Source organism: Anomaloglossus baeobatrachus, chromosome 4 (genome assembly GCF_048569485.1).
Source record: "Anomaloglossus baeobatrachus isolate aAnoBae1 chromosome 4, aAnoBae1.hap1, whole genome shotgun sequence".
NCBI classification, from domain to species: domain Eukaryota; kingdom Metazoa; phylum Chordata; class Amphibia; order Anura; family Aromobatidae; genus Anomaloglossus; species Anomaloglossus baeobatrachus.
The window spans coordinates 311,239,045-311,527,402 of NC_134356.1; the positions used below are offsets into that span (position 1 = coordinate 311,239,045).

General features: G+C 46.9%; 1 protein-coding gene across 1 annotated transcript; it reads left to right on the forward strand.

Moving 5' to 3' along the window:
* Nucleotides 1-54,445: 54,445 nt before the first annotated feature.
* LOC142302391 (uncharacterized) lies at nt 54,446-193,339 on the forward strand. Its single transcript, XM_075343446.1, has 4 exons — nt 54,446-54,770; nt 61,021-61,287; nt 192,035-192,275; nt 192,481-193,339. Exons 1-4 carry the CDS (start codon nt 54,446-54,448, stop codon nt 193,337-193,339), a joined length of 1,692 nt encoding a protein of 563 aa, XP_075199561.1.
* The last annotated feature ends 95,019 nt before the right edge of the window (nt 193,340-288,358 follow it).

Sequence of the window (288,358 nt, forward strand, 5' to 3'; positions counted from 1 at the left end):
GTTCTCCAGACCTGGGGGTCGCGCGAGAGAGAGACAGCCAGCCAGCAAAAGAGACAGAAAGCCAGGGAGAGAGACAGCCAGCCAGAGAAAGAAACTGACAGACTACATGCACATATACACTCAAGCCCCACAACAAGCACATTTACTTACAAACATGCCATCAGGGCATTACCATTGCCTGCTGCTAGTGAACAGGTCGGCAGGCACCTCCAAAGATCAGGTCACCAGTCCATCTCCACTCTTCAGGCTGCTGGACTCCAGCATGGCCTGCAGCAGCGCCGTCTACTGTCACCATTACAGAGGACGCAGAGCAGGGCGTTGGTGTATCATAGCTGGGCCGTGCAGCAGGGTAGTGAGGTCATCACTCTACGACCTACACTCCTGCAAGTAGCAGCGGCTGAGGTGGTTAGGAGGTGGCAGCCAGCAGGACAAGTAAGCGCTGTAAGCTGAAGACGATCACCGGGGGATGAGGTGGTGGGGTGGCCCGCACACTGTTCCGAGCCCAGGGGGGGCCCGGTGATCTCTGCCTGGGGCCCACTGATCTCTGCCCGGGGCCGATGACCCGCTGATCTCTGCCTGGGGCCGACGGCCCGCTGATCTCTGCCCGGGGCCGACGGCCCGCTGATCTCTGCCCATGGCCGACGGCCCGCTGATCTCTGCCTGGGGCCGACGCCCCACTGATCTCTGCCCGGGGCTGACGGCCCGGTGATCTCTGCCTGGGGCCGACGGGCCGCTGATCTCTGCCCGGGGCCGACAGCCCGCTGCTCTCTGCCCGGGGCCGACGGCCCGCTGATCTCTGCCCGGGGCCGACGGCCCACTGATCTCTGCCCGGGGCAGACGGCCCGTTGATCTCTGCCTGGGGCCGACGCCCCACTGATCTCTGCCCGGGGCCGACGCCCCACTGATCTCTGCCCGGGGCCGACGGGCCGCTGATCTCTGCCTGGGCCCGACAGGCCGCTGATCTCTGCCCGGGGCCGACGGCCCGCTGCTCTCTGCCCCGGGGCCGACGGCCCGCTGCCCTCTGCCCGGGGACGACCGCCCGCTGATCTCTGCCCTGGGCGAACCGCCCACTGATCTCTGCCCGGGGCTGACCACAGGCCCGCCGACCCTAGCCCCTGTCTTGCTTCAGCTAGATCAGGGGTGAGGAATCTGCGATCCGTGGTCTCATGCCTCCCTGCTGTGAGCCTCCTGCCTCTCTGCTGTGAGCCTCCTGCCTCTTTCCTTTGAGCCTCCTGCCTCTCTCCTGTGAGTCTCCTGCCACTCTCCTGTGAGGATCTTGCCACTCTCCTTTGAGCCTCCTGCCTCTCTGCTGTGAGCCTCCTGCCTCTCTGCTGTGAGCCTCCTGCCTCTCTGCTGTGAGCTTCCACCCTCTCTGCAATGAGCTTCCACCCTCTCTGCTGTGAGCCTCCTGCCTCTCTGCTGTGAGCCTCCTCCCTCTCTGCTGTGAGCCTCCTGCCTCTCTGCTGTAAGACTCCTGCCTCTCTGCTGTGAGCCTCCTGCCTCTCTGCTGTGAGCCTCCTGCCTCCCACGGTGCTGTGAGCCTCCTGCCTCTCTGCTGTGAGCCTCCTGCCTCTCTGCTGTGAGCCTCCTGCCTCCCGGTGCTGTGAGCCTCCTGTCTCCCAGTGCGGTGTGTGAGCCTCCTGCCTCCCGGTGCTGTGAGCCTGCTGCCTCCCAGTGCTGTGAGCATCCTGCCTCTCTGCTGTGAGCCTCCTGCCTCCCATGGTGCTGTGAGCCTCCTGCCTTTCTGCTGTGAACCTCCTGCCTCTTGGTGCCATGAGAATCCTGCCTCCCAGTGCTGTGAGCCTCCTGCCTCTCTACTGTGAGCCTCCTGCCTCTCTGCTGTGAGCCTCCTGCCTCTCTGCTGTGAGCCTCCTGCCTCTCTGCTGTGAGCTTCCACCCTCTCTGCAATGAGCTTCCACCCTCTCTGCTGTGAGCCTCCTGCCTCTCTGCTGTGAGCCTCCTCCCTCTCTGCTGTGAGCCTCCTGCCTCTCTGCTGTAAGCCTCCTGCCTCTCTGCTGTGAGCCTCCTGTCTCTCTGCTGTGAGCCTCCTGCCTCTCTGCTGTGAGCCTCCTGCCTCTCTGCTGTGAGCCTCCTGCCTCTCTGCTGTGAGCTGCCTGCCTCTCTGCTGTGAGCCGCCTGCCTCCCGCAGTGCTGTGAGCCGCCTTCCTCCCTTGTGTGACTCTCCTGCCTCTCTGCTGTGAGCCTCCTGCCTCCCAGTGCTGTGAGCCTCCTGCCTCCCAGTGCTGTGAGCCTCCTGCATATCTGCTGTGAGCCTCCTGCCTCTCTGCTGTGAGCCTCCTGCTTCCCAGTCCTGTGAGCCTCCTGCCTCTCTTCTGTGAGCCTCCTGCCTCTCTGCTGAGCCTCCTGCCTCTCTGCTGTGAGCCTCCTGCCTCTCTGCTGTGAGCCTCCTGCCTCCCGGTACTGTGAACCTCCTGTCTCTCTGCTGTGAGCCTCCTGCCTCTCTGCTGTGAGCCTGCTGCTCTCTGCTGTGAACCTCCTGTCTCTCTGCTGTGAGCCTCCTGCCTTCCACAGTGCTGTGAGCCTCCTGCCTTCCGCAGTGCTGTGAGCCTCCTGCCTTCCGCAGTGCTGTGAGCCTCCTGCCTTCCACAGTGCTGTGAGCATCCTGCCTCCCGTAGTGCTGTGAGCATCCTGCCTCCCGTAGTGATGTGAGCCTCCTGCCTCCCACAGTGCTGTGAGTCTCCTGCCTCCCACAGTGCTGTGAGCCTCCTGCCTCCCGCAGTGCTGTGAGTCTCCTGCCTCTCTGCTGTGAGCCTCCTGCCTCTCTGCTGTGAGCCTCCTGCCTCACGCGGTGCTGTGAGCCTCCTGCCTCTCGCTGGTGTGATGTATACATATGTTCTCAGCCCCTCCTGTGATGTGTATACACTATCGTTCAAAGTTTTGGGTCACTCAGACCATTTTGCATTTTTCATGAATATATTTATCAAATGAGTTTTATAATGCATAGAAAATATAGTCCAGACATTGTCTAGGTTAGAAATAATGATTTTTACTTGAAATAACAAGTTTCGCCTCCAAACTTTGCTTTCGTCACAGAATGCTCCCTTTGCAGCAATTCCAGCTTTGCAGACCTTTGGCATTCTAGCTGTTAATTTGTGGAGGTAATCTGGAGATATTTCACCCCATGCTTCCCCCCCACAACCACACAAGTTGGATTGGCTTGATGGGCACTTTTTGCGTACCATACGGTCAAGCTGCTTCCACAACAGCTCAATAGGCTTGAGATCTGGTGACTGGGCTGGCCACTCCATTACAGATAGAATACCAGCTGCCTGTTTCTTCCCAAAATAGTTCATGCATAATTTGGAGGTGTGCTTTGGGTCATTGTCCTGTTGTAGAATGAAATTGGCTCCAATCAAGCACTATCCACATGGTATGGCATGGCGTTGCAAAATGGAGTGATAGCCTTCCTTATTCAAAATCCCTTTTACCTTCTACAAATCTCCCACTTTACCAGCACAAAAGCAACCCCAGACCATCACATTACCTCCACCATGCTTGACAGATGGCGTCATGCACTCTTTCAGCATCTTTTCAGTTGTTCTGCATTTTACAAATGTTCTTCTCTGTGATCGAAACACCTCAAACTTCGATTCGTCTATCCATAACACTTTTTTCCAATCTTCCTCTGTCCAATGTCTGTGTTATTTTGCCCATATTAATCTTTTCCTATTATTAGCCATTCTTAGATATGGCTTTTTCTTTGACACTCTGCACTGAAGGCCAGCATCCCGGAGTCGCTTCTTCACTGTAGACGCTGACACTGGCATATTGCGGGTACTGTTTAATGAAACTGCCAGTTGAGGACCTGTGAGGCGTCGATTTCTCAAACTAGAGATTTTAATGTACTTGTCTTGTTGCTCAGTTGTGCAGCGGGGCCTCTCACTTCTCTTTCTACTCTGGTTAGAGCCTGTTTGTCCTCTCCTCTGAAGGGAATAGTACACACCGTTATAGGAAATCTTCAGTTTCTTGGCTATTTCTCGCATGGAATATCCTTAATTTCTAAGAACAAGAATAGACTGACGAGTTTCACATGAAAGTTCTCTTTTTCTGGCCAATTGAGAGTTTAATGGAACCAACAAATGTAATGCTCCATATTCTTAACTAGCTCAAAGGAAGGTTATTTTTATAGCGTCTCTAATCAGCAAAACTGTTTTCAGCTGTGCTAACATACTTGCACAAGTGTTTTCAAGTGATTTCTAAACATCCATTTGCCTTCTAACACAGTTAGCAAACACAATGTACCATTAGAACACTGGAGTGGTGGTTGTTGGAAATAGGCATCTATACACCTATGTAGATATTACATTAAAAACCAGACATTTGCAGCTAGAATAGCCATTTACCACATTAACAATGTATAGAGTGTTTTTCTGTTTAAGTTAGCTTCATTGAAAAATAATGTGCTTTTCTTTCAGGAAAAATCTAAGTGACCCTAAACTTTTGAACTGTAGTGTGTGTGTGTGTGTGTATATATATATAAATATATATATATATATATATATATATATATATATATACAGTACAGAACAAAAGTTTAGACACACCTTCTCATTCAAAGAGTTGTCTTTATTTTCATGACTCTGAAAATTGTAGATTCACATTGAAGGCATCAAAACAACTATGAACTAACACATGTGGAATGAAATACTTAACAAAAAAGTGTGAATCAACTGAAAATATGTCTTATATTCAAGGTTCTTCAAAGTAGCCACCTTTTGCTTTGCTTACTGCTTTGCACACTCTTGGCATTCTCTTGATGAGCTTCAAGAGGTGGTCACCAGAAATGGTCTTCCAACAGTCTTGAAGGAGTTTCCAGAGATGCTTAGCACTAGTTCGTCCTTTTGCCTTCACTCTGCAGTCCAGCTCACCCTAAACCATCTCGATAAGGTTCAGGTCTGGTGACTGTGGAAGCCAGGTCATCTGGAGTAGCATCCCATCACTCTCCTTCTTAGTCAAATAGCCCTTACACAGCCTGGAGGTGTGTTTGGGTTCATTGTCCTGTTGAAAAATAAATAATGGTCCAACTAAACGCAAACCGGATGGAATAGCATGCCGCTGCAAGATGCTGTGGTAGCCATGCTGATTCAGTATGCCTTCAATTTTGAGTAAATCCCCAACCGTGTCAACAGCATAGCACCCCCACACCATCACACCTCCTCCTCCATGCTTCACGGTGGGAACCAGGCATGTAGAGTCCATCCGTTCACCTTCTCTGTGTCGCACAAAGACACGGTGGTTGGATCCAAAGATCTCAAATTTGGACTCATCAGACCAAAGCACAGATTTCCACTGGTCTAATGTCCATTCCTTGTTTTCTTTAGCCAAAACAAGTCTCTTCTGATTGTTGCCTGTCCTTAGCAGTAGTTTCCTACCAGCTATTTTACCATGAAGGCCTGCTGCACAAAGTCTCCTCTTAATAGTTGTTCTAGAGATGTGTCTGCTGCTAGAATTCTGTGTGGCATTGACTTGGTCTCTAATCTGAGGTGCTGTTAACCTGCGATTTCTAAGGCTGGTGACTCGGGTAAACTTATCCTCCGCAGCAGAGGTGACTCTTGGTCTTCTTTTCCTGGGTCGGTCCTCATGTGAGCCAGTTTCTTTGTAGTGTTTGATGGTTTTTGCCACTGCACATGGGGACACTTTCAAAGTTTTCCCAATTTTTCAGAGTGACTGACCTTAATTTCTTAAAGTAATTATGGGCACTCGTTTTTCTTTACTTAGCTGCTTTTTTATTGCCATAATACAAATTCTAACAGTCTATTAAGTAGTCTATCAGCTGTGTATCCACCAGACTGCTGCACAAGACAACTGATGGTCCAAACCCCATTTATAAGGCAAGAAATCCCACTTATTAAACCTGACAGGGCACACGCGTGAAGTGAAAAACATTTCCGGTGACTACCTCTTGAAGCTGATCAAGAGAATGCCAAGAGTGTGCAAAGCAGTAATCAAAGCAAAAGGTGACTACTTTGAAGAACCTAGAATATAAGACATCTTTTCAGTTGTTTCACACTTTTTTGGTAAGTATTTCATTCCACATGTGTTAATTCATAGTTTTGATGCCTTCAATGTGAATCTACAATTTTCAGAGTCATGGAAATAAAGAAAACTCTTTGAATGAGAAAGTGTGTCCAAACTTTTGGTCTGTACTTTATATATACCAGGAAGCCCCCAGGACAGGACATATATAGCGGGTGGAGGACATATTCACCAGAAAGAGTCAGAAACCAGGCTGGGTACATATATACCCGCATGTGCCTAGGATAGGGATAAATAATAATGATAATAATAATTGCAATATATATATATATATATATATATATATATATATATATATATATATATATATATATATATAAAAATACATACATATACACACACACACACACACCAGGAGGCCCCCAGGATGGGACATATATACCAGGAGGTAGACATATACACTATGAGTGGCCCAGGAGGGGGTCATATATGCCAGAGGGACATATATACCAGGAAAGTGACAAATAGACAAGGATGGCTATATATGTACCAGCAGTGGCCCAGGAAGAGGTAATATGTACTAGGAGAAGGACATATATACCAGAATGTGCCCAGGAGGGGGATGTATATAGAAGGAGGGGACCAGGATGGGACATATATACCTAAATAGGGACATATATACAAAGAAAGCAACATATACAGTATATCAGGAGGGGGACAGATATTTATACACCGTGTGCAGAATTATTAGGCAAGTTGTATTTTAGAAAAAAAAAATGTATTATTGATCAACAACTATGTTCTCAATCAACTCAAAAGACTCATAAATATCATAGCTTAATATTTTTGGAAGTTGGAGTGGCTTTTTTTTAGATTTGGCTATCTTAGGAGGATATTTGTTTGTGTAGGTAACTATTACTGTGCAGAATTATTAGGCAACTTAATAAAAATCAAATATATTCCCATCTCACTTGTTTATTTTCACCAGGTAAACCAATATAACTGCACAAAATTTAGAAATAAACCTTTCTGAAATACAAAAATAAAACCCCAAAAAAGGATGACGCTCAACAGCCTACCATCCATAGATTCTGTCAGTTGCTTGATCTGTTCACGATCAACATTACATGCAGCAGCCACCACAGACACTGTTCCAAGAGGTGTACTGTTTTCCCTCCGTGTAGATCTCCCATTTTATGAGGGACCACAGGTTCTCTATAGGGTTCAGATAAGGTGAACGAGGGGGCCTTGTCATTATTTTTTCATGTTTTAGACCTTTACTGGCCATCCACGCTGTGGACTAGTTGAATGCATGTGATGGAGCATTGTCCTGCATGAAAATCATGTTTTTCTTGAACGACATCGACTTCTTGCTGTACCAAGGTCTGGGAGTTGAGCTTCACTCCATGCTCAACCGAAAAAGGTCCTACAAGTTCTTCTATGATGATACCAGCCCATACCAGTACCAGTACAGTCGGAGTGGAGCTCTCTGCCCTTTACTGATCCAGCCTCTGGCCCATCAAGAGTCACTTTAATTTCATCAGTCCATAAAACCTTTGAAAAATCAGTCTTAAGATATTTCTTAGTTCAGTCTTGAAGTTTTATCTTATGTTTCTTGTTCAAAGGTGGTTGTTTTTCAGCCTTCCTTACCTTGGCCATGTCCCTGAGAATGGCACACCTTGTGCTTTTTGATACTCCAGTAACGTTGCAGCTTTGAAATATGGCCAAACTGGTGGCAAATGGCATTTTGGCAGCTTCAAGCTTGATTTTGCTCAATTTATGGGCAGATATTTTGTGCCTTTTTGGCCCAACACGCTTCTTGCGACCCTGTTGGCGATTTGCCATGAAACGCTTGATTTTTTTGGTGATCACTGTTCAAATGTTTGGCAATTTCAAGACTGCTGCATCCCTCTGCAAGACATCTCAATATTTTGGACTTTTCAGAGCCCGTCAAATCTCTCTTCTGACCCATTTTGCCAAGGAAGGAAAGGAAGTTGCCTAATAATTAAGCACACCTTATATAGGGTGTTGATGTCATTACACCACACCCCTCCTCATGACAGAGATGCACATCACCTGATTTACTTAATTGGCAGTTGGCTCTCACGCCTATACAGCTTGGAGTAGGACAACATGTATAAAAAGAATCATGTGATTTAAATACTCATTTGCCTAATAATTCTGCACACAGTGTGTGTGTGTATCTTCTAATATATAAAGCTGAATGTGTGTATGTGTGTATGTATGTATGTCCGGGATTGGCATCTGCACCAACGCAGCTACAGCCACAAAATATTGCACACACACTTCTGGACCCCGAGAGCGTCATAGGCTATGTTTTGAGGGGAAATTTTAACCCCGCGCTTTACAGTTATTCGCCAAAAAACCTGCCTCCATTAAAGCGAATGGAGCTGGGAGCCACAGTGCAGCCAGAACTTCAGAAGAATGCGCAGCCACGCCCTTATATGGAATGTTGGCGTGTCAAAATGCAGCCAGGGAAAGAGACAGACACAGACAGGGAAAGAGGCAGACACAGACAGGGTAAGAAACAGACATAGACAGGGTAAGAGACAGACACAAAGAGAGACAGACAAAGAGACAGACTGACAAGGAAAGAGACAGACACAGACAGGGAAAGAGGCAGATACAGACAGGGTAAGAAACAGACATAGACAGGGTAAGAGACAGACACAAAGAGACAAACAAAGAGACAGACTGACAGGGAAAGAGACAGACACAGACAAAGAGGCAGAAACAGACAGGGAAACAGACAAGGAAAGAAAGGGAAAGAGACAGACAGGGTAAGAGACAGACAAACAGACAGACACAGGGAAAGAGACAGACAGGGAAAGAGAGACAGGTTAAGAGACAGACACAGACAGGTAAAAAGACAGACACAGACAAAGAGACAGAGACAGACACAGGGAAACGGACAGGGAAAGAAAGGGAAAGAGAGGGAAAGAGATAGACAGGGAAAGTGACAGAGATAGATAGACAGACAGGGAAAGAGATTGAGACAGACGGAGAAAGAGACAGAGACAGTCAGAGACAAACAGGGAAAGAGGGAAAGAGAGGGAAAGAGACAGACAGGGAAAGAGACAGACAGGGAAAGTGACAGAGATAGATAGACTATTTTGTTAACAGAAGTTATTAACCCGGGCGAAGCTGGTTAGTACAGCTAGTATGTATATATATATATATATATACAGTATATACCGTATATACTGTGTATATGTATATATATATATATATATATATATATATATATGTGTGTGTATATATATATGTGTATATATATATATATATATACATATATATATATATATATATATATATATATATATATATATATATTATATATATATATAATATTTAGCTTTTATTGATACAAAAGATAAGGCTGACAAAAACAACCCTTCTATACTTTGCAGCAGATTTTTTTCCTCTCATGTTATAATTCATTATTTTTTTGCATAGTTTTTGTTTTTTATTAGCACCTTCATAGTTTCATTGTTTCATAGTTTTTAAGGTTGAAGGGAGACTCTAAGGGCGGCTTTGCACACTACGACATCGCAGGTGCGATGTCGGTGGGGTCAAATTGAAAGTGACGCAGATCCGGCATCGCATGCGACATCGTAGTGTGTAAAGCCTAGATGATACGATTTACGAGCGCAAAATCGTCGTAATCGTATCATCGCTGCAGCGTCGGCGTAATCCATAATTACGCTGACGCGACGGTCCAATGTGGTTCCTCGTTCCTGCGGCAGCACACATCGCTGTGTGTGAAGTCGCAGGAGCGAGGAACATCTCCTACCGGCGTCACCACGGCTTCCGTAGGATATGCGGAAGGAAGGAGGTGGGCAGGATGTTTACATCCTGCTCATCTCCGCCCCTCCGCCGCTATTGGTCGCCTGCCGTGTGACGTCGCTATGACGCCGCACGACCCGCCCCCTTAGGAAGGAGGCGGGGCGACGGCCAGAGCACGTCGGTCGCAGGGCGGGTGAGTGCGTGTGAAGCTGGCGTAGCGATAATTTTCGCTACCCCAGCTATCACACGATATCGTACCTGCGACAGGGGCAGGGACTATCGCGTGCGACATCGCAGCATCGGCTTGCGATGTCGCAACGTGCAAAGCCCGCCTATGTCCATCTAGTTCAACCTGTAGCCTAACATGTTGATCCAGAGGAAGGCAAAAAAAACCCAATGTGTCAAATAAGCTCCAATGGGGAAAAAAATTCCTTCCTGACTCCACATACGGCAATCAGACTAGTTCCCTGGATCAACACCCTGTCATAAAATCTAATATACATAACTGGTAATATTATATTTTTCAAGAAAGGCGTCCAGGCTCTGCTTAAATGTTAGTAGTGAATCACTCATTACAACACCATGCGGCAGAGAGTTCCATAGTCTCACTGCTCGTACAGTAAACAATCCTCGTCTGTGGTTATGATTAAACCTTCTTTCCTTGAGACGTAGCGCATGCTCCCGTGTTCCAGTCGCAGGCCTAGGTGTAAAGAGATCTTTGGAAAGGTCTCTGTACTGTCCCCTCATATATTTATACATTGTGATTAGATCACCCCTAAGCCTTTGTTTTTCCAAACTAAATAACCCCAAGTTTAATAACCTGTCTTGGTATTGCAGCCCACCCATTCCTCTAATAATCTAGGTCGCTCTTCTATCTACCTGTAAGATTATGCTATTTATAACCTTCTATACTTTTGCTATCAAGAAAAGCATCCATTCCTCTCTTAAACTCATTCAGTGAGTTGGCCATCACCACTTCCTCAGGAAGAGAGTTCCAGAGCCTCACTGCTCTTACCGTGAAGAACCCTCTTCTATGCTGATGTAGGAATTTTCTTTCCTCCAATCAAAGAGAATGCCCCCTTGTTCTTGTCATAGTCTTTGGTACAAACAGATCATGGGAGAGATCTCTATATGGCCCTCTGATATATTTGTACATATTTATTAGGTCTCCCCTAAGTCTTCTCTTTTCTAGAGTAAATAGACCTAATTTTGATAACCTTTCTGTGTATTGTAATGCACCCACTCCATTTATTATTTTAGTAGCCCGCCTCTGAACCCTTTCAAGTTCAGTAATGTCTTTCTTGAGCACCGGTGCCCAAAATTGCACACAATACTCCAAGTGTGGTCTGACGAGTGATTTGTACAGAGGGAGAATGATGTTTTCATCTCGTGCCCCCAGACCTCTTCTAATGCATCCCATCACCCTATTTGCTTTGGTGGCTGCTGCCTGATACTGGGCACTCCAATTTAGATTCTTATTGACTAAGATGCCTAAGTCTTTTTCCATGTCTGATTTCCCCAGCGGTTTCCCATTTAGTAAGTAATCGTAGCATCTGTTTCTCCTTCCCACGTGCATAACCTTACACTTATCTGTGTTAAACCTCATTTGCCATTTTTCAGCCCAATTCTCCAATTTACTCAAATCCATCTGTAGTTGCAAACTGTCCTCCTTTGTGTTAACTACCTTACATAGTTTTGTATCATCTGCAAATGCTGATATTTTACTCTGTAAACCATCCACCAGATCATTAATAAATATATTAAATAGTAGGGGGCCCAATACAGACCCCTGTGGCACCCCACTAGTAACCCTGGCCCAATCTGAGTATGCGCCATTAATAACCACTCTTTGTTTTCTACCACTAAGCTAGCTACCTACCCATCTACACACATTTTCCCCGAGCCCAAGCTTTCTCATTTTACTTAGCAGTCTTTTATGTGGGACAGTGTCAAATGCTTTACCGAAGTCGAGATAAATGACATCCAATGATTCTCCTCGGTCCATGTGAGAGCTTACATCCTCATAGAAGCTGATCAGGTTAGTTTGACAGGAGCGAGCCTTCATAAATCCATGTTGATATGGAGTTAAACAATTATTAACATTGAGACATTCCATAATAGTATCCCTTAAAAACCCTTCAAACATTTTACCCACCTCTCCCTTTATTTATATTTATTACTTTGTGGTGCCCACTACCTAATTTTTAACAAAGTGTTGCAAGTAGCAGTGTGTGTGTGAGGGTGAGGGGATATTATACAAAGGGTCATCGTGTGTGGGGATATTATACATAGAGGCAGTGTGGGAGAGATATTATGGAGAGGGTTGATGTAAGAGGTGCATTATTAATTTTCTGAGGGAAATACCTATTTTTCTGGAACAACTTCAAGGGTGCTAACACTTTTGGCAATGACTATATATATATACAGTATATATATATATATATATATATATATATATATATATATATATATATAATACACACATTTTTCAAAGAGTGGCAGTGAGACTGTAGGAGGTTTGAGGGGTGGAGGCGGAGCTGGGGTGGAGCATGGGTGGAGTCCCAAAGGGGCCTGTCACAAACCACCGGGGGGGTCACTCAGAAATCCCCCGCGCTGGCTACCAGTACGTCACAATCGGGGGGTAACAAGTGGGGGTCACCCCTCCTTTATACCTCCCGACCGACAGACAGAGCACGTGACGCGCTCTCTAGCGCCCCTCTTATAGTCAGGCCAATTATGGAATTGCCCGACAATAAGCAAGGAGGCCGCTATACTACTTATGCCGATTTATTGAAGGGTCCCCGGTGAGAGTAGGGTATATATTCCCCCGACCTCCGCGGGCGGAATATATAAAACCTCCCCGAATCTCACTGGCCTCCCCACAATAATCCTTGGCACAACTCGCTGCCACCAACCGCTTCACGGTAACTATTAGCCGAACACACAGACGTGGGATTCAAGATCGAGATAACAGAACAGCCCAAGATTAATTGTATAATTTAATCAGCCTAAAGCCACACTAGAAACTACAATATATACAATAGGGAATCTACAGAATATACATATGTCAGAGTACAGTTACAGATAAAGCATGGTTTACAAACAGGTATGCAATTCAATCAGTTACCTTGTGCGTCTGGCCACAGGGGGGCGCTGTAGACCAGGTTTCCAGGAACTCCCACAGATGTTTCCTGCACGTGACCCCCAGCGAAAGAACACTGGAAAATGGCCGAAGTAGGGTTATCAACCTGGGCAAATCCAGGTCCCCTCCTACCTTCGTGACCTCAGAGGGAGCACTGCTCCACCCCTGGCTGGAGTTATGGACAAAATCCACAACATGGAATATGGCCATAACTTGGCCTGGGAGCGTCGTAGGCGGACGCCAATGCTCTCATTGTGACAGTTATGAATTTAGCTACAGAATGAGAGGTTTCATGACTTGTCTACTAGTTCCACATTGGCTGATATCACGCCTGGGGTATTTCCCAAGCTCCCGCTCCCATAAAAAAGGTGTGCCAGCATCGTCCGCATGCGAAAACACCATTTTTATGGTTGCCGTATTTATCGGAAATATGGCTTGCGAGATATGAACCATTTTTTACTGGAGTCGTTCTGTCTGGCTAGTTCCAGAGCCTTATAATGAGATACAACTCTTGTTACAGGGTGACGGCAGGGAGTCATCCTGTGTCCTTTGTTCCCACATCACCTAATTTCCATATCACAGGAGATGGCCATGGGATGGGTTGCTAAACAAGTTGTGTGAAGGAAAGGGGGGGTGACACCAGGAGAGGGCTTCCTGACATAACTTGAATATCATGATTTATCGTCATATCTCCGGATTTACCTCACACCTCCCCCCTTTTGAGGGCGCTAGGGGGCAGCACACTCCGGTGTTCCCCCGTGCGCCCGTCCGCGACCTCTCCTTGTCGGGACAGCCCGTCTGCGTTACCGTGGTCACGGCCCCTTTTGTGGCGAATGGTGAAGTTGTATTGCTGGAGCGCAAGGCTCCATCGCAACAGTCGCCCATTCGTCCCAGAGACGGTGTGCAACCAGCTGAGGGGGTTGTGGTCCGTCTCCACGATGAAGTGGCGCCCGTATAGATAGGGTTGCAGACGCTGCAGGGCCCACACTATGGCCAGGCACTCCTTCTCCATTGTGGAATAGGCCACTTCCCTCGGTAACAGCTTCCTGCTCAGGTACAAGACTGGGTGCTCTTGGCTCGCGGAGTCCACCTGGCTGAGCACCGCACCGAGGCCGAAGTCACTGGCGTCGGTCTGTACTACAAACGGCCGCGTGAAGTCGGCTGCCTGTAGCACGGGCGGGCTGGACAGGGCGTCCTTTAGGGCCCGGAAGGCTGTCTCGCAGTCCATTGTCCAATCGACTGCAGAGGGCAGCTTCTTCTTGGTGAGGTCCGTCAGGGGCTTTGCCAGGCTACTATAGCATGGAACAAACCTCCTATAGTACCCAGCGGTCCCCAAGAAGGACATCACCTGCTTCTTGGTCCTGGGGGTGGGCCAGGATGCGATGGCCTCCACTTTCTCAGGCTCGGGCTTCAGTGTTCCCCCGCCTACCCGGTGACCGAGGTACTGGACCTCGCTCATGGCCAGCTGACACTTGCCCGGCTTGATGGTCAAACCTGCCCGGTGGACCCGCCTGAGCACCTGTGCTAGATGCTCTAGGTGATCTTCCCAGGTGGGACTGAAGACGGCAATGTCATCCAGGTACGCGGCCGCGTACCCTTCAAGTCCCTTGAGCAGGGTGTTGACCATCCGCTGGAAAGTGGCAGGGGCATTCCTCATCCCGAATGGCATCACCGTGGACTCGTACAGTCCAAATGGGGTAATAAAGGCAGAGCGTTCCCTGGCCTTGCGAGTCAGGGGGATCTGCCAATATCCCCGGCTCAGGTCCATGATGGTCAGGTACTGAGCCCCGGCCAACTGATCGAGCAGGTCATCGATGCGTGGCATTGGGTACGCATCGGCGACCGTGACAGCATTGAGCCCCCTGTAGTCCACGCAGAACCGAGTGGTTCGGTCCTTCTTAGGGACGAGGACTACAGGCGAGGCCCAAGCGCTGTTGGATGCCTGGATCACCCCCAGCTTCAGCATCTCGTCAATCTCCTGGCGCATGTGTTGCTGCACCTCCAGGGAGACCCGATATGCTGAACGCCGGATCGGGGGATGATCCCCAGTGTCCACGTGATGGACAGCCAAGTCAGTCCTTCCGGGCTGGTTGGTAAACAACCCCCGGAAGGGGTGTAGGGTGGCCCACAGCTGGGACCGTTGGTCCTCCAAGAGCTGGTGGCCAACCTCCACATCCTCAATGGATCCGCCTGCCCTAACCTGGGCTAGCATATCCAAGAGGGTTTCCGCTTCTCCCTCCTCGGGCAGGTTGCACACGGGGAGCGCACATGCCTCCCGCTCATGATGTGCCTTCATCATGTTCACATGGAAGGGCTTCCGCCTTCCACGGGCAGGGTCCAGGGTGACCAGGTACGTCACAGGGTTGAGCTGCTGGTACACGAGGTATGGGCCTTCCCAGGCTGCCTGAAGCTTGTCCTGTGGTACGGGGACCAGTACCCACACCTTTTGACCCACTTGGTAGGTCCTCTCACAAGCGTTCTGGTCGTACCAACGCTTCTGATCGGCCTGGGCTTGAGCCATATTGTCGTGTACCAGTTGCGTCAAGGCCTGCATTTTGTCCCGGAAGCGCATGACATACTCGATAACCGACACTCCAGGGATGGCCAAATCCCCTTCCCAAGCCTCTTTCACCAGAGCCAGGGGGCCCCGCACACGTCGCCCGTACAGGAGCTCAAACGGTGAGAATCCTGTTGAGGCCTGTGGAACCTCCCGGTAAGCAAATAACAGGTGTGGGAGATACCGCTCCCAGTCACGCCCATGGGAGTCGACCAACATCTTAAGCATCTGCTTTAAGGTGCCATTGAACCGCTCGCACAGGCCATTAGTCTGTGGATGGTACGGGCTGGCCACCAGATGTCGCACCTGGACCTGCTTACAGAGGGCCTCCATCAGCTGGGACATGAATTGGGTCCCCCGGTCAGTGAGCATTTCCTGGGGAAAACCCACTCGGGAGAAAATCTCCAGCAATGCGGTGGCCACCTTGTCAGCCCGAATGGACGACAAGGCCACTGCTTCTGGGTACCGGGTGGCATAGTCCACTACCGTCAGTATGAAGCGTTTCCCGGAGCTGCTGGGGATGGCCAGCGGGCCGACCAGATCCACAGCCACCCTCCTGAAAGGCTCATCGATGATTGGCAGAGATACTAGCGGGGCTTTGGGGTGTGGCCCCGCCTTCCCCACTCTCTGACCGGTTTCACACGAACGGCAGTAGGCAGCCACATCGGCCCCCATTTTTGGCCAGTAGAAATGCTGGTTTAACCTGGCCTTGGTCTTAGCGATCCCTAGGTGTCCGGCCATCGGAATCTCATGTGCGATCCGCAACAACTCCGTCCGGAACGGATAGGGTACCACCAACTGTCGGTCCCTGGGCCACGCCTCCGGTGAACCCTGCTGGACCGTGGCCCGGTACAGCCGTCCTTGGTCCCAGACCACTCGCTCCGGGTCCGAGTCCGAGGGAGGCTGGGCCGCCTGCTCCTTAAGAGCTTTCAGGCTGTCGTCAGCTTCTAACGCTGCCTGAAACCCCTGACTAGATGTGGCCAGAATCGACGAGACTGTCACATCTTCGGTCAGTACCCCGGGACCTGTGTCCTGGCCTCCACCTGACTCGGCTGCCACTTGGTCAGAAGGGGAAGAGCTATCGGACCTCCGGGAGGCCCCTTGGCTTCCAGCACTCCCACTGCGGGTGACAGCGGCCACAGCCGCTGCGACCGTGGGTCGTGCCTGCTCCTCCTCCGTTCCTGACCAAGTCGCCGGTTCAGGCAGACCTACCTGGCTTCCTGACACCCCGGTTGTGGGGGAACCATGCACCGAGATCTTACCTGGGAGCACTTCCGCTCCTGGACCGGCCCCAATCTCACCTGCCTGTTCCCCTCCTGCAGCAACAGAACCCCGCTGTGAAATCTCTGGGGACCCCACATTTGCTGTGGTAGCCCCCACCCCACACACTGGTCCTCCCCCTGCAGCACCCTGCTCTCTGCTTATCCCTGCAGAGGGCAACAGATCCCAGCTCACAGGCTGATTACTTGTAGAGGCATTGTCACACCTTTCTCTGACCCCCTCCCCTGTCACAGCTGCAGCTGTGTGTGTGTCTATGGTGTCTATGCAAGCAGAAATATCAGAGTTCACTCCCTCCTCCCTTACATCATTCATAGATAACACATTAACATTGTCCGGAGGCATGTCAGTACTGGCTGAAGGTTCAGCCCTTGGTTGGGGCCCAAACTGGGAGGTTATCTGCCCCAAATCTGTCCCAAGTAGCACGTTTGCGGGGATCCGATCAGTTACCCCCACCTCCCTCACCCCTCGCCCTGCGCCCCAGTCCACATAAATGTCAGCAACAGGCAGCGCCGGGTCAATGCCTCCAATCCCGGAGACAGCGAGGGTTTTTCCAGGGATCAAGTCTTGGGGGGACACCATCTCAGGCCGCACCAGAGTCACCTCCGAGGCGCTGTCTCGCAGTCCTATGGTCACAGACCTTAAGGAATAACGTTTGGAACTCCATTCTATGTCTGAACTGGGTGCAAAAAACCTAAAAAACATCACTATGGGGAGATAAGGTATGCACACCAGTGACTATGGAAGGGGAATACATGGAATAGCAGAAACTGCTGTGTGAATACTGACATGAAAAATTCAATAGCTATTTGTAAGAATGAAATGTGAAAAATGGAACCTGCATTACTGCCATGAATATATGAATAAAGAGAAATTTAGCTACTGAATTGATCAATGCAGAAGAGCCCCAACACTACGCCAAAGTATTTCTCTACGTTGGGGTCCCTAGCTTGTGTGTGTCCTCTCATGCAGTTAAAAAACTTACCGTGTATGGGACGCTGAGACCCAGGCTATATATGCGTATAATGTGGATTGGCAATAGGTGTGTATGGGGAGGGTTCACAAACGAAAAAACTACTAACATTAAGGAATAACGTTTGGAACTCCATTCTATGTCTGAACTGGGTGCAAAAAACCTAAAAAACATCACTATGGGGAGATAAGGTATGCACACCAGTGACTATGGAAGGGGAATACATGGAATAGCAGAAACTGCTGTGTGAATACTGACATGAAAAATTCAATAGCTATTTGTAAGAATGAAATGTGAAAAATGGAACCTGCATTACTGCCATGAATATATGAATAAAGAGAAATTTAGCTACTGAATTGATCAATGCAGAAGAGCCCCAACACTACGCCAAAGTATTTCTCTACGTTGGGGTCCCCAGCTTGTGTGTGTCCTCTCATGCAGTTAAAAAACTTACCGTGTATGGAACGCTGAGACCCAGGCTATATATGCGTATAATGTGGATTGGCAATAGGTGTGTATGGGGAGGGTTCACAAACGAAAAAACTACTAACATTAAGGAATAACGTTTGGAACTCCATTCTATGTCTGAACTGGGTGCAAAAAACCTAAAAAACATCACTATGGGGAGATAAGGTATGCACACCAGTGACTATGGAAGGGGAATACATGGAATAGCAGAAACTGCTGTGTGAATACTGACATGAAAAATTCAATAGCTATTTGTAAGAATGAAATGTGAAAAATGGAACCTGCATTACTGCCATGAATATATGAATAAAGAGAAATTTAGCTACTGAATTGATCAATGCAGAAGAGCCCCAACACTACGCCAAAGTATTTCTCTACGTTGGGGTCCCTAGCTTGTGTGTGTCCTCTCATGCAGTTAAAAAACTTACCGTGTATGGGACGCTGAGACCCAGGCTATATATGCGTATAATGTGGATTGGCAATAGGTGTGTATGGGGAGGGTTCACAAACGAAAAAACTACTAACATTAAGGATTTATGGATTCTGCATTGATCAATTCAGTAGCTAAATTTCTCTTTATTCATATATTCATGGCAGTAATGCAGGTTCCATTTTTCACATTTCATTCTTACAAATAGCTATTGAATTTTTCATGTCAGTATTCACACAGCAGTTTCTGCTATTCCATGTATTCCCCTTCCATAGTCACTGGTGTGCATACCTTATCTCCCCATAGTGATGTTTTTTAGGTTTTTTGCACCCAGTTCAGACATAGAATGGAGTTCCAAACGTTATTCCTTAACCCTTTCACGACCGGCCGATTTTTCGCTTTCCGTTTTTTTTTTTCGCCATTCTTTTTCTGAGAGACGTAACTTTTTTATTTTTCAGTCAATATGGTCATGTGAGGGCTCATTTTTTGCGGAACGAGCTGTACTTTTAAATGAAACCATCAGTTTTACCATATTGTGTACTAGAAAATGGCAAAAAAATTCCAAATGCTGAAAAATTGCAAAAAAAGTGCGATAGCACTATGGTTTTTGAGATATTTTATTCACTGTGTTCACTATATGGTAAAACTGATGTGTGGGTGTGATGCCTCAGGTCAGTGCGAGTTCGTAGACACCAAACATGTATAGGTTTACTTTTATATAAGGGGTTAAAAAAAAATCGGAAGTTTGTCCGAAAAAAGTGGCGCACGTTTTACGCCATATTCCGTGACCCGTAGCGTTCTCATTTTTCGGGATCTTAGGCTCAATGACGGCTTATTTTTTGCGTCTCGAGCTGACGTTTTTAACGGTACCATTTTTGCGCAGATGCTACGTTTTGATCGCCTCTTATTGCATTTTGCGCAAAAGTTGTGGCGACAAAAAAACGTCGTTTTGGCGTTTGGAATTTTTTTGCCGCTACGCCGTTTACTGATCAGATTAATTGATTTTATATTTTGATAGATCGGGCGTTTCTGAACGCGGCGATACCAAATGTGTGTATATTTTTTATTTTTTTAACCCTTTAATTTTCAATGGGGCGAATGGGGGGTGATTTGAACTTTTAGGTTTTTTTGTTTTTTTTTAATTTTTTAAAACTTATTTTTTTACTTTTTTTTTTTATTTTACTAGTCCCCCTAGGGGGCTATTGCGATCAGCATTCCGATCGCTCTGCAGTATCTGCTGATCACAGCTGGAAGGCTGTAAACAGCAGATACGCTGTCTTTCTCTTTTGCTGTGCCCCGGGCACAGCGAAAGTGAAACCAATTCATGTGTAGTACAGGAGTCATCACATGACCCTGTACTACCATGACAACTATCGGGAGTCACGTGATCGCGTCACGTGACTTCCGGTTTCGGCGGTAAGTAAAAACTTTACCGCGATTGCGCTTATAATGGCGCTGTCATGTATTGACAGCGCCATATAAGGGGTTAATCGGCACGAGCAGATAACGATTCTGCTCGTGCCTAGCAGGCACACATCTCAGCTGTGAAAATCAGCTGAGATGTGTGCCGATCGCGGCATGCTGCCGCCGGAGGACCGCGGGCAGTAAGATTATGTCATTTAGGACGTAATTTTACGGCCCGCGGTCGTTAAGGGGTTAATGTTAGTAGTTTTTTCGTTTGTGAACCCTCCCCATACACACCTATTGCCAATCCACATTATACGCATATATAGCCTGGGTCTCAGCGTCCCATACACGGTAAGTTTTTTAACTGCATGAGAGGACACACACAAGCTAGGGACCCCAACGTAGAGAAATACTTTGGCGTAGTGTTGGGGCTCTTCTGCATTGATCAATTCAGTAGCTAAATTTCTCTTTATTCATATATTCATGGCAGTAATGCAGGTTCCATTTTTCACATTTCATTCTTACAAATAGCTATTGAATTTTTCATGTCAGTATTCACACAGCAGTTTCTGCTATTCCATGTATTCCCCTTCCATAGTCACTGGTGTGCATACCTTATCTCCCCATAGTGATGTTTTTTAGGTTTTTTGCACCCAGTTCAGACATAGAATGGAGTTCCAAACGTTATTCCTTAATGTTAGTAGTTTTTTCGTTTGTGAACCCTCCCCATACACACCTATTGCCAATCCACATTATACGCATATATAGCCTGGGTCTCAGCGTCCCATACACGGTAAGTTTTTTAACTGCATGAGAGGACACACACAAGCTAGGGACCCCAACGTAGAGAAATACTTTGGCGTAGTGTTGGGGCTCTTCTGCATTGATCAATTCAGTAGCTAAATTTCTCTTTATTCATATATTCATGGCAGTAATGCAGGTTCCATTTTTCACATTTCATTCTTACAAATAGCTATTGAATTTTTCATGTCAGTATTCACACAGCAGTTTCTGCTATTCCATGTATTCCCCTTCCATAGTCACTGGTGTGCATACCTTATCTCCCCATAGTGATGTTTTTTAGTTTTTTTGCACCCAGTTCAGACATAGAATGGAGTTCCAAACGTTATTCCTTAATGTTAGTAGTTTTTTCGTTTGTGAACCCTCCCCATACACACCTATTGCCAATCCACATTATACGCATATATAGCCTGGGTCTCAGCGTCCCATACACGGTAAGTTTTTTAACTGCATGAGAGGACACACACAAGCTAGGGACCCCAACGTAGAGAAATACTTTGGCGTAGTGTTGGGGCTCTTCTGCATTGATCAATTCAGTAGCTAAATTTCTCTTTATTCATATATTCATGGCAGTAATGCAGGTTCCATTTTTCACATTTCATTCTTACAAATAGCTATTGAATTTTTCATGTCAGTATTCACACAGCAGTTTCTGCTATTCCATGTATTCCCCTTCCATAGTCACTGGTGTGCATACCTTATCTCCCCATAGTGATGTTTTTTAGGTTTTTTGCACCCAGTTCAGACATAGAATGGAGTTCCAAACGTTATTCCTTAATGTTAGTAGTTTTTTCGTTTGTGAACCCTCCCCATACACACCTATTGCCAATCCACATTATACGCATATATAGCCTGGGTCTCAGCGTCCCATACACGGTAAGTTTTTTAACTGCATGAGAGGACACACACAAGCTAGGGACCCCAACGTAGAGAAATACTTTGGCGTAGTGTTGGGGCTCTTCTGCATTGATCAATTCAGTAGCTAAATTTCTCTTTATTCATATATTCATGGCAGTAATGCAGGTTCCATTTTTCACATTTCATTCTTACAAATAGCTATTGAATTTTTCATGTCAGTATTCACACAGCAGTTTCTGCTATTCCATGTATTCCCCTTCCATAGTCACTGGTGTGCATACCTTATCTCCCCATAGTGATGTTTTTTAGGTTTTTTGCACCCAGTTCAGACATAGAATGGAGTTCCAAACGTTATTCCTTAATGTTAGTAGTTTTTTCGTTTGTGAACCCTCCCCATACACACCTATTGCCAATCCACATTATACGCATATATAGCCTGGGTCTCAGCGTCCCATACACGGTAAGTTTTTTAACTGCATGAGAGGACACACACAAGCTAGGGACCCCAACGTAGAGAAATACTTTGGCGTAGTGTTGGGGCTCTTCTGCATTGATCAATTCAGTAGCTAAATTTCTCTTTATTCATATATTCATGGCAGTAATGCAGGTTCCATTTTTCACATTTCATTCTTACAAATAGCTATTGAATTTTTCATGTCAGTATTCACACAGCAGTTTCTGCTATTCCATGTATTCCCCTTCCATAGTCACTGGTGTGCATACCTTATCTCCCCATAGTGATGTTTTTTAGGTTTTTTGCACCCAGTTCAGACATAGAATGGAGTTCCAAACGTTATTCCTTAATGTTAGTAGTTTTTTCGTTTGTGAACCCTCCCCATACACACCTATTGCCAATCCACATTATACGCATATATAGCCTGGGTCTCAGCGTCCCATACACGGTAAGTTTTTTAACTGCATGAGAGGACACACACAAGCTAGGGACCCCAACGTAGAGAAATACTTTGGCGTAGTGTTGGGGCTCTTCTGCATTGATCAATTCAGTAGCTAAATTTCTCTTTATTCATATATTCATGGCAGTAATGCAGGTTCCATTTTTCACATTTCATTCTTACAAATAGCTATTGAATTTTTCATGTCAGTATTCACACAGCAGTTTCTGCTATTCCATGTATTCCCCTTCCATAGTCACTGGTGTGCATACCTTATCTCCCCACTATGGTCACAGACCGGCCGACGGTGACAGGTTGGAAGCTGTCCAGGGACCTACCACCACCCCCACCCACACAATACACCTTGGGCGGCCCTTGGGACGGGGACGGAGCCGGGGCCTTGGGACGCTGAGGGCACATGGCCTTGAAGTGTCCAGGTAGGTTGCACTGGTGGCACCGTCTTGGTTCTGCCACGGGCCTGGAGAGGGGAGTTGAGGGGGACACCCCCTGCAGTCTAGGGGCAGGTGGGGCAGTCGCAGAATTCATCTTACCCCCTCTCCAGGTGCTGCTGGTGGCTGCTCTCCTGGCTTCAGGAGCCCGATTGTTGGTGTAGTCATCGGCCAGGGCAGCTGTAGCCGTGGACCCCTTTGGCTTCTGGTCTCGGATGAACTGGCGGAGATCCTCAGGGCAGTTCCACAAGAGTTGCTCCGTGATGAACAAGTCCAGGATCTCCGGTCCGGTGGAAAGCTGCAGGCCTTGGGTCCAGTGGTCGGCAGCTCGGGCAAGTGCCCGCCTGTGGTCAGCCCAGGAGTCCTTTGGTCCCTTCTGTAGGCTCCGGAACTTCTTGCGGTAGGACTCTGGGGTGAGGTTGTACTGTTGGATCAGGGCCCGCTTGATGGTGTCGTAGCCCTGATCTGCCTCAGCAGGCAAGTCCCCAAGGATATCCAGGGCCTTACCCCTTAAACGGGGGGTCAGGTATTTGGCCCACTGCTCCTTGTCCAGATGGTGCTGCAAGCAAGTCCGTTCAAAAGCAGTCAAGAAAGAGTCCAAGTCTCCATCCTTCTCCAGCACTGGGAAGTCCTCAACACGGACCTTTGGAAGTTTGGTGTCTTGAAGGTCACGTGTGGCTGATGAGGGCCGGAGCTGAGCTAGCTGCAGCTGGTGGTCACGGTCTGCCTGTTGCCGTCGCTCCGCAGCCTCACGCTCTGCCTGGCGCTCTTCACGCGCTGCCTGCCGCTCTGCCCTGCGCTCTGCCAGGAGTTCCTTGTAGCCCTCCTGGTCTCCAGCCTGGAGAAGGGCCATAGCCATTTGAAGAAGGCTATCCGAGCCTCCCAGGCTCGGTGGAATGGCACGTGGTGATCTGCGGCCCGCTGCGGAGCCTGGTGATTCACTGTCCATTGCAGAGCGGAGGGCTGGCATCTGGCTCGTTGAGGACCCTTGGGCGAGCTCCTCCTCATTTTGTCCAGCAGTGCCAGGTTGTGCGATGTCCTCTGCAGAGCTGTTCTCTGGCGTCGGGCTCTTGGAGGGCTCGTGGACAACCTCCTCATCGTCTCTGGCCTGAGCATCGGCCATTCCTTTGGCTTTGCTCCTGGTGCTCTCAGCCATTCTTGCAGACTTTGGTCACTGACACAGAACTGACACCTGATGCCTCCACACACCTTACAGTATCTGCACTCTGACACTCTAGTGTTGAGCTAGTCTGAAGACCCCAGCAGCCACAGCTGCTGCAGGCAGTCTTTAGTGTCTGGGAGTATGGGTCTCACACTCACACACACTATTATCTCGATCCCACCGCTTGCCACCAATATGTCACAAACCACCGGGGGGGTCACTCAGAAATCCCCCGCGCTGGCTACCAGTACGTCACAATCGGGGGGTAACAAGTGGGGGTCACCCCTCCTTTATACCTCCCGACCGACAGACAGAGCACGTGACGCGCTCTCTAGCGCCCCTCTTATAGTCAGGCCAATTATGGAATTGCCCGACAATAAGCAAGGAGGCCGCTATACTACTTATGCCGATTTATTGAAGGGTCCCCGGTGAGAGTAGGGTATATATTCCCCCGACCTCCGCGGGCGGAATATATAAAACCTCCCCGAATCTCACTGGCCTCCCCACAATAATCCTTGGCACAACTCGCTGCCACCAACCGCTTCACGGTAACTATTAGCCGAACACACAGACGTGGGATTCAAGATCGAGATAACAGAACAGCCCAAGATTAATTATATAATTTAATCAGCCTAAAGCCACACTAGAAACTACAATATATACAATAGGGAATCTACAGAATATACATATGTCAGAGTACAGTTACAGATAAAGCATGGTTTACAAACAGGTATGCAATTCAATCAGTTACCTTGTGCGTCTGGCCACAGGGGGGCGCTGTAGACCAGGTTTCCAGGAACTCCCACAGATGTTTCCTGCACGTGACCCCCAGCGAAAGAACACTGGAAAATGGCCGAAGTAGGGTTATCAACCTGGGCAAATCCAGGTCCCCTCCTACCTTCGTGACCTCAGAGGGAGCACTGCTCCACCCCTGGCTGGAGTTATGGACAAAATCCACAACATGGAATATGGCCATAACTTGGCCTGGGAGCGTCGTAGGCGGACGCCAATGCTCTCATTGTGACAGTTATGAATTTAGCTACAGAATGAGAGGTTTCATGACTTGTCTACTAGTTCCACATTGGCTGATATCACGCCTGGGGTATTTCCCAAGCTCCCGCTCCCATAAAAAAGGTGTGCCAGCATCGTCCGCATGCGAAAACACCATTTTTATGGTTGCCGTATTTATCGGAAATATGGCTTGCGAGATATGAACCATTTTTTACTGGAGTCGTTCTGTCTGGCTAGTTCCAGAGCCTTATAATGAGATACAACTCTTGTTACAGGGTGACGGCAGGGAGTCATCCTGTGTCCTTTGTTCCCACATCACCTAATTTCCATATCACAGGAGATGGCCATGGGATGGGTTGCTAAACAAGTTGTGTGAAGGAAAGGGGGGGTGACACCAGGAGAGGGCTTCCTGACATAACTTGAATATCATGATTTATCGTCATATCTCCGGATTTACCTCACAGGGCCCAAAAATGTTGCCAATATGACGCCTTGAAATTCCTAAGTGGCGGCCCTGCATTACCACAGCTTGCAGTTCCTGATTGGTGCAGAGCAGGTTAGAAGCCACTGGGAGCTGAATGGAGGCTGCAGCAGCTGAACAGCGACAGGACCTGCCAGTTCACCGGTCATGTGATCAGGCAAGGTCCTTCACCTTCTCAGCCTCCGTTCTGCTCCAGTACATTTCCTGTCCTGTACTGATCACATAGATAGATCAGTGCAGAGCAGGAAGAGAGAGCTGTGCCCTAATGGAGGCCCCGTTCCTGCCGATGTACTGCAGAGTGGGCGGACGACCCAGCATCTCAAATGTTTCATGCGGATTATAATGGGGGCAATTTACTTTTCAGAGCAATGGCTCCCTGGAACCTCGGGCCCCGGGCGGTAGCCCAGATTGCCCTCATTATAATCCGCCTCTGCCTGTGACACTTATCAGATTTCATTATTAATAGCTCATTAATAAATCCTGCAATAACTTGCATTTTATTCAATGGTTTAGATGAAAATTCACAGAATTCATGAACACAACACCAATGTTTTAGTCCTTGATTATGGTGGTAAATTCTTATAGGTCGTTAAGTCCTTTGCCATTGTAAACTCAAAACTTTCTTGAGTTTAGAAAATTTCCATGGGTTTTCTGAACTGTAAATTTCATTCTAAAGGTCATTCTGTGCCTGTTAAGCAGGCTATGTTAAAACCAATGGAGAAAAATTGCAACAAAACTAATCAATGATATCATAATTGAATCACTTCCATCCTTCTGTATTCCAGATAAACAAAACGTGATTACATATATCACGCATAATTTATCTGCTCCACTACTTTAAGTTTAAATACTAACAGCTGATAAAGTTTCCTTACCATGCTACACAGATCAGGTTGATATGAACTTAGCAACTTTTGAGAGTTTGACAGCAGTAAAAATGTATTTGTAAAGTACAACTCCAAGGCTGAATTATAATGGAGGCTGTATGATGATGCCTCATATGTAATAAATATATTTAAAATATTTCTCTTGCTATTTATCCTTTTAGGCTGAGACCACATGGGGATTTGTGCGAGTCCTCGCATGACACTCAGCTCACACTAACAGCACAACGGGAGCCGAGTGTCATGAAACTGTGGTCCAATCTGTGGGACAGCCGGCGCTGCGAAGGGGAGCGTCAGCACTGCGGAGGAGAGGGAGGGATTTATCTCCCTAGCTCCTCCATTGCTGGCCGATGCGAGAATCGCACTGCACTCACATTACACCGCTCTCATGTGAGTGCAATGCGATGTTTCTCTTGCCCACATAGACTTGAATGGTTGCAAGTGAAACAGAATCGCATTCCACCCGCAGCATGCTGCGATAGTTTTCTCGATCCGATTAGGGACCCCCCATGCCTCATAGAGTGATATTGGTCCAAGTGGAATGCAATTTTTTTTTATCACATTCCTCTCGCTCTGTATTACTCGCCGTGTGTGCTGACCCTTAAACAGACTTGGAGCCTGATTTTCTTAATACAAACTGCTTACATTTAATGATGGGTTAATGAGGGAATAGTCCATGCAGCCCATTAAAGACCTTTTGAGATAATTGTCCAATTACTTTTGTTTCCTTAACAAAAAGGTAACTACATATTTAAGATATGTAATTCCTAAACTTGCTATTCAAATTAGGATATGAATTCCCTCAAAGTAAATCTGAGAATCTGCACTTTAAGCCCATATTGATTACATAATTGTATCTTCAATATGTTTTGGTAAGCAGCTTACATGCTAAACTTCGTGTCACTGTCCAAATATTTTTGGACCTAACTGTATCTCCTAGACCTGTACACTTGCTTTATAAATCCCTGTCAGAATGGACGTATAATTTTTTATGAATGTTTGAACTAAATTTCTGCCCACTTAGCATGACTGATCGGTCCTCATTGTCCCTCCTGCTGCTGAGATCTACACTGCTCAGTACAAGCTGCAGCTGTCAGTCAGGATATGTTTGCAGAAACCAAGTACACTTGGACTTATGAGCTCTCCCAATCTTTAGATGAAATTATAAACTGTTCATTTTAATATCGAGATTATACAGTCATTCTGACATGAATTCTCATTGCAAGTATACTAGCTTCATTAGGTCTAAGTGGTACTTTGCACACTACGACATTGCAAGCCGATGCTGCGATGCCGTGCGCGATAGTCCCCGCCCCCGTCGCAGGTGCGATATCATGGTGATAGCTGGCGTAGCGAACATTATCGCTACGGCAGCTTCACATGCACTCACCTGCCCTGCGATGTCGCTCTGGCCGGCGACCCGCCTCCTTATTAAGGGGGCGGGTCGTGTGGCGTCATAGCGACGTCACACGGCCAATAGAAGTGGGGGGGGCGGAGATGAGCAGGACGTAAACATCCCGCCCACCTCCTTCCTTCCGCATAGCTGGCGTGAGCCACAGGACGCAGGTAGGAGATGTGTGCTGCCGCTGGAACGAACAACCTCGTAACATCGGTCATTTCCAAATCATGGAAATGACCGACGCTACACTGATGATACGATTACGACACTTTTGCACTCGTTAATCGTATCAAAAAGGCTTTGCACACTACGATATCGACAGCGAGGCCGGATGTGCGTCACTTTCGATTTGACCCCACCGACATCGCACCTGCGATGTCGTAGCATGCAAAGTGCACCTAAGAGTTCCCCTTATTAATATAAGTAGAGATAAGAAGATGCCCATCCACAGTCCAGGTCAATGCTCTTTGGCTGTGTGCCGCCCCCACGTCAGCAGTCAGGCTGCTCGGATCCGGATCTGCAGTGGCTCGAGGGGTTTCCGGACCAAGGGGTCGCGCGGACACTCAAATAAAAAGGGACGTATATGTACGGGGATTGCTGTAGATACTTAGTGACGCCACCCACGGTTTGTGGTAATATGGAGTACCACCACTGCTGTTGGGAGGCACCCGGGGGCGATGGAATGGCAGCTGGTTAATAACTCCTCTGTGGGTAGGAGTGGATGCCCCGGGGCTCAGTGTCCAGGACAGGGGGAGTGATGTAGGCCGGAGGTGGCGCGCTGGGCCGGACCGGGGGATGTTGGTGTACTCCCTGTTGAATAAATGCACACAAGTCTGCTAGCAAACCAAGGTGTCAGTGGCCGGCTGCCACGTCCGAGTGTACTCGAGTCCCACACCCGGCTGGTGTACCAATGTCCCTTCCTCCGGCACTCTGTAATTTTCCTCACTTCTGAACAACTCCGTATGGAATGGGGAAGTCCGCTCCCAGGAATGTTCTGGTTGGGAGACGTGCCCACAAAAAATGACCCTTGGGATTTCAGTGGCTGTTTGCGGATACCCTATCCCCCATGGTGGGCTGCCGTTTCACTCTATCTGTGCTAACACTTCTGAAGCAATGTCTGGAACCTTGCTCCCAGCCTGGTGAATTAAAGAAGGGGCTTGCAACCGTCTTCTAACTAGGGTCCAGGTACCCCGCCTGTGCACGGTTCCGGACCGGATCTCCGCTGTCGGTACCGGTGAGCTCCAACCCTGTCCCGGTCCACTTTGGATTTCCCGCTACCGGACTCCCGTCGCCTTTGAACACAGTCCACTACTTGCCACCTAGCCAGTAGACCAGGGCCACTACCCTGGCTACCCTCCACTACGCTGAGCCTTAACCTTCACAGTCTGTCACTGTCAAAGACTCCTCTCCCATTGAACTCCAAACTTCATCTACTGTGTTCCCGCCCCCGGATCCTCAAGACCCCTAGGTGGGGCGCTACCAAATCCGCCTGGTCCTGCCCACTGGTGTGGCCTTCCTACCCTGAGGGGGGTGGCTAGGATTTTGTGGCTGCTGGGACCTGGTGTGGGAAGGTGTTATGTGGGGTGTAGTATTCCTCTGTGACCACCTGGTGGCGCCAGGGCATCACAGATGCAACCTCGCCAGGGCGGTGAGTAAGTCAGCGTCTCTGCAGACACCAGCGTTACACCGGGTAAAGTGGCTACAGGCTGCTATTTTTAGGCTAGGGGGTGCAACCATGGGCCTTCCTAGCCTGAGAATATCAACCCATACCTGTCGGCTTTATCTTGGCTTGGTATCAAAATTGGGGGGGGAATGATCCGCACACTGGTTTTTGTTAATTATTTATTTAAATAATTTAAAAAAAAAAAAGTCTCTTAGGGTCTGTAGCACCCCTGCGTTACCAGGTGTCACAAATGTAACCTGGGGAAAACGCAAATCCTGGAATACCCGTGCCAGCAAGTACACCAGCACCTTCAGGCCACATACACAACCCCAACACCAGACTGGGAGACTGCCTAGTACCAGGTAAAAGGGGAGGGCACTGATTGGATAGTAGCTGCCCAACCTGGAGGGAGAGACCCAGCGAGGGGGAATGATCAGTTGGAAGCTGGAGGGAAGAGAGACAGAAGTCTTCAGGAGGAGGAACTGAAGGGAACTGTGTGAGGAGCAGCAGTGTGAGGAGAGGTGAAAGTAGAGAGTGAAAGTACTGAAACTGACTTGAAGAACCACCGGAGTGCTGTAATAGGAGTAAGGGACTGTGGAGTACGGAACCAGCACTCCAGGAACCATGGGTTACCTGTGGAAGTGTAAGACTCCAGGAACCACGGGATGCCTGTGGAAGTCTGGCACCAAGGCTTACAGGACTCAGCACAAGGCGGGGTGCAGACCCTAGGACAGTGGGACACTTTATTGTCAGCTGTTAACTCGCCAGGCAAGAAGATCTCCAGGATCCATCACCAACTAAACAAGCCTGAAGCACAAGCAGCAAAGAGGGGACCGGGGACTGAACCCCTTAAATAGTCCAGGCTGCCTGCAGTAGGGCCAAGGCTAAAGAAAAGGGACTTCCAAGTAGCTCCAGGCCACGGGAGTCCAACCACAACAAGTGTGCATGGAGGACAACCAACCCAGATCACAGCTGTCATGAAGAACAAGGGGAGCGGGTACACCTGGGACCGGCACCTTCGAGTTCAAGTACCACCGTGAAGTAAAGGCAAGTGGAAACTGCAATACTGTTGTGGACTGTGTTGATCATCCCGTGCACTCACACAGATGGTTCCCCACTAATATCCCCATCATTCACTGCTGGGGCCTGTCCCTGCTTGTGGAGGACTCCAAACATCCAGGCTGCATCACTCCATCAGCCACAGCAGAAACCTGCAGCGGCGGCCCCAAATAACTTGGCCGCACACCGCAACTGGCGTAGTTGAGAACTCTTTTATTATTTTCTTTCATTTTCCCCTTTTCTTTTATTCTACCAAAAACCCCCTTTCTTTTCTGAGGGACGGCACCCCAAGGGTCATGGTAGCGGGCCGGGAGCACAACTGACCCCACTGCGCACCACAAGCCCGGGACCGAGTACCCCACATCCCTGGGTCATCACAGGTCCCTCTTATTTTGATACCTCAAAGATAAGCACATGGCTGGGGTCTGCAGCCTGTAGCTGTATGCTTTATCTGTGCTGGGTATCACAATATGGAGGGACCCAATTTTTTTATTTATCTAATTTTACACCACTATAGGGATGCAGACAGCATGTGTGATTCCAATCAATTACAGATGCTGTCACACAGGGCAGGGGCGCAGTCTGACTGCAACCAATCACAGATGCCGAGACTGACAGTGGGCGGGAGAAGCAGTGAATATGTATGAGATCGAATGAGCGGACCTGGAAGCAGTGTGACAACCGCACAGGAGACTTGGTATAGTATAACTGTCCTGCTCTAATCCACCTAGCCCCTTCCGCCACCATTTTACAGCACACTGGTTGGCTCCCCCTAGACTTATATGGGGTTTTGCGTCCAGGCAGATGTTCAGGTTCAAGTCTGGTCCCAAACACAATTTTTTTTTTCTTAAGTCTGTTCACACTCGCCGAACCCAAACATCTGCGGGTGCATTTCTTCTTAAGACAAATTGTAAGACAGAAAGACCAACAAACATGTAGCAAATGAAGTCAGCTACAGTAAAGAACTGGAAAGCATCACAAAGGAAGAAACCCAGTGTTTAGTGACGTCCATGGCTTAACCCCTTAACGACCCATGACGTACTGGGTACGTCATGGATCGTGTGCACTTAATCCCCGCCCCCTGCCATGGGCAGGCCGCGGCGCTTCCACCCGCGACCATTAACCATTTACATCTCGCTGCCAAAATCTGGCAGAGAGATGTATATGCGCGCCTGCCATTACAGTGACTTACCCCGCCCCCATTGGAAGTCACGTGACATGATCACGTGACTTTCGGTCGTTGCCATGGTAGTACAGGGTCATGTGATGACGCCTGTAGTTAACATGAGTCCCTTCCTCTCAATGCCGGAATACAGCATTGAAAGTAAAGCACCAAATCTGCAGTTCTCAGCTATGAAGCTGTGATCTGCAGATAGGGCAGAGCGATCGGATTGCTGATCGCTATAGCCCCCTTGGGGGACTAGTAAAATAAAAAAAAAGTTAAAAAAAAGTTTTAAAAAATTTAAAAAAATAAAAAAACCTAAAAAATCACCCCCCTTTCACCCCATTGAAAATTAAAGGGTTAATAAAATAAAAAAATATACACATATTTGGTATCGTCGTGTTCAGAAATGCCCGATCTATCAAAATATAAAATCAATTAATCTGATCAGTAAACGGCGTAGCAGCAAAAAAAATCCAAGCGCCAAAATTACATTCTTTGGTCGCTGCAAATTTTGAGCAAAATGCAATAACAGGCGATCAAAACGTAGCATCGGCGCTAAAATGGTACCGTTAAAAACGTCAGCTCGAGACGCAAAAAATAAGCCATCACTTAGCCTCAGATCTTGAAAAATGAGAACGCTATGGGTTTTGGAAAATGGCGCAAAACGTGCGCCACTTTTTTTTGACAAGCTGGTGAATTTTTTTTAACCCCTTAAATACAACTAAACCTATTCATGTTTGGTGTCTACAAACTCGCACTGACCTCAGGCATCACATTGACACATCAGTTTTACCATATAGTGAACACTGTGAATAAAATATCCCAAAAACTATTGTGCAAGCACACTTTTTTTGCAATTTTTTCGCACTTGGAATTTTTTTGCTGTTTTCCAGTACACTATATAGTAAAACTTATGGTTTCATTTAAAAGTACAACTCGTCCCTCAAAAAACAAGCTCTTATATGGCAAGATTGACAGAAAAATAAAAAATTTACGGCTCTCGGAAGAAAGAGAGGAAAAAAACAAAACGGAAAAACACAAAATGCCCGGGGGCTGAAGGGGAAAGACTTCAGACAGTCATCATCTGAAAAGGATTTTGTGCAAAGTATTAAAAATGGGCATTATTTATAGTAAAGTAAATTTGTTCAATTACTTTTTAGCACCTGAAATGAATAGGCTTTGTAGAAAAATGGCTTCACAGGATATTTTTATTTAATCACTTTAATTACTGCATCTCAGTTGTTTCATTTAAAAAAATAATAGTTGGGAGAACCCAAATCATGAAGACTCATACACTGTCCAAATATCTTTGGGCCTAAGGGTGGCTTTACACGCTACGATATCGGTACCGATATCGCAAGCATGCGACCCGCCCCCATCGTTTGTGCGAAACGGGCATATCGCTGCCCGTCTTGCACAAAATCCGGCACCCCCATCACACATACTTACCTGCATAGCGACGTCGCTGTGACCGGCGTACCACCTCCTTTCTAAGGGGGCGGTCCGTTCGGTGTCACAGCAACGTCACTAAGCGGCCGCCCAATGAAAGCGGAGGGGCGGAGATGAGCAGGACGAACATCCCGCCCATCTCCTTCCTTCCGCATTGTGGCCGGCGGCAGGTAAGGAGATGTTCCTCGTTCCTACGGGGGTCACACAGAGCAATGTGCACTGCCGCAGGAACGAGGAACAACTTCGGCAAAGCGATAGCATCGATACTTGGGAGCGGACCCCCATGTCAACGAGGAGCGATTTTGGACGCTTTTGCAACGATCCAAAATCGCTTCTAGTAGTCACACACAACGAGATCGCTACAGCGACCGGATGTGAGTCACAAAATCCGTGACCCCAACGAGATCGCTGGAGCAAAATCGTAGTGTGTAAAGCCCGCTTAACTGTATATAAGAATGTATACAGGTTGTATTGTGAAATATAAATAAAGGACTGATTTATTTTGGGTCTAAAAGGAATATATCACCTATTATATCTTTAAAAAATAAAAATATATATTGATGCATAGTATTAGTATTTATTTGTCAGTATTACACTGAAGGTTAAACTTTTAGGCTCTCAACTGGCATGCTAACCCACTGGCACCCCAGCATAACATCGCTGGTGACTAATAGACAGAGCTCCCTATTTTTGACAAAGACCTTAGATACATCTATCAACCTCCATAAGACCTTGTGTCATATTCACATTTCTGGTCTGTATCTCGTCTCTCTTTTGTCTGTAGATTTTTAGAAATCCTTGTCTACACCCACTTGACTTATTTCCTAACCTCATTATATTTAGTATCCAGGCTTCACTTCCAACATTCCACTGAGACAGCGCTGACTAATGTGGACTGAGAGCTGCACTTACAGCATTCTCTGTTCTGTGCCCTAATATTATCTCCTGTATTTAATACTTTATATATTTACAGTATTCTTTTGTCTTCCTTCATCTTAAAAGCTCTGCAAGGTAGATAATATCGTAAAATGCTGATATTCTTAGCAAATAGACAATTATGAACATTCATATTAGATTTCCAAAACTAGATAAAGGGATTAGCACTTAGTGAGTTTTGATGGTATTTATGGAGATCAGACACTTAAGTTCTTTGACAGCTGTGAATAGATGGGTATTGTAAGTGGATAAAAATGCTTGTATCAGGTATCTAGGGGGTGAGCAAACAACAGAGCTAGTGGAGTTCTGTCCCGAACAATTACAATGACCTGCAAAATTTTACTTTTTTGTGTTAAATTGTCTAAAATAGACTGTTTCTTATGTTAATGTGTCCCAATTCCAAATCTGCTTTCAGAATTTTTCTATCGGACAGGGATTTTGCGTTAACACGTGTCAAAATGTTTGACCATTATTATTTACTTATTACATTTTTTTTTTTTTTTTTTAATTATTAAAAAAAAATGGTTACATTTTATGGAATAAATAGCTGCAGACGCATCCGTTTTAGTCCCCAACAGTAGCCTGCATGCATTTTTGGGCTCCATTTCCCTTTTATAACAGTCTTCAAGTGGCGCAATGTCCTGATGAAACCTCTGCCCATACTCCTCACTCCAAGGTTATCAGGGAAAAATATCTAAATGGGAGTCAAGGTAATGTATCTTGAGAGACATATTGCATCCCAATTCTTTGTAGCATTGTAATAACTCAGAAGATCTCTATAGTTTAGTGCTTTATGGTTGCAAATGAAGTTCACCATTACATTTTTGAATGACTCCCACGCTGGTGCCTAAGTTTTGATTAGTTTTGTGTCAAAATCAATATCTATCATAATTTGCCTTATTTGTGGCCCCATGTGACCCCTTTCTTGATCTTGGCCTCGCAGATTTGTGTAAACTTGTTTCTGAAGTATGCAAAACCCTTGCCATCATAATCCAGCTCTTAGATAAAGTTCTTCAAACTTCTTCAAGTTTTATGTGAAGTGAAGGAACGAGAACTTTTTTTTTTTTGGAGCTACCAGAGGCAGATGGACATTTTTATTTCCAGGATACAGAGCTGTTTCTTTGTGGCCACTGTTTTTTGTGAAATGGTTTTTGCTGTCTCTGCTGACCCATTCACAGAGAAAACAAAAAATTTAAATAGACAAGCTTAAACCAAAGCACCAAAGCTCATACCGTCAGGTCACCATTCACCATAAATATTCCACTCGTAGGTTTCGTAATGGATATTGATAACAGAAGGTGCATATTTTCATATGCTTCTTGAATAGTCTATAAAAAGCTTTCATTCTTGAGGTCTGTGCTCTTGTCCCATTGTATCTAGCAGAGAGTTCACATCATTGCAGTAAACTAGATCCCTTTCCATTTAAAATAATTGTTCAAGTTCCTTCTGCCTATGGCGGAAAGAACATATTTTGGTTCTCTGCTCCAGAAAGTGCCAGCTTTTGAGCCTTGAAGCCAAAAGCTCCACCTGACTTTCTGATAGGTTCAGATCACAAACTAAATCATTGAGATGAACCTGGTTTAGTTTGCAATGCTACCAAGACACATAGCCTAGAAAATCAGGATCTTCTTGATCAGCATCTTCTTCGAACATATCAGCATCTGAATCTTTTTCCGGATCCAAGGTCCAAAATGTTGATGGAGTAGGAACTGGCAGCTCTGAGCTATGTGAGACTGGCCTAATTGCTGAAGGAATGTTTGGATATTTTACTGATTTTCTGAATTTCTTGTTTTACTTGTTATTCTAGCAATCTTTGTCATACAGTTATAGCAATCTAGAAAAAACCAAGGAGAAAAATTGTATGAAAAATACCCTGAATATAAATAAATAAATTGCAAGTGCTTAATAACAGGGTACTTAGTGTATACATTTTTGCAAAAAGGTAAAAAGCTGTCTCACCTCGTCACGGTGTACCCATCTGAGACAGTCCCTAACCTACTGAAGTTAAAAACATTATCAATACCTGACTTGTGTCATGTCAGAACTCCAATATGGATGGTGGCAAGTGGTTAGCTGTGTCCCAGATAAAATACACAGCAAAGTGAGACGCAATCAGCTGTTCAGTCTCAGTACTAGGAGGGCTGCACCCCCAACTTGCAACCAAGCAAGAAAACATACAAAAAACACAAAAACCTGAGCTGAAACAATGTTCAGTAAACATGCAACATTAAGCATGTGAATTGCAGCCTTAAGACTAGAAAAAACCAAGGAGAAAAATTGTATGAAAAATACCCTGAATATAAATAAATAAATTGCAAGTGCTTAATAACAGGGTACTTAGTGTATACATTTTTGCAAAAAGGTAAAAAGCTGTCTCACCTCGTCACGGTGTACCCATCTGAGACAGTCCCTAACCTACTGAAGTTAAAAACATTATCAATACCTGACTTGTGTCATGTCAGAACTCCAATATGGATGGTGGCAAGTGGTTAGCTGTGTCCCAGATAAAATACACAGCAAAGTGAGACGCAATCAGCTGTTCAGTCTCAGTACTAGGAGGGCTGCACCCCCAACTTGCAACCAAGCAAGAAAACATACAAAAAACACAAAAACCTGAGCTGAAACAATGTTCAGTAAACATGCAACATTAAGCATGTGAATTGCAGCCTTAAGACTAGAAAAAACCAAGGAGAAAAATTGTATGAAAAATACCCTGAATATAAATAAATAAATTGCAAGTGCTTAATAACAGGGTACTTAGTGTATACATTTTTGCAAAAAGGTAAAAAGCTGTCTCACCTCGTCACGGTGTACCCATCTGAGACAGTCCCTAACCTACTGAAGTTAAAAACATTATCAATACCTGACTTGTGTCATGTCAGAACTCCAATATGGATGGTGGCAAGTGGTTAGCTGTGTCCCAGATAAAATACACAGCAAAGTGAGACGCAATCAGCTGTTCAGTCTCAGTACTAGGAGGGCTGCACCCCCAACTTGCAACCAAGCAAGAAAACATACAAAAAACACAAAAACCTGAGCTGAAACAATGTTCAGTAAACATGCAACATTAAGCATGTGAATTGCAGCCTTAAGTCAGGTATTGATAATGTTTTTAACTTCAGTAGGTTAGGGACTGTCTCAGATGGGTACACCGTGACGAGGTGAGACAGCTTTTTACCTTTTTGCAAAAATGTATACACTAAGTACCCTGTTATTAAGCACTTGCAATTTATTTATTTATATTCAGGGTATTTTTCATACAATTTTTCTCCTTGGTTTTTTCTAGTCTTAAGGCTGCAATTCACATGCTTAATGTTGCATGTTTACTGAACATTGTTTCAGCTCAGGTTTTTGTGTTTTTTGTATGTTTTCTTGCTTGGTTGCAAGTTGGGGGTGCAGCCCTCCTAGTACTGAGACTGAACAGCTGATTGCGTCTCACTTTGCTGTGTATTTTATCTGGGACACAGCTAACCACTTGCCACCATCCATATTGGAGTTCTGACATGACACAAGTCAGGTATTGATAATGTTTTTAACTTCAGTAGGTTAGGGACTGTCTCAGATGGGTACACCGTGACGAGGTGAGACAGCTTTTTACCTTTTTGCAAAAATGTATACACTAAGTACCCTGTTATTAAGCACTTGCAATTTATTTATTTATATTCAGGGTATTTTTCATACAATTTTTCTCCTTGGTTTTTTCTAGTCTTAAGGCTGCAATTCACATGCTTAATGTTGCATGTTTACTGAACATTGTTTCAGCTCAGGTTTTTGTGTTTTTTGTATGTTTTCTTGCTTGGTTGCAAGTTGGGGGTGCAGCCCTCCTAGTACTGAGACTGAACAGCTGATTGCGTCTCACTTTGCTGTGTATTTTATCTGGGACACAGCTAACCACTTGCCACCATCCATATTGGAGTTCTGACATGACACAAGTCAGGTATTGATAATGTTTTTAACTTCAGTAGGTTAGGGACTGTCTCAGATGGGTACACCGTGACGAGGTGAGACAGCTTTTTACCTTTTTGCAAAAATGTATACACTAAGTACCCTGTTATTAAGCACTTGCAATTTATTTATTTATATTCAGGGTATTTTTCATACAATTTTTCTCCTTGGTTTTTTCTAGTCTTAAGGCTGCAATTCACATGCTTAATGTTGCATGTTTACTGAACATTGTTTCAGCTCAGGTTTTTGTGTTTTTTGTATGTTTTCTTGCTTGGTTGCAAGTTGGGGGTGCAGCCCTCCTAGTACTGAGACTGAACAGCTGATTGCGTCTCACTTTGCTGTGTATTTTATCTGGGACACAGCTAACCACTTGCCACCATCCATATTGGAGTTCTGACATGACACAAGTCAGGTATTGATAATGTTTTTAACTTCAGTAGGTTAGGGACTGTCTCAGATGGGTACACCGTGACGAGGTGAGACAGCTTTTTACCTTTTTGCAAAAATGTATACACTAAGTACCCTGTTATTAAGCACTTGCAATTTATTTATTTATATTCAGGGTATTTTTCATACAATTTTTCTCCTTGGTTTTTTCTAGTCTTAAGGCTGCAATTCACATGCTTAATGTTGCATGTTTACTGAACATTGTTTCAGCTCAGGTTTTTGTGTTTTTAGTTATAGCAATCTGTATAATGGTCTCTTGGCGCCTTCCATACCATTGGAACAGCAGATACCAAGTGCGGTGATTTACCAATAAGCGAAATTGTGAAAAGTGTAACCCAAGTGAGCAACAAATATGGGGCAGCAAAGTTTGTCTTGATTTCCAATTTTGCACTGAAAATATTGAAAATAACTTTTCTTTGACGTTGCTTCTTATCTGTGGTTTTAAAGTCACTGCCACAAATATAACAAAATTTGTTCACAAAGGATAGTGAGATAATGAAGCTTTTTGGTATGTAACCCATGAATCCCTAAGAATAGTCAACCTTGGAAAATCCCAGAGCTCTGTTTGCTACCAAAGTATGAAAACAAACAGACTTAATAAGAACATTTCGAAATTGTAATAATTCTAGCAGCTAAAAAGCAAAAGTAATTTTTGAAGGGGCAATGTTGTAGGTTAAATTTATTGGGAACAAAAAATCAAAATTATAAAAATTAGTGCCCGAGGGGAAAATTCTGATTGCAGATTCGGAATCAGCACACAAAAATAGTTTTAAGAACAACCAACCGTACTCATTTAACAAAATCTTTGTTGATCAGTGATCTGCAGGACATGCTTTTGAAATGTTTCAAAGTGGCATAAGAAATGCTGGGCATCACATGTAACTATAAACCCCTCACAACACTGGCCATTAAGAATACTTGTCATATTCTCCTGTGTGGAACAAAGGATGTTTATTAGTACATGTACAAGTAAATAATGAGAGGGATATAAAGGTGATCAAAACAATGAGCACTTTCATCTAATAGCTAGAAGGGTATATACATTTGGTATCTAAAGGCCTCATTGCACATTAAATGATATTTGGTCAAACCCATCAATTTCGTCTGATGTTTACATTGGCCTAAAGAAATTTCAATGGCCTGACCTACTGATTTCAAGGGAAAAAAGACATTGCTCCTTACTCTGTGCTGAAAACAGATGAACTCTCAGCCAATCCAATCTAACAGACAGCTGTCTGCCAAGTGAATGTTCTTCCGACAGTTATGTCATGTGTATGGCAGGCTTAAAAATCCAGTGTCATTGGTTAGTAATTTTCTTACTGATAATGACTGATCCTAAGTAACATAATACAATAACACATTTTGACTACTAGAAATATTAAAGCATAAAATAATGTTTGATACACAAATTATTTGGGAGACACCATCACAGAAAATTGTCAGAATTACAGCATAGTTTGTTGGTAAAATAACAGACACTATGCAGGAAACCTGGTGGACCCAATTATAATAGATAAGTTCATCAGGTGTCATTAGTATCCTCAGTTGATGGATCTTATAAAGCAATGCAGGGTCTATATATATTAAAAGGTATATGTGTGTGTGTGTGTGTGTGAGTGTGTGTGTGTGCGCGCGCGCGTGTGTGTGTGTGTGTATATATATAAATATATGTTTGCAGTCAGACAGCTTTTTTTAGTATGAATACTTTTATGTGCAGTTGGTGACCATTATTACGCCACTGCACAAACTATAGTATTAGAATGGGGTATGGTTGTGACCTGTGATGAATACCTTCTGATTGTCTACTAGACACTATCAGAGTAATTTTATTTTGTGTTGTTCTGGTATGTATGTATTGATAGATCAGTTATCCCCAAGTATTGTAGCAGTATATCACGAGGAGTGGCAGGAATGGGGGGGGGCAAAAGGAAGAGGGACCCTACACTAACCCTTAGACTAACCATACCCTAGGCTTTCCCTCAACTCAGGGGTACGTTTAATGGTAGCGAGGTCTGGGTCCCCAACGTCACCCTATCTCCTGCCTGCCCTAGTCCCTTATGATAAGACTCCCCCCCTCCACAACCCACCACCTAGGAGGAAGGGCAAGGACAGAAGTGAAAACCCTAAAGACAAAACTGATAGACAATGGTGCCACAAAACTCACTCACACCTAGTACCAACAATAGGGGACAACAAAAGGTGTACAGGGAGGGGAAACATAGAAAGGAGAAAGTAACAAAACAAGCTCCCACCATACACCAATGCAATAGACAGCAGTAGTAACAGCAGCAGAAAACACCTCCTCACAGCTCCAAGCCTGGCTCAGACTGAACTGAATAATCAGCATACTCTGCAGGAATCAGTTTTTTTTATCCAGGCAATACATAGTATGGGACACAGTATTTCAATTGATTTTATCCAGGTCGGAAGTGGTCATCAAAGAAATAACGTGGGCAGAGTTAATGAACTTGCTGTTAGCAAGGAAAACAGACATTAACTCTGCAACTGTCAAAAGAAAAACATACATTTAATGTGTACGGCCTTAGATGATAAAAGAGACCCTGAGCCTGTCACTAGCCTCACCAAGAGGTGACTGTTTTACAATATTAATTTTTTTTCCTGAAGGTCATACAGCTCTGAAACACGTCAAACAATAAAATCAGATGTCTTAAACCCCATTGCTATTCAGTGATCTTCTTCTGGCAGTGCGGATTAACCCCTTTCTTCCATCTACACCAACACTATCTTCCTGGGTTCTGCAGCAGCCTTCCTCAACACGTGGTTATAGTGGTTGTGTCTATAACACAACCGCACCAGGTTAATGTACCTAATTAAATTATTTCTGGTACCACCAGATAAGATACCATTTGCGCCCCCCCTTCTTTGTAATTTCAGTTTCAGGACATATGAGGCAACCCTGACACAGTAGTACGGTAGTATACTTTGTTGACTTACTTCCATAACTTTCATAGTTGCTAATGTTGAAAGTTTCATACATGATCAGCCATCTTACCAGCCAATAGAGGTCAGCCACTGTATTGTGGGTATATCTGCAAGTCCCAGATGTGGGATCTGCATCTGTTCAACATTTTAGGCTTATAGTATTGGTACTCCATGAATAAACATTATTTTGCTGGAATACTCAAAGGGTTGTCCAATACTAGGATAACTTCATCTGATTCCACTTGTTTCCCCCAGTTAAAATAAAAGACCCTCTAATCACTTCCCGTTCCAGCACTGTTGGTAACCGCAGTTCAGGGCTCACGTGACATTGTGATGTTACGGAAGCCCCTCATCCAATCACCGCCATGCTTCTCTCTCCACGCATTAGGACCAAATGAGTAATTAACAGAAAGTGAGTGGCAGTCACAGCATCACTTCCTGTTGAATAGCTCATTTGATCCAAAGGCAGGGAGAGAAAAGCCTGCGGTGATTGGACGTGGAGCTTCTGTACATCACAATGTCAAGTGAGCCCCGAACCACGGTTACCAACAGTGCTGGAATGGCGCCAGAATGGGAGGTGAGCAAAGGGTCTTATTTTAACTGGGTAAACCAAGTGGAATCAGAAGAGGTTGCCCTAGTGGTGGACAACCCCTTTAATGTTTGATTACTCACGTCTGACCTCCTTCATTCTTTACCCTGGCATAGCAGCTCATCTTTACTTATGCACAGCTGCTCATATGTATGGACAAGCTGTGCTAATATGTTAATCGATGCTAAACTTTTGCAGGACTCCGACATTTTTTTTGATTAAAATGTATTATTAATTAATTATTCTAGAAGAGGATAACACAGGAGTCTACTGAAATAATTGCTCTTTTGCATGTATTTGCTATGTAGTGCCTATTTTAGACCATGCATGAGAGATACAAAGTGGAAAGATCATTATAGATGACATTTCACAGACCAGAGTGGCTTGTTATTATGTGGTAATCCATCTTTCATGAAGCTTATCTATCTTGAAATACCTGTTTTCCCAATAATTACTTAATGTTTTCTATACATTTATTGTATCTTTCTTTGAATGCTACATTGTTTTCCTAGTACATATTGCAATGACATCAGCTCATATGTGGTTAAACTGATCTTATTTAACTAGCTGTAAACCTACTCAGAGAGACCAACTATGTAGGAACACACATGAACAGGTCCCATCCAAGGGAAGAATAAAGCAATGTTAGTCATCTTCTCCGCAGCCCAAAGAGTTCATAGATAAGTTATTTTAATACTAAAAAGCTATCCATATCTTGTTTTCTACCATTTAGTTAACACTAAATCTGTAAAGCAGTATTATTAATCGCTCTTTACACAGCTCATATCCTTAACTTATGATTTTGAGTAATGCATCTGTGTTATAAACCTGCATTAAATTAGTCCTTTTATGAGGTTATAAATTATCTGTCCCGTAATGAATGCGTGACTGAAATTTTTAGGTCTTCATTATCTGCATTAACTTTAATACAGTTAGTGATGAGTAGGTCATGTTCTTACAGTAATAACCCATATTCCTGTTATTCCAAAGTGGTTCATGTCTACTTATCTGCAAACATGTCCCTTATGCAGTGCTTTTTGCATACTCCATCATGAGTCATGTCTAATCTCATTAGTTTAGCTGTATTCATTTGATATTTCAATGTGTGTTTTTATAAAATTGTCAATTTGCTATTATGGTTAAATTAGTTCCTCATAAATGTATAATCATAAAGGAGGATATAACAACAGGATTTTAGGGTTAACCACTTAACAACCGCCGATACGCCTTTTAACAGCGGCAGAAGAGGGTACTTATTCCTTTGCAACGCATTTTCACGGCGCTCAGGAAAAAGTGTATAGCGCCCCTCAGCATCAGAAAATCTCCAGGACTTCAGCTACCAGGGGTAACTGGGACCCTGGAGATCATGATCAGGGTCGGTTTTTCCAGTCCCCGTTCACGTGATCACCGTTACAAACCATGTAACAGCGACGACGTGAAAGTTAAGGCAGCGCCGGTATAAAGATTCATCTCCCATCCAGCATGATCAAACATGTCAAATGGGAGATGAATGTCCTGGTGTGGCCAAAGTCTCCTCACCCCCCCGGTCTCCATCCCCCGTCCCCATCTCGCTTCCGACAATCCAAAATGACCGCCGCCGCACGAGTAGTGTCCCGCCGCATTCGTCCTTCTTCTTTGATTTCTGTGCCATCTGATATTGCAGATGGCACACAAAGGTCCTCCCAGGTCAGCCCCTGTCAGGTTGTCACTTTCCCAGTCTCATCCGGTCTCCTCCATTACCTTCTGCAGCGTCGGTCCCCCGCTCCCCTCCTTCTCCTTGTCTTCAGCAGAAATGCTGGCCACATTCGCAGAGCAGCTGACAGCTGGCTCTTTGCACACAGGGACACAGCTTGCTGCAGTTTCACACTGGCTTGCTGTGGGCTTGGGGAGAGTGAATGCAGTATCACTGCACGCACACTCCTCACATGGAACGCCTGCACTTTCAGAAAATGGTGGATATGTTCCCTGAGCGTATCCCTATATCCTGGAACAAGTTGTCGTGGGACCTCCAAAATGGATTACAGCGGACCGTATTTTTGTTTTCTTTTTTATAAATTGGTGAAAGAGGGAATGTGTTGGGGAGTGTTTTTTCAAATAAATTTCTTTTTTGTTGTCTATTTTTTTTTATTATTGACTGTGTTATGGATGTAGGGTATCTGATAGAGGCAGTGACATCACTAACCCCAGGACTTGATGCCAGGTGACATTATAGCTTTTATCAACCCCATATATTAACCCGTTTGCCACCGCACCAGGCCAGTGGGATGAGCTCAAGCAAAGTACCAGGATTGGAGCATCTAATGGATGCGCCACTTCTGGGGTGACTGGGCCCACTATTTTTAGGCTAGGAAGGGCCAACAACTATTGACCTTCCCACCCTTAGAATACCAGACCACAGCTGTCGACTTTCCATTAACTGGTGATCCAATTTGAGGGGGACCACATGTTTTGGGGGTTTTTTTATTTATTTATAAATAATTATAAAAAAGATCCTGGGGTGTCCTCCAAATTGGATCACCAACCAAGGTAAAGCTGCCAGCTGTGGTTTACAGGCTGCAGCTGTCTGCTTTACCCTAGCTGGCTATCAAAAAATCAAAAATGGGGGGACCCCACATTTTTTTGTTTTGTTTGTTTTATTCTTTATTTTTTGGCTAAATACAAGGCTAGGCACCCTTTAGTGCCACATGAAAGTCACTAAAGGGTGCCAGCTTAGAATATGCAGGGGGGTTGGACATTATACACTGTATGCAGAATTATTAGGCAAATAAGTATTTTGATCACATGATACTTTTTATAGATGTTGTCCTACTTCAAGCTGTATTGGCTTGAGAGCCAACTACCAATTAAATAAATCAGGTGATGTGCATCTCTGTAATAAGGAGGGGTGTGGTGTAATGACATCAACACCCTAAATAAGGTGTGCTTAATTATTCGGCAACTTCCTTTCCTTTGGCAAAATGGGTCAGATGAAAGACTTGACGGGCTCTGAAAAGTCCAAGATTGGGAGATGTTTTGCAGAGGGATGCAGCAGTTTTGAAATTGCCAAACTTTTGAAACGTGATCAACGAACAATGAAGCGTTTCATGGCAAATTTCCAACAGGGTCACAAGAAGCGTGTTGGGCAAAAAAGGCACAAAATAATTGCCCATGAATTGAGAAAAATCAAGCGTGAACCTGCCAAAATGCCATTTGCCACCAGTTTGACCATATTTCAGAGCTGCAACGTTACTGGAGTATCAAAAAGCACAAGGTGTGCCATACTCCGGGACATGGCCAAGGTAAGAAAGGCTGAAAATCGTCCACTTTTGAACAAGAAACATAAGATAAAATGTCAAGACTGAGCCAAGAAATATCTTAAGACTGATTTTTCAAAGGTTTTATAGACTGATGAAATGAGAGTGACTCTTGATGGGCCAGATGGATGGGCCAGAGGCTGGATCTGTAAAGGGCAGAGAGCTCCACTCCCACTCAGACGCCAGCAAGGTGGAGGTGGGGTACTGGTATGGGCTGGCATCATCAAAGATGAACTTGTGGGACCTTTTCGCATTGAGGATGGAGTGAGGCTAAACTCCCAGACCTACTTACAGTTTCTGGAAGACAACTTCTTCAAGCAGTGGTTCAGAAAGAAGTCTGTATCGTTCAAGAAAAACATTATTTTCATGCAGGACAATGCTCCATCACATGCATCCAACTACTCCACAGCGTGGCTGGCCAGTAAAGGTCTAAGAGATGAAAAAATAATGACATGGCCCCCTTGTTCACCTGACTGAACCCTACAGAGAACCTGTGGTCCCTCATAAATTCTGAGATCTACAGGGAGGGAAAACAGTACACCTCTCGGAACAGTGTCTGGGAGGCTGTGGTGGCTGCTGCACGTAATGTTGATCGTAAACAGATCAAGCAACTGACAGAATCTATGGATGGTAGGCTGTTGCGTGTCATCATAAAGAAAGGTGGCTATATCGGTCACTAATTTTTTGGGGTTTTGTTTTTGCATGGCAGAAATGTTTATTTCTAAATTTTGTGCAGGTATATTGGTTTACCTGGTGAAAATAAACAAGTGATATGGGAATATATTTGGTTTTTATTAAGTTGCCTAATAACTCTACAAAGTAATAGTTACCTGCAAAAACAGATATCCTCCTAAGATAGCCAAATCTAAAATAAAAACCACTCCAACTTCCAAAAATATTAAGCTGTGATATTTAAGAGTCTTTTGGGTTGATTGAGAACATAGTTGTTGATCAAAAATAAAAAAAATCCTCTAAAATACAACTTGCCTAAAAATTCTGCACACGGTGTACATGTGTTTGACATCTGTCTGTCTGTCTGTCTATCCATCCATCCTAGATTTTTAGGCTGTGTGCACGCGATTAGGGTTTCAATTAGAGTTGAGCGCGGTTCGTGGTTCGAGGTTCTCCAGTTCTAAGCTGGAGTGATTTTGGGGGCCGTTCGAGATCGAACTAGAACTCGAGCTTTTTGCAAAAGCTCGATAGTTCTAGAAACGTTCGAGAACGGTTCTAGCAGCAAAACGCAGGGCTTTTTACAGCTACAGTGTGCAGGAGCCATCGCTGGCAGCCTGCCACAAGCTGGTAACCAAGATAAACATCGGGTATCCAAGCAAAGCGCTTTGGTTAGTAACCCGATGTTTATTTTAGTTACGTGCAGGAAGCCCACACTTCCCCGCTCAGCTCGCTCCTCCCCCTCCTGCCCGCGGCATGTACACACACACACACACACACACACACATGGTCCCGCTCGGCTTACCTGCGGTGATGAAGTCCCGCCATCCCGACCTCAGCGCTGTCACTGTCCTCCATGGCTGCCGCTTGTCACATCACCTCTCGCTTCCGACCCGAGACTGACTAGCGGTGACGTCACGGGCCTCTCACGATACTTGGTGTGAAGGCGCCGGTCATTGAACTCAGTGACAGGGGCTGTCAGTGTGCTGGAGATCAGCGCAGGTAATGTACCTCGCTGACAGCAGCACTTGTCATCCCCTGCAGTGACCTGGGCTGACCCATTGATGTTAGCTCAGGTCACTGCACTGCTCTCCCAGCCAATGGGGAACATCCTGCTCTTCATTGACTGGGACAGTGTGGATCGTCATGGCAACCCCTTGGATTACACCAGACCTGGATTTGTTTTTCATTCTAATAAATTGGTTAAAGAGGGAATGTTTTGGGGAGTGTTTTTTCAAATAAAAATGTGTTTGTCGTCTATTTTTTTTATTACTGACTGGGTTGGTGATGTCGGGTATCTGATAGACGCCTGACCTCACCAACCCCAGGGCTTGATGCCAGGTGACATTACACATCTGGTATTAACCCCATATATTACCCCGTTTGCCACCGCACCAGGGCGCGGGATGAGCTGGGGCGAAGCACCAGGATTGGCGCATCTAATAGATGCGCCACTTCTGGGGTGGCTGCGGCCTGCTATTTTTAGGCTGCGGAGAGTCCAATAACCATGGACCTCCCTAGTCTGAGAATATCAGGCCCCAGCTGTCTGCTTTACCTTGGCTGGTGATCCAATTTTGGGGGACCCCTACGTGTTTTTTTTTTTTAATTATTTATTTAATTTAAAATAACAGCGTGGGGTGCCCTCAGTTTTGGATTACCAGCTAAGGTGAGGTTGCCAGCTGTGGTCTGCAGGCTGCAGCCGTCTGCTTTACCCTAGCTGGCTACAAAACTAGGGGGAACCCTACGTCATTTTTTTTTTCATTTTTTTGGCTAAATACAAAGCTAAGCACGCCTTAGTGCCACATGAAAGGCACCAAAGGGTGCTCCACTTTTTCTCCACTTTTTTCTCCACTTTTTCTCCACTTTTTCTCCATTTTTTTCTCCACTTTTTCTCCACTTTTTCTCTACTTTTTCTCCACTTTTTCTCCACTTTTTCTCCATTTTTTTTCCACTTTTTCTCCACTTTTTTTCCACTTTTTCTCCACTTTTTCTCCATTTTTTTCTCCACTTTTTCTCCACTTTTTCTCCACTTTTTCTCCATTTTTTTCTCCACTTTTTCTCCACTTTTTCTCCACTTTTTCTCCACTTTTTCTCCACTTTTTCTCCACTTTTTCTCCACTTTTTCTCCATTTTTTTCTCCACTTTTTCTCCACTTTTTCTCCACTTATTCTCCCCTTTTTCTCCACTTTTTCTCCACTTTTTCTCCACTTTTTCTCCACTTTTTCCTCCACTTTTTCTCCACTTTTTCTCCACTTATTCTCCACTTTTTCTCCATTTTATTCTCCACTTTTTCTCCATTTTATTCTCCACTTTTTCTCCACTTATTCTCCACTTTTTCTCCATTTTATTCTCCACTTTTTCTCCATTTTATTCTCCACTTTTTCTCCACTTATTCTCCACTTTTTCTCCATTATATTCTCCACTTTTTCTCCACTTTTTCTCCACTTTTTCTCCATTTTTTTCTCCACTTTTTCTCCACTTTTTCTCCACTTTTTCTCCACGTTTTCTCCATTTTTTTCTCCACTTTTTCTCCACTTTTTCTCCACTTTTTCTCCACTTTTTCTCCATTTTTTTCTCCACTTTTTCTCCACTTTTTCTCCACTTGTTCTCCATTTTTTTCTCCACTTTTTCTCCACTTTTTCTCCACTTTTTCTCCATTTTTTTCTCCATTTTTTCTCCACTTTTTCTCCATTTTTTCTCCACTTTTTCTCCACTTTTTCTCCACTTTTTTCTCCACTTTTTCTCCACTTTTTCTCCACTTTTTCTCCATTTTTTTCTCCACTTTTTCTCCATTTTTTCTCCACTTTTTCTCCACTTTTTCTCCACTTTTTCTCCATTTTTTTCTCCACTTTTTCTCCACTTTTTCTCCACTTTTTCTCCATTTTTTTCTCCATTTTTTCTCCACTTTTTCTCCATTTTTTCTCCACTTTTTCTCCACTTTTTCTCCATTTTTTTCTCCACTTTTTCTCCACTTTTTCTCCACTTTTTCTCCATTTTTTTCTCCACTTTTTCTCCACTTTTTCTCCACTTTTTCTCCATTTTTCTCCACTTTTTCTCCACTTTTTCTCCACTTTTTCTCCACTTTTTCCTCCACTTTTTCTCCACTTTTTCTCCACTTATTCTCCACTTTTTCTCCATTTTATTCTCCACTTTTTCTCCATTTTTTTCTCCATTTTTTCTCCACTTTTTCTCCATTTTTTCTCCACTTTTTCTCCACTTTTTCTCCATTTTTTTCTCCACTTTTTCTCCACTTTTTCTCCACTTTTTCTCCATTTTTTTCTCCACTTTTTCTCCACTTTTTCTCCACTTTTTCTCCATTTTTTTCTCCATTTTTTCTCCACTTTTTCTCCATTTTTTCTCCACTTTTTCTCCACTTTTTCTCCATTTTTTTCTCCACTTTTTCTCCACTTTTTCTCCACTTTTTCTCCATTTTTTCTCCACTTTTTCTCCACTTTTTCTCCACTTTTTCTCCATTTTTTTCTCCACTTTTTCTCCACTTTTTCTCCACTTTTTCTCCGTTCATTTTCTATGGTCGGTCTACCCATTAGCTCTGCCATGCATACTGTAGCTCTACACCTACTGCACATGTTACTTTATGATTGACATCTCTTTCGTACCAGAGCTGTCTAAGTCTACTCTGACCCCATATTTGTCATTACTATATTGTCCTTGTACTGTATTATGACATTTGTATCATGTGTTTCATTTCTTGCTGTGTTGCAATTTTTTTGCTGCATCCCAATTGTACCTCTACATTGTTCGAGTTTATGTTATTGTTCTCTCACTCTTATGTGATACTGATTATTGTCATTTTTCATGATTACATGCAGATAAGTCCAATCTGACGAAGGCTCAGGCCGAAATGTCATTTGTAACTTGTTTTGGACAAAAACATATATGCTTATGAAACATTTTTTTTTCTTAATACGGACCAATAAAGAGTGATTTTGCATTACTATCCGTTGTGACTTACTGACTTAGTCTGGGAGATTTAGAGTGCCGAGGTTACTCACTAATTTTATCTATTATTACCTCTGAGCACCTATATACCAGTGAGCAGAGCTTCCTCTACAGTAGTTCTCCTGATTAGGCATACCCTTACCTCATGAGCAGGGCATTGCAGCTTTGGTAGCAACCATTACGACATGGACTCTGCTGCTGTGGACCCGGGGAGAGTGAGTGTAGATTCATTGCACCCACACTCCTCACATGAAGGGTCCACACTCCTAGAAAATGGGGGATACGTTCCCTGAGTGTCTCCCCCCCATATTCTAGACGGTCCAGAGTCGTCGTGGGTCCCCTTTATTTTTTTTCTTACAATAAATTGGTGAAAGAGGAAATGTTTTGGGGACTGTTTTTTCAAATAAATTTCTTTTGTCGATTTTTTTTTTTTGTTAGTACTGACAGTTCATGATGTTGAGCATCTAATAGATGCCATGACATCACAAACTGCTGGGCTTGATCTCAGGTCACTTTACAGCTAGTATCAACCCGATTTATTACCCCGTTTGCCACTGCACCAGGGCACGGGATGAGCTGGGGTGAAGCGCCAGGATTGGCGCATCTAGTGGATGCGCCACGTCTGGGGTGCCTGCGGCCTGCTATTTTTAGGCTGTGAAGGCCCAATAACTATGGACCTTCCCACCCTGAGAATACCAGACCACAGCTGTCCGCTTTACCTTGGCTGGTGATCCAATTTGGGGGGGACCCTACTTTTATTGTGTAATTATTAATATTTATAAAATAATTATAAAAAAGAGCCTGAGGGGACCTCCACATTGGATCCCCAACCACGGTAAAGCTGCCAGCTGTGGTTTTCAGGCTACAGCCGTCTGCTTTACCCTAGCTGGCTATCAAAAATGGGGGGACCCAACGTCATTTTTTTAACTATTTTTTAAATAGAAAAAATTAATGGGCTTCCCTGTATTTTGATTGCCAACCAAGGTAACGGCAGGCAGATGGGGGTGGCAACCCATAGCTGTCTGCTTTATCTGCGCTGAGAATCAAAAATACCGCGGAGCGCTACGTCATTTTTTTAAAGATTTATTTTTACAGCACTGTGATGTCCAGCAATCAAAATACAGGGAAGCCCATTTTATTTTTAGTTATTTAAATAAATAATTAAAAAAAATATATATGGGCTCCCGCTGCATTTTTTGTATTGCTAGCTAAGGGTAATCCAAGTAGCTACTGGCTGCTAACCCCCACTGCTTGGTGTTACCTTCACTGGCAATGGAAAATCCAGGGAAGCATTTTTTATTTTTTTTGCCAAAAAACTACAAAAAAAGGACGTGAGCTTCGCCATATTTTTGTATGCTAGCCAGGTATAGCAGGCAGGTGGTGGAAGAGTTGGATACAGCGCCAGAAGATGGCGCTTCTATGAAAATGCCATTTTCTGAGGCGGCTGCAGACTGCAATTCGCAGCAGTGGGGCCCAGAAAGCTCAGGCCAACCTGAGCTGCGGATTCCAATCCCCAGCTGCCTAGTTGTACCTGGCTGGACACAAAAATGGGGCGAAGCCTACGTCATTTGTTTTCTAATTATTTCATGAAATTCATGAAATAATAAAAAAAGGGCTTCCCTTTATTTTTGGTTCCCAGCCGGGTACAAATAGGCAACTGGGGGTTGGGGGCAGCCGTACCTGCCTGCTGTACCTGGCTAGCATACAAAAATATGGCAAAGCCCACATAATTTTTTCAGGGGGCAAAAAACTTCTGCATACAGTCCTGGATGGGGTATGCTGAGCCTTGTAGTTCTGCAGCTGCTGTCTGTCTGTATGGAGAAGAGCAGACAGCAGCTGCAGAACTACAAGCATACTCCATCCAGGACTGTATGCAGAATTTTTTTGCCCACCAAAAAAATGACGTGGGCTTCGCCATATTTTTGTATGCTAGCCAGGTACAGCAGGCAGCCACGGGCTGCCTCCAACCCCCAGTTGCCTATTTGTACCCGGCTGGGAACCAAAAATATAGGGAAGCCCGTTTTTTTTTAATTATTTCACTTATTTCATGAAATAATTAAAAAACAAATGACGTGGGCTTCGCCCCATTTTTGTGTCCAGCCGGGTACAACTAGGCAGCTGGGGATTGGAATCCGCAGCACAGGTTAGCCCGAGGTTTGTGGGCGCCTCTGCTGCGGATTTCAGTCCGCAGCCGTCCCAGAAAATGGCGCTCTCATAGAAGCGCCATCATCTGGCGCTGTATCCAACTCTTCCAACAGCCCTGGAGCCGGGTGGCTTGTTGGGTAATCATGAGTTAATACTGGCTTTGTTTTACTAGCCAGTATTAAGCCAGAGATTCTTAATGTCAGGCACGTTTGACCCGGCCATTAAGAATCTCCAATAAAGGGTTAAAAAAAACACCACACAGAGAAAAAATACTTTAATAGAAATAAATACACAGACACATTAGAGACTCCATCTTTATTACCCCCTGTCAGCCCTCCACGATCCTGCTCTTCTGTCTTCTTTCTTTCTAGTGTAGTAGTAGGGACGATTGTAGTGAGGATGAGGTGCACCAGCCCATCATGGGCTGGGGAACCTCATCCTCACTACAATCCTCACTACAATCGGGAAGCAGCGTGCAGCCTTCACTCCGTGAGTGATCAGTGCTGGCTGTCAGCGGTAACAGCGGTAACGCTGACAGACGCGTTACCATAGCAACGGTGCTCTCGGAGCCGCGGTTAGCCGCGCTAACTGCGTTGCTATGGCAACGGTGATCTCCGTTAATGACCGGCTGTGTCAGCCGGTCCCTAACGGAACGGGGAGTCGACCGTGTGCTAGAGCATGTCGCCGGTACACAGCGATACACATATGTGCACCGTGTACCGGAGAGATGCTCTCGCAGGTCCTACATGACGCGTCATAGTCATGTGACCAGTCTGTAGCCAATGAGATAATAGCCACGTGACTGGTCACATGGCTATTTTGACGTCACGATAGGTCCTGCATCTCTGCTGGCAGTGCCGTCACCGGGAGGATTCAGCGATCATCGGATTTAATAGCGGCAGGAGACAGAGTGCAGAAGGGATCGCGAGGACCGGTAAGTGTTATGGCAATGTTTATTAACTGTTTGTGTACATTTATAATGCATTTTTATGTGTTTGTGATTGCCTCCCATTATAGCCTATACGTTCGAGTTTGGTTCGTCGAACGTTCGACGAACAGAACTCGAACGGGACCCCCGTTCGGCGAACCGGCCTCGAGCCAAACCGGGACCGGTTCGCTCATCTCTAGTTTCAATAGCTTTGGATGCTGTGTTTTCGCTGCGTCCATAATGTGTTGTACAGTAGAAGTGCTGTGGAAGGATTTTTAGAAATCTACTGCTTACTGTGCTTATTTTCTCCACAGCATAAACTGACATCTGGCGCTGCAGCATGTTACTTTATTCTGCGGAGACGTGTGTTCTCTGTGGAGAGAATAGAGCTAAAGTCAGCAGCGGCCCGACCCTGGCTTGTGGCTGTGGACATCACTCACATCTCCGCAGACTCAGTGTGACCGGATCGTGGGCACATAGCCTAAAAATGAAAAATTTACTGCTAGAGCAACATTTTTGTGATGCACCTGGGGGTTCAAAATGCTCACTATACTCCTGAATAAAACCCGTGAGGGGTCTAGTTTCCAAATTGGGGTGACTTGTGGGGGTTTCTGCTGTAAAGGTTCCTTAGGGGTCCTGCAAATACAACTTGGTGCCCGTAATCTATTTCAGCTTTTCCAAAATTCAAATGGTGCTTCTTCACTTTCAAGGCCTCCTGTTTGTCCAAACAGAGGTTTTTGTCCACATGTAGGTTATCTCAGTGCTCATAAGAAATTGGATAACAAACTGGGGTCCACTTTTTGGTGTTTCCTCTTGAAAAAGGGAGAAATTTGGTGCTAAAGCAAGATTTCTGTGAATAAAATGAAAATTTTCAATATGACGACCTAAGGTTATCAAAATTTGTGAAGTACCTGTGGGTTTAAAATGCTTACTATACCACTGGATAAAATCCTTCAGGGGTCTAGTTTCCAAAATGGGGTCACTTGTGGTGGGATCTATAACGCTCACCGCAGCATGGAGAGCGTTGATGTGTGAACCCACTAGACCGCAGCGGAGCTGCGGTAGCTGACCACAAGCAGGACACGGGAGAGCTTAGATGGTGAGCAATAGACTGGGTTTATTGACAATCCTTAAATAGGAAAGGAGTGCGAAGGTGACCGAGAGGCTCCACCAGACCATGCATCGGACTCCCCTGGAGGAGCAACCAAGAGCAAACCCCTATATAGGGTCTGTCTGGCCCCACCCCAGGGGGCCTAAATGCACTATCTCCCAGACAATGGTTACAACTCACTGCGTCACAAGAAAAGAGCAAAGTCTCAGGTTAGTGTACCCCAACAGTGGCACTGCACAACATGCGAAGACACGGTAAACGTGAAGGAAGTGGAAGTGACTCCTCTGGATGTGGCACTGCTGTTACAACAAGGCTCTGTGGACGTGGAACCAAGAGTGGAGCTGGAGACGAGCAAGGAGGCACAGCTTGCAGGTCCCTTTGGCAACACAGAAGCAGCTGCTCCAGAGGCTCAGCAAACAAGAGAAAACCTAAGGATAGAAAATGACATATTAGTAAGAGGCACCGGAAGAGGTACGCAGCGCGACCTCTACACTGACAACATACCTAAGGATAGGAACTGTTGCCCAAGCACTTCCCATAAGGGGAGGGTGCTTTATATACACAGAGCTGCTCAGCAATAGGCTAAGAGGGAATTGCACTCAAAACAGCTCTGTACTAACAGGACCTGCGATGATGTCAGAGGGAGGGGAGGAGTCAGAGATCACATGATTCCTAGTGCATGCAGAGCTCTGCAGTGCCACTGTGGATACAGGAAAGCAGTGCGTGCATGTGGGCTGTGTCAGCTTGCTGGAAATGGTAAGTACAGAACGGACAGAAGCTGTTCCAGCCCTGGTGACACTGCGAAGACGCTCCTGGTCCCCATGGTCAGCGGGGTACATGGTCGGGGACGGCACAGGACGGAGCATGACAGGCGCCTGCTAATGATTCCAGCCAATTTTGCAGTCAAATGGCACTCCTTCCCTTCCGAGCCCTGCCGTGCACCCAAACATTTTATTTCCAGCACATATGAGGTACTAGCATACTCAGGAGAAATTGCACAATACATTTTTTTGGTGCAATTTTTCCTGGTACCCTTGTAAATAAAAAAGGCTATTTGGTTGAAGTAACAATTTAGTGGTAAAAATGTATTTTTTTTATTTTCAAAGCTCAAATAAAGCTCAAATAAAATTCTGTGAAGCCCCCAGGGGTTCAAAGTTCTCACCAAACATCTAAAAAAATTCTTTGAGGGGACTAGTTTCCAAAAAGGAGTACCTAGTGGGAGGTGTTTGCTGTTTAGGTCTTTTAGGGGCCCTATAAATTCAACATGGTGCCCACAATCTTTTTTAGCCTAATTTGCTTTCCAAAATTCAAATATCGCTTCTTCTGTTCCGAGCCCTCCCATTTTTCCAAACAGAGGTTTCTGACCACATCTGGGGTATTAGCGCTCAGAACAAATTGGGTAACACACTTAGAGTTCCATTTTGTTGTGTTACTTCTTCAAAAAGTTAATTAAATGGCGCAAGAGCAACATTTTAAGGTAAAATATATATATATATATTACACACATATATATATATATATATATATATATATATACACATATATGCATACATATATATATATATTTATTTTTTTTTCATTCCACATTGCTTTAGTTCTGGTGAGACAAATTAAGGGTTAATAGACTTCTTGCATGTGGTTTTGAGTACCTTGAGGGGTGCAGTTTTTAGAATGGTGTCACTTTTGGGTATTTTCTTTCACCCAGGCCTCTCAAAGTCAATTCAAATGTGATGTGGTTCCTAAAAAAATGGTTTTGTAAATTTTGTTGAAAAAAATGGGAAATTGCCGATGAACTTTGAACCCTTCTAACTTCCTAACCAAAAAAAAATTGTTTCAGAAATTGCGCTGATGTAAAGTAGACAAGTGGGAAATGTTATTTATTGACTATTTTGTGTGACATAACTCTCTGGTTTAAGGGCATAAAAATTAAAAGTTGAAAATTGCAAAATTTTCATCAAATTTCCAATTTTTTCGCAAATAAAAGCAAAACATTTCATCCTAAATTTATAACTATCATGAAGTATAATATGTCACGAAAAAACATTCTCAGAGTCACCAGGATCCATTGAAGCGTTCCAGAGTTATTATAACCTCATAAAAGTACACTGGTCAGAATTGCAAAAAATAGCCTGGGCATTAAGTATAAAACTGGCTTCGTCCTTATGGGGTTTAAGTAATAAATTGTTAATTTTTCAACATTTTGAATAGTTGAATCAAATGAAATGCTATGGCAGGAGACCCAGGAGGACCCCACTGCTGACACAAAGACGTAAGAAAGCTAGGCTGCAGTTTGCCAAAATGAACGTGAGTAAGCAAAAATCCTTCTGGGAAAGCATCTTATCGACAGATGAGACCAAGATAGAGCTGTTTGGTAAAACACATCATTCTAATTGTTACCGGAAATTAAATGAAGCCTACAAAGAAAGAACACAGTACCTACAGTCAAATATGCTGAAGGTTCAAAGATGTTTTGGGGTTGTTTTACTGCCTCTGGGTTCCTTGACTGTGTGCAAGACATCATAAAATCTGAAGACTACGAAAGGATTTTGGGTCTCAATGTAGCATCCGGTGTCAGACAGGTGTGATGGCATCTTACGTCATAGGTTTTCCAGCAGGACAATAACCTCAAACATACTTCAAGAAACACCAAGAAATGGAAGGAAACAAAATGCTGGATAGTTCTGAAGTGGCAGCAATGAGTCCGAATCAAAATCCTATTGAACCCCATGTGGAGTGATCTTAAAATTGCTGTTAGGAGAAGGCACCATTTAAATATGAGAGACTTGGAGCAGTTTGCAAAAGAAAAGTAGTCCAAAATTACAGTTGAGAAGTGTAAGAAGCTTTTTGATGGTGATAGGAAGCGACTGATTGCAGTTATTTATTTCAAAGGGTGTGCAACCAAATATTAAGTTGGTGGTTCAACAATTTAGTCTGGACCATTTTGGGGGTTTTGTGTTAAATTATGTCCAATTTGCTTTTTTTTTCTCAGTTGTTTTTTTGTTTTTTTTTCAATGTAGAGTATAGCAACTGGATAGGGATATACCGTATGGATAAGTTTATACTAGCTGGGTAACCCACCAATGGAAAAATAACGCCTAAAATATACCTTTTATTATGATAATTTAAAATTGTAAGGAGACCAAACAAACATATATAGCGCACATGCGCCTAAAAATTGTCACCAGCTGTGATATCCTATATCATTATCATTAGGAATATTCTTTCACAGACGACAATAGGTAATCGGCAGTAGAGTGACCCTCATCAAATATTGTGATAGGGAATAAAAGGAAACGATCTCACCCGTCTTCAGTTCATTAAGGGTGAATGTTCCTCAGCCGAAACAACTGCAGGCAAGCGGAGTTGCCACAATTCACTGAGATCCTATGGTTTCAACAGGTGTTCCACGGATCCACTCAGAAACAACTCCGATAGCATATCAAGGAAACTTTTTCTCTCTCTCAACGCGTTTCATTTGATCATCAGGAGATTTAGAGAAGGAATATGGTGTCTTTCAATGAAACCGGCATATCCGCCGCAGGGTTCAGACACAAATCCGATGCCACATTATATGTCCTTCATAGGACCGGCACATCAGCCACTATATGAGTCCAAAAAACATAGCATGAGTCTCCAAAATAAAACAACCGGCCTCATATATCAAACAGCCTCATTTCGTGAAAACCAGATACAAATTGTGTACTCACCAAGGTCCCGACACATGACATTTAATGGTACTGCGCCATCATGCCGAGCACCAGCATTATGTTTAAATAACAGAGCATTGCCGCTCTGAATCAGGCGTGTGACGTCACGTCCGCCTCGCGGGTGCCCGCCCACTTCCTGCGGGTCACTCCGTGTTGAGACGCACGCAAACCAGGACGGAGTCCTGGAACGCAGGACACTCTGCGCATGCGCAGGAAACGGCCGCTGCATCTTACGGTGCAGCAGGCGCGACAGCCTGCGGTCACCATCAAAGGGAGTGTTGACATAGCAAGCATTCCAGATAATCCTGCTCTGGGACATAGCTGTCCCAAGAGCAGTCAATCCAGGTTAGACATAGCTGAGCAATTATGGTAAAAAGGACAGTTTCAAACACAATTCATAAGTTATGGTACAGAGGAAAAGGAGGGGAAAAAAGGGGGAGGGAGGGGGGGGGAGGGGGGGGGACGGAGGGAAAATTTTGTAAAAATAGAGGGAGGATCTGGCCAGGGACAAGAAGAAGACAACTGGACCCAAATGGGTGGAAAAGAAAGGACCCATCACCATATACACTGGCCCTGTCTTATAGTCTTGCAACTGCCTATCATGTGCGGGTCGGCACCCTAGAGAAACGGTGGATGGTGCCCCCACTCGGCCGTCGTATAGCCCTACCAGATACTCACCCTATTGCTAAATTACACAAAGGGTGCAAAAGATAGCATCTCATTTAGGCCCAGGGGTCTCACTGTCCTGAGCCAGAAAATCCATCTCGTCTCCTGTTTTAGGATCAGATTGTCCCAGTCTCCCCCTCTTGTAGGTTGTGGTACCAGGTCAATCCCTTGAAAAAAGACGGAGTTGGGGTCACCATTATGTTTTTCAGTAATATGCCCTTTTCCTCTGTACCATAACTTATGAATTGTGTTTGAAACTGTCCTTTTTACCATAATTGCTCAGCTATGTCTAACCTGGATTGACTGCTCTTGGGACAGCTATGTCCCAGAGCAGGATTATCTGGAATGCTTGCTATGTCAACATTCCCTTTGATGGTGACCGCAGGCTGTCGCGCCTGCTGCACCGTAAGATGCAGCGGCCGTTTCCTGCGCATGCGCAGAGTGTCCTGCGTTCCAGGACTCCGTCCTGGTTTGCGTGCGTCTCAACACGGAGTGACCCGCAGGAAGTGGGCGGGCACCCGCGAGGCGGACGTGACGTCACACGCCTGATTCAGAGCGGCAATGCTCTGTTATTTAAACATAATGCCGGTGCTCGGCATGATGGCGCAGTACCATTAAATGTCATGTGTCGGGACCTTGGTGAGTACACAATTTGTATCTGGTTTTCATGAAATGAGGCTGTTTGATATATATGAGACCGGTTGTTTTATTTTGGAGACTCATGCTATGTTTTTTGGACTCATATAGTGGCTGATGTGCCGGTCCTATGAAGGACATATAATGTGGCATCGGATTTGTGTCTGAACCCTGCGGCGGATATGCCGGTTTCATTGAAAGACACCATATTCCTTCTCTAAATCTCCTGATGATCAAATGAAACGCGTTGAGAGAGAGAAAAAGTTTCCTTGATATGCTATCGGAGTTGTTTCTGAGTGGATCCGTGGAACACCTGTTGAAACCATAGGATCTCAGTGAATTGTGGCAACTCCGCTTGCCTGCAGTTGTTTCGGCTGAGGAACATTCACCCTTAATGAACTGAAGACGGGTGAGATCGTTTCCTTTTATTCCCTATCACACAATATTTGATGAGGGTCACTCTACTGCCGATTACCTATTGTCGTCTGTGAAAGAATATTCCTAATGATAATGATATAGGATATCACAGCTGGTGACAATTTTTAGGCGCATGTGCGCTATATATGTTTGTTTGGTCTCCTTACAATTTTAAATTATCATAATAAAAGGTATATTTTAGGCGTTATTTTTCCATTGGTGGGTTACCCAGCTAGTATAAACTTATCCATACGGTATATCCCTATCCAGTTGCTATACTCTACCTTTATATAGATATGGCTGGCTTCCTGGCCACAGGACTAGACACAAGTGTATGGGCCTCAGAGGCTAGGGAGGTTTTCTCGGAGGGAACATTTACACAGAAGAAATATACGCCATCTTTAAATGGTGCCTTCAGGGAGCTGACTAAGGTGTATAAAAATAGAATTACTTCATGGTGGGAGATTCAATCTCTTGAAAGTTATCTAAAAGAAAAAATCGTACCTCGCAACCTCAGAATATCTCTAACCCCCAATTTTCGTTATAAAAATTCAGAACTGACTACTAAGTGGCAAAAGGAAGTAACTGAATGCTCTCTAAAATTGATGTTATTGTTACTGGATGAGGAAAAAAAAAACTTAGCTATTCTAGATACCCAATTAAAAGAACAAACGGAGATTACTAGAAAATTTGTAAATGAGAGTGAATTTGTGGCTAAAGAGACGGCTTTACAAAACACTATTGAGAAGCATCAATACCATCTAAAAGAAAAAAAGCATAAATTTTATGTGAGAGATAAACAAGACTTCCGTGATAACAAAGCATACTTTTTCCCAATAAATAGGTTTAATAAATTGAGTGATACAGAAGGGACTTCTACAGATACTGAAGCCTCAGATACAGAGGGTGGTAGCCGTAACCGTAAAAACAAAAATAGAGGTAGAGGGAGATACCAGAATAGAGGTGGCTACAACTCAGGACATTTTTTAGATCAGGGCCACTACTTGCGGAGCAAAAAGACCCCTCCGAACCTGACCCTTCAAACAGATCAAATCAGATAATTAATTTATCTAATAAAGCTTTGTCCGCCCCAGCAATGGCGGTCCTTAGCAAAGGACTTTCGTTCGTACCTACTACAGACTTTAATTTGTTTGAGGCGGTCAAAGATTTGAACCTATTTATTAGAAAGTTAAAATGGAAAAAACATTTTTCACTTGAAAATAAAAAAACTTCTAGAGAAATGGGGATACCTGAGGACATGCTTGAGGATGTGAGATTTTTATTTAATCTGGCAGATTTGGACCCAATTTCTGAAGGAAAAGGTCCGTTTACTGACCTTAAACTAAAAAGCAAAAAGATGCCACCTATCACCAATGATGTTAATTCTATTGACATTTTTTGTAACCTAGTAACTAGGGACCTTGAATCCCTTGTGAGTAAGCATAGTAAGAAGTTTAATCTTACTAAACCTGAAATGGACTCCCTGATTGAACTGGAAAGAGATGACGACATTGTCATCAAGGAATCCGACAAAGGGGGAAACGTCGTGCTAATGGATGCATGTAAGTACAAGACCTTATGCTTAGACATCCTAAAGGATACAGACAACTATGAAAAACTAAATGGCAACCCCACCCGTAGTTATATACATCAATTACGAGAGATTCTTGATAGGGCACTGGAAAGTAATCTCATAGATAAGTCTGAATTTGAGTTTCTGCTACCAACCTCTCCAATTATTCCAACTTTTTATTGTCTCCCAAAAATTCACAAGGGGCTTGATCCCCAACGTGGGAGACCAATCGTTTCTGGAATTGGAAGTATCACCCAGAATGTGGGTATCTATGTTGATAAGGTGTTGACAGACTATAAGACAGGGCCAGTGTATATGGTGATGGGTCCTTTCTTTTCCATCCATTTGGGTCCAGTTGTCTTCTTCTTGTCCCTGGCCAGATCCTCCCTCTATTTTTACAAAATTTTCCCTCCGTTCCCCCCCCTTCCTCCCCCTTTTTTCCCCTCCTTTTCCTCTGTACCATAACTTATGAATTGTGTTTGAAACTGTCCTTTTTACCATAATTGCTCAGCTATGTCTAACCTGGATTGACTGCTCTTGGGACAGCTATGTCCCAGAGCAGGATTATCTGGAATGCTTGCTATGTCAACATTCCCTTTGATGGTGACCGCAGGCTGTCACGCCTGCTGCACCGTAAGATGCAGCGGCCGTTTCCTGCGCATGCGCAGAGTGTCCTGCGTTCCAGGACTCCGTCCTGGTTTGCGTGCGTCTCAACACGGAGTGACCCGCAGGAAGTGGGCGGGCACCCGCGAGGTGGACGTGACGTCACACGCCTGATTCAGAGCGGCAATGCTCTGTTATTTAAACATAATGCCGGTGCTCGGCATGATGGCGCAGTACCATTAAATGTCATGTGTCGGGACCTTGGTGAGTACACAATTTGTATCTGGTTTTCACGAAATGAGGCTGTTTGATATATATGAGGCCGGTTGTTTTATTTTAGAGACTCATGCTATGTTTTTTGGACTCATATAGTGGCTGATGTGCCGGTCCTATGAAGGACATATAATGTGGCATCGGATTTGTGTCTGAACCCTGCGGCGGATATGCCGGTTTCATTGAAAGACACCATATTCCTTCTCTAAATCTCCTGATGATCAAATGAAACGCGTTGAGAGAGAGAAAAAGTTTCCTTGATATGCTATCGGAGTTGTTTCTGAGTGGATCCGTGGAACACCTGTTGAAACCATAGGATCTCAGTGAATTGTGGCAACTCCGCTTGCCTGCAGTTGTTTCGGCTGAGGAACATTCACCCTTAATGAACTGAAGACGGGTGAGATCGTTTCCTTTTATTCCCTATCACACAATATTTGATGAGGGTCACTCTACTGCCGATTACCTATTGTCGTCTGTGAAAGAATATTCCTAATGATAATGATATAGGATATCACAGCTGGTGACAATTTTTAGGCGCATGTGCGCTATATATGTTTGTTTGGTCTCCTTACAATTTTAAATTATCATAATAAAAGGTATATTTTAGGTGTTATTTTTCCATTGGTGGGTTACCCAGTTTTTTTCAATGTACACAAAGGAAATAAACATTTGCATAACAAAATGTGTAATTTCAATATTTTTCTGGATCGGTTTCTAGGGTGTGAACACTTTCAGCCATAACGGTAAATGCACTTTAGATCTGGTTATGGCAGGGCATTTAGCTAAGTAAATGTGTAACGATTTTGCATCATGTACTTCTCCTTAGACACAGCACTATACCTGGCAGGGAAAATATTGATTAATAATTAATGACATTACTGATTTGTACTATACTCAACTATCTACGCAGGGGTGCCTTTCCCAGCATTGTATTGACTAACCTCTTAGAAAGATTCACTCCATTGCATGTTACAATTCATTATACATACCTTTTAGATATTGTAAATCAATAAAATGCTTGTTTAAACATGTACCGAAACCAAAAAGTGAATTAAAAGCATCTTGTATACTTTGTCTCATCACAGTAGAATGTTTAAAACTGACAGCAGAGTAATTTTGAGATGGGAGAGATATGGTCTTCCATTAATACAATCCAAGCTTAAAAAATGGTATGAAAATGTCCTATGTGGTTACGTAGGATAATTTATGGCAATGGTATGTGTTGCTGTAAATCAAGGAGACATTACAAATGTTTTACTTTTAAAAAGCTGAAAAAATGATAAATTTGGAAGAGATCTAATATAATTGGTGACAGATCCACTCAACTCTTGAGAATATTTTTTTTCCAACCGGTATGAAGAATCAATGATTGGCACCACCTGAAAAGATGTGGCACCGATGATACATATTTTAAGGTCACCGTACGCTTTTAAGCTGATCAATAAGTTTCTTCATATAACCTGAAAACACCATGGTAAATCTGTATATTGTCCACTGACGAGGGATTGAATAATTGTATGCTAATTGGAAGACATGGCAACAGACTTGAAATTCCTTTTTACTACCATCAGTACTATTGCTAAAGGCCACGTCTCACTAAGCAACATCGCTAGCAACATCGCTGCTGAGGCATGACTTTTGTGACGTAACAGCGATGTTGCTAGCGATGTTGCTGTATGTGACATCCAGCAACAACCTGGCCCCTGCTGTGAGGTTGCTGGTTGTTGCTGAATGTCCTGGACCATTTTTAAGTTGTTGCTCTCCCGCTGTGAAGCACACATCACTGTGTGTGACAGCGAGACAGCAACAACTGAATGTGCAGTGAGCAGGGAGCCGGCTTCTGCGGACGCTGGTAACCAATGTAAATATCGGGTAACCAAGAAGCCCTTTCCTTGGTTACCCGATATTTACCTTCGTTACCAGTGTCCGCCGCTCTCACGCTGTCAGTGCCGGCTCCCTGCACACATAGCCAGACTACACATCGGGTAATTAACCCGATGTGTACTCTGGCTAGGAGTGCAGGGAGCCAGCACTAAGCAGTGTGCGCTGGTAACCAAGGTAAATATCGGGTTGGTTACCCGATATTTACCTTAGTTACCAAGCGCAGCATCGCTTCCACGCATCCCTGCTGGCTGGGGGCTGGTCACTGGTTGCTGGTGAAATCTGCCTGTGTGACAGCTCACCAGCAACCCGTGTAGTGACGCTCCAGCGATCCCTGCCAGGTCAGGTTGCTGGTGGGATCGCTGAAGCGTTGCTAGTGTGACGGTACCTTAAGAAGCAGCTAACAGGATTATGTAGCCATAAAAAAAAAAGAGTCCTCATTTTATGTATTTTCTCTCTATTGGCTAACATTGTACAAAGCTAGTTTTTCCTTTAGCAGAATGTTGTGCATCAATTGTTTGCAAGAGGAAAATGTTCCTAAATAAGTATACACCATTGGCCCTGGATTAATTGTTGGTCACCATAAATAGGATGTACATGTCTATGTGACTGTTTTTAAATTAGGCTTAGTTGGCTATATGGAAGTAAGGTATGTAAATTCCTTCTGTGTTTGGCAGTGCTTCAGAGAAGGATGCCTTTGTTCCTTTAATTCCTGTTTATACTACCTTTAGAAATTATTCATACAACATTAGAACAACATCAGTATTTTAGAGTAGATTACACAATAATAGGCAATAAAAATACAAAAAATGTATAAAACAATAATAATTAACTTTTGGGTAAAACTATGAATGGGCAATAACAATTATAAAATAGCCTTGTCTCAACCCCAATTAATTTTTTTTGCTAGTTAATGTATGCATTAGAGCAGAGGTCCCAACCTGTGGCTCGAAAGCCACATGTGGCTCAAGGGTCCGTGATGTTTGGTTTGTGGTTGTCTGCCAGCTTGGTTCATTAGTCTAGCAAACAGCTATAAAGAACAGGTCTCCAGATGGGGACTTTTAGCCCTCACAGAAGAGCAGATCCGAATATGGGTATAATAGTAGCAACACCTGGATTTTGGTATATTGTCTTAGTGTGACTTCTAGGGAAAATCTTTGGCTGTTATTATTTCTTTAATGGGGGATCTAGGTGTCACTACTGTGCGGGGGTCGAGAGCTGCATGTGACTCGTGACCCTCTCTCAGAGCTGAATATGGCTCTCAAGGTCAGAAAGGTTGGGGAGCACTATATTAGAGCATGTATGTTTTGATGTGGTTGTGGTTGCTGTATGAAACTTAATTACCGTATTTTTCAGATTATAAGATGCACTTTTCCTCCCAAAAATTTGGGAGGAAAATGAGGGGTGCATCTTATAATGCGCATGTAGCTTACAAGGAGTTGGAAAATGGGCGCTGTGCTGGCCGCGATGGTCGCTGTGCTGGCTGCGTTGGGGGCTGTGCCGGCTGCGTTTGGGGCTGTGCTGGCTGCATTTGTGGCTGAGCTGGCTGTGGTGGGGGCTGTGTGGATCAGGGCAGCACGGTGGGTGAGATGCTCTGTTGGTAGTGCAGGCTTCAAATAATGGTGCCAGGAGTCAGCACATGCGCAGATGGAGCTCTTGGCTCAAGATCTCATCTGCGCACGCGCTGCCTCCAGCCCATTGATTTCCCAACAGCAGACTTAAAGAAAATGGTGTCCGGAGGTGGCGTGTGCGCAGATGACATCTCGGCTTGTCATTGAGCCGAGTACAATCTGCGTACACACCTACTCTGGGCACCATTTCTTTGAAGTATGCACCGCTGACAGAGCATCTGTGACACCCGCCACACCGCCTTGCTCCACACAGCCGGCACAGCTTCTGCAGACAGCACAGCCCCCACCGCAGTGCCTGCAGCATTGACCTACACCATCACCGCCACTGCCTCCTGTGACCCCTCTCCACCGCCACTGCCACCCTCCAGTACCTTTTTTATCTCTAAATTTGGGGTGCGTCTTATAATCTGCTGTGTCTTATAAAATTAAAAATACAGTATATACTTGACAGCATCCTCCTTATGGTGTGAATTTTCTTATGTGTCAATCTGGTCAACGGTGTCATTTATACGGTACCTACTTTCTAACAGTTTAATTACACAATGAATACCTATAAATGGCCAGGTAAACTAAAAAACAATGGATAAAGTGAATAATAAGGCATTAAATGTTGATAGTGGATTTTATTAAAGAAGACATCTGTGTAATCACAAATATTGACGTTTTGGTCTCTATGACTTTCATCAGAAATGCACTTGTCGCGGGCGGAGGAGGGGACACTGCGCTCTCCCACTGCTCGGGTCCGGCCGCGGCTGCTGTGGCTGCTGCTGCTCAGTGGTGGCTCAAGCAGTGGGCCGGATCCCGGGGACTCGAGCGGCGCTCCTCGCCCGTGAGTGAAAAGGGTGGGGATTTGATTGTGGGGATTTGGTTATTGTCCGTGACGCCACCCACGGTTGTGGTGATATTGGTGACACCACCGCTGCTCTGGACGGGGATCCCGGGAGCGGTGACAGGGAGCAGCTTTGTTGTTAGTTCTCCCCTCCGTGGGTAGGGGGTTGGTTGTCCCGGGGCCCGGTGATGGGGTAGGGATGGATGACAGGTGGGTTACAGGGCATGGTGAGGTGCAATGTCGCGGGGGCAGCGCTGTGCCGCACGGCACGGTGGTACTCACTCAGCCAATGATGAGGACACAGTTCTCGGTAAAACACACGGCTGGATGGACGGGTCCCACAGACGGCTGCAGTGTTGTTTCTCCTGGCAGGTTGATGGTGACTGCCTTTCCCTGCACCTATGTACGGTAAACAGTTTCAATGGGTTCCCACCGGTAACCCGTTCCCCAGCTTGGATATGGGCTGGAGGAGCCCCTTTTGCCCGCAGGCTCTGGCCCTGGGAACGGTAGCCTTGGCGGTGGCTGTGTTTCCCTCTCACGGTTGGACTGTTGCCTTCTGTCGGGACTTGGCTGCTGGGAAACGCAGGAGGTTCCCTTCGCTGACGGATTTGGCAAATTCACGGCGACTCCTAGCCTTGCCGGGGTCCGTAAGCCCCTGCCAGATGGTGCTGACTTCTCTTTGTGTACTGGTTCGGTACCGCCGGGCCACCGCCCGTCCATGGTCCTTACGGTAAACTCCGATAGGCCACTCCTGAAGACGGTCACCACCGTCTGCCAACCTTGCTGATCCGTCCGGGCCACACACCCGGACCAACTTCAGTCTGCTCTACTACCACTTTCCTTCCTCTCACTTTCACTTCCCTCACTCAACTCAACTCTTTTCCCGCCTCCAGGACTGTGAACTCCTTGGTGGGTGGGGCCAACCGCCTGGCCCTCCCCCTGGTGTGAACATCAGCCCCAGGAGGAAGGCAACAAGGGTTTTGTGTCTGACTTTGGTGTGCCTGACCGGGAGTGTGGGGTGTGTGGGTGTTTTGCTCTGTGGCCCCTGGCTTGTCCAGGGTGCCACATTCCCCCTTAGTAAAATGCAGACCGTCCGCGGGCTGCCCGTCCATCACCGGTTTTATTTTCACAACTGAAAAGATAAACGGTAAAACAGTGATTACAAGTAAAATACCATCTTCCCACATTGGGAGGTACTCTTACTTTAACGTTACTTAACGGTTACGACTTCCGCTCTCTCCCACCCAAGCAACCTGGCCCTGATGCTGCCCCTAAGCAAACAGGCAGCACCCCTTGACCCCAGTTCAGCACAAGTTGCCCGAGCGGGTTCTGTCCTTTTCAGGGGACCCGCGTCCATGGGGAACCCCTGAAACCCCCAGAGGATCGCCACCGGTTCCGGTGGTGGCTGGGCCCCAGCCTGCTCCACTGCGGGCCCTTCCTCCAATCTGCCTCTCCGAAGGCGGTAACGGTATAGCCACAAACATCATTTTTTATTTACAAGCCACAAGTTCGTGGTTGCCCTGCTAGTTCTCGGGCCTGTTCGTAGTAGTTTCTACGCATAATTTGAAAAGGGGGTCCCAACGGGGACCAGTTGCCGGCCACGACCGGTTCTAATCAAGTTTGTCAATCAGGTAAATCTTCGGTTAATCATTTACTTATCATTCTTTTAAACGGTACTTATTAACACACACACAATTTTTCCCCTTTAAAGAACAGTTTCCCTGTACCTAAGTGGGGGTCTACCTAGGTTGGGCCGAGTGGACCTCCGGGGTCCGGTGTCAGTGGGGACAGGCAGTGGGGCAGAGGGAACAATCAGTTCCTCTTCCCTGCTATCGTGTGGGGCAGGCGGAGGCATAGGGGAGCTGGGTACAGGTTCATCCCTGGGCACTGGCTCATGGTTGACCACTTCCATTACTTCCTCATCCACGGGTTGTGGAAATAGTATCACTGGAAGAATCACCGCGCCATTCTGTGTAGGCCAGTCTGCTGGAAAGTCACCCATCACGGTGTGGATTACCTCTTTTGCCTTCTCCGCCGGTCTAGGAACCAGAGCTTCAGCTGCTGCCCTCAATGCTGGTGGGCACCTCTTTAGATGGTCCCGGGAAACCGTGGCCAAAGTGCCCTCTTGGTCATGACTGATCTGGTAGGCCTTCCCATCTTCCCATCCTGTGGGCTGTATGACATATGGGGTCTGCTCCCATTGATCATCCAGCTTGTGCGTCCTCCTCTTTCGCTTCAGCACTACATCTCCAGGCTGGAAAGGACCAGCAGACGCCTTCTGGTTAAAGCGCTGCTCCTGTTGTTCCCGACTCTGACTCAAGTTCTTCTCAACATACTCCTGAATTTGTCGATACTGCACCCTCCGCCGAGTGTCCCATTCAGCTGTCGAAGGGAGTGCTTCTGGGGCTTCCAGTCCCATGTCCAGATCCACCGGTAGCCGGCCGGGGCGTGCCCTCATCAGGTATGCTGGGGTGCATTTCGTCGAGCTGGAAGGGATATTGTTGTACATATCGACCAAGTCAGGTAGCTTCTCCGGCCACAGGTTCCGCTCTTCTAGCAGCAACGTCTTGAGGAGGCCCAGGACCAGGTGGTTCATCTTTTCACACATGCCGTTGGTTTGGGCATGGCAAGGCGTGGTCCGGATTTTCTTGCAGCCGTACAACTGACAAAATTCATGGAATACCTCCGCTTCAAAGGCCAGACCTTGGTCAGTAAGCACCTTCTCAGGGTATCCATGTGGTCAGCAGAAATAGGCCTGGAACGCTCTAGCGGCGGTACAGCCAGTTAGGTCTTTGACTGGGACAACCACCATGAACCTTGAATAGTGATCTACAATGGTTAGAGCGTAGGTGTACCCACTTCGGCTGGGGGTGAGCTTTACATGGTCCAGGGCAACCAGCTCCAGCGGTTGATGTGTAACGATCGGGTGTAGGGGCGCCTTCTGGCTGGCCTCATCCTTCCTTCTCAGCATGCAAGGGCCACACTCTCGGCACCAGGCCTCTACAGATTGCCGCATTCCACTCCAATAGAACCGCTCTCTCAACAGCATCTCTAGCTTCTTCCATCCGAAGTGTCCAGCACCATCATGGTATGCTTGCAGGACGGTGGGCACGTTAGCTTGGGGAATCACCAACTGGCGGATCTTCTCATGGGTCTTCGGGTTAATCAGCTCACGGTACAACTTCCCCTGGTGCAGATACAGCCGGGTCCGTTCCCGCCACAGGCGTTGGGCTTCATCTGGGGCGGCAGGGTCTATCCCAGCAGCGCCCTGTTCCACCAAGATCTTGACTAAGCGGACAGCGGGTGCCTGGTCCTGAGCTTCTTGCCACTCCTGGCTGGGCAGCGGGTCCAGGTTTACCCGTTGTTGATAAACATGCACCTTCTCAGTCGGTGGCTGATGAAATGTGGACAGCTCAATCTCTTCGAGGTCGTCATCCTCAGGCCCTTCTTCCGACAAGTGGGGCATCTGAGAGAGTGCATCGGCATTAACGTTGACACGGCCAACCCTGTACTTGATGGTGAAATCGTAGTTGGCTAGCCTAGCCACCCACCGCTGTTCCAACGCGCCCAGCTTAGCGGTGTCCAGGTGGGTCAGTGGGTTATTATCCGTGAAAGCGGTGAACTTAGCCGCTGCCAGGTAATGGCGGAACCGCTCGGTGATAGCCCACACCAGTGCCAGGAGTTCAAGCTTGAAAGCGCTGTAGTTCTCGGGGTTCCTCTCAGTCGGTCGAAGCCTTCGGCTAGCATAAGCAATCACTTTCTCTTTTCCGTCTTGGAGCTGGGATATGACTGCACCTAAGCCTACATTGCTGGCATCGGTGTAAAGGATGAAGGGGTGGTTGTAGTCAGAGTAGGCTAGGATTTCTTCACCGGTCAGGGCCGCTCTCAGCTGACGGAAGGACTCCTCATGCCTTTCTTCCCACACCAATGGGGCTCCTAGGGGTCTACCACCTTTGGTCTGTCCCATGAGGAGGTCTTGCATGGGGGCAGCCATCTTCGTGTACCCCTTGATGAAGCAACGGTAATACCCCACCAGGCCCAGGAACTGCCTCACCTCCTTCACCATGGTCGGCCTCGGCCAGTCCTGAATGGCGGTGATTTTATCAGGGTCAGGGGCGACACCCTCTGCACCGACCACATGCCCTAGGTACTGCACTTTGGGTTTCAGCAGATGACATTTTGAGGGCTTCAACTTCATCCCATATTTGGCAAGGGACACGAACACCTCGGCTAGGTGCTCCAGGTGGGCTTCATATGTCTGGGAGTACACAATCACATCATCCAGGTACAGCAGGACGGTCTCAAAGTTTAGATGCCCCAGACAGCATTCCATCAGCCGTTGGAAGGTTCCAGGGGCATTGCACAGCCCGAACGGCATGCTATTAAACTCGCAGAGTCCCATAGGGGTAGCAAATGCAGTCTTCTCTCGGTCTTCTGGTGCCACAGCCACCTGCCAGTACCCACTGGTGAGGTCAAGGGTGGAAAAGTAATTAGCGGTTCTCAGCGCAGCCAGAGATTCCTTAATGCGGGGCAGAAGGTAAGCGTCCTTATGTGTTATCTGGTTAATTTTTCGGTAATCCACACACATCCGCATGGTGCCATCCTTCTTCCTAACCAGTACCAACGGGGCGGCCCAGGGACTACAGCTGTCCCTAATAACCCCTGCCTCCTTCATGTTCCTCAACATGTCCTTTGCACATTGGTAGTGTGCAGGGGGAATAGGCCTGTACCTCTCTTTGATAGGGGGATGCTCACCGGTGGGGATATGGTGTTGGACCCCTTTAATCTGCCCAAAGTCTAGGGGATATTTGCTGAAAACCCGCTCATACTCCCGTACCACCCGGTATACCCCTTCTTTGTGATGTGTAGGGGTATCGTCAGTACCTACGTGTAGTTGTCGACACCACTCGTCTAACTCCCCTTGGGATGGGTGAGTGCTGGCAGTAGGTGGTGAGGTTGGGGGAATGGCCTCGTGGATGGTGTGAGGATCCAAGGTGAACAACTTGGCAAGAGTAGCGTACCGGGGAAGCCTGACTTCTTCCTCCCTGCAGTTCAGCACCCTCATGGGCACTCTCCCCTTCTTTACATCCACCACCCCTCGGGCGGCCATTACTGTGGGCCAGTGTTCAGAGGGCATGGGCTCTATCATGGCGGGGTAGTCACGCCCCTGGGGCCCTACCGCTGCCCTACACCAAATCATCATCTCGCTCCTGGGAGGCACAATCAAAGGGGCAACATCCATCACTCTCACCCCACCAATCTCTCCTCCTGTCGAGTTCACATGTTGGCGGTACATCAAGGCTCGGATCTCACTTTGCACAGCTCTCTGTCGGCTCCCCGCCGCCATGGCGGCCAGCTGCTGCAGTAGGGTCAGCACGTCACTCATACAGTGCTCCATCACGTTGGTCCCTAGCACTACCTTCTGGTTATGATCACTGGGTTCATTCATTATCACAATCATACCCTGGTGTTGCAGATCAGCTCGCCCCACAGTCATGGCCACTTGTTTGTATCCCACTTGGGTCAATGGGAGTCCATCAGCAGCAATCAGTGTTATACTGGCATCTGGGGGAGCCAGCTCGTCTTTTCCCCAATACCGTTGATACAGTGTGTATGGTATGGTGGTTACCTGTGATCCAGTGTCCAGGAGAGCCATCACCGGTATGCCGTCCACAGCCACGGGGATGATGGGCCGGGCCCCGATGTACCGGTCCCGCCAGTCTGGGGGGCCATGGGGTTCTACTCCTGAGGATTGGCCCGTGGCCCCAGGGGTTGCTCGTTTAACGGACACCGTCGGGAGTAGTGGCCGGGTTTGCTGCACCTGTAACAGATTGGGGGTCCGTTCCCTGAGTCATTGGCCCTTCTCCGCTGCATCCAGGGGACATCCTCAGGGCTGTCGGCGAGCTGCATCTTCACCGGGGCCTGGGATCTGGTCGGAGGCTGGAGTGCGGCAAGGATCTTAGCGAGGTCCCCATCCATGCGGCGAACTTGAGCAGCGAGCTCTTCCATCGCTCCGCTTGGAGCTGCAGGCACTGGAGGTACTGATGGGGTAGGGGCCACCACGACGGGAGCAGTCTCGACCGGCCACGGGGCTGGCTCAGGAGCTTCAAATGCGGGGGGTTGCAGAGCTTTGATGGCCCGTTCCTTTAATACGGCAAAGTCCACATTAGGGTGTTCTAGGGCCCACAGCCGAAGCTGTTTGCGGTCCTCTGAGGACCTCATCCCCTGCACAAACTGCTCACTTAACATTTTGTTACTGTCCACACTGTTGATGGTGTCCACCCGCTTCAGTGTGCGGAGTGCGGTTTGCAGGCGCAGGGCATAGTCCTGAATGCTATCTGCGGGCCGTTGCCGGCATTGATAGAACTGCATCCGCAACTCGGCCTCGGTACGGGTCTCAAATGCAATCTGCAGCTTTTCAAATATGGTGGCTACAGAGGACCGGTCCCCCTCGGCCCAGGTCTCCACCTCTTGCTCAGCCGCGCCGGTTAGCTGCCCCAGCACTAGCGCTGCACGTTGCTTATCAGTCAGGGGGTACAGTTCTAGTAGCGGACTAAGTTTTTTTCGGAAAACCTGCAAGGCATCATGTTTCCCATCGTATTGCGGTAGCCAGGCAGCTCCGGGCACATAGGGCAAAGAGAACGGCATCACCTGAGCGAGAGCTGGGGCCGCGGTGCCCCCCGCCAGCACGGCCGGGACCTGGGCAGGCCCATTCCCATCTACAGGTGCTCCCGCGGCTGCGTCCGCCGCTCTTCCAGCGGCTCCGTCGGGCGCAGACATCTTGTTTCCATCCCCCTTAGTCTCTTTCCGGCTCCTCCTCTACAGGGGCGGGGCTTTGGCCTTAGCGCCTCCACTACTCGAGGAGACACTCGAGCGGGATTTCTTCACGCCCAAGATGGCGGCTTCACAAATTTTTCGGCCGGACACCTCCGGCGGTCACACAAGGCGCACTTCCACCAGTTGGTAGAACGGTAGGATCCTGTTCGTGACGCCAAGTTGTCGCGGGCGGAGGAGGGGACGCTGCGCTCTCCCACTGCTCGGGTCCGGCCGCGGCTGCTGCGGCTGCTGCTGCTCGGTGGTGGCTCAAGCGGTGGGCCGGATCCCGGGGACTTGAGCGGCGCTCCTCGCCCGTGAGTGAAAAGGGTGGGGATTTGATTGTGGGGATTTGGTTATTGTCTGTGACCCCACCCATGGTTGTGGTGATATTGGTGACACCACCGCTGCTCTGGACGGGGATCCCGGGAGCGGTGACAGGGAGCAGCTTTGTTGTTAGTTCTCCCCTCCGTGGGTAGGGGGTTGGTTGTCCCGGGGCCCGGTGATGGGGTAGGGATGGATGACAAGCGGGTTACAGGGCCTGGTGAGGTGCAGGGTCACGGGGGCAGCGCTGTGCCGCACGGCACGGTGGTACTCACTCAGCCAATGATGAGGACACAGTTCTCGGTAAAACACACGGCTGGATGGACGGGTCCCACAGACGGCTGCGGTGTTGTTTCTACCAGCAGGTTGATGGTGACTGCCTTTCCCTGCACCTATGTACGGTAAATGGTTCCAATGAGTTCCCACCGGTAACCCGCTCCCCAGCTTGGATATGGGCTGGAGGAGCCCCTTTTGCCCGCAGGCTCTGGCCCTGGGAACGGTAGCCTTGGCGGTGGCTGTGTTTCCCTCTCACGGTTGGACTGTTGCCTTCTGTCGGGACTTGGCTGCTGGGAAACCCAGGAGGTTCCCTTCGCTGACGGATTTGGCAAATTCACGGCGACTCCTAGCCTTGCCGGGGACCGTAAGCCCCTGCCAGATGGTGCTGACTTCTCTTTGTGTACCGGTCCGGTACCGCCGGGCCACCGCCCGTCCACGGTCCTTACGGTAAACTCCAATAGGCAACTCCTGCAGACGGTCACCACCGTCTGCCAACCTTGCTAATCCGTCCGGGCCACACACCCGGACCAACTTCAGTCTGCTCTACTACCACTTTCCTTCCTCTCACTTTCACTTTCCTCACTCAACTCAACTCTTTTCCCGCCTCCAGGACTGTGAACTCCTCGGTGGGTGGGGCCAACCGCCTGGCCCACCCCCTGGTGTGAACATCAGCCCCTGGAGGAAGGCAACAAGGGTTTTGTGTCTGACTTTGGTGTGCCTGACCGGGAGTGTGGGGTGTGTGGGTGTTGTTCTCTGTGGCCCCTGGCTTGTCCAGGGCGCCACACACTCAAAAAATACAAACAAAGAAAAAAATATAATATATCTAAACAAACACAAAAATAGAAATAAAAGAGATACTCTAGTGTCATGTAGATATAACCTCATTATATAATACGTGTGTGTAAAAATCAAATTCATTGGTACGGTAGTATCATACAAATATGGTCCAAATCCTAAGGTTTGGGTAAGCATGCTGATGACAACAATTCAATGTTTTACGTATAATAAACATAATATAAATCCCCATTTGAATAATTATTGGTTAGGAAAAGATTTTATCTGTATCCCGCATAAAATCTTTAAGGGGTTACCTGGCCATAACAACAATATAGCAAGGATTAAAATGTAACTTTTATGGTATGTGCGCACGTTGCTTTTTACCTGCTTTTTACCTGCTTTTTTGCTGCTTTTTCTTCTGCGCTGTTTAATGCCAAAATGGATGTGTTCTTCTATTCAAGCAAAGTCTATGGGAATTTGGGTTTCTTGTTCACACTATGTTGTTCAAAATGCTGCCTTTTTGTGGCAGAACTTTGGTCAAAAACTCAGCTTTGCAGTGCAAAACCCAAATGGCAAAAACAATTGACATGTTGCTTCTTTGAAAAGCTGAGTTTTTGACCAAAGTTCTGCCACAAAAAGGCAGCATTTTGAACAACATAGTGTGAACAAGAAACCCAAATTCCCATAGACTTTGCTTGAATAGAAGAACACATCCATTTTGGCATTAAACAGCGCAGAAGAAAAAGCAGCAAAAAAGCAGGTAAAAAGCAGGTAAAAAGCAACGTGCGCACATACCATAAAAGTTACATTTTAATCCTTGCTATATTGTTGTTATGGCGCACATACCCTTAATGTTCCCACTGGCCACTAGCACACACACAGAAATCGAGCTGTGTGTGAACACATATGCGACCAACGTGCTGTGTGTTGTATATTCCTGCCATTGCAGGTTGTACACATTAATCTCCCCTGATGAACTCTCTGGTAACGCGGAGAGGGAAACGCGTTGGGAGGGGGAGGGGTATATCTCCATTGGGGTAGCTTGACCTGACTTGGGTGCTGCCCTTGTAAGGGCGGAAGCATTTGGCATGGGCACGACAGGGGTAGGAATTATTGAAATTGCTGGTCCCTCCCCTTTTGTCTGATTTTGCCCTCTTCCGCCTGTGGTTCGTTCCGGTGATGTGTGATCTGCTCGGGAGAGACATATCGGGTGAGATCCATCCTTTTATTATCACTATTGTTTATGCACTGCACTTTATTATTCTATTAAGGTCTATTGTTTTTAGACAGAAAACATTAAAAGTTACATTTTAATCCTTGCTATATTGTTGTTCATATCAGGATTTGGGTTGCACCTTGTTGCCTCTAGGCAATTTTGCTTTTCTATTGTTACCTGACCATAGGCTCCCAGCTTGCGTCACACCATGTGACTGCAGACTTATGACTTTTCACACTGCGCTCTGTGAGGATTCTGCTGTGCCGGGAGCAGTTGGCTTGTAACTAGAGATGAGCGAACCGGTCGCAGTTCGGCTCGAGGTCGGTTCGCCGAACGGACGTCCCGTTCGAGTTCGGCTCGTCGAACGTTCGACGAACCGAACTCGAACTGCATAGGAAACAATGGCAGGCAATCACAAACACATGAAAACACCTAGAAAACACCCTCAAAGGTGTCCAAAAGGTGACAAACAACTCACAACACAACACAAACACATGGGAAAGTGACAAGGACATATACTCATGCGAAAACAAAAGAGCTGGACAAGGAAAAAGAGGAGGACACACAGATATATGAGTATATGCAAGGAAACATCGATGCCATTACTGTGCATCTTGAGCCCTGCTCATTTTAGGCTTCCAATCTGGATAAATTGCCTGAGATTGCCACGTACGCATTGGGGATCTTGTCATGTCCTGCAGCCAGCGTTCTCTCGGAACCTGTCTTCAGTGCTGCTGGGGGTCTGCTGGCAGATAAGCACACGCGTCTGTCCACTGACAATGTGGACATGGCTCTCAGAGGACTTTTCTTCCCCTGGGTCAGCCAGGGGAGGCGAAAGGCACGCGTATTTTTGAGAGTGCTTCATGCAAAGCATCTTTTTCATCTTGAAAATTGGGTCAACTGATGCCAGTCAAGTGGGGTGTGTGTGGCCCAATTAGTGGCAACGAGGGAGACTGTGGTTGGAGTCCCCTCGCTGTGTTTCTAAAAGAACCAAGATGAACAAGTCATGGCTCTCAGAGGACTTTTCTTCCCCTGGGTCAGCCAGGGGACGGGAAAGGCACGTGCATTTTTGAGAGTGCTTCATGCAAAGCATCTTTTTCTTTTTCAAAAGGGGGGTCAACTGATGCCAGTCAAGTGGGGTGTGTGTGGCCCAATTAGTGGCAACGAGGGAGACTGTGGTTGGAGTCCCCTCGCTGTGTTTCTAAAAGAACCAAGATGAACAAGTCATGGCTCTCAGAGGACTTTTCTTCCCCTGGGTCATCCAGGGGACGGGAAAGGCACGCGTATTTTTGAGAGTGCTTCATGCAAAGCATCTTTTTCTTTTTCAAAAGGGGGGTCAACTGATGCCAGTCAAGTGGGGTGTGTGTGGCCCAATTAGTGGCAACGAGGGAGACTGTGGTTGGAGTCCCCTCGCTGTGTTTCTAAAAGAACCAAGATGAACAAGTCATGGCTCTCAGAGGACTTTTCTTCCCCTGGGTCAGCCAGGGGACGGGAAAGGCACGTGCATTTTTGAGAGTGCTTCATGCAAAGCATCTTTTTCTTTTTCAAAAGGGGGGTCAACTGATGCCAGTCAAGTGGGGTGTGTGTGGCCCAATTAGTGGCAACGAGGGAGACTGTGGTTGGAGTCCCCTCGCTGTGTTTCTAAAAGAACCAAGATGAACAAGTCATGGCTCTCAGACGACTTGTCTTCCCCTGGGTCAGCCAGGGGACGGGAAAGGCAAGCGTATTTTTGAGAGTGCTTCATGCAAAGCATCTTTTTCTTTTTCAAAAGGGGGGTCAACTGATGCCAGTCAAGTGGGGTGTGTGTTGCCCAATTAGTGGCAACGAGGGAGACTGTGGTTGGAGTCCCCTCGCTGTGTTTTACATGATTTTCGAAGGGCATGACATGCCTAAGAGGTTGAGTTTCATCATCTGCAACTTGTTGGCAACAGAAAGGCTGCCTTTACACCCTTTTGAGACCAAGGATTTTTGAGACCTTATGCCCATTGCAGTGCCCCAAGAGCCGATGGCCAGTCGTCACTCCTTCTCCAAGAAAGGCGTGCCCGCGCTACCACAGTAGGTCGCACACAACCTCACCAATTCCTTGAGAAACTCTGTGTGTGACAGGGTGCATTTCAACACAGATACTTGGACCAGTAAGCATGGACAGGGGAGTTACATGTTGCTGACTGGGCACTGGGTAACTATGGTGAGAGATGGAGAAGGGTTTGCTGTACAAGTCTTGCCGTCCCCACGACTTGTGTGTCAATCCTTCCTCTGTATGTACAAGTTCCTCCACTGCTTCTGCCTCCTCAACCTCGTGTGGGTCCTCCACCTCGGCCCAAACCCTGTGTGGTCAGGCCACCCTTCCTTGTAACTGCGCCCAAGGAATCCCACACACCTCCTTACTATGCTGGCAGCAGAGCTCAAGGCCATGAGGCGGTCAAATGTTTACTTTGAAATGTAGGGGAAATGTGAGACACCGCTGAGGAATTGTGGACGGTTAGCTCTGGAGAGTGAGACCGAGTTTCATCAATGGTTGTCTACACTCAACCAGCAGTCAGGGGAGGTCGGGTGCGACAATGATGCAAACCAGTCTGCGACCCTTCTTCAGGGCAATGTGACACACGTGCCTTGTATGGCGAACGTGTTGAACCTGGTTGTCCAGCAATTTTTAAAACACTATCCCGGCCTACATGGCCTTCTGCAGAGGGCACGGTGTAACGCCTGCCTGGATCGACACACTCAGATGGGCTGTAAAGGATAGGCTAGAGGCAAGCCACTCACCAAGCTGGACACCCAGAACCTTGAAACCCTTTAACCCCTATACAGTGATTTGGAATTACACAGGGCCCAAGTTGATCAATACCTGTGGAAGGCTGCAGTTCCAGAGAATAGTAGTCATGCAGGGTCAAAAACATTAATTGAGGAAGAGGAACAGAATGGGATGGCCAGGACTTAATCAGAAAACAAGCAGAGGTGAAATGCGGATCGGCCAACGAGGTACATAAACAGCAAGCAGGAAACGTAGTCAGGTAACAAGCACACAAACTCATAAAACTGAACTGGGGGTAACAGTAACAAGAGGTTCATAGCTTTGTCTGGCAGTGGTCTGCAGACAGGAGGGGCCTAAAAAAGGGTGTGGTGTCTTCCCATTGGGACCAGAGTACAAATTGATTGAGTGGACTACGTTGGTGACTTAACAGCCGTGTGCGGCAATGATGCAAACCTGTCTGCGGCCCTTCGTCAGGGCAATGTGACACACGGGCCTTGTATGGCTCACGTGTTGAATCTGATTCTCCAGCAATTTTTAAAATACCATCCTGGCCTACATGGCCTTGTGCAGCGGGCACGCTGCTATGTGCTCACTTTCATCCTTCGCACCCAGCAGCTCAACAACTTTCATCGCTCCGGAAGTCTTAGGGTCTGGCAGTTAAACGCCGGAAATGCGATGTTCCGACACGCAGGAATTGGAATCTGCACATGTTGCAGCGTGTGTGGCAGCACCGCAGAGCCCTGCTGAAATACGGTATGACGTATACCCTGGGCTAACTTGATCCAGAGGTGGTGCAGATCACGCTGCTGGAGTGGTGTCAGATCAAGGACCTATGCACCCTTCTACACAGTTTACAAATGTCGACGAAGATGTTTAGCACTGGCAATGCCATTCTCAGCGTGACAATTCTGGTCATCTACATGATGGAGCACACTGTAAGCATTATTCGGAGTCAGGTATTGGTCCAAGAGGAAGGTGAGGAAGTACAGGAGGAGTCATATGCAGAAGGGATAATAAGATCTACAAGGTCCATACGGTAAGCGGCGCCTAGGCAGCAGTTATGGTGGGGGATAGGGATTAACAAGGGCGCATAGTATCAGCAAAAATTGTTGAGGAAGGTGCAGGAGCCATGAAGAAATGGAGGACGAACTTGCGATGGGCATGGAAGACTCAGCAGATGAGTGAGAGCTTGCTCACATTTTGGTTGTGCGAGGTTGGGGGGAGAGGGCAGAGGAAAGAGGCACAATTCTCACCTCTCTGCCACCAACACACCAAGGACTTGGTCCTCCTGGATGCACAAGACACATGAGCGTCTTCTTGCTGCACTACCTACAACATGACCCTCGGATTGTACGAATTCGAAGTAATGCTAACTACTGGGTTGCCACACTGTTAGATCCCCGGTACAAGACAAAATTTGGCGAAATAATTCCTGCCATAGAAAGGGACGCACGTGTACAGGAGTATCTTCAGAAGGTGGTACGCAATCTTCGATCTGCTTTTCCACTAAACACCAGTGCTGCACAGAGTGAATCTCAACGCTTTGTCATGGATAGGAGGAAATGGTCTTTTACTTGTCCACATCTGAGGGACCGAGGGCTGGCTGCTGTGCTGAGATGGCATTGAGTACGGTGTCCCCGCAGAGTTGCACTTTTGGTCATATACAAAATGAGTTGAAAAAGGACAGATGCTGGTGGAAAGGGGAACAGGTGTGTTGGAAAGGGGAAAAAAGTTTTGGTCCGTGGGTTTGGTGGTTAAGCAAAAGTAACATTTGATGAAGAAACACCATCTGTTATGGTGGGACTGGCAGATTTGGATAAGGTGGTATATACTATGTTACCGCTATATAACGAAAATTAATAAGAAAAGAAAGAGAAAGGTATATATCCCCATCAGCAGTCAGTGTCCACCGTGCTCCCAGATGGAAAAGGAGAGGTTGGCAACTGGAAGGTTCAGTGGAGGATACAGAGCTGTGTGGCTATGAAACTAATAGTAGCCTGAACCAAGTTAGACGCCACTCGGATCTTGAGACTGGGAGCCCTGTTAGCATCACAGGGTCCACACGCCCACCCAGCCCAGGAACTCCCTGTTAACATCACAGGGGCCATTCAGTACACTGACCGTGTGCATTGGGGCCACACCTGTGGACAGCAGGCGCATCAGCAGCAGCAGGCCTGTTAATGGCACTGGGCTGCACAAGCAGGACTTGTAGGACAGGAGCTGGTCTTAACCGTTCTGCGTTACCAACTGTGGTGGCGGCCTGCATCGACACCCTATCCCTGCCTACCTCTGGCCTAAAGCCGCAATGGGTTCAACACATGGAGGTGTGCTCTTTCGGAGCATAATAGAAGACTGCGCACCTCCTTGTTGTCTCCAGCCCCTTTTATAACCTGGGTCCGCCCCAAACCAGGGTGGACCACAATGCTCCTCCTGGAGACAAAAGCAGAGTGATACGTCATGAGTGGCATAACTAGCGTCCTATTTGGAACCGCAACTTCAATGATGACCTCATGGCTGTCATGACCCAAACACCTCACCAGTCATCGTCTGACCATCAATAATGAGGTGACAAGTCATAGGGGCGGGCCTCTGCAAGCCATTTGGGAGTGGCCTGGCCACATCATCAGGACACCTGATGCCCTGTGGTCTAAATGGGCCCCCCACATCAGGGGCAGGGCCAAAGAGTTCATTACCGGACCTAGTTTCTGAAGCAGTAAGTGCCTGACCATGGTCAGTTGCATGAAATACAGTCTCTGAAAAAAGACTATCAGCTTTAGCATGGTGTCTAGGCACAACACAGGACTTAGACCCGGCACGGAGTGCAAGTACCTGTGCAAAGAGGCTTTTCGCACTAAGTGTGGGAGCATGTGCTGTAGCCCGAAATGAAGACTTAGCCTCAGGAATGGCACAGTCAGGCTGAGCATACTCACTAGGCGAAACACTGGAGTTAGGCTGCGGCTGGGGTAAATCGGCACACGCATGCGCACTAGCTGCCTCTCCACACTTAGACGTGGAGGAGAAAGCAGCCAACTGGACAACCCGAGGCACAGGCCTAAATGGCAGCTGATGCCTGGGCGCAACTGAAACCGCAGCAGGCTGTTTGCGTTTAAGGCGTCACCGTTTTGTAACAACAAATACCATCCAAAAGAACAGGTGTACTTCTTCCCATGGATAATCTGATTTGATCCCTTTTTTCATGGACACGACCATCGCTAACAAATGAAGATGAGGCCAAAACAGCAGCTGCTTCAATGGATCTGAAGTGCTCCATAAAGTGGCCTCTCCTCCACCCCAATTTCAAGATCCCAAATACTCCATTCCTCTGTGGTGTCAATCCAATCGCACTTGCTTCCTAACAGCTCTCAAGTTTCCACCAGCCCTGCTGAGTATGGGGTGACAGAGATGGTTGAGTTTGCATAGCTGTTCAGTCGCACTATAGCCTGGGAATCAGAGGTCTGCTCCAAAGCTGCAATGAGTACAGACAAGGAAGTTATTATTATTTTTATTATAATTGATTTATAGAGCACCATTGATTCCATGGTGCTGTACATGAGAAGGGGGTTACATACAGAATACATATACAAGTAACTATAGACAGACTGGTACAGAGGGAAGAGGGCCCTGCCCTTGCGGGATTACATTCTAAAGGATTTTTGGGAGGAGACAGTAGGAGTGGTTTAGGTTGAGCGTCAAGTACGTATGGTGGTGGTGTCATTGAAGGTTATAGTCATTTCTGAACAGATGAGTTTTCAGATTCAGTTTGAAGTTTGCGGGTGTAGCAGATAATCTGACGTGTTGAGGTAGCGAGTTCCATGAGACAGGGGAAATGATCTGCGCAGATGGCCAGAAGCTTTGTGAGTGGGATTCAGGCCCCGATGAAGAAGGTGCTGAGCCTAATCTACACCCTCATTTCCAAAAAGTAAATCCTCCTGGTGGAGACAATGGGGAACATGATGAGGAGCACAGATACCTGATTGGAAGGACAACTTTACTATTCGGTCAGGGCAGGAAGAGGTTGTCTCGGAGGACTCAGGACGAGGGGAATGAAAACACACAGGGTTATTGATGAGGTTGGAGACCACACTTACTGTCAAACCAAAGTCAGCCAGTTGATGAGGTCAGCAGAGGAGGTGGAGGAGGATGCTACTGACAACGAGGTTACGTTGCGTCTTCCTGGCCAGAGACAAAGTACTGGAAGCACGTCAACAACTGAATCCTGGACCACAACTTTGACTCTGAGCAGAAGTCGTGTTGGCTATGCAGGTCGCATGGGCTGTAAGCCTTTCCTAGCCTGTGAATTTTTGGACATCGCAAAGGATCACCCAAGTCATGGAATCTGTAAGATTTGTCAACAATCTGTAAGTAGAAGGCAAAAACTCACACTTTTGAGTACTTCCTCCATGAAGTATCACATGGATATGAATTGACAGCGTGAAGGTGTATTGCTCAGCTTTAGCAACTGTCAACGCAATATGCTTATTTGCCGTTCATTGCATGCATTGTTGCAGACTACACACAAGGGGCTGCTGTTTTTTTGGATCTGCCTTTGGTCACTATAGCAATATAAAATTGCTCTTCGGGTGTGGACTTGGAGATGCTGTCTATGAACAGAAGGAAAAGCTAAAGGTGTGTGTTACAGCAAGGAGCCACCGCGGAAACACTTCGTTCAATTGTGAGGGGAGTTGTGTTGTACTTTGATGATGAGCACTGTAACGTCAGTGAGCAGCATCCTGTGCCACAGACCAACATTCTTACGGTGCTGTCTATACTGTTTACCGTGAGAGGAGCGTAAAGTCTGTATTTCTGGCAACTGGACATCACAGTACCCGGGTACGGTAGGCTGTGCCCAGACAATAATGCGGGCACGCAACACTTTGTTTTATTAGCAAAACACATATCTGTTCTGGGTAGCCCGACTATATAGACAATAAGACTTGCTGCCTCTGCACTGTCAAATTGTCACGTACAGTTTAAATCATAGAGGGACAGCAACACATGTTTGCATTGACTGTTGCTTTTCAAGATTTCCATGACTGTGTTGCAGAGCTGTGTGGTTTGCATTCACACTGTTATCATCTGCATTATCTGTGAGGCTTCAGCTAACAAGGGTATTCAGGGAGGGTAATGTGTTTTGTCTATGTTTAGGTAGATAACTTGGAAGCTCTTGTGATGCGCCACTGGTAAGTCGTGTTCGCACACACACACACACACACACACGCACAAACACACAATTACTGCTACACAGAGGGATTAGCAGGTAGTAGGCAAGAGAATAGATTGTTCAATTATTTAAATTGTATGCATGGTTCTTATTGTTTGTTTTGTTATAGTTAAACAATCATTTATAAACCCAACTGCCTAGAATCCTTTTCCTGTTGCCTGGTTTTGCTGCATACTGGGGAGCCCACCCTGTACACGACTTAAAATGAAGCATAAGTCGCAATGTGAATTTCACTGTGCTACAATGCGGCCTAGCGTGCCTGTGCAACCACCGCCTGCCCCATCAAGTGCATCAAGTGCTCTTCATCCTCTGTGACTGTGGGGACATCAGTCACACATGGTTTTTCACACTGAACTTCCACTCCTTTACCCGCAACAGGGAGTGTGATTGGCAGGTCATCACTTGTTTTGGCAGTGGAAACAGAAGGTATTGTTGAGCTGTCAGACATCGAGAGAACCATCATTGGATGCAGGCTACATTATATCCACGCCTGCACCTTCGTCACAGATTGCCTGGACTACCTGCAGTTAATAATTGCATTCCAGAAATGGAAAGGAGTGTAGAATGCACATGTGTTGTACCTTGCTTGGCAGCAAAGGAACACTAACTTAGTATTACAGACAATTTTAGGATGGCAGAAAAAGAGTCAGCTCTTTGGGCAAATTAAATAGCGTGGCAAAAGTTGACAGAGGGGTACAGTGGCCGTGTTCTGTGGGTACCAGGACAGTAAAGGAAGCCTCACTTTCTATCCCTCCTAATGATCAAATGCAGCAAGGAATTCCCTGAGTTTGCTATAAAATTAGCATAGCAAAATGTGCATGAGGGTAGAATGCAGAGGTGCTTGAGATTGCTTGGCACAAGTGGCACAATAAAGGAGTCCTACAGGCATTTTTTGTATGCCACTAAGTTGCAGTATTTTTTGCTATCATTATAGCTTATTAAAAACAGAGCAGGAGGGTGTCATGCAGAGGTGCTGCACATAGCTTGGCACCAGTGGGGCACTAATGGAGTACAACAGCCACTTCTTGTATGCCACTAAGTTTACTCAGTGTTTGCTAGTATAATGGCTTAGTAACAATGAGTTTGAGTGTGCAATGCAGGCAGACGTGCTGCAAATATCTTTGCACTAGTGGGACTATACAGAAGTCCAACAGCCATGTTTAGGATGCCACTAGGTTCACTGAGTGTTTGCTAGTATAATGGCTTAGTAACAATGAGTTGGAGTGTGCAATGCAGGCAGACGTGCTGCAAATATCTTTGCACTAGTGGGACTATACAGAAGTCCAATAGCCACGTTTAGGATGCCGCTAGGTTCACTGAGTGTTTGCTAGTATAATGGCTTAGTTACAATGAGTTTGAGTGTGCAATGCAGGCAGACGTGCTGCAAATATCTTTGCACTAGTGGGACTATACAGAAGTCCAATAGCCACGTTTAGGATGCCACTAAGTTTCCTCAGTGTTTGCTAGTATAATGGCTTAGTAACAATGAGTTTGAGTGTGCAATGCAGGCAGACGTGCTGCAAATATCTTTGCACTACTGGGACTATACAGAAGTCCAATAGCCACGTTTAGGATGCCACTAAGTTTCCTCAGTGTTTGCTAGTATAATGGCTTAGTAACAATGAGTTTGAGTGTGCAATGCAGGCAGACGTGCTGCAAATATCTTTGCACTAGTGGGACGATACAGAAGCCCAACAGCCACGTTTAGGATGCCACTAGGTTCACTGAGTGTTTGCTAGTATAATGGCTTAGTAACAATGAGTTTGAGTGTGCAATGCAGGCAGACGTGCTGCAAATATCTTTGCACTAGTGGGACCATACAGAAGTCCAATAGCCACGTTTAGGATGCCACTAAGTTTCCTCAGTGTTTGCTAGTATAATGGCTTAGTAACAATGAGTTTGAGTGTGCAATGCAGGCAGACGTGCTGCAAATATCTTTGCACTAGTGGGACTATACAGAAGTCCAATAGCCACGTTTAGGATGCCACTAAGTTTCCTCAGTGTTTGCTAGTATAATGGCTTAGTAACAATGAGTTTGAGTGTGCAATACAGGCAGACGTGCTGCAAATATCTTTGCACTAGTGGGACTATACAGAAGTCCAATAGCCACGTTTAGGATGCCACTAAGTTTCCTCAGTGTTTGCTAGTATAATGGCTTAGTAACAATGAGTTTGAGTGTGCAATGCAGGCAGACGTGCTGCAAATATCTTTGCACTAGTGGGACTATACAGAAGTCCAATAGCCACGTTTAGGATGCCACTAGGTTCACTGAGTGTTTGCTAGTATAATGGCTTAGTAACAATGAGTTTGAGTGTGCAATGCAGGCAGACGTGCTGCAAATATCTTTGCACTAGTGGGACTATACAGAAGTCCAATAGCCACGTTTAGGATGCCACTAAGTTTCCTCAGTGTTTGCTAGTATAATGGCTTAGTAACAATGAGTTTGAGTGTGCAATGCAGGCAGACGTGCTGCAAATATCTTTGCACTAGTGGGACTATACAGAAGTCCAATAGCCACGTTTAGGATGCCACTAGGTTCACTGAGTGTTTGCTAGTCTAATGGCTTAGTAACAATGAGTTTGAGTGTGCAATGCAGGCAGACGTGCTGCAAATATCTTTGCACTAGTGGGACGATACAGAAGTCCAATAGCCACGTTTAGGATGCCACTAAGTTTCCTCAGTGTTTGCTAGTATAATGGCTTAGTAACAATGAGTTGGAGTGTGCAATGCAGGCAGACGTGCTGCAAATATCTTTGCACTAGTGGGACTATACAGAAGTCCAACAGCCACCTTTAGGATGCCACTAGGTTCACTGAGTGTTTGCTAGTATAATGGCTTAGTAACAATGAGTTTGAGTGTGCAATGCAGGCAGACGTACTGCAAATTTCTGTGCACTACTGGGACTATACAGAAGTACAATAGCCACGTTTAGGATGCCACTAGGTACACTCAGTGTTTGCTAGTATAATGGCTTAGTTATAATGAGTTGGAGTGTGCAGAGGACAGGAGGGTACAGTGCCAGGATTGTGGGGCTCTGGGTAGAGGAAAGGAAGCCTGCCTTTCTAGTCCCTCCTAATGGGGAAATGCAGCGAGGAAATCCCTGACCTTAGCTACACAGACGCTGTCTCTGTTTTCAGGACCTGTCACCTATGGCTCTGACCCTGCCAGTACGAGCCCTTAAAAGGACTGATAGAAAGTGCTCTCCCTAAGCTGTCCAGCGCTGTGTATGGAGCACATACAGCTGTATCGGCGATAGGACTCAGGACAGAGCTGCGCCAGTGATGTCTGACACCAAGGACGCAGAAGGCAGATAATGGCGTGCTGGAGGAAAATGTCCGTTTTTATAATGCAGGGACATGTGACATGGACATCCTATCACACATGCCGTTGCTTCTCTGGCTAAAAGTCCACTTAGCTGTGTGTGTGTCTGGGATTGGCTGACATGCTGGCCCTCCCCACTACACGCGCGCGCTTAGGGAAGGAAGACAAGGGAAAAAAAAAAATGGCGATCGCCATTATACAAACAGCAGTGATCTGAAGGCGCTGTTCCCGCACACTATACACTGAAATTTCATAATAGTGTGAGTCACAGAGTGACTTACACTATTACAGCGGAAAGCCAGCTAGGAATTAGCTGTTTTTTTGCTGCTAGAACCGTTCTCGAACGTTTCTAGAACTATCGAGCTTTTGCAAAAAGCTCGAGTTCTAGTTCGATCTAGAACAGGCCCCAAAATCACTCGAGCCTAGAACTGGAGAACCTCGAACCGCGAACCACGCTCAACTCTACTTGTAACCACAAGTAGGCGATTTTCATAAATACGGTCATGTGCCGTCTAGATGGATGTGGCCTTACTCAGTGCAAGTGTACTGAGCAGGGATGGATACAGTCAAGTTGGAATGTGGCCGAAAGTCTGCAAATCGCATACTTGCTTTCATATGAAAACCTGATCCCTGCGCTGGAGAATTCTCACAGTGCACAGTGGGCGCACCATGAGGATTCATAAGTGTACAGTCACATAGAGTAACTGCAGACTTGTATCTTAAGGCCAGACAACCTCTTTAACTGATTGAGCTTCCCCAACAACTCAACCACTATCAGAAGGTATGAACACGTAACATATTTGCTGTAGAATTCCGCAGTGGAAATGTTGCAGCAGTAACATAGACACTTCATTGTTCAAATATTGCTACATTTACAACTGTGCAAAAGATATGCATTTATGACCAAGTTCACCATTTACATTACATTGATATTCATCTAAGGTCTCCGCAGCATAACTTGATGCTGATGAAGACCTGGAGCATCGATGAATTTCCGTTATGGGTTATTTGTATATAGCTGGATGGTGGGCCCCAAAAATGTTTTTCTTTGGTGAGCCCAAGGTATTCTAGATGTGACCCTAAGCAGAATGACCTGCATACTATAGTTCTAGATACTTAAGAACGGTTCTTGCTTATAAGCCTGGCATATGGAAATCCCATAGAATAGGACAGCTCTGAAAAGGTGCTCATTCCAGCCATTAAGCATTCATCCACTTATAATGGTGCTTAAAAAGAGAATATGAAAAGAAGCTGACAATACTGATTTATTCATGGTGTAATAGCATCTTATTTTGGTGCCAATATGGGGCACTAGGCGACGACCTCTTCAGCCTTGCACCAGAGGGCCTGGGTTTCCTCAGAATACATTGCAGATAAAATCCATAAGGGGTACATAAGACTCATTAATGGTTCATTAGGATCCACAGAATGCTTAATTACCAGCAATTGAGCGCATAATGAATCCTAAGAATAATGATGTTCATCTTTTGGCAGTCTGTGACCTTATCACTGAATATCCTTCTTTCAGCGCTGAACTCCCAATCACTACCATTGTGTACTTTACCAACTGCTCGCGCCTGCTCAATACCAAGAATCCTGTCTGGTCTTTTGAATGCATCTCTGCCAGCATTTACTCTATGAATTGTCAATGCATGGTGCCAATTAATAGCTCCATTTGCATTTTAACAATTATCTTGACAAGCGTAATAATGTGAAATTATGACCATTTAAATGAAGGCAGAATTATAGTTTATACCCCGTGTAGCTTTATAGATCTATAAACACTATATTTATGAGGTCCAAATGACAAATACAGTGCAGATATTTCTACACACGATCACAAAAGAATCATAGTATGAACCATGCATGTTTGGGTACTATAAATTCAGACCCATGCTGCATATACTACTAAATATGCCCAACAATTCAGCATTTTCCTCTAGTGAATTCAACCAATATCCATTATTCTCATTTGACATTTTTATTTCAACATACCACTATAATGCCATCCAAAATCCATACTTCTCATTTGATACTTTTATTTCAGGCAATATCCATAATTTTTGGTTTATATTCTTATTTTATCGCCCCACTGTCATGCTGGTGAATCTCCTTAATCATTGACATCACCCTTCATTTTATGAAAATGAACGAGAGAGCTTGTTAAACTGCATCAATTATTTTTTTATCTAATTTCCTGCTGCACGGTCATTGGTAGTTTTAGAAGTCTGCTCATTAGTTTAAAAATAAAATGGAAGTTTATGAAACAAACACTTCCCATTACTTCATTTATTTTTCCAATATGCATTCCATAGAGAATTATCTAAAACCTGCTTTACACGTTGCAATTAGTTGTACAATCGCATTTGTGATGTGACACGCCCAGGTTGCATACGGGATCTTATGAGATTGCACGTAGGTTGTTCATTTGCTGTCACACGAGCGTTAGTAGTCTATGTTAAATTGATCAATTTTGTGTGCGATCCTAGATCATGTGTTCTGTGACGTATGCATTGGGCACCTTTTTTTTTTTTTTTATTTATTGACTTGCCAAGCGTGTGTAATGTGTAGAGATGCGTTTTCCTATGTCATCTGCCATTCAGCTCTGCTACATGGCCGCTAACAGCAGACACAGACAGCCATGTAGCAGAGCTGAATGGCAGATGACAGCAGACACAGACAGAGCCGCACTGTCAGAATGAACTCGGGTGAACTTCACCCGACTTCATGGTCATGCTGCGGCTCTGTCTGTGTCGCGCCCTGATTAGCGGTCACCTGTGAAGGGCTCACCGGTGACCGCTAATCTCCTAAGTGACTGAAGTTAGCAGCCCTCTCTCATACTCACCAATCCCCGATCCCCGGCACTGCACGGCGTTCACATTGCTCTGGCGGCTTTTACTGTTTTGAAAAAGCCGGCCGCCCATTAAACAATCTCGTATTCCCTGCTTTCCCCAACCACCGGCGCCTATGATTGGTTACAGTGAGACACGCCCCCACGCTGAGTGACAGGTGTCACACTGCACCCAATCACAGCAGCCGGTGGGCGTGTCTATACTGTGTAGTGAAATAAATAATTAAATAATTAAAAAAAACGGCGTGCGGTCCCCCCCAATTTTAAAACCAGCCAGATAAAGCCATACGGCTGAAGGCTGGTATTCTCAGGATGGGGAGCTCCACGTTATGGGGAGCCCCCCAGCCTAACAATATCAGCCAACAGCCGCCCAGAATTGCCGCATACATTAGATGCGACAGTTCTGGGACTGTACCCGGCTCTTCCCGATTTGCCCTGGTGCGTTGGCAAATCGGGGTAATAAGGAGTTATTGGCAGCCCAGCCAATAAGTCCTAGATTAATCATGTCAGGCGTCTATGAGACACCTTCCATGATTAATCTGTAAATTACAGTAAATAAACACACACACCCGAAAAAAATCCTTTATTAGAAATAAAAAACACAAACATATACCCTGGTTAACCACTTTAATCAGCCCCAAAAAGCCCTCCATGTCCGGCGTAATCCAGGATGCTCCTGCGTCGCTTCCAGCGCTGCTGCATGGAGGTGACCGGAGCTGCAGAATACACCGCCGCTCCAGTCACCTCCCCACAGCAACTGAAGAGTGCCGCGCGATCAGCTGAGCTGTCACTGAGGTTACCCGCTGTCACTGGATGCAGCGGTGGCCGCGGGTAACCTCAGTGACAGCTCAGCTGATCGCGCTACTCACCGCCGCTCCTCTCACCTCCACGCAGCAACTGAGGTGAGTAGCGCGATCAGCTGAGCTGTCACTGAGGTTACCCGCGGCCACCGCTGGATCCAGTGACAGCGGGTAACCTCACTGACAGCTCAGCTGATCGCACGGCTGTCTTCATTAGCTGCGTGGAGGTGACCGAAGCGGCTGTGTCTGCTGCAGCTCCGGTCACCTCCATGCAGCAGCGCTGGAAGCGACGCTGGAGCATCCTGGATTACGCCGGACATGGAGGGCTTTTTGGGGCTGATTAAAGTGGTTAACCAGGGTATATGTTTGTGTTTTTTATTTCTAATAAAGGATTTATTCGGGTGTGTGTTTATTTACTGTAATTTACAGATTAATCATGGAAGGTATCTCGGGGAGACGCCTGACATGATTAATCTAGGACTTATTGGCAGCTATGGGCTGCCATTAACTCCTTATTTCCCCGATTTGTCAACGCACCAGGGCAAATCGGGAAGAGCCGGGTACAGTCCCAGAACTGTCGCATCTAATGTATGCGGCAATTCTGGGCGGCTGTTGACTGATATTGTTAGGCTGGGGGGCTCCCCATAACGTGGAGCTCCCCATCCTGAGAATACCAGCCTTCAGCCGTATGGCTTTATCTGTGTGGTTTTAAAATTGGGGGGGACCGCACGCCGTTTTTTTTAATTATTTAATTATTTATTTCACTACACAGTATAGACACGCCCACCGGCTGCTGTGATTGGGTGCAGTGTGACACCTGTCACTCAGCGTGGGGGCGTGTCTCACTGTAAGCAATCATAGGCGTCGGTGGGCGGGGAAAGCAAGGAATACGAGATTGTTTAATGGGCGGCCGGCTTTTTCAAAACAGTAAAAGCCGCTGGAGCAGTGTGAACGCCGTGCAGCGCCGGGGATCGGTGAGTATATGAGAGAGGGGGATAGACTGACATGGACAGAGAGTGAGGGACAGAGATAGTGACCGACTGACAGAGATTAGTGAATGACAGACATTGTGAGGCGCTTCAGAACGCAGCTTTTCAGCTGCGCTCTGAAGCGGACCTTTTTTAAGCTGCGGTGCAGAGCGCACACCTGCGCACATAGCCTCAGACACCAAAATCGTATGAGGGATGTCACACGTTACAATTGACTAGGTTCGTGCAACAAAACGCTCAATTCTAGACAAAGATACGATGTGTTTGCGATCAACGGTTTTGCGTTCAATCCTGATCGCACGTAGATGTCACACGCAGATACCTCACAAACGATGCCGGATGTGCGTCACTTACGACTTGACCCCAACGACGGATTGTGAGATATATTGAAGCATGTAAAGTGGGCTTAAGGCCCCTTCACACGTCAGTGATCGGGGTATGTATGACGCCATTTTTCTACATGTCGCAATCACGGACATACGCCGACGCATTAAAATCAATGGGTCTGCCCACACATTAGTGATTTCTCATGGACTGTGTGTCCATGTGCACATGCGTGTCCGTGTGTTCTGCACGGAGACAAGTCCGTTTTTCTTCAGCAGCACTGATTTCACACGGACCACACAGTAGTGAGATCCATGTGACACGTACCAGGCCTTTCAAATAAAAGGAAATTCTATACTCACCTGTCTCCAGCGCTGCTGTCTTTGGCGCTGCTGTCACTTGCTTCCAGGCCTGCTCAATATGGTCATGAATATTCACTGCACTGTGGTCCCAGAAGCAGCAGCAACTGAGACATCAGCACCAGGGACCGAAGCAGCATGGACAGGTGAGTATAAAGTTCCTGTTCCTGTGTGCTATCACGGATACCACACGGAGAACACACATGTGCCAAAATCACGGCACACAGAGGGCCATACGCACCTTCAACATGTCCGTGAAAAACGTGTGTGTTTTTTCACTGATGTGTGAAACATGCCTAAAGTATATGGGCAGCCATTTTTCTAAACATCAGAGAAGATCTCAGCTTCTCATCCTTCAGGAATGTTACCCTCATGGATGATTTCATAAACCGTCTTAGCCTATGTTCACATATAGCATTATGACAGTGTTTTGGTTTTATTTTATTTTTTTTCTGCTTTATTAAGCAAATTAAAAGCAGATTTTTACCATACCAAAGAAGGGTGCTTGGCCACAACTGGTAGGCTTTCATTCATTGGTCAATTTATGCTCTAAGTACCTTAATTTTTATAAGTATATTTCATACAGCAGTAATGCAGTTCATATTTCATATGTTAAATGTTGACATATACCTTAGTGTTTACAGAGTGCTGCTCTATTCTTTTGTATGTGTATTATGCAGTCATAGCAGCTTGCACCTGTTCACATCTACTTTATTGTATTTGGAGGTGCTGGTCCATTTTTTGATGTTTGAATTAACATAATCAGAGTGCTGTGACTACTTTCTTTTCTGACTGAGCTGTCCTCCCATCAGCCTAAAGCACCCGCCTCCGTTGGTTGTGTGTCACGGGCAAATCGCTGCCCGTGGCGCACAACATCGCTAACACCCGTCACACATACTTACCTGCCTAGCGACGTCGCTGTGGCCGGTGAACTGCCTCCTTTCTATGGGGGTGGTTTGTGCGACGTCACAGCGGCGTCACTAAGTGTCCTCCCAATAGAAGCGGAGGGGTGGAGATGAGCGGCCAGAATATCCTGCCCACCTCCTGCCTTCCTCATTGGCGGCAGCCGCAGGTAAGATGTTGTTCCTTGCTCCTGCGGTGTCACACATAGCAATGTGTGCTGCTGCAGGAACGTCGAACAACATCGTACCTGCAGCAGCAACGATATTTGAGATTAGAACGACGTGTCAACGATCAACAATATGGTGAGTATTTTTGATCGTTAACGGTCGTTCCTGCATTTCACACGCAACAATGTCACTAATGAGGCCGGATATTCGTCACGAATTCCGTGACCCCAACGACATCTCGTTAGCGATGCTGTTGCGTGTAAAGTGGCCTTTAGGCTATTTTTTGATAATGTTGGATCCTACCTGCCCATAAATTTGTAGGCTTTTTTTTTTGGAGAGGCATGATATTAAGTTAGGGTCCCATCAAAGAAGGACTCTTTGCCGCGGATGGCGGGCTCTCATGAATTGGTTAATTTATGCACTAAGAACCTTAATTTATATATGTATATTTCATACAGCAGTTCATCTTCATATGTTTAATTATCCCTTATATCTTGTCCCTTACAGAGCGCTGCTGTACTCTTATTTGTTTTTAGAATACCAGCAAAAACCACCTGTTAGGCTCCATGTAAGGTCAGCCATCGTACTCTATGAACATATAGCTGGATATTGGATTGACAGCAGCACCATAAAATGTGATGTTCTCTGTGCAAAAACTAATTCACAGTAATCCAGTAAAATACTGTCTCCTGCCCAAAGCTGCACACAAAGTAGTGCGTCTACAAATAATACAGGAGAGCTCATGCGTACACTGTAAAGGGATTCTTCATTTATGAATCACATGACGTGTAATGCTAAAAACCACAGGAACAAAAAACATTTATTTAAAAAATGCAACAAAAAAAAAAAAATATGAAGGCAGCCATAGTAGAAAACTGCAAGCGGATCCAGATGTTGCTAAACCGTCAGGATCATTTGCTGTAAGGACACACAATTTATCTGTATATTTAGTTCTCTCTGTAACATGGGCTTATAAGATTTTCATGGCACATTTTCCATCCCATTTACATGTGGCTTTCTCCTCGTCACTTGTGATGTATCGTGTTTCCAGGGTGGGGTCAGCAGTCATTCTCCACTCTCCCATCACCTTTTTTCCTCCACCCTCTTTATCCCTTGGAGCAGACGTTCCTGCTTCAAGGCATAAAAGGATTAATTGGCTGAAACTTTCTTGAATGGAGTGAGTGCTAAGTAGCTTAGAGTAAGGTCTGAATGTATAAAACCAACAGTTAAAAAAGTTGTGTTCTGATCGAGGAATTCTAAACAAAGATGGAGTTAATCATCTAAATGATCCATAAATGATAACATTTATTTACTGACACAACATGTTATTAGAATTTACATTGCGAGAAGATGGCTGAGAGGTCTTTTACATGTTTGTAGAAAGAACAATGGCAGCCCTCTCTCTGGTTACATGGAAGAGTTGCTTCTAATAAATTGCTTAGAAAGCTTTGAAGCTTTTAGAGAGCAATGAAAGGACAATTTGCTTCTGATTCTTATACGAGAACACTTATCCTTGCAAATACATTTAGAAAAGCTTTTTGAAAAGTGAAACTCAAACAGGGAAAAAAAATGACAATAGTCTGATAGGCAAGGAGTTAAACATATGCACATTCCATCCATAAGGGAGAAATGATCAAAAACGCTTTGTAAACCTAGTATTTCCTAAATAAGCATGTGTGCACTATTATAAGTTATTACATTTGTTTTCCATTATTATCCAGAGTGCTTTACATACTTTCTGATTCATATATACAAAATAAAGAAACAATAAAACAAATACAATAGAATAAACAGCTGGTACAGAAGAAGAGAGGACCTTGCCCACGAGGGATTGCAGTCTATAAAATTATTGACCAATAGAACCAAGACATGGTACTGTCATACGTCACAAGAAACCAATATAATATAAGTATTGTGACAAAAAACATTTGGCTTAGAATTAAATTTCGGGGTTAATGGAAGAAATAGAAAAAGAAAAAGAGGAAGACAACGGGGCACCAAATCTAAGTGTAGATATATGTGAACAGATTACAGTGGTCGAACAGATTTTACACTCACCGTGCAGATTTCTTCTGTTTTCGTTTGTATGATCCATGTAGTGGATCAACTCTTTTGGCGATCCTCCAGTATGCAGCACGAATCATTGGGAAACAATGTGGGTCCTGTGAGGGCGCTCACGCATGGGTAATAGAGTAGATAGAATGAATCCCTTTCGGCGCTTCCGGAGGATGAAGAGGATCTCAGAGCAAGTTTATTTTTACTCCAAAGACAAAGATTTATTGTTACATTCAATTAGAGAAAACGAACGAGTTTCGGCTAACAAAAACCTTCATCAGGTATAGTATACTATTACTATACCTGATTAAGGCTTTTGTTAGCCGAAACGCGTTGTCCGTTTTTGTCCGTTTTCTCTAATTAAATGTAACAATAAATGTTTGTCTTTGGAGTAAAAACAAACTTGCTCTGACATCTTTTTCATCCACTGGAAGCGCCGAAAGGGTTCATTCTATCTACTCTATTTTGGGATTAATGTACACCCCATCATTTAAATATGATATCAGCTGCCCTGGATCTGAGTGCATTCAAAGGATACAGGCACAAGATTCCCTGAAATATAGAAATTTCAGGGAAAATATATAGACAATGTAGCCAAATATATGTGCAGTATCACGTTTATATCAGATAATTGTAAAAATAATTATTTGATCAATGATTTCTTCATAATATATGAAAACACAAGAATTAGTTTTAATATCCTAATTAGGTCCAGATAGCAAAGTATTGATCATGGAGTACAATTAGTTCATCTTTATGTATTTTTGTACAACATCAAAGTGTTTTTTCACCAGAAATCTGTCAATAAAGGATTATTCCTATCTCCAAGATCCTATTCAAATATATGGTAGGTATAATAATAATTTTAGCAAATATCTATAAATTGGAAAAGTAGCATAGTTCTCCTGATTAGCCATGTCTATTACCTCATGTGCAGGGCATTGCAGCTTAGGTTATCATGTTTACATCCACTCTTATAGTGACAGTTAGTGAATTAGTGGTTGTAACCATGGATACTTAAGCTGCAATGCCCTGCAAATGAGGTAAGAGACATGGCTATGTCAGGAGAACTATACTACATTTCTAATTGGAGCTGTTTGCTAATATTATTCTTATGCCTACTACATATTAAAATAGGATCTTGAAGATTGGAATACCCCTTTAACCCCTTCAGCCCCGGGGCACTTTCCGTTTTTGCGTTTTTGTTTTTTGCTCCCCTTCTTCCGAGAGCCGTAACTTTTTTATTTTTCCGTCAATCTTGCCACATGAGGGCTTGTTTTTTGCGGGACAAGTTGTACTTTCAAATGAAACCATAAGTTTTACCATATGGTGTACTGGAAAACAGAAAAAAAATCCAAATGTGGAAAAATTGTAAAAAAAAGTGTGATGGCACAATGGTCACAGGGCTGGTTGTGATCAACACAGACTTGTGTTTTTGTAAATAATTGCACCTCTTGTGCCCACCAGAGTCGTCTTTTACAACACCCGGGACCTTAACCTGGTCACGGACCCACAAATAGGTATGCAGCGGGTCAGGTTGTTTGGGTGGCGGGTTAATGGGATCCAGGACATTGGGACTGGACTGTTGCAGGAAGAGGCTTCAACGGAGCAGGTTGAGCCTCCGCTACTAACTAAACCGGTAGCGTTCCATTGTTGCAATGATGAACTCTAAAGTTACTTAACGTTCAAGTACCCAGCCTTCCTAATGTGGGAAGTATTTTGTAAATAAAAATGTTCCTTTTTTCACTTTTGCAGTTAAAAAAAAAAAATAAAACCTCTGATGTCCTGTAGCTCGAGGACGAGCTACGTTTAACCAAGGGGGAATGTGACGCCCCTGGACTATCAGGTTGTCACATGGTATTGTACAATCTGCCCTCCCTTGCAATATCCTCTTCCTTCTTGGTTATGGGTCCCCAACTATAGGGTGTTGCCTGCAACAGCTAATAAAATCCTAGGTACACTCTGCACCACACCCACCAGACACACCAGTGGATGGCCTGAGTGGAATAGGGTCGCCGACTTGGGGGGTTGGTTAAGGGGAGGTCAGGAGTGACAGGAGTAGGTCAGTGAAGTGTAGGAAATGAAGAAGAGAGGAGGTCAGGAGCCGGGCTCCTTGGAAGCAACTAGGTAGCAGACGGTGGTCTGGGCCTAGTAGGAGCTGGACCCCCAGTCGCAGGGGATCGTGACAAGGAAGGGGCATGGAACTGTCGAGGAGGACAGCCGGCGACCTTGTACCATCACCGGGTTGGGACCAGGTAACGACGGGGTACGTGGATCCTAGGTCAGGGAGTAGTTTCAGGCAACCTGACAATTTACCCGACAAGAACGGAGCCTTCAAGATCCGCTCTCCATTGCTCCAAAGTCGGGGTACTAGCACAAAGAGGGGGATAGGACTTTCCACTAAAACAGTCCAGAAAATCGTAAGCGTGAACCCTGAGAGCAAGCTCCCAAAGTTAGCCACACAGGGGGGCGGGACCCAACTAGTTCTATACTACCGGGACCAACAGAGAAGTGAACTTAGTGCCAGGAGGAAGGTCACGAATCACCAGGCAGCACCATTGGGGACGAGACCCGAACTAGCTCCCCTCAGCGGCAGCTGTGCCCAGAACTTTGGTTTATCCAGTTGTCAGTGTCAGCTTTATGGACTGAGTGAGTACGCAAATGACCCCTTCACTCCCCACGGCACTCCAAAAACACCATCACCGAGTCCCAGAGCATCCCCCCTACCCGTGGAGGGTTCTAACACCTGGCTGCCCCACTCCATCACTCCCGGACTTCCCAACAGCAGCGGTGGTACTCCACATTACCACATACCACGGATGGCGTCACGAACTCTAAATACAATCCCCTGTAAATACCCCCTTTATTTGAGTGGCCGCACGACCCCCGGGTCCGGACGCCCCTCGAGCCACCGCGGATCCGGGCAGCCCGGCTGCTGACATGGGGGCGGCACACAAGTAATGTGACCAGATGTTAAAAACAGTTTTTGAGGCTTATGGTAAATGACGAGGTAACTAGCAGGTTTTAAGGACCCTTTACACACTGCAACATCACTAACGACATCACTGTAACGTCACCGGTTTTGTGACGTAATTACGACCTCCCCAGTGACACTGCAGTGTGTGAAACGCATCAGCGACCTGGCCCCCACTGTGAGGTCGCTGATCGCTACAAATCTTTCAGGACCATTTTTTGGTCCTTTGTTTCCCGCTGTGCAGCATGTATCGGTGTTTTTGACACCGTTACAATGACTTCGTTAGCGACTTCCCTTTCAAATAGCTGCTTTGACACGTCCCCAATGACTAGCTAGGTTGTTCTGCAGGTCTGGGATCGCTAGAAAGTCTCTAAACACTGTTGCGTCGTTGGCCAGGTATGCCTTTTTGACAGCTCACCAGCGACTCACCAGAGACTTTGTAGCGATCCTGGCCAGATTGGGATCGCTGGTGGGATCGCTAGAAAGTCTCAGTGTGTAAAGGGGCCTTAACAGGACCATTTTTGGTCCTTTGTTTCCCGCTGTGCAGCATGCATAGGTGTGTTTGACACGTTACAATGATTTTGTTAGTGACTTCCCTTTCAAATAGCTGCTTTGACACGTCCCCAATGACCAGCTAGGTCGTTCTGCAGGTCCGTATCGCTGCTGCGTCGTTGGCCAAGTATACCTGTTTGACAGCTAACCAGCGACTTACCAGAGTCTTTGTAGCGATCCCGGCCAGGTTGGGATCACTGGTGGCATCGCTAGAAAGTCTCAGTGTGTAAAGGGGCCTTTATAGGAGCCTACAGAAGTTTGCAAACATAAATTCTGTGCAGTATAAACAGTCTTTTTGTATTAGTTCAAGACTCTTACAGCAAGCAATGGGTTGATCAAATGGTCCTGTGGAGCCATAGGTGCTAATAGCAGAAATCAGAGAAGTCTGAGCAGATAGTAGCAATAGAAGGACCTGGATGTTCAGAGTCTAAACACATGGTAGATTAACACAGTAGAGTCTAATAAGGAAGGGTAAAGGCCGCTTTACACACTGCGATATCGGTACCGATATTGCCAGCGTGTGTACCCGCCCCCATCAGTTGTGCGACACGGGCAAATCTCTGCCCGTGTCGCAAAACATCGCCCGGACCCGTCACACAGACTTACCTTCCCTGCGACGTCGCTGTGACCTGCGAACTGCCTCCTTTCTAAGGGGGCGGTTCATTCAGCATCACAGCGACGTCACAGCAGCGTCACTGAACCGCCGCCCAATAGAAGCAGAGGGGCGGAGATGAGCGGGACGTAACATCCCGCCCACCTCCTTCCTTCTGCATTGTGGCTGGAACGCATGTGAGGTGAGCTTCCTCGTTCCTGCGGTGTCACACGGAGCGATGTGTGCTGCCGCAGGAACGAGGAACAACTTCGTTACTGCTGCAGTAACGATATTTGAGAATGGCCGTTTTTGCGACGATGCAAAATCGCTCATAGGTGTCACACGCAACAGCATCGCTAAAGTGACCAGATGTGCGGCACAAATTCTGTGACCCCAACGAGATCACTTGAGCGATATCGTAGCGTGTAAAGCCCGCTTAAGTGTATTTTCTGTGAACTCGAAAAAAAAACAAGTTACAAACACTTTATGACACTATGGTGATTAAGTGGGAACGAGAAGGGCAAATATATGTAAAGCAAAAGCATTACATATAATAACGTATTGTACTATGGAAAATATACGTAAAGTATGATCCTACACACAAACAACTTAGATTAGCTCACACCCTCTAAGTTGTTTGAGGACAGCATGATAAAAACAAGCAGACTTATGAAAAAAATTCCAGTTACTTTCTGCTTCCCAGATCTTCTTACCAGGTTCAGAGAGAGGACAATCTGCTTTTCCCTTACAAACACTTGAACTTTGGCTCCGTTACTTCATTTGCACAGGGTCAGTCATTAGAGTCTACCTGTATTGTAGGGGCAATGTAACTGCTGTAGTAACTTGGGCCATATGTAGTGAGATTGATATAAAACACCTGCAGGCCCAGCTCTACTGCCCTGATGCCAGCCCTGGGTGCGCTGTGGCCTGCCCCTGCTATTAGCAGGAGTTTTTCATGCTTTTTTGGTAAAATAGGGCCATGATGACAATAACATGTCACAGTATTGATGCAGTTTGTTTAAAGAAGATCAGCCCAGGTTTCTGTTCTGGGAAAATCTCGTAGGAATTAACATGTGTTCTTATTTTTGGTTTCCCTTGAGCATAGCCTAAAAAGACTTCCAGAAGGACAATTGTATGTTATTGTAACTAAATAATAGGTGAGCTAATTGTACATAAAAGTCAATAACTTGTCGAGCCCTGATGGACATTTTACTATTACATCTCTATATTAATGTACACTGTATAGAAATCGGGAAAACAGCTAAATTGGGATTTACAGAACATAATGTAAAGACTTACAAGTAGCAGTCTATATTATAATAGTGTGATGTTTTATGTATCCAAATTATTCTTAATTATTTCATGTGTACATAGCTCTTTGAACAGGTGTAGAGGTGGTTGAATCCCTACGCTGATTTATGCTATATGTTGTTTACCTGTACTGCGAAAGGTGTTTTATACTGAATGTATTATATGGTGTTGATCGTTATAAATGTGTGTTTACATCTAAATGCTGCTATCGGAGTGTAGATTATCGATGTAGCAGAGCCGGGACCATTTGCCCGCAGTCACCACCTAGTGGGAGGCTGGAGCAGAAATAGATTAGATATCAGATAGGACAGGGTTAAGTCGAGGTAGAGGAGGAGTAACAGATGGCAAGTGGGTTGGCTGGTAGTGTGGGTCTTGTGGGGTACCAGTTCTAAATAAGATTCCAGTTAGAGAAGACATGGTTACGGTATCAGGGCCAGTGAGGGAAGCCTGAGGTAACTTTGTGAGATCCAGAGCCTACGGTTTACTTCGGTGGACTTAGAGGGTTGTGAGACCAGAGAAACCGTCGGTACCCAAGAAGCGAATGACAGTGTATGGAAAGGGGGAAAAGGAGACACAAACACAGCACCTTGAGGAAGAGTTCCAAGATTGCGGGGCACAGGTCAAAAAAGTACTCTTGAAACAGTAGAATCAGAACCATAAGGAGAATGGCCATGTCTGTCACAATGGTGTGAAGAATAAACTGAACAAGTTTGTTTGCCAAATGAACTCTGTTGTTGTATGGGTTACTATTTCGTCTACGACGAGAACCTGAGCGGGGTGATGTGCAGCAGCCTGAAAAATCAGTAAGTGTCATGCACCCCACCCAAAGTCACACCTGCAAAAGGAGTGCGGTGCCCATCTTGCCCAGCGTCCATGCCTTCCATCATATACACAGGTGGGTGCATACAGTATGTAGGCATACAGTGTTTATTCATATTTTTTTATTATTATAATTGGATAGGTAAACAAAGCTTGATTGAATGGCCACAATGGTCACCAGACCTTATCAGAATGGACTTTTTTTTATCTTTTGGGGAGTTATCAAAGATTAGGTATATTCAAAATGCATGATTATAATTCAACTACAGTATTATTTTAACTGTATACTGTTATGCTCCCCGGGCGAGCTGAGATGTTAGTGAACACACTGGGTCGCAATACACAGAAAACCCAGAGGGGTTTGACTACGGACCTGAGCCTGGTCTTCTTCAGAGCTCCTGATGGTGGAGGTGTTGCACTTCAGGTATTGGTCAGGGTGCCCCTTGGGAAGACTGGTGTTGTGTTGGCTGGCCCCATTGGTACGAGAGCGACAGTCTCTGGTATTGGGTTGCAGCAGCACCTGGTGTAGAGATTCCGTTCGAGATGGATGGATGGACGGCAGTGGGGCACCCCTGAGGCTTCAGTATTCACAGGGTACTGCAGCTCATTTAAGCTGCAGTATTAATCTCGGGTAAGGAGGGGTTAATCACCGGTGTTTCCACATTTATACTTTACATACAGCTTAGGAGCCTTCTCACTAGGGACCTTGTCTAGGGTAGGCTGGGGGTGGCCATCACAAAGAATGGGACTTTCTCGGTCACTAGGACAACCACCTGGGAAGCGGGCACCACTTGGGGTAGAAAAAGGAGCAACCTGGCACTAAGCCAGTCAAGTCGGGACTTCAGTTCTGGCAGCATAACACCAATTTTCTTCTTCTTTTCTTTCACGGGGCCTGAGGCTTGGAGTGAGCCACTCAGCCTGGGTTCCCCATTCCTGGAGGGGCAACTCTTAGAAAGGACACTTTCAAAATACCGGTGGCTACCTCTAACTTAACCGGGATTGGCTGGAGCCCACAACAGTGGTGACCAGTACCTCCCGTGCAATCTAAAGACAGTGAGTAAAACACCTGGAACCTCAGCAGCTGACTCAGCCTTTTGATTACCGGCGCCGTTGCTCCGCGCTCCGGCGCCAATGGCCACTACTCTCCTCATCATTCTCCCCGGAGCCCGCTCCACCTGTGGGGAGCAGAACCATTTTGGCTACTACAACCATCCACCCCGGAGGACAGCGACAGCAGTGGCGGCTAATTCCCTGGCCATGAACTGTAGGTGGCGTCACGAGACAATACACTACTACCTCCATCCTCTCCATCCCATCCTTCATTCAACCCACCTTATTGTACACCTCGGGGCCACGACGCCGGGCAGGACCACCCGTGACATCCCCAGATCCGACATCACCGGCCTGGCAACGAGTAACGAGTTTAACCCCTTGCCCCGTGGGTACTACTACGATATGGTAGTAGCACACTGTACAGTCATGGACAAAAGTTTTGAGAATGACACCAAAATTATATTTTCACATGATCTGTTGCCCTCTGGTTTTTAATTGTGTTTGTCTGATGTTTACATCACATACAGAAATATAATTGCAATCATATTATGAGTACCAAAAGGTTATATTGACAGAATGAGTTAATGCAGCAAGTCAATATTTGCAGTGTTGACCCTTCTTCTTGAGGACCTCTGCAATTCTCCCTGGCATGCTCTCAATCAACTTCTGGACCAAATCCTGACTGGTAGCTGTCCATTCTTGCATAAGCAATGCTTGCATTTTGCCAGAATTTGTTGGTTTTTGTTTGTCCACCCATCTCTTGATGATTGCCCACAAGTTCTCAATGGGATTAAGATCTGGGGAGTTTCCAGGCCATGGACCCAAAATCTCTATGTTTTGTTCCATGAGCCATTTAGTGATCCCCTTTGCTTTATGGCAAGGTGCTCCATCATGCTGGAAAAGGCATTGTTGGGCGCCAAACTGCTCTTGGACAGTTGGGAGAAGTTGCTCTTGGAGGACATTCTGGTACCATTCTTTATGCATGGCTGTGTTTTTAGGCAACACTGTGAGTGAGCCGATTCCCTTGGCTGAGAAGCAACTCCACACATGAATCGTTTCAGGATGCTTAACAGTTGGCATGAGACAAGACTGGTGGTAGTGCTCACCTCTTCTTCTCCTAATAAGCTGTTTTCCAGATGTCCCAAACAATCGAAAAGGGGATTCATCTGAGAAAATGACTTTACCCCAGTCCTCAGCAGTCCACTCCCTGTACCTTTTGCAGAATATCAGTCGGTCCCTGATGTTTTTTCTGGAGAGAAGTGGCTTCTTTGCTGCCCTCGTTGAAACCAGGCCTTGCTCAAAGAGTCTCCGCCTCACAGTGCGTGCAGAAGCACTCACACCAGCCTGCTGCCATTGCTGAGCTAGCTCGGCACTGCTGGTAGTCCGATCCAGCAGCTGAAACCTTTTTAAGATACGGTCCTGGCGTTTGCTGGTCCTTCTTGGGCGCCCAGGAGCCTTTTTAGCAACAATGGAAGCTCTCTCCTTGAAGTTCTTGATGATGCGATAGATTGTTGACTGAGGTGCAATCTTTGTAGCTGCGATACTCTTCCCTGTTAGGCCATTTTTGTGCAGAGCAATGATGGCTGCACGTGTTTCTTTGGAGATAACCATGGTTAACTGAAGAGAAACAATGATACCAAGCACCAGCCTCCTTTTAAAGTGTCCAGTGGTGTCATTCTTACTTAATCATGACTGATCGATCGCCAGGCCTGTCCTCATCAACACCCACACGTGTGTTAATGGGACAATCACTAAAACAATGTTAGCTGCTCCGTTTAAGGCAGCAATGCAATGATGTTGAAATGTGTTTTGGGGATTAAAGTTCATTTTCTTAGCCAATATTGACTTTGCAAGTAATTGCTGTTAAGCTGATCACTCTTTATGACATTCTGGAGTATATGCAAATTGCCATTAGAAAAACTTAAGCAGTAGACTTTGTAAAAATTAATATTTGTAGCATTCTCAAAACTTTTGGCCATGACTGTAGAACTGGTGCCTGATCTAGGGCCCTGTGCCCCAAGCGTGCTCCGGTCCCCGCGGTATCTCCGGTACCCAACCTGGCAGCCTCTCTCCCATACCCTGGGGTCACCGCTGCACGGACCCAGCTCCGGCACGTCCGCACACCTCTCTGTGTGCCTTACTACTCTAGACTGACTGCTGACCCCTCCCACAGGCTAGCTAATCCTGGGACTCGTTCCTTTCCATGGCGACCATCCTCTTACATGGTTAACCCTCTCTGCCCGGTGTGGAGTGGAGAACTAGGATTTTGGTTGTGCTTTGGTGGTATCGGCACTGGTACTCTAGGTCCCAGGGAAAAGGTCATGCATCCCCAAGAGGATGCAGTTCCTTGTAGTGCTCTGAGTGGCTCAGGGGCGCTACACATATACCTTACAACTGAACACCCGACCCCCTGTTTTCTGGAATTTGGTACATCCTAAGCGACTAATAAAAACAAAATATTTTTATGTTACAATTCTGTTATTTTTTTATTAGAGTTCTATATTACTATTTATAATAAGTCATGAATAGAGTACTTATTGGGTGTGACCTGTAAATGTAATATATTATGGTTTCTTAGCAGTGGATATCATTTACTTTGTCCTTATCTGGTGATTTACTCCTATCCTTGCCTTCTGTCTCTCTTTTTATCACCCTCATCTTCTTAGGTATCACTTTCAACTACTGCAAGTCCTGAACAAAAGGCTCAGCTGTTGAATTGTATGACACTTAATATGTTAGTTAACCTGTACTTATTCTGACAGACTATTAGGAAACACTTATCCGGTGATCAATGAGTGATCCTGTTTTTACTGTGCTACAAACAGCTAATGAAAAGGAGAAAAAAAAACCTGACTAGGCCTCAAGTGACTCGTTGTGATAAACCCCTTGTAAGGGAATGTAAACTGAAGACTGATCATGGTTTCTGCAGCGGCTTTGTGCTCTTGTAAAATATCATAAATCATGTAAGATCCAAACAGCTTAGTAACAACAAAGCCGGAATACTGGAGAATAAATAACCCGTGAGCTCCAGACAATATCGGATGTGCTGACCTTGCTTCCGGGCCTATGCTGGTAAAGTAAACCTAGGCTGCAGGCTTACCTTAGAAGACACTAGCCAGTTAGCAAACATTTAATACGTCCTTGATTCTATTGTCTGCATTTTTCTTAGAAAAGATACAAATTGAAGTTGTTGCCACCTTTTATTATCTTCTACCGTAAAGGCTCAGTCACACTAAACAACTTACCAGCCATCCCAACAACGATACAACCTGATAGGGATTGCTGGTAAGTTGCTAGGAGGTCGCTGGTGAGATGTCACACTAAGCGACGCTCCAGCGATCCCACCAGCAACCTGACCTGGCAGGGATCGCTGGAGCGTCGCTACACGGGTTGCTGGTGACCTTTCACACAAGCAGATCTCACCAGCAACCAGTGACCAGCCCTCAGCCAGCAGCGCCGCGTGGAAGCGATGCTGCGCTTGGTAACTAAGGTAAATATCGGTTAACCAACCCGATATTTACCTTGGTTACCAGTGCACACCGCTTAGCGCTGGCTCCCTGCACTCCTAGTCACACTACACATCGGGTTAATTACCTGATGTGTACTCCGGCTACATGTGCAGAGAGCAGGGAGCCGGCACTGGCAATGTGAGAGCGGCGGACGCTGGTAACGAAGGTAAATATCGGGTAACCAAGGTAAGGGCTTCTTGGTTACCCGATGTTTACCGTGGTTACCAGCGTCCGCAGAAGCCGGCTCCTGCGGCCTGCACATTTAGTTGTTGCTCTGTCGCTGTCACACACAGCGATGTGTGCTTCACAGCGGGAGAGCAACAACTAAAAAATGGTCCAGGACATTCAGCAACAACCAACGACCTCACAGCAGGGGCCGGGTTGTTGCTGGATGTCACACACAGCAACATCGCTAGCAACATCGCTGCTACGTCACAAAAGTCGTGCCTCAGCAGCGATGTTCCTAGCGATGTTGCTTAGTGAGACGTGGCCTTAATTCTATGTAACACAGATAAATAAATCTTCAAGACTGCAATCAAGTTTGATTAACCTCTTGCATATATGAATGATGAAAATAGCTAATCTTGGATCTACTTCTCTCTTAGAAGAACAGTTGAATAACACAGTGGGTTTCAATAGGAAGACATAAAATCAGAGTCGCTCACCTTCTGCGGGTCGAGTTATGCCTCTGTATGCCATTATTACTGATCTTAGTTAACAGGCTGTAATTGTAAGTGACCACTGCAGACAATCACTAGGCAGATGCGGATGCCCACGTCATAAGCCGATTGACCTAGTGATTGGTGGCAGCGGTCACATGCACTGTTGTATGTGAAGGCACTGCTGTAGCTTGTCAAATGGACTTGTAACTCTGATTTATTTTTTTTTTACCTGCTCTAAACCTATGGTAATTGACCATTGTAGCCATTCACTAAGCTCAGTGCAGATGCTGATACAGATGTCATAAGCCGCTTGATCTAGTGATTGGTGGCAGCAGTTACACGCACTGTTGTATGTGATGACATGTTGTAGCCTGTCAAAATGGACTTGTAACATTGATTTAAATTGTTTTATCTAGTGCAAACCTATGGTAAGTGACCACTGCAGCCAATCATTAGGCTAAGTGCAGATGCTGATGCAGACGTCAAAAGTTGCTTGACCTAGTGATTGGAGGCAGCAGTCACATGTACTGTTGTATGTAATGGTTCTGCTGAATCCTGTCAAAATGGGCTTGTAACTCTGATTTTAATATTTTTTACCTACTGTAAACCTATGGAAATATAAAAATAAAACTTAAATTCCTTGAGCCGATTTTCATTTGTATACTTTTTGTTAAAAAAAACACAGCTCCACACTTGCCTACAGGCTGGTTGTACTCTTTATTTTAGTTGGACTGAATTATAGTAGTACACATAACCTGTAGACTGCTGTGGTGCTTTTGTTAGAAGTAAGCCACCATGTTTTCCAAATGATGGACAACTCTTTTAAGGAGCTGTCCAGTAATAAGGAATATTAGATTTATCAAGCTAAAAATGGACCAAACAACTATGACTTCCACGATATTAATTATGAGTTTTATACATTGTCTGCATCTTCCTTGACAAAGGTACATGTCGTTGCTAAAAAAAAAAAGCATGACATATCGGGAAAGAGACGTGGCCTAGTGTATGACATTGTGCGCTAAACTTGTTGCACAAATTTCTGGCGCTAAGTGCGCCAACTAATAAGTGGAGTAAATTTAGATAACACGGTCTAAAAATATGCCATCATTTATCAACAGCATAAACCACTATGGTAAAACTAGCACATATTTTTATAATTTCCAAGGTCCAAGAATTGGATTATCTCAATAAATATGACCCATTGAGTCTTCTTTTTGATACCCATGTTTATAAGCTGTGTCTGGTATGGTGGGGAAAAAGAGCTGCAATACTAGACTCAAACCATTGATTCGAGAAACTCTATTTTCTTAAAAAAAAATAAAAAAAAAATAGGAGCCTGTTTTCTAATTCTGAACTAGTCAGTTTATCATTTGTAAGTAGTCCATCAAACCTACTAGTCAAAAAAAGGCATACAGTCAGTTTAATGAAGTTGTACATGGATGGTATATAATTGTGAATCATGGTAATATATACAGCATTTGTGATTAAAATAATAAAATTTAGAGACAAACACATACCAAATACAAAAATGGTAAATACTCACTTAAATCAAACTTACACAGTTTACCCATACATGTGATGTGATGCTACAAGAGCAGTTGTGGAGGTTTAGGGCTGAATTTGGTAGAAAATCGGACCCTCTAAGGGGTCAGTTAGGGAACTTATCAGCGCTTTGGAAAATTAACTTTATAAAATCACCAATCTGTGGCTGCCCACTATTTTGTTGAATAACAAGGGTAGCCCATTATTGGTGAAAGATTCCCTTTAGGGATTTATGCCCTTTATGTGCCTTTTTATGCCTTTTGTATGGCCAAGATGACTGAATGAGCCTCTTAAAGTTGCATCTTTCTGTTTCACAACCAATCTTTGTTTTATGTCACAATAAGAAATTATCGCATATAATTAAATCAGTAAAAGCCTTAGAAAGGGGCATCCCTTATTGTGCTTTGTAGGGGTGATGTACAGTGTGTCACAATATTGACAACTATTGAATACAGTGCTGCTGAAACTGACTTTTCAGACTCGAGACACTGTGTTGGCCCTTATCTCAGAGGTGAGCTTAATAGTAGCTAGGTCTGAGCTCCCAGTGTGACCCTGACTCCTGTCCGAGCCCTGATCTTACTTCCCCCACCCTGGGAGCGGGCCGAAGACCCAGTACCAAAACCCCCACAGAAAAGACACGGACAAGTGAGAAAGAAACCTCGTAAACACTGCACTCAAACACAAAGGGGAGAGAATATATGTACAGGGGAATAAGGAAATAGGTAGGGAATAAAGTCACAACAGGAGAATGTTCACACCATGAATAATAGCAACTGTAGTTCACCATGAATGGAGTAACCACTGAGACCGGGATCGCTGGAGCTATACTGAAGCTATCTTCGGTGATCTCCTACTACACTCCCCAACTTTAAATAGGAAGAGACCAGCTGTGGATGATAATTAGCAACCCAGCTCTCAGAAGAGTTGCACACTGCTTGAAAAAGGATTAACTCCTGCATGGCTGGGAGTAGCGGAACAACTCGGTTAACACCAAGCAAAGCTGAGCAATTAAGAGAGACCAGGTTGCCTGTAGAAATCTGAAATGTGAACAGAGCCCGACGCCATAATTGTAATCCATATGTGCAGATCGTTTTTTACCGCAGTATTTGTAGCCAAAACCAGGAAAGAAAATGAGGAAAACTATAATAGAAACACGGGCACCATTTCTGTATTTATCACACACTTATGGTTTTGACTACAAATACTGATGTAAAATACTCACCAAATACTCAATGTGTGCACATGACCTAACTCTTTGGACAAAGTTAAGACAGTAGTGTATTCTACAACTGTAGCACTGAAGAAGATAATCCAGAAATTCAATTGGTATGGGGTGACAGTGATAGGAGAGGTGCCAGCAGTAGACTCATTTGTCTTACAAGTACACATTTTTTAAAGCAGAAGCAAAACAACACAAAATGTCTTACAGAAAAAAAGAATCTGATTCGATATCAGAGACAGTGTGTTAACGTGTCGATATTGACTGAACTGAGTTTTTGCATTTCCCTTTTGTTATGGAGGGATCAACATTTTTTTAATTTTGTTTTTGTTTATTTGCTGTTTGTGTTTTCTTTTAATACGGAAGAAAATTATCAACAATCCAGAGATTTAATTGCAATTGGCAGGTTATTTGCATATCTGTTTCATTTGTCAAAGTTGACATTTATACACTCCACACCAATACAGCATTCTATGGCAGGTGCCAACTTTTTGGTCATGTACCTATCTAGCATTTTTTTTATAGCATTTTTTGGGAAGGTGGTTGAATTTTGTTAATTAGGAAAAATGTTAATATTTAACTAAGCATGTCTGTTTTTGCACACCTGATTTATTAGTACAATTTGACAACTATACACACCACATCTATAGCATGACCTGATGCCACATTTTGCTTTTTGTAAGTGTATTTATCTAACTAGCATTTTTAGTTACGCCCTAGTTGGTAAGGGTTGAATAATTGGGTTTCAAAAGATTGTCAAAAGTTAATTACAGTAGTAGAAAAATAAGTAATGGACAAAGTAATGTAAAACATAATAAAAATATATCACAGCTAAGAATGTGGTAGCCACTAGCAGCAGCAGAAGCACCACCAATGCCACTGGCACCAGCTGTCCGGGTAGTAATACATAGGTCACAAATGGCCACCCCTGCCTCTGGCAAGCACATTACTAGGGAAGAAACAGGAGGCATTAGAGAATATATGGCACAGAGCTCATCTCACTATCAGCAGGATGATGTTACCTCTGACAGTGACATCATCAGTTTGAGTCAGTGGGCTGTTAGATACTACTGACTTACCATCTGTTTCTATTGTGAAGTCACTTTGACTAAATGCTTTGATTGTGTTAAGCTTAAAAGGGGGTTAAGACACTCCTATGAGACTTCAGAGTAATATACGTCTTTTAAGGCAATTAAAGGCTTTGCATTATTGTGATCTACAGCAAATCGCATAGATACAAATCAAATTTTTGAAAACCATTCATCAGCATGGGCAAATTTAAATTTCAAAAGATTCAATCATATTTAATGAGTTCTGCTCAAATAAGCACCTGCTTTAGTCCCATAAGCATATCGTGTCGCTGTCAGCAGGACTATTATAGAAGTGACACCCTAAAAAAATCCTGATAAGTTAATTGGTTACTCATTTATTTGTTTAGTTTCCAAATTTATGTAAAATGAGGACAAATTCTATACAATGCTGTGGAATATATTAACATTTTGCAAGCAATCAGAATGTAATAAATCAAAATCACAATACACCCTTTTCCTTTGCAAGGTTCTTCAAGAGAATTTGTCACCAGGTTTTTGCTAATCCATCTGAGAGCATCAAATAGCTATATATCATTTACTGCACTACTTGCTATTTTTTCTGCCAAAGATCTACCAGGTCTCAGAATGTTGATCTCTTTGTAAGCCTGCCCACAACACTCATTGATTTTTGTGTACACTGTGAATAGGCAGAAAGCTGTCAATCACATGGAGGACTACATGGCAGCTGGTTTACTAGTCCTATAGTGATAATCTTCTGCTGATAAAATAAATTTAAGAAAATTACAGCAATTATCCTAGTGTCACAGTGCTAGAAAGTCTTTGTCTCCACTTCCTGCTGCTTTCAAATTAGGTTGCAAAAACCTTCTTCCATTTAATAACAGAGATGAGTGTACGAAAAGGAAGATGCTCACTTGCTATATTGTTACTAAAGGAGACCAGGGAGGTGGTATATGGTACTCTCGGAGCACCCTGATTGCATTATAAAGTTGAATATAATAGAAAAATGTTGCAATGGACAGAATGGAAGCTGTGGCATATTTTTGTGTGATAGACATATAATTACTATATTTACTATATTTCATGACTTCTCTGACTGCAGTTACCAGCAATTTTATGTAGTTTCAAAATGTTATTTTGCTTTCAGTTTCTTTTTTAATGGAAAGAATGCAAGCTATTCTTTGCTACAGGCACTTGATATTGTATTACATCCTAATATCTTATTGATTCTTTGTAGTATGAATTTATGCAATGATAAAGCATCAACTGCTAATGCCCACAAATATAAACAGATCACGGATTTGAAGATTGCTCAATTGGTTTGTAGAAAAAATCCCCTTTGTTTTATAGCTATGATGAACAAGTTAATCTCTTCTTGTATAAATCAAATTTTTAGTGGCGTAACTAGAGTTTGATGGTCCCCGGTGCAAAGTTTGGACCTGGGTACCCTCCTCCACATACACCGACACTTGGGGTACAGGATAATGATGCCGACACTCGGGGTATGAGTTAATGACGCTGACACTTGGCTCTTTCCCTCAGCATCCAGGTTTCCCATTATCTGAAATCCCTCTATCAGCACCCAGCTTTCCTATGTTCTGATATCCATCCTGTCCTCGGCACCCAGTTTCCCCATGCTCTGCTATACATCTTTCCCTCAGCACCCAGCTTTCCCATGCTCTGCTATACATCTTTCCCTCAGCACCCAGTTTCCCCATGCTTTGCTATACATCTTTCCCTGAGCACCCACACTTCCCGTATCAGAGCATGGGAAAGCTGGGTGCTGAGGGAAAGAGCCTTTTTCCCTCAGCACAAAACTTTACCATCCCATGCTGCATCTTTGTCCCCCTTGTACATAGTTCTCCAAATACAATAATGGCCCCCACATAGCCTTCCATATAGTATAATGGGTCCCACATAACCCTTTATATATTAGAATGCACTCCCATAATCCTCCATGTATTATAATGCATTTCCCATAGTTCTATGTATTATAATTGACCCCATAGTTCTCCATATATTATAATGCACCCCATAGTACTCCATATATTTTACTGCACCCCATAGTCCTCCATATATTATACTGCACCACATAGTCCTCTATATATTATAATGCACCAACATAGTCCTCCATGTTTTATAATGCACCCCCATAGTCCATGTATAAGGTAGCCCCCATAGTCCTCTATATATTCTAATGCAGCCTTCATAGTCCTAAATGTATTATAATGCAGCCCCATAGACCTTTATAGTGTATATTGCAGCCACATAGTCCTCAATGTATAATGCACCCCTATAGTCCATTTATAAGGTGTCATTTATATTGTATTATGCAGCCCCATACTCCTCCATGTATAATGCACCCCTATAGTCTATGTATAAGGTGTCCTTCATATTGTACAGTCCCTGACAAAAGTTATGTCGCTTATCCATGTTATGTAAATAAAGGCTTATAACCTGACTTTAAATTCATCCATTGGTTTTATAAATTACTCTTTTGAAAGCTGAAACCCTCCCACATTTGGTTTAGGTTATGAAAAAAAATTTGCTGCAAAGCTGAAATATTGATCATTTAATGAACACAGAAAAGTCAGATTTTGGCAAGACAAAAGTTTTGTCGCCCACAGAACGTAATGTGAAATTCAAACAAATAATTAACTTCTAATACAAAGATATGTTGCATAACATTGGTGAATGAAGTTGTGGTGCTATTAGAGCCATATTTAATATTTTGTGTGACTTCCATGAGCTTGAAGGACTGTATCCATGCGGTTCAAGAATGATTCATACAATTTATTGATGGTCATCAGGAGTAGCAAAGAATGCAGTCTTACATGCCTCCCAGAGTTCATCTAGAGTCTTTAATTTTGTCTTCCAAGCTTTCATCCTACACCAAACATGCAGTGGAATAGGGGCTGGCTTTGGATTTTCTAACCAACAAACGTTCCTCCTGAGCAGTTGTCTTGCGAGGTCTGCCGGACCTGGGCTTGCCAAAAACATCTCCATTCTCTTCAAATCTTTTTTTTAATTTTTTGTACTTGACGCTGAGACAGATTAAAGGTGCCAGCCACCTCTGCAGTGGATCTGGTCTTCAGCCTCTTGATAATCAAGGCTTTGGTCGCAGGGTGGATTTTTGGCATGTTGTCAGAGGTCAAGTTGCAGTTCAACTGAAGGTCTGGGATTCTGGGTTTCTTTTTATACGCACCCACTAATTAACCAAACATTTAGTGAGCACAGGTGAGGATGTAAACTAGAATTGGGTGCATTATATGACAAGGCGACAAAACTTTAGTTATGCCAAAATCTGACCTTTCTGTGTTCATTAAATGATCAATATTTCAGCTTTGCAACAACTTTACTTTCATAACCTAAATCAAATTTGGGTGCGTTTCAGCTTTCAAAAGAGCAATTTGTGAATATTATATATATTTAATGTCAGGTTATAAGCTTTTATTTACATAACATGGATAAGCGACAGAACTTCTGTCAAGGACTGTATAATGTAGCCCCATACTCCTACATGTATAATGCAACCGTATAGTCCATATATAAGGTGTCCTTCATGTTGTTTTATGCAGCCCCATAGACCTCCATGTATAATTTACCCATGTAGTCCATGTGTAAGGTGTCCTTCAGATTGTATTATGCAGCCCCATACTGCTCCATGCATAATGCACCCCTATAGTGATGTACAAGGTGGCCTTCATGTTGTTTTATGCAGCCCCATAGACCTCCATGTATAATTTACCCATGTAGTCCATGTGTAAGGTGTCCTTCATATTGTATTATGCAGCCCCATACTGCTCAATGCATAATGCACCCCTATAGTCATGTATAAGGTGTCCTTCATGTTGTTTTATGCAGCCCCATAGACCTCCATGTATAATTTACCCATATAGTCCATGTATAAGGGGTCCTTTATATTGTATTATGAAGCCCCATACTGCTCCATGTATAATACACCCCTATAGTGATATATAAGGTGTCCTTCATGTTGTTTTATGTAGCCCCATATACCTCCATGTATAATGCAGCCCAATAGACCTTCATGTATAAAGCAGTCCCATAGACATCCATGTATCATGCAGCCCCATAGAGCTCCATGTATAATGCATCCCCATAGACCTCCATGTATAATGCAGCCCCCTAGGCCTCTGGCTACTGTGTACTCACTGATTTAAAAAAAACAAAAAAAAAACAAACAAGTACTCACCTTTACTCATTTCCCCGCTGCTCCGGTCAGAGTGTAGAAGTGTAGAAGTTACGTCACTGTGCTCTGCAGCACTGAGACGTTGAGCACAGGCACAGGGGGAGAATGATGAAGAATGGTGCGGAGCGCGCCGCTCAATGCTTCATCATTGCTGTGTGCGATGACGGGCGAGTGCCCGAGGGTGAGGGGGGGGGCCAGTGCTGCCGCTGACACCTTACCCCACAAACTCACGGGCCATATAGTGGCGGCGTGGTCTGTCACAGAACAGCACAGCTCCTCTCTCACAGAGAGGAGCTGGCTGCTGATCTGCAGGGGGGGCGTTGGGCCCCTAACCTGCTGGGCCCGCGACCACGGTTATTATGCCCCTGCAAGTTTCACTTTAAACCGATTTTATAGAAATGTATGTTTTTCCGGTTGTACTCAAATGTCTGAAATATTGCTGTATTTATTGTTGCAACAGAGCCTCACAGACAGGATTTCAAAGAAAACTAAAATCTACATATTAAAACTATTCTAAACAGGTAAGTGGCACAGTCCACCTCCTCCCCACCTTGCACAATGACACCTACTAATACTGCATAGTATGCCTAGAAAACTCTGTTAGGCCCCCTTTCACACGTGCATGTACTTGTTATGCGTACCGTATTTCATCTCCGTGTTGCATTTTTAATGTCCGTTTTCAGGCTCCGTGTGTGATGCATGTGTCATCCGTATGTCCGTATGAGATGTGCATGTGTCCGTGTTTGTAGTCCATATGAAATCCGTATGCCATCCATTTTGCTAGTACGTGTAGCTGGAAAAAGTAATGTAATGAATGGGATAATATGTTGCTGATGTGTTCAATTCACTCACCCTCACTGTGTCCTGAAAGATAAATGCGATTTCCTAGGGACCTTTTCTAATCACATGCACCTGTTCCAAAATGATACAATCATTGCCATATTTGCAAAAAAACGGACACGGACCATACGGAGATGCATCCGTGTCACGTACGTGTGCTCACGGACCCATTGAGTTTAATGGGTGTGTGTGTGCGTGTTCTGTGAGAAAAACGGACATGCTTCCGTGTTTAAAGCACAAACAAACGTATCACGGACACACGCTCCGTATGGAAAAACGAACGTGTAACTCAGTACATTGATTAACATTGGAGTACGTGTGCCCGTGTACCCGATACATACAGGAACGGACCTAACACGCACTGGAGGCAAGTGCATGTGAAGGGGGCCTTAGAGAGGTCAATGGACAACTTCTACCCACCGATTCCTAAAGTCCATAAAGCTGAATCTAAAGCACATTTTTTAACGATGACTTTACAGCAGTTTTATCACATTTAAGTGGCCACATCCTGGAATAGTGGTTGAAGAAAATATTATAATATTATCTTGTAAATATTAGATTATAATTTATGATGAGCCCCAAGAGACATTTCCAGTGTTTCATCTCAGGGAAAAGTACATTTTCTCCTGCTTGGTGTTGACCAATGATGAAGAGGAGTTGTCATCCATGAGAAAAATTAACACATCCCTCTACCTCTCCCCCGAATAAGGTCAGAATAAGCTTTCTCCTGTGAGACACGTAATGATAGACAACTCTGCTCTCAGCCCTGATATGTGCAGCTAATGTAGTAGTGAAGAGCTGAGTATCATTACAATCACCTCCAGTATTCACTCATGGTGATGATCAGTGTGGAGGAGGGCAGTACAGTGGAACTGTGTGTCATTACAAACACTTTTGTCTTTACACAGGGCTCTGCTGTACCTCCCTCCCTTCACAATGACTGTCGTGATATGAAAGCTAAAAGTGTTTGTAGTTACACTCAGCTCTGCACTACTCTATTCAATAGCTGCAGAGATCAGGGATTAAAACAGGGCTATCATTACATCTCAGAGGAGAAAGTATGTTCTTTTGTCCTTCTTGGAGAATTTTCATGTTTTCTTGCATGACACCTCCTGATTATGATTGGTCAGGGTTATGCAGGGAAAAAGTAAATGCCCCCTAGAGAAAAATCTCTGGTATTGCCCCTTTGGGCTGATCAATAATTATAACAAAACTTTGTTTTAATTTTGTAATTTGTCATCTATGTTGCTTAGATATTTGCTTGTTAAGTTTTAACTCTGCAGCCAATATTCCAGGTTGCGGTCAATGTAACATGCTCCAAAATATAAAGGTAATCTTTAATTATACAAACAGTACCTTAGAAAAGGAGGTCACCACCATACTCATGTACAGAAAACAGAATAAAAATGCTACAATTAGTGATGGGTGAATAGTAACTATTTGTGTTCGGATGATGCTTACTGAATATCGAGTACTATTCCAGTATTCGGCATGGCAAGAAAAATGCTCAGGTTTCCCATTGCATTAGTTTTGTTATTCGTGATGAATACCGGAATAGCACTTTGGGATTCGTTACAAATAGTCTGAACATGAATAGTTACTATTCACTCATATTAGTTACAATCAGAAAATTAAAAAAAAATTTTTTTTATAACTATATGGTTTAAATTTGTAAGAAAAAAAAAGCTGATTTGTTCCTAGACCATTATTTGACACTAATGTGTGAGCGCAGCCTTAAGGCCGCTTTATACGAAACGACATCGCTAATGAGATGTCGTTGGGGTCACGGAATTCGTGACGCACATCCGGGCTCGTTAGCAATGTCGTTGCGTGTGACACGTACGAGCAACCGCTAACGATGGAAAATATTCACCAAATCATTGATTGTTGACACCTTGTCCATTTCCAAACATCGTTGCTGATTTTGGACGTAGGTTGTTCATCATTCCTGAGGCAGCACACATCGCTACGTGTGACACCCCAGGAAAAACGAACAACACCGTCCGTGCGTCCTCTGGCAATGAGGTGGGCGTGACTTTCATGCGGCTGCTCTCCGCCCCTCCGCTTCTATTGGACGCCTGCCGTGTGACATTGCTGTGACGCTGCATGAACCGCCCCCTTAGAAAAGAGGCTGTTCGCCGCCCACAGCGACGTCGCTAGGAAGGTATGTGTGACGGGTACTAGCGATTTTGTCCATCACGGGCAGCGATTTGCCCGTGACGCACAAACGACGGGGGCGGGTGCGAACGTTAGCGACATCGCTAGCAATGTCGCAGTGTGTAAAGCCCCCTTTAGACGTCTTCAGGATATTTGCCTGAACTGTTTGACAAATATGAAGAAAGACATTAGCATCAATATTCTTACATTTGTACATCTGCGACACATTGCTAAATATTCACCTACTGTATGTGTTTTCAGCTGTTTTCATGAATATAGCACAATATGATTTTAAGGTCTATATTAGTGTATAAAATGTCACCAGATTAGAGGCATAGTATTCTCCAAGCTCAGCTTTCAGACCTGCCATAAACATACTATAACATAATGTACATCTCAGTCTTATGCGACAGTAAGGGAGATCTGCTAAGTGTGATATTTACTGCAAAGACGTTCTTTAGAGTAGGCAGCAAGTTCCAAGCAGTTCACAGCTGTCATGTATTAGATCATAAGAAAGACTATACTCCGAAGGAAGTGGTAAAAATACATTTCTGTTATGGGAGCACTATGGTAACGCTGTTAGGATGGTTAATGGGACTGAGTATTGACCATATGCAAACACATGTCTTAATTAAAAAGCTGTCCTTTCTAAATACTTGCTAATTCCACCTAAAAATATTCATAACCAGAATAAAATGACAGATAGTGCAGGAGTAGCTGATTAGACAAGGGATTATAATAATAACAGTTTGGACTATGAAAAACACCTTATTTATTTCACAACAGCAAAAGTTATTAAAGATTACACAATAGGCTCCTACTGCAACACACTTTGCCAGAACAACATATAGTAGCGGCAGAAAACATCACAGCAATGTATTTTGTTACCATAATGTACCAATAACTTCATCATCCACTATTCACTGTAAATCCCAGAATGATGGCACTAGCTGTTGGACTTTTGGTTATTACTGTTATTATTGCGCTTCTGGGTTGTATGCAACCAAAACTTTGGTTATAATCAAGTGTGCAATTAAACTATGCTCAGTATATATATTCTAGACTAGCATACTATTATATACAAGTGCATATCAATAAATTAGAATATCAAAAGGTTAATACATTTCAGTAATTCAATACAAAAAAGGAAATGAATATATTATACAGAGTCATTACAAACAAAGTGATCTATTTCAAGTGTTTATTTCTGTTAATGTTGATGATTATGGCTTACAGACAATGAAAACCCAAAGGTCATTATCTCAGAAAATTAGAATAATTCGAAAACACCTGCAAAGGCTTCCTAAGTGTTTAAAATGGTCCCTTAGTCTGATTCAGTAGGCTACACAATCATGGGGAATACTGCTGACTTGACAGATGTCCAGAATGCAGTCATTGACACACTCCACAAGGAGGGTAAGCCACAAAAACTCATTGCTAAAGAAGCTGGCTGTTCCTAGAGTGCTGTGTCCAAGCATCTTAATGAAAAGTTGAGTGGAAGGAAAAAGTATGGTAGAAAAAGGTGTATAAGCAACTGGGATAATCGCAGCTTTGATAGGATTGTTAAGAAAAAACAATTAAAAAATTTGGGGTAGATTGACAAGGAGTGGACTGCTGCTGGAGTCAGTGCTTAACGACAAAAAAGCAACAAAAATAGGAATCAAAGCTCCCCCATAAATGTAATATACTTAAAGCAACTAGAGAGCAACTGATCCCGTCAACCCAGACCAAAGAATCTAATGCACTGACAGAATGCAATGGAGTCAGTGCTTCAAGAGCCACCACACACAGACGTATCCAGGACATGGGCTACAACTGTCACATTCCTTGTGTCAAGCCACTCATGACCAATAGTCAATGCCAGAAGCGTCTTACCTGGGCCAAGGAGAAAGAACTGGACTGTTGCTCAGTGGTCCAAGGTGTTGTTTTCAGATTAAACTAAATTTTTTAATTCATTTGGAAATCAAAGTCCCAGAGTCTGGAGTAAGAGGGGAGAGGCCCCAATCCAATCTGCTTGAGGTCTAGTGTGAAGTTTCAACAATTAGTGATGGTTTGGGGAGCCCCTGGTGTAGGTCCACAATGTTTTATTAACACCAAATTCAGCACAGCCATCTACCAGGATTTTTTAGAGCACTTTATGCTTCCCTCTGCTGACAAGCTTTTTGGAGATGGAAATTTCATTTTCCAGCAGGACTTGGCACCTGTCCACTCTGCCAAAAGTACCAATACCTGGTTTAATTACCACAGTATCATTGTGCTTGACTGCCCAGCAAACTCGCCTGACCTAAACCCCATAGAGAATCTAGGGCGTATTGTCAAGAGGAAGATGAGAGACACCAGATCCAACAATGCAGATAAGCTGAAGGCTGCTATCAAAGAAACCTGGGCTTCCATAATACCTCAGCAGTGCCACAGACTGATTGCCTCCATGCCACGTTGCATTGATGCAGTAATTCATGCAAAAAAAGCTACAACCAAATAGTGAGTGCATTTACTGTACATACTTTTCAGTAAGCCAACATTTCTGAGTTTAATATGATTTTTTCAGTTGGTCTTATATAATATTCTAATTTTCTGAGATAATGACTTTTGGGTTTTCATTGGCTGTAAGCCATAATCATCAACATTAACAGAAATAAACACTCATTAACAGAAATTGATCACTCTGTTTGTAATTACTCTATTTAATATATGTGTCTCCCTTTTTGTATTAAATTACTGAAATAAATTTACTTTTTGATGATATTCTAATTTATTGAGATGTACTTGTACATTGCAGGTATATACCAATACCTATTAAATTTTGTAAGTCCTTTGTCAGGCCTTATATAGACAACCAAAACGTAGCTCTGTATGGGAGTGACATACAGTTAGGTCCAGAAATACAGTATCAAACAAAAGGGGAACAAGAAGCCTCAACTTCAATATCATCCTAACCAGTGTTGGCTTAAGTTTGCAAAAAGTACAAAAAGTGAACAGTAGAAGATTTGAAACTGATGATTTGGAGCAATGATGCAAAAGTCAATAGAATAGGTTCTGGTGGATGCAAATATGTCTTTAAGAAACAAAAGAAAAAGGGGCCAACTGATCAAGAAATTGAAGGAACTGTCAAGGTCAGTGGAGGAAACCTAATGATATGGGGTTGTTTCAAAGCCAAAGATGTTGGATACTTGACCAGGATTGATGGTGGTCTCAATGCTGACCTATATGTGAGTATTCTTCAAGAGGAGTTACTTCGTACACTTGAATACCATGGGTAAGAAAAGAGTGACATACTGTTCCAGCAGGATATTGACCCGAAGCATACGTCAAGATTGGCGAAGAAATAGTTCAATGACAATGAAGTAGAGGTGCTGGATTAGCCCCCACAGTCCTCAGACCTCAAATTAAACAAACACTTATGGGCAGAATTGAATAAAATACTGTATATATACCCAAGTGACAAGTATTCACCAACATTGGGACCAGGTAGAATAAACCTGGGATCAGATTTCAGTCAATAATTGCTTGAATCTGATCAAAATATTGCCCATAAGGATTCATGCAGTATTGAAAGCTAAAGGAGATTTACAAAATACTAACAAAATAATACAAAATAAAATTTTGCCTTTTAGGAGCAAAACAGTAACAATGCATTGATATGACAAAAAAATTGCAGAGTTAATCATATGCTAAATAGCTGCATGTCAAATTTATGTATGAGATATCCAAGATGATTGTCTATAAAATTATGGTAGTCTCACATTTGAATCTGTAGTGAATGGTGAGATATGGAGCCTGAAAGTCAAAAGTTCAAAACATTGTTACCCTTTTGCTTGTCACTATTTGGACAATGACACAAGTTTTGGCATTTTAACTTTTTAGTAAAACATATTCCAGATACAATTTTATAATGAATATTGTCTTAAAATACAGACTCTCAGCTTTAATTTGATGGTATTCATATCCTAATTGGAGTAAGGTTTTGCCAATAAATATGTAGTTGTGTCTTTATCAAGGAACAAAAAGTAATTGGACTATTATCTCAAAAGCTCTCTAATGGGCTGCATGGGCTAGTCACTCATTAATCCTTCACCTTTTAAGCAGCTAAAAGGTCTGGAGCTGATTCCAGGTGTGGCGTCTGTATTTCTAAGCTGTTACTGTGAACCCACAATACGTGGTCAAAGGAGCTCACAATGGAAGAGACACAGACCATTAGGCTGAAAAATAGAAGAAATCCATCAGAGAGATCTCATAAACGTTAGGAGTAGCCAAATCAATAGTTTGGTACAAAAAAAGAGCACGCTAGTGAGTTTGGGAACTTAAAAAAGCCTTTACGTCCATGGAAGACAGCATTGGTGGATGATCTCTGAATTCTTTCCATAGTGAAGAAAATCCCTGTCACCACATCCCTCAAGTGAAGAACACACTCCATGAACTAGGAGTTTTAGTATCTCAGTCTACCATAAAGATCTCATGAAAGCAAACACATAGTTTTCATCACAATGTAAAAACCATTAATCAGCCCTAAATATAGAAAGGCCAGATTAGACTTTTCAACAAAAAAAAACATTAAAGAATCCAGAGCAGTTCTAGAAAAGCATTCTTTTTACAGAAGAAACTAAGATCAACCTGTACCAAAATGATGGGAGGAAGAAAGCATGGAGAAGGCTTGGAACAAAAGATTTATACTAATTTACAGACCTGCACAAAAATGTTGCTAGCTTTGGAATTTTACACCAGATTCAGTCAGCTGAGCCAAACTAGGCGGAGACAGGATTAGGTGAAGCAAAGCCTACCCGGCAACTTCATCAAAGGTGTCACATACCTTACACCTGGAATGTTACAGGAGTAATATTTCTGGCACAGAAACACAGAGGTGAACGCCAGTTGTTATTTGCACCTAATTTATTGAGTGGCATGTGCCTCTTAGTAAATTGAATGCATGGTACTCTAGCATGCATATCATTAAGACTGGCGTGCACAATGTCAGTCTTAATGAAACAGGCCCTTAAGTCTTTGTTGGTTGGTAAATTTATCTTCTTTCCTACTGACAAGTTTCTCGGCACCAGTCATTCGGAGCCATTGCATATTATAAAATATACAGTCATGGCCAAAAGTGTTGATACCCTTGAATTTGTTCCAGAAAATTAAGTATTTCTCCTAGAAAATTATTGAAATTACACATGTTTTGTTATACACACGTTTACTTCATTTGTGTATATTGGGACAATACAAACAAGAAAAAAAAAAGAAAACAGAGAAAAAAGGCAAATTGGACATAATTTCACATAAAACTCCAAAAATGGGCTGGACTAAATTGTGGCACCCTGAACTTAATATTTGGTTGCACATCCTTTGGAAAAAAATAACTACATTCAATCATCTATATCTATATATATAATTGCCTTATTCTGTCTGTCTGTCTGTCTGTCTGTCTGTCTATCTGTCTGTCTATCTGTCTGTCTATCTGTCTGTCTGTCATGCTCCGAAATTGTGTCCTTACGGTGACACAAAGCTGATTGGCCGCTGGGCTCGCCATGGCCCCGCCCCCCCACACGGATTGGCCTCTCGCCCCGGCTCTCTGCAGGCCCCGCCCCCCTCACGCAATGCACGCTCGCTCTGGCCCAACTGACACGGAGCCCCGATTCCCAGGTGAGTACACACACACACACATCAGATCACACTCACTCTCACACTCACTCTCACACACACCTCACACATCACAACATGCTGGGATATCTCTTGCTTCTACACCGGCTCCGTCAGGATCCCAGCAGCGCCACACATAACCTTGCGATGCTGGGATCTTCACGGAGGCCGTGAAAGCTGGTAACCATTATACACATCGGGTAACTAAGGTCCCTTAGTTACCCGATGTGTATCATAGTTACCAGTGTACACCGGCTCACACTCACTCTCATACACACCTCACACACACATCACATCGCATCCACACATCAAGGTCCTGCAGCGGCGGAAAATACAGACACATAACAGCACACACATAACAGCACACACATAACAGCACACACATACACACACACAAATCAGATCACACTCACTCACACACACACATCACATCGCATCCACATACTCACAACATCCTGGGATATCGCTTGCTTCTCGGCGGCGATACTGTGCTGTTGTGATCTTCCAGGACCTGCCGGAGGATCACATGGCCAGAAGCATGTGATATCCCCGGATGTTGTGAGTATAAGCGCGTATGTGCGATATCGTCAGTGTCTGTGTGTGTGAGTGTATGCGATCGGGTGTGTGTGAGGTGGATGCGATCGGGTGTGTGTGAGTGGATGCGATCGGGTGTGTGTGAGTGGATGCGATCGGGTGTGTGTGAGTGGATGCGATCGGGTGTGTGTGAGTGGATGCGATCGGGTGTGTGTGAGTGGATGCGATCGGGTGTGTGTGAGTGGATGCGATCGGGTGTGTGAGTGTCGGCAGAGGAGCACGGCGTGCTGGAGGAGGCTGGGAGCAGAGAGGCTGATCATGGGGAAGGCTGGGAGGAGAGAGGCTGATGCTGGGGGAGGCTGGGAGGGGGAGGCTGGGACGAGGGAGGCTGATGCTGGTGGAGGCTGATGCTTGGGGAGGCTGATGCTGGGGGAGGCTGGAAGGAGAGAGGCTAATGCTGGTGGAGGCTGATGCTTGGGGAGGCTGATGCTGGGGGAGACTGGGAGGGGAAGGCTGATGCTGAGGGAGGCTGGGAGGAAGGAGGCTGGGAGGAGAGAGGCTGATCCTGGGGAAGGCTGGGAACGGGAGGCTGATGCTGAGGGAGGCTGGAAGGAGAGAGGCTGATGCTGGGGGAGGCTGGAAGGAGAGAGGCTGATGCTGGTGGAGGCTGATGCTTGGGGAGGCTGATGCTGGGGGAGACTGGGAGCGGAAGGCTGATGCTGAGGGAGGCTGGGAGAGGGAGGCTGGGAGGAAGGAGGCTGGGAGGAGAGAGGCTGATCCTGGGGAAGGCTGGGAAGGGGAGGCTGATGCTGGGGGAGGCTGGAAGGAGAGAGGCTGGAAGGAGAGAGGCTGATGCTGGTGGAGGCTGATGCATGGGGAGGCTGATGCTGGGGGAGACTGGGAGCAGAAGGCTGATGCTGAGGGAGGCTGGGAGGAAGGAGGCTGGGAGGAAGGAGGCTGGGAGGAGAGAGGCTGATCCTGGGGAAGGCTGGGAAGGGGAGGCTGATGCTGAGGGAAGCTGGAAGGAGAGAGGCTGATGCTGGGGGAGGCTGGAAGGAGAGAGGCTGAGGCTGGGAGGAGAGAGGCTGATGCTGGGGAAGGCTGATGCTGAGGGAGGCTGGGAGGGGAAAGCTGATGCTGGGGAAGGCTGGGAGGACGGAGGCTGGGAGGAGAGAGGCTGATCCTGGGGAAGGCTGGGAGAGGGAGGCTGATGCTGGAGGAGGCTGGAAGGAGAGAGGCTGATGCTGGCGGAGGCTGATGCTGGGGAGGCTGGGAGAGGGAGGCTGATGCTGAGGGAGGCTGGGAGAGGTAGGCTGAGAGAAGAGAGGCTGATGCACACACACACACACACACACACACGCGCGCGCACTGCACAACACACCACACACACACACACACACTGGGAACCACAAACAACTGCCCTACACAGACACCCACACACACAGACAACGCTGCACACACACAACACCCAACACACAAACACCGCGGCACACACAAATATACGCACAACACACACATTGCACAAAACATACCTCCCCCAAAACACACCACACACACACAAACCGCGCAACACACACACAACGCTACAGACACACAGCGCTCCACAAACAACGCAACACACGCAACACACATACAACACCGCTCTCACCCCCCGTCACACCCAGACAACACCCAGAACATGTACAGCGCCTACACAAACACTTGGTAACTACAGACAACAACATCTCTCTCTATATATATATATAACAAAAATCATACATGAACTACACAATACGTAAATTCTAGAATACCCGATGCGTAGAATCGGGCCACCTTCTAGTACAGTATATAATTGCCTTATTCTGTCTGTCTGTATTACTCCAAAATTGTGTCACCGTGACAGTGTCACCGTGACAGTGTCGTTAGAGTGACAACTGTCGGATTGGCCGCTGGGCTCGGCCTGGCCCCGCCCCCCGAATGGATTAGCCGCTTGCCCCGGCCCTCCGCACGCATCGCCCGCTCCAGCGTACACCGGCTCCCGGTACACATGTGCAGGGAGCCGGCATACGCTGACGCCTCGCCCGCTCAGCCCCGCCCCCGGCACACGTTGCCACGCTCGGACCCGCCCCCGTCGGCCCCAGCATGGGGGGTGGAGCACGATGGGGGGTGTGCAGCATGGAGGATGGAGCACAATGGGGGGTGTGCAGCATGGAGGATGGAGAACGATGGGGGGTGCGCAGCATGGGAGATGTAGCACGATGGGGGGTGCGCAGCATGGGGGATGGAGCACGATGGGGGGTGCGCAGCATGTCGGATGGAGCACGATGGGGGTGCGCTGCATGTCGGATGGAGCACGATGGGGGGTGCGCAGCATGGGGGATGGAGCACGATAGGGGGTGCGCAGCATGGGGGTTGGAGTAAAATAGGGTGTGCACAGCATGGGGGATGGAGCACGATGGGGGGTGCGCAGCATGGGGGATGAAGCACGATGGGGCGATGCGCAGCATGGGGGATGGAGCACAATGAGGGGTGCGCAGCATGGGGGATGGAGCAAGATGAGGGGTGCGCAGTATGGGGGATGGAGCACGATGGGGGGTGCGCAGCATGGGGGATGGAGCTTGATGGGGATGCGCAGCATGGGGGAAGGAGCACGATGGGGGGTGCGCAGCATGGGGGATGGAGCACGATGGGGGTGCACACCTCCCCCAAAACACACACACACCGCCACACGCGCACCGCACTACACACCACACACACACTGGGAACCACAAACAACGCCCTACACAGACACACACGCAGACAACGCCGCACACACACAACACCCAACACACAAACACCGCGGCATACATAAATATACGCACATATCGCGCAACACACACATTGCACAAAACATACTTCCCCCAAAACACACACACGCACCCCACACACACACAAACCGCACAACACACACAGCACCACACACACAGAACGCTGCAGACACACAGCGCTCCACAAACAACGCAACACACACAACGCAACACATATATAACACCGCTCTCACACCCCCCCACCCAGACAACACCCAGAACATTTACAGCGCCCTACACAAACACTTGGTAACTACACACAACAACATCTATATATATATATATATATATATATATATATATATATAACAAAAATCATACATTAACTACACAATACGTAAATTCTAGAATATCCGATGAGTTAGAATCGGGCCACCTTATAGTTTCCTAAAGCAGTCATGGCGAACCTTTTACAGGCCGAGTGCCCAAACTGTAGCCCTAAACCCATTTTTTTTTCCGAAGTGCCAACCAATCCTATTATGTAAATAATTGATTTTAATCTTACCTTTCAGTCTTCTCTTCTCTTCAGCAGGGGGCATCACACTCATTCGTGCTTACCACACATTGAAGCTGAGCCCTTTCCAGACACAGCAGTTGGATTGATCTTTCTGGAAAAAATTGCAGCATATTAGACAGAGATTTTAGCCTGGAATGAAATCAGATGTCACCCTGTAATCCACATCTACATTTCAAAGTCTGAACATCTTGAAATCCCATAAAGACGTGTGAGTTGCTCCCCTCCCCTTTCATTGTGTAGTTATGTCCCCTTCCTGGGCCACTTCTTGGTAAACATGTCCCCCATCCTGATATATATTGCCTACATTCAGGTATATTTGTCCCCATCATGGCCCCATCCTGGTAAATATACCTCATCCTGGTAAATGTCCTCCATCCTGGTAAATGTACCTTATTCTGGCATGTTCCCCCATACTGGCAAATGTACCCCATCCTGACATATTGCCCATCCTTGTAAATGTTCCCCCATCCCGGCATGTACCCCATTCCTAGTAAATGTCCTCCATCTTGGTAAATGTTCTCAATCCTGGTTAATTTACCTCCTTCCTGGTAAATGTTCCCCCATCCAGGTAAATGTCCCCCTTCCAGGTAAACGTCCCCCTTCCTAGCATGTACCCCTTTCTGGTAAATGTTCCCCTTCCTGGTAAATGTTCCCCTTCCTGGTAAATGTACCCTATCGTGGCATGTTTCCTCCATCCTGGCATGTATGTTTCCTCCATCCTGGCATGTATGTTTACTCCATTCTGGCATGTATGTTTTCTCCATCCTTGCATGTATGTTTCCTCCATCCTGGCATGCATGTTTCCTCCATCCTTGCATGTATGTTTCCTCCATCCTGGCATGTATGTTTCCTCCATCCTGGCATGTATGTTTCCTCCATCCTGGCATGTATGTTTCCTCCATCCTGGCATGCATATTTCCCCATCCTGTCATGTATGTTTCCTCCATCCTTGCATGTATGTTTCCTCCATCCTTGCATGTATGTTTCCTCCATCCTGGCATGTATGTTTCCTCCATCCTGGCATGTATGTTTCCTCCATCCTGGCATGTATGTTTCCTCCATCCTGGCATGCATGTTTCCCCATCCTGGCATGTATGTTTCCTCCATCCTGGCATACATGTTTCCCCATCCTGGCATGCATGTTTCCTCCATCCTGGCATGCATGTTTCCCCCCCATGCTGGCATGCATGTTTCCTCCATCCTGGCATGCATGTTTCCCCCCCATCCTGGCATGCATGTTTCCTCCATCCTGGCATGCATGTTTCCTCCATCCTGGCATGTATGTTTCCTCCATCCTTGCATGTATGTTTCCTCCATCCTGGCATGCATGTTTCCTCCATCCTGGCATGCATTGTTCCCCATCCTGGCATGCATGTTTCCTCCATCCTGGCATGCATGTTTCCTCCATCCTGGCATGCATTGTTCCCCATCCTGGCATGCATGTTTCCTCCATCCTGGCATGCATGTTTCCTCCATCCTGACATGCATGAGAAGGATGGAATAACCCATAACACTAGAAACCCACAACTCAGACCTATGTGCTAAAAAGACATTTAGTTATTCCTCGTGCTCCTGAGGAGCCTAAGGTTGCTACACACTGCAAACCGAGAATAAGAAATGCATGCAAGTACCAAAAGTGAGGAAACATAAAACAGATGCACAAGTAGAAAGTGTGAAATACCAAATGCAAGCAAGGGTAGACTCCTGCAACCTAACAGCTAAAAGGAGAAAGGTATAGGTTAGATAAATATGAATGCACAGAGAATATACTGCACTGGTCTCTGTCTAAGAAGCAATAAAACCCTATCAGTAGGGCCGGAACTCCTTAGCAGATTCCACATAGATATATAGCTAGCAGGGAAGACTAGTTTTTAGAGAGAATAAATAGCTCCACCCGGAATGTGATAGGACAGAGAAAATGAGCAACTGAGGACACCTGATAACCGCAAACTAAAATGAGGTAAAAGGCCATCAGCACTTGGACAGACACTCACCAGGCTGCCATTCAGCAGGAATGGAAATTGACCATGCAGCACACTGTCATCGGATCAAGTCCCAAACCTGACGCATGACAGATGCCTTGCACATGGTGAAGACACCCAGTGTCACAGGCTGCTAAACAACCCAATATATCTTTGAGCATCCACCATATTTGACTGTAGGTACTGTATTCGTTACTTTGTAGACCTAATTCCATTTTCGGGAAAAATGTAATGCTGTGCTTTACCAAAAAGCTCTATTTGCTCTCTTCTGTCCAAAAGACGCTCTCTCAGAAGGATTACTCACATACATTTTGGAAAACTGTAGTCTGGCTTTCTTATGTCAGTGTGTCAGCAGTGGGGTCCTCCTGTATCTCCTGTCATAGTGTTTCATTGAATTCAAATGTTGACAGATAGTTCGCACTGCCACTGATGCACCCTGTGGCTGTAGGACTTGAATTTCTTTGGAACTTGATTTGGGCTTCTTATCAACCTTCCGAACTATTCTGCGTTGCAAAATTTCATCAATTTTTCTCTGCCGTCCACATCAAGTGAGATTAGCTAAAGTGCCATGGGTTCTATACTTTTTAATTATGTTGTGCTGCATGGATGAAGAAATATCAAGATCTTGATAACCAACAATTTTGGTTATCAAGTCCTCAGATAATTCTCTTTTCTTCTTACTATTCTCCCTGCTTTGTGTGGCTCACATAGACACACGTTGCAAAGATTGAGTCAACTTCTCCCCTTTTTATCTGGTTTCAGGTGTGATTTTCATATTGCCCACACCTGTTACTTGCCACAAGTGAGTTTGATCGAGCATCACATGCTTGAAACAAAAATTGCTTAGACCACAATTTTGGAAAGGTGCCAACAATTTTGTCAGGCCCATTTCTTGTATTTTGTGTGAAATTATTGCAAATTTACCGTTTTTTCTCTGTTTTTTTGTGTTGTTCCAATACACATAAAAGAAATTAACAAACATGTTATAACAAATCAATAATTTTCTGGGAGAAATACTTCATTTTCTGGAGCAATTTCAAGGGTACCAACGCTTTTGGTATATGGCTGTATATTTTATAATATGCAATGGCTCCAAATGACTGGGGCCGAGAATGTGGCCAGAACATGTCAGTATGGTCTAAAACACACTTTCGCATAAAAAACGTACGTGTGACACGGTCCGTTTTTCGCGTCCGTGTTCCATTTTTTAGGGGCGATTCTCCGGTACGTTTGTCATCCGTGTAATGGCGTATGCCATCAGTGTGTGCATGTAAAATGTCCGTGTGTGCGTGTAAAATGTCTGTGTATGTGTACGTGGAATGTCCGTGTGGAATGTCCGTGTGTGTGATGTAAAATGTCGTTGATACATGTCGGCTGACAGCAGACAGAGTTGTGCTTTGAGAATGAACTCGGGTGAACTTCACTCGAGTTCAATGTCATACTGCGGCTCTGTCTTTGTCGCATACTGATTAGCGGTCACCCGTGAAGAACTCACCGGTGACCGCTAATCCCCTGAGTGACTGAATTGAGCAGCGCGATTAGTGCTGCTGTCACTCAGGTTACCCGCGGATAGCTGGATCCTCCACTCGTGACCGCAACTCACCTGTGACTTCATCGCTGTCACTCGGGTGACTTGCAGTCACAGGTGGAGGATCCAGAGGTGGCCGCGAGTAACCAGAGTGACAGCTCAGCTGATCGCGCTACTCACCTCAGTTGCTGCGTGGAGGTGACAGGAGCGGCGGTGTTCTTCTGCAGCTCCTGTCAACTTCATGTAGCTGAGCTAGAAGCGACGCTGGACCTCCGTGGATTACGCCGGACATGGATAGGTATTTGGGGCATAATAAATTGGTGAACGAGGGAATTTGTTATTATTTTTTATTTCAAATAAAGGATTTTTTCACTGTGTGTTTATTAACTTTAACTTGCCGGTTAATCATAGGGGGTGTCTCATAGATGCCTGCAATGATTAATCTTCGCCTTATTGGCAGCTATGGGCTGCCATTAACTCCTTATTACCCCGATTGCCAACGCACCAGGGCAAATCGGAAAGAGCCGGGTAGAGTCCCAGAACTGTCACATCTATTGTATGCGGCAATTCTGGGCGGCTGCTGGCTGATATTGTTAGGCTGGGGGGCTCCCCATCCTGAGAATACCAGCCTTCAGCCGTATGGCTTTATCTTGGATGGAATAAAAATTGGGGGGGACCGCACGCCATTTTTTTTAATTAATTACTTATTTCACTGAACAGTATAAACCCGCCCACCGGCTGCTGTGATTGGGTGCAGTGAAACAGCTGTCACTCAGCGTGTGGGCGTGTCTCACTGCAACCAATCACAGGCGCCTGTGGGTGGGGGAAGCAGGGAATAGTAGATTGATTAATGAGCGGCCAGCTTTTTCAAATGAATTGAAGCCGCGTATTTTCAGCACAGCCGTTCCTCGCCGTGCTGGTGATCGGGGATTGGTAAGTATGAGCCGGGGGAAGAAAAAGACCGAGCGCCAATGTAAGTATGACTGAGAACAGCAGAAAAAAAGGTAAGTAGACTGACTTTAATAAAAAAAGAAAAAAAAAATAGATCGCTCGTTTAAAAACGCACACGCACGAAACGTGCTGAACATGGACATACTCCGTGTGCGGTCCGTGCAGGCACGGACGCATAGACTATAGCAGGTCCGTGCCTGCGTGCTGCCGGCCAAAAACGGATATGTCATCCGTGTAGAAAACCGCACACACGTACTTGCGACACGGACACACGTTCCGTGTGATTTTATGCATGTGTGCCATCACCCATAGAATAACATGGGTCTCCGTGTCTCCGTGTCTCCGTGTCTTTGGTACGTGCAAAAACGTACCAAACACATACCGGAGGCACGGATGTGTGTTGCGGGCCTATAAAAGAGGATGATTTTACAAAGCAACAAAGACGTAAGGGCAAGTTTCAGTAAGACTAACTAACATTGTGCTCGCCAGTCCTAGTGATGGGCATGTTGGAGTTCCATACGTTTTAAATGAAAAAAAAAGTAGAAATGTTAAAACCTTACTTTGCAGCCTTCAAATTGCTTATAGTGGAAAACTCCATAATTTTCAAGCTTGCAAAACTTTTCATGCCAACGTTCATAGGCAGTCAGTGTTTCTGCTGTACAGACCATTGCTACTATTCTGTATAGCACAAGCATTCAGAAGATCACAGCTTCAAGTCCTCCAAAGGGGATTAATAAACACAGTAAAACATGGAGGGAAAAAGTTAAAAAAATATGAAAAAAAAACAAGTACAAATCACCTCCCTTTTGTGGCATTGAAAATAAAAGATCAGAAATGTCCACTTTATCAAAATATAAAATAAATTAATGTGATCAGTTAACAGCATAATGAAAAATAATTCAAATCGCCAAAATTAAATTTTTCTGGCCACACAGCATTGCAATAAAATGCAATAAGAGGCGATCAAAACATCGCATGTGCCCAAAAATTTAATTCATGAAAACGTCAGTTCAGGGTGCAAAATATATAAGCCATCACCAGCCCCAGATCCTAAAAAATTAAAACATTACTTAACTTGGAAAATGGCGACAAAAGCAATATTGTGTTTTGGAAAATTTCTGACATTTTTTCCCTAATTAAATAAAACAAAACTATACATGATTGGTATTTACGGAATTGTACTGACCTGTGAAATCATATTACTAGGTCAGTTTTACCATATACCAAACAAGATAAATAGTGATGGGAGAACCCAACTGTAAAATTTGGGGTCTGTACCGGACACCAAACATTAACATCTCAGGGAATTCAATGTTACTGTTCAGGTTCGGCCACTTGGTTAAGAATTTAAAAAAAAGGAAAAAGGAAGCAAACTGAGGATTTAGGCCCATTTCACACGTCAGTGAAAAACACTGATGTTTTTCACTGGCGTGTAAAACACGCACATGTCCCTGCGTATGCCGTGAATCACGGCACACGTGGGTTGTCTAAGTGCAATCGGGGCTCCGTTCTCCGTGGCCCGTGATTGCACTTAGTAATCAACTCACCTGCGCCTGCTCCCGCTCTCCATGGTGCTGATCGCTCCCGTGGTGCAGCATCCAGCCGGCGCTGACCCCCGCAGCAGCTGCTTCCGGGTCGGCTGTGTCGTGCATCATGAATATGCGTGACAATAATGAGCCGGCTCAGAAGCAGCAAGCTGCACGGGCTGCAGAGGACATCGCTGGACGCCGGGTGAGTTAAAATGTTTTTTATTTTAAAAGCACGTTTTTTTCTGGCACGTGTTTCACAGACCACACCACTGCGTGGTCCATGGGACATCAGTGATGCCAGAAAAAAATTGACATGTCTCCGTGCGGCAATCACGCACATGCGGGTACGCCGCACGGAGACACGTGCAGTGAAAAATCACTGACGTGTGAGCAGACCCATTCATTAAAAAAAAGCACAAACGTACCAGAATCACTGACGTGTGAAAGAGGCCTAAAGTAGGACAGTTATACATGTCAAGTGTCCGCAAGGCTGTCACACTGCTTACGGCTCTGCTCATTGAAGCTTTTCACTGCTTCCCCTGCCCACTCTCTCTGACAGTGTCTGTGATTGGTTGCAATCAGACTGCCGATGTCCCGGCATCTGTAATTGGTTGACCTCATGCTAGCTGTCTGGGTCCCCGGAGTGAAATGTAAAAATAAATAAATAATTAGAAAAAATAGCATTGGGTTGCAGCCCGCAGTTGTGTGCGTTATCTTGGCTGTGTATCAAAATACAAGGGATCCCATGTAGCTTTTTATAAATTATGTAAATAAGTAATTTTGAAAACTGGTGTGCGATCCCTCTCAATTTTGAAAAAGCAACTGAGCACTGCAGCATCAGGGACACACTAACGGAGCAGCAGCTGTGAGAATGGTGACATCAGTGAGTTAACCTGAGGTTACAGCTGTGGGTTCTCACAGTACCCCAGCTGTGACTTCAGGTAAACTCACCTCAGGTGAACTCTATGAACTCACCTAACGTAAACTCAATGAACACAGTGAACTCACCTCAATTGTACTCTATGAAGTCCCTTAAGGTGAACTCAATTAACTCAATGGCAGATTACCGGCTTATGCTATATACGTGCACATTAAGTATTTGGTTGCAGAAAATCTGCATCTCCTTGCAGAAAAATGCTCAAAAACGTGATGCGCATTTGATGCACTTTGCTTCCAGAAGATGCAGATTTGGTGTAAAAATTTATTACAGAAAACTGCACCAAACCTGCATCTCCTGGCAAAAAAACTGCCTCTAGCTGTCTGCTTTATTTGCACTGGGTATCAAAATACAGGGGACCCCACACCATTGTTTCCTAAAATGTATGCATTTTTATACTCCACTTTAGGGACCCAGACAGCTAGTGTGAGGGCAACCAATCACAGATGCTGTCACATAGGTTGGGCGTCTGAAGCAGTGAATAGTCATGAGATTTAATGAGCAGAGACAGAAGCAGTGTGAATCCTGTGCAAGGATTTGGTAAGTATTTTTGTCCTGCTTTAATCCTCATTTTGCTTACTTTTGCATACCCAGCCATTAGCCCTTACTAATACCATTTTATAGCATACAAGTTTGGGTCCACATAGGCTCAAGTTCAGGCTCAAGTCCGGTCTCTAACAAATCTTACATTTTTTTTAAAAAAAACCTTCAGTCATCTCTAATGCTAAATAAAGAAAACAATTGTGGATTAGCACTTTTTGCAATTTCACTGCACTTGGAATTTTTTTTCCAGTACATTATAAGGTAAAATGAATGGATTCTTTCAAAAGTACAATGCGTCCCACAAAAAATAAGACCACATATAACTATGTTGATGGATGAATAAAAATGTTATGGCTCTTGGAAGATGGAGAGGAAAAAATTTAAAATGGAAAAAATCGCTAGGTGGTGAAGGGGTTAACTCTAGTTCCAATAAATCGTGAAAGTTCTAGATTTACTGTCCTTTTTCAAGGATTTGTTGAAGGTGCCTATGGCCCTCCATGTGCCGTGATTTTGCACACGTATGTTCTCTGTTGCTATTCGTGATAGCACATGGAGAGCAGGGACTTTTTGCTCACCTGCCCTGGCCCTGCTGTACTTGGTGCTGATGTCTCCGAAGCTGCGGTCACACTTGCTTCCGGGTCCGCAGTGCAGTGAATATGCATGAGCATAATGAGTGGGCCCTGAAGCAAGTGAGAGCAGCGCCGAAGACAGCAGCTCTGGAGACAGGTGAGTATAGAAATTCATTTATTTCAAAGACACGTGTTTTCTCCGGTATGTGTTACATGGATCACACCACTGTGTGGTTTGTGTGACATCAGTGCTGCCAGATAAAAATGAACTTGTTTCCGTGCGGAACACATGGACACGTGTATGCACCACACAGACATACGATCCATGAAAAATCACTGATGTGTATGTAGGCCCATTGATTTTAACGGCTCAATGTATGTCCGTGATTCTGGTATGTATAAAAACTGCGTCATACGTACCGGAATCACTGACATATGAAGGGGGCCTAATATAGGACAAAAAGATACCTGCATTACCCCTCTCTGACCATCGCCTAATTGAAGACCAAAATACCAGGTCCTGAATTAAATTTTCTCATTTGATATGTCACATTTTCATTTGCTAGGTCTCGGCAACGCCAACTTTCAATGAGACCTCTTCTTCTGAACTCTAAAAGCTAGAGATTCATAGAAATGTTTGTAAATCTAAGAAATATCTATTTATATAATTGCCTTATTCTGTCTGTCTGTTTGTCTGTCTGTCGGTCTGCTCCAAAATGACGCCATTACAGTGACAACCGTCGTCACACTGCATGCGCTAAAGAGCCTGCGACCAACGGTTCAGTTAATTGAACAGCACGAACTACGGGCCGACAGGACGACGCCCGACACTTTTCCCCGCACCCACATGGATCCCCGACTCCCCGGTGAGTGCTGCATCCCCTAGAGCTCACACCGGCAACCCAGCTGACACATACCCACCGCTTGCCTCTGCCCTCCGCACACATTACCCCTCTGCATGTATACACTGAACACACACACCTGGATAGTCACCTGTCCCCAGCCATGCTTTCCCCGGCACTGACACCCTTGTCCCCGCTATGCTCCATCCACCCCACGCACACATTACCCCGCAGGATGGGGGCACATGTCAGGATGGTGGCTGCACCCCGATGGGGGCACATACCAGCATTGGGCCACATCACTGCATCAGCATATTTTTACATAACTTTACACTGTTCATGGTCTTCTTTCATTACAAGCCATGGACATCATTAAACATTAGACTCATCTATTAAAACTGTTCCTTCTGTTGTTTGTCATTTTAAAACCAATAAACAATTATAAGAATACTAAATTAAACCTAACCCATCCAGTCCATTCATTACCTTATTATTCAATCTGCTAACCTACATACACATTCTAGACTACCCGACACGTTAGAATCGGGCCACCTTCTAGTAATTGTATAATATCCTTAGTTTTATAGTTTTAGGGGAGTAAAATTTAGAAGGTGTTTTTTTTTCCTGGAATCTTATTTTATTCTTGTAGTTATAGACGTATAGCATAATGATGAAAACTTGTGGTCCCTGAGAAGATCTCTACTAACAATGGGGTTATTTGTGCGGACATGGAAGGATTGTTGTACTGTGATGTTAAATCTCGTACTGTAATTAAACAGTATTTGCAGCAATGACTCTGTCACCTGCGTGTTTGGTCATTATCAGTCTCACACAGGTCTGTGAGTTTTATGTTTATGCTGTTACACTTACAATAAAATGTGAAGTATTAGTTTTCAGAAAGCTGGGGGTGGATATAAAGTCTAAAATCTGGGCTACATTTAATTTCATCCTGTCCATTATTTCTCTAGCAATATTTTACCTTGGCTCCCTGTTGCGTTCACACTTTCCAGTTACGTTTATGAAGGAAAGTTGTAAGAACGTGTGGATTGCTCAGTGTCAATTGGGGATAATATAGCGAAATAAAAGTACGCAATGTGTGAAAATGTCATTTTTATGGTGTTCTCCATTCTCCTGAGGATTTCATACGTCAGACCTGGCATGAGTGAGAACTGAACAGTGTGCTTGCTCAATGCGGAGCTCTGTACAGGCAGTTGGACTTTTCAGCACAGCTAATTACAAAAATTGAATGCATAAGTCTATTTCAACCATTTAAAAACTCGTTGACAGGGAAACATTTTTAAATGACCCAACTACAAAAGATTTAGGACAGATTTCCTTATTCTTTTTCCACTGGGACTTCATTAGCAAAAAAAAAAAAAAAGGCTGTAACCTGGTCTCCACTATTAAGACTTGTGTAGATGAGCGTATGAATCGAACATGTGCTATCCAATATTTAATCGTATAGAACATGGACAGCACACCAATCCATAATCTTCAATAGTGCTGTTCAGACGAACAATTTTTTTTCTCAATCCGACTATCCATGAAAAAAATTGCAACATGTACTATTTTCTTCTGAGTCTCAGATGAAACTCACTCATTCAAGTTTCCGGGTCTGTAACAAAAAAAAGGATGGTCCATGTGTGGTCCGTTTTTCTTCTCATGCTCATAGACTTGCATTGGCAAGTCTCGGTCATTTTACACAACTATACGTAACATGCTGCAATTTTTTTATTGGACTGCACTTGACGTATTTTTACGCAGATGTGAGCCAACCTGAAAGTGAACTCACATCCATGGATTTCATTCAGGGGCAAGTGCTATACATTAACTTTGTGACTTCCCCTTGTGTTCGGCCTACTTCACATTTATACCAGGCACTTGCATTGTGGTTTCTCTCTAAAGCTCAGAAAGAGAAATCACTTTGGACCCTGTTTGGACTCTGTTCTAACAGTGTCTGTCTTTTCTAGCAAAAAGAGGGGGAGCCAGCACTGCTTGAGAATGGCATGCAAACAATTAAAAGTGAAAATTCCCATATTATTCCAACTGTACTATAATGCAAAATGAGATTTTTAGCAAATAATTGATCATTTTTTTGAGCCACCCCTGCCACGTCACGGCAAATCTCGATTGGGGGGGTCCTACTCTATATCTAATATTGACATTGTGTCATGCGGACTCCTAAATTTATTAAAAGCAGAACCATATTGAATTAACACATATGCCTGTAACATTTCAGAAACCGCTTCCATGTTTTCAAGGAAAGGCAACTGCGAATGAAGGCAATCAAGGTCCCAGCATGTGTAGCGAATGCCACCCAGGCCGGGACAATGTTAGAACTGGCCCTCACAGTGCCAGACCAGGGTCCATGAATGAAGGCGGAACAGGTCCAAGTATAAGGTGCTTACTTAAAGCCTGTGGACAAGAGGAAGGGTGGTTGAATGTGAACAGCCACCAATATATAATTTTGATAGAAGCAGAAGGAATTTTCAAACCAAACCAGGTGTGCACGGCATGGTGGGAGTCAGCCACCGGACCAGTAAACAACAAAAAGAGGGGGAGCTTGAGAATGGCAGGACCAAAAAGCATAGAAAATCAAACTTTGTGTCCCCTAAAAAGTCTTAGGCTAGGTTCACATAGCGTTTGTTGTCGTGCATCATTTTTAGCCGTATACGCCTATTGTAGTTGGGCAGCAAGACATAGTCAACTATGTCTACCTGCCTACCTCAACTACATGTATACAGCCTAAGGCCCCCTGTACACGTCCGTGCAAAAAAAGAACATTTTGCGTTGTCCGTTGTCGAGTTCCGTTGACCATCCATGTGTTAATGTGTGTGTCATCAGTGTGCTGTCAATGTGCTATCTTTGTGGCATCTGGATAGCACATGGATAGCATGAATTTGTATACTTACTGTCCCCGGTGCTGCTGTCTCCTGAGCTGCTGTTACTACCAAGTCCATGATACACCCACCGGGGCCATTGGGGGCACTCGTTACCGGGTCGGTTCTGTAGGGAGGATGTCACTGTGGCAAGGCCCAGCTCCGTGACCCCGGCAGTGTCGGTTTAAATGTGTGAAGTTATTTACAGTCATATTAAAAAGTTTGGGCACCCCTATTAATGTTAACCTTTTTTCTTTATAACAATTTGGGTTTTTTCAACAGCTATTTCAGCTTCATATATCTAATAAATGATGGACTGAGTAATATTTCTGGATTGGAATGAGGTTTATTGTACTAACAGAAAATGTGCAATCCACATTTAAACAAAATTTGACAGGTGCAAAAGTATGGGCACCTCAACATAAAAGTGACATTAATATTTTGTAGATCCTCCTTTTGCAAAAATAACAGCCTCTAGTCGCTTCCTGTAGCTTTCAATGAGTTCCTGGATCCTGGATGAAGGTGTATTTCACCATTCCTGTTTACAAAACAATTCCAGTTCAGTTAAGTTTGATAGTCGCCGAGCATGGACAGCACGCTTCAAATCATCCCACAGATGTTCAATGATATTCAGGTCTGGGGACTGAGATGGCCATTCCAGAACATTGTAATTGTTCCTCTGCATGAATGCCTGAGTAGATTTGGAGCAGTGTTTTGGATCATTGTCTTGCTGAAATATCCATCCCCTGCGTAACTTCAACTTCGTCACTGATTCTTCACATTATTGTCAAGAATCTGCTGATACTGAGTTAAATCCATGCGACCCTCAACTTTAAAAAGATTCCCGGTGCTGGCATTGCCACACAGCCCCAAAGCATGATGGAACCTCCACCAAATGTTACTGTGGGTAGCAAGTGCTTTTCTTGGAATGCCGTGTTTTTTTGCCTCCATGCATAGAGCCTTTTTGTATGACAAAACAACTCAATCTTTGTTTCATCAGTCCACAGGACCTTCTTCCAAAATGTAACTGGCTTGTGCAAATGTGCTTTTGCATACCTCAGGCGACTCTGTTTATGGCGTGCTTGCAGAAACGGCTTCTTTCGCATCACTCTCCCATACAGGTTCTCCTTGTGCAACGTGCGCTGTATTGTTGACCGATGCACATTGACACCATCTGCAGCAAGATGATGCTGCAGGTCTTTGGAGGTGGTCTGTGGATTGTCCTTGACTGTTCTCACCATTCTTCTTCTCTGCCTTTCTGATATTTTTCTTGGCCTGCCACTTCTGGGCTTAACAAGAACTGTACCTGTGTTCTTCCATTTCCTTACTATGTTCCTAACAGTGGAAACTGACAGTTTAAATCTCAGAGACAATTTTTTGTATCCTTCACCTTAACAAGGAGGCGGGTCGCCGGCCAGAGCGACGGTCGCAGGACAGGTGAGTCCATGTGAAGCTGCCGTAGCAATAATGTTCGCTACGGCAGCTATCACAAGGATATCGCTGCTGCGACGGGGGCGGGTACTATCGCGCTCGGCATCGCAGCATCGGCCTGCGATGTCGCAGCGTGCAAAGTACCCCATAGAGTGTAGGCCAAATGGAGGCCAAAGTAACTCCATCTGCCACATTGTACTGAGTAAATCCATTGGGCTTCTGTTTGAATACTACTGTTTGGTGAATTTAACCCAAACACAGTGTTCAGCATAGAGTTCTGCATAAATATAAATCTGGCCTATGTAGGTTATTCCCTCAATTAGTCTGTCTCTGGAAATGATGAAGTACGAAAAGGAATTCTCAAGACCAGACTCTTTAAAAAAATCTTCCTTACTCTAAAATGATTACTCTAAAATGATTGTGAGTGAATTTGAGATTTCTTTAATTTTAAAACATATTGGAAAAGTTCTGTGGACAATCCTTCAATATTGTGAGACTTTAGTATTATTTTTTTTTATTACCTTACATATTTTCTTTATAATTAAATTATTTAAAGAAACATATACACAGTAAGTAATGATATCTTACCTCTAAACTGGAAGCATTTAAATTGGATGCAGTTTCATTAGCTAGCTGAATACAAGGACTTGTCTTTTCTATTCTGCGGTTCTGCGTAATTTACTAATGTGACCTGTGGAACAGAGAGTCTGGTATGCACGTACAAATTTACTTCCTGTATGGAATAAATTTCCAGCCTTCAGTTCCTAAATATTTGCCTGCATCTTTATGAGCTTTACCATTAGGTATTTCTTACATATGAATATTTATTTTTTTATGTTAGACCATGGGGCCCACTGAGTTCACATCCATAAAATAAAGATACACTAGTTGTACATTTATATAAAATAATAGTTTTAAGATCTTAGAAGGGTTGCGTGAGAGTAATAAAAAGATCCGATTTTTTTACAGAGACGCTAGACATAGTGGTTACGCCTGGTGTTTTCTGTGCTTATGTAAACAAGGCTGAGCTTCAATGCCAGACACAACCCATAGAAAGGAGTAATACTGTTTATTGGTTACAGAAACTGACCTATTTTTCTAATTTATAACCGCTTTAAAGGTACAAATCGACTGGACAGTTCACCTTCACACCTACTTATTTCTGGCTCTTATGACGCAAGAGCTGTCAATCAAGTGGGGGCAGACGGGGGAAGATGAGGAAGTATGTGCCAAACAAGTAGTTGGGAAGGCATAACAATTATTGTTGAATGGGTTACCTTATGAATAATATTTATTGCCTATCCACTCAATTTAATCTCTGTGAGATTTTCAGAGTTAGCCTAGCACTATCTTTGTCAGTTCCAAGAACTTTGAAAGATGAGGTAGTGTCGCGGGCGGAGGAGGGGACGCTGCGCTCACCCACTGCTCGGGTCCGGCTGCTGCTGCTGCTCGGTGGTGGTTCGAGCGGTGGGCCGGATCCCGGGGACTCGAGCGGCGCTCCTCGCCCGTGAGTGAAAGGGGGTGCTTTGGGTTTAGGGATATTGTCCGTGACGCCACCCACGGTTGTGGTGAAGTTGTGACACCACCGCTGCTCTGGACGGGGATCCCGGGAGCGATGACAGGGAGCAGCTTGGATGTTGGTTCTCCCCTCCGTGGGTAGGGGGGTTGGTTGTCCCGAAGCCCGGTGAGGGTGTAGGGATGGATGGCAGGCGGGTTACGGGGCCTGGTGAGGTGCAGGGTCGCGGGGGCAGCGCTGTGCCGCACGGCACGGTGGTACTCACTCAGCCAATGACGAATGCAAAGTCTCCGGTGAAACAAACGGCTGGATGGAGGGGTCCCACAGACGGCTGCGGTAGCTCTCCTGGTAGGTTGATGGTGACTGCCTTTCCCTGCACCTGTGTTGTGTTTACGGTTCCAATGGCTTCTCACCGGTAACCCGCTCCCGAGCTTGGATGGATGCTGAAGGAGCCCCTTTTGCCCGCAGGCTCTGGCCCTGGGAACTGTAGCCTGGCGGTGACTTTGTATCCCTTTACGGTGTGAGCGGTTGCCTTCAATCGGGTCTTGACTGCTGGGAAACCCCGGAGGTTCCCTTCGCTAACGGATTTGACCAGTTTTACGGCGACTCCTAGCCTGGTCGGGGTCCATAAGCCCTGCCGAATGGTGCTGGCTTCTATTTGCTCTCCGATCCGGTACCGTCGGGCCACCGCCCATCCATGGTCCTTACGGTTCGCTCCAATCGACCTCTCCTGCAGACGGTCACCACCGTCTGCCAACCTTGCTGTACCGTCCGGGCCACACACCCGGACGCCGTCAGACTGCTCCTCTACCACTTCACTCCTCACTTCTCAAACTTCCAACTCTATCTGCTCTGCTTCCTTTTCCTGCCTCCAGGACTGTGAAATCCTCTGTGGGCGGGACCAACCGCCTGGCCCACCCCCTGCTGTGGACATCAGGCCCTGGAGGAAGGCAACAAGGATTTTGTGTTTGGCTCCGGTGTGTCTAACCGGGGTGTGGGGTGTGTTGGTGTAGTTCTGTGATGACCTGGCTTGTCCAGGGCGCCACAGTAGCACAGAACTGCTCCATTAAATGTAGAGGCAAAGTATCCCTATTTTCCCCTAATTTCTTTATTTGTGAGGTCCCAGTGGTGAAAAATATTGCTTGTTAGCAGGGTCGGCATCAGCACCCGGCACACATGGGCAAATTTCCCGGGCTGAGTTCCGGTGACTGTAGTGCTTGGACTGGCAGCCAAACTGTGACGCCCTGGCAAAACTAGGTAGTCACAGAGAACTGTACCCCCCACCAAGGGTACAGGAATCGCCTCCTCCTTTGGATTTAACACCACATCCCACACACAGGAACACCAGCCACAAAGCCAAGTCACCCCCCCATGACAATAGGGACACACCAGTGGGTGGGACCAGGCGGATGGAAATGCCCACCTAGGGGTCTTGAGGTGTCAGGGGCCGGAACACATCAGTTGAAATTGAAGTTGAAGTGTAGTTGAGAGTTGAAGTGGAGAGTTGAGGAGTGAGAAGCTGAAGCGCAGCGTGGTCAGGGTGCCCTTGGACCACAGGAGAACTGACTAGGTGGCAGACAGCAGTGTAGGGCCACATGCGACGGAGATCCAGTCGCGGAAGACCTGAAGTGGACCGGGGCAGGGTTGTAGCCTGCCGGTACCGACAGCGGGAATCTGGTTGGAGGCTGTGCACAGGCGGGGTACCTGGACCCTAGGATGAGGAAGGTTGCAAGCCCCTTGTTAATTCACCAGACAGGAGCAAGGTTCCAGGCCTTGTTCTAAAGAAGCCCAGAGAGCGAAATGGAAGCCCAACGCGGGGGATAGGGTGGCAGAGACAGCCGCTCCCAAGCACCCCGTCCTGGCTGTGGAACAGCAGGAATGCACCTGCAGAGAGGCAGAGCAGGCCATTGAGCACTGGTGCCCACGGCAGTATGAGAGGCCGGTCGTCGCTGGCGCCAAGGGCATCCGAGAGAGCCTGGCTCTTGAGCAAGAGGCAGAGTATGAGAATCGTGCCCCATGCTGGGAGCGGCAGCGACTGCAATCCTGCAGAGAGGTTGCTACTTAGGAGAGGAAAAGAGCAGATGTGGCTGCCTGAGCCCACCGGAAGAAAGAGCACCCTAACTGAGGTGCGGGATCAGAAGTCATAAATATATGTTGTTAGCGGTGTGAGGAGTGGGGCCGGTATGCTTGGGACGGTGATTAGTATAACCTGGTAGTGGGGAAGATAGTACCGGCTTCCGCCCCCATCCCCGATTGCATTATAGAATAAAAGAAGTAAGGTAGCGGGTCCCGGCTACCATTCTTTACAGTTTTTTGATGTTTACCCTTGGTTGACAGTTAAAAAAAACATGGACCATGGTTTCAGAACTGGCGAAACCACCCCAAAAACTTTCTTGGGTCTTGTAAATAACCCCCATCTACCTTCTTGTTACCCCACCGCCAGGAGGCGGCACCCACTGTAGAGGTCGGTTGGAGGAAGGGCCTGCGGTGGAGTCGGCCGAGGCCCAGTCACCATGGAAACCGGTGACTACCCTCCAGGCCAAAGGGTTCCGGTCCATGGGACCCTTTGGGGTGACACAGGGTGCGGAACTTTTCCCCGAACACTAACAAGGACGCCCACAGGAACCCGTGACGGTGTATCACCTATGACTAGCGGTGACACAGAGGGTGGGTTCAGGTGTTTTGGGTGGCGGGACAAAAGGAAAAGGGTAGATGTCAACCGTTAATAAGTAACGTTTAAGCAATGAGCCTCCCATAAAGGGAAGAAATGGAAAATGTTTTGATGTTTACATGTTTTAAATGTTTTTTTACCTTTTTTCCAGTTCCTGAAAAAATAAACACCGGTGTCAGACAGCCCGCGGACGAGCTGTGTTTTACCAAGGGGGAGTGTGACGCCCTGGCAAAACCAGGTAGTCACAGAGGACTATACCCCCCACCAAGGGTACAGGAATCGCCTCCTCCTCGGGATTTAACATCACATCTCACACACAGGAACACCAGCCACAAAGCCTAGTCACCCCCCCATGACAATAGCGACACACCAGTGGGCAGGACCAGGTGGATAGGAATGCTCACCTAGGGGTCTTGAGGTGTCAGGGGAGGGAACACGTCAGTTGAAGTTGAAGTTGAAGTGGAGTTGGGAGTTGAAGTGGAGAGATGAGGAGTGATGAGCTGAAGTGGCAGAGTGGTCAAGGGTTGGAGCCCTTGGACCACGGGAGAAATGACTAGATGGCAGTGTAGGGCCACAGGCGACAGAGATCCGGTCGCGGGAGACCTGAAGTGGACCGGGGCAACGCTGTAGCCCGCCGGTACCGACAGCGGGAATCCGATCCGGAGGCCGTGCACAAGAGGGGTACCTGGACCCTAGGACGAGGAAGGTTGCAAGCCCCTTGTTAATTCACCATATAGGAGCAAGGTTCCAGGCCTTGTTCTAAAGAAGCCCATAGAGCGAAACAGAAGCCCAGCGCGGGGGATAGGGTGTCCGCCAGAACCCACTGAAATCCCAAGGGTCAGATTTTGCAAGCAACGGCTCCCTCCATATACAAAGTCACGGGGGAGTGGATTTCTCCCATTCCAAGCGGGTTAAATCAACACACACAGCAAGACATAAGTGCAGGAGGAAGGGTCCCTACCTTGCTAACCCATGTGCGGGACCAGCACACCTCTCCAACGGCAACCGGCATCCGGCCTTGGTTTACAGTACAGACTCTGTGTGGATTATTCTCAATCATGAGTACACCGGTGTCATCCGGTCCAGCCCGCCGACGGCACCCCAGCACTGCTCCCAACCTACACCTGGGCCCCGGTTATTACACCTCCCCTACCCGTGGAGGGGATACCATCTTGCTGCCCCACACCATCGGTCCCGGGCACTTGCACAAGAGGCAGCGGCGGTACCACCATCCCATCACTGCAACCCACGGGTGGCGTCACAGACAAAAACTATCTCCCCTGTAAATACCCCCTCACTGTTGCATGGACGGGCGGTTGTACGAGCCCCAGGTCCGGTCATCACTCGAGCCCCAGACACGATCCCGGATCCGAGCGCCTCGAGCGCCCCCCCTGTTGTGATCTGTCCCCCACCCGCGACAGAACTATCCTGGTCAGGTATAGTGCTGTTGCCGGCCCTTTAATCCACACTTACACACAGCATTCACTGCTGAATGCTCCATGCTCCTCCTGCATTGAAGCTCATCTGTGCGCGGAGCTACCACATGGTGTGCTCTAGTCCCACAGATGAAGAGGAGCCGCAGCGCAGCTCCAGCCAGAGCTCCAGCCAGCACACTGAGCACAGCGTATGGCCCCCTCCACCTGAGCTGTATGTTCCACCCCCACTCCTCCCCAATCTGTATGGGGCCTGCCTCCACCTGAGCTGTATGTTCCACTCTCCCCTGATCTGTATGGGGCCCCCCCTCCTCCTGAGCTGTATGTTCCACCCCCCAATCTTTATGGGGCCCCCCACTACCTGAGCTTTATGTTCCAACCCCCCTGATCTATATGGGCCCCCCCATGTTAGCTGTATGTTCCACCCCCCTGAGCTGTATGGGGCCCCCCTCCACCTGAGCTTTATGTTTTTCTCCCCCAATCTGTATGGGGCAGCCCTCAATCTGAGCTGTATGCTCCACCCCCCCTGATGTGTATGGGACCCGTGTGTGAGGCCCTACAAAGCCATATGTGTTGCCACCCCAGAGCCATATGTGTTACCACCCCAGAGCCGTATGTGTTGCCACCCCAGAGCCATATGTGCTGCCACCCCAGAGCCATATGTGCTGCCACCCCAGAGCCACATGTGCTGCCACCCCAGAGCTGTATGTGCTGCCACCCCAGAGCTGTATGTGCTGCCCCTAGAGTCGTATGCGCTGCAACCCCAGAGTAATTTGTGCGGTCACCCCAGAGTCGTATGTGCTGCCACCCCAAAGACGTATGTGCTTCCTCCCCAGGGCTGTATGTACTGCCACCCCAAAGCCATATGTGCTTCCACCCCAGAGCCGTATGTGTGGCTCCATAGAGCCCTGTGCCACCCAGCCCAGTAATCTGTATGTCCCACAGAGTTGTATGCTACCACAGTAACAACTATGCCCCACAGTAATATGTATGCACCTCAGTAACATGTATGCCCCTCAGTAATGTCTATGTCCCCAGCCCTTTCCTGTCATTTATATACTGTAGCCCCCAGCCCCTCCAGTAATGTATATACAGCAGTGTCAGTGTGGTCTGTGTGTGGCCATATCTGTTAGTGATGGCCGCCAATCAGCGCGGCCTGCACAACACATGCCCGGAAGGAGCTGAACGGAAGACAAGCGGGGAGGTGTCACATCCCCATCGGAGTCCGCTCCTGCGACTTCTGCTCCGATCGCCAGACGACGCCATGTTCCCACCATGGATAGTGCTGGTGATGGGAGAGGAGTCGGTGCCCGTGGTTCTGCGGAGCACAGTGTCACGTCCCCACCGGAGTCCGCTCCTGCGACTTCTGCTCCGATCGCCAGACGACGCCATGTTCCCACCATGGATAGTGGTGGTGATGGGAGAGGAGTCGGTGCCCGTGGCTCTGTGGAGCACAGGCTCCGCTCATCCACTAGGCTGGGTTTCCCTGGAACCTGCAGTACCACTGGCTGACTGTAGGTGGTGTGTGTCTCCCGGCTGAAGTGGCCAACATTCACCTGCAGCCTATGGGAAGACACCACACCCTTCTTATTCCCCTCCTGTCACATGATCACTGCCAGTGATAGTTCTGTTCTCCTGGCTCATGTGCTGTTTGTATTGTGATTCCTGTGCGCTGACCTTGCTTGTGTTTGACTACCCTCCTGCCTGTCGTTTTTGTACCTTGCTGCCAGTTCCGGATTTGACCCCTGCTTTGTCTCCTTACTGCGCCCCTGCCTGCCGATTCTGTTCCTTTTTTGCATCTCCTGGATTTTGACCCTGCCTGACGACCACGGACTACAGTCTACCACAGGTAGCGATCTCTGAGGCTCTGTGTAATTCCATATCCCTGTACAGTCAGTCTGAGTGTGTGGCTCCTATCGGGCATTACAGGAGTGAGCCTGTTTCCGGATTCGCCATATTAATAATATCTCTAATGTGTCTGTGGTGTGTGCATGTATGATGTGTATCTATGTATGTCAGTGTATATGACCGTATATATTTATGTCTGACTATATGTATTTTTTGTGAATTCATCTTTAAATATGTATATGTACATATCTGTGTATGTACGTCTCTACGTGAGGATGGGGCCCACTGAGACTCTTTCACCCGGGCCTACAAAGCCAAAGACCTGAACCCGGTCCTGCTTGTGAGCTATGTGTTATATAACAAAGAAGGAAAGAGTTTATGAGGTTGTCCACTACTTTAACACTGACGCCCTATGCTTTGGATAGAAAGCTAGCACAAGGCGTATCTCTTTTGCTGGGTCCCCGCCTAAATGCTTCTACTCGGGCTGAAAAGCCTATAATTTTATAGGCTGGTAGGAACATGTTTTTTGCACTAAGTGTCTCAATTTTTTAAAAAAATTTCCTTAGCAATTGTAGCACCAGCATCCCAGTCCCATCACTCTCCTCTCCCAATAGCCCGTCAGTGATATCAATGCTGTTACTTCCTTGGCCGCCTGCTTGTTCCTGTAGGTGGGCATGTGTCGCGTAGTCCTGTGTGATTACGCATGTCCATCCTCGTGCTGCATGGTACTCTGCTCACCCGCATGACCAACCACGTGTCACGTGGTCCTCTGCACTCCCACATGGCCATCCACATGTGTATCGATTCCCTGTCCTCCTGCACGGCCATCCTCATGTTGCATACTCCTCTGCTCACTCACATGGCCACCTATGTGTTGCATGGTCCTCTGTGACCCTGTGTTGCTGTCCACATTAAGTGCAGTCCCCTGCTCGCCCCCCTTGCACATGCCTACATGTTTGTCAGTCTCTAGCTTCTGCCTAAGCCCCAGGTCCAATGCATGCCATGAGGGGTTTCCTGGTCTGCAGCCTAGGGCATGCATGTTTCCTGTCTATTTAAGAGGAAGTGCACGCACCTTGCAAAGGTGTTCCCAGCCTATCACTGGGAGACACCAGGTGGCAGGAGCCAGAACAAGTCTTTAGGATTTGCTTTTATTACCTGTGTGTCGATCCAGCCTGTTTTTTCTGGTCTGCCAATATTCACCACCAGTCCACCACATGTAACAAGCTCTCAGTCTGCTGTGTCTACCCTGTCCATGTCCCTTTACCCGTCCTGTCTATGTCCTTGTGTTCTGGTACAAGCCTGTATTCTGCACCTGTGTCAGCCTCACCTGCATTAACCTGTGCCTAATGTCCTGTTCCTGCAACCCGATATGCTGTGCCTGATGTTCCGTGCCTTGTAATCCGTGCCTGAAGACCTGGACCCTGATGACCAGAATTCCTCCTCGAGTCCTGTGCCTGGTGACCTATGCCTGATGTTCTTTACCTGCAACCCAATGTACTGTACTTGCTGTCCCATGCCTGGTGATCCTTGCCTGATGACCTATAACCTGATGTTCCAAGTACCTCCTGATGTCATGTGCATGATGACCTGTGCTGGACCTTTTGTACCTGCTGTATGTTTGTATCTGTGCTCCTGTTCCTGCCAAGTTTGTGTTCCTGTTTCTGCCCTGTTTGTCCTGCCAGTTTCATCCTGTCCATGACCTGACCCCAGTCCTACTGTCACCTAGCTAAAGCTGCCACAGTCCCGCATACTGCCATGGGAGTGGCTCCTGGCATTTACCCAGTAGGTCCTCACACATCAGGGTAAGCTCAGGTCCACCCTTTGGCCCTGTACGTCCACTCCTGCGTGCCGCCTCATCACCAGCGAGTGTTACAGCTGTAATGCATGTACATTTTCCTATATTCAAAGCTTACATACCTTAGCGTCTCAGTGTGCAGCTGTATATTTGTTAGCGTATATTTCATATTCAGTTTGCAAATATTCACATTTGTCGGTTAGGAAGTGCCATTAGTTTTCTCATTTTAGATTATAGAGTCATGCCTTCTCACTGAGCACTCCTTCCTTCCAGCTAAAGGCAATTTTTTATTTCCATTTAGCAGTTTCCTGCCCGCCCATAAAATTGTAGGCTTTTCAACGCGGGTAGAGACACTTAGGTAGACCCAGCATGAGATACGCCTTGACACTGGCGGCTGGGCTCACATAAAACTGGCCTTTTTATGCACTAAGTGTCTCATATTTAAAATGTATTTCTTTAGCAGTAATGAATGTCCAAATTCCTATATTCATTGTTTGCATGCCTTAGTGTCTCAGAGTGCAGCTGTATATTTGTTAGAAAACAAAACGCATTATCATTTTACACAGTGTAAAAGTAATGGCAAAATAAGTATAACAGTTAAAGAGGTTGTACACTAGTTTCACATTGATGGCTTATCCTTAGGATAGGCTATCAATATCTGACTGATTGGGGTGCAACACTCGACACCCCTGCGACAGCTGATCTCGTTGTATGTGACTGCAAAGCTCTGTCTACTGTATAGTATTCAAATCAATAGGGCAGACACGTAGTATTCAGCTGTGGCCACTATAGATAGATATATATATATATATATATATATATATATATATATATATATTGTACAGCTTCGTATAGTTTGTTAAGCTGAAATATGTGAAATATGTGTTGTTGGAATTGTTTGCACTGTTCTACTGTATTGGCAAACCATACCAAAGAGCAGATACTTATTTTACCATTTCACAAATAATGAAAAACTGGAGTTCATCTCTACTCTGCTTTACGTACCCCTAACATCACATTAATCAGAATGAATGGAGCAAGGAAAGTTCCTTATGTTTTTCTTCATTTTATCTTTTCGCTAAATCTGCTATTTTTAAGAAAAAAGCCATGTCCTAACAATTCAAATTTAGTTTTTGCTTTCAAATAATGTATGAATTTGCCTCAGCATGAAAACTCTGTGAACCAATGTTCCTCAGCCCTCCATAAAGAGATTATTTGGCTTACTTTATTTTTACAGAAACCTGGTTGAGATGGGAAATAGCATGGAATTACTTCTGCCAGTAAATGTTCTCCTGCCAGTACACTGCAACAACTTTTAGCTTAACAGTCCATTTATTTAAGAGTCAGATTGCTATGGGCAAACTATCCAACAGACAGTCTTTTAAAAAATAAATACAAAAAAAGTCTGCCATATTTTGGGGCTTTAACAACTTTCACAAACCTTTCCAAAAGTTACAGTATTTAAAATATCAAGGACAGATTTGACCATGACCTGCAGATACTCATCCCTAACCGTGATCTATAGATATTCCCGAAAACATATGCATACACTACAGTACTCAGCATACATGAGTACACCCCCTTGAAAAGTAATCAATATTTCACTGAATGCAAGAACAATTTCCAAAATTTTGACAACACTGAGGGGCACTTTGCACGCTGCGACATCGCAGGCCGATGCTGCGATGCCGAGAGCGTTAGTCCTCGCCCCCGTCGCAGCTGCGATATCCTTGTGATAACTGCCGTAACGAACATTATCGCTACGGCAGCTTCACATGGACTCACCTGTCCTGCGACCGTCGCTCTGGCCGGCGACCCGCCTCCTTATTAAGGGGGCGGGTAGTATGGCGTCACTGCGACGTCACATGGCAGGCGGCCAATAGGAGCGGAGGGCCGCATATCCTACGGAAGCCGCAGTGACGCCGGTAGGAGATGTTCCTCGCTCCTGCGGCTTCACACACAGCGATGTGTGCTGCCGCATGATTGAGGAACAACATCGGACCGTCGCGTCAGCGTAATCATGGATTACGCCGACGCTGCACCGATGATACGATTACGACGCTTTTGCGCTCGTTAATCGTATCATCGAGCCTTTAGACACTACGATGTCGCATGCGATGCCGGAAGTACGTCATTTTCAATTTGACCCCACCGACATCGCACCTGCGATGTCGTAGTGTGCAAAGCCCGCCTGAGATTTCATCAAACATTTTTTTTTCCATTAACATGAAAGCAATGTTAGTAATATACTGTAACTTTTATTACAAAATCTTCAGTTTTACCCAAATTAGCTGATGCAAAAATGAATTCCCCATAGATGTTCAATTGGGATTCAGGAGACATACTTTGCCACTGAATCACTTTCACTCTGTTCTTCAGAAATGCATACTGTTATCAGGGGCACAGAGTGATGGTACCATCTTCTGTTTCACTATAGAGCAGTACAATTGTGAATTTGTCACGGGCAGGAGGTGACTGACCACGTCAGGGAAGGCTACCCGAGGCGCTCGGATCCGGGATCGTGGGGCTCGAGTGACAGCTGGATCCAGGGCTCGTGCAGCGGCCCATCACCCACAACAATGAAAAAAAGGGGTATTTACAGGGGAAGAGTGTGTCAGTGACGCCACCCGTGGGTTGCGGTGATGGTTGGTGACACCGCCGCTGCCTTGGTATGGGAGTGCCCGGGGCTGATAGAGCGGGGGCAGCAAGGTGGAATCCCCTCCATGGGTAGGGAAGGTGTAGTCCCAGGGCCCGGAGGATGGTGCGGGGTTGCAGGAGCAGTCTTTAGGAATGGACCGGGTGGTACCGGTGTACTCACTGTGGCAATAATTCACACAAAGTCCATGTGCTAAACCAAGGCCAGATGCCGGGAGCCTCTGGAGGGGTGTGCCTGGTCCCGCACACGGGCTGACAGGTCAGGGGCCCTTCCTCCTGCACTTGTAGTTTCTTGTGTGGTGACTTAATCCACATTAAACGGGAGAAGTCCGCTCCATGTGTTATGTACTGTGAGAGCTATTGCCTGCAAAATCTGACCCGTGGGATCTCTGTGGGTTCTGGCGGACACCCTATCCCCCTCGTTGGCTTCCGTTTCGCTCTATGGGCTACTCGTGGGACAAAATCTCGAACCTTGTCCCGAGCTGGCTAATCGGTAAGGTGCTTGAAAGCGGTCCTTGCCCTGGGGTCCAGGTACCCCGACTGTGCACGGCCTCTTGACCGGATTCCCGCTGTCGGCACCGGCCGGCTACAACCCTGCCCCGGTCCACTTAAGGTCTCCCACAACTGGATCTCCGTCGCCTGTGGCCCTGCTCTGCCGTCTACCACCTAGTCAGCGCAGGTAGTCCGGTAGTCCAGGGGCTCCAACCCCCGACTACCACTCCACTCCTCTCACTTCCTCTCTCCAGACTCAACTGTCATGTTCCCTGCTCTCACTCAACTGACGTGTTCCCTGCTCTCACTCAACTGGCTAGTTCCCTCCCCTGACACCTCAGGACCCCTAGGTGGGCATTTTCATCTGCCTGGTCCTGCCCACTGGTGTGTCCCTATTGTCCCGGGGGGGTGACTAGGCTTTTGTGGCTGATGTTACCTGTGTGTGGAGTTGTGTTGGTATGCCAAGGAGGATGGAGTCCTGCACAGAAGGATTTGTGCAGTCTCTGTGACAACCTGCTTTTGCCAGGGCATCCCAAATTCATGAAACTGTCAATAAAATGTAGCTCCCGGACACCAGCAGCCCTCATACAGCCCCACATACCTACATGTATAATACATACATCCATAAAAAGAAAAATTGGAACAGCATGCTAAGGACAAAAATATGGGTGCAGGTGCAGGGCCTCCAAACCAACAAATATCCAATGGTGGTATATATATATATATATGTGTGTGTGTGAAACCTGAAACCAATTGAAAGTTTCCTGGGCTGTGTGTTTGGGATCATTGTCTTGCTGATATGTTCATCTTCGTTTCATCTTTATTATCCTGGTGGATAGCAGCAGATTATTATCAAGAATGTCTTGGTACATTTGTCCATTCATCCTTCCTTCAATTATATGATATTTACCAGTGCTGAATGCTTAAAAGTAGCCCACACCATGAAATTCCCACCTCCAAACTTCACTGTAGGTATGGTGTTGTTGGGGTTATATGCAGTGCCTATTGGCTTCCAAACATAGGGTGTAATATGGAATCCAAAAAGTTCAATTTTGGACTCATCTGGCCAGATTATAATCTCCCAGTATTTCACAGTCTTGTCTAAATGTTGTTGAGCAAACCTTAAACACACTTGAACATGCTTTTTGTTCAGCAACGGAGTCTTGCATGGTGAGCGTGCATACAAGCCATAGAGGTTGAGTGCATTACTTATTGTTTTCTTTGAAACAATTGTACTTGCTGATTCCAGGTCTTCCTGTAGCTCCCCACAGAAATTCTTTATTCTTGGCTCTTAGACAACTCTTCTGATAATTATTTTCACTCCTGTGTCTGAAATCTTTTGGGAAGCACCTGGAGGTGGCTGTTTTATGGTGAAAATATGTTCTTTCCATTCTGTATTATGGTCCCATCCATATTCACTGGAACCTTCAGCATTACTATAGATTTCAGAGGGTGTCATGACTTTCCATGGCTTTTTGCACCTCCCTTTCTTCATGTGTTCAGTAGTTTTTCCCTGTCTCATTTCTCATCATTACAGATAACTTAGTTTATGGACACGTATAGTTTGATTTCTTTGCCTGTGTGGATTGGATGGGTTGTTACAAACATCTGGTGAGAAATTCATGTCAATAGCACATGTACATATGCACACATGCATACATAGCCATATGATACATACATGTATTCCAGAAACACACTAACAAAGTAACAGCCCTATTATTTTGGAGGAAATTAGTAGGATAGTGATTGCATGTAGCAGGTGACTAGTGTTGAGCCACCCCCCTAGTGTTCGAGTTCGGTTTGGCAAACGGCAGGTGTGTTCGGTGAACGTTCGACGAACGTTCGACGAACACCTTCGAACCCCATTGAAAACAATGGCAGGCAAACACAAACACATACAAACACATTATACATATACACATAAAGTTAATAAACATTGCATTATACTTACAGGTCCCCGCGACGCATCCTGTACAGGTCCCCACCGCTTTTCCTTCCGATCATCGCTGCGCCCTCCCGGTAACCAGCACTGATGATAGGACCTTCCATGACGTCGTCACAGCATATGACCAGTCATGTGTCTATTATCTCATTGGCTACAGACTGGTCACATGGCTAGACGTCATGTTAGGTCCTGTCAGTGCATCTCTCTGGTACGCAGTGCTCGTTTGAGCATCTCCATGTACCGGAGAGATGCTTGGGCACATGCTTGGCTCCCCATTCCTGCATGTCAGCGCTCTTTACAGAGTCAGCCCACATGCAGGAACTGGATGCCACAGCAGGTGAATAGTACCCGGCTGGGAACCAAAAATATAGGGAAGCCCTTTTTTTTCTTAATTATTTCATGAATTTCATGAAATAATTAAAAAAAAAAAAATGACGTGGTCTTCGCCCAATTTTTGTGTCCAGCCAGGTACAACTAGGCAGCTGGGGATTGGAATCTGCAGCGCAGGGTACCCAAGCTTTCTGGGCACCCCTGCTGCGAATTTCAGTCTGCAGCCTCCCCAGAAAATGGCGCTGTATCCAACTCTTCTAGCTGCCCTGGTGATGGGTGGCTCGCTGGGTAATAATGGGGTTAGGGCTAGCTGGATATTATCAACTGGCCCTAAGCCCGAAATTCATGGTGTCACGCCAATATTAGACATGGCCACCATGAATTTCTAGTACAGATTAAAAAAACACAACACACAGAAAAATATTTTTATTAGAAATAAAACATAACACAATTAGTGACTCCATCTTTATTGAAATAAAGAACCCCCCTCCGCAATAATCCTGGGTGAAGGGTCCTGTGCCATCTAATCCGGATCAAATATCATCTGATCGGTTTGCTGGAAGGCAAAGCGATCAGATGATGTGTCAGGTTCAAGGGCCTGAATCACATGACACAGCAGCTGATTGTATAAACGGCTTTTATACAATCAGCTGATGCATCAGTGCAGCAAAAAAAAAAAAACTACACACTTCTGTGCAGACTCCTGTCTGACAGCAGCAGCTGTCCTCACCGCCCGACTTATAGTGTCAGCTGATGCCGTCAGGTGACCGCATCAGCTGATCATCGCCAGGTCTGAGAGAGAGAAGAGAGAGAGAAGAGAGAGAGAAGAGAGAGAAGAGAGAGAGAGAAAGAGAGAGAAAGAGAGAGAGAAAGAGAGAGAAAGAGAGAGAGAAAGAAAAGAGAGAGGAGAGAGAGAGGAGAGAGAAGAGAGAGAGGAGAGAGAAGAGAGAGAGGAGAGAGCAATACAACCTCATTTCGTGAACTGCTCCGATTTTAGAGGTGTGTCACATCACAGCTGATGTCTGGCTCCTCCAATCAGTGCATAATTGAATTAAATTAGAATTATAAATAAATAATAATTATAATTTAAAATTATAAATAAATTAAATTCTTTACCGAGACAGCCGGGACTTGAACTTGTGAACTAATTCTCCTTAGGCGGCAGCTCTATCCATTGAGCCACTGCCTGTAATGAAAAGCATAGGAAGATTTGGTAATCTTGACCTCTGTATTGCAGTAGAGAATCCAGAAGTGGATTATTCAGCTACAAAGAGGAGAGAGTCTCCAGTGACAGCGCAGCTCACTTCAGTTGCTGCCTGGAGTTGACACAGAGCACTCGTGTTCTACGGCGCTCCATATCAGCTTCATGTAGCAGAGCTGAAACCGTCGTGTGGATTACTTCGGACATGGATTGTTGTTTGGGGATTAATAAAGAGGTAAATGAGGGTTTTTTTCTCTTTTATTCCAAATAAAGGATTTTTCGTTGTGTGTGTTTATTTACTTTCATTTACACGTTAATCATGGAAGGTATCTCGGGGAGACGCCTGTTATGTTTAACCTAACCTTATTACCCCGATTGCCACCGCACCAGGGCAATTCGGGATGAGCCGGGTAGAGTCCCGGGACTGTCGCATCTAATGGATGCGGCAATTCCGGGCGGCTACTGGCTGATATTGTTAGGGTAGTGGGCGCCCCATAACATGGCGCTCCCCATCCTGACAGTAGCAGCCTCCAGCCGTGTGGCTTTATCTTGGCTGGTATCAAAATTGGGGGAACCGCAGGTTTTTTGTTTTTTTTAATTATCTATTTATTTATTTTACTACACGATATAGACCCGCCCGCTGGCGGCTCTGATTGGTTGCAGTGAGACAGCTGTCACTCAGCGTGGGGGCGTGTCTGACTGCAACCAATCATGGGCGCCGGTGGGCGGGGAAAGCAGGGAATACCAGATTGAATAATGAGCGGCAGCCATTTCAAAAGAGAAAAAGCCGCCGGAGCTTTGTGACAGCCGTGCAGCACCGCGCCCGTGATCAGTGAGTAGGAAAGAGAGAGGGATTGTGCTGGGGACGCAGGATGTATGCAGATACACAACGTGCGCACATACTCACTGTGAAAAGCCACGCTTTTGGTGATCGAACCGTTATCGAATGGTAACTCGAATGGCCGAACTTGAAGCAAATCATTCGAGTTCGTCAAACGACTTGAACACCAACCAAAATCACTCCAATTTGAAATTGGGGAGCGGTTCGAATCGAACATCGCTCATCTCTACAGGTGACCAGTTTGGACAGTCAACATGTATTAATACTGTATTTTGCTATACATACATAGTTATATTTGTAATTATTAATACACAAAATAAAAGATTTTTTTTCAACCTGCTCTTTCCTTAAGAAATCATTTAATTCCGATTTACAAGGTCAGCAATGTTTATTCTTTTGCCAAACATCACAGTCACATATTACAGGGAAAGTAAGGGATCAGATTTCAAGGAATGTGGGCTACAGCATAGTATTAACTCACAGTAAATATTTATCTGTACAATGATTTCTTAGCAACAGGTGGTCATAGGAGACCATAACACAACTGAATTGTATGGTTTGAGTATGGCGATATTTCAGGTAAATATTATTTCATGATAAATTTACAGCGATACTTATGATTTATATAGCATATATGGTATATATAATGCAGAAACCTGGTCAAGGATGATCTCTTCCAGATAGCAATGAAACAAAAGGAATCTGCGTGACCAAAAGGTTTTTAGATCATTTTACATTCCTAACAGTTTGCACTTCTTGGCATAAAAAAAGATAAAGGTTTGTAAAACTAAGTTCCAACACCTGGATTGTATTGTCTTAAACCTCAACCTAGCATTAAAAAAGGGAAAAGGAAACGTCTTTATCCCGGTGATGCTTTATGTAAGGGTTATGCCATGGCATACTATGTCTAGACAAAATGAATATACCTAGTCCAATTAGTTGTGATAAAGCTCTGTTCACATGATTATTAGGGTTTCATTTATAACCAAGCGATAATAACTATGCCAAAATTGATTTCAGATATTAGTCAAACCTTACGTACCCTATTATTTTGATTGGTGAAGTCTAGGCCCCGATACTTCAGCTGACAAGAATTACATTGCGGATGATGTTATTCCTGCACAAAAGAACAGGACAGTTTTGACTGAAAGAAATCCCCAAGATGTAAGTCTGCCAAAGAAGAACCTTCTCAAAATGCCATTCACATAAAACTTCGATCAACAGAAGAGCACAAGAATTTACAATGGATTGCCTTTTATTCTGCTGCAAAAAGATATAGAGCTGTAAGATTTTAAGACTTGTTTAATATAAAGACTATATCTACTGTACAGTGTGTAATAATATTGCCTTCGTATTCTTTGGGACCACGAGAAACCATTCATAGTGGATGCTGATGTTCTTTGAGTTGAAAAGGACAGTTTTGGTTAAAAGAAATCACCAGGGAGTAATTTTGTCAGGGAATAACTATGTCCAAATCCAATAAAAGGAGTATTTCAATCAATAGAAGAGCCAGAATCCACTCATCGAGGGTAGGTTGAATGTAGCTTTCTTAACCCAAATGTGAATAGAACTACTGTCACACAGAGTTTTGCACAAACTTTGCCAACTGTCGTGGTGGTGTCGGGCTCTGTTCACATTGCAGATACTGACACTCCACCTGATGTTTTCTCTGCTGTCTCGGATCAACACAGGCAGACTCAGGTGTCAACCCGCTGTGTGCTGATTCATAGGCAGGTTAGTGGGAGTTAATCTCTGCTAGTCTGCTTGCTGGGCTCCTTTGATCACATGTGGTGGGGAAGGCAATCACATCTTCTCCCCTACTATTTATGGTGGATGAAATCTTCTACCCATGCCAGCTATAGTTAATTCTGTGTTGGTCTGTGAGCTTTGGTGTCAGAGACTTTCTGGTCAAAGTGTTGCCTTTTGTTTGGAGCGGTTGTGGAGTTTACCTCTTTTGCCTTGTTGCTTACTTCCTGTTCTTGTTTTCCTCCTAATTTCTTATTATCTTATACCTCTGTGTGTGCATGCTGAGTGAGAGAGTTTTGGTTTCACTTGTCTGTCTATTTTTGTGGGTTTCATTTCACTTCTGTCCTGTCCATCCTTGTGGGATATCAGATAAGGACTGGTCAGGAGCAGGGCCAGGAAGGAGACTCAGGCATCTCCACCATCAGAAGTATCCCTGAGATTAGGGATCGTGTAGGAGCCCCAAGCTTGAGGGTCAGTGTAGGAGCCACGAATTCCTGCTATCCCATAGTCATCGTGACAACTACACAGTGACAGTACCCTGCTCCCATTGGATCTATTTATTTATAATGTTTTATCTGCATACTATCATATCTGTCATCACACACAATTACTTTAAAAAGACTTCCCTGTGGCATAAGGAAGAAATAAATAAGTGCACTCATCGCTGAGCTTATTTCCTGTATTTAAAGAATTGTTTTACTGAATAGGTGTGAGGGCCGGGGAGGACTGGTAGGCCCAGGAGGTGGATCCACTGGACCGAGCACCCTTCCTGGAGGGCAGGGTACAAGGTAGCTGGAGCACTAACGTGGCAGGAACGGGTGCAGGTATCAGGAAGCAAAGACAGGACCAGGTCACTAAGGTCACAGCGTACTTTAAGGCAGTAATAGGAGACAGGAACAAAGACCTGAGCACCTAGCTCACAAGACAAGGCATAGAAACACAAGCAATGATCAGGCACCGCCCACATGGAGAGGCCAGTCTTATATACTCAGCACAGCCTCAGGTAATTTCCTGTTGCAGCAGTGCTGGGGCTATAAGACCAGGTGAGTGGGCGCGGCCCGGTCCTATACAGAACATTTTCAGAATCAGACTCCTCAGACCAGGAACAGGACTCTGGGGAGCATGAGCGGTAATGGCAGGCATGACCGGTGGACGCATGGACTGGACCAGTGAGGAAGGAGCGGTGGTACGCTGGCGAGGCTGGATCAGTGGGTACAGAGCGGTGGCGTGACGCAGGTGTGACTGGCTCTGTGGTTACGGAGCGGCGCCTGGATGGTGAGACCGGCTTAGTAGGTAAGCAGCGCTGTTGGGACACCGGGAGCGTGACAGTCCCCCCCCTTGAAGTCCCCCTCTCCGAGCAAAGGACCCCCGGGGCACCCGGGACCGAGCCCCCGGACCGTAACCCAGCGCAAAGGAAAGGAGGGACGGCTGACCCCATGCACCCTTCCGGACCGCAACACGCTTAACCGAAGATTTTCGAGCAGTGGCAACGGAAGCAACGGAAAGGGAAGGACAGTCAGAAGCAGGACTGGAATCCTGGACGACCGGATCGGGCGTCTCGGACCGGGTATCAGACAATGTCTCATCCTGGGCAGCCGGTGGAGTCAAAGTTCCAACTCCAGACGGCGGTGGAATCAAAGTCTCATCTCCAGAAGATGGTGGAATCAAGGTCTCAGAGACTGGGGACGATGGAACGACACTGGATAGCGTTGTCTCTTCTTCAGGGGTCGGTGGTTCCAACGGTTCAGGTGACAGGGACTGAGGAACAGGCTGTAGACAGTGGTCATGACACAAGGGTCCCCAGCGGGAAATAGCGCCAGAGCGCCAACTAATGGCAGGGTCATGGATTTGAAGCCAGGGCAGATCCAGCAGGAGCTCAGGAGCCATCCTCGGGATGACATAGAAGGCGATGGTCTCCGTATGTGAAGTGCCAACCTGGAGGTTCACGGGCTCTGTGGTAAACCGGACAGATTTGTAGAGCGGTTTGCCGTCCACTGAGGCGAACCAGAGAGGCTCCTTCAGCGGGGTGACAGGGACCTGGTATTTGTCTACCGTGGCCTGGTGAATAAAGTTGCCTGCTGCCCCGGAATCGATGTGGGCCTCAGCTGAAAATCGGGTCCCCTCTGTCGTCACCCGGACAGTCTGTTTAACTGGAAACAAAGGGATTTCGGTGGCAAGGGTGGCGGTTCCCACCATCCCTTGGACCTGGGGTCTACCTGGTTTCTCCGGGCAAGAACGGAGCATATGTGAACCGTCTCCACAATAGAAGCACAGGGCCAGGGCGAGCCGTTCTGCACGGCGTTGCTTGGCTTGGGTCAGACGGTCCACTTGCATGGGTTCTGGTGACGATTCACGGAAAGGCAGGGACGAGGGTGCGGTAGGTCTCTGTGGGGGCAAGGCGTGGCAAGGTGGTCGCTTCTCCCGGACTATCTCTTTGGTACGCTCCTGAAAACGGAGGTCAATCCGGGTGGCCAGGGAAATCAAAGCGTCCAAGGTGTGTGGAACGTCACGGCCGGCGAGTTCGTTTTTGATACAACCAGAGAGACCCTCCCAAAAGGCCGCCGTTAAGGCCTCATTGTTCCAGCCCAGCTCCGAAGCGAGCGTGCGGAACTGTATGGCATACTGGCCGACTGTTTGGGTCCCTTGGCGTAGCCGGAGGAGCGTAGAGGTCACTGCGGTAGTTTGTCCGGGCTCATCGAAGGTACTTCGGAAAGCTTGCAGGAACTCCTGGATGTCGGTGATCATCGGGTCCTCATTTTCCCACAGGGGGTTAATCCAGGCCAGGGCTTCGCCTTCCAGGTGTGACATCAGGAACGCCACCTTGGCCTGGTCTGAGGCAAATTAGTGCGGGAGCAACTGGAAGTGCAGGGAGCACTGGTTCAGGAAACCGCGGCAGGACTTGGGATCCCCTGCATAGCGAGGCGGAGCAGCGAGGCGAAGTTGCGAGGCCGTGGAGGAAACTGGTTCGGACCTGGAGACTGGTTGCTGCGTGGACTCAGACAAGGCGGCAGTCTGCAGCGTATGCAACTGGTGGTCCACGGACGTCATGAACTTCAGCATCCGGTTCAGGGTTCCACGCTGTTGCGCCAGCTCCTGGCGCAGCTCAGCCAGCTCTGATTTCTGTGCCTCAGCGGGATCCATGGCCTGTGCTCCAGCGGGATCCATAGCCTGATCATACTGTGAGGGCCGGGGAGGACTGGTAGGCCCAGGAGGTGGATCCACTGGACCAAGCACCCATCCTGGAGGGCAGGGTACACGGTAGCTGGAGCACTAACGTGGCAGGAACGGGTGCAGGTATCAGGAAGCAAAGACAGGACCAGGTCACTAAGGTCACAGCGTACTTTAAGGCAGTAATAGGAGACAGGAACAAAGACCTGAGCACCTAGCTCACAAGACAAGGCATTGAAACACAAGCAATGATCAGGCGCCGCCCACATGGAGAGGCCAGTCTTATATACTTAGCACAGCCTCAGGTCATTTCCTGTTGCAGCAGTGCTGGGGCTATAAGACCAGGTGAGTGGGCGCGGCCCGGTCCTATACAGAACATTTTCAGAATCAGACTCCTGAGACCAGGAATAGGACTCTGGGGAGCATGAGCGGGAATGGCAGGCATGACCGGTGGACGCATGGACTGGACCAGTGAGGAAGGAGCGGTGGTACGCTGGCGAGGCTGGATCAGTGGGTACAGAGCGGTGGCGTGATGCAGGTGTGACTGGCTCAGTGGTTACGGAGCGGTGCCTGGATGGTGAGACAGGCTTAGTAGGTAAGGAACGCTGCTGGGACACCGGGAGCATGACAATAGGTCCATTCTGTTTTACAGGATTAGCAGAGTGTTATGTAAAAAATTCTTCTTATTGCACAACCTAATTGGCTATTTCCCTGAATATTCAGAAGCAGTAAGTGGTAATGTGCAGCAAATATTCAAGAGGTGTTTAGCCTATATTTTAGGCACCAGTGAGGGACGGACTATTGATCACCAAGTCTTGCTGTATGGCGAAACTTGGTGGGAAATCCCCTGTAATTACAAAGCACTAAATTCTGTCTTCACTCATCGGTTCTATGTGTATATACAAAATATACATTGTACAGTACCTTATACAGTATATTTACATCATTCCATCTATCAGCAGAGCTTCAACAATACATCTAAGGCTTAAGCGGGCTTTACACGCTGCGACATCGCTAATGCGGAGTCGTTGGGGTCACGGAATTTGTGACGCACATCCGGCCACATTAGCGATGCGTTGCGTGTGACACCGATAAGCGATTTTGCATCGTTGCAAAAACGTGCAAAATCGCTAATCGGCGACATGGGGGTCCATTCTTAAAAATCGTTACTGCAGCAGTAACGAAGTTGTTCCTCGTTCCTGCGGCAGCACACATCACTCTGTGTGACGCCGCAGGAATGAGGAAGCTCTCCTTACCTGCCTCCCGGCCGCTATGCGGAAGGAAGGACGTGTGCGGGATGTTACGTCCCGCTCATCTCCGCCCCTCCGCTGCTATTGGGCGGCGGTTCAGTGACGCTTCAGTGACGTCGCTGTGACGCCACATGGACCACCCCCTTAGAAAGGAGGCAGTTCACCGGTCACAGCGACGTCGCCGGACAGGTAAGTATGTGTGACGGGTCTGGGCGATGTTGTGCGGCACGGGCAGCGATTTGCCTGTGTCGCACAACAGATGGAGGCGGGTACCCACACTAGCGATATCGGGACCGATATCGCAGTATGTAAAGTAGCCTTAAGAGTACGTCAACACATCTACTACAAATCTTACATCACACCACCAGAACAACACCCTAAGACTAGTAATAAAGTCGAGCAACTCACAAAGTCTTACAAAATAGTATATATAAGAAAATCAAACTAAGTAGCACAAAAAGTTATAATGGAAGATCTGAAGACGTTAAGCTTCATATGTAGTCATCGGGTAACAATCTTTCAAGAATCCGAGATATAGGGCTCATATGTGACTGCTACAACTGTACCTCTATACCCTAGTGGGTATATTATATATGTCTATCCCTGTAGAAAGACTCTAAAGGGGATTGCCAGCTATTGCGTTTTGCTAAAGACAGCTTTCACTTGTCTCTCGAGACTGCACTCATTTATTATATAACTTGGAACATAAACATCAGCAGGAAGATGCTACTGGAAATGGATAGATAGATAGATAGATAGATAGATAATATAGATAGAGTATAGATAATATAGATAGATAGATAGATAGATAGATAGAGAGATAGATAGATAGAGAGATAGATAGAGGGATAGATAGATAGATAGATAGATAGATAGATAGATAGATAGATAGATAGATAGAGGGATAGATGGATGGATGGCTGGATGGAGGGATAGAGGGATAGAGGGAAAGAGAGATGAATAGAGGTATAGATAGATAGGTAGATAGATAGGTAGATAGATAGATAGATAGATAGATAGATAGATAGATAGATAGAGGGACAGAGGGATAGATGGATAGAGGGATAGATAAATAGATAGATAAATATATAGATGGATAGATAGATAGATAGAGGGATAGATAGAGATAGATAGATAGATAGATAGATAGATAGATAGGCAGACAGATGGAAGGAAATATGGATAGAAAGATAGACGGATGGATAGATAGATAGATACTGTAGATAGATAGATACTGTAGATAGATAGATTGCTAAAGACAGCTTTCACTTGTCTCTCGAGACTGCGTCACAGATCGCTCATTTATTATATAACTTGGAACATAAACATCAGCAGGAAGATGTTGCTTGAAATGGATAGATAGATAGATAGATAGATAGATAATGGATAGATAGATAGTTGGATAATAGATAGATAGATAGAGGGACAGAGGGATAGATGGATAGAGGGATAGATAGATAGATAGATAGATAGATAGAGGAATAGAAAGAGGGATAGATAAAGAGAGAGGGATAGATAGCGATAGATAGATAGATAGATAGATAGATAGATAGATAGGCAAACAGATGGAAGAATAGATAGACGGATAGAAAGATAGACGGATAGATAGATAGATAGATAGATGATAGATAGATAGATAGATAGATAGATGATAGATATATGATAGATAGATAGATATATAGGTAATAGATAGATGATAGATAGATAGATAGACAGACATGCTCCAGAGCTAGCCGCATAGCAGCTCTAATGAATTCACCATGCAGTTCATTTTGTATAGCAAATTGTTTGTGGCAATTGTTTTTCATGATAAATGTTTTTTGTCTAGTAATTTCATTGTATATTCACATAATTACAGCGAAGACAAGAGTCTTTAATCATAATGGTACGGTATAGTCCAAAAAGAATAAAAGAAGGGGATTTCACAGACAACAAATGTAACGTCCAAGCTGTCACTTGTGAATAGACACAAGGGAATTACATTCTTTTCCTTCTCCTAATTTATTATCATGGGCTACTCAGATTTTATTTTTAATTTCGATTTAATTGGCAAGATTCTAATTTGGAAAGAAATTATAAGTCTGGAATACGATGCCCATTATCATGATTGTGGCTCATTTTATTTGTTATGTAAACTATGTCCTTTCAGGAGAGATAATGAGTTAGACATTATTGCATAATATCCTGTAATTACATGATGAATAATCTATAGCATTCAATAAACTGGTTTACTGACTACTTTTGTCTTGTAAACTAAATAATAAATGAGCGAACAATTTGAATTGTGTAATGCAGACTGGCGTACTATGAAATCCATGAAAACACGATACTGTACATCTAATGCTGAAATAAACACTCTACTGTGACCATCAGGAAAATACTAGTAAAAATCCTAGTGACAATGATTGTCTTCAACAATAAATAAATTAATATTTTCAAAATTTGAAATATATACAATAAATTGATCCAATAAACAAAAAATTAGATCAATTTCAAACTGATGAAAAGCTCTCACAGTTTTAACCACTTAAGAACAAGGCAGTTTTTCTTTTTGCACTTTTGCTTTTTCCTCCCTTATTCCAAGAGCCATAGCTTTTTTATTTTTCCATCAATATAGCCAGTAGCCACGTGAAGTCTTGTTATTTGCAGAGAAGTTTTACTTTTGAATGACACCATCCATATTATGTACTGGAAAGCGGGAAAAAAATTCACAGTGGAGATATGGCCAAAAAAGAGCAATCCTTTCTCTGTTTTCTCTTATACATGGTGTTGATTGGGTTGTAAAAATGACCTGGAAAAATGATTCTCCAGGTCAGTACGACTACGCAGTTAACAAACACGCATAGTTTTTGTTTTATTTAAGTGATAAAAAAAATCCAGAATGTTGTAAAAAAAAAAATTCCTTATGTCACCACCTTCCGAGAGCCATAACGTTTACAATTATCGGTATATGGAGCGCTATAAGAGCTTGTTCTTGCTCTATGAGCTGCCATTTTTATTGCTATCATTTGCGGAATATACGATTTTTGATCCCCTATTATTACATTTTTTTCTGTTGTTGCAGCGACCCAAAAGCTAGAATTCTGGAGTTTTGACTCTTTTTTTCATTATGCAATTTACAGATTGGATAAATTTATTTATATTTTGATAGATCGGACTTTTACTAACGCAACAATGCTAAATACGTATATTTTTTAAAAAAAAATATATTTCTTCATTTTTAAAAAGGGGAAATAGGGGAATGATTTTAACGTTTCTTTTTTTTTCTTTTTCTTTTTCATAAATTATTTTTTTTTACCTCCCACTGTATTTGTTGGTCCCTTAGGGAACTTGAACCGGTGATCATCTGATTGCTTTTGCTATATACAGCAATGCCACAGAATTGCTATACTGTATATAGCAGAAATCACGGTTTCCTATGAGATGGGCTAACTTTCACAGAAGTCCCATGATATACAAAAAGACAGTTTGCACTCTGATAATGCTAAAGTATGGAAACCATGAATGTGTGAACATGGGCCTGCATTACTGCTAAGGAAAATCTGAGAAAAATGAGATATTTAGCATATATAAATGGCCATTTGTATATCTGCCCAGTTGCCCCTTCACGGCATATCTCGTAACTGGGTCCCTAACGCTATGCTGAAGGTGCGGAACCTGTCTATGGTAGGACCAGCAGTAGATTTGGTCAGGGGGTCACTTTCTTCCCTTTCCGTAGGCACAGGGTTTCCCTTCCCTTTCGCCGTTTGCTTGTTTTTTCCCCGTAACTAGCAAGACATCCTGGTTCTGAATTCATGTATAAATGGTGATCCTAGTGATGTATTAATGTACTGATGGAAGTTCTAGTGATTTATGCATGTACTAATGGTGGCCCTGGTCATGTATTCCTGTACTCATAGTGGTTCTGATGATGTATTCATGTACTGATAGTGTTCTAGTGATTTATTTATGTGCTGATGGTGGTTCTGGTGATGTATTCCTCTACTAATGATGGTCCTTATGATATATTCCTGTACTGTTGAGGGTTATGTGGCTGTGTTTCTGTACTGATGGAGGTTCTAATGATGTATTTCTGTACTGCTGGTGGTTCTGATAATGTATTTCTCTCCTAATGAGGGTTTTGATGCTGTGTTTCTGTTCTGCTGATGATTCTACAAATATTTCTGTACTGATGGTGATTTGGATGATGTATTCTTGTGTTGTTATTGGTTGTCATCCTATATAAATGTAACAATCCAAAAGTGACTTCCAGCCTGTCCTGCATTGACCCGTTTGTCTGCTTTTTGCATTGCCAGTTATCCGAGTCCTCATTGTACCACGTGCCTGACAGCCCACTGTGCCAATGCCCCAGGTTCCCTGTCTCCACTGTAGGGAATCAGCTCTGATAAGCAATGGCAGGGATGCAGTAAAGAGGCATACACAGGTTTTCAGTCTTGAAACCAAACAAATGCACAGTCTTACTTCAAATAGGAATGCAAAGCAAAAGTCCAGCTTGTCAAACAGCATAGCAAAATTCTGGAGGTGCCAGTCCATTCAGGTATATCATTTCCACAAAACTTGCTTGAGCTTTCCAGCCCAACCACCCACCACCTTGAGAACCTCTGGCAGCCTGTTTATGCTGTGCTAATCCTGCAGCTGTGTACCTTGGATGTTACCCCAAAAGCCTGGAAAGGCAGAGAAGCTGCAGGCCAGGTTTGACCTTCTCTGCAGCTCACCAGTGTAATCATCATACACTTTACTGTTTCACATATCCCTTCCTTTGTTCAACCCTGAGGGGGTGGACACATGCCATACAGTGGACTATTGGGCTAGCCCACTCACTCTGGGATGCTTTAGTGAGACGCAGTCGTAGCCTCAATTTCATCTCCTCCAGAATGGCTTACTGCCGAGCCTCAGGCATCCAATACTGCTTTAATTGGACTTTGGCCTGGGGCTTAGTGACAATGACATGCGGGATTACAGAGGTAGGTATATGGAGCTTGGAGAAAACCTCCAGAGGTGATGGAGTCTTCCCTGCAGAAAAAACAGACAGTGTGTTATCCCCACCAAGGCTTTCCTTATCCTTCTTAATCTTCCGCAAATTGATATGATAGACCAGTTCCCGTTTCTGCCAACAAGGATGGTGTACTTTATAGTTTACCATCCTCACTGAAGCAGAGGTCCCCCATTTAGCCTGCACCTCCTCCTTAGAGACAGAAGGTTCTTGCAACACTTCTGTACAATGCAACATGGCCGACATTCGTGCTGACTCACGTTCACCAGGTGGCATGATAGTTGGCCACATGACAGAAAATAAGGAAAAGTCTCACCAAACTATTAGTTTGTAGTGCAGATTAGAAACCATTCCCACTTCATGGTATTGCTTCACGGCTGGGGTGTTTATCATTATACCAGTGCAGTGGGATAGTCTTTTAAGTCCCCATGCACACATAACCCACCTGCTTTCTGGCCGGTAAACTTAGAGGGTGATACTGCAGCACCGGCTTCCGGAGCTCCGTGCCGTCCTAGCACCATTTCCCTGCCCCCTCCTCTTACCTTCATTTCCATCCACGTGTTGTGCGGTCCTTGACTCGTCCTCTCCGCGGATGCCCACATGTGTGTGGTCTTGAGCTCCTGCCTAGGCCCAGGCCCTGCACATGTTGTGTGGGGTTTCCTGGCCTCCAGCCTAGAGGGTGCACACACATGCTTCCTGTCTTTTTATTAGGAGGCATTTGCATCTTTATAAAGTGTCTCCAGCCCATGGCTGGGTGGCATCTGTTATAAAAATTCCTCTTCCCTGATGGGTGTGGCCAAGCAACTGCTTTAGGTTCAGTAACCTAGCTCTGTGTTGTTCCTGCCATGTTGCTCTGATCTGCCTATACTCGGCACCAGTCCTGACTGTAACAAGTTCTGGCATGCTGATATCTGCTCTGGACCTGTGCTGTTCCTGTGTTTCCCTGGTACTGGTTTTTGTCCTGTTCCTGTAACCCTGCTGTGTCCTGTTCCTGTGAATAAAGTCCTGTTTATGTATTGAATGTGAAGTCTGGATTGCCTACTGTTCCTGCACCACTCTGCTGCAGTCCAATCCCGCTGTGCCTGTACCACCTTGCTGAGGTTCAATCCCGCTGTGCATGCACCACCGTGCTGCAGTCCAATCCCCCTGTGCCTGCACTACTTTGCTGTGGTCCAATCCTACTGTGGCTGCACCACTTTGCTGCGGTCTAATCCCACTGTGTCTACACCACCTTGCAGCGGTCCAATCCTGCTGTGCCTGCACCACCTTGCTGAGGGCCAATTCCATTGTGCCTGCACCACCTTGCTGCAGTCCAATCCCACTGTGCCTGCACCACCTTGCTGTGGTCCAATCCCGCTGTGCCTGCACCCCCTTGCTGCCGTCCAATCCCGCTGTGCCTGCACCACCTTGTTACGGTCCGTGCCCAGCTGTGCCTGCACCACCCTGCTGCAGTCTGAGCCCACCAGTGCCTGCACCGCCCTGCTTCAGTCTGTGCTTATTGTGCCTGCGCCACCCTGCTGCTGTCTATGCCTGCTTTGCCTGATGTTGGAGACCTCTGCCCGATGTGTCGACCTGTGTGCTATTGTCTGTTGTCTGACCATCTCTACCTAATGCCTGGAGCCATGTCCGTTGTCTAATGATCCCTGTCCAGTGTCTGATGACCTCTGCCCAATGTCTGGAGCCTTACCCGATGTCCGGCGTCTGATGACCTCTTGCCGATGTCTGGAGCCTTACTAGATGTCTGTTTACCTCTGCCTGATGTCTAGAGCCTTATCTGATGTCTGGTGTCTGATGACCTCTGCCCGATGTTTGAAGACTTACCCAATGTCTGGTGTCTGATGACCCCTGCCCGATGTCAGGAGCCTTACCCGATGTCCGGTGTCTGATGACCTCTGCCCGATGTCTGGAGCCTTGTCCGATGTCTGACGACCTTTGCCCTATGCCTGGAGCCTTGCCTGATTACTTCAATGTCTGTTGTCCTGTATTCCTGTGCATCTCCATGGCCGGGACCAGCCAGTATCCCTAATCCATCCTGCATGTGTTCCTGTCTTCAGGGACCAGCTTGAATCCCTGATCTGTCCTGCCTGAGTTCCTAGTGCGTTTCTGTGTCCTGGTACCAGCCTAATTCTGAACTGTACTGTTATCCCATGCCAGTCCTGTTTGACCTTGCATGTCCCCCTGTACTGCAGTCACCTAGCACTGGCTCAGCTGCCACAGTCCCTGGATGCCGTTCCTCCCTTTGCCTGCATGGGTGAGGGTCCAGTAGGTCCACCTCACCTTTGGGATGTGCCATCCCCGCATTTGCTGCCTCATCCCCGGCAGTGAGTGTTACAGATACCAGGTTGGCACACACCAGGGTTATGAGGCTGCCCAAGTCCAGTAGGGTTAGAGCCAGGGTGCCCTCTACTTCCACATGACACGCATGTCAATCACTGGATTCCACTGGGGTGCCAATCACACAGACCCTTTTAGAATACATGGACTGTACCCAAAGTTTGTGTCCATTCTCAACAAGGTGGGGAAGTCAGCCCTTACATGGTCTGGCTCCTGGCAATGCTAGCAGACTTTTGGGACCTGTTTACAGCAGAATATATTCTGAGTATTCCTCTTTGGCTCTGCTCAACAGGATGGGCATGGGGACATTCCGGGCTTTCCTGCCACCCTCCCCAAAGGCCCACCCTGGAGCTCTTCAATAGCCCTGTACCCAGGGGCGTAACTACCGCGGTCGCAGCGGTCGCCACTGCGACTGGGCCCGAGAGGTTAGGGGCTCGGTGGCCGCCCGGCAGTTCAGCAGCCAGCTCCTGTCAGTGAGGGAGGAGCTGCGCTGATCTGTCACAAACCACGCGGCGGCTATATATCCCGCTGCCGCCGCCGACACCGGGCCCCCCTGCCTGGTGTCTGTGGCAGCAGCGGGGCCCCCTCCCCCGTCACCACGCACAGTAATGTTGAAGCATAGAGCTGTCGGCGGCACTCTATGCATCATCATTCCCCTCTCCCCCCCCTCCGTGCCTGCGCGGTGACGTCACTCCTGTGCGACTGCTGTGCTCAGAGTGCACAGACTCAGAGCGCAGGTCGGGAGGACGCCGACCGGAGCACCGGGAGAAGGAGGGAGGATGAGCAGCGGTGGAAGAGGAGAGCGGTGAGGACAGAGCAGCGGCTGGGGAATGAGGGGAGCAGTGAGGACAGAGCAGCGGCTGGAGAATGAGGGGAGCAGTGAGGACGAGCAGCGGCTGGAGAATGAGGGGAGCAGTGAGGATGAGCAGTGGCTGGGGAATGAGGGGAGCAGTGAGGACGAGCAGCGGTGGAAGAGGAGAGCGGTGAGGACAGAGCAGTGGCTGGGGAATGAGGGGAGCAGTGAGGACAGAGCAGTGGCTGGGGAATGAGGGGAGCAGTGAGGACAGAGCAGCGGCTGGAGAATGAGGGGAGCCGTGAGGACGAGCAGCGGCTGGAGAATGAGGGGAGCAGTGAGGACGAGCAGTGGCTGGGGAATGAGGGGAGAAGTGAGGATGAGCAGCGGCTGGGGAATGAGGGGAGCAGTGAGGACGAGCAGCGGCTGGGGAATGAGGGGAGCAGTGAGGACGAGCAGTGGCTGGGGAATGAGGGGAGCAGTGAGGACGAGCAGTGGCTGGGGAATGAGGGGAGCAGTGAGGATGAGCAGCGGCTGGGGAATGAGGGGAGCAGTGAGGAAGAGCAGCGGCTGGGGAATGAGGGGAGCAGTGAGGACGAGCAGCGGCTGGGGAATGAGGGGAGCAGTGAGGACGAGCAGCGGCTGGGGAATGAGGGGAGCAGTGAGGACGACCAGCGGCTGTGGAATGAGGGGAGCAGTGAGGACAGCAGCAGTGGAATGAGGAGACGTGAAGACAGAGCATTATATATATATATATAAATTAGTGAATACATGGTGGCCAGAGGCCTGGGGAGGCTCATTATACATGGAGGCCTGGAGAGGCTGGCTGCATTAGTATACATGGAGGCCTGGAGAGGCTGTCTGTATTAGTATACATGGAGGCCTGGAGAGGCTGTCTGCATTAGTATACATGGAGGCCTGGAGAGGCTGTCTGCATTAGTATACATGGAGGCCTGGAGAGGCTGGCTGTATTATTATACATGGAGGCCTGGGGAGGCTGGCTGCTATATTATACATGGAGGCCTGGAGAGGCTGGCTGCTATATTATACATGGAGGCCTGGAGAGGCTGGCTGCTATATTATACATGGAGGACTGGAGAGGCTGGCTGTATTATTATACATGGAGGCCTGGAGAGGCTGGCTGCTATATTACACATGGAGGCCTAGGGAAGCTAGCTGGTATATTATACATGGAGGCCTGGAGAGGTTGGCTGCATTATTATATATGGAGGCCTGGAGAGGCTGCATAATAAACATGAAGCACACCTTATACATGGAATATAGGGGTGTATTATACATAGAGGTCTATGAGGCTGCATTATACTGGAGGTCTATAGGGATGCATTATAAATGGAGGTCTGGGGGGCTGTATAATACAAAATGAAGGACACCTTATACATGGAATATAGGGGTGCATTATACATGGAGGAGTATGGGGCTGCATAATACCATCTGAAGTTTTATGGGGTTGTGTTATAATACATATAGGACTATGGGGGCTACATTATAATATATCGAGGACTATGGAGCCTACCTTATACATGGACTATGGGGGTGCATTATAAAACATGGAAAACTATGGTGCAGTTGTGACGCCCTGGACTAGCCAGGTAGTCACAGACATAACACCACACACACACACACACACACACACCCCTAGACAGTTACAACAGTCAGACAAAAACCCTTGTTGCCTCCCTCCAGGGTCTGATGTCCACACCAGGTGGGGCGGAGCCAGGCGGTTGGCCGCACCCACCAAGGAGTTCACAGGCCTGGAGGCGGGAAAAGAGTCAGTTCAGTTTGGAGGTGAAAGTGTGAGGAGTAGAAACTGCAAGTGTCTGGGTCGGAGCCCAGGCACTGACAGCAAGGTTGGCAGACGGTGGTGGCCCTCTGCAGGAGTTAGTGGATCTCTGTGGAACCGTAGGGCCGGGGTCGGGTGGTGGCCCGCCGGTACCGAACCGGGGAGCGGAGTGAAGCTAAGCACACAGGCAGGGCCATCGGACCCCGACCAGGCTTGGAGCCGCCGACAACAGTCAAATCCGAGTGTGACAGGAACCCCAGGGGTTTCCCAACAACCAAGACCCGACAGAAGGCAACAGTCCACACCGAGAGGATATACAGCCACCGCCATAGGCTAGAGATCTAAGGACCAGCGCCTGCGGGCAAAACGGGCTCCTACGGCACCTATACACCGGGGAGCGGACTACCGGTGGGCAACCACAGGAGTCAGAACATTCTAACAGGTGCAGGGAAAGACAGCCACCATCAGCCGTCCGGGGAGAGCACAACAACACTGCAGCCGGCTGCGGGACCCGTCCATCCGGCCGTTTGGTTTACCAGAGACTCTGTCATTGATTGTCTGAGTGAGTACACCAGTGCCATCCGGCACCGCGCCGTGCTGTCCCTGCAACCCTGCACCCCCAGCCATCCAGCCTCCCCGTTACACCACCGGGCCCCGGGATCACCAATCCCTACCCACGTAGGGGACAACATCCTAACTGCTCCCTACCATCTCTCCCGGGATCCCCATCACCAGCAGCGGTTGTGCCATCATCACCACATCCCGTGGGTGGCGTCACGAACCATCTCCCCAAACAAACCATCCCTTTTCACTCACCGGTGAGGAGCTCTGCTCGAGTCTCCGGGTCCGGCCCACCGCTCGAGCCACTGAGCAGCAGCAGCAGAAGCCCGGGACCCGAGCGTGGCGAGCGCGTCCCCTCCGCCCGCGACAACTTGGCGTCATGAACAGGATAGAACCAGTCTACCTACCGGTAAAAGTGCGCCTTGCAGTCCCCGCCGTCGGCGTCCGGCTGAAAAATTTGAAGTGCTGCCATCTTTGGCGCAAAGATTTCCCACTCGAGCGTCTTCCTCGAGCAGGGAAGGCGTGAAAGCGAAGCCCCGCCCCAAAAAGGAAGTGCTAGAAAGAACCAAGGGGGGACGGGAAAAAGATGTCTGCGCCCAACGGAGCCGTTGGAGGAGTGGCGGTCGCTGCCGCAGCGGCGCCCGCAGATGGAAACGGGGTAGCCCGTGCTCCAGCCGCAAGAGCGGGGGAGGCCGCAGGTCCAGCGGTCGCCCAGGTAATGCCGTTCTCCCTGCCCTATGTGCCTAGTGCTACCTGGCTGCCGCAGTACGATGGGAAGCCTGATGCTTTGCAGGTGTTCTGGAAAAAGATTAGCCCGGTCCTCGATTTATATCCCTTGGCTGACAGGCAACGGGCAGTGGTAGTGCTAGGACAGCTAGGTCCGGACTCCCCCTCGATCAACGATCCAAGATCTGAGCAGCCCGACTAACACCGGGGCGATACATAAAGACGCACACACAGGTTTTCAGTCCAAAAATAGATCAGTGTTTTATTCATACTGAAAACAAACAAATGCAAAGTCATTCAGACAAGAATGCAAAGCAAAAGTCCAGCTTGTCAAACAGCATAGCAAAGGTTCTAGAGGTGCCAGTCCATTCAGGTATATCATTCCCACAGAACCTGCTTCAGCTTTCCATCCCAACCACCCAGCACCCTTGAGAAATTCTGGCTGTCAGTTTATGCTATGCTAAATGTGTAGCTGTGCAAGTCGGGTGTTACCCCAAAAGCCTGGAATAGCAGAGAAGGTCCAGGTCAGGTTTGACCTCCTTCCCTGCTGCTCACCAGTGCAAAAGGCAATTGTTAGGTGGAATATATCTCCCATCTACCACCATATCCTTTACTACATCACACCACTCTGAAATGCAGCTTTATGAATTTACCTCACAAGGTAAGCCTAACTGAAACACTTTATGTGGTACTCCTGGTATAGAATGGACAGTGAAAACAGGGGGATATGTGGCTAAGGATTGCAAAGGATCACTCTTTTGGATCGATCTAGTACTATACACAGAGCCGGCTTCACCACCCGGCACACATGGGCAAATGCCGGGGCCCCTGGACAGCTGGGGAGCCCATTCGCCGTCTTCAGTCCTGTGGGACCCGGGCTGAGTTCCAGCGACTGCAGTGCTTGGGCTGGAAGCTGCACTATCCTGGATCCTGGTTAGTGCAGTTGCCCGTCCTTTAATTCACACTGGCACTCAGCATTCACTGCTAAATGCTCTGTGCTCCTCCTGCATTGAAGTTCATCTGTGGGCGGAGCTACCGTGCTATGTGCTCCAGTCCCACAGATGAGGAGGAGCTGCAGCGCAGCTCCAGCCAGAGCTCTAGCCAGCACACTGAGCACAGAGTATGGCCCCCCTCCACCTGAGCTGTATGTTCCAACCCCTGATCTGTATGGGCCCCCCCTCCACCTGAGCCGTATGTTCCACCCCTCTGATCTGTATGGGCTCCCCCTCCACCTGAGCTGTATGTGTAGCGCCCCTGAAGCCATCAGGAGCTACAAGGTACTGCATCCTGTCAAAGATGCGGGGCCTACTCCCAGGAACCCAGCAGACTAGTGCCGGTAACGATAAAGGAGGAGGGGTCAGACAGTCGGTAGGAGTCAGTAGGAGTAAGTAAGTGGAAGTGAAAGGAGACGGACGTAACCGTACTGAAGGGAGTGTGTAACAGTGACCTTACAGGCGCAGGCGTGTGGTTGCCGAAGGAGTACGGTGGAGTACTCTCAGAACAATAGCACCGACGGGGTACAGAGCCCTAGGTCAGGCAAACGCTCCAGGCAGACTTGATAAAATTTGCACAGTGAGGGGACCTTCCAGGACCTCACTGACTGTAAATTCTGGGGGCACCAGCAGTGACGGGAGAACTAGGGACCGGAACAAAACACCGACCCTACAGGGTTCAAACTGCCCGCTGTATGGACTAAAGACTGAAAGACTACCAGGAGGTGACCCCCAGATGCTCCAAGCCATGGAGACCCACCAACTAGAGAAAAGTGCAGGGGAAAGAAGCCAACAGGTCACCAAACCAGCACTGAGACTAAGGGGACCAGTGGTGAAGACCAGCCTTCCACAGGGTACCAGCCATCAAACCACTGTGAGTAAAGAAACCAGTTACACTGCAATAATTTGTGTGGCCTACCTTATTTCCGTGCCTAACCCCATCCCCTACCCCTGGGGCCCTGGCCCTACATGCGGAAGGCCCAACATCCAGGCTTCCATTAACATCAGCCCCAGCGGTGAGAGACTGTGCAGCGACGGTTCCATCTCCATAACCGCAACTCGCAAGTGGCGTCACAATACAAACTTTATTAAATATTCCCCTATATATAACCCCTTTCAAGCGACCCCCAGGGTCACGGAACGGTGCAACGGCGACCAAGTGAATTGTCCCCGTATATATACGGCCCGGGACCAAGTATCCCATAGACTGGGGGTCTCTCATATGTTCCACCTCCCCTGATCTGTATGGGGCCCCTCTCCATCTGAGCTGTATGTTCCACTCCCCCTGATCTGTATGGGGCCCACCTCCACCTGAGCTGTATGGTCCACACCCACCCCCTGATCTGTATGGGGCCCCCCTCCATCAGAGCTGTATGTTCCACCCCTCCTGATCTGTATGGAACCCCACTCCTGTATGGGACCCCCAGTGCCGTATGTTCTATCACCCCAGAGCCGTATATGCGGTCGTGACTGAAGAGCCATATGTACTGCCACACCAGAGCCGTATGTGTTGCCATCCCAAAGTCATATGTTCTGCCACCCCAGAGACGTATGTGCTGCCACCCCAGAGACGTATGTGCTGCCCTCAGAGCCGTATGCGCTTCCACCCCAGTGCCTTCTGTTCTGCGCCCAGAGCCATAGGTGCTGCCGCCCTAGAGCCGTATGTACTGCCACCACAGAACCGTATGTACTGCCACCCCAGAGCCGTATGCGCTGCCACCCCAGAACCTTATGTTCTGCTCCAAGAGTCATATATGCTGCCACCTCAGAGCATTATGTGCTGCCACCCCAGAGTCATGTGTGTGGCCCCACAAAGCCATATGTGTAGCACCCACGGGGCAAGTGGTTAACTTAACTCGTCGCCGGGCCGGTGATGTCGGGTCTGGGGATGTAATGGGTGGCCCTGCCCAGATTCATGGCCCTGAGGTGTACAATAAAAGGGAAGGATGATGGGGATAGTTTGTCTCGTGACGCCACCTGTGGTGCACGGCCAGGGATTAGCCGCTGCTGCTGTCGCTATCACCCAGGGTGGATGGTTGTAGCAGCTAAGATTGATCTGCTCCCCACAGGTGGAGCGAGCCCCAAGGAGGATAATGAGGGATATAGTGGCCATTGGTGCCAAAGCGCAGGACGACGGCAAGGACAGGTGGACACAGTTCAAACTGCCCGCTGTATGGACTAAAGACTGAAAGACTACCAGGAGGTGACCCCCAGATGCTCCAAGCCATGGAGACCCACCAACTAGAGAAAAGTGCAGGGGAAAGAAGCCAACAGGTCACCAAACCAGCACTGGGACTAAGGGGACCAGTGGTGAAGACCAGCCTTCCACAGGGTACCAGCCATCAAACCACTGTGAGTAAAGAAACCAGTTACACTGCAATAATTTGTGTGGCCTACCTTATTTCCGTGCCTAACCCCATCCCCTACCCCTGGGGCCCTGGCCCTACATGCGGAGGGCCCAACATCCAGGCTTCCATTAACATCAGCCCCAGCGGTGAGAGACTGTGCAGCGACGGTTCCATCTCCATAACCGCAACTCGCAAGTGGTGTCACAATACAAACTTTATTAAATATTCCCCTATATATAACCCCTTTCAAGCGACCCCCAGGGTCACGGAATGGTGCAATGGCGACCAAGTGAATTGTCCCCGTATATATACGGCCCGGGACCAAGTATCCCATAGACCGGGGGTCTCTCATATGTTCCACCTCCCCTGATCTGTATGGGGCCCCTCTCCACCTGATCTGTATGTTCCACTCCCCCTGATCTGTATGGGGCCCACCTCCACCTGAGCTGTATGGTCCACACCCACCCCCTGATCTGTATGGGGCCCCCCTCCATCAGAGCTGTATGTTCCACCCCTCCTGATCTGTATGGAACCCCACTCCTGTATGGGACCCCCAGTGCCGTATGTTCTGTCACCCCAGAGCCGTATGTGCGGTCGTGACTGAAGAGCCATATGCACTGCCACCCCAGAGCCGTATGTACTGCCACACCAGAGGCGTATGTGTTGCCATCCCAAAGCCATATGTGCTGCCACCCCAGAGACGTATGTGCTGCCCTCAGAGCCGTATGCGCTTCCACCCCAGTGCCTTCTGTTCTGCCCCCAGAGCCATAGGTGCTGCCGCCCTAGAGCCGTATGTACTGCCACCACAGAACCGTATGTAATGCCACCCCAGAGCCGTATGCGCTGCCACCCCAGAACCTTATGTTCTGCTCCAAGAGTCATATGTGCTGCCACCTCAGAGCATTATGTGCTGCCACCCCAGAGTCATGTGTGTGGCCCCACAAAGCCATATGTGTAGCACCCACGGGGCAAGTGGTTAACTTAACTCGTCGCCGGGCCGGTGATGTCGGGTCTGGGGATGTAATGGGTGGCCCTGCCCAGATTCATGGCCCTGAGGTGTACAATAAAAGGGAAGGATGATGGGGATAGTTTGTCTCGTGACGCCACCTGTGGTGCACGGCCAGGGATTAGCCGCTGCTGTCGCTGTCGCCCAGGGTGGATGGTCGTAGCAGCTAAGATTGATCTGCTCCCCACAGGTGGAGCGAGCCGCAGGGAGGATAATGAGGGATATAGTGGCCATTGGTGCCAAAGCGCAGGACGACGGCAAGGACAGGTGGACACAGTCTCTGCTGTTTCAAGGTTTCTTTACTCACAGTTCTAGCTTGCCCGGGAGATAAACTAGAACAGCGTGGGAAGAGAAGAAAAAGGCCAAGGAAAGCCCTACAGGTGACAAATACTATTGAAAACTCTGCTGTTAGAAATGGAAAGGAAGAACTAAGACAAAAAAATCAGAATAATGAAAATATGGGGGAAAGAAAAAACAATCACAAACTAAAATGTTTTTATACAAATGCACAGAGCATGGGCAACAAACAAGAAGAATTGGAGTTACTAACTCAGGAAAAGAAATATGATGTCATTGGCATCACTGAAACTTGGTGGAATGATACACATGATTGGAATACAAGGCTAGAAGGATACAACTCATTTGCAAGAAACAGACATAATAAACGAGGAGGAGGTGTCGCATTGTATGTTAGAAAATCCTATATCTCCACAGAGATTGAAGCTTCAGAGACTGGGAATTCTGTAGAAGTTGTTTGGGTAAGAATACAAGGAGAAAACAAGGGAAAGAACACTGTTATAGGAGTGTACTACAGGCCGCCTCAACAAGCGGAGGATATGGATGAACTCTTTATACATCAGATGACCAACTTCTCAAAAAAATATGATGTTGTGATCATGGGAGAGTTCAACTATCCAGTCATTTGTGGAGAATCTCTCTCAGACACAAGTAGCAGTTCCAATAAATTCGTATCCTCTGTTGCGGACAACTTTCTCTTCCAAAAGGTGGAGGAGAAAACAAGGGGATCTGCTACCTTGGATCTAATCCTTACAAACAGGGAGGAAATGGTTAAGGAGGTAAGGGTGGCTGGGACCCTGGGAAGCAGTGACCATGCTATCATAAAGTTTTGGATAACTAGAGGAGGAAGACCGGAGAAAACTCAGACTTCAAGGCTGGATTTCAGAACGGCAGATTTTAAGGGACTTAAAAAGAGAATAGCAGGGATTCAATGGCTGTATCTCCTTAAGGACAAAAATGTCCTGGAAGGATGGGACATCTTGAAAAATGAGATTCTCAAAGCGCAATCGTTAACAATCCCTAAAAAAGGGAAGAATAAGAAACATTTAAGGAAATCAGGTTGGATGAACACAGAACTTAAACAGATGCTAAAAAGGAAGAAAGAAATGTTTATTAAATGGAAAGAGGGAGGCATATCTAAAGAAGAATATAACACCGTCTGCAAAACCTGGGGGGCACACATTAGATTAACCAAAGCTGATAATGAAATAAGGCTTGCAAGAGATGTCAAAAGCAATAAAAAAGGATTTTGGAGTTATGTCAAAAATAAAAGAGAAGTCAAAGATGTTATAGGAATTTTACAGGATGAGAATGGTGAAGTTGTAAAAAATGATGTTGAGAAGGCCGAACTTTTAAATTGTTATTTAGCATCTGTTTTCTCTGAAAAAGTAAAATCAACTGATCTTCACCATTCTATTGCAGGATTAGAAGAATCCAGACCATCAATAAACAAAGAGATACTGAGGGAATACTTAGCTAACATTAATGAATTCAAGTCCCCAGGTTCAGATGAATTACACCCCAGAGTACTGAAGGAGTTAGCAGAGGAAATATTAGAACCACTCTTCATAATTTTTGAAAATTCTTGGAGAACAGGAGAAGTTCCAGAAGAGTGGCGAAAAGCAAATGTTGTCCATATCTTCAAAAAGGGGAAGGAGGTGGACCCATGGAACTACAGGCCTGTGAGCCTGACTTCCATACCAGGAAAGATCTTTGAACAAATTATTAAACAACATTTATGCAAGTACCTGGATGACAATGAAGTGATTAACCAGAGCCAGCATGGGTTTGTAACTAATAAGTCAGGTCAGACTAACTTAATTTCCTTCTATGACAAAATCACTGACTGGGTGGATCAGGGAAATTCAGTAAATATAGTATATCTTGACTTCAGTAAAGCATTTGACAAAGTACCTCATACAATCCTTATTGAAAAAAATGACCAAGTGTGGAATTTACAAGGCAACTGTTAGATCGATTTGTAACTGGCTTAGTGATCGGAGTCAAAGAGGGGTCATAAATGGCTGCACATCCAGTTGGAAGATTGTTTCAAGTGGGGTACCACAGGGCTCTGTCCTGGGCCCCGTGTTGTTCAACATCTTTATCAATGATTTAGATGAAGGTATTAAGGGTAAACTGATTAAATTTGCTGATGACACAAAGTTAGGAGGAATAGCTAATACTATAGAAGAGAGAGAGCGGATTCAACAAGATCTAAACAAGCTGGAACAATGGGCAGTAACTGATAGAATGGTTTTTAACAGGGAGAAATGCAAAGTCATACATCTTGGCAAGAATAATGAAAAGAGCATATACAGCATGGGAGGAATAGAGCTATCCAAAAGCATGTGAGAAAAAGACTTAGGTATACTAATAGATCATAGACTGAACATGAGTCTACAGTGTGACGCAGCAGCAAAAAAGGCAAACACCATTCTAGGATGTATTAACAGAAGCAGACAGTCTAGATCACGTGAAGTCATTATCCCCCTTTACTCCTCTTTGGTCAGACCTCATCTGGAATACTGTGTCCAGTTCTTGGCACCACATTTTATAAAAGACATCAACAAACTGGAGCAAGTTCAGAGAAGAGTGACCAGAATGGTGACTGGACTGCAAACCATGTCCTATGAGGAACGGTTAAAGGATTTAGGATTGTTTAGCTTGCAAAAGAGAAGACTGAGAGGAGACTTAATAGCTGTCTACAAATATCTTAAAGGCTGTCACACTGTAGAGGGATGAGTTTTATTCTCATTTTCACAAGCAAAGAGTAGAAGCAATGGGATGAAACTGATGGGGAAGAGACACAGATTAGATATTAGAAAAAAAAACTTTTCGACAGTGAGGGTGATCAATGAGTGGAACAGGCTGCCATGAGAGGTTGTGAGTTCTCCTTCAATGGAAGTCTTTAAAAAGAGGTTGGGTGGACATCTGTTTGGGATCCTGATTTGAGCAGGGGGTTGGACTAGATGACCCAGGAGGTCCTTTCCAACTCTAATATTCTATGATTCTATGATACTGGTCACCGCCATGATTGGCCCTGTCGATCCCGGATCCTTTGGTGGTCAGAAGCGGTACAGTGGACTGTGGGCCCTTCCTCCTTGCACATTTAAAGATGGATCCCTGTGGCCTGAAGCTACTTGGGGACCCCCAGTTCTTAAAAAGTGAACTCCTGTCCCATATGCAGGTTCCGAGGGTCCGTGGTAGGGCCTAACTTTAATCACGACCCCGGACCCTATGTAGCACTGTGCTTCGGGAACTGGGGTGGCCAGAGGGACCTACAATCCCCCTGTCCTGCAGATTTTGGTGATACAACTTGAAGTCTGTACCACCCTAGGATTCTGCACCCTGCACTGCGCCGGCCCGAGGGGGCAATTAAGCTCTCCCCTCGGCGACTGTATTCTCCTGCGTCCCAGCAGAGCCACCGGTAAACCCGTTTTCTACTCTCCTGCTGGAGTACTGTCGTGTTGGCTAACTCCCCCTTGGTGGCTGCTCCTCCTCTGGTTCCCTGTCACTAGTGGGTGGCAGCCCCCGATGGTTGGTGACCACCTTAAGACCCAACCCTAGCCCGGTCCCCACTGGGAGGGCAACCTATTAGTGTGTATGAGTTTATGTGTTGTGGAACCGGTACCGACCTCCTCTGGATCCAGGATGAGTACCGCACCTTAAGTGAAGTGCAGTACCCTGTGGTGACTGAAGCCTCAGGGGCGCCACATTTGCGCTGCCACCCCAGAGACTTATGTACTGCCCCCAGAGCTGTATGTACGGCCATACAGAGCCATTTGTGTTGCCACCACATAGAAGTATCTGTCACGATCCAGGACCAGGATTCTCCGCTCCAGAGTTTCACAGACCTGGCCTGGTCATGTCAGGGGTTAACTCCCATCAGCCTCATTCTGGTTTCAGGAGACACTATTTATGGTCTCTGAACCTGCATTTCTGTGCTGGTTATAGTTTTGCTCTGCAGCCTGAGACTTGCTCTGGTGAGAATTCCTGTTTGATCTGACTCCTTGTTTCCGTGCCCTGCCTGTACCCTCCTCCGTTCGTCCATCTATTCCAGTCCCTGACTGTTGTTTGTATTTCTCTCTGCATACCTGAGCTTCCGGCTACCGACTCGGTTCTGTTCTCTGGCTTGATTTTGATCCTCCCTTTGCTGTGACTTGAGTTTCTTGGCTAGAAACTTGACTGTTTGACTAATCTATTGTCCCCTGATGGTTTGTCTGTTTACTGCCTGCTGAAGTTACTCAGCTGTAATTAAGCTGCCTTTCTGTTACAGTGTTACTTTGACTCTCCTTCACTACTCTGCTGCCACTAGTGGGGAATATGCTGTACTAAGTCTTACTTGCCCTTTGTACAGCGTGACAGTTTGTGCTGCCACCCCAGAGCCGTATGCGCTGCCACCCTAGAGCCATATGTGCTGCCACCCCAGAGCCATATGTGCTGCCACCCCAGAGCCGTATGTGCTGCCACCCCAGAGCCGTATGTGCTGCCACCCTAGAGCCATATGCACTGCCACCCCATAGCCATATATACTTCCACCCCAGAGCCATATGTACTGCCACCCCAGAGCCGTATGTACTGCGACCCCAAAGCCGTATGTACTGCCACGCCAGAGCCGTATGTGCTGCCACCCCAAAGCCGTATGCGCTGCCACCCAAGAGCTGTATGTGCTGCCCCCAGAACCATATATGTGTTGCCACCACAGAGCCATATGTACGGCCCCACAGAGCTCTATGGCACCCATCCCAGTAATGTGTATGCCCCACAGAGTTATATGATACCACAGTAACATCTATGCCCCTCAGTAATATGTATGTGTGACACCCTTGCAAAACCAGGTAGTCACACATTAGGCCCCCGCATAACACCTTCCCTCACAGGGTTACATACAGCTGACCTGAAACCCTAGTCACCCCCCTCAGGGCAAGACAGGCACACCAGTGGGCAGGACCAGGCGGTTAGGGAACGCCCACCTAGGGGTCTAGACAGCCCGGGGCAGGAAAACAAGCAGTTCAAGCCTAGAGTTGAAGAAGAGAGAGTAGAGAGTTGGAGTTCAAGTTGAGAGGAGTGGAGGCTGGGGCTAGGTGTAGCTCCAGCGGAGGAGAAGCTCAAGTGGAACAGTGCCAGGGCTGGAGCCCTGGTACCTCGGCTAAGTGGCAGACGGTGGTCCCCATCGGCAGGCGACGGGAAGACGGCAGCTGGATATCCGAGGTGGACTGGGACAGGGTTAGAGCCCACCGGTACCGACACCAGAGACTCGACCCGGAAATCGTGCACAGAGGGGGTACTCGGACCCTGAAGCCAGAACCGGAACCAACGGCCTAGCTAATCAACCGATTGAGGGCAGGATTTTAGGTCCTGTCCCAACCAAAGTCCCAAAAGCAGACAACCACCCACAGAGAGGGATAGGGCAACCGCCAGGGCCCATAGATCCCACGGGTCAGCGTCAGCGGGCATGGCTCCTCAGGTACACAAAAAGCCGGGAGCGGACTCCCGTGTTCCATATCGGGAAGTCTAAACAAACAATGGAATTAGTGCAGAGGAAAAGACGGCAACCACCATCCCGGGTGGGGGACCATAGTACAACCGGCCGCGGCGGCCGACCACCAGCACCTTGGTTTACCAAAAGACTCGTATGATTCATTTAATTGTGAATAACCAAATACCCCCTGGTACATCCGGGCGCGCAGTCCCCTGCCATCGCCATACCCTGCACAGAGACACTGGGTCCCAGGGCAACCATCCCTACCCACGGAGGGGTTAACATCCAGCTGCTACTACATCTCCCCTGGGTGTCCCACAACAGCAGCGGTGGTGTCCCACTTCACCACACACCGTGGGTGGCGTCACGAACTGAATACGGCCAAGCCCGTACAACTACGTCCCCATTTTCATTTGGCGTGTCCGCGTGACCCCCGGGTCCGGGGGATCCCTCGAGCCACACTGCGGGTCCGGATCCAAGCAGCCCGGCTGCTACAGGCGTGGGGGCGGCACATATGCACCTCAGTAATGTGTATGCCCCCAGTAATGTCTATGCCCCAGCCCTTTCATGTCATTTATATATAGAAGCCCTCAGCCTCTCCTGTGATGTACTGTATATACAGCAGTGTCAGTGTGCACTGTACGGCCATGTCTGTTAGTGACGGCCACCAATCAGCGCAGCCACATGCCCAAGAGGAGCTGGACAGGAGACGACAAGTGGGGAGGGGAGTGAGGATCCTGCTGGCTTCCCCATATTAATAATACCACTAATGTGTCTGTGTGTATGATGTGTATCTATTTATATCAGTGTATATGACCATGTATAGATTTATGTCTGTCTATATGTATTTTTTGTGAATTTGTCTTTAAATATGTATGTGTATGTATCTGTGTATGTGCGTCTCTACGTGAGGATGAGGCCCACTGAGACTCTTTCGCCCGGGGCCCACAAAAACCTGGAGCTGGCCCTGACTGTACAAAATATTGAAAAATGTGAAACCACCTATTACAGACAAGTTCATGAATATATAGGGCACTGTGGCTTGATATTTAGGGCTAGCTGCAAAGCAGTTGGCATAGCAATGCTGAACCTTGTCCACTGCTCAAAGTGCCTGCAATGGATATGTGAGCATCACAACTGGACTATGGAGAAATGACAAAGTTTGCATTATGTGAATGGCTGGGTGCATGTGTGTTACTTAACAAGAAAACAAAATGGCACAAGAGTGCACTTCAGGTAAAGGCAATTTGATGGAGGTAGAGTGATGCTCTGGGCAACAATGTTGTGCTGGGAAACCTAGTATCCTAGCACTTATAAAGGAGTTCTACCAGCTTCGACCTAAACAGTGTTACAGACATTGCCTAAATATTGTTACAGACAAGTACAAGTATTTCCATCATCTGGCTTCTTTCAGAAAAATAATGTGCCCTGCCACAATGAAAAAAAAATCAGAAATGGTTTGAGGAACATGGTAAACCATTTAAGATGCTGACTAGCCTCCAATTGTTCAGATCTCAAAATGATCATGCAACAACTCTGATCCATGGAATCTGACTTTGAAATATACAGAATCTAGAGGATTGGAAATTATCACTTTGGTGCCATATACTACTGTAACATGGCTTGGGGCGGTAGCCATGGGTGAGGTACCTGCTTTGTTTGCCCGGCACGCTACAAAAATAAGGGGTTCCTGGGTGTGTGTTTGTATGCGATGTTGCTATCATAGACACCTTCACCTTCGCCTGCCATGCTCTGTACGGTATCCGACCCATTTATCCCCAGGATGAGGAAGCCAGACAAGTGGGTGAAAACAAAGTACTCTTTGCTGCAGGGCAGCAGGCATTATATTTCATGGACACTTCTGTATCATACAGAGGCACATTCATCATGGTTACAGGTGACGGCACTTTACTTGAGTACAGTACATAGGCAGAACAGATATGGTAAACCTCCATCTTCCTGGTAAAGGTCCACATGGGTCAATGTGTTATGCTGTGAATCTTGCACTCAGACGACTGACTGTGATTCATACCCTCTTCAAGTGTACACAGCTGGGCAGATCCTTTTCCTCTCTAAGATCCCAGACATATGGCCAACACTGGACTCACCTCCCTAAAAAGTCTCTCTCCAGTAGGTTTCACCCACTTGCCTTTGTGCTTGATCTCAGTTGTCACCTAGGTTAGTAGCTGGGCTTGCTGCCTTGTACAGAACACACACACCCTTAGACTTGTCTTCTCTGTCAAGGTTGTCCACTTGTAGTGGCCAGGTCCAGATTGTGTCTGTTTCTTTAAGTATATTCACTTATATGTAATACTATGCTATATGTTATAAGTAAAGCATTTTTCATTTGTTGTGTTCTAGCACCATCTACTGTTGAAAACTGTAAGAATTTTAAGTGTTCATTGGGTGTTATCCTATTGGCTAGTTCTTGGTCACATGGCTCAATAGGTGGAGCTATTCTCCAGCCTCTCTCAGGGGCATTTGCTCAATGTAGTTTTAGTGCACTCCCAACGCACACATTTTATCCAGAACTTACAATAATGGTCTCTTGTCGTCAGATACACAGGACTGCTTCGTGCCACTGCCAGTCTGCCATATACATACAGTTGTGTTCAAAAGTTTATATTCCCCAGCAGATTTTTTGCTTTCTTGGCCTTTTTTCAGAGAATATGAATGATAGCACTAAATCTTTTTTTCCACTCATAGTTACTGATTGAGTGAAGCCATTCATTGTCAAACTACTGTGTTTTCTCTTTTTAAATCATAATGACAGCGAAAACATCCAAAATGATCCTGATCAAAAGTTCACGTACCCATTTATTAATACCGTGCATTGCCCCCTCTAACATCAATGACAGCTTGAAGTCTTTTGTGGTAGCTGTGGATGAGGCTCTTTATTTTCTCAGATGGTAAAGCTGCCCATTCTTCTTGGCAAAAAGTCTCCAGTTCCTGTAAATTCCTGGGCTTTCTTGTATGAACTACACACTTGAATTCTCCCCAGCTCAATTATATTCAGGTCAAGAGACTGAGATGGCCAGTACAGAACCTCCACTTTGTTCTGCTGTAGCCAATGACAGGTCAACTTGACCTTGTGTTTTAGATCACTGACATGTTGGAATGTTTAAGGACATCCCATGCATGGCTGATAAGTGCAAATTTGCCTCCAGTATTTACTGATAGCATGCTGTATTCATCTTTCTTTCAACTTTGACTAAGTTTCCTGTGCCTTTGTAGCTCCCACATCCCCACATCATCAGCGATCCACCTCCGTGCTTTACAGTAGGAATGATGTTCTTTTCATCATAGGCCTTGTTGACACCTCTCCAAATGTAACGTTTATGGTTGTGGCCAAAAAATTCGATTTTGGTCTGATCACTCCAAATTACCTTGTTCCAGAAGTTTAGAGGCTTGTCTCTGTGCTGCTTGCGGTATTGTAGGCAAGATGCTTTGTGGCATTTTCACAGTAATAGCTTTCTTCTCGTGACTCGACCATGCAGCCCATTGTTCTTCAAGTGCCTCCTTATTGTGCATCTTGAAACAGCCACACTGCTATTTTTCAGTGAGTCCTGTATTTCAGCTTATGTTATTTGTGGGTTTTTCTTTGCATCCCAAACAATTTTGCTGGCAGTTATGGCCGAAATTTTTGTTGGTCTACCTGATTGTGGTTTGGTTTTTACAGAGCCCCTGATATTCCATTTGTTGATCACAGTTTGAACACTGCTGACTAGTATTATCAAGTCCTTGGATATCTTTTTGTATCCCTTTATTGTTTTATACAGTTTAAATATCTTTTCCCATAGATCCGTTGACAAATCTTTTGCTTTCACCATGACTCACAATCCAGAAACATCAGTGGTTGCATGAAAGATGCAAGAGACTGTCTGGACCTCAGAAAATCACTCAGCTTTTATGCACACACTGATTACAAGCAAACAGGTCACAGGTTAGGATGTTACCTTTATTAGCCATTCATACCCATTTGTGTCAACTTCTGTGCACGTTATCAGGCCAAAATCACCAGGTTATGTGAACTTTTGATCAGGGTCATTTGGATGTTTTTTTGTTGTCATTATGATTTAGAAAGAGAAAACACAGTAGTTTGACAAATGTCTTCACCCAACCACTATCCATGAGTGGGAAAAAAAGATTTTGTGTTATCATTCATATTCTCTGAAAAAAAGCCCAAGAAAGCAAAAAATCTGCCGGAGTATGTAAACTTTTGAGCTAGAGACAGAGCTCTTGCCCCTTACCTGATCTACATAGAATCTCATTAGTACCAACTGACAGCTCCTCTCAGTAATGGGAAAGTCTTCACTAAATACAGATTTTACCTCAGAATGAAGAATTTTAATAATGACTGATAAATTCTAGCAGAGAAAAAGCAAATTTTTGCTATGAGATATATTACAAAGTTGTTTATTTTCTTTTGTACTATTCATTTATGACATAAAGATTAAAAGGATGGTCACTCACTAACCCCTTCACGACCTATGACGTACTGGTACGTCATAGGTCGTGTCTGTCCCTTTATTGCAGGCTTGCGCCTGATAACTAGTTAAGTCCCGTTGTCAATCTGTGACAGCAGGATCTAACGTGCACTGGCAGGGAGCACATCATTCCCTGCCCCTATCCCTGGACTAGACTGTTAAAGACTAGACTTCAGACAGAAAAACCCACAAACAAATAGGAACTGAAAACCGCAGCAGTAAAGGACTGGTAGAGCATTAATAAGGAGGAAACACCGCGTCTGGTGATGTCCATGAGGTCAAGACTTCAGGCAGTCATTGCCAACAAAGGGTTTCAACCAACTATTAGAAATTAATATTTTATTCCCAAATATTAAATTTGTCCAATTACTTTTGAGCCCCTGAAATGAAGGGAGTGAGTGTAAAAACGCTTTAGTTCCTCACATTTGTATTCAATCATTTTGGTCAACCCTCTGAATTAAAGCTGAAAGGCTGAACTTCAACTGCATCTGAAGTGTTCTGTGCAAAATCCATTGTGGTAATGTACAGGACAAAAATGTGAAAAATGTTGTCTCTGTCCAAATATATACGGACCTAACCGTATACAGTGGGCCCCACAGTCGGTGTCCTGGTGGGCTCTTGGCAGCTCACTCCGACACTGGCTGAACCATCATTTTTTTTCTCAAATTAGCATCTATCTAATATAATCTAGTAAACAGAAAATCTATACAACTTTATATGTAATAGAATATTTACCTTTCCTGGAGAAGACAAGACATTATAAAGCCATACAAGCTGAAAACAGAACTATGTAAGTGTAGAATAAGAAGACACTGAAAATTGGTCAAAAAAACAAATTGTAAAATGCAAAGTAGCCCTGTCCTTAGGAGGTTAAATATGCTAGAAATGGCCGTGTTTATATGCTAACAATATTTGCTTCTAGTCAGGTGACATTTGTAAAGATGCCATCATTTCAGTAGTATCTACAACATGAAAAATGCAGAAATGCTATTTACACAGCTGTTTTGGATCCAGTTCTCCGGAGTATTCGGCCATGAAACAGTAGCTGTCAGTGATATTTCTAATGAGCGTTGCCTCTCAGATCAGAGTTCATAAATTAGATGTAGACATTTTAAAGGGCTATAATTTGTATTACTGCTTTATAACCATTATGTCCCTTTACTACTTTACTACGTTATACTTTTGATTTTTTTTTTCCTGTTAGTGCCCTAGAAGTATTTTATACCACTTCCACATTCTTTCTATGATGCATTTCTCTTGATGTGGTAGATGCCGTAGTTCTGAAACATGTTAATCTGCCTGAAGGTAAAATATTTACACTGCATGAATCATGCACTTATCACTTCCCATCTACATATCACATTTACTGACAGACTATATTGCTTCCATGATATAGTCTAAAACATCTGATTATTCAGACTTAATACCGTGATGCTAAAGAGATACATATGGAGACGACTACATCCTAAAACATTTATTTTATGTGAGTCATGTCGTTTTCATACCCAATCGACCTATACCAGTTACTGGCACATACTGGCACACTGTTCCCATAATACTTATTGGTAGTATTGATATACAGTATATCGCTCTTCTGACATTTACAATACATAAGCAGCTATAATCCAACTTGTGTTCCAAAAATCATAGCAGATGTGTGATGACTATTCTAATTGAAATGCCCCCATCTCAAGAAATTTTTATGAATGTGGCTGAATGCTTCTCACTGCAAATGAGCAGATCTGGCAAAATTCAAATTTGCTACATCGCATGGATTATCCTGCAAATTTATCCTCTGCAAATACAATGTCCCTTATTATGGTATGGGACCTCACACAAGTCCTGCAAGAGACAAAGTGAGTCCTTTGTATAATACTTATCCCCTCTCCCTGTTAGAATTAGTATAACTGTGAATATATTATCTGCTCCTTTGCTGCTGTCACTCAACAAGCAGTTAATTTTATAAACTTTACTTTTTTGAATCTCAAAACCTAAACTTCCGAGCTTACCACTACAGGTATGTATAGACTCAGCCTAAGGCCCCCTTCACACGTCCGTGAAAAACACGTGCGTTTTTTGTTGTCCGTTTTTCTTGTCCGTGTTACGTTTTTACATCCGTTTTTAAGTTCCGTGTGATATCCGTGTTGCATCCGTGATTCCGTATTTTACTTCCGTTTGTACGTTTTTTACCTCCGTGTGTGATCCGTGCCACTAGCGTTTCCGATCCGTTTTTTGATTGCGTTTTGCTGTGGTTAGTCATCACATTAATTTGTTAATGTGTTACTGCTGGCAGTAATTGACTTTTCACTACCTTTTGGATAAATGAATGCTGTGCGTGGTTTTTTTTTTCCTTTTGACATAGTGGTGTGTGATTTTTAGTTGAGAATGTCCATATCAAATGAGGCTCTGCTTTTTCTGGCATGGATGGTTTCTAGACGATTTGGTGTAAGGCGATTTATGATTCCTTCAGCAGAAATGTCTCAAAGAAGAATGTGGGTGCATCCAATTGTTCAAATGCGTCAAACTCATGGACATTTCCATTGTCTATATGGTGAATTAAGGCGATATCCTGCAAAATTTCAGGCATATTGCCGATTAACAGTTGATATGTTTGATACAATCTTGGACACTCTCAGGCCTCATCTCCAACTCCAGGACACAAGCATGCGCCAATGTATCTCACCTGAACAAAGATTGCTTGTTACATTAAGGTGGGTTTTTTTTAAACATTTTGTATTAAAATAATGTTTTTACTTTATAATGTTTAAATATATATATCATTAGACTAAAATATACATCATAAAATTATTATTTATGATTCTATTTTATGGATTAACATTCAACATTTCTTTAAAATGTTTAAAAAAAATAACGGTCCTTTTTTTTTCATTTGGGATACACTTACACAATCTTTAGGTTTCTGGCTACAGGCATGTCATATGGAGCTCTACATTTCGACTTCCTCCTTGGTACGTCAACCATCTGTGGAATTGTCCGTCTGACTTGTGATGCCTTATGGTTACATCTTAAAAATCAAGTAATGCCACAACCAACTTGCGAAAAATGGCTTCAAATAGCCCATGGATTTTATGAAGTCACTAAATTTCCACACTGTATTGGGGCATTGGATGGTAAACACATTAGGGTTCGGAAGCCACCAAATTCAGGATCTAGATATTTTAATTTTCACAAATTTTTTTCAGTTGTAATATTAGCATTAGTTGACACTAATTATAAATTTATTTATGTAGATATTGGTGCGTATGGGAGTGCTTCCGATGCACGGATTTTTCGCTCAACTAGATTGGCCAGACGTATGATTTCAATGGACTTAAATTTACCTACTCCATCACCACTGCCTGGTACTTCTGGACCAACAGTACCTTTTGTGATGGTTGCAGATGAGGGTTTTGCCTTATCACCACATGTAATGAGACCTTTTCCTCGGCGTGGAATTGATGATTTAAAAAGCCAATTCAATAGTCGTTTAAAAACAGCCCGTAGTTATGTAGAATGTTCTTTTGGTATTTTAGCCTCCAAATGGCGCATATATCAAACAACAATACAGCTAAACCCAACGAATGTGCAATCAGTAATCAAAGCTACAGTAGTTTTACATAATTTTTGTAGAATTCATGAGGAAAATGTCCTGTTAGACCCTTTGAACTCTCATTATGTAGCTAATTTTTCAAATGTTCAAATGGAGAATACCCAACCAGTTTTGTCTGGTTTGCAAATAAGAAATAATTATATGTGTTATTTTGTTGATCATTAATTTTTGTTTTCGAATTTTTTTTGCAAAAAACCATATGTGTTTAAAAATTAATAAATATGTTCAAAAGGTTTATTAAAAATAAGGTATGTCATCAATACATATTTTTCTTTCAGTCAAATATGATAATAAACTTGTTTATTATTTAAATTTGGATAGCCAAAAAATTTTTTTTATTGCTTATGCATAATATATATTGTATTTGTATTCATAAATTTTCAAGATATTAATCTAATTTTGAAAATTAAAGCACAAAAATGTCATGAAAAAAAACTCTTTATTGATACATGTCCTGAATTATTGAAATGAAAGTCTTTAAAAAATGAACACAATTTTGATATTTGTTGATATACAATCATAGAACATAAACATGTAATTTTACAAAAAAAAATGTGTTATTTCCACACAAATTCTTCAAATTAAAAAAAAAAAAAACTCGCAGAACAAAGTTAGCCTTTTTTTCTATTAGTATGCACACACATAATGGTCAACAACATTTCTTAGCTACATCATTTACCATATTGACTAATTTGTGTTCAACATATTTTTATAAATGGTGAAGTAAAAAAAAAAATATACCCTTTATATCAAAATGAAATTTTTAATACATAATATTATTTTGCATATTATGTGGCAATAATACAAATAATTTACACCTTTAGTTTCCAATTATTTATATTTATATTATTAGAATGTAACTTTAGGAAATGTTGTGTCTATTAACATTTTTTTTTTTTTTTTTTTTTAAAAAACAAATTAAAAAAAAATAAAACTAATCAATTAAGTCCTCTAGACTTTCAACTGTATCCTGTGCTGATGGAATATTAGAATCATGTTCTGAGATTGCTTGGACAATTAATGTACTGGTATTAGTTTTAGTGGCGCATGTTGGTATATTGGGTTCCTGAGTAGCTGTAGTTTGTAAAATGTTTGATGAAGATGCATACATGGCTTGTGGTATAGCTTGTGAAAACATTAGTGGCTGCTGCATTTGTGGCTGATGTGAGTATGATATATTTGTTGGATAATGTTGAGCTTGTAGAAAAGGTTGATTGGCATTTTGGGCAAAAATGACAGATTGTGGGTATGTTTGTAATTGGCTAACTGGCTGTCTTGTTTGAAAGGTAGAGGTATTGATGAAATTTTGGCCTTGTGATGGTTGTTGTATGTAATTTATTGGGATATTTTGACTTGGATGTTGAGACATCTGAGTCATCATGTTGTTGATTTGTCCTGACACTATATTTGGAATGGTTGTGATAGGTCTATTAATGATGTTGGTTGTGTCAATATTTTGGGCAGTTTGGTGGGCAATGTTGGTTACAACTGATGATGATGTCTGGTTTGTCATATGTTGGGTTATGTTGGGTAATGAAGCATCAATATTAGAAGCATTGTAGTTTGTCCTCCACTGTTCGATTGTTAATAGTACGTGGTTTGGCAATGGGCGTGTTTGGCAAGCTGAGATTAAAGTGAGTATGGCTGCCCTTAAGCGTTCCTGGTGTTCGGAATCAACTTTGGCCAAACATGGTGCTAGTGAGCGACAGAATCTTTCTATGTCATTTTCCGGCAATAAGGAATTCATAATTGACATGACTCTTGTGTCAATAATTTCTGGCAGTGATCTTAAGTCTTCAGGACGTCTTATCCGACGTGCCCGATATGTGTTGGTTTGAAAACGTTGGCCAGAATTAGATTGAGATGATGGTTGGACATTAACAGATGAATATTGTGTTTGGGTTTGTGTTGGATTTGTTATTGTCTCAGTATCAGCCTCACTGGATACCTGTTCTGTATGTTCATTTTGTGTTTGTGGTATTTCTGCAGTGGGATGTGGCTGGTCCACCTCAGAAGCAGAAGTTGCAGGAGCTGATTGTGCAGCTGATGGGTTTTCATCTGATTCATCCATGTTGTCGTCAGTCCTGTTTTTTTTTAAAAAGGATAAGAAATAAACCATTTCAGAATAAAACAAAAATCAAAAACAATGTCATTAGTATAATTAACAAATTTTACTTACTGAGTCACCTCCATAATTGGTCGTAGGAATTCAAGTTTTTCAAAATAAACATATCTTCTCTTTCGTGGATTTGCTGATGTTGATGGAATTGGGTTGAACTCGCGTCTATACTGATCCCGGGCAGATCTCCATCGGCGTCGTACTAAATCCACTTTTTTTTTAAAAAAAAAAAAAAAAAAAAAGGAAAAAAAAATAAACCTCACAATGCTATTTTTTAAATGTTTAAATTAATTTAATTTAAATTTAATTATTTTAAGTTAATTAAGTAATTTCAAATATTACTATGAATAAATTAAAAAATAAAACATATTTGTAAGGAAATTAACTTCCATTTTCAATTAACTTTTTAGTTTTAAGAATAAGTTATATGTTTAAATTTACAAATAAATCCTAATGCCTTAAAAAATATTTGTTTATTTTTAACATATAAAAATTAATTTAATAATTATTTATTAAAAAAAAAAAAAAATAAGTAAAAAAAAAAACACTCACCAAATCGTGTTTTTTTCCCTGGTGAACAACGGTCCCATCCATTGTTGGGGTAAAGTTCTGCAGCAACAACCTTCCATGTTCTGTCAACAATTGCCCGATCACGGTAGCCTTCAGATCGAGTGTCCCATAATTCTGGGTGACACTCAACCACAGAAATTATTTTCTCAGTATCAACACGTGGACCCATGGATAAAAAAGATTAGAATCCAAATGGGAACAAAAATCCAGCAGAGAATTAGGTAAACACTCCTTCAAACACTGGGTGTGGGCAGCTAAATGAAGGGTAATAACAGCAAGTATCACATTACAGCCACCTGATTCCAACTGAAGCAATCGCGGCCATAAATGATTACAAAACGGACACGGACAACACGGAGATGCATCCGTGACACGTACGTGTACTCACGGACCCATAGACTTACATTGGGTGCGTGTATGCGTGATCCGTGCAGAAAACGGACATGCATCCGTGAGATACGCATACACATACGTGTCACGCACACGGACACACGGACCGTATGGAAAAACGTAAGTGTAACTGCAAGCATTGAATAACATTGGTGCACGTTTGTCCGTGTCTCCGGTATATACGGAAACGGACCAAACACGCACGTGTTTCACGGACGTGTGAAGGGGGCCTAATAGTGCTATTATAGCACTGGCTTTATCTTATATGCAAAAATCCTGGTGATTGACTCCCTTTAAATAAGAAGTATTGCTGATTAGGAGAAGGCCACAAGTTGGACAGTGTGCTCAGTGACTGAAGATTTAAAGGGATAGAAAGTTACAGGACGAATTTCTCTACAGCAACTAATTTCTTATATGGCCGGAGTTCAGAGTTTGAAAGAGTAAAGGTGGTGTCACACATAGCGACGACGACAACAACGTCGCTGCTAAGTCACCATTTTCTGTGACATAGCAGCGACGTCCCGTCGCTGTCGCTGTGTGTGACATCCAGCAACGACCTGGCCCCTGCTGTGAGGTCGCCGGTCGTTACTGAATGTCCTGCTTCATTTTTTGGACGTTGCTCTCCCGCTGTGAAGCACACATCGCTGTGTGTGACAGCGAGAGAGCGACAAACTGAAGCGAGCAGGGAGCCGGCGTCTGGCAGCCTGCGGTAAGCTGTAACCACGGTAAACATCGGGTAACCAAGAAGCCCTTTCCTTGGTTACCCGATATTTACCTTAGTTACTAGCGTCCGCCGCTCTCACAGTGCCAGTGCCGGCTCCCTGCTCCCTGCATACGTAGCTGGAGTACACATCGGGTAATTAACCCGATGTGTACTCTGGCTAGGAGTGCAGGGGACAGGGAGCCGGCACTGGCAGCATGAGAGCGGCGGACGCTAGTAACTAAGGTAAATATCGGGTAACCAAGGAAAGGGCTTCTTGGTTACCCGATGTTTACCGTGGTTACAGCTTACCGCAGGCTGCCAGACGCCGGACATTGCTCTCCCGCTGTGAAGCACACATCGCTGTGTGTGACAGCGAGAGAGCGACGAACTGAAGCGAGCAGGGAGCAGGGAGCCGGCATCTGGCAGCCTGCGGTAAGCTGTAGCCACGGTAAACATCGGGTAACCAAGAAGCCCTTTCCTTGGTTACCCGATATTTACCTTAGTTACTAGCGTCCGCCGCTCTCACGCTGCCAGTGCCGGCTCCCTGCTCCCTGCATACGTAGCTCGAGTACACATCGGGTAATTAACCCAATGTGTACTCTGGCTAGGAGTGCAGGGGACAGGGAGCCGGCACTGGCAGCGTGAGAGCGGCGGACGCTAGTAACTAAGGTAAATATCGGGTAACCAAGGAAAGGGCTTCTTGGTTACCCGATGTTTACCGTGGTTACAGCTTACCGCAGGCTGCCAGACGCCGGACATTGCTCTCCCGCTGTGAAGCACACATCGCTGTGTGTGACAGCGAGAGAGCGACGAACTGAAGCGAGCAGGGAGCAGGGAGCCGGCGTCTGGCAGCCTGCGGTAAGCTGTAACCACGGTAAACATCGGGTAACCAAGAAGCCCTTTCCTTGGTTACCCGATATTTACCTTAGTTACTAGCGTCCGCCGCTCTCACGCTGCCAGTGCCGGCTCCCTGCTCCCTGCATACGTAGCTGGAGTACACATCGGGTAATTAACCCGATGTGTACTCTGGCTAGGAGTGCAGGGGACAGGGAGCCGGCACTGGCAGCGTGAGAGCGGCGGACGCTAGTAACCAAGGTAAATATCGGGTAACCAAGAGAAGTGCTTTCCTTGGTTACCTGATATTTACCTAATAGTTACGCTTCCACGCATCGCTGCTGGCTGGGGGCTGGTCACTGGTCGCTGGTGAGATCTGCCTGTTTGATAGCTCACCAGCGACCATGTAACGACGCAGCAGCAATCCTGATAAGGTCAGATCGCTGGTCGTGATCGCTGCTGCGTCGCTATGTGTGACACCACCTTAATAGGAAGGGTCCTTTCACCTGTAGTGAGTGCCAATCATAGCATAAACAGAGCTGAGGGAGGTTTGATTCCACTAGATAGCTAGAAGGCAGGGAACTATTATATGTAGCCAGGGCCCCGGGCAGTTAAAATGGCATGGGCCCCCAGCACACACTATATCATGTGACATGTCCTCTTTTTGTGAGAACATGTGATAAGTGATGTGATTAAAACACATGTGCCTTATCCAGGAAGTATAGTGAACATCTTGAACCCCAAGGTACTATACAGAGTTTGATAACATTAGGTCATCGTGTCGCGGGCGGGGAGGTGGGTGCCGGCACCGCGCTCTCCCCTCTGCTCGGGTCCGGCTGCTGCTGCTCAGTGGTGGCTCGAGCGGTGGGCCGGATCCCGGGGGTTCTCGAGCGGCACTCCTCGCCCGTGAGTGAAAGGGGTTTTGTTGGGGAGATTGTCCGTGACGCCACCCACGGTTGTGGTGATTTGTAGCACCACCGCTGCTCAATATGGGGATCCCGGGAGTGGTGATGCGGAGCAGCCAGGTGTTGTGTTGCCCCTCCGTGGGTAGGGGTTGGTGATCCCGGGGCCCGGTGATGGGGGGGAAGGGTGCAGGGCCTGGTGGGCGCAGGGACGCGGGGGGCAGCGCCGTGCCTTGCGGCACTGTGGTACTCACTCAGCCTGAGACGTTGACACAGTTTTACGGTAAACCACACGGCTGGAAAGACGGTTCCCACGGACGGCTGCACTTGCTCTCCCAGTAGGTAACGGTGATGTCCCTCTGACCTGCACCTGATGTTTCTAAGTTGGTAGCGATGGGTTCCCACCGGTAACCCGCTCCCCGGCTTGGATATGGGCCGGAGGAGCCCTCTTTTGCCCGCAGACGCTGGCCCTGAGGAGCTGGTGCCCTGGCGGTGGCGGTGTTCCTCACTAATGGTTGGACGGTTGTCTTCAATCGGGACTTGGTTGTTGGGGGATCGACGTCCCCTTCACTGACGGATTCGGCAAATTATGGCGACTCCTAGCCTTGCCGGGGTCCGAGAGGCCCCTGCCCTGGTGCTGACTGTCCTTCGTATACTGCTCCAGATCGCCGGGCCACTACTCGACCGCGGTCCTTCCAGCAACCTCCGAGCAGTCCCCCTCCAGACGATTACCGCTGTTGCTGACCTTGCAGACCTGTCCTGCACTTAGCTGGACTCACTTCAGGCCTTTCTACGCTCCCTTTTGTTCCTTTTCTTCCTTGCTCCACTACTACTTCACTTTCACTTAGCTCCTTTACCACTTCCTTCTACTTCACTCCCCTGAACTGCACTGCCTGGTTCTTCCCACCTCCAGGGCTGTGTACTCCTCGGTGGGCGGAGCCAACCGCCTGGCCCACCCCCTGGTGTGAACATCAGCCCCTGGAGGAAGGCAACAAGGATTTTGGTAGCTTTGGTGTTCCTAACTGGGATGTAGGGTGTGGTGGTGTGATGACCTGTGACCCCTGGCTTGCCCAGGGCGTCACATTCCCCCTTAGCAAAATGCAGACCGTCCGCGGGCTGCCCGTCCAACACCAGTTTTATTTTTCTGTAAATGTAAAAAAATAAAATGTAAAGCATAACATCATCCCACAACGGGAGGCACATTTCTTAAACGTTACTAAACAGTTTTACGGGTACGGTTTCCGCTCTCTCCCACCCAAGCAACCTGGCCCTGATGCTGCCCCTAAAGCCCAGGCAGCACCCCTTGACCCACAGTCCAGCACAAGTTACCCGAGCGGGATCTGGCCTTCCCCTCCAGAGGGTAGCCACCGGTTCCTGTGGTGGCTGGGCCCCAGCCTGCTCTGCTGAGGGCCCTCCCTCCAACCTGCCTCTCCGGAGGCGGCAACTGCGGAAAACAGTACGGTAAAACAACATATTTACAAGCCACTTAACGTTTGTGGTTGCCCTGCAAGTTCACGGGCTTGTCCATGGATAGTTCCCATGCAAACTTTTTAAACGGTCCCCACGGGGACAACAGTGCCGGCAACGGCCGGTTTCCTCACAATCACAGTAGAATCAGGTGAAGTACTCGGTAATCATCATTTTTCTTATCATTCTCAAAACTTTTCAAACTTTTAAACAAACTCAAGGTGGTCCCAACGGGGACTGGACAACGGTGCTCCGCTGCCCTACTCCGATTCCTCGGCTGTGGCGGACCCATCCTCTTCTGACATGGGCTCGGTGTCAGGCCCGGAATCACTATCGCCGGCCTCTGCACCAGACGGGGGGCTACCAACTGCCGTAGCTCCTAGGCTGGCTGCTCTCTTGGCCACAGTCACGGAGGGGTGTACGCCCGACGGGCCAGGCACAGTACGGTGCACGGGTAAGGAGGGCGGAGGTGGTGTGGGAGCCAGGGGCACACCGGGTCCCTCAGCCGCAGCGGCCGGTCCCTCGGGGACACAGGGGCGTGGGTCACTCACCAGCTCCTCCATCATGGCCTCCATCCCATACACTCGTGCAACCGCAGCTATATCCTCCACCTCCGCGGTCCACTGCTCCATCAGCCGGCAGATCTGGCTCCGGTAGTGTTGGCAGATCGCTGCCGTTCGGGCCCTCAGCCATGCCGCTGTTCCGGGCACCGGCTCAGTAGCCTTCGCATAGCTAGGCGGAACAGACATCTCGTTGTAAGGCTCGGCAAATCACGGGGTCCCAGCGTCTTGGCTCATACAGCCGCGCGCTACATACATCCAGCCGCCATCGCGTCCCCCTTAGCTTCTTTCCGGCCACTCCTCTATTGGGGCGGAGTTTTGGCCTTCGCGCCTCTGCTACTCGAGAAGACGCTCGAGCGGGAACTTTTCGCGCCAAAGATGGCGACTTCTGGAAATTTTCAGCCGGATACCTCCGGCGGTCACAAGGCGCACCTCTACCCAACGGCAGAGCGGTAAGATCCTGTTCGTGACGCCAAGTTGTCGCAGGCGGGGAGGAGGGTGCCGGCACCGCGCTCTCCCCTCTGCTCGGGTCCGGCTGCTGCTGCTCAGTGGTGGCTCGAGCGGTGGGCCGGATCCCGGGGGTTCTCGAGCGGCACTCCTCGCCCGTGAGTGAAAGTGGTTTTGTTGGGGAGATTGTCCGTGACGCCACCCACGGTTGTGGTGATTTGTAGCACCACCGCTGCTCAATATGGGGATCCCGGGAGTGGTGATGCGGAGCAGCCAGGTGTTGTGTTGCCCCTCCGTGGGTAGGGGTTGGTGATCCCGGGGCCCGGTGATGGGGTGGAAGGGTGCAGGGCCTGGTGGGCGCAGGGACGCGGGGGGCAGCGCCGTGCCTTGCGGCACTGTGGTACTCACTCAGCCTGAGACGTTGACACAGTTTTACGGTAAACCACACGGCTGGAAAGACGGTTCCCACGGACGGCTGCACTTGCTCTCCCAGTAGGTAACGGTGATGTCCCTCTGACCTGCACCTGATGTTTCTAAGTTGGTAGCGATGGGTTCCCACCGGTAACCCGCTCCCCGACTTGGATATGGGCCGGAGGAGCCCTCTTTTGCCCGCAGACGCTGGCCCTGAGGAGCGGGTGCCCTGGCGGTGGCGGTGTTCCTCACTAATGGTTGGACGGTTGTCTTCAATCGGGACTTGGTTGTTGGGGGATCGACGTCCCCTTCACTGACGGATTCGGCAAATTATGGCGACTCCTAGCCTTGCCGGGGTCCGAGAGGCCCCTGCCCTGGTGCTGACTGTCCTTCGTATACTGCTCCAGACCGCCGGGCCACTACTCGACCTCGGTCCTTCCAGCAACCTCCGAGCAGTCCCCCTCCAGACGATCACCGCTGTTGCTGACCTTGCTGACCTGTCCTGCACTTAGCTGGACTCACTTCAGGCCTTTCTACGCTCCCTTTTGCTCCTTTTCTTCCTTGCTCCACTACTACTTCACTTTCACTTAGCTCCTTTACCACTTCCTTCTACTTCACTCCCCTGAACTGCACTGCCTGGTTCTTCCCGCCTCCAGGGCTGTGTACTCCTCGGTGGGCGAAGCCAACCGCCTGGCCCACCCCCTGGTGTGAACATCAGCCCCTGGAGGAAGGCAACAAGGATTTTGGTAGCTTTGGTGTTCCTAACTGGGATGTAGGGTGTGGTGGTGTGATGACCTGTGACCCCTGTCTTGCCCAGGGCGTCACAATCGTATTGAAAATTTTCATTTATTGCACAAAAATGTTGCCCCAAACTTTTGCACTTTTGCAAGAGGTAACACCAAAAAGGGAACCTCACAGTTTGTTATCCACTTTCTTCTGAGCATGGTGATACCCCACATGTAGTCAAAAAGTTCTGTTTGGACAAACGGAAGTGCTTGAAACAAAAGGAGAACTATTTGAATTTTGGAACACAAATTTAGCTGAAATAGGTTGTGAGAACCATGTTGCATTTGTAGGGCCCCTAAGATGCCTAAACAGCAGAAGCAGAACCCCCCCCCCCCCCCAAAGTGACTACATTTTGAAAACTAGACCCCTTGAGAATTTTATCCAGAGGTATAGTGAGCATTTTGAACCCTGCAGGTACTACACGGAATATGATAATATTAGGTTGTTATATTGAAATTCTTATATTTTTTCCCACAAATGTTAATTTAGTCCCAAATTTTTTACTTTTGCATGAGGTGGTGTGAAAATGTGGACCCCAAAGTTTGTTACCCACTTTCTTCTGAGTGTGGTAATACCCCGCATGTAGTCAAAAAGCTCTGTTTGGACAAAGGGCAGGACTCAGAACTATTTGAATTTTGCAACACAAATTTGGCTGATGTAGATTGAGAGCACTATGTTGCATTTGCAGCGACCCTGAGGTACCAAAACATTAGAAACCCCCAGAAGGGAGCCCATTTTGGAAACTAAACCCCTCACAAAATGTATGTAAGTTGTGTCCATAAGTGCTTCATAGAACGTTTTAAATGTGGATGTAAAAATGATAGTTACATTTTTTTCCACTTAAATTTTATTTTATCCACAAATTTGTTCTTGTGTCAATGTAAAATAGGAGACAACAGACCCCCATAATTTGTTTTTCAATTTCTCCCTCACACACTGATGCCCCTGATACCCCATACATGGTCAAAAGTAATGTTTGGTCACATGGAAGTGTGACGCCCCTGGACTATTCAAGTCGTCACAGGGTACTGCATAAACTGTCCTACCCATGCAGTATTCAAATCCCCATGGTTCTGGGTCTTTATCCTGCAGTGCTGCCTTCATCAGCATTCACAAATCCTAGATACACTTTGCACCACACCTGTCAGGCACACCAGTGGGCCGCTTAAGCAGTAGTAATAGGGCCGCCCACCGAGGGGTCAGACAGGGAGGTGGGAGGTGTCAAATTCAGTTCAGTGCAAGCCCTCAAGCTGTGAGAAGCTCTGAGGAAGCTGGGAGTTGGAGCTCCCAGGGGAGAGGAAAACTAGGTCGCAGACTGTGGTCTGGACCTAGAGGAGTCGGACCCCCGATCACAGGGGATTGAGGCTAGGTGCCTGGGACCCTTCAAGGAGGATGGCCGGCAGCCTGGTCCTATCACCGGTTCAGGACAGAAGGCACGACGGGGTACACGGACCCTAGGTCATGGAGAAGCTTCAATTAACCCAGCAATTAACCTGAGGAGAACGGGGCCTTTATGGACTGTTCCCACCAGCTCCAGAATCGGGGCACTAGCGTAACGAGGGGGATAGAGCTTTCCTAACAAGCAGCCCACTGAAATCCCAAGGGTTAGCCCTGAGAGCAGGCTCCTTCACTTAGCCACAGTGGGGAGCGGGGCCCGGATAGCTCCAAGGTACCGGACCACAAAGGACAATTTAAAACTTAGTGCCAGGAGGCAGGTTACGGACCACCAGCAGCACTCTAGGGGATGGGACCCGGACGAGCTCCCCTCGAGAGGCAACGGCATTCAGAGACTTGGTTTACCCTGTTGTCAGCGTCTGCTTCATTGCTGAGTGAGTACCCGACTGACCCCTGACTGCGTCCCTGCACCTCCAAACAGAGTCCCGGGGCCAGTCTCTACCCGTGGAGGGCAACGTCACCTAGCTGCCCCACTCCATCACCCCGGGTACTTCCAATGGCAGTGGAGGTACTCCCAATTACCGTACACCACGGGTGGCGTCACGAACTATACCAAATCCCCTGTAAATACCCCCTTTTACATTTGAGTGTGGCCCCTAAGTTCCCGGGTCCAGAGACCCTCGAGCCACGAATGAACACCACCCCCGGATCCGAGCGGTTCGATCTGCTGCTGGGGCGGCACAAAAGGGCTTGGAAAGTGAACAGCTTTGTTTAATTTTTGAAACACAAATTGGGACAATGTCTTGCATTTGCAGAGTCCATGAGATGCCAAAAATGTGAAACACCCACATGTGACCCCATTTGGCAAACTAAACCCTATAATAAACTCATCTTTTGGTGTGGTGAGCATTTTTAACCCACAAACTACACCGAAATATATTAGATTGGGCTGTGAAAATGAAAAATTTAGGGTTTTTCCTCTAAAATTTAAATTTAACCTCTAAATTTTAATTCACACAAAGGCTAACAAAGAAGAAAATGGAATGGACAATTTTCCATGCAATTTTCACTGAAGGTGGCACTAACCCATATAGTATGTGGTTGTAAACTACTGTCTGAGCACAAAGTGGGAATCGGATGGGAAGGAACACTAGTTTGATTTTGGAACACAGATTCCATTTTAATCGATTGTGGGCCCTTTTACCCGAGTTCCTGAGATGCCAGACAAGCAGAAACCCCACAAGTGACCTCATATTGGAACCTTCATTGCTTCAGGAACTCATCTAGGGGTGTACTGAGTATTTACAACCCACAGGTGCCTCATAGAAATTTTATAACATTGAGTTGTGGAAATATAACATTTTAGTGGTAAAAACGTATTTTTTTATTAGCTGCAAACTTGTCAGTTACACAAGTGTTACAAGGTGAAGATGGACATCACAATATATTGTACAATTTCTCCCAAACGCGATGATGCCCCATATGTCATCAGAAACTAATGTTTGGCCACACGACAGAGCTGAGCAGGAAGGAGCACTATTTGGCACAAATTTTGCTAGAATACGGTAGTTTGCGGTTGACATTTGCAGAGCCCCTAAGGTACCAGAACAGGAGAAAAATTCAAAAGTGACCCAATTGCAGAAATTACACCTCTCAATTATTTATTTATGGCTGTGTGACGCCCTGGGCAAGCCAGGGGTCACAGGTCATCACACCACCACACCCTACATCCCAGTTAGGAACACCAAAGCTACTAAAATCCTTGTTGCCTTCCTCCAGGGGCTGATGTTCACACCAGGGGGTGGGCCAGGCGGTTGGCTCCGCCCACCGAGGAGTTCACAGCTCTGGAGGCGGGAAGAACCAGGCAGTTCAGCTAGGGACAGAACGGAGTAAACAGGTAGAACAGTGAGGGAAGTGAAAGTAGAAGGAAGTGGTAGAGGAGCTAAGTGAAAGTGAAGTGGTAGTGGAGCAAAGAAGAAAAGGAGTAAAAGTGAGCATAGAAAGCCCTGAAGTTGGTCCGGCTAAGTGCAGGACAGTGTCAGCAAGATCAGCAACAGCGGTGATTGTCTGGAGGGGGACTGCTCGGAGGTTGCTGGAAGGACCGCGGATGGGTAGTGGCCCGGCGGTCTGGAGCAGTATACGAAGGACAGTCAGCACCAGGGCAGGGGCCTCTCGGACCCCGGCAAGGCTAGGAGTCGCCATAATTTGCCAAATCCATCAGTGAAGGGGACGTCGATCCCCCAACAACCAAGTCCCGACTGAAGGCAAAAGTCCAACCTTTAAGGAGGAACACCGCCACCGCCAGGGCACCAGTTCCTCGGGGCCAGCGTCTGCGGGCAAAGTAGGGCTCCTCCGGCCCATATCCAAGCCGGGGAGCGGGTTACCGGTGGGAACCCATCGCTACCAACACAGAAACACTAGGTGCAGGTCAAAGGGACATCACCGTTACCTACTGGGAGAGCAAGTGCAGCCGTCCGAGGGAACCGTCTTTCCAGCCGTGTGGTTTACCGTAAAACTGTGTCAACGTCTCAGGCTGAGTGAGTACCACAGTGCCGCAAGGCACCGCGCTGCCCCCGCGTCCCTGCGCCCACTAAGCCCTGCATCTCCCATCTCATCACTGGGCCCCGGGATCACCAACCCCCCTACCCACGGAGGGGCAACACAACAACTGGCTGCTCCATACCACCCTTCTCGGGATCCCCATACAGAGCAGAGGTGGTGCCAATAAATCACCACGACCGTGGGTGGCGTCACGGACAATAACCAATCCCCACACCCAAACAACCCCCTTTCACTCACGGGCGAGGAGCGCCGCTAGAGTCCCCGGGATCCGGCTCATCGCTCGAGCCACCGAGCAGCAGCAGGCCGCAGCAGCCGCGGCAGCCGGACCCGAGCAGCAGTGGGAGAGCGCGGCGTCCCCTCCTCCGCCCGCAACAACTTGGCGTCACAAACAGGATCTTACCGCTCTGCCGTTGGGTAGAGGTGCGCCTTGTAACCGCCAGAGGTATCCGGCTGAAAATTTCCAGAAGTCGCCATCTTTGGCGCGAAAAGTTCCCGCTCGAGCGTCTTCTCGAGTAGCAGAGGCGCGAAGGCCAAAACTCCGCCCCAATAAAGGAGGGGCCGGAAAGAAGCTAAGGGGGACGGAAACAAGATGTCTGCGCCCGACAGAGCCGCTGGAGGAGCGGTGGTCACAGCCGCAGTGGCACCCGCGGATGGGAATGGGCCTGCCCAGGTCCCGGTCGCACTGGCGGGAGGTGCCGCGGCCCCCGCGCTCGCTCAGGTCATGCCGTTCTCCTTGCCCTATGCGCCCGGAGCTGCCTGGCTACCGCAGTATGACGGGAAACCGGATGCCTTACAGGCCTTCCGGAAAAAGCTTAACCCGTTGCTAGAACTGTACCCCCTGACTGATAAGCAATGTGCAGCGATAGTGCTAGGCCAGTTAACCGGTGCGGCTGAGCAGGAAGCGGAGACCTGGGCCGAGGGGGACCGGCTCTCTGTAGCCACCATCTTTGAGAAGCTACAGACTGCCTTTGAGACCCGGACTGAAGCTGAGCTGAGGATGCAGTTTTACCAGTGCCGGCAACGGGCTGTGGATAGCATTCGGGACTATGCTTTACGTCTGCAAACCGCCCTCCGCACGCTGAAGCGGGTGAACCCTATTAATGAGGCGGATAGCAACAAGATGTTAGTAGAGCAATTTGCGCAGGGGATGAGGTCCCCTGAAGATCGTAAACAACTCCGGCTGTGGGCCCTGGAACACCCTGATGTGGACTTTGCTGTGTTAAAGGAACGGGCCATTAAAGCACTACAGCCCCCAGCCTCAGAAGCCCTGGAGCCAGCCCCGTGGCCCATCGAGACAGCTCCCGTGGTGGTGGCCCCTGCCCTACCAACCTCTCCAACACCTGCAGCCCCAAGCAGCACTATGGAGGAACTGGCAGCCCAGGTCCATCGCATGGACGGAGACCTCGCCAAGATACTTGCTGCACTCCAATCGTTGACCAGATCTCAGCTTTCAGCGCCGATACAGCTTGCTGACAGCCCTGAAGATGTCCCCTGGATGCAGCGGAGAGGTAATAGCAACCCGCGGAGCAGACCTCCCATCTGCTACAAGTGCCGTAAGCCTGGGCATTACATCCGAGAGTGCCCGTTAAACGAGCAACCCCTGGGGCCCCGGGCCAACCCTCAGGAGCAGAACCCCATGCCCCCCGGACTGGCGGGACCGGTATATCGGGGCCTGACCCATCATTCCCGTGGTTGTGGACGGCATACCGGTGATGGCTCTCTTGGACACTGAATCCCAGGTAACTACCATACCTTATACGTTGTACCAGCGGTATTGGGGGATAGACGAGCTGGCACCCCCAGATACTAGTATAACGCTAATTGCTGCCAATGGACTCCCATTGACCCAAGTGGGGTATAAACAGGTGGCTATGATGGTAGGGCAAGCTGAACTGCAACACCAGGGTATGATTGTGATCATGAATGAACCCAGTGATCATAACCCGAAGATAGTGTTAGGAACCAATGTGATGGAGCACTGTATGGGTGATGTGTTGGCCCTACTGCAGCAGCTGGCTGCCACGGCAGCGGGGAGCCGACAGAGAGCTGTGCAGCAAGAGATCCGAGCCTTGATGTACCGCCAGCATGTAAACTCAACAGGAGGAGAGATTGGTGGCGTGAGAGTGATGGATGTGGCCCCGTTGCTTGTGCCCCCTAGGAGTGAGATGATGATCTGGTGTAGAGCAGCGGTAGGGCCTCAGGGGCGTGACTACCCTGCCATGATGGAGCCCATACCCTCTGAGCACTGGCCCACGGTAATGGCCGCCCGAGGGGTGGTAGACGTGAAGAAGGGGAGAGTGCCCGTGAGGGTGTTGAACTGTGGGGAGGAAGAAGTCAGGCTTCACCGGTACGCCACCATTGCCAAGCTACTCACCCTAGATCCCCACACCATCCATGAAGCCAGTCCCTCCGTCTCCCCACCTACTACCAGCACTTCCCCGCTGCAAGGGGAGGTAAATGAGTGGCACCAACAGCTACACGTGGGCACTGACGATACCCCTACACATCACAAAGCAGGGGTATATAGGGTGGTGCGGGAGTACGAACAGGTTTTCAGCAAACACCCACTATACTTCAGGCAGATCAAGGGGGTTCAACACCATATCCCCACCAGGGAACACCCCCCTATCAAAGAGAGGTACAGGCCTATTCCCCCTGCACATTATCAGTGTGCCAAAGATATGTTGAGGAATATGAAGGAGGCAGGGGTTATTCAGGACAGCTGTAGTCCCTGGGCCGCTCCGTTGGTACTGGTCAAGAAGAAGGATGGTACCATGCGGATGTGTGTGGACTACCGGAAGATTAATCAGATAACCCATAAAGATGCCTACCCACTGCCCCGGATTGAAGAGTCTTTGGCCGCGCTGAGAACTGCAAATTACTTCTCTACCCTTGACCTCACCAGTGGGTACTGGCAAGTGGCCGTAGCCCCGGAAGATCGGGAGAAAACCGCCTTCACCACCCCGATGGGACTCTGTGAATTTAATAGTATGCCGTTCGGGCTGTGCAATGCCCCAGGAACCTTCCAACGGCTGATGGAGTGCTGTCTGGGACACCTAAACTTCGAGACCGTCCTATTGTACTTGGATGGTGTGATTGTTTACTCCCAGACGTATGAAGCCCATCTGGAACACCTGGCCGAAGTGTTTGCATCCCTTGCCAAATACGGGATGAAGTTGAAGCCCTCTAAGTGCCACCTGCTGAAACCCAGAGTGCAGTACCTGGGGCACGTGGTGAGTGCAGAAGGTGTTTCCCCTGACCCTGAGAAGATCACTGCCATCCAGGGCTGGCCAAGACCAACCACCGTGAGGGAAGTAAGGCAGTTTCTGGGTCTGGTGGGGTACTACCGGCGCTTTATCAAAGGGTACACGAAGATGGCTGCCCCCATTCAAGATCTCCTCGTGGGACAGACCAAAGGTGGTAGACCCATCGGAGCCCCACTGGTGTGGGAAGAAAAGCATGAGGAATCCTTCTGCCAGCTGAAAGCGGCCTTGACCGGAGAAGAGGTCCTGGCGTATCTCGACTATGGCTGCCCGTTCATCCTCTACACAGACGCCAGCAATGTGGGGCTAGGAGCAGTCCTGTCCCAGGTCCAGAATGGGAAAGAGAAAGTGATTGCTTATGCTAGCCGGAAGCTTCGGCCAACTGAAAGGAATCCGGAGAATTACAGCTCCTTCAAGCTCGAGCTTCTGGCATTGGTATGGGCTATCACGGAGAGGTTCCGTCACTACTTGGCCGCAGCAAAATTCACTGCTTTCACGGACAACAATCCGTTGACTCACCTGGATACGGCCAAGTTGGGCGCGTTGGAGCAGCGGTGGGTGGCCCGGCTAGCCAACTATGACTTCACCATCAAGTACCGTGCTGGTCGTGTCAACATTAATGCTGATGCACTCTCCCGAATGCCCCATTTGTCAGAAGAAGGGTGCGAGGATGATGACCTCGAGGAGATCGAGTTGCCTGCATTTCACCGGCCCTCAACCGAGAGGATACAGGTAGACCAATAACGGGTGGACTTGGACCCACGGCCCAGTCAAGAGTGGCAGGAAGCTCAAAACCAGGCGCCGGCTGTCCGCCTAGTCAAGACCCTGGTGGAACAAGGTGCTGTTGGGATAGACCCTGCCGCCCCGGCTGAAGCCCAGTGCTTGTGGAAAGAACGGAAGCGGCTGTATCTACATCAGGGGAAGCTGTACCGTGAGCTGATCAACCCGAAGACTCATGAGAAAATCTGCCAGTTGGTTATTCCCCAAGCTGATGTGGCTACTGTTTTGCGGGCATACCATGATGGTGCCGGGCACTTCGGGTGGAAAAAGCTGGAGATGCTGTTGAGAGAGCGGTTCTACTGGAGTAGGATGCGGGAGTCGGTAGAAGCCTGGTGCCGGGAGTGTGGCCCTTGCACGCTGAGGAGGAAGGACGAGACCAGCCAGAGGGCACCCCTGCACCCAATCGTCACACATCAGCCGCTGGAACTGGTCGCCCTAGACCATGTCAAGCTCACCCCCAGCCGAAGTGGGTACGCCTACGCGTTGACCATCGTAGACCACTATTCAAGATTCATGGTGGTTGTCCCCGTCAAGGACCTAACTGGCAGAACTGCTGCTCGAGCGTTCCAGGCTTATTTCTGCCGCCCACATGGATATCCAGAAAAAGTGCTTACTGACCAAGGCCCGGCTTTTGAAGCGGAGGTGTTCCACGAGTTTTGCCAGTTGTACGGCTGTAAGAAGATCCGGACCACCCCTTACCATGCCCAGACCAACAGCATGTGTGAGAAGATGAACCACTTGGTCCTGGGACTCCTCAAGACGTTACCGCTGGAAGAGCGGAACCTGTGGCCGGAGAAGCTACCCGACTTGGTCGATATGTACAACAATATCCCGTCCAGCTCGACAAAGTGCACCCCAGCATACCTAATGAGGGCTCGTCCCGGCCGCCTGCCGGTGGACCTGGAAATAGGGTTGGAGTCCCCGGAAGCACTCCCTTCGACAGTGGAATGGGAAACTTGGCGGAGAGCACAATACCGGCAGATTCAGGAATGTGTGGAGAAGAACCTAAGTCGAAGTCGAGAACAGCAAGAGCAGCGATTCAACCAGAAAGCGTCTGCGGGCCCTTTCCAGCCAGGAGATGTGGTGTTAAAGCGGAAGAGGAAGACCCACAAGCTGGATGATCAATGGGAACCAATCCCATACGTCATACAACCCACAGGGTGGGAAGATGGGAAGGCCTACCAGATCAGTCGTGACCAAGGGGGCACTTTGGCCACGGTTTCCCGGGACCATCTGAAAAGGTGCCCACCAGCATTGAGGGCAACGGCAGACGAACCAGTTCCTCCACCAGCAGAGAAGGAAAAAGAGGTGATCCACACTGTGATGGGTGACTTCCCAGCAGACTGGCCTACACAGAACGGCGCGGTGATTCTTCCAGTGATACTGTTCCCACAACCTGTGGATGAAGAAGTGGTGGAAGCGGTTGACCGTGAGCCAGAACCAGTGCCAGTGCCCAGGGATGTACCTGTACCCAGCTCCCCTATGCCTCCGCCTGCCCCACACGATAGAAGGGAAGAGGAACCAGTTGTTCCCTCTGCCCCACTGCATAGCCCCACTGATACCGGGCCCCGAAGGTCCACCCGTCCCAACCTAGGTAGACCTCCACTTAGGTACAGGGAGACTGTCCTTTAAATAGGGGGGTCAGGAAGTCTGTGTGAGTTCATCTTTAAAAGTGTTTGAAAGTTTAAAAAGTTTAAAAGGAGAATGATAAGCAAAAATAATTACCGTGTACTTCACCTTTTTAACAGTGATTGAACCGGCCGGAGCCGGCACCGTTGTCCCCGTGGGGACCGTTTAAAAAGTAGCATGGGAACTATCCATGGACAGGCCCGTGAACTTGCAGGGCACCCACAAACGTTAAGTGGCTTGCAAATAAGTTGTTTGCCGTTACCGTTTCCGCAATGCCGCCTCCGGAGAGGCAGGTTGGAGGAAGGGCCCTCAGCAGAGCAGGCTGGGACCCAGCCACCAAAGGAACCGGTGGCTACCCTCTGGAGGGGAAGGACAGATCCCGCTCGGGTAACTTGTGCTGGACTGTGGGTCAAGGGGTGCTGCCTGGGTTTTAGGGGCAGCATCAGGGCCAGGTTGCTTGGGTGGGAGAGAGCGGAAACCGTAACCGTGAACCGTTATGCAACGTTTAAGAAATGTGCCTCCCGTTGTGGGAAGAATTATTAAAAATGTAAATATGTTACCGTTTACTTTTATGCATTTACAGAAAAATAAAACCGGTGTTGGACGGGCAGCCCGCGGACGGTCTGCATTTTGCTAAGGGGGAATGTGACACCCTGGGCAAGCCAGGGGTCACAGGTCATCACACCACCACACCCTACATCTCAGTTAGGAACACCAAAGCTACTAAAATCCTTGTTGCCTTCCTCCAGGGGCTGATGTTCACACCAGGGGGTGGGCCAGGCGGTTGGCTCCACCCACCGAGGAGTTCACAGCTCTGGAGGCGGGAAGAACCAGGCAGTCCAGCTAGGGACAGAACGGAGTAAACAGGTAGAACAGTGAGGGAAGTGAAAGTAGAAGGAAGTGGTAGAGGAGCTAAGTGAAAGTGAAGTGGTAGTGGAGCAAAGAAGAAAAGGAGTAAAAGTGAGCGTAGAAAGCCCTGAAGTTGGTCCGGCTAAGTGCAGGACAGTGTCAGCAAGGTCAGCAACAGCGGTGATTGTCTGGAGGCGGACTGCTCGGAGGTTGCTGGAAGGACCGCGGACGGGTAGTGGCCCGGCGGTCTGGAGCAGTATACAAAGGACAGTCAGCACCAGGGCAGGGGCCTCTCGGACCCCGGCAAGGCTAGGAGTCGCCATAATTTGCCAAATCCGTCAGTGAATGGGACGTCGATCCCCCAACAACCAAGTCCCGACTGAAGGCAAAAGTCCAACCTTTAAGGAGGAACACCGCCACCACCAGGGCACCAGTTCCTCGGGGCCAGCGTCTGCGGGCAAAGTAGGGCTCCTCCGGCCCATATCCAAGCCGGGGAGCGGGTTACCGGTGGGAACCCATCGCTACCAACACAGAAACACTAGGTGCAGGTCAAAGGGACATCACCGTTACCTACTGGAAGAGCAAGTGCAGCCGTCCGTGGGAACCGTCTTTCCAGCCGTGTGGTTTACCGTAAAACTGTGTCAACGTCTCAGGCTGAGTGAGTACCACAGTGCCGCAAGGCACCGCGCTGCCCCCGCGTCCCTGCGCCCACCAAGCCCTGCATCTCCCATCTCATCACTGGGCCCCGGGATCACCAACCCCCCTACCCACGGAGGGGCAACACAACAACTGGCTGCTCCATACCACCCTTCCCGGGATCCCCATACAGAGCAGCGGTGGTGCCAATAAATCACCACAACCGTGGGTGGCGTCACGGACAATAACCAATTCCCACACCCAAACAACCCTCTTTCACTCACGGGCGAGGAGCGCCGCTAGAGTCCCCGGGATCCGGCTCATCGCTCGAGCCACCGAGCAGCAGCAGGCCGCAGCAGCCGCGGCAGCCGGACCCGAGCAGCAGTGGGAGAGCGCGGCGTCCCCTTCTCCGCCCGCGACAGCTGCAGTAACTATTTTAGAGCTTCCTAGTATCCATACATTGTGCCCCCAGATATTGTAGTGCCCCCATACATTGTCTCCAGCTTTTGCTTTTGAAAATGTGCACCCAGTAAATTAAGTGTACTCTCCCCACAACAATAATATCACACACGTGGCCGCTTACTGTGGGCTAGCACACTGTGGCGCTCAGAAAGTGGGGGGCATTTAGACTTGGGAGTGCATATTTTACTGAATTTTATTTGACAGTTGAGAGCCATATCAGTTTTCAGAGTCTTTGTTCTACCAGTAAAATAAAACTTTCTTTCTTTGAGTAAATACAATTGCAGTGATACTAATGATTGTACAAAATTATATTTGTTTTTGTTTAGCCATAGTCTTAGAGCTGTAACCTTTTTATTTTTTTTTCCAAGTGAGCATTATTAGTGCTTGTTTTCTGAGAGCTATTCTTGGCTGTGTGTCAAAATAAGAGCCTTTTTTTGTTTTTAATTATTTAAATAAATAATTAAAAAAACTGGTGTGCAGTCCCCCCCCCAATTTTGATACCATGATACAGCCGATAGCTGGGGGCTAGTATTCTCAGGCTGGGGAGGCCCATGCATATTGGGCCCCCCAAGCTAAAAATAGCCTGCAACCACCCAGGATTGTCGCATCCATTAGAAGGGACAATCCCAAAACTTTACCGGGCTCATCCCGATTGCCCTGGTGCGGTGGCAATTGGGGTAACAAGGTATTAATAACAGCTTGCAGCTGCCACTAAGCCCTAGATTAGTAATGGGAGGCATCTATGAATCTGTAAGTGAAAAGAAATAAACACAAACACACAAAAAATTCTTTACTTGAAATAACAAACAAAAAAAACCAAACCGTTTTCACTCCTTTATTAACCCCCAAAACAGCCAGGTGTGATCCATATGAAGTCCCACGATGATTCCAGCTCTGCTACATCTGAAGTGACTGCGCATGGCCATAGAACATGATTTTGCCTTAGTCTCCCGCTCTCTGACCCTACAGTTAGTTGCTGCAGGCCCGGGAACTGCCTTGGAGTAGCACCAGGTGGCTACTGTGTCTTAAGTCTATCCTCACCACTAAAGGTTCTAGCAAAACCAGGTAATCACTTACTTACGCATCTTTAGGGTAAACCTAGTCCTGTGGCCCAGTGGGACCACACACCCACCTGTCAGTACACCTTTTTTTTGCAAGTTATTGATGGGTGTTTTGGTAATTCTCAGCAGGCACAACCTTTTATATTATTTTGAAGTCTAGATTGCTGCTGTTTTCAATATATATGTGGCGCCAGGTGCCACAGGGTATTGCATCCAGTAATAGGTGCAGTGCTAACCCCGGGATTCCTGGAAGACCAGTGCCGGTAAATACCATTCAAGCACACACATCCATGCCCTTTTTCCCCAGACTGGGTAACAGGCTAGAGATGGAACTGATGGATGGCCACCTATTGGTTGGGACCCATCCAATCTGCTGGTCAGACACCTGGGAGGAGGAGGGGCTATTCAGTGCAGTTAACGGGAGACAGACATCTTGTCAGACATTCAGTCAGTAAGACGTTCAGTCAGACGGTCAGTTCAAAAGTCAATGCTCAGACACAGAGTGTAAAGTGACTTATTAGGCTAAAAGAGTACGGTCGTTCAGGAGGGTACGGTGTGAGTACTCACGGGACCGAGCACCAGCGGGGTGCAGAGCCCTAGTTCAGGTAGACACTTCAAGCTCACCTGATAAATCTGCCCGGTGAGGGAATCATCCGGGTTCTTCACCAACGTTAGTCTCCGGGGCATAGCAACAAAGAGAGAACCCAGGAACGGGGACAGAGGTCCGACCCAAGAGAGATTCAAGCTGCCTGCCATACGGGCTAGGACTGTGCCAACAGGAGGGGACCACAAGATGCTTCAGGCCACAGGGACCCACCAACTGTAGACGGGTGCATGGACGGAAAGCTCACGAGGTCACCACACTGGCACTGGGATCAAGGGAATACTGGATTACCTGAGGCCCAGATTGGTAGAGACCAGCACCAGGCGGGTTGCTGCTTCACGGAACCAGTCAGTAAAGATCAAGTTAAACCGCAGCCCCTGTGTTGTCTGAATACTTTCTGCACCTCTGCATAACCAATTTCCATGATACTACAACCACCATCGTTGTCCCCTGAAGCTTAGCTCTACTTGCGGAGGGCCATAACATCCAAGCTGCTTAATACCACCAGCCCCAGCAGTGATAGACTTTGCAGCGGCGGCTTTCCCCATATAGCCGCATACCGCAAGTGGCGTCACAAAAAAACATTTTATTGTATTTTTATTTTTCCCTTTTATTTTTTCCCCTTTTTAAGCGACCCCCAGGGTGATGGAACTGGGCATCGGCCACCCATGATACGTTCCCGTGATTCAAGGCCCGGGATCAAGTACTCCAAGGCCCCGGGGTGCGTTTTATATACAGTGCCTACAAGTAGTATTCAACCCCCTGCAGATTTAGCAGGTTTGATAAGATGCAAATAAGTTAGAGCCTGCAAACTTCAAACAAGAGCAGGATTTATTAACAGATGCATAAATCTTACAAACCAACAAGTTATGTTGCTCAGTTAAATTTTAATAAATTTTCAACATAAAGTGTGGGTCAATTATTATTCAACCCCTAGGTTTAATATTTTGTGGAATAACCCTTGTTTGCAATTACAGCTAATAATCGTCTTTTATAAGACCTGATCAGGCCGGCACAGGTCTCTGGAGTTATTTTGGCCCACTCCTCCATGCAAATCTTCTTCAAGTTATCTAGGTTCTTTGGGTGTCTCATGTGGACTTTAATCTTGAGCTCCTTCCACAAGTTTTCAATTGGGTTAAGGTCAGGAGACTGACTAGGCCACTGCAACACCTTGATTTTTTCTCTCTTGAACCAGGCCTTGGTTTTCTTGGCTGTGTGCTTTGGGTCGTTGTCTTGTTGAAAGATGAAATGACGACCCATCTTAAGATCCTTGATGGAGGAGCGGAGGTTCTTGGCCAAAATCTCCAGGTAGGCCGTGCTATCCATTTTCCCATGGATGCGGACCAGATGGCCAGGCCCCTTGGCTGAGAAACAGCCCCACAGCATGATGCTGCCACCACCATGTTTGGCTGTAGGGATGGTATTCTTGGGGTCATATGCAGTGCCATCCAGTCTCCAAATGTCACGTGTGTGGTTGGAACCAAAGATCTCGATCTTGGTCTCATCAGACCAGAGAACCTTGAACCAGTCTGTCTCAGAGTCCTCCAAGTGATCATGAGCAAACTGTAGACGAGCCTTGACATGACGATTTGAAAGTAAAGGTACCTTACGGGCTCGTCTGGAACGGAGACCATTGCGGTGGAGTACGTTACTTATGGTATTGACTGAAACCAATGTCCCCACTGCCATGAGATCTTCCCAGATCTCCTTCCTTGTTGTCCTTGGGTTAGCCTTGACTCTTTGGACAAGCCTGGCCTTGGCACGGGTGGAACTTTCCAAGGCTGTCCAGGCCGTGGAAGGCTAACAGTAGTTCCATAAGCCTTCCACTTCCGGATGATGCTCCCAACAGTGGAGACAGGTAGGCCCAACTCCTTGGAAAGGGTTTTGTACCCCTTGCCAGCCTTGTGACCCTCCACGATCTTGTCTCTGATGGCCTTGGAATGCTCCTTTGTCTTTCCCATGTTGACCAAGTATGAGTGCTATTCACAAGTTTGGGGAGGGTCTTAATTAGTCAGAAAAGGCTGGAAAAAGAGATAATTAATCCAAACATGTGAAGCTCATTGTTCTTTGTGCCTGAAATACTTCTTAATACTTTAGGGGAGCCAAACAGAATTCTGGTGGTTTGAGGGGTTGAATAATAAATGACCCTCTGAATAAACTTTTCACAATTTAAAAAAAAAAATAAAAAAAGAAATAACATTCTTTTTTGCTGCAGTGCATTTCACACTTCCAGGCTGATCTACAGTCCAAATGTCACAATGCCAAGTTAATTCCGAATGTGTAAACCTGCTAAATCTACTAAATCTGCAGGGGGTTGAATACTACTTGTAGGCACTGTATATATATATATATATATATATATATATATATATATATATATATATATATCTATATACAGTTAGGTCCAGAAATATTTGGACAGTGACACAATTTTCGCGAGTTGGGCTCTGCATGCCACCACATTGGATTTGAAATGAAACCTCTACAACAGAATTCAAGTGCAGATTGTAACGTTTAATTTGAAGGCTTGAACAAAAATATCTGATAGAAATTGTAGGAATTGTACACATTTCTTTACAAACACTCCACGTTTTAGGAGGTCAAAAGTAATTGGACAAATAAACCAAACCCAAAAAAAAATTTTTATTTTCAATATTTTGTTGCGAATCCTTTGGAGGCAATCACTGCCTTAAGTCTGGAACCCATGGACATCACCAAACCCTGGGTTTCCTCCTTCTTAATGCTTTTCCAGGCCTTTACAGCCGCAGCCTTCAGGTCTTGCTTGTTTGTGGGTCTTTCCGTCTTAAGTCTGGATTTGAGCAAGTGAAATGCATGCTCAATTGGGTTAAGATCTGGTGATTGACTTGGCCATTGCAGAATGTTCTACTTTTTTGCACTCATGAACTCCTAGGTAGCTTTGTCTGTATGCTTGGGGTCATTGTCCATCTGTACTATGAAGCGCCGTCCGATCAACTTTGCGGCATTTGGCTGAATCTGGGCTGAAAGTATATCCCGGTACACTTCAGAATTCATCCGGCTACTCTTGTCTGCTGTTATGTCATCAATAAACACAAGTGACCCAGTGCCATTGAAAGCCATGCATGCCCATGCCATCACGTTGCCTCCACCATGTTTTACAGAGGATGTGGTGTGCCTTGGATCATGTGCCGTTCCCTTTCTTCTCCAAACTTTTTTCTTCCCATCATTCTGGTACAGGTTGATCTTGGTCTCATCTGTCCATAGAATACTTTTCCAGAACTGAGCTGGCTTCATGAGGTGTTTTTCAGCAAATTTAACTCTGGCCTGTCTATTTTTGGAATTGATGAATGGTTTGCATCTAGATGTGAACCCTTTGTATTTACTTTCATGGAGTCTTCTCTTTACTGTTGACTTAGAGACAGATACACCTACTTCACTGAGAGTGTTCTGGACTTCAGTTGATGTTGTGAATGGGTTCTTCTTCACCAAAGAAAGTATGCGGCGATCATCCACCACTGTTGTCATCCGTGGACGCCCAGGCCTTTTTGAGTTCCCAAGCTTACCAGTCAATTCCTTTTTTCTCAGAATGTACCCGACTGTTGATTTTGCTACTCCAAGCATGTCTGCTATCTCTCTGATGGATTTTTTCTTTTTTTTCAGCCTCAGGATGTTCTGCTTCACCTCAATTGAGAGTTCCTTAGACCGCATGTTGTCTGGTCACAGCAACAGCTTCCAAATGCAAAACCACACACCTGTAATCAACCCCAGACCTTTTAACTACTTCATTGATTACAGGTTAACGAGGGAGACGCCTTCAGAGTTAATTGCAGCCCTTAGAGTCCCTTGTCCAATTACTTTTGGTCCCTTGAAAAAGAGGAGCCTATGCATTACAGAGCTATGATTCCTAAACCCTTTCTCCGATTTGGATGTGAAAACTCTCATATTGCAGCTGGGAGTGTGCACTTTCAGCCCATATTATATATATAATTGTATTTCTGAACATGTTTTTGTAAACAGCTAAAATAACAAAACTTGTGCCACTGTCCAAATATTTCTGGACCTAACTGTATATATATATATATATATATATATATATATATATATATACTAGAAGGTGGCCCGATTCTACGCATCGGGTAGTCTAGAATTTACGTATTGTGTAGTTCATGTATGATTTTTGTTATATATATATATATATATATATATATAGATGTTGTTGTGTGTAGTTACCAAGTGTTTGTGTAGGGCGCTGTACATGTTCTGAGTGTCGCGGGGGGTGAGAGCGGTGTTGTATGTGTGTTGCGTGTGTTGCGTTGTTTGTGGAGCGCTGTGTGTCTGTAGCGTTGTGTGTGTGTGTGTGTTGTGCGGTTTGTGTGTGTGGTGTGTTTTGGGGGAGGTATGTTTTGAGCAATGTGTGTGTTGTGCAGTATGTGCGTATATTTGTGTGTGCAGCGTTGTCTGTGTGTGTGGGTGTCTGTGTAGGGCGTTGTTTGTGATTCCTAGTGTGTGTGTGTTGTGCAGTGCGCGTGTGTGTGTGTGTTGGGGGGAGGTGTGCACCTCCCATCGTGCTCCATCCCCCATGCTGCGCACCCCCCATCGTGCTGCATCCCCCATGCTGCGCACTCCCAAACGTGCTCCATCCGCCATGCTGCGCACTCCCAAACGTGGTCCATCCGCCATGCTGCGCACTCCCAAACGTGCTCCATCCGCCATACTGCGCACTCCCCATCGTGCTGCATCCCCCATGCTGCGCACTCCCAAACGTGCTCCATCCGCCATGCTGCGCACTCCCCATCGTGCTCTATCCGCCATGCTGCACACTCCCAAACGTGCTCCATCCGCCATGCTGCGCACTCCCAAACGTGCTCCATCCGCCATACTGCGCACTCCCAAACGTGCTCCATCCGCCATACTGCGCACTCCCCATCGTGCACCATCCGGCATGCTGCGCACTCCCAAACGTGCTCCATCCGTCATGCTGCGCACTCCCAAACGTGCTCCATCCGTCATGCTGCGCACTCCCAAACGTGCTCCATCCGCCATGCTGCGCACTCCCAAACGTGCTCCATCCGCCATGCTGCGCACCCCCCATCATGCTCCATCCGCTTGGGAGTGCGCAGCATGCCGGATGGTGCACGATGGGGAGTGCGCAGTATGGCGGATGGAGCACGTTTGGGAGTGCGCAGTATGGCGGATGGAGCACGTTTGGGAGTGCGCAGCATGGCGGATGGACCACGTTTGGGAGTGCGCAGCATGGCGGATGGACCACGTTTGGGAGTGCGCAGCATGGCGGATGGACCACGTTTGGGAGTGCGCAGCATGGCGGATGGAGCACGTTTGGGAGTGCGCAGCATGGCGGATGGAGCACGTTTGGGAGTGCGCAGCATGGCGGATGGAGCACGTTTGGGAGTGCGCAGCATGGCGGATGGAGCATGATGGGGGGTGCGCAGCATGGCGGATGGAGCACGTTTGGGAGTGCGCAGCATGGCGGATGGAGCACTTTTGGGAGTGTGCAGCATGGTGGATAGAGCACGATGGGGAGTGCGCAGCATGGCGGATGAAGCACGTTTGGGAGTGCGCAGCATGGGGGATGGAGCACGTTTGGGAGTGTGCAGCATGGCGGATAGAGCACGATGGGGAGTGCGCAGCATGGCGGATGGAGCACGTTTGGGAGTGTGCAGCATGGCGGATAGAGCACGATGGGGAGTGCGCAGCATGGCGGATGGAGCACGTTTGGGAGTGCGCAGCATGGGGGATGCAGCACGATGGGGAGTGCGCAGTATGGCGGATGGAGCACGTTTGCTCAGCCTCTCTCCTTCCAGCCTCCCTCAGCATCAGCCTCCCCCTCCCAGCCTTCCCCAAGATCAGCCTCTCTGCTCCCAGCCTCCTCCAGCACGCCGTGCTCCTCTGCCGACACTTACCCACACCCGATCGCATCCACTCACCCACACAACCGATCGCATCCACTCACCCACACAACCGATCGCATCCACTCACCCACACAACCGATCGCATCCACTCACACACACAACCGATCGCATCCACTCACACACACCCGATCGCATACACTCACACACACAGACACTGACGATATTGCACATACGCGCTGATACTCACAACATCCGGGGATATCACATGCTTCTGGCCATGTGATCCTCCGTCAGGTCCTGGAAGCTCACAACAGCACAATATCGCCGCCGAGAAGCAAGCGATATCCCAGGATGTTGTGAGTATTTGGATGCGATGTGATGTGTGTGTGTGAGTGAGTGTGATCTGATTTGTGTGTGTGTGTGTGTGTGTATGTGTGTGTGTGTGCTGTTATGTTATGTATGTTCCGCAGCTGCAGGACCTTGATGTGTGGATGCGATGTGATGTGTGTGTGAGGTGTGTGTGAGAGTGAGTGTGAGCCGGTGTACACTGGTAACTATGATACACATCGGGTAACTAAGGGACCTTAGTTACCCGATGTGTATAATGGTTACCAGCTTTCACGGCCTCCGTTAAGATCCCAGCATCGCAAGGTTATGTGTAGCGCTGCCGGGATCCTGACGGAGCCGGTGTAGAAGCAAGCGATATCCCAGCATGTTGTGATGTGTGAGGTGTGTGTGAGAGTGAGAGTGAGTGTGATCTGATGTGTGTGTACTCACCTGGGAATCGGAGCCCCGTGTCAGTTAGGCCAGAGCGAGCGTGCATTGCGTGAGGGGGGCGGGGCCTGCAGAGAGCCGGGGCGAGAGGCCAATCCGTGGGGGGGGGCGGGGCCATGGCGAGCCCAGCGGCCAATCAGCTTTGTGTCACCGTAAGGACACAATTTCGGAGCATGACAGACAGACAGACAGACAGACAGACAGACAGACAGAATAAGGCAATTATATATATAGATATATATATATATATGGCATAGGATGCACTGTAGAGAAATGAAATATAGGTCATGAAAATAGAATGTTTTTACATGAAAAAAACATAGCCAGACACTAAGTATTTTAGACTTGGACTCTTATATATCTCTAACTTTTCTTTTCAACACTTTGTCAAATGTCAGGAGTTGAACAGTAGTATTTGTGGGAGTATACAGAAGTAATTTCATGTTAACTTATATTTTATATTTGAGTTTGCAAATGGTGATGGAGTAGGTATTTTACCCCAAAGGTACTACAAAGGAATGTATATACTTAATGTCAGGATATGTTAGAAGGCCAAACACAAATATTTTCACAAGTAAAGCATCCCTGGGAGTGCACACTTCCTTGTGTTAGTGACTTTTACGCTCCCGTAGGTCTGAACCCTATTGGGAATAGGCCAGGTGATGTGTAACGCAGCTGGTGGATAAAAGACATTATTTGTTTGGCTTACTAGAATGATTAAATAAAATGAAAATACAATAAAAGAAGAAGATTACAGACTACAAATTCTGAATTAAAATGTGTTGTAAAAGTGGAATATTTTTGCAGAGATCTCTAAAATGGAAGCTCAAGGAAAAAAACAACTAGATTAAAATAAAACTTTACAAGTTGTCTGCTAATAATGTAGAAAACAGTTATATAGATAAAATAAAAGTGCTAGTCCAAAATAAATACATTTCAGATAAATCAATAATGATGGAGACTTATATTTTTCTAGTAATCTCATTAGTTATCCCAATAACAACATTGTTGTCATCCTCCTAAAGCTGACAAAACATGCTTTGAGGAAGTCAGTCAATCCTGGAAGTGGTCATTTACACCACTGGTGACATTGAAGGATTTCTTTACTGCATTGCGGGATCCAGATATGTAGTAGAGTATTTATTATTCATCAGAATATGTATATTGTGCATTCTACATCTGAACATTGTTTACTGGCTGCTGTCAAGTACTGCATTTTATCTCCTGCTTCAGTGGAGTAGGTCAAAATGGACAACCCCTTTAACAGTATGAGCACAAAAAATAATAGAGTATCAAATAAATACCCCACTTATCTGTGATTCTGACCAGTGTGCTACTTATTATACTGATACTGCAGAATGTAGAACTCAGACCAAACATCAGAGGAAGCATCCAAGTAGTTAGGAGGCTAATTTCAGCCATATGTGGCAATCTACAACTGCAGTAACCAATATGTCTTCTAAAGGCTCAACCAATTTTATTGAGTTATTACTGTTGGCATTGTTAGCTTTGTACCTAAACATCCTATGATATATGGGAACTGAAGCATAAATGTTATTTTTATGACAAATGTTACGCCAAGTATAGTATCATGTGGCACTGTATGTATCTATCTATATGAAAATATATGTATTAGAGATCTCAACTCGCAATTTAGATAAATTGTACAGGCTGCTTTATTACAATTCCATGAAGCATGCCTCAAACGCAAGAAAATAACGGCCTTTCAGTGCAGGCAAAACAGGATACACAGGCCAAGCAAAGGCACTTCAGTGATAATCCAGTAAACAAGTCCCAGTAGGGAGACTTCACACAGAAGGATGTCTTACCTCCACCCACAGACACCTAAATATACACCTGGACTCTCTTATAGCCACCATACCACACTAAGATATGTGAGCAGCCAGTGCAATTTATCTCTGTTCATAAACCTAGCCCTGCCACACCCTATTAACAGTCACTACTATTCAAGCTGGATCTTGCTTCTGGGCTACCGTACATTATGGCACTCTGTAACATAGTCCCAGAAGCAAGACTGGTATGACATTCTCTTGTGATGACCCACTCATGGCATTAGCCACATGGTCTTCAAATGAAAACCGAATGCTGGAATTGAGCAATGGAGACTGGAATGAAGGTCTGTCCTCTTCAGTAATATGTCCAGCTTTTGTCATCTTCTCATCTCTAGAACAACCACTAAGAGGAGACTTTGTGCAGCAGGCCTTCATGGTAAAATAGCTGCTAGGAAACCACTGCTAAGGACAGGCAACAAGCAGAAGAGACTTGTTTGGGCTAAAGAACACAAGGAATGGACATTAGACCAGTGGAAATCCATGCTTTGGTCTGATGAGTCCAAATTTGAGATCATTGGATCCAACCAATGTGTCTCTGTAGAAAAGGTGAATGGATGGACTCTATATGCCTGGCTCCCACCGTGAAGAATGGAGGAGGAGGTGTGATGGTGTGGGGGTGCCTTGCTGGTGATACTGTTGTGGATTTATTCAAAATTGAAGGCATACTGAACCAGCATGGCTACCACAGCATGTTGCAGCGGCGTGCTATTCCATCCGATTTGCGTTTAGTTGGGCCATCATTTATTTTTTCAACAGGACAATGACCCCAAACACACCTCCAGGCTGTGTAAGGGCTATTTGACTAAGAAGGAGAGTGATGGGATGCTACGCCAGATAACCTGGCCTCCACAGTCACCAGACCTGAATCCAATCGAGATGATTTGGGGTGAGCTGGACCGCAGAGTGAAGGCAAAAGGGCCAACAAGTGCTAAGCATCTCTGGGAACTCCTTCAAGACTGTTGGAAGACCATTTCCAGTGACTTCCAGAGAATGCCAAGAGTGTGCAAAGCAGTAATCAAAGCAAAAGGTGGCTACTTTGAAGAACCTAGAATATAAGACATATTTTCAGTTGTTTCACACTTTTTTAAGTATTTCATTCCACATGTTTTCATTCATAGCTTTGATGTCTTCAATGTGAATCTACAATTTTTAGAGTCATGACAATAAAGAGGTGTGTCCTAACTTTTGGTCTGCACTAATATCTCTCTCTCTCTCTGTAATATATATATATATATATATATATATATATACATATATAACATTTTCATTATTGCAGCAACTGAATTGATCCACTGTACTGTCCACGTACGATGCTGCTGCTTCATCTTGCTTGATATATTTTGGGCCTACAAAGTCAAGCAAAAACTAGAAGCCCATTATTATTTCATGGGATTAGCAGCTTCCACATATTGCAACACCTTAAGCCATATTAACGTATCAGTAAATTTTTCACTTCTGCAAAAGAACGGACCATTTTTCATCTGGTTTTTGTCCATGCATCCACTTTTACCATACACATTCTCAAACTTTCTTCTTGTATGTAAAAAAAAGCCTGATGAACATTACTAAGCCTAAGCTTTTTCTGAAAACTAGTAATTGAAGATAATGTGTTACTGTGCTGTCAGTGAAAAAATAAAAAGACACACAGCAAACAGTGACGAGCCAAGCACTAGGACTGAGAATAAGAAGCCATAGCGGAAACTCCATTTGTACACAAAATGTCACGGTGTGACTATGGGAATAGCAGGGGACAGGGGCTCCTAGACTGGCCCTCAGCGTTAAGGGCCCTGGCTAACCCTGATTTCAGAGATACCCCTGAAGGTGGAGAAGTCTGAGCTGCCTTCCTGGACCTGCTTCTGACCAGCCCTGATCTTATACCCCTCTCCCCCCTACCCCGGGGAGGGCCAGACAGGAGAGAGCATAAACCCACAGAAATAGACAAACCAGGAAAACCAAAACTCTGTCACACAGCACTCTCTCAAAGAGGTATAAGACAATAAGGGATAAGGAGGATAATAAGGGCAGGGACAAAACAACAAGACAGCAGGTAACTCCACAAGTGCACCACGCACAAAGCAACGCAATCACCAGCAGGACTGGGACATAACAGCACAAAGACTAACATAGTATAAAACTATAGTCAGCATTGATGAGAGGAGGAGATGTGATAGGCTTCCTACAACATGTGATCAGCAGAAGTAAACAAGCAGGCTAGCAAAGGTTAACTCCTGCTGGCCGACTAAGAATGAGCACAAAGCTGGTCGACGGCCGAGCCTATCTGTGAATCTCAGAAACACCAGTGAAACCAACTAGTGAAGTGTCAGAATCTGTAATGGGAACAGCATCAGATGCCGGCCTAACATCTGGTGAGTTTTGTGCAAAAACTCAGTGTGACACACATGTTTTGGGGTGTTTGTCCCTCCTCAGTGTAAAGCAGGATATCTGAGTTAGTTAGGTGAGAGGTCTGTGACAAATTTTCTAATTTTCTAAATTTCTCCTTATGGAGAGTGCGAAGCCAGCATAAGGAGACTTATAGGCCATCCAATGCTCCTCTGGGAACTTAAATATGCAAATAGCCTCTTTGGAGAGGAGGAGAACTGAAAGTCTACCTATAGAATATAGAAATTCTAAAAGCTAACATTGACTCTTAACGAGTTTTAGTCATGTTGCAAAGCTTGTTAAAGAGTTGATATTGACTTTTAGGATTGTTTTAATGAAGCAGGGTTCGAGCATGTAACAGTTCAACACTTTTCTAACAGCCTCAAAACCATGAAATGGAGCAACAGGATGAATGGATGGTCACTGTTCTATTCAAACTCTGCCTCCGTGCTCTTGTGCCGTAAGAGATAACGGGAGGATGAGGACGCCTGTTTCAATCATCAGTGTTTAGTATTTTTCTTCTAGCTGCTTGCAGAATCTGATAATGTTTGTGTGCACTTTCAACCAATGCCCATTTCTTCAAGTCTTAAATGTATGATCAGCATTATATGTGTGTTACTAAGTTATCTAGATGTTGATGTTAGCTTCAGTATTTACTGTTACCTCATTATTGGCTTTTTCTTACCTTGATTACTATTGTTTATTGCTGCATGTTGTTTTTGTTAAATAAACTAGCTTATTCACAATAATCTTGCAGTGTATATGGACTATTTGTACTTCAACTTCTTAGTAACTGAAATCATAAAGATGTAATGCATTGGTAAAGTTAAGGGCAGTGTTAGGCCTCTGCCACACTCACGTGAATTTCACGCACGTGCCGAGAGACACGTATTTTCCCTGCGTGTTGTGTGCAGGTAAGTACGTGTCTCTGGTACGTGCGTGACACGTGTGTTCTACGTGTGCTATCCGCGATAGCACACGTAGAATCAGTAATTATTATACTCACCTGGTCCTTCCTGCTGTCCGCGCTGCTGTCCGTGGTGCTGATCTTCGGCTCCAGCTCTCCCGTCTCCCCGCTGCTGCTGCTGCCAGGCAGTGAAGTGAATATTCTATGAGATTAATGAGCGGCGGTCGGCAGCAAGAGGCAGCAGCGGCAGAGACAGGAGGGCTGGAGAAGGTGAGTTAATGTTTTTTTTTTTTTTCACTGACATGTGTGTTTTCTCCGGCGCGTGTCACACGGGACCGCATCCACACTACACCCGTGTGGTACGGGTGCGGGCCGTGTAACACCCGTGCTGCCGGAGAAAACACTGACATGTCAGCGCTTTGAAAATCGCACACACGTACAAACGCACACGGACACACGTTCCGTGTGGTTTTACGTGTGTGTGCCTGCTACCATAGGGTAGCATTGGTTAAAGTGTCTCCGTGCCGCCGGTACGTGTAAAAAATGACAAACACGTGCCGGCAGCACGGATGTGTGGCACAGGCCTTAGGGTATGCTAACCCTATAAATTGACATTGTGTTCTAACAGCAAATACCTGATTTACTCTGTGGTTTGGCATTAAGGTACTCATATACAATAGATACCTGTCGGCCAAACAGTGTCTTGGCCGATCAATAGGTTGGAAGCTATCTCTCCTGACTCCACAAAATAATGCCAAGCACTGTAAATGTGTTCCTTACGAGAGAGCTACTGCCATATTCTTCTTGCGGCAACCTATTTTGCCAAAGAAAAAGGATCAGCAGTCCAAAATCAGACATACCAGATCCTTAGTTCCCCGACATCATCTGTCAGGGATCCCATACACATTAGCCTGACAACTAATGCGGGCATCACACGAGACGATCTATTGTGCTATATGTCGTCGGTTCACGGTGCACATCCGGCATTGTTTACGACGTCGTCCCGTGTGACACCTACGAGCGACGCAGAACGTACGCAAATCGTGTATCGTTGACACGTCTCTCATTTTTAAAAAACGTTTAATTTTCTTTGCGCCGGTTGTTTATCATACCCAGGGCAGCACACATCGCTCCGTGTGACACCCCGGGAACGATGAACTCAGCTTACCTGCGTCCCGCGGCTCCCGCCAGCTATGTGGAAGGAAGGAGGTGGGCGGGATGCTTACATCATCTTTACGCTCATCTCCGCCCCTCCGCTTCTATTGGCCGGACGCTGTGTTACGTCACTGTGACGCCGAACGTCCCACCCCCTTCAGGAAGTGGATGTTCGCCACCCACAGCGACGTCGCTCAGCAGTTAAGTACGTTTGACGGCGGTTTAATGACTTTGTGCACCACGGGCAACTAATTGCCCATGACGCACAAACGACGAGGGCGGGTACAATCGCTCATGCGCTCGCACAATAGATCATATCGTGTGACGCCTGCATAAGCCCCATGACATCAGCATGTGTATGGACGCTTTAACTCCAAGAAATTAGTTTGGTTTCATTTCAGGGGACATTTTTTTTCTGTTTAAATGGAAATGTTGGCAACATTGACAATCTATGCTTACATAGAACAGTGTCATCTAGTGCCATTTACTAGAGCAGGGAATCTAATAACCATCAACACTCTAAAGACACATAAAATGTTTTATGTTGGTCCAGTCACAAGAGAGTAATGAGGATGTTTGAAAAGAAACCCACACATAAAACTGCAGACAGTATCACAGGTCCTTGTGACATCCTGAGTCTCGAGGGACATGATGAGATCAGGATGGTATTTCTAGTCTTTTTATTAGTACCATATAGCTCAACAACTTTGTGGTTATGGAATAACAGTAACTTTTATTTAACACTTTTAATAGATTGTTAACATTTTTTATAAGGATTCCACATTGGAGGATGACTACAATTTGGATAATGACATAGCCAATGTCCAAGGGCTGGAGGCTGGAGGAAATCAAAGTTGCTAGGCTTCCATACATGATAAAACGTTAGACTCTATTAACACATATTAAATATATAAAACTAATATTACAATATGAAAGGTTCAAGGAAATGAGATATATACCAAGACAAAAAGTATTCCTCAAGTCTATAAAAATAACAGTACAAAGGAAGAAAAAATCGTTTCAGCCTACCGTAATGCCTGTAATGTTAGTCCAGTATGATGCATGGATAACACCAGGATTGGGGTTCCCAGGATAGAGCAACAGAAAAAATTGTAGGTAGATTCCAGCACCAAATAGGATACCATCCAGAAATTGTGTAAAAGTAGAACAATTTTTTTTTTGGATCTTCATGTTAAAAATAGACACACAATTAAAAGTCCATAAATAACACCTGACGCATTTCGGATCTATAGATAAGATCCTTGCTCACCTATGAGTAAGGATCTTATCTATAGATCCGAAACATGTCAGGTGTTATTTATGGACTTTTAATTGTGTGTCTATTTTTAACATGAAGATCCAATAAAGATTTTTCTACTTTTACACAATTTCTGGATGGTATCCTATTTGGTGTTGGAATCTACCTACAATTGTTTTCTATAAAAATAACAGAAGTTCAGGCTGGTAAATTATGTGAATACTATAATAAAATGTCTAATAATAATTGAACAAGTACTCAATATAGATAGCATACATTAAGAGAAATGGTCTGGAGTCTATAACCTCGCGACTCGACCCATTTTTCACCCAGCTTCTTCAGGGGACGTGTATGGGTGTAGTGGAGGGAGTCTTCTTTTTACACATTTCAGATATGCAAGTAGCCTAGAATCAGTCAATATAGCCCTCATCTGCTTGTTTTAAATATAATTATATATTATACCACCTCCTTCAACCACATAGACTAACTCATATCTTATTTCCTTTTTATTATTTCATTTTAACAGAAAGTTTATACATAGTTCAACTTGTTTCACACATCCACCAGAGCTCCCTGCTGCATCCCCAAGATCTATGATGCATATTACACACCTTATGCACACGCCCACACTTCACCAGCATTCACTTATTTCACATTTACCCCAGTACCACTGTGTGCATGCATTGCCAAAGCCCCATGCATCCCTTCCTGTATTACAGCATTGTGTATTGCCTAAGCATGTGCAGACGCCCTGGAATGCAGTTTCCTGGAACAAGGAAGAAGATATTACAGCCTTCGGGCCACTATGTGTCATACACGTGGGCTGCTTTACATGCTCCATCTCGTAATCAACAGCTAATCCTTCCACAATGTCCCCCACAGTTCCCATTGGTCTAACATTGTTATTTAAATACACAGGACTCCTCTACTGCACCCATACTTGCCCCCTGTAGAAGCAGGGTGAAACGTGGGTCGGGACGCGAGGTTATTCTCTGCAGACCATTTCTCTTAAGATATACTATCTATATTAAGTACTTGTTCAATTATGTCTATTTGCTGTCAGTATTCTTACTAGCAGTTATAGCAATATGGATACACTATAAGGCTGAATGAATATGTCCTGAAATCATCAGTTAGAACAGATCCTACAAAGACCCGTTGGCAAAATGATTTCTGCCGGATCCGTTTTTTTACATGGGAGTCTTCTGAGAGCGGATTCATTAAGGGATCGCTATTTATCTTCCACTTGAAACGAATCCTGTAAGAAAAAAGCAGATCTGTTATTAATGCAAGAATAACAGATGGCTAAATAGCAATCCTTTAATTGATCCATTCACCATAGAATCCAATGGGGGAAAAAAACTATCCTGCAGAGATCAGTAATTTAATATCAGACAACAAAATAGTGTTTGCAGAACTTTTGAATCTTTACAGGATCCATTTTAATGGCTGACTAATGGACATGTGAGCCTAGCCTAATACTGTTACTATGCACCTTAATACTGTATGCTATTTTTACATTTTATTATACAATTCGCATAGCCTATTGCCCTTGTATGCTGCTGTTATTATATTATATATACTTCATTATTTATCTTCTACTAGTTTACACAGCAGTTACCTTTACCCAGTTAAGTGGCTTTAGACATATTAATAGCTACACTAATATAACCACTCACAGATTTTTAGAAACACTTTAAAGTTATGTTATACCCCCACTCTATTGCATATTATTATTTCAAACTATTCCTAGCTACAGGCTTGAACTTTTGTCATTTTATAAGCCATTTTCATAGACTTGTGGAATACTTTTTGTCTGGGTATATACCTCATTTCCTTGAACCTTGTATATTATAATATGAGTAATATGCTTTTAATGTGTGTTTATACAGTCTAAATTTTTATCATTTATGGAATCCTGGCACCTTTGATTTCCTCCATCCTCCAACCTTGGACGCTTATATTGGTGTATTCCTGGTCAGGAATTATTAACTCAAGCTTACGGATTTATTGTTTGTATAAATCGGAAAAATAAGCCCATATAGTAGTAATTAATGAGAAGCGGTACTGTATTTCACATCCAAATCTGATTAAAGGTGTCTGGATCTTCCCTCCTTTCTAATAAAAAAATGTTCTTAATAATTCTAAAATGTAGTATATAGTATTGAGCAAATATACTCTGCACTATTCGTTACTCGCACAAATATTACATTATTCGCAATATCTGTGTAACGCCTGCCTGGATCCACTGACTCAGACGGGCTGTAATGGACAGGCTAGAGGGAAGCATCTCACCAGGCAGGACTCCAAGAACCCTGAAACCCTTTAACCCCTATACAGGGATTTGGAATTACACAGAGCCCAAGGTGATCACTACCTGTGGAAGGCTCCAGTCCGATGAGAGTAGTCGTCAAGCAGGGTCAAACCGGGAATAGCAGAACAGGGACAGAATCGGCAGGCAAGGACGTAAACAGAACACAAAGCAAAGGTGAAATACGGATTGGGCAGCGAGGTACATAAACAGCAGGCAGAAGGGTAGTCAGGAAACTAAACAGAACAGGGCAGAACAGTAGCCAGGAAATCAGAACTATTTCAGGCAGAGGTCAGCAGACAGGAGGGAAAATAAGAAGGGTGTGGTGTCTTCCCATTGGTTGTAGCAATGATGGTACTTCAGCTGGAAGACACACATCACCTACAGTCAGCCAGTGGTACTGCTGAGCCCAAGGAAACCCAGCACAGTGGATGAGCGGAGTCTGCGCCCACTAGCGCCGCTGACTCCTCTCCCATCACTAGCACTATCCATGACAGGGACACGGCGTCGCCTGGTGATTGAAGTAGAAGTTGCCGGAGCAGACTCCGGTGGGGACGTAACAGTACCCCCCCCTCCCTCAACGAGGGGCCTCCGGACCCTCAAAACCCGGCTTGTCAGGAAACTGGAGGTGAAATCGCCTGACAAGACCTATAGCATGTACCTCACTGGCCGGAACCCATGATCTCTCCTCAGGGCCATAACCATTCCACCAGATACTGCACCACCCCTCTAACAATATGGGAGTCAAGGATCCTCTGTATTTCATACTCCAAGTTACACTTAACCAAAACAGGAGGAGGTGGGGGCCTGACTGGGTGAATGGGAAAACTATACGACTTAAGGAGGGATTTGTGGAACACGTTCGATATTTTAAAGGACTGAGGGAGGTTCAGGTGGAAAGCTGTGGGATTAATCACCTCAACTATCTCATAAGGTCCAATAAATCTGGGACCCAGCTTAGCAAAAGGGACCTTAATATATGAGTTTAATATGATGAGTAGACAACCATACCTTATCCCCAACTCTAAGGCTTGGACCCTTGGAATGCCTCTTATTAGCAGCTGAGGCCTGACCACCCTGTGTCTTCTTCAAGTTGTCTTTCACCTCAGACCAGATAGCTTTCAGTTTCTCCACAGTTCTTTCAGCCTCAGGAGTATCCACCGTAGCGGAAGAAAACGAACCAAAACGTGGATGCAACCCAAAATTGCAGAAAAAAGGGGTAGTCCGGATAGACTCCTGATACTGATTATTGATGGCAAACTCAGCTAGCGGCAGATATTCCACCCAGTCAGACTGATGGTCGGACACATAACACCAGAGATATTGTTCCAAGATTTGATTAGAACGTTCAGTCTGACCATTGGTCTCTGGATGGTAGGCAGAAGAAAAAGATAACTCTATATTAATCTTTTTACAAAAAGGTCTCCAAAATTTCGAGACGAACTGCGTTCCTCGGTCAGAAACAATATTCTCTGGAACCCCGTGTAATCGCACAATATGCCTAATGAACAACCTGCTTAGAGTTTCAGAATTAGGCAATCTGGACAATGAAACAAAATGACACTGTTTGCTGAACCTATCCACTACTACCCACATACAAGTCTTCCCTTCTGAAGGTGGGAGGTCAGTGATGAAGTCCATGGATTGATGGGTCCAAGGATTTCCTGGAATAGGTAGGGACTGGAGAAATCCAGCGGGACGGGTACAGGGTGCCTTGGCTCAAGCACAAATTTCATAGGCCAGTAGCTATTTCTTACAGTCCTTTGCTACGATTGGCCACCAAAAATTCCTGGTTACAAGTCGGAGGGTATTGCCTATACCAGGGTGACCTGCAAGGACAGAATAATGGGACTCCTGAAATACCCGTAGGCGAAGTGGGGGAGTGACAAACAGTTTATGGTCAGGAGTGGTTTCAGGGGCCTTGTCTTGAGCTTTACGGATCTGTTCTATCAAATCTAAAGATACCGATGATATAATAATGCCTTTAGCTAAAATAGGGACTGGTTCAATGTTTTATGACTGAGTGGGACAGAAGCTACGGGAAAGTGCATCAGCTCTTGTGTTCTTGGTACCGGGCCGGAATGTTACCACAAAATCAAATCTGGAGAAGAACAATGCCCACCTAGCTTGCCTAGGATTGAGTCTCTTAGCAGATTCCAGATAAGTGAGGTTCTTATGGTCTATGATGACTGTGACCTTATGTTTGGCACCCTCGAGGAAGTGGCACCATTCCTCAAAGGCCCATTTAATAGCCAACAGCTCACAATTACCTATATCATAATTTCTCTCAGTGGTAGAAAATTTGAGGGAAAAGAAGGTACAAGGACGAAGCTGAGTGAGAGACGGAGTACCTTGTGATAGTACCGCCCCCACTCCAACCTCGGATGCATCGACTTCTACAATAAACGGACGCGTAAGGTCAGGCTGAACTAGAATCGGGTCTGAGGAAAAACATTCTTTTAATTTAGAGAAGGCATGGATCACCTCTGGCTTCCAATTAACCACATCAACCCCCTTTTTAGTCAAATCGGTGAGGGGTTTGGCAATTTTGGAAAAATCTGTAATAAATTTGCGATAATAATTACCAAACCCAAGGAAACGCTGCAAGGCTTTCAGAGACTTGGGTTGCACCCACTCCTTAATAGGTTGAAGCTTAGAGGTATCCATGCAGAAGCCTTCTGCAGACAGAATATAACCCAGGAAATTAACCTCTGCCTCAAAAAAACACATTTCTCATATTTAGCAAATAGGGATTTCTCCCTGAGTCTATGGAGCACAGTGCGAACATGTTGGACCTGTGACGTAGCATCAGGAGAATAAATCAGGATGTCATCCAGATAGACCACCACATACTGACCACAGATATCCCTGAAAATGTTATTGACAAAGTTCTGAAACACAGCCGGCGCATTACTTAACCCAAAAGGCATTACTAGGTACTCATAGTGTCCCTCTGGAGTGTTGAATGCCGTTTTCCACTCATCTCCATCTCTGATGGGGATGAGGATATATGCACCCGCGAGATCCAGCTTAGTGAACCTCTGGGCTCCTATGAGTTGGTTAAAGAGATCGGGGATGAGTGGCAGTGGGTACTGATTCTTTACAGTAATAGCGTTAAGTTCACGGTAGTCAATACAAGGTCTGAGGCCACCATCTTTTTTATCAATGAAAAAGAATCCAGTGCCGACTGGTGACCTGGATGGTCTGATAAACCCTCTCTGCAGACTGTCTGCTATATAATCTTTCATGGCCTGACATTCTGGACCAGAAAAATTATAAATTTTACCCTTGGGGAGTTGGGAATTTGGTACCAAATCTATGGGGCAGTCATAATCTCTGTGCGGAGGTAATTTTTCAGAGTCAGAAACAGAAAACACATCAACAAAGTCCCTGAATGCATGAGGTATGAAGACAGGTTCAGCTCTACTCAGGTTAATAGATAAGACATACATGTCTCCTGACACACAGGGTTCCAGCATACAATGTCACCCTGGTGCCAGTCTATGACTGGGATATGTTTGCGCAGCCATGGCATGCCCAATACTACTGCCGACATCAGGTTCGCAAGAACAAAAAATTACTCAGATTCTACATGCAAAGCTCCAACAAGCATGGAGATCTCTGGAGTTACAAAATTAACCACACCCTGGGTGAGAGGAGTACTATCAATGGCAGAGATTCTAACAGGAGCATTCAATCTTAGCAAAGGCAAACACAGCTCTTTTGCTACAATAGAGTCTATGAAATTAGCTGCAGAACCACAATCAACCTAAGGCCTGCAGCCGTAAAGACTTTCCCTGGTGAGACAATTGGACAGGAAACATTAACTTTATAGGGTCTGCAGCGAGTACCTGGGCACCTGAGTGAGTATCCTGGGGCGCACTCAGGTGCTGCTGCTGCTTTGGAAGCGATTGCATCTGAGATCCAGGCTCTCCACGATTGACTCCACAACGTGACTTGCTCCCTTGAAATCGACGGGACTCTGGACATGAGGAGGTAGGTGCTGCAGGGACTTGAACTTGAGCAGACTTGATATCTTGCACTTGGTGTGCAAGTCCTTGAACAAGGCCAGACACGGTGTACACCTGGTTTATCAGTGTATGGCGAGAATCCTTGGTTTTTGTTTTTTTTGTGTTAGATGGGCCAGAGATAATGTAACGCCTGCCTGGACACCGACTCAGATGGGCTGTAATGGACAGGCTAGAGGGAAGGCACTCACCAGCAGGACCGCCAAAACCCTGAAACCCTTTAACCCCTATACAGGGATTTGGAATTACACAGGGCCCCGGTGATCACTATCTGTGGAAGGCTGCAGTCCGATGAGAGTAGTCGTCAGGCAGGGTCAAGCCAGGAATAGCAGAACAGGGACAGAATTGGCAGGCAAGAACGTAAACAGAACACAAAGCAGAGATCAAATCCGGATCGGGCAGCGAGGTACATAAACAGGAGGCAGAAGGGTAGTCAGGAAACAAGCAGAAGTCAGAACACCAGAATAACTAAACAGAACAGGGCAGAACAGGAGCCAGGAAATCAGAACTATCTCTGTCAGTGGTCAGCAGACAGGAGGGGAAATAAGAAGGGCGTGGTGTCTTCTCATTGGTTGTAGCAATGATGGTATTTCAGCTGGATGACACAGGCCACCTACAGTCAGCCAGTGGTACTGCTGATCCCAAGGAAACCCACCACAGTGGATGAGCGGAGCCTGCGCCCACCAGCACCGCTGGCATCAACTTCTCTCCCATCACCAGCACTATCCACAGCAGGGACATGGCATCACCTGGTGATTGGAGTAGAAGTCGCTGGAGCAGACTCCGGTGGGGACATAACGCTCTGTTACTCCTCAAGTGTTTTTTTTGCAAGGAGATGCAGATTTGGTGCAGAAATGTCTGCAACCAAATACTGAACATGTGCACATCATATAATTCGGTAACCCAGCATTGAAATGAATGACTTAATTTGAGGTGAGGTCACTTGATTCATTGGGTTCACCTCAGGTCACAGCTGGGGTACCATGGGATTTCCAGCTGTGACCTCAGGTGAAGTCATTGAACTCAATCACGGATTACCAGATTAGGCTATGTGCACATGTTCAGCAATTGGTTGTATGGGGGGCGTGGCCTGCACGCTGATGGCGACTGCTACTTGAAGGAGAGCTCTGTGCTGACAGCAGGATAAACCGGCTCTTATCAGCTCACAGATAACAGGATTACCAGCTACAGGAGGTGTGAGTAACCCCAGCCCCCAGCCATGCCTAATGCTGGGTTCACACTAAGTGACAGCGACAACGACGTCGCTGTTACGTCACCATTTTCGGTGACGTAACAGCGACCTTGTAAGTCGCTGTTATGATCGCTGCTTAGCTGTCAAACACAGCAGAAGCAGCGATCATAACGTCGCTGTGCTACATGTGCAGAGAGCAGGGAGCCGCGCTTAGCGCTGGCTCCTTGCTCTCCTAGGTACAGTACACATCGGGTTAATTAACCCGATGTGTGCTGCAGCTACATGTCACAGTGCAGAGAGCAGGGAGCCGCGCGCACTGCTTAGCGCTGGCTCCTTGCTCTCCTTGCTACAGTATACATCGGGTTAATTACCCGATGTGTGCTGCAGCCACATATGCACAGAGCAGGAGCCGGCACTGGCAGCAAGAGCGGAGGATGGTAACGAAGGTAAATATCGGGTAACCAGGGAAAGGTCTTCCCTTGGTTACTCGAAGTTTACGCTGGTTACAGCTTACCGCAGCTGCCAGTGCCGGCTCCTGCTCGCTTCATTTCGTCGCTCTCTCGCTGTCACACACAGCGATGTGTGTGTCACAGCGGGAGAGTGACGACGAAAAAATGAAGCTGGACATTCAGCAACGACCGGCGACCTCACAGCAGGGGCCAGGTCGTTGCTGGATGTCACACACAGCGACAGTGACGGGACGTCGCTGCAACGTCACAGAAAATGGTGACGTAGCAGCGACGTCGTTGTCGTTGTCGCTGTGTGTGACACCAGCTTAAGGGGAGACCTAAAAAAACTGGCACTCCAGCCAAACTGACAGACTTCTACCCCCTGGATAGGGATCTCTCCTCACCAAGCAAGATGGCTTCCCACTCAGCTTCTTCCCACTCCTCACAAGGAGATACAGGCTGCTTGAGAGGCTGCACAGGCATTCCTCTGACAGAGGAAACAATGCAATCTCTGCTGAAAACGCTGAGGGCTTCCTTGCAGGCTGATCTCAGAGAAATAGTAAGAGAGCTGAAGGAAGAGATCAGGTCTCTAGGTGATCGCACAGAGCATGTAGAAACTAAAATGGCTGAATTTGCAACATCACATAACAATCTGATAGATGCTAACATAGCTTTGGAAAAGGAGGTGGAGGCACTAAAACTTAAAATCAGTGATATAGAGGACAGATCCCGAAGAAATAACCTAAAAATCAGAGGGATTCCCTCATCAGTAGCAGATAAAGACCTCCAGGAATACTTCCACAAGTTTCTGCAGCTTATACTCCCTGGATGGGACACCAGAGACCTGATAGTGGACAGGATTCATAGAGTCCCTAAATCCAAAGGCATAGATCCAGCTCTGCCTAAAGATGTCCTGGCTAGACTTCATTTCTATAAAACAAAAGAAGCCGTGCTTCACACACTGAGGGGAAATCCAGCCCTGCCAGACACTTTCATGGGACTAAAAATCTTCCCAGATCTTTCTGCTGCAACTCTTAATAAAAGAAGAGAATTTGCCCACCTTTCTAAACTCCTTAGAGATCAAGATATCAAGTACAAGTGGGGTTTTCCGGTGAAGATGATAATTTTCAAAGATGGAGGCACTCACATATGTCATACTCCTTCTCAGCTGGGCAAATTGCTGGATGACTGGCGAATAGCCCACCCACCAAACCCTGGTGGGCAGGAGAATCATAGAGGCCCTCCAGACAGGATTAACCCTGAATGGTCAGTAGCTTAGCTGGGACTCCTTCCTGCTTATGGCACCTGCTGCCCCTGCTCCTGTGACACGGGATGTCACGTAGCCCCCCTGATGTTCTCGCCTATGGCGAGCGGTTATACACCGGGCACCCTACTCGGGGCAAACCGGTGTTGTTGGAATTTTTTTGTTTTTGTTCCTCTTCTCACAAATGTTCCTTAATTTTTTCTGGAAATTTCTCTCAAGTCCTTGCTGGTCTAGCCCCTCTCATCCCTGATGGCGTTCCTAGGAATTCAAACCCCCCTGCGGCTCCAATATGAGAATTAAGATATTGTCTATTAATGTGAACGGACTCAACTCCCCAGCAAAAAGGTCAATGATGTGGAGAGAGGTGAAGGCATCTAACTGTGATATAGCGTGCATTCAGGAGACCCACCTTCTTTCCACAGATAATAAACGGCTACTTTCATCCAAGGTTCCAACACACCTTTTTTGCTAATGACTCAAAAAAAAGAGGAGGAGTGGCCATTTTAATAAAGAACTCAGTGGCCTTTAAATTGATAAATGTCAGTTATGGAGCGGATGGAAGATATATTATTTTGTCTTGTTATATCAACAGCGTCCCTTATACCTTGGCAACGGTCTACTCCCCAAATTCATCACAATTGACCTTTGCTAGGAAATTTTTCCAAGCATTCAAAGATACTGCCACAGGGGCGGAAATCATCTGTGGTGACATTAATATACCTGTAATACGCTCCATGGATTGCTCCAACACCAGCATCCCACAAGCTAAGGAACTTAAGCATCTCATCAATGAATTCCATTTTCATGACATCTGGAGATATTTGCACGCATCAGAAAGAGACTATACATTCTTCTCTTCCAGGCATCGCTCATACAGTAGAATTGATTTTTTTTTGGTCGACAGCAAATCTATAAGTAATTGTGTGGCAGCTGATATTGGTTTAATTACTTGGACAGATCATGCGCCGATCTCTTTGTCTGTTCAGGGTAGCTTTAATGTTCAAAATTCCCCTAGGTGGAGACTGAATACCAGCTTGCTTGGTAGGCAGAAGGTACATGATGAAGTAGAGTCAGTGTTAACAGAAAATTTTAAACTTAATAATAATGGGGAAATTTCTGACGAGACCCTGTGGGCTGCTCATAAAGCCGTAGTCAGAGGGCAGCTCATAAAAATAGCCTCCATCCAAAAACGGAAAAAAGACGCAGATATTAAATATATATTAACCCGTATTCATCACCTTGAATCCCTGAATAAAGCCAAAGCATCCCCTAACTTGACTAAAGAAATTGTAACCCATAGATTCCAATTAAGATCTCTACTCCTGCAAAAATACGAACATAATCTTAAAAAAAATAGATCGACATTTTATGCTATGGGGGATAGAGCGGGGTCCTTATTGGCAAGAAGGACGAAAAAACGTGAGATCCAATCTAAAATAGAATTCCTGAAGGACCCGAACGGAACAATCACTAGACATCCCATTGAAATAGCAGAAGCATTTGCGAAATACTATGAGGCCCTGTATAATCTAAAATATGATTCCAATACGTCACAGCCGACTCAAGTGGATATACAGGGTTTCCTAGACACCCTGGATCTTCCCCGGGTCTCAGATGAGCAATTAGAGGAACTTAATCTTCCCTTTACTACACATGAAACCCTAGGTGCCATCAAAATGACTAAGTCTAACTCTGCCCCGGGCCCTGATGGGCTGCCATACGAATATTACAAACAATTTACATCCACTCTGTCCCCCTTTATGTCAAAAACCTTCAATTTTTGGCAAAATAAAGGGTCGATTTCCCCAGACAACTTAGAAGCGATAATTATCACGCTACCAAAGCCAGGGAAACCTGCAGACACCCCGGGTAATTTTAGGCCCATTTCACTCCTAAATTGTGATGTTAAAATTTATGTCAAACTAGTGGCAGATAGACTTCATAAAGTGATCCCGACCTTAGTGGCTCCAGACCAAGTTGGGTTTGTGACAGGGAGGCAATCTAAGGATGGCACCAGACGGATGCTTGACTTGATTGGACTGGTGGAGATATCGGGTGAACCCAGTGCATTCCTGTCTCTTGATGCTGAAAAAGCCTTTGACAGGGTGCACTGGGGATACCTGGAGAGAGTTCTAACAAAATTCGGGTTCTTGGGGAAAATCAAGTCATCCATTCTAGCCCTCTACTCTTACCCAAATGCGTCAGTGTTGGCATCGGGGTTTCTGTTATCTAAATTTCAAATAAGTAATGGCACCCGCCAGGGGTGTCCATTGTCTCCCGCTATTTTTGCTTTAGTGGTAGAACCTCTGGCGGAAGCCATACGAAAAAACATAGCCATTTCTGGTATAAGAGTTGGGGAATTTGAACATAAACTTGGTTTATACGCAGACGATGTGATAATTTCATGTTCTAACCTTGCAGTGTCGATTCCAGCAGTGGTGAACACATTATCAAACTTTTCTAAAGTGTCGTATTATAAGCTTAATGCGGCAAAGTCTTTGATACTGCCGTTTAATGTACCGGTGGAGGCCAGGAGTGCGCTGGAGGGGGCCTTTCAATTCAAATGGTGCGACAGGGGGATACCTTATTTGGGTATTAAGCTGACACCATCGCAGATGTTAATTAAAGAAAATTTGGAACCTCTGATCCAAAATTTAGAAAAGGAATTGGGAAGGTATGAAAAAATATCATTGTCCTGGATGGCCAGGATACAGTCCTTTAAAATGGTTTTCTTACCCAAAATATTGTATGTGCTCAGATGCCTTCCCATCAAAATTTCTCACAAAACCCTGATGAAACTTCAATCGTTGATTAACAAATTTGTCTGGGGTAATAAAAGGGCTAGGGTCGCAGGTAAAGTGTTATACCCCCATATGACTTAGGGGGATTGGGCACCCCAAACATAACGGCATATTATAAAGCCTTACTAATTGAATCACTAAAGGAATGGTGGCGTCCAGGTAATTCACATAGATGGGCTCAGATTGAAAATTTCCTGTCCCGCCAGGGCTCGGTCAGAAGAATGATGGAAGCAGAATATTTGAGCCGGTCACGGTTCTCCCCGTGTGTTCCCACCATGTCAGCCTCCCTGGAGGTCTGGCGAAATGACTTGATTCATAAGATTCAGATTCCTCTTTCAGAGATTTCCCTCAAGTCGTTGGAATCTCAAATCCCCTTTTTGAATCTGGCCAGGTGGGAGGGATCGGGCATTACAGTGCTGGCGGATCTATACTCTGATATGGGTGTTAACCCCTTTAATGAAATAGTACGGGAACACCCCTCTTTAAAGGGCTGTTTCTATCAACACATCCAAATTAGTCATTTTCTGGCCTCTAAATTTCCTCCAAAGTCAAAGCCTCTGTTACCTACAACAAAGGCTTTGGTATTTAAAAAGATAATTAAATCCAAAGGTATCTCCTCGACATACAAATGGCTCAATAACCCCCCCGAAGAGCAAAAATCACCTTATATGAATAAATGGGACGTGGAGTTGAGTGTCTCTACCTCTCCTTCAAACTGGCACTCGGCATCAGCAAATATCCAAAAATATTCCAAGTGTATAAATCATCTGGAGCAACTGAAAAAAGTACACCTGCGATGGTATCGGTCCCCAGCCAACTTAGCACAGTTCCTCCCAAATTATTCGCCACATTGTTGGAAGGGCTGCCTCCAAAGGGTCACTGCTGGTGGGCTTGTCCCAAGGTTTTCTCGTTCTGGTTGGAGGTGTTTGGCCTGATGGGTGAGCTGACAGGCAATCGTATTAATCCGAATCCGGCTCTGGCAGTGCTAAACGTGGGTATAGAGGAGTTCTCTTGGGAATCCAGGGGTTTATTAGTTCACATTCTAGTAGCTGCCAGATATTGCATAAGTTTGCACTGGAAATCCCCAAAGACGCCTACATTAGTTGAACTATATAACCGAATTAATCTCCAATGCCAATACGAGTTCTGTCTGGCTCACTCCATCCGCGCCAAAAACAAAATACTTCAGATTTGGAACACGTGGCTAAACTCTGTATATGCATCCCCTGTCAGGCATCTGTTTCCAGGGCAAACTGTTGATAATTAAAAACGGGTCAAATAGGGTCAAAGAGAGTGTTACGCAGGGAGTTCACCCATACCACATGTCAATATTCAAGGTGTTTAAATCCCTGTTGTTGTTACTGCTCGGGCTACCCCGAAACGCCATCCAATTCCCTCCCTCCCCCCTCCCCCTCCCTGGTTGCTTCCTTGCAACCATCCATGGTTCTCCCCCTCTCCCCCACCTCTCTCTCCCCTCCCTTTTCTTATCTTCCTTTCTTACTCTCTGGTTCTGGTTGTTTGGATCCCTCGTTTTGAGGATTAAAGAGTATATTGGTAGGTTGACTCTATACGTATTGGGTACTGATTAACCTAAAAAAGTTGCAACTTGCATCAGACATGATTGGTGGTGGTGTGACAGGAAATGTGAATCATAATCAAAGGTGATACTACCACGTGTTACAGCATTGTCCTCTTTGTGTATTATTGCCAATGATACCTGAATTTCTCCTTTTTGTAATGTAACTTCCTACAATAAAAATTGATTGGATTAAAAAAAAAAAAAGTAATTGGTTGTATGAGCTTTTTTTACTATTATTTGCCACTGAATAGAGTACATTACAAGAGGGGTTGATTATGGAGAAATGTGGGGCTTGCTGTGGAGACATAGCTGGGAATAGCTATGGGAACAAAAGTGGTGCTGGCTATGGGAACAAAAGACGAAATGGCTACGGGAACAAAAGATGGGATGGCTGTGGGGACATAAGAAGGGCTGGCATAGGGCTAAGTGGGCTTGGATGTGGGGAAAATACATGGGGCAGGCTGTGGGGACAATAAAGAGGCTGGCTATGGGGACAAAATTGGGTCTGGCTGTGGGGACATAAGAGGAGTTGGCTGTGCTGACATACATGGAGCTGACTGTAGAGACATAAGAGGGTCTGGCTATGGGGTCATAAGAGAGGCTGGCTGTGGAGACATGCGTGAGGCTGGCTGTAGGGACATATGAGTGGTGGGCTGTAGGACATATGAGGGGCTAACTGTGGAGACATACGTGGGGCTAACTGTGGAGACATACATGGGGCAGGCTGTGGAGACATGACATCTATGGCTGGCTGTGCAGACATGTGAGGCTAGCTGTGGAGATATACATGTGGCAAGTTGTGGAGAAATGTATGGCCAGAAGTGGGGAAATACATGGGGAAAGCTGTGGAGTCATGGGCTGGCTATGGAGACATGTAGGGCTGGCTGTGGGGACATATGTGGAGTGGGATGTGGAGACATGTGGGACTGGCTGTGGAGTTGGGTTGTGGAACAAAAGTGGGGCTGGCTGTAGGAACATAAGAGGGGCTGGCTGTGGGGACATACGTGGGGCTGGCTGTGGGAACATTACAAGGGGGCTAGCTGTGGGGACATCATATATGGGTAACTGTGGAGAGAATTATACTGGGAGCTGTGCGGCAAATAATATCTTGGCTATGGGGGTCATCATACTGTAAAGGGAACATCAAAATGTAGAGAGGACTATGGGGGACATTCTACTGGGAGTTGTGCAGACATAATACTTTAATGGGGCTGTAATGTCAATACTGTATTAGGGTTATTGAGGACATTAAGAAAGTGAATGTACAGTCTTCAAACTTTGTAAAGCTATGTTCACACAAGGAGTTTTTGCAGCTTTTTTGGGCATGGTTCTTGCATTGGTTTTATACAAATCCATGCTAATAAAACGCTATTTTTACAGTCCCAATAAAGCCTATAAGATTCCAGAAATCTGATGCACACACACTTTCGTTTTTTTCCCTGACTGAAATGGCAACCTGCTTGGCTTTTGCTACGTTTTTGAAATAAGCAGCATGTTAATTCTTTCAGTGTTTTTGCCCCTTTTTTTCCATGCTTTTGCAGTGTTTTTTCACCTATACAAAGCAATGATGAAGATCAAAAACACTGTAAAACCGCAGCAATACTGCCCCAAAACTGCAGGTTATTTCCTGACAAGAGATGAGGCTTTGCTACAGTTTTACTACAGACAAATAGGCAGCGAAAATGCCCTGTAGGAATATAGCTTAAAAGTCTAATTTTTCCAAAAAATGTTCAAAACATCACAATGGAAACATAAAAAAGAGGGGGGAAAAAGATAAATATATCAACCCAAAGCAGCAAACATGTTTCAAACTATTTCCTTACTCATTACATGAACATCGCACATGCTGTCGGTGTTTAATTATCTTGTCAGTCCCATTTGCCTGATGTGCACCCCACATATTGAAGGTTGCACTTTTCACACGTAATACATTAAACCGTGTATGTGGTGTTAAAAAAATATTAATTGTATGTTATATGTAACATTAGTTGCACTAGAGGTAAAAGTATTCCCAATGTAAACATGGTCACATCAGGTACACATACGATGGCCACATTTTAAAAAACCCTTAACCTAAGCCAATTGTGTTTTTCTAAATAGTCTGGATTCTAAAATAAACTCGGAGATAGCATGTTTCCTAGTTTAGGGGCTTTCCTTGAAATAAATGTATCAGCTTTGTAACACTTGTTTAAATTTGTTATCCTGGAATAAAATTGGTAAATGGGTGTTAATGAGATTTTTAATGCAATGAAATTGTGGACTATATGGAGAGATAAAGGTAACATCATTCTCCTAAATAGTGTAGTGTCAGTTTAACTTTCTCTTTTAACCTAGAAGCTCTGTCCATATCTCCATTCATACTTAAACCTCTCTGTCTCATCCATGCTGGATAACCGCTGTGTCAACCTGTTACCAACTGTAATGAGTTCTTATATAAGTAAAGCTGGGTTTACACACTGCAACATCGCAAAGGACATCGCTGTAACGTCCCCGGTTTTGTGACGTAACAGCGACCTCCCTAAGTCTCTGCTAAGTCGCTGGTGAGCTGTCAAACAGGCAAACCTGGCCAACAACTCAACAGCGATCCGGACCTGCAGAGCGACCTAGCTGGTTGTTGGGGACGTTGATAAGCAGCCTTTTGAAAGGGAAGTTGCTAACAAAGTCTCTGCAAAGTCTTTCACACACTGAAACTTCATGCTGCACAGCGGGAAACAAAGGACCTAGGAATGGTCCTGAACGATTTGTAATGATTACAACTTCACAGCAGGGGCCGGGTCGCTGATAGGTTTCACACACTGCAACATCGCAAACAACATCGCTATTGCGTCACAAAACCGGTGACGTTACAGCGATGTCGTTTGAGATGTTGCAGTGTGTAAACCCAGCTTAATTCCTCATTTGTGGTATTTTTTTTTATACAAATAAATTCCCCCTTCAGTATTTTTTAAGCAAATGCTCTGCACAGCTTGAAGAGGCCAGCAAGGTAGAATTTGTGGCCATTGAGGACATTATACTGTATAGAGGGCTCTGGTCACCATATTGTCATAGTGTAAATTGAGGGCTGTTGTGAATATCATAACAGACTGTGGTGATCATCATACCATGTAGGGGGACAGTGTGGAGAGGGGGTAAAGTTTGGAGAGGCAACGTGTTGGGCAGTATGAATGCATAGTGTTACATAGGTTGAAAAAAGACTTAGGTCCATTCTAGTTCAACCTTCCTACACCAATTATACAGTACATTTCATCAGTAATTCATTTATAACCTACAATGTTGTCTGTACTTATCCAGCCGCTTTTTAAAAGTTGTTATAGTGTCTGCCTCTTGTGGAAGGTATTCCACAGTCTGGCTGCGCTAATGTAAAGAACCTTTTCCTATTTAGCTCCCAGAATCGCTTATCTTCCACTCCCAGTGAGTACCCCCTGTTAATTAGCATTGTCTTTGGAAGGAATAAGTCCTGTGCCAGTCCTTTCTATTGACCACACATGTATTTAAACATATAAATGAGATCTCCACTGAAAAGGCTTTATTTTAAGCTAAACAAATCCAACTTTTCAACCTCTCATCATATGGAGGGCCTCCCATGCCTTCAAATAATCTAGTGTCTGAACTAACTCTACCTTCTAAATATCCTTTTTAAAATGTGAAGCCAAAAACTGGAACCCATATTGTTATGTCCTGGTGATGGATTCTCTGGGCCGTGCACCGGACTCCCCCAGTGAGGCAACCTGGAGCTGACCCCTGTACAAGGACTGTCCGATCACCCCACCAGAGGGCCTAGGTGCACGGTAGCCGGAGCACTAGAGGTACAGGATCAGCATCCTTCAGGAGACTGGTATGAAGATGTCTCTGGGGCCACGGAGCTCCTGGAGATGGTCCAGATGACGGGACTCAGATTCAGGTGCTGGGTAGAGTCGTCAGGCGGGGTCTGGATCCAGCTGGACGAGAGGTCAGAGGTCACCAGGAGAAGATGGGGATTGGAGACGGGTTCAGGCTGAAGAAGATGGTGGAGTTCACAGCCGACAGTCACCGAAAGACTTCCTGTGCAAGCCGTGGTCAGGACCAGGTTAGCGTGGCAGGACTGGCTCTACGAAAGACACAGGTTTAATAGGAGACAAGGCAAGGGGGGACCTGAACACCTAGCTAATGAAACACGTTGATCAGGCACCGCCCCCATGGAAAGGAGATCCTAATATACCCTGTACCTGTATTTGGCAATAACCTTTTTCTGGTACGCTGGCCCTTTAAGAAGAGTTCAGTGACCGCGCGCCCTAATGTGCATGCGCGAGTCCCGTGTGCTGGAGACCAGAGCAGGAATCGGTCCAGAAGATGCAGTAGAGCCCGACGGTGTGTCCTGGGTCGCAGGGGAACGCCAGGACCGAAGGACGGGAAGCATGGGGGTGCAGAAGAGGTGGAGTGAGCCAAGGAGCCGTGGGCAGGAGGACCGGGGACCGGAGCGGTGAGTGAGAGGCGGCGTCGGGACCCGGGGAGCGTGACACATATTCCATATGTGGCCTTACAAGTGACTTATAAAGGGGTAACAATACGTTTAGAATCTAATCTATCTTTTTATACAGTGTGAAAAGGGGCCACAGCAGTGGCGTACCATCCATAGACGCAGGCCACGCCACTGCTATGGGGCCTCTGACATAAGGGGGCCCGTGCCAGCTGCTTGCGATATGTGCGTTTTCACTTTCCATCTTTCCCAGCACGGGCGGGCTTCCCCGGGACAGTGATCAAGCAGCTGATTAGGGGCCCTGCATTGTTTGAATAGCAGCAGGCGGCCGCAACAAAGTGGTGCAGACACGCCCACATTGCACACACTGCGGCCTCTGCTGAAGAGGAGGGAGTGGCCGCGCAGCCTCTTCTTCAATTCAGAAAGCTGTGAGAGATGCAAGGAGAACAGCCAATCAGGAAAGGGGACGGAGCTTCTTCAGTAAAGCGCGGGAGAAAACCATTCTTGAAATAAAACAGTGCAGAAGGAGCAGAAACCTGGTGACAAGCAGAGACCACAGAGCAGAATAAGCAGAGGAAACAGAGAGCTAAGCAACAAGAAAAGACCAGGAAGAAAAAGCAGAAGGCAGGATCTGACCACAGCCAGGACAGGAAGTGCAGCAGAGAGGTCGGAGGCTGCCACATGATCTCTCACAGGAAGAGGTGAGTATTATAATGTGTAAATGTCTTCCTATAACACTTTAGAAAGAACCTGCCCTGTGATATCCCTATGTATTATCCCTGTACTGTTACATTACTCTGTATGTGGTACCTATGCTGTGACATTGCTCTGTATGTGGTCCCTGTGCTGTGACATTACTCTCTATGTGGTCCCTGGGCTGTTACATTGCTCTGTATGTGGTCCCTGTGTCGCGGGCGGAGGAGGGGACGCCGCGCTCTCCCACTGCTGCTCGGGTCTGGCTGCCGCGGCTGCTGCGGCCTGCTGCTGCTCGGTGGCTCGAGCGATGAGCCGGATCCCGGGGACTCTAGCGGCGCTCCTCGCCCGTGAGTGAAAGGGGGTTGTTGGGTGTGGGGATGGTTTATTGTCCGTGACGCCACCCACGGTTGTGGTGATTTATTGGCACCACCGCTGCACTGTATGGGGATCCCGGGAAGAGTGGTATGGAGCAGCCAGTTGTGGTGTTGCCCCTCCGTGGGTAGGGGTTGGTGATCCCGGGGCCCAGTGATGAGATGGGAGATGCAGGGCTTGGTGGGCGCAGGGACGCGGGGGCAGCGCGGTGCCTTGCGGCACTGTGGTACTCACTCAGCCTGAGACGTTGACACAGTTTTACGGTAAACCACACGGCTGGAAAGACGGTTCCCACGGACGGCTGCACTTGCTCTCCCAGTAGGTAACGGTGATGTCCCTTTGACCTGCACCTAGTGTTTCTGTGTTGGTAGCGATGGGTTCCCACCGGTAACCCGCTCCTCGGCTTGGATATGGCCCCGAGGAACTGGTGCCCTGGCGGTGGCGGTGTTCCTCCTTAATGGTTGGACTTTTGCCTTCAGTCGGGACTTGGTTGTTTGGAGACAGACGTGCCCTTCACTGACGGATTTGGCAAATTATGGCGACTCCTAGCCTTGCCGGGGTCCGAGAGGCCCCTGCCCTGGTGCTGACTGTCCTTCGTATACTGCTCCAGACCGCCGGGCCACTACCCGTCCGCGGTCCTCCCAGCAACCTCCGAGCAGTCCCCCTCCAGACAATCACCGCTGTTGCTGACCTTGCTGACACTGTCCTGCACTTAGCCGGACCAACTTCAGGGCTTTCTACGCTCACTTTTACTCCTTTTCTTCTTTGCTCCACTACTACTTCACTTTCACTTAGTTGTTTACTCCTCTCCATCCCTAGCTGGACCCCCTTCTCGCCCTCAGCTAGACTTCAACTCTCTGGTTCTTCCCGCCTCCAGAGCTTTGAACTCTTCGGTGGGCGGAGCCAACCGCCTGGCCCACCCCCTGGTGTAAACATCAGCCTCTGGAGGAAGGTAACAAGGATTTTAGTAGCTTTGGTGTTCCTAACTGGGATGTAGGGTGTGGTGGTGTGATGACCTGTGACCCCTGGCTTGCCCAGGGCGTCACATTCCCCCTTAGCAAAATGCAGACCGTCCGCGGGCTGCCCGTCCAACACCGGTTTTATTTTCTGTAAATGTATAAAAGTAAACGGTAACATATATATCATAACATCATCCCACAATGGGAGGCACATTTCTTAAACGTTACTAACGGTTTTACGGGTACGGTTTCCGCTCTTTCCCACCCAAGCAACCTGGCCCTGATGCTGCCCCTAAAGCCCAGGCAGCACCCCTTGACCCAAGCCCAGCACCAGTTACCCGAGCGGGATCTGTCCTTCCCCTCCAGAGGGTAGCCATTGGTTCCTGTGGTGGCTGGGCCCCAGCCTGCTCTGCTGAGGGCCCTCCCTCCAACCTGCCTCTCCGGAGGTGGCAACTGCGGAAAACGGTACGGTAAAACAACTTATTTACAAGCCACTTAACGTTTGTGGTTGCCCTGCAAGTTCACGGGCTTGTCCATGGATAGTTCCCATGCTAACTTTTTAAACGGTCCCCACGGGGACATCGATGCCGCCTCCGGCCGGTTCAATCACTGTTAATCTGGTGAAGTACACGGTAATCATTTTCCATTTTCATCAATTTTCAAAACTTTCAAACACTTTTAAAGATGAACTCACACAGACTTCCTGACCCCCCTCTTTAAAGGACAGTCTCCCTGTACCTAAGTGGGGGTCTACCTAGGTTGGGACGGGTGGACCTTCGGGGTCCGGTGTCAGTGGGGCTATGCAGTGGGGCAGAGGGAACAACTGGTTCCTCCTCCCTTCTATCGTGTGGGGCAGGCGGAGGCATAGGGGAGCTGGGTACAGGTACATCCCTGGGCACTGGCACTGGTTCTGGCTCACGGTCGACCGCTTCCACCACTTCTTCATCCACAGGTTGTGGGAACAGTATCACTGGAAGAATCACCGCGCCGTTCTGTGTAGGCCAGTCTGCTGGGAAGTCACCCATCACAGTGTGGATCACCTCTTTTGCCTTCTCTGCTGGTGGAGCAACTGGTACGTCAGCCGTTGCCCTCAATGCTGGTGGGCACCTTTTCAGATGGTCCCGGGAAACCGTGGCCAAAGTGCCCCCTTGGTCACGACTGATCTGGTAGGCCTTCCCATCTTCCCACCCTGTGGGTTGTATGACGTATGGGATTGGTTCCCATTGATCATCCATCTTGTGGGTCTTCCTCTTCCGCTTTAACACCACATCTCCTGGCTGGAAAGGGCCCGCAGACGCTTTCTGGTTGAATCGCTGCTCTTGCTGTTCTCGACTTCGACTTAGGTTCTTCTCCACATATTCCTGAATCTGCCGGTATTGTGCTCTCCGCCGAGTTTCCCATTCAGCTGTCGAAGGGAGTGCTTCCGGGGACTCCAACCCTATTTCTAGGTCCACCGGCAGGCGGCCGGGACGAGCCCTCATTAGGTATGCTGGGGTGCACTTTGTCGAGCTGGACGGGATATTGTTGTACATATCGACCAAGTCGGGTAGCTTCTCCGGCCACAGGTTCCGCTCTTCCAGCGGTAACGTCTTGAGGAGTCCCAGGACCAAGTGGTTCATCTTCTCACACATGCCGTTGGTCTGGGCATGGTAAGGAGTGGTCCGGATCTTCTTACAGCCGTACAACTGGCAAAACTCGTGGAACACCTCCGCTTCAAAAGCCGGGCCTTGGTCAGTAAGCACTTTTTCTGGATATCCATGTGGGCGGCAGAAATAAGCCTGGAACGCTCGAGCAGCAGTTCGACCAGTTAGGTCCTTGACGGGGACAACCACCATGAATCTTGAATAGTGGTCTACGATGGTCAACACGTAGGCGTACCCACTTCGGCTGGGGGTGAGCTTGACATCGTCTAGGGCGACCAGTTCCAGCGGCTGATGTGTGATGATTGGGTGCAGGGGTGCCCTCTGGCTGGTCTCGTCCTTCCTCCTCAGCGTGCAAGGGCCACACTCCCGGCACCAGGCTTCTACCGACTCCCGCATCCCACTCCAGTAGAACCGCTCTCTCAACAGCATCTCCAGCTTTTTCCACCCGAAGTGCCCGACACCATCATGGTATGCCCGCAAAACAGTAGCCACATCAGCTTGGGGAATAACCAACTGGCAGATTTTCTCATGAGTCTTTGGGTTGATCAGCTCACGGTACAGCTTCCCTTGATGTAGATACAGCCGCTTCCGTTCTTTCCACAAGCGCTGGGCTTCAGCCGGGGCGGCAGGGTCTATCCCAACAGCACTTTGTTCCACCAGGGTCTTGACGAGGCGGACGGCCGGCGCCTGGTTTTGAGCTTCCTGCCACTCTTGACTGGGCCGTGGGTCCAAGTCCACCCGTTGTTGGTGTACCTGTATCCTCTCGGTTAAGGGCTGGTAAAATGCAGGCAACTCGATCTCCTCGAGGTCATCATCCTCGCACCCTTCTTCTGACAAATGGGGCATTCGGGAGAGTGCATCAGCATTAATGTTGACACGACCAGCACGGTACTTGATGGTGAAGTCATAGTTGGCTAGCCGGGCCACCCACCGCTGCTCCAACGCGCCCAACTTGGCCGTATCCAGATGAGTCAACGGATTGTTGTCCGTGAAAGCGGTGAATTTTGCTGCGGCCAAGTAGTGACGGAATCTCTCTGTGATAGCCCATACCAATGCCAGAAGCTCGAGCTTGAAGGAGCTGTAATTCTCCGGATTCCTTTCAGTTGGCCGAAGCTTCCGGCTAGCATAAGCAATCACTTTCTCTTTCCCATCCTGGACCTGGGACAGGACTGCTTCTAGCCCCACATTGCTAGCGTCTGTGTAGAGGATGAACGGGCAGCCATAGTCGGGATACGCCAGGACCTCTTCTCCGGTCAAGGCCGCTTTCAGCTGGCAGCAGGATTCCTCATGCTTTTCTTCCCACACCAGTGGGGCTCCGATGGGTCTACCACCTTTGGTCTGTCCCACGAGGAGATCTTGAATGGGGGCAGCCATCTTCGTGTACCCTTTGATAAAGCGCCAGTAGTACCCCACCAGACCCAGAAACTGCCTTACTTCCCTCACGGTGGTTGGTCTTGGCCAGCCCTGGATGGCAGTGATCTTCTCAGGGTCAGGGGCAACACCTTCTGCACTCACCACGTGCCCCAGGTACTGCACTCTGGGTTTCAGCAGGTGGCACTTAGAGGGCTTCAACTTCATCCCGTATTTGGCAAGGGACGCAAACACTTCGGCCAGGTGCTCCAGATGGGCTTCATACGTCTGGGAGTAAACAATCACATCATCCAAGTACAATAGGACGGTCTCGAAGTTTAGGTGTCCCAGGCAGCACTCCATCAGCCGTTGGAAGGTTCCTGGGGCATTGCAAAGCCCGAATAGCATACTATTAAATTCACAGAGCCCCATCGGGGTGGTGAAGGCGGTTTTCTCCCGATCTTCCGGGGCCACGGCCACTTGCCAGTACCCACTGGTGAGGTCAAGGGTAGAGAAGTAATTTGCAGTTCTCAGCGCGGCCAAAGACTCTTCAATCCGGGGCAGTGGGTAGGCATCTTTATGGGTTATCTGATTAATCTTCCGGTAGTCCACACACATCCGCATGGTACCATCCTTCTTCTTGACCAATACCAACGGAGCGGCCCAAGGACTACAGCTGTCCCGAATAACCCCTGCCTCCTTCATATTCCTCAACATATCTTTGGCACACTGATAATGTGCAGGGGGAATAGGCCTGTACCTCTCTTTGATAGGGGGGTGTTCCCCGGTGGGGATATGGTGTTGAACCTCTTTGATCTGCCCGAAGTCTAGTGGGTGTTTGCTGAAAACCTGTTCATACTCCCGCACCACCCTGTATACCCCTGCTTTGTGATGTGTAGGGGTATCATCAGTGCCCACGTGTAGCTGTTGGTGCCACTCATTTACCTCCCTTTGCAGCGGGGAAGTGCTGGTAGTAGGTGGGGAGACGGGGGGACTGGCTTCATGGATGGTGTGGGGATCTAGGGTGAGTAGCTTGGCAATGGTGGCATACTGGGGAAGCCTGACTTCTTCCTCCCCACAGTTCAACACCCTCACGGGCACTCTCCCCTTTTTCACGTCTACCACCCCTCGGGCGGCCACTACCGTGGGCCAGTGCTCAGAGGGTATGGGCTCCATCATGGCAGGGTAGTCATGCCCCTGAGGCCCTACCGCTGCTCTACACCAGATCATCATCTCACTCCTAGGGGGCACAATCAACGGGGCCACATCCATCACTCTCACTCCACCAATCTCTCCTCCTGTTGAGTTTACATGCTGGCGGTACATCAAGGCTCGGATCTCTCGCTGCACAGCCCTCTGTCGGCTCCCCGCCGCCGTGGCGGCCAGCTGCTGCAGTAGGGCCAACACATCACCCATACAGTGCACGATTGGTTCCTAGCACTATCTTCGGGTTATGATCACTGGGTTCATTCATGATCACAATCATACCCTGGTGTTGCAGTTCAGCTTGCCCTACCGTCATAGCCACCTGTTTATACCCCACCTGGGTCAATGGGAGTCCATTGGCAGCAATTAGCGTTATACTAGTATCTGGGGGTGCCAGCTCGTCTATCCCACAATACCGCTAGTACAACGTATAGGGTATGGTAGTTACCTGGGATCCAGTGTCCAAGAGAGCCATCACCGGTATGCCGTCTACAACCACGGGAATGATGGGTCGGGCCCCGATATACCGGTCCCGCCAGTCCGGGGGGCCACGGGGTTCTACTCCTGAGGGTTGGCCCGGGGCCCCAGGGGTTGCTCGTTTAACGGGCACTCTCGGATGTAATGCCCAGGCTTACAGCACTTGTAGCAGATGGGAGGCCTGCCCCGCGGGTTGCTATTACTTCTCCGCTGCATCCAGGGGACATCTTCAGGGCTGTCGGCAAGCTGTATCGGTGCTGAAGGCTGAGATCTGATCAATGGTTGGAGTGCAGCAAGAATCTTGGCGAGGACTCCGTCCATGCGACGGACCTGGGCTGCCAGTTCCGCCCTAGTGCTGCTTGGGGCTGCAGGTGTTGGAGAGGTTGGTAGGGCAGGGGCCACCACCACGGGAGCTGTCTCGGTGGGCCACAGGGCTGGCTCCAGGGCTTCTGAGGCTGGGGGCTGTAGTGCTTTAATGGCCCGTTCCTTTAACACAGCAAAGTCCACATCAAGGTGTTCCAGGGCCCACAGCCGGAGTTGTTTACGATCTTCAGGGGACCTCATCCCCTGCGCAAATTGCTCTACTAACATCTTGTTGCTATCCGCCTCATTAATAGGGTTCACCCGCTTCAGCGTGCGGAGGGCGGTTTGCAGACGTAAAGCATAGTCCCGAATGCTATCCACAGCCCGTTGCCGGCACTGGTAAAACTGCATCCTCAGCTCAGCTTCAGTCCGGGTCTCAAAGGCAGTCTGTAGCTTCTCAAAGATGGTGGCTACAGAGAGCCGGTCCCCCTCGGCCCAGGTCTCCGCTTCCTGCTCAGCCGCACCGGTTAACTGGCCTAGCACTATCGCTGCACATTGCTTATCAGTCAGGGGGTACAGTTCTAGCAACGGGTTAAGCTTTTTCCGGAAGGCCTGTAAGGGATCCGGTTTCCCGTCATACTGCGGAAGCCAGGCAGCTCCGGGCGCATAGGGCAAGGAGAACGGCATGACCTGAGCGAGTGCGGGGGCCGCGGCACCTCCCGCCAGTGCGGCCGGGACCTGGGCAGGCCCATTTCCATCCGCGGGTGCCACTGCGGCTGCGACCACCGCTCCTCCAGCGGCTCCGTCGGGCGCAGACATCTTGTTTCCGTCCCCCTTAGCTTCTTTCCGGCCCCTCCTTTATTGGGACGGAGTTTCAGCCTTCGCGCCTCTGCTACTCGAGAAGACGCTCGAGCGGGAACTTTTCGCGCCAAAGATGGCGACTTCTGGAAATTTTCAGCCGGATACCTCCGGCGGTCACAAGGCGCACCTCTACCCAACGGCAGAGCGGTAAGACCCTGTTCGTGACGCCAAGTTGTCGCGGGCGGAGGAGGGGATGCCGCGCTCTCCCACTGCTGCTCGGGTCCGGCTGCCGTGGCTGCTACGGCCTGCTGCTGCTCGGTGGCTCGAGCGATGAGCCGGATCCCGGGGACTCTAGCGGCGCTCCTAGCCCGTGAGTGAAAGGGGGTTGTTGGGTGTGGGGATGGTTTATTGTCCGTGACGCCACCCACGGTTGTGGTGATTTATTGGCACCACCGCTGCTCTGTATGGGGATCTCGGGAAGAGTGGTATGGAGCAGCCAGTTGTGGTGTTGCCCATCCATGGGTAGGGGTTGGTGATCCCGGGGCCCAGTGATGAGATGGGAGATGCAGGGCTTGGTGGGCGCAGGGACGCGGGGGCAGCGCGGTGCCTTGCGGCACTGTGGTACTCACTCAGCCTGAGACTTTGACACAGTTTTACGGTAAACCACACGGCTGGAAAGACAGTTCCCACGGACGGCTGCACTTGCTCTCCCAGTAGGTAACGGTGATGTCCCTTTGACCTGCACCTAGTGTTTCTGTGTTGGTAGCGATAGGTTCCCACCGGTAACCCACTCCCCGGCTTGGATATGGGCCGGAGGAGCCCTGCTTTGCCCGCAGACGCTGGCCCCGAGGAACTGGTGCCCTGGCGGTGGCGGTGTTCCTCCTTAATGGTTGGACTTTTGCCTTCAGTCGGGACTTGGTTGTTTGGAGACAGACGTCCCCTTCACTGACGGATTTGGCAAATTATGGCGACTCCTAGCCTTGCCGGGGTCCGAGAGGCCCCTGCCCTGGTGCTGACTGTCCTTCGTATACTGCTTCAGACCGCCAGGCCACTACCCGTCCGCGGTCCTCCCAGCAACCTCCGAGCAGTCCCCCTCCAGACAATCACAGCTGTTGCTGACCTTGCTGACACTGTCCTGCACTTAGCCGGACCAACTTCAGGGCTTTCTACGCTCACTTTTACTCCTTTTCTTCTTTGCTCCACTACTATTTCACTTTCACTTAGTTGTTTACTCCTCTCGGTCCCTAGCTGGACCCCCTTCTCGCCCTCAGCTAGACTTCAACTCTCTGGTTCTTCCCGCCTCCAGAGCTGTGAACTCCTCGGTGGGCGGAGCCCACCGCCTGGCCCACCCTCTGGTGTGAACATCAGCCTCTGGAGGAAGGCAACAAGGATTTTAGTAGCTTTGGTGTTCCTAACTGGGATGTAGGGTGTGGTGGTGTGATGACCTGTGACCCCTGGCTTGCCCAGGGCGTCACACCTGTGCTGCTACATTGCTCTGTATGTGGTCCCTGTGCTGCTACATTGCTCTGTATGTGATCCCTGTACTGTGACATTGCTCTGTATGTGGTCCCTGTGCTGTGACATTGCTCTGTATGTTGTTCCTGTGCTGTGATAATACTCTGTATGTGATCCCTGTGCTGTGACATTGCTCTGTACGTGATCCCTGTGCTGTGACATTGCTCTGTACGTGATCCCTGTGCTGTGACATTGCTCTGTGTGTGGTCCCTGTGCTGTGACATTGCTCTGTATGTGATCCCTGTGCTGTTACATTGCTCTGTATGTGGTCCCTGTGCTGTGACATTGCTCTGTATGTGGTCCCTGTGCTGTGACATTACTCTGTATGTGGTCCCTGTGCTGTTACATTGCTCTGTATGTGGTCCCTGTGCTGTTACATTGCTCTGTATGTGATCCCTGTGCTGTGACATTGCTCTGTATGTGGTCCCTGTGCTGTTACATTGCTCTGTATGTGATCCCTGTGCTGTGACATTGCTCTGTATGTGATCCCTGTGCTGTTACAATACTCTGTATGTGGTCCCTGTGCCGTTAAATTGCTCTGTATGTGGTCCCTGTGCTGTTACATTGCTCTGTATGTGGTCCCTGTGCTGTGACATTGCTCTGTATGTGGTCCCTGTGCTGTGACATTGCTCTTTATGTGGTCCCTGTGCTGTGACAATACTCTGTATGTGATCCCTGTGCTGTTATATTGCTCTGTATGTGGTCCCTGTGCTGTGACAATACTCTGTATGTGGTCCCTGTGCTGTGACATTGCTCTGTATGTGATCCCTGTGCTGTGACAATACTCTGTATGTGGTCCCGGTGCTGTTAAATTGCTCTGTATGTGGTCCCTGTGCTGTTACATTGCTCTGTATGTGGTCCCTGTGCTGTTACATTGCTCTGTATGTGGTCCATGTGCTGTGACATTGCTCTGTATGTGATCCCTATGCTGTGACAATACTCTGTATGTGATCCCTGTGCTGTTACATTGCTCTGTATGTGGTCCCTGTGCTGTGACATTGCTCTGTATATGATCCTGTGCTGTGACAATACTCTGTATGTGGTCCCTGTGCTGTTACATTACTGTGTATGTGGTTCCTGTGCTGTGACATTACTCTGTATGTGGTCCCTGTGCTGTTACATTGCTCTGTACGTGGTCCCTGTGCTGTGACATTGCTCTGTATGTGATCCCTGTGATGTTACATTGCTCTGTATGTGGTCCCTGTGCTGTGACATTGCTCTGTATGTGGTCCCTGTGCTGTGACATTACTCTGTATGTGGTCCCTGTGCTGTGACATTGCTCTGTATGTGGTCCCTGTGCTGTGACATTGCTCTGTATGTGGTCCCTGTGCTGTGACATCGCTCTGTATGTGGTCCCTGTGCTCTGACATCGCTCTGTATGTGGTCCCTGTGCTGTGACATGACTGTGTATGTGATCCCTGTGCTGTGACATTACTGTGTATATGACTCCTGTGCTGTGACATCACTGTATACTGTATGCCCCTAGTAACTTTTATGCCGGCCCTCAGTAACTTGTATGTCCCCCCAGTAACATGTATGCTGTTTATTATGTTAAGATTTTATTGTATTTTTTTTTATTGGGTGGGGGGGCCCCATTCAGACTTTTGCTATGGGCCCCATAATTTCTATGTACGCCCCTGGGCCACAGAATGGATATGAAGAGTGGCAGTGTGAAATGGCTGCAAAGTATGAAGGGAGCTTCGCATGGTGGGGGCACAATGTGGAGATATAGAGAGTGTAAGGGAAAACAGTGTAGTGAGGGCAGCCATGGTATTGGCTGTGGTTCATAAAGGCGTACAGTGTAGCGCTTATAGCTGATAATGGCAGAAAGTGTGGTGGTTTTAGATCATTAAGGCAAACAGTGTGAAGGTTATATACCATAGTAGGCCTATTTAGGGCATAATATGGATATATATTGCTATGCTGTGGGCATTTTAAAAATACTCTTATTTTTAAGGGCACCATGTCTGGATGATGTGCTGCAAAAGACCAGAGAAGAGGGACATCTGCAGAGAAGAGTTGTGGATCTGAAAAGTCAACATGGCGTCTGGACAAGATGGAGACAAAAGGAAACAAACGACTCAATCAGAGATGTCCTCTATAAAGGTAACTGGATATAAATGTTTACTTTTTGATACTGACTTAATTTCATCACAACTGTGGTTCCTGTATGGTCCATAGTCTGATAATTACTTATAATAACAACTCTTAGCATTTCCTTACCATTGTTAAGGCATACTGGGAGTTGTAGGTTCATAAGATAGAAATGTTTATGGGACTGACTTGACATTAAAATTGATTGCTGTTCTAAGCTTGGTAATGTATTCATGTACTGATGGTGGTTCTTTTGACATACACATATACTGATAATGGTCCTGTTGCATTTATTTTCTGACGGTGTTTCTCATGATGTATTGATACACTGCTTGATGTTTTGGTGATGCATACTAATGGTGGTTCTAGTGACTGATTTATTTACTGATTATGGTTCTGGTGCTGGGACACGCCTGCGGGGTCTCGGGGTTTACTCCTCACCAGGCCGGTGTCAGCCTAGAATCGATGGTGGCGCATTTTTCCCTTGTTGTCGCCATGGGACATCATCAGCACTTCTGGCCAGCTCGATAGTAACCAGTTGTGAAGGTCCCTTCTGCGATTGCACGACTTTGCTTAGGGCAGCCATACTTCTCGTCAGTTCCTGTACGTGAAGCCGAAGATCAGTGACAGATTCTCCACCTGAGGCTTGCTCACTCGCTCTCACCGCCATTCGTGTCTCCGGTAGCACCTCAGGACCCGGAGTTACCATGGGCCGACAAGGCACAGCAGTACTGGGGGTGGGTTCCCACAGCACCCGAATGGCCCGGTCTTTAAACTCCGCGAAACTGAGGTCGGGACTTTGCAGAGTCAGGATGCGTAGCTTGGTCCGGAGCGCATCAGACAGGAGCCCCTCAATCAACTGGTCAGTTGTCAGGCGATTCTCGTCCTGTATACCATCGGGGTCGAACTGTCAAACTTCCCTCATTGCCTCCTGAAGATTCAAAGCGTAGTCCCACACACTGTCCTGCACCCTCTGTTTATAACCATAAAATCTCATCTTTATCTCAGCCTCCGTACGGGTGTGGAAGGTGCTTTTCAATCTGGCCAGGATCTGCTTCACTGTCCTTTTATCAGTGTCCAGCCAAGATCTCACCCCCCGTTGGGCTGCTCCAGTCAGCTGGCTGATCAAAATGCTGGTCTTTTGATTTTCAGTCAGGGGGTGTACCCGGAACAAGCTATACAGTCTATCCTTGAAATCAGTTAAGGTATTTGACTCCCCCGAATATTGTGGTAGCCATGTCGCTTCCAGAATATACGGCATTGTGAACAGTAGTACCGGTGACTACATGAACACATCATCAAAACTGCCATCAGTACAGGAATATGACATAAAAACCACCATCAGTACATGAAACATCACCAAACCACAATCAGTACAGGAATATGGAACTAGACCCACCATCAGTACAGAAATGCAGCTCCAGAACCATCTTCAGTTTTCTTGAAAACTATATTTGTCACATGACAGTTGTAAAACCTGTCAGATGTATCCCTTTAGCTATAATGGAGTCTGTTTAGTTTTCATTAGGGTATCCACCAAATGCTGGAAACTTTAATTCAAACCAATTGGTCCCAATTATAATTAAGTTATATTAATGTGCATGACTGAACTTGGATCTTACATTACAATGAATGTCTGGGATGGATATTGCTATTTGTCCCTTGTGTTGTGTAAATGTTTTCCAAACAATGAATGATTCTACATATAAGTTTAAAAATACACCTCCTGGTGAGCCTCATTCCCAAAGTACATCACTTTTGTTTACTTTTGCTGGTATTTCTGGGTGAAAAAAGGTAACAATTCTGCCCTTCGGAGGGGTAAGGGGGTGAATTAAATGACCTTTTTGCTTATTCTCTCACCTATTCCATTACTTGGGGGCTAAGGGTTCCTCGGGAATGAGTGACACTATCAGTTTCGTCTGCCTAGGGCACCAAAATACCTTCTCCCGGCTCTGTCTACAACCTCACCTTTGTAGCAAAGTTTGACTTTTACTCATCTTATTTTTACTTTGCACATTATTAATTAATATAAATAAACTATTAACATTTCTATTATTGGAACAATTCTTACTTTGCAGCATTTTTTTATACCTGCCTAAAACTTTTGCAGAGTACTGTATCTCTATATAAAAGTAAATCGCTTATTTCTCATATACTGTTCTGAGTAATGAAGAAAAGGTAGTATTATGTTGTACAAATCACCTAACAGCTGCTTTCTCATCGGTGATGTCACCTTCTTCTGTGCTGCCCACATACCAAACTCATTACTGCAAGTGCAGAACCCAGAAAATTGTGCATTGGTTCAAAAATATTATTGAGGACTGAAAGGACCTTTCAAAATAATATATAATTATCTTATGTAAGTATTTACAAATGTAACTAACATACAGCTAAGTGCTGGTATATTGCTCCAGAATCCATCTGCTTCAGTGTGATTTTAAAGCAACACTCCAGCATATATTTTTTTTTTATTTCAACATTGGAGTGGGGCTTTAAATCTAATTCCCCCACCCCCAGTCTTATACTTCCCTCTGGCAGCTTCACCTTTTTTTGGTGTCACTCCGGTCCCATGACGTCATTTTTTGCCTTTAACTTCTGACTGCCCAGAAGTCAAACGTTACATCATAAGCTCTCAATACAAATCTATGAGAGCCAGAATGAGGCTAGAACAAGGCTCACATAGAGTTGTATTAAAAAATCATGCTCCATTACACACTGGATGTCATTTACTAGTAAAGGGGGCTCTGGTCATCACAACTCTAATGGGTGAAAGCTAAATGTGGCTTGCGACCCTTTCTCAGAGCTGAATATGGATCATGACTCTCTCTCAGAGCTGAATGTGGCTCGTGAGCCTCTCTCAGAGCTGGATGGGCAACCCTCACTGAGAGCTGAATGTGGCTCACGACCCTCTCTCAAAGCTGAATGTGGCTCGTGACCTTCTCTCAGAGCTGAATGTGGATCACGACCCTCTCTCAGAGCTGGATGTGACTCATGACCCTCTCGCAGCTGAATTTGGCATGCGACTCTCTCTCAAAGCTGAATGTGGTTCGCGACCCTCTCTCAGAGCTGAATATGGCTCGTGAGCCTCTCTCAGAGCTGGATGTGGCTCATGACCCTATCTCAGAGCTGGATGTGGCTTTCGACCCTCTCTCAGGGCTGAATGTGGGTCGTGACCTTCTCTCAGAGCTGGATGTGGCTTTCGACCCTCTGTCAGAACTGGATGGGTCTCACAACTCTCACTCAAAGCTGAATGTGGATCGTGACCCTCTCTCAGAGCTGGATGTGGCTCATGACCCTCTCTCAGAGCTGGATGTGGCTTTTGACCCTCTCTCAGAGCTGAATGTGGCTCGTGACCTTCTCTCAGAGCTGGATGTGGCTCGTGACCCTCTCTCAGAGCTGGATGTGGCTTTCGACCCTCTGTCAGAACTGGATGGGTCTCACAACTTTCACTCAAAGCTGAATGTGGATCGTGACCCTCTCTCAGAGCTGAATGTGGATCGTGACCCTCTCTCAGAGCTGAATGTGGATCGTGACCCTCTCTCAGAGCTGAATGTGGCTCGTGAGCCTCTCTCAGAGCTGGATGTGGCTTGCGACCCTCTCTCAGGGCTGAATTTGGCTCATGACCTTGTCTCAAGGTCAGAAAGGTTGGGGACCTCGTCTTTAAAGCTAAGATAATATGAACGCATGGAAAAATCATATGATTTTCATCTGAAAGTATAAGATAATTTATTATCTGTATTATCATCTGTCTGGCATCTGTTTGCAATCTGTATTGCATTCATTTTTATACAGTACATCAGCAGTGAATCACATTTTTAAGACCAAAAAAACTTTTTCTATGTTAATAATGGCAATGTATCTTTAAAATGTGATACTATATGGTTTATCTGTATGGATCCAAGTTTTTTGCTCACAGATAGACTTGAATAAGTCAGTTTCATACAAAAATGTGGAAAAGAACAGTGCATGTTGCAATTTTTTTCATGCAGACATATAATCTGTGTAAAAAAAAAGGGCACCTGAACAGCCCAATTGAATAAAATTAGTCTGAGTATATTCAAATGTTTCAGACATCACTGGCACCGAAAGTACGTTTTAGAGTGAACACAGCTTTAGAAAAAGCTGATCACTGATGGTTTAGCTTTCTTTCCTGATCATAGAGATCAGTCATAGGCTGGTAAAAAGAAAAGATGGCATCTGTAATTAAATAACTATATTGTTTTATAATCCCGCACAGTGCTTTATGTGCGTTCTGCACCATAGGGTAGGGGAGAGCTCAGAGTCTGGGTAGGAGAGAAGGTTCCAAAATAGGTCAGAGTTTATCTTCTTCAGTACTGGCTGATTATTATGTTTTTGTAGTTTTATTTTTTCCTCCCCTTCTTTGAAGAGCCTTAACTTTTATATTTCTGTTTAAATAGCTGTATTATAGTTTTGAATGGCACCATTCATTTTACCATATGTAAAATGCAAAATGCACTGCAAAATGGGAAAAAATCTAAGTACGGTGAAATTGTGAAAAAAGTTCTTGACTCTCCAAATCAGTACAATTATGGCAATACCTTACTTGTTTCATTTGTTTGAAAAATAAATTAAATTTGTAAAAAAAAAAAATTATATGTTTGTCTCCATTTTCTGAGACCCGTAAACTTTTTATTTTTCTGTCCAACTTGCTGGTTAAGGGCTTGTTTTTTGTATGCCAAGCTGACATTGCCACTTTTTATTCCATTTTTAGGGGAACTGAAATGATTGAAAAATTGTAAATCTGGAAGTTTGTTTTTTTTTCTTTTGGCATTTAGCATATGTTTGTTTAATAAATTGATATTTTGATTATTGGACTTTTATGGCATTTTTATTTCTTTATTTTAAAACTGGGAAAAGGTAGTAATTTAAACTTTTATATACATATATTTTTTTTTTTTTAATTTCCTTAATATTTCAGTTTTTTTGTAATTTTTTACTCCATTCTTTAGTTGATCTACAGAACCTAAACCTTATGAATCAGTTACTATATACTATATACTTGTTAGGTCCTGGTGGTGGAAGCACTGGACCGTACACCGGACGTCCCAAGTGAGGCAACCAGGCCGGTCACCCCGACAGAGGGCCTTGATGCACGGCAGCCGAAGCACTATGGGTAGCAGGACAGTCCGTTCAGAGAACCGGGATGAAAAAGTCCCTGGGACCACAGAGTCTCTCAAGGTAGTCCGGGTGGCGAGGCTCAGGTTCGGAGGCCGGGATGCGATGTCAGGCAGAATCCGGAACCAGCTGAGCGAGGGGTCGGTCACCACTTGGATCCAGGGATCGGAGACTGGAGGGACTGAAGAGGTGGCGGACAGTCACCGACCGGAGCTCCGGAACCGTCTTGGACAGGACCGGTTGGCGTGGCAGGAGCGGCTCTACGAGACAGATAAAATCAATACTGGACAAGGCACAGGAGGACCTGCCTCCTAGCTTACTAAACACGAAGAACAGGCCCCGCCCACCTGGAGAAGGAACCCCTATATACCCTGTACCTGTTTAGTCAATATCCTGTCTCTGGACGCCGGCCCTTTAAGAGAGGGTCAATGACCGCGCGCGCGCCCTAACGTGCATGCGCGAGGCCTGAGTGCCAGAAGCCAGGGTAGGCAGCGGTGCACAGGAAGCAGGAGTGCCCGGCAGAAAGCTCAGCGTCACAGAGGGGTGCCGAGAGCGGGGACCAGGACGCCTGGAGGACGCAGGTGAGGGAGAGGGAGCAAGGAGGCCATGGAGAGGAGGACCGGGGACCGGAGCAGTGCGCAGGGAGCGCCGTCGGGAACCGGGGAACGGGACACGGGGACCGGGGAGCGTGGCACGGGAGCCGGGGAGCGTGACAATACTGAAATATCAAACAAAAAAGGACAAAGGAAATGCTAATACACCTAATAAATATATGTGAATGTCAAAAAACGTTATCAATCAAATCACATGCAGTTCAACAGAGAGGCCATAAAGGAGAGAGGCAACATAAATAGCAGGAGAGAGTACAAGATAGAAAACATCCAATACATCTATATATATAATTGCCTTATATTGTCTGTCTGTCTGTCTGTCTGTCTTGCTCCAAAATTGTGTCCTTACGGTGACACAAAGCGGATTGGCCGCTGGCCTCGCCATGGCCACGCCCCCCCGCACGGATTGGTCGCTCGCCCTGGCTCCCCCTACACGGATTGGCCAGCCACTCGCACAGGCTCCGCCCCCCACACGGATTGGCCTCTCGCCCCGGCACCCTGCACGTATTGGCAACTCGGCCACGCCCCGCCCCCCTCACGCAATGCACGCTCGCTCTGGCCCCGCCCCCCGCACGCATCCCCCGAACTGACACGGAGACACGACTCCCAGGTCAGTACTGTAACCCCGGGAGCCCACACCAGCATACGCCGCCAACCCAGCCGACACAAACCCTCGCATTGCTGGGTTTTGCCGCCGTATGCTGGTGTGGGCTCCCGTGCGAGTGGGGGACGTGATGCGCTGGTAACCATGGTAGCATAGTTACCAGCGCATCAAGGTCCTGCAGCGGCGGAAAATCCACACGCACACACATAACAACAGACACACACACACACACACATCAGATCACACTCACTCTCACACACACCTCACACACACATCAGATCGCATCCACACACTCACAGCATCCGGAGATATCGCTTGCTTCTCGGCGGCGATCCTGTGCTGTGAGCTTCCAGGACCTGCCGGAGGATCACATGGCCAGAAGCATGTGGTATCTCCGGATGTTGTGAGTGTGAGCGCGTATGTGCGATATCTTCAGTGTGTGTGTGCGTGAGTGTATGCGATCGGGTGTGTGTGAGTGTATGCGATCGGGTGTGTGTGAGTGTATGTGATCGGGTGTGTGTGAGTGTATGCGATCGGGTGTGTGTGAGTGTATGCGATCGGGTGTGTGTGAGTGTATGCGATCGGGTGGGTGTGAGTGTATGCGATCGGGTGGGTGTGTGTGTGTGTGAGTGTATGCGATCGGATCTGAGTGTCGGCAGAGGAGCACGGCGTGCTGGAGGAGGCTGGGAGGAGAGAGGCTGATCCTGGGGAAGGCTGGGAGGGGGAGGCTGATGCTGGGGGAGGCTGATGTTGGGGGAGGCTGGGAGGAGAGAGGCTGATGCCGGGGGAGGCTGATGCTGGGGGTGGCTGGGATGAGAGAGGCTGATGCTGGGGGAGGCTGATGCTGGGGGAGGCTGGCAGGAGAGAGGCTGATGCTGGGGGAGGCTGATGTTGGGGGAGGCTGGGAGGGTGTAGGCTGATGCTGGGGGAGGCTGATGCTGGGGGAGGCTGGGAGGGGGAGGCTGATGCTGGGGGAGGCTGGGAGGCGGAGGCTGATGCTGGGGGAGGCTGGGAGGCGGAGGCTGATGCTGAGGGAGGCTGATGCTGGGGGAGGCTGGAAGGAGAGAGGCTGATGCTGGAGGAGGCTGATGCTGGGGGATGCTGGGAGGGGGAGGCTGATGCTGGGGGAGGTTGGGAGGAGGGAGGCTGGGAGGAGAGAGGCTGATGCTGGGGGAGGCTGATGCTGGGGGAGGCTGGAAGGAGAGAGGCTGATGCTGGGGGAGGCTGATGCTGGGGGAGGCTGGAAGGAGAGAGGCTGATGCTGGGGGAGGCTGATGCTGAGGGAGGCTGGGAGGTGGAGGCTGATGCTGGGGAAGGCTGGGAAAAGGGAGGCTGGGAGGAGAGAGGCTGATCCTGGGGAAGGCTGGGAGGAGGGAGGCTGGGAGGAGAGAGGCTGATGCTGGGGGAGGCTGATGCTGGGGGAGGCTGGAAGGAGAGAGGCTGATGCTGGGGGAGGCTGATGCTGGGGGAGGCTGGGAGGGGGAGGCTGGGAGGAGAGAGGCTGATGCTGTGGGAGGCTGGGAGGAGGGAGGCTGGGAGGGGGGAGGGTGAGAGAAGAGAGGCTGATGCTGGGGGAGGCTGAGGCTGGGAGGAGAGAGGCTGATCCTGGGGACAGAGAGGCTGATGCTGGGAGGAGAGAGGCTGATGCTGGGAGGAGAGAGGCTGATGCTGGTGCAGCATGGGGGATGGAGCACGATGGGGGGTGCGCAGCATGGGGGATGGAGCACGATGGGGAGTGCGCAGCATGGGGGATGGAGCACGTTTGGGAGTGCGCAGCATGGTGGATGGAGCACGTTTGGGACTGCGCAGCATGGCGGATGGACCACATTTGGGAGTGCGCAGCATGGCGGATGGAGCATGTTTGGGAGTGTGCAGCATGGCGGATGGAGCACGTTTGGGAGTGCGCAGCATGGCGGATGGAGCACGATGGGGGGTGCGCAGCATGGCGGATGGAGCACGATGGGAGGTGCACACCTCCCCCCAACACACACACACACACACACACAACACACCACACACACACTGGGAACCACAAACACCACCCTACACAGACACCCACACAAACAGAGAACGCTGCACACACACAACACCCAACACACAAACACCGCGGCATGCATAAATATACGCACATATCACTCAACACACACACATTGCACAAAACATACCTCCCCCCAAAACACACCACACCCACACAAACCGCGCAACACACACACACACAACGCTACAGACACACAGCGCTCCACAAACAACGCAACACACGCAACACACACACAACACCGCTCTCGCCCCCTGCCACACCCAGACAACACCCAGAACATGTACAGCCCCTACACAAACACTTGGTAACTACACACAACAACATCTATATATATATATATATATATATATATATATAACAAAAATCATACATGAACTACACAATACGTAAATTCTAGAATACCCGATGCGTAGAATCGGGCCACCTTCTAGTATTAGATAAACACCCATAAAAATATATGGCAAATAGTAGGTATGTCCAAAAAGTGGAAGTGTATAGCGAACAGTATAATGATGTACATATTAATTATACTAGCACATACCCATTATAAAGACTCTCTTGCTGAAATGCACACATTGGTGGGTTTCCTTAATCACGGGTGCCCTGATGAGGGCTACTACCTTTCACTATCTGTTATAGAACATAGGACAAGAGTTTTTAAAGTGCAAAATAGTACAAAATTTTATTAACAAAGCAGGTTAACATCCAATTGATTAAAATCATATTTAAAATACCAGGACCAAAAACCAGTGTTACAATTAGGGCTCATATCATACAGAAGTATAAAGATACTTGTAAGGCAGTCAATATAATTTCAGCATATCAGTTGTACCAATTCACATAATAAACGCCCGTGTGATGCCCCAGGGCTGTGGGGTACTCGGTCTCGGGCCCGTGGTGCGCAGCGGGGTCAGTCATGGTCGCGGCCTGTTACCGTGGCCCTTGGGGTGCCGTCCACCAAAAAAGAAAGGGGAAGAAAATAATAAAAATAATGAAAGAAAATAATAAAAGAGTTCTCGACTATGCCACTTGAGGTGTACGGCCAGGTTATTGGGGCCGCTTCTGCAGGTTTCTGCTAGGGCTGATGGAGTGATGCAGCCTGGATGTTTGGAGCCCTCCGCAAGCAGGGACAGGCCACAGAAGTGAATGATGGGGGTAGTAGTGGGGAACCGTCTGTGTTAGTGCACGGGTGATAAGGAAACAGTCCACACCAGTATTGCAGTTTCCACTTGCCTTTACTTTGCTGCGGTGCTTGGACCCGCGGGTGCCGGTTCCAGGTGTACCTGCTCCCCTTATTCTCCGTGCCAGCTGTGACCTGGGTTGGCTGTCATCCATACACACTTGTTGGGGTTGGACTCCCGTGGCCTGGAGCTACTTGGAAGTCCCTTTCCTTTAGCCTTGGCCTTAATGCAGGAAGCCTTGACTATTTAAGGGATTCAGTCCCCGGTCCCCTCTTTGCTGCTTGTGCTTCAGGCTTTCTTAGGTTGGCGATTGACCATGGGGATCTTCTCGCCCGGCAGAGTTAACAGCTGACCATAAAGTGTCCTACTGTCCTATGGTCTGCACCCCGCCTTGTACTGAGTCCCGTGAGCCTTGGTTCCGAACTTTCTTCCGTGATTCCTGGATTCTGCTACTGCCACAAGTAACCCATGGTGCCTGGAGTCTTGGTTCCGTACTCTACAGTTCTCACTCCTTTTACAGCTCTCCGTTGTCTTTACAGGCCCCTTTTTTGTGCTTTACTCTTTCCTTTACTTCCTCACTACTTACTCTCTACTCCTCCAACTAACTACTTCCTCCCGCCAACTTCCCAACGGACCACTGGCCCCTCCCCCTCACTGGGTCTCTCCTTACAGGCTGGGTGGCTACATCCAATCAGTGCCCTCCCCTTTTACCTGTTACTAGGCAGTCTCCCAAGTTAGTGTCGGGGTTGTGTATGTGGCTTGAAGATGCTGGGGTACTTACTGGCATGGATATTCTGGGGTTTGGGTTTCCACGGGTTACACTTGTGGCACCTGGTACCGCAGGGGTGCTACACCCGCATGTCCTTTTATACAAGCATTTTATAAAGTGACCATTGCATTTTCAACATGTCATATCTCCATATTGGAGTGTGCTTGCAAAGAGCATAGAGTCCCACAATGAGTTAAGAGCATACCAAATTGAAGTGCTAGAATAAATTATACAGTCACAGCAAGGTGGAATAATCACCAAGGTCGGTCACTGGATCTGGAACCTCAGGAAACGTCCAATGCACGTTTCGATATATGGTGTAACATCTTCATCAGGGGAGGTATAAATAGCAGCGGTAATTATCAAGGGACCCGGAAGTCACTGATCGGCGCATGTGCCGATTCACTGAGAAGGTCACGTAAGAGACCTCCGCCGTCACGTAATATCGCGCATGCGCGGGAGTGAGGTCGCGTCACCATGGCTCCCACGCATGCACGCAACGTATAGACGGTGGCAGTAAAACAAGCGAGACCAGCCAGGGAATCCGTGCATGCACACCAGACAACCAGGTCACAAAACAGAGTATTAAAAATACACGCACGCTGCATAAATAGATTTAGATCGGCAGCATATAGCACTGGATATGGAATGTCCACCATCTGTGGCTGAAGGTTTACAAGTTGGTGATGATGGGGGCCTTAAGTAGGCCCATAGCTATCATGTTAACCCACCGTTCCCTGTGATTGCTTTAGGGGGGCACATGGGAGCCAGAGAGGGTACACTAGTGATCATGCTATTTAAATCCTGTTGTCTGTGAATAATAGAATCTTAATAGTTAAACAGTAACGATCAAGGTTCACACTGATTGCTGCTGTTATAGGCAAATGCTGGATGTGTATTACAGCTGGCATCTGCCCTCTGTGGAGCGGGCTCAGCTCCTCAACCCATTCCATATTTGCACAGCCTGACTGTGAGGTACAGATATGACAGTGCACAAAGGGGTTAATATACACAACCAGATTAAAATGGGAACATTTTTATCTTACTTTTGTTTTCCTCTATTGGTTTAAAGAAAGTAAGCCTCAGCTCAAAAAGGCTTGCACAGTGTCATGTGTATAAGGACAGGCTTAGGGTTAGCTTTCTCATTTACCATCTGAGACCATGCACATTTAATCGTTGCTTTTTTCCTTTGAGCATTTAAGGTGCTTCCCTTCCCTGGTGCAGCAGCATTCCCTTTGCTTCCTGGAGAGGTTGCTGGTTATTCTATTCAGTTAGGAGCTAACCAGGGAACAGAGAGGACATGTTCTTGCTGCTGCTGCTATCTGCTGTGATTGTTGTTAGTTATTTCTACTACCCCTTTTCCTTTGCACCCTTACCCGTACACTTTTGGTTATCCCTTGGTGCAGGATTTAGGTGTGTATGAGTTTTGTTTTACCTCTGTTAGTCATTCCTAGTTGGTGGGTTCTTGGGATCTCCATTCCGGTCTGATCCCTGAGTGGTGGAGACATAATCATCAGGGCCAGGACAGGAGACAGGGCCACGTTGGAGGCTCGACCCTGACTACCTTAAAGAGACATGTGACACACAGCCAGACTTGGTACAACCCACTCTGATTAATATGTCCCAAGACATGATGGTTTTTACCGTTTCACCCCTACACAGTGATTTGGCCTTCGTTGTAGAGACCCTTGAGTCTTCCCTGACCCCTGATCTTCCCGGTGTTACATCAACAAAGTAGCTGCTGCAGCGAATTAAAGATAAAATGGTCAGTAAGCTGGGATCATTCTAAAGAAGCACAAATAACAAAGGAATTAATTACTAAGTACATAGACAGGGAAGACCCCAGGTTAGATTCAAAGGGTCATGCAAAGACATGAGGCATAAGAGTAATCATTCCAAGGTCAAATTCATAAGGGCATTCAAGGAGGTTATTCAACAGAGTAGTAAAGACACAAGATCTGGGTCAGAACATAAATGTAAAGCAGATATAAAAGCACTAAAAGCAAATTATACAATGCAATAACTGGCAAGTCACAGAAGAAGAAGGAAGATATACAATAAAGCACAATTCGCCCCTATTTACCATCAATCAAGCCGTGTCATTGTTCTGCTGACGGATCCCAGCATTTGGTCAGTCATTAGGACCTTCACTAACATAGACAAGTTTATTAATTTGTATGACTGTGCATCATTCAAAAGGGGGAATATAACTTTCTAACAGTCTGCTTGGGCGACGAGTGAACCGCCTAACCATGAGTTCACTACTAACTCTACGCTGGAAGGGCTACCCACAGAACTGAAGCACCATCACCCCGGTAGCAGAAGTAGCTGGCATTGGAGGGACAGGTGAGCTTGTAACATCTACAATGTAATCATGGTGGAATAAAATAACTAATATAACATTTCATTTTCTTCTCTTCGATCTAAACTTGGCCAACTATGAGGGATTTTAGATTACTTGTTCTTCATGGTTAATCTGATGTTTTGTCATTTTGAAATGACAATGCTACAAATTGAAATAAATCAACAATCTTGCTCCGGTGTGACCTATGGCTTGGTTTGGCCTTCCAATAATGGGATAGAGACTGGTCATCAGATCAAAATTTTCACAGATATCTACCTTCAGTCTGCATCATTTGCATTACAAAATGGGGATGACAGCAACAGAAAATTATCTAAAATCTCCAATGTGTAGCCAACGTTACCTAGCCAAGCACAAAGTGTAGTGCCTTGTTTTCTAAACCAAATGTTATTGTACAAATAGACAATGACTGTAGCCCTGGCCTTAAGGAGGTAAAACCAAGTGAATATTCTGACAAATTACAGTCAGATGAATTTTCTATTTACACTAATTTAGGCTCCATCAACAGTTTGTGCATGTGTCTTGAAAAGCTCCTTCATCCAGTTGGCTGTGTATGCAAGTCAGCCTACATCTTGCCGGTATACCTCTTTGGCCTCTTTCACACGTCCTTGTCTCCGGTACGTGTTTGGTCCTTTTCCTCACGTACCGGAGACACGGGCACACGTAGACCCATTAAAATCAATGGGTCTGCGCTCACGTGTGTTTTCTGCCATGGACCGTGTGTACGTGTGGAGCATATGTGTGTCTGTGTGCTCCACACGTCAACATGTCCGTTTTTCTCTGGCATCACGGGTGTCACACGGAATGCATATGGACCACACAGAGGTGTTCCATGTGACACACGCCAGAGAAAACACACGTGTTTGAGAAAATAAAAAAAAACTTTACTCATCTTCTGGAGCCCTCCTGTTTCTGCCGCTGCTGTCACTTGCTTCCAACCGCCGCTCATTATGCTCATTGAATATTCACTTCACTGTGGCCGGAAGCTGCAGCAGCGGGGAGTCGTCAGGACTGGAGACCGAAGATCAGCACCACAGACAGCGACGCCAGGGACAGGTGAGCAGAAAGTTCCCGTTCTCCGTGTGTTATCACGGATAACACACGGAGAACACACATAGTGCCATAAACACGGTTCACGCAGGGCAATACGCACCTCTGATACATCCGTGAAAAATGTGTGTGGTTGTTCACGAACGTGTGAAAGAGGCCTTTGATGGTTTGCTCTACACAGAAGTGTACAGTAAAAAAGATGCAGTATGCTATTGTCGTGGGCGGCGGGGTGCTGCGCTTGCTAATGCTCGGGTCCGGCGCTGCTGCTCGGTGGCTCGAGCGGTGGGCCGGATCCGGGGACTTGAGCGGCGCTCCTCGCCCGTGAGTGAAAAGGGGGGGAGGGTCGTTTGGTTTGGGGATTTGGTCTGTGACGCCACCCACGGGTTGTGGTGAGGTTGGGCACCACCGCTGCTGGTGACGGGGATCCCGGGAGCGATGGTAGGGAGCATATAGGATGTTGTTTCCCCCCCTCCATGGGTAGGGGTTGGTGGTCCCGGGGCCAGTGAGGTGACGGGGAGGCAGGGTTGGCAAGGTGCAGGGTCGCCTGGACTGCGCAGTGCGGTGCCGGATGGCATGGTTGTACTCACTCAGCCACAAATGTACGCAAAGTCTCTGGTAAACCAAATGGCTGGATGGACGGGTCCCGCAGCCGGCTGCTGTGGCTTCTCCCGGACGGTTGGTGGTGGCTGACTTTCTCTGCACCTTTGTGTATGTTCGGCTCTGATGGCTTCCCACCGGTAACCCGCTCCCCAGCGTATATATGTGCTGGAGGAGCCCTTTTGTCCGCAGGCTCTGGCCCTGGGAACTCTAGCTGTGGCGGTAGCTGTATTTCGTTCTACTGGTCGGACGGTTGCCTTCTATCGGGTCTTGGCTGCTAGGAAACCCCTGGGGTTCTGGTCACTGACGGATTTGGCCTTTAACGGCGACTCCAAGCCTGGTCGGGGTCCGCAGGCCCTGCCTGTGTGTGCTGGCTTCACTTCGTTCCCCAGTTCGGTACCGGCGGGCCACTGCCCGACCCCGGTCCTTCGGTTCCGCGTTGATTCGCCTCTCCTGCAGACGGCCACCACCGTCTGCCAACCTTGCTCTTAGTGCCCGGGCCACACACCCGGACACGGTCAATTTACTCCTTCACTACTCTTCACTCCTCACACTTGCACTTCCCTAACTGATCTGACTTTCTTTTCCTGCCTCCAGGACTGTAAACTCCTCAGTGGGTGGGGCCAAACGCCTGGCTCCACCCCACCTGGTGTGGACATCAGCCCCTGGAGGGAGGCAACAAGGATTTTGTGTTTGGCTGATGTGCCTGTCTCGGGGTGGGGGTGTGTTCTGCAGTACCTGTGATGACCTGGCTAGTCCAGGGCACCACATTCACCCTTGGTTAAATGCAGACGTCTGCGGGCTGCCCGTCCATCACCGGTTTTATTTTTCTTTTCAACTGTGAAAATATAAAAACAACAACACAGTATGCATTTCAAATCTTCCCTTACGGGAGGCATGTCACTTAAACGTTGCAAAACACATATATATATATACGTTTCTAATAATAACGGACGGACGGCTTCCGCTCTCCCACCCAAGCAACCTAGCCCTGATGCTGCCCCTAAGAAGTGGGCACCACCCCTTGACCCCAGTCCAGATCAAGGCTGCCCGAGCGGGAACGGGTACGGTGACTCGCACCCGGCTGTCACTTCAGGGGACCCCACGTCCATGGGGGACCCCTGACCCCGGAGGATCGCCACCGGTTGCGGAAGTGGCGGGCCTGGGCCATCACTTTCCTCCAGGCCCATCTTCCAAATCTGCCTCTCCGGAAGCGGCAACGGAAAACATGACCCCCAACTTATTTACAATCCCACCAGTTCGTGGGTGCCCTGCCAGTTCTCAGGCATGTCCATGAAGAGTTCCTCACGCCAACGGTAACAAAGGGTCCCTGCGGGGACAACTTGCAGGCAACGGCTGGATCAAATACGGTGTCAATCAGGTTATTTACTCGGTTTGATTCATTCATTTAAACAGGGTAACGGTACTGATGGTCCCAACGGGGACAACGGTGCAACGGAGGGACCGCTGCCTTTGGGGCAGCTACCACCGCGGGGGGTCGGCCCAATCGGGGACCGGTCGGTACATCGGGTTCTCCTTCCACAGGCAGTGCAGTCCAGAACCGCTGATTGCCGTTGGGAACGGTGGCGGGGGCAGCGTGCTCGGGACCTCCTCTTCCATCAGCTGCACTCTCTCTGGACCTCCTGCTGCGGTACCGGCCCCCGGCTCCCACTCAATCAAGGCTGGTTCAGGAGCTTGGTTGGCCCGATCGCGACGCAGCACGGCCGCAGTGGCCCCTTGCTCACGGGCCCACACTACGGCAACCATTACGCGCACCTCCGCCTTCCAATCCAGCATCTGCTGCAAGCTATGTGCCCTCACCTTCAAGCAGAACTGGCCCAGCTCCCGCTCCAGCCAAGAAGCGGTCCCGGCGGGGAGCTCACCCGGGCCTCAGTCTTCAAAGGCTACTCCTCCTCTGTTCTTACAGAGCTTAGACGCTCCGGTGGCGGGCACTCCCGCGCTCCAACCCGAGGACGCTGCCATCTCTCCATCCGCTTCCCCCCTTGGTCTTTTTTCGGCACCTCCTCTTCAGGGGCGGGGCTTCGGCTTTCGCGCCTCCACTGCTCGAGAAGATGCTCGAGCGGGAAAATCTTCGCGCCCAAGATGGCGGATTCTGAAATTTTTCGGCCGGACACCGCCGGCGGGGCACAAGGCGCACTTCTAAGAGCCGGTAGAATGGTAAGATCCTGTTCGTGACGCCAAGTTGTCGCAGGCGGCGGGGCGCTGCTGCTCGCTAATGCTCGGGTCCGGCGCTGCTGCTCGGTGGCTCAAGCTGTAGGCCGGATCTGGGTACTTGAGCGGCGCTCCTCGCCCGTGAGTGAAAAATGGGGGGGGTCGTTTGGTTTGGGGATTTGGTCCGTGACGCCACCCACGGGTTGTGGTGAGGTTGGGAACCACCACTGCTGGTGACGGGGATCCCGGAAGCGATGGTAGGGAGCAGCTAGGATGTTGCTTTCCCCCCCTCCGTGGGTAGGGGTTGGTGGTCCCGGGGCCCGGTGAGGTGACAGGGAGGCAGGGTTGGCAAGATGCAGGGTCGCCTGGACTGCGCAGCGCGGTGCCGGATGGCACGGTTGTACTCACTCAGCCACAAATGTACGCAAAGTCTCTGGTAAACCAAATGGCTGGATGGACGGGTCCCGCACTCGGCTGCTGTGGCTTCTCCCGGACGGTTGGTGGTGGCTGCCTTTCCCTGCACCTTTATGTATGTTCGGCTCCGATGGCTTCCCACTGGTAACCCGCTCCCCAGTGTATATATGTGCCGGAGGAGCCCTTTTGCCCTCAGGCTCTGGCCCTGGGAACTCTAGTTGTGGCGGTAGCTGTATTTCCTTCTACTGGTCGGACTGTTGCCTTCTATAGGGTCTTGGCTGCTAGGAAACCCCTGGGGTTCCGGTCACTGATGGATTTGGCCTTTAACGGCGACTCCAAGCCTGGTCGGGGTCCGCAGGCCCTGCCTGTGTGTGCTGGCTTCACTTCGCTCCCCGGTTCGGTACCGGCGGGCCACCGCCCGACCCCGGTCCTATGGTTCTGCGTTGATTCGCCTCTCCTGCAGACGGCCACCACCGTCTGCCAACCTTGCTCTTAGTGCCCGGGCCACACACCCGGACACGGTCAGTTTACTCCTCCACTACTCTTCACTCCTCACACTTGCACTTCACTAACTGATCTGACTTCCTTTTCCCGCCTCCAGGTCTGTGAACTCCTCAGTGGGTGCGGCCAAATGCCTGGCTCCACCCCACCTGGTGTGGACATCAGCCCCTGGAGGAAGGCAACAAGGATTTTGTGTCTGGCTGATGTGCCTGTCTCGGGGTGGGGGGTGTGTTCTGCAGTACCTGTGACGACCTGGCTAGCCCAGGGCGCCACACTATTTCTAAAAATATAAGAAATAATTTGTTTGCCTAAACCCTAGTGGGTTCAAGCAACAAATTTGCCACCAATAAACTGTCTACAAGTGCCTGAGTTGAGAAATCTATATTCTGTTGCCTAATCCTTAGCAATACATAAACAGCTGCATAGCTACGTGCTCCTCATTTGGACATGCTGAATATCAACCTATGAACAGATAAACTTTTGTTCATCCTTAGGTCAATACACAATAGGGATGTGTCATAGACAGACGTTACTTATTATAACAACCACACTATTAACTCCCTGGGTATTCTGCTTAGGCTGCATAATTCCTAAGATCCCACAGGAATACACTTTAAATATTTAACTTCTTCCCTTGTTTAACTTGCACACTTGTTTATTTTGGGGATACCAAAGTCTTTCTATATTCTGCCCACATTTTTACTGTGCCAAAATACATGGGTGGTAGAATTTTCAAGTTTTTTTAAAGTACAGTTTTATAAAAATTTATAAGAAGGAAATATCAATGTTTTTTCTTAAATTGTTTTGTTTGGATATCAATAAATGGATATAAACTGTTTGGATATAATGTCTGGACATACTGATTATGCCAAGTAAATAACAAAAATGCAATTTTTTCATAGGTGTCTTATCTAGAAGTCTTCTTGACTACAGTTATATGCAAAAGGTATTGCATATTAGGTATTAGGTATAAAGGTATTGTATAGCCACTCTTCTATCTATAAAACTTCTATAAAACTTTGGGGGAGAGGGGGAAAAATTATAAAACTCCTATTTATAGATGTGAATACACACTAAAGTGAACCTGTCACCTGATTCACTCTGCCCAAGCCACAAGCAGCATGAATCAGAGCCTGGGTGCATGATTACAGCCAAGAATATCTGTATATCCATCTCTGAAACACTAAAGCGGGCTTTACACGAGACGACTGATCGTGCGATGCATCGTCGGGGTCACGGTTTTCGTGACGCACATCCGGCATCGTACACGATGTCGTCTCGTGTAACACCTCCTAGCGACGCAGTATCGCTCACAAATCGTGAGTCGTGTACTCATCGCTAGGTTTCATAAAATTGGTTAATTAAAATGGCGGCGCTTGTTCATTGTTTCCATGGCATCACACGTTGCTCCGTGTGACACCACGGGAACGATGAACAGCAGCTTTACCTGCCTCCCACGGCACCCGACGGCTTAATGGAAGGAAGGAAGTAGGCGGGATGTTTACATCCCGCTCATCTCCGCCCCTCCGCTTCTATTGGCCGGCTGCCGTGTGACGTCGCTGTGACGCCGAACGTCCCTCCCACTCCAGGAAGTGGACGTTCGTCGCCCACATCGAGGTCGTTCGGAAGGTAAGTACGTGTGATGGGGTTTAAACGAGTTTGTGCGCCACGGGCAACTACTTGCCCATGACGCAAAAACGACGGGGGCGGGTACGATCGATCGTGCTATCGCACAATCGGTCGTCTCGTGGAAAGCAGGCTTAAGATGTTTCATAAAAAATATACTTGAGAGTTCTGGCCTGGCACGATAGTGGGAGACTAGACAGTCCAGCTCTACCCCCGACCGGCATTTCCCAGTACTGCTTCAGTTGGTTGACATATCTCTCCCTAAATACACATATGCAAGAGACCTATCCATCACCTGGCTCTAGTTTCTGGCGAGATTTTTAAAGGGGTTTTCCCACAAACAAAATTGATTATAGTCAATAAATCTTGGAATAGTAATAATTTCCACAATTGGATGTGTTTTAAAAAAATGTTCCTGTGCTGAGATAATCTTATATGTGTGTCCCTGCTATGTACTGTGTGATGGATGTGTCTAACCATACAGGGACATGGTCTGATCATATCACTTCTCCTGGGCAGGGGAGGAAGTAATAAAGAGAGAATATATAGACATTACAGTACATGATTACAGCTGATTCTTTTTGTGAGGTAAAACATTTGCCTGACTGTTTTACATCAAAGAAATAATAATGTGCAATCCCAGGATGTAATATCTGTATACATTTTTTACCTCCTCCCAAGCCCAGAAGATGTGGTATGATCAGACCATGTCCCTGTACGGTCAGACACAGCCATTACACAGTACACAACGGGGCACATTTATAAGATCAGCACAGGAACATTTTTTTAAACAGCTCCAATTGTGGAATTATCTTTATTCCAAGATCTATTGATCAAAATGAACTTTGTTTATGAGAGAACCCCTTTAAAGTATATCTTCTCTGAAATTGGTAGAGCATTTCAGATAAAAACATATCTAGCTTCAAATGTGTGGCATGAATCAGGAGACAGGTTCCCTTTAACCAAACCTGAATTAAATCTGTAAATTCACTGGAAATGTGATGTTTTGCCCAAAAGTCACTAGTAAGTTGAATATATAATGCCTATTGTTTGTCTAAATAAGACACTAGGCAACACTCGAGGGAGCCACTGATGTGTACATTGGTCATAGCCATCAGGGGTAGGAAATAGTCACTTCATGTATTTTACTTAGTATACTGAATCTTACTACCCATCCTACACACTTTAAAGTGCTCCTAGGGTTGGACCTTTAAGGTCAGATTCACTCATCTGTGTTTCACAGTCTGAACATGGACCAGGCAGGGGTCTACTGACCTGAACTCAACAGCTTCATACATTTCTTATGAGACTATAGAGTTTGGGTCTGTATTGCCTTCTAGTCACCAGTAAATTAGATTAGTATTGTGTATTACCACCATGTCTTGTATTTGTATAACTATAAAAAGTTAAACATAGAGGTACTGTACAGTTGTACCCCATAATATGGTTTATTTCAGCTCATAGCAGATAATTGCCTGAATTAATGATGTTTAACAATATTTTGGAAAATATTTTTAGTTACGACTATTGGACTGAAAAATAGAAGGGAGTATTGGCCGCAAGAATATAATATAAAGGAGGTTTGGCCACACAAAATAATTGTTGCACAATCTTCTTACATTGAATTGCAATATATAAAGAGAAGTCTAAAAACATAAATGACTTTGTGAATTGCATGTGCTTTCCAGGCTGATATTTATTCCATAGTATAGAAACACTTGTTAAAAAAGGTATTTATTATCTTATTTGTTACTCTAGCTGGAAGATTTCTGCCAAATGAAAACACTGCAACATCCTTCAAGTTTTTAAGCCAAAGACCTTACAGCACTTTTATAAGAATGATCTAACCTTGAAGATTTTCGCAAGAACACAGGGTCAGTCATATGCAATATGCAATGAGACGAGCTGTATAATTAATAGAATGTGAACCAAGTCACGAAAAAATGTGAAGCACTGCTTTTTGTGAGCTCGTTGTTTTAGACTGGAACACATTTTTATTTAAGAACAATTAAATGTGAGTTTTGAGAAGCAATACATATATATACAGTGTGTATGTACTGTATATACATATATATATATATATATATATATATATATATATATATATATATATGTATATATATAATTGCCTTATTCTGTCTGTCTGTCTGTCTGTCTATCTGTCTGTCTGTCTGTCTGTCTTGCTCCAAAATTGTGTCCTTACGGTGACACAAAGCTGATTGGCCGCTGGGCTCGCCATGGCCCCGCCCCCCGCACGTATTGCCCGCTCGCCTCGCCTCGGCTCCGCCCCTCCCACAGATTGGTCGCTCGCCTCGGCCTGGCCCCGCCCTCCTCATGGATTGGCTGCTCGCCCCGGCCCTCCGCACGCATCGCCAGACATAACCTTGCGCTGCTGGGATCGTGACGGAGCCGGTGAACGCTGGTAACCATTATACACATCGGGTAACTAAGGTCCCTTGGTTACCCGATGTGTATCATAGTTACCAGCATACACCGACTCTGTCACGATCCCAGCAGCGCCAGACATAACCTTGCGATGCTGGGATCTTGACGGAGCCCGTGAACGCTGGTAACCATTATACACATCGGGTAACTAAGGTCCCTTAGTTACCCGATGTGTATCATAGTTACCAGCGTACACCGGCTCCCGGTACACATGTGCAGGGAGCCGGCATTATACTCCTCTCCCCCCAGGACTACTCCTCCTATTATAGTCCTCCTATTATACTCCTCTCTGAGTATAATAGGAGAACTATTATAGCATGGGGGATGTAGCACGATGGGGGATGTAGCACGATGGGGGATGTAGCACGATGGGGGGTGCGCAGCATGGGGGATGTAGCACGATGGGGAGTGCGCAGCATGGTGGATAGAGCACGGTGGGGAGTGCGCAGCATGGGGGATGTAGCAAGATGGGGAGTGCGCAGTATGGCGGATGGAGCACGATGGGGGGTGCGCAGCATGGGGGATATAGCACGATGGGGAGTGCGCAGCATGGGGGATGTAGCACGATGGGGAGTGCGCAGCATGGGGGATGGAGCACGATGGGGAGTGCGCAGCATGGAGGATGGAGCACGATGGGGAGTGCGCAGCATGGGGGATGGAGCACGATGGGGGGTGCACAGCATGGGGGATGGAGCACGCGCAGCATAGGGGATGGAGCACGATGGGGGGTGGGCAGCATGGGGGATGGAGCACGATGGGGTGTGCGCAGCATGGGGGATGGGTCACGATGGAGGGTGCGCAGCATGGGGGATGGAGCACGATGGGAGGTGAACACCTCCCCCCAACACACACACACACACAACACACCACACACACACTGGGAACCACAAACACCGCCATACACAGTCACCCACACACACAGACAACGCCGCACACACACAACACCCAACACACAAACACCGCGGCATACATAAATATACGCACATACCGCACGAAACACACATTGCACAAAACATACCTCCCCCCAAAACACACCACACCCACACAAACCGCGCAACACAGACAGACACACAACGCTACAGACACACAGCGCTCCACAAACAACGCAACACACGCAACACACATACAACACCGCTCTCACCCCCCGCCACACCCAGACAACACCCAGAACATGTACAGCGCCCTACATAAACACTTGGTAACTACACACAACAACATCTATATATATATATATATATATAACAAAAATCATACATGAACTACACAATACGTCAATTCTAGAATACCCGATGCATAGAATCGGGCCACCTTCTAGTATATATATATATATCAGTTATATTGCTGTATTCTCTATGCTGTGTGCAAAGTAAATAGGTTACACACTAAGAACACTATAATCAATGTTTTGTACTTTTCATACAATCTGGAGGTGTTTATTTTGCGGAATAGAGGCATTTTTATCCTTACATATCATGCTGTAGTGAACATTAGCCATCTAACCAAAACAATTGTCTACATTATGTTATAAGCTTGCTTTTGCTGTCTTGGTCCACAGGTGGCATTTTGTCAGAATGTGATGTAGGAATCCGAGTGACAGAGGCTCCTATGCTGTCCCTCATGCTAAGGGACCCTAGGCTATTTTTTACCTCCGGGTTACACTTAATGGTGGAGATGCCTGAGTTTTGTGCCCAGCTATGCTCCTGACCAGAACTAATCTGATTCCCCCTCCCACCAGGAAAGGAACGAGCAGGAGTGAGATGGAAACATAGAACAAGACAGACAGGGGAAAACCAAAACTTGACACACTGCAAACTCACAGGAATAAACATTGAGAGACTCAGGAGAAAAGCAAGAGCAGAAAGATAGCAGCCAAATAAGACAAGGGTTAACTCCACAACCGCACACAGCAATAAGTACTACAACCACCAGTTAGTCTTGGTCACAACACCTCACCAAACCAGCTAAGATAAACTATAGCTGACATAGAAGGAAGAATGGGAGCACATGTGATTGGCTCCACCATAACATGTGATGAAAGGAGTCTAACAAGCAGCCCATCAGAGATCAACTCTTGTTAGCCTTGCTGATCACAAACATCAGAGAAGTTATCAGAATCTGTAGTCTGAACATATCCCAATGCTGCCATGACAGTTGGTAAAAAGCCATTGATACAGCAAAGCTTTATGGTATTTTTGTGACAAATGGAATTCATGACCATTAACCTGTTATTACTTGTTTGTAGATGATTTTATGTATTCTTATGTTGAAGTATCAGCGTTATTTGTGTTGTTATTATTACCTCATTGTGTTTGCTGTGGTGAATTTGCTATCGTCTCTTTTTCCTTAGTTCAAAGATGAATATTAACCTCTTATGACAGGTAGCGTCGCACAACCCAACCTAATTAATTTTGGAATATTGGGTCCAGGCATTTTCTTGAGGAACTCATGTGAACAGCACATGTATAGCAGAAGAATGGTGGTCATTCTGTGAAGGTATGTCCTTGTGAACAGGCCCTTTGTCTCATGGCTGACACAGAAAATTATGCTTTTTTAGTGACCTCAGCTCAACAGCCTTGAGCACAAACTGTCTTTGTGATTTGTTTTGTCTAGTGGTTTGTATTTGTTGCTTGCAGTTTCTGTGTCTTTCCTCAAAGCTAGATTAATAACATGGCAACACCCATGAACTCATTGCTTTTCATCATTTAAAGTTGATCAACTGTTTTGGTTTTTTTTACTGTAATTTCTCAGGAATTTCCAACTATAATGTATTATTTTCCTATTTCAGTTCCAGGGTTACATACAGAGCAGCATAATAAATTGCTAAACACTATGTGGCGCCCCTGACCTGGTCAGGCACCACTGAGTACTGCACCCATGCTGGGGACAGTACAATACAGGTAATCCAGAAGGCTGACCGAGGTGTGACTACACAGGCGCATAGTGATCAGGTCTCACACATGTACCTATGAGAGGACCCCTGGGGATCCCAGGAGGGGGAAAAGCCTTCACCTCCACTGGAATAGTGGAGGGGGCCAAAAGCCTCCATCTCCTCTCAAGGGGTGTGGTAAGAGAGCCTGGTTGCTAGGTGGCGTAGGCAAGAACAGGAGAGGAGGAGCAGTGAGCCGGCTCAGTGCAGTGCAGAGTCCAGGGAGCTCCGAGTGGAGCAGACCCCTACCCCTGGGGCTGTTGCAGTCTGACAGCGTCCGCGCAGTGGCTACCGACGGGGGAGAACGGTCACCTAGGAGTGCTACCCGAAACCCATCTCCAGCTAAAGAGAGAGCACGGCGTGGGAAGTAAGGAGACTGCTAGGGAGTACCAGGCCCAAACGGGCGGCAGATCCCGGAGCGGGGATAGATCCACCTTTCCCTGCTAAACCTGCCGGTGTGGGGCCCTCAAAGCCCACACCACAACACCTAAAAGCCGCAGCCACGTAGCCACAGTTAGGGCCCATAGTTCACAGGAGGCAAGCAGCTGGAGTGATCTGGCCCAGGCAACAAGCAAACGGCAAACGAAGGGGAGAGAGGCTTCAGCAACTTCCCTGGGTGACCCCCATAGGGACTAAAAGTCGGGGTTACCCCAAACCACCAAGGGCTAAGGAAGGCGAGTTGGTAGTCACCATCAGAAGTCAGCCTGAAGGATACCTGGTTCCCGCCTGGTTCATCCCAGCTACGCCCGGGTTACTCACCCTGTCACCTGAAGTGAGTAAAACCCCTGAAAGACATCCTGCGTGTGTGGAGTTATTCTGCGCCTTGTGGTACTACGCACCTACACAGGGCCCTGGGGCTTGCCTCACTCTCAGGAGGCTATTCCAACTAGCTGCACTCACCATCAGCCCCAGGCGTCCCCTAACCTGCAGTGGCGGTCCCCACTGACCGCAATACTGAGAGTGGCGTCACGACAAATAGAAGATTCCCTACCTGTGACGAGATCCAGCAGAGTGGAGTCCCTGAAGGTAATGCACCGACACAGCGTTTGCGGGGCTTCACATCTGGCGTCACGAACAGGATAAGGACTAGACCTGTCCAGACAGGTGACCATGTGCCTGGGCGGTCCGCTTGAAAAATTGGAAGCGCCGCCATATTGCCACCATGAAAAGCGCGCTGAAAAACAACAGCAGCCCGCGCTGGGAGAAGTTACCGCCCACGAAGAGGTGTGGCTACCCAGAGATCCCCTGCAGAGTTCTGACCTCGCTTGTGAAGAGAGCGGAAGCGTCCAGAGACGGCGGAACGGAAAAGAAGCCAGCAGCTTGTTGCTAGAGAAAATGGCGTCTGAATGCAGAGACCCAGAGCCGGGCTCCGCTGCCTGGTGGTGCCGGGAGCTCGCCGAGTTCTGCGATCAACTGGAGGCCAGGGTCGGAAGGCTGATCAGAGAGGGACGGACGGAGTTTCTGTGGATGACCGCGGCGGTTCAGGCCTATGAAGGGAGAGCCGCGCGCCGAGTGCCAGACCGGGCGGTGACGACTCAGACCCCGATGCTGCCACCGATGGGTGAGTCCAGTGATGCCCCTGCCAGCGCGAGTGCCCCGACCCCTGCTGCCACGTCCGCGGTCCCTGAAGAGGCGTCCGGCGCGGCGACGCTGGAGCAGGCCGCAGCCACGCCAGGTGCAGCCCGCCAAGCTCAGGCCGCCGCAGCGATGCCCTGCTCGGCCCACCAAGACCCGGTCCCTGCAGCGACGCCCAGTCCGGCCCGCAAAGAACCGGCTGCCACCGCGACCCTCATCCACGCCGCAGGTGTGACGCTGACCCAGGCCGCCGCCTTGCTAGGCCCGGCCCGCCGAGACCCCACCGCAGCAGCAACGCTCGTCCGCGCCGCAAGTGAGGTGCTGAACCAGGCCGCAGCCCCGCCAGGTGCGGCCCGCCAAGCTCCGATCGCTGCAGCGACGCCCAGCCCAGCCTGCACCGATCCCATCGCGACAGCGACGCCGATCCAGGCCGCCGCCATGCAGGGCGCGGCCCGCCAAGACCAGGCCGCCGCCATGTCAGGCGCGGCCCGCCAAGATAAGATTGCATCACCATTTTCCCCGGCCTGCAAGGCCAGAGCAGACACCGCTCCCCAGTCCAAGGAGGTCCCTGCTAGGAAGCCCACGCTGGGGGAGGACCCTGCATACTGGCAGCTGAAGGCTGATATGGAGGCCAAGTTCCCACCGGAGATGGTGGATCAGTACATGCTCCCTCCGCACACCCTCAAGAGTATTCCGGCAACCCCTGCAGCAACTACGCCAAAGAGTCCCCCGCCTGGGCCTGCTGAAGAAAGTCCATCCCCAGCACTGCCACCAAAGGAGTGCTTAGAAGAACTAAGGGGGAGGGGAGGCCAGGAAGCTGAGGAGCTGACTCAGGAGCCACCAGCAGTGGATCCATGCCCAGAGCCAGAGATGTTGCCATATTCCCGCTGGGACGAGGAAGACCTGACACCGTCTGCTGAAGAAGATTTGCCTAAAAGCCTCACCTGGGAGCTTGTAAGCTGTATCTCGCAGAATCCAGCCCGCAAGACACGGCGCCGTAGCAGAACCCAGTCTTTCCCTGCACCGCCATCCCCAGAGCAGAGAGAAGTCACGGCCCGAGACCTAGAAGAAAAACGGTTCCTGAGAAGAGCCAAAGCACAGGTCAGAGGACCCCTTTGTAGAGGAGTTGTGGAAGACTTTAACTTGAAGAGCGGATATGGCTTTATAGTGGCACCAGGTATGAAAGAGGGCATTTTTGTCAATAGACGAGACGTCAGAGCCCAATTGCCCAGAGGACATCCTGGAAGAAACCTGAGAATGGGAGACACAGTGCAGTTTACCATGCATCAAGGCGAAAGAGGCTGGTATGCGCTAGATGTAGCACCATGTCCTAAAGAAGAAGAAAGGAAAGGCAGCGATAAAGAAAGAAAAGACAAAGGACCTACTGACGAGACTACCACAGATGAAGAAAAAGGTCAAGGAAACAACAGGTGCCGCAGCCCTACAGGCCCAAGCCCTGGTGAGGAGGAGTCTGCATAAAGTTCATGTAAAGTAAAGCAAGTTACCAGTTTTGAAGTTTTTGCAACGTTTTAAAGTTTAAGTATGTGCCCACATAAACTAATGTGAGAAATGAACCTTAAGGCTATGAACTGGCTATAGCCACAAACTCTCGCAGTGTAAATAGTTACACCAGAGGGCACCACCACCACCAGAGTCAGCCTGTTTAGGGGCTTGGCTCGTCTGCAACCAGGGAGCACGTCCGTATATAGGGCCTTGGCTTACCTGCAACCAGAGAGCATGCCTGTTTATGGGGCCTGGCTCTCCACCACAAAGAGGGTACCTGGTCAGCACCAACTGTGAAGGCCGCCTCTGGATCCTGCCAGAAGTGGCTGAAGGCGCGGCTTCACCAGGCCAGGTATGCCCTGAAGACCACCAGACCATGAAAGCCGCCTCTACATCCTGCCAGAAGTGGCTGAAGGCGCGGCCAACGTGAGAGGGTTTTGGGTGGGTTAACGGACTTGTGGGTGGAGGGTGGTGATGTATGGTACCTGGTGCTTTTAAAAATGTTTTACATGTTTTAATGTTTTACGCATTTTAAAATGTTGTCTTGCAGCCCGAGGACGTGCTGGTGATAACTAAGGGGGAATGTGGCGCCCCTGACCTGGTCAGGCACCACTGAGTACTGCACCCATGCTGGGGACAGTACAATACAGGTAATCCAGAAGGCTGACCGAGGTGTGACTACACAGGCGCATAGTGATCAGGTCTCACACATGTACCTATGAGAGGACCCCTGGGGATCCCAGGAGGGGGAAAAGCCTTCACCTCCACTGGAATAGTGGAGGGGGCCAAAAGCCTCCATCTCCTCTCAAGGGGTGTGGTAAGAGAGCCTGGTTGCTAGGTGGCGTAGGCAAGAACAGGAGAGGAGGAGCAGTGAGCCGGCTCAGTGCAGTGCAGAGTCCAGGGAGCTCCGAGTGGAGCAGACCCCTACCCCTGGGGCTGTTGCAGTCTGACAGCGTCCGCGCAGTGGCTACCGACGGGGGAGAACGGTCACCTAGGAGTGCTACCCGAAACCCATCTCCAGCTAAAGAGAGAGCACGGCGTGGGAAGTAAGGAGACTGCTAGGGAGTACCAGGCCCAAACGGGCGGCAGATCCCGGAGCGGGGATAGATCCACCTTTCCCTTCTAAACCTGCCGGTGTGGGGCCCTCAAAGCCCACACCACAACACCTAAAAGCCGCAGCCACGTAGCCACAGTTAGGGCCCATAGTTCACAGGAGGCAAGCAGCTGGAGTGATCTGGCCCAGGCAACAAGCAAACGGCAAACGAAGGGGAGAGAGGCTTCAGCAACTTCCCTGGGTGACCCCCATAGGGACTAAAAGTCGGGGTTACCCCAAACCACCAAGGGCTAAGGAAGGCGAGTTGGTAGTCACCATCAGAAGTCAGCCTGAAGGATACCTGGTTCCCGCCCGGTTCATCCCAGCTACGCCCGGGTTACTCACCCTGCCACCTGAAGTGAGTAAAACCCCTGAAAGACATCCTGCGTGTGTGGAGTTATTCTGCGCCTTGTGGTACTACGCACCTACACAGGGCCCTGGGGCTTGCCTCACTCTCAGGAGGCTATTCCAACTAGCTGC

Excerpts from the sequence above, each read along its gene's own strand:
- LOC142302391 (XM_075343446.1), top strand. The coding sequence starts at position 54,446 with ATGCACTATCTCCCAGACAATGGTTACAACTCACTGCGTCACAAGAAA. Across the intron at positions 54,771-61,020 it reads AGTAAGAGGCACCGGAAGAG|ATTTGGACCCAATTTCTGAA; the intron begins GTACGCAGCGCG and ends TTAATCTGGCAG. Across the intron at positions 61,288-192,034 it reads CGTCGTGCTAATGGATGCAT|CAGAAATGTCTCAAAGAAGA; the intron begins GTAAGTACAAGA and ends TGATTCCTTCAG.